Below are 233,128 nucleotides of genomic sequence, written 5' to 3'. Positions count from 1 at the left end.
ATAGCTTAAGTTTCGTGGTCCTGTCCTCATAATGTCACATAAACTAATTTTGGTAAAATGTCTCAAGAAATTTTTAAAATATGTCCAAATGTATCCAGTTAGGTATCTAAAGGCCCACTATGGGCCTTACTCCATACTTAAGAGAATGAGAGGGTCCCTTCCTCTAAAAACCAGCTATTAAATATGAATGTGTAGCTAATAACCATTAAAAAAGGTTTCATTTAACTTTGAGTCGGTGAATATTGAACTTGATCTGGTTTTTAGTGGCCGTAGAGAGTTAACACAAAAACTTATCGGAAGGGAAAATTGGTTGTGCAAACTCCAACTCTTTTTTGAAGTTCCGGGTACAACTCTTTTCTTTTTAAACTTCTCACTGACTCCCACAACATGCTTGTAACTTCTCCTACATTTGAACCTCCGTATATTGTGATTTTACTTGGCATGAAACAATAAATAGTTATAAACGTAACTCTACATTTATACTCAAAGTTGATAAGATATACTGGTGTGAATGGAAGCAAAGAGTACCTTCTGGATATAAATAATGGTATTTAAATAAATTCATTATCTGAAATGAGAATTTTTATGTCTGCTCTTGAATTATTTGGCTTATATGACCACAGTCAAGGTAAATACAAACCATAGTTTTTTGTTTTTGCTTTTTTTGTGTGCTTATGGTTATAAGACTTTACTGGTTGAATTTTAATGGAGTATTTCCCAAATAAATTTCATCATGAGAGAACAAAATTATGATGATTCCACTTACCCCTACAGTATCCCCACTAGTGAGAAGCTTTAAATCTTCTCCTGAGTTCTCTATCCAATCCCCCCACCTTAGTACTTCTGTCGTGCTTCCTTCAGCAGTCTCTATCATGTGGCTTTGTAGTTTGTTTCCAGGATCCAACATACCTGGAATTCAAAAACGGTTGAATAATTATCTGATAAAGGAATTAAAGAATTCAATGAATGTGCATAGGAAGTATCTATTAGCATAAATTGAGTACAAAAACTGAGAAGTGCAAAAGAAAAGTACTTAGGGTGTGTTTAACCATTCTCAAACCACCATTTTATGTTTTCATGTTACTTTTCAGCAATAAAGAAAACCTTTAGAAATCATATAGATTGAAAATTAGTGACATTTGACTAATATTAATTTATTTGATCTACACTGAGTATCCAGCACTATGTGCAAACTATCATGAAGAGTACAAAGTTGGAAGTTTAAGCAAGGATCTAAGTTGAAAAGTGCCTGAGTTGAGATTTAAACCCAGGCAGTATGGTTCCAATGTCATAATCATTAACCACTATGTAATATATGCCTCCCAGTAGTATAATAATGTATGGCTTGTTTAATATAATTTATAGTTTTTGCTTATATATCAGCCTTTAGTTGCATTAAATGAATTATTGCTGTACATGTTCTGTTGCAATCGCAGTGATTTAAGGTTGATTTTCAAATTGTTGCACGGTATTTATATTTCTGAGTTACCCGTCCTTCTTTTAGAAGACCGCTCAAATTTCAGTGGAATGATTAAAAGTCTTCAGATGTTCATCTGTGGCACTTAACGTTTCTCTTTTCTAGAAAAATCAAGTCTCTGCTTCAGTGTTCCAAGCTCCTCCCCCTAGAACGCGTAGGCAGCTGGGCGGAGCCTAAGGCTGAACGCGCTCCCGTGACCGCCGCGGACAGAGGAAGGCTCTCCGGTCTGTTTTCTCTCCCTGGTATGCCCTGTTCCTTCTGTCACTCCTTGTACCGTCGCCGGGTCTTGTCCTTAGCTTCATCTCTGGAAAGTACAGAAAGGTATTTAACCTTTCAGCTGGCACAGTTTACTCCCACTTTCAGGCCGACTTCCTCACTTCTCCGTTTCCCTCATAAATGGCGGGGCCGGGGAAGAGGAACGCAAACTGAAGAGAAATAAATTATTGTAGAAAAACTAAGGAAATTTTTGTGAATAGAGGAATTTGGAAGTTTTCCTTGCAAATCGTTTTGTTGAGAAAATACCTGGAGCGTAAGTTCTTTTTTTTTTCCTTCTAGGCTCTTTTTTTTTTTTTTTTTGAGACAGAGTCTTGCTCTGTTGCCTCAGGCTAAAGTGCCATAGCTTCAGCCCAGCTCACAGCAACCTCAACTCCTGGGCTCAAGCAATCCTCCTGCCTCAGCCTCCAGAGTAGCTGGGACATGCCTGGCTAATTTTTTCTATATATATATTTTTAGTTGTCCAGATAATTTCTTTCTTTTTTTTTTTTTAGTAGAGACAGGCTCTTGCTCAGGCTGGTCTTGAACTCCTGACCTTGAGCAATCCTCCTCCGCGCCCTGCCCTCCTAGGCTGTTGATGCCCCAGGGTTCTGTTTTCTTTCTCTTGAATTTGCTTTTAAAGGTTTTTCCATAGTAAAGGTAAAGTGATGAAAATAATTGAAAAAAAATATTTTAAACTTTTTTTGATGAAAGAGCAATTTGAAGAATAGAGGTTAAAAGTGGAAAAACACATATTAATAATAAATATCCTTTTAAGAAAGTCTAAACAGCAACATGAGAATTGCAGAGTAGGACAATGATCACCTTGATAATATTTGGAACTGTTCAGCATATATAACATAAAGGGGAAAAGAGGTAGTCACCACAATCTTTACGAGACTCAGCCTTAAGTTGAACTTTAAAAATTTTTTAAATTATCCATTTATTTTTAAATAGTAATTCGTATCTGTCATAATATAAAACTCAAATAAGTTAAAAAAAAGTGATAAAGTTGAAAGGAAGCCTTCTTTCCTCCCATATCTCAGGCAGATAATTCCCTCTAGAGAAGCAGCCACTGCTAATACTGGTTTCTTGTGCATATATCCTTCCTGAGATAGTGTATATATCACAAGCATATACGCAGATTAGCTTCCTTTTTATTAAATAAATGCATACTTTTTCATGCCTTTTTTCTCACTTCACAGTGTATTTTAGATGTTCATTTAGAGCTTCCTCATTCATTTTTTAACAGCCATGTAGTATTTCATTATATGATAGTTTACCAGTTCTCTACTGATGAGTATTTCAGGTGCTTCCAATGTTTTGTTGTTCTAAACAATGCTACCACAAATATCCTTATGTTATTTTGAATATATGTAGGTATAGAAACTCTTAAAACTAAAATTATGGTCAAAGAATATTTGCATTTTGGGATAGATATTGAAGCATTGGTCTTCACAAAAGTTGTATTAATACCAATTATGCTCCAATAGCGATATGTGACTTTTTCTCCATGCTTTCATTAACACAGCATGTTATCAAACTTTCTGATCCTTGCCAATCAAAGTGAAAAATAATTTATTGTAGTTTTAGTTTGCTTTTCTGTCATCTAAGTGAAGTTGACCATTTTGTATTTTCTTTCTATGAACTGGCTGTTCATATCTTTTGCCTACTGTTCTGTTGGGGTGTTAGTCTTTTCCTTATTGATTTCTAGGAGCTTTTTATGCAGTAAGGAAATTAAGTATTTGTCTGAAATATGAGCTGCATATAGTTTTCCCCAGACTGTCTTTCGATTTTTTTTTTTTTTTTGAGACAGAGTCTCACTCTGTTGCCCAGGCTAGAGTGCCATGGCATCAGCAGCTCACAGCAACCTCAAACTCCTGGGCTTAAGCAATCCTCCTGCCTCAGCCTCCTGAGTAGCTGGGACTACAGGCATGCGCCACCATGCCTGGCTAATCTTTTCTATATATATTTTTAGTTGTCCATATAATTTCTTTCTATTTTTAGTAGAGACGGAGTCTCTTGCTCAGGCTGGTCTTGAACTCCTGAGCTCAAACAATCCGCCCGCCTTGACACAGTGGTAAGCATTTCTTCTGAAATGCTCTTAACTTTCTACAAATGGGTTGCAATGCCATAGTTATTTAATTTTAGAGATTAATAAAATTTGCTAGCATATAATGAAAATTAGCAAAAGCTACAGACTTTAGAAAAAGGATTTCAGAGATCTAGGATTTCTTATATGACACAGAGGTTATATATTTGGACTTCCCACTGCTTGGCACAGAGTAGGTTCTCAATATATGTTCACTGAATTAAATTTATTCAAAATTTAAAACTTTATTGCTTACAGTAAAAATAACATATGAAGGAAGGGGTTCATTAAAAGATTTCAGATAAGAGAAGTTACAGTTTGGAAGAATCATCAGGTACTAAATGAAGATTATCTTCTAGATAAGACATAAGGCCAGTGTAATCTGGGGAGTACACCATTCCTGAATAAAGTTTTCATTTTCTTGCAGATTCCTCACATGCCTTCATCTAGGAAAACATGGCTGACATTGGTCCAATTTCTAGACCTTGGACAAAGTCTGCTTCATTTGTAATGAGGTTAATAATTGTTCCTCAGCAAGTTTGTAATGAAAGTAAATTAAATAATGTTTATAAAATGTACAATCCATAGTATTCAGCAAAATATAATTTTACTAGTATATGTTCTTCCATTGAATACATAGAAAAACCATTTAAAATGAAAATACTGCTTGTTTCATATGTACTTAGTCTGCTTCAAAGTTTAAATGATAGCAGATTCTGTTCCCATTTTTCACTTGGTGAGATGATTAACCAAGCAAGTGGTCATTTAACAGTTGAAATATCAAAAATTGAAAGTGTATACACTGGAACAAAGAAAGATAAAATTCAACCCTACTAACCTTCAAATGGTTGGGAAACTGCCTTCCACCCCACCTCAAAGAAAAGGTTTTTAGCCAAAAGAACAGATGTTAACAGCACTGTTTCTCCTGATTTATGGAGATATTTTTTGTCAAGTTTAATTTTACTGTGGAGATCTTGATTCCCAGAAGATATAAAAACTCAGATACCTGCACACTTTACAATAAATAAAAGATAAAGTATGACAATATAAACTTATGGTGCTTATGGTTGTAGTTAAGTGTATTGACAATTTCTGCTGTGGACTTAATTACAACTCTTAAAAATGATTTTTATGCCTTTTTTACAAGAGCACTAGAACTGAATCTAGACTTAAAGTTCTAAACCTTCTAGGATACAATTACCTATTTTAGACCAGAACTCAAAGTCTGTAATTTGCCACAATACGGATGGCCTTTTGTCCCCAGGACCGTGTTCTTGTCACTCTATTGCCTTCCCATCTGCTATTTGACATTGGAATTTTCATTTCATTTCTTACTAAAGGAAGCATTTGTATATTGTTAAAGAGTTTGTTTTAATATGTTTTTCTTCAGAGTCTTCAGATGGATTTTAAAATTGAACATACTTGGGATGGTTTTCCAGTGAAGCATGAGCCAGTGTTTGTCAGGCTCAATCCAAGTGACAGAGGAGTGATGATGGAAGTTAGTGCTCCATTTTTCAATGATCCTCCAGCCCCACTTGGAGAACCAGGGAAGCCTTTCGATGAACTATGGGATTATGAAGGTAAGTGGAAGTACTGTATTTTATTGCAAACATAAATCTTGTTATAATAACCTCTCACAGAACTATTGTTTTATCTTGCTGTTAGGAAGTGAGTGCTTCTGAGCAATTTGACATGTGCAGTTTCTGATATTTCCTACCACTCTCTTGTTCTTTTTGTCTATTACCTATGGGACTTCAATTGTATAACTACAAGAGTGAAAAATGGCAATTACAAATCCAGATTGCTATATTGCTGCCATATTTCCTTCCTGTACTTCTATTAATATTACTTATTCTATGAAGAATTCAGCATTCCTGTTTTGTCTTTAAGTATCTTCAAGTTACCACTTTAACTTTATAAACCTTCTTTATGGAAGTTTTGGGGTTGATAGAAACACTATCAACCTCAACATGAAATGTACTTTTTACTTTACACTGGCAAGTAATCTCACATATTAAATTAAGGCTAAAAGACATGCTATGAAATTACACCATTTCATATTTGCTCTATGATCTCCTTCTACTGTATCCTAATTAAACTACCAGATTCGTCTGTCTGAACTACTCTTCATGATGCGTTTCCCCGGATCATAAACAATTACTATCCCTAGGATAAAGTTCAGACCCTTCCTATAAGCTTTCAGGGTACTCATGAATTGGGCCACCATATTCAACCAAAAGCTCTTTACCCATGTACTTTCTCATTCTTTTCCCCCTGCCACTATAGCACATAGTTCAAGATATAATTCATGTCCCTATTCTTCAAAGAAGACTTTGATGAATACTAATGTCTATTTTCTTTATACAATTTGTATAGCACACATTTGTCAGTGTTAAAGTTGTCACGTTATCTTTTATTGATATAGAACTTATATATATCATCTTCCTAATAGTGTGTATACCAATGTGACTTATCCACTGGAGGTCCTATGGGCACCAGACTCAACAAATCCCAAACTCAACTCATCTACTTCTCTCATAAACTGCTAATTGCCCAATCTCAATAAATGATACTAATGATACATCAAATCACCAAATCTAGAAATTATAAGATCTTATCAAGATGTCCTTCCCTCTCACTCCCCATATTTGGATTTATTTACTAAGTGCTATCAGTTTCACCTCCTAAATGTTTCTCTAACTCAGTACCTCCTATTCATCCCCACCATCCTTGCTGAAGGTTAGGCCTTCATCATCTTTTACCTGGCTTAGGGCAGAGCCTCCTAAGTAATCTTTTTGCCCTTAAGCCCCATTCTTCACTTAGCCAGATCACTCTGGTTCCTACAGAGTGATCTATTTAAAATGAAAATTTAAACTCATCCTTCAGCTATTTGAAAACCTCAGGCTCTGTGTCCTCTCAAGTTAAGTTTTAGCCTTCTTCACATGATCACTATATAAGATTTCCTATGACCCAGCCCCTTCTCTCTGCAGCATCACCAGTTCTTCCTACATTGAAAGATTTTCCTAGTAAGACTGAACTTATTGTAGTTCTTTAAGTAAGCCACAATATTTCCTGATTTGTGTACCTTTGATTATACTGCTCCCTTACCTTAGAATGAAGTTTCCATCATTCTTTACCTTGCTCCAACTCATCTTTCAAGATGGAGCTTAGATAGGACTTTTTCCAGGAATCTCTCCCTAAAGCATTTTTTTTTGACCTAAGCATCTGTTTTCTTTTTTTTCTACAACCACCTATACATCTTTCCATTTTGGAATTTTTATTAAAATTTTCCACTTTAGTCTTTGATTAGATTGTGAGCTAATCAGGGTACTCTCAGAATCTGATATACTGTTTAATACAGAGAAGCTGCAAAAATGTTTGTAAGGTGATGATAGAAATTAGAAATCAGAAGGTACATGTGTGTCTGTATATATGTATATATGGAAAGAGAGAGAGAGAGAGAGACTGATTTATGTTTAGGAATTGGTTTACACAGTTGTGGAAGTTGGCAAGTCCAAAATATGTAAGGTAGGCCAGCAGACCCAGGGAAGAGAATACTGTGCTTCAACCATGAAGGCTGTCTGCTGGCAGATCTCTCTTAGGGGAAGTCAGTCTTGTTTCCTATTAAAGCTTTTAACTAATTGGTGAGACCCAGTCACATTATGGAGAGTAATTTGCTTTACTGGAAGTCTACTGATTTAAATGTTTATCTCATCTAAAAAAAAATACCTTCACAGAAACAACTAGAATAATATGTGATCAAATATCTGAGTACCATGGCTTAGTCAAATTGACACATACAATTAACCATTATAGTAGACATTCTGATCTGTCTAGGTAAAAGATTTAGAAAGGGACAATGAGATTCTATGAATTGATGACAAATCTATATATATAAATCTTGGCTATTTTATTATAAAAATAACACATGAAAAATTAGAAACAAACTATTCCTGAAGGATTAGATGAATAAGTTATGACATTCTATAAAAGAATACTATTCAGTCATTAAAATGAATATGGTATTTATATGCAGGAGAGTTTTTATGTGAAAAAAAGCAAATTGTAGGAATGTATGGTTCCATATTTATTTTTTAAAAATCTGAGCAGGTAAAATAGTTTGTAGAAGCACAGAAAAATTCTGGCATGTTTTAGGCCAAAGGAAGAAGAAAAAGACTTGGACTTTTTACTTTGTATATATTTGTGTTGTTTTAATTATTTACAAGAAAGATGTATTACTTTCATAATTAAATAATGTTTAAAATAATGTACGCTCAGAAAATTCCAGGAAATTATAAAGAAGAAAAGATCACCTATCTGTGTTCCACCAATCACAGATAAGTAGTTTTAACATTTTTGTGCACATTTTGCAGACATCTGGGCACAGGCACACATGCACATTTTAATTTCATGTACATTTGGTTTCTGCTCTGCAGGCTACTTATCAAATATCATGGGTATCTTCCCATATCAACAGATACTTAACTGGATCTTTGATTTTTTTTCTTGATTTTTATTTTTATTTTACCACCGTGATATCAGATGTATCTTTGATTTTAATGGCTGCATTGTATTCCACTGCATGGAATACATAATTTCTATAATTTAACAGTTGTGTTATATAACAGGATATTTATTTATAGAATAAGAGATAATCTTATATAGTAGGAGATAATCATTTAGATCATTTCCAGTTTTTGAGCAATGCTTTGATGAATAACAGTATACTTATTTCTTTTTCCAGTTGTCTGATTATTTTCTTAGGATAAGGAAACTGGCCCAAAATCTGTGTGATAATGTTGATTTCTTTACAACCACACTGGCAGTGGGGTTAATTAATCTTTTTCATTTATGGCAATTTGATATGGGAGAAAATTGATGATTTATTTCCTATATATTTCTTTTTCCAGGCAATGTCTATTATCTTTGCCCTTTTTGCTACTAGGGATAGTATTATAACTAAAAATTGTTGATTCATTGTATATTGTAAAGGAATAAACAAATTATTTTATTGTTGGGAAACAAATTAAATTTCTCAGTATGTCATATCTCTGTTTTCAAAAGTTGTGGAAGCGTTTTTCTTGAATGATATAACTGAGCAGTATTTAGAAGTTGAACTTTGTCCGTAAGTATAAAATATTTTTTTAAATCATTACTACATAATTCAAACACATTGTTTTCTAGTTATAAATCATATGGTCATAGTAAAAGCTCATTAATTCCAGCTAACTAGGAAAAATGTTAATCTGAATTATATACTTTTATATAATTCCTTATTTTCTTTTTTTTTTTTTGAGACAGAGTCTCGCTGTGTTGCCCGTGCTAGAGTGAGTGCCGTGGCGTCAGCCTTGCTCACAGCAACCTCAAACTCCTGGGCTTAAGCGATCCTACTGCCTCAGCCTCCCGAGTAGCTGGGACTACAGGCATGCGCCACCATGCCCGGCTAATTTTTTCTATATATATATTTTAGTTGGCCAGATAATTTGTTTCTATTTTTAGTAGAGATGGGGTCTCACTCTTGCTGAGGCTGGTCTCGAACTCCTGACCTCGAGCAATCCACCCGCCTCAGCCTCCCAGAGTGGTAGGATTACAGGCGTGAGCCACCGCGCCCGGCCTAATTCCTTATTTTCAAGTATAATGTATATATTTAGAATATGTTTAGAATATATTCATATATTCTAACAAATGTTTGAAAATATGTCAATATTTTTTTAATTCACTAATGTTTTTTCTAATAAATTTGAAGATAATTTTTTTGCAAAATGGAAAATCATCAGAAAACAAGAATTCTTTTCTTCATTATTTCCTGTATAAATTTGCATTGTTATATATTAGCTGTTCAGAAATAAAGGGAGACATTTAGAAATAATGAATTGAGCTAGCCTATGAAAATGTTTCTTTTAGGAGATTTTTTTTAATGACTAGACTTTTATGTATGGCATAATTATGTATTCATCTATTCTTTCCTTTTTTCATCATGCATTTATTGAGTATAGACTGTGTCAATTCTGTATTCATTGTCACGGATAAAAACTAAATCATACATGGATTTTCTTAGACTCATTAAAAATATTAACTTTGGACTCTCTTTGTTCAGGTTTAACTGTGTCTTGGGAATCTTCTTTACCTGGCTGACAAACCTGTCATCTCAATTATAGCAAATTTTAAATTAGTAAAATGTTTAATAATGAAATCTTTCTTTATATTGCTGTTATTCATTTTACATGCCATTTTAGTGCCCCTCAGTATCTAATATCCAGTAGCCTTTGTTCCTTAGTAGGCTGGTCAGAGAGCTCCAAACAATTGATCTAAATAAGATTTTGAGATATTCTTTTATTTTCCCTTATTTTGGTATTTTGCTAAGTCTAATGTGGAAAATCTAGCTGTTTGCATTACTTTTTTAAGAAGATAACCACATATCTTTTTAACTAATGTGACAAAATTTTTTATTGAAAACATGATTAATTCTCCTAAACTGTCATGAGAGTTAAGAAAATTTTAATTGCTATGTGATTATTTTCACCATGCAAGTGAGAAAGCTAAGGCAAACATTTATAACTTCTCTAGAGGACAGTAAAGAACTTGGATCTATTAGAATTCTGAAGTTTGACCCTTAGTTTTAATTTTATTAGATGATAATATGAGTTTATTTTCATAGAGTAATGCCTTAACACTGGACGAAGAGAATAATTGGATTCTCTTTTGTTAAGAAATTACACAGTAACCATTGTGTATAAAATTAATAGATTTTAAAAAGTTAAAAACAGTTGTCAGAATAGTTTGGTTTCATATACATTAGGATAGTTAACAATCAAAAATCATGGTTTTGCTTCAGGCAATCAATTCCTGTAGCAGTTAATTAACCTCTAGGAAAGTAACATAAAAAATTGTTATTTTAATTTGCAAAAATTTTTACTCCTTCTAGGATGTATTCCTAAGTCTGAATAGCAAAAAAAATAATCGGAAGACTTTTAAATGGAAAATAATACTTGTCTTCTACTAGAATAGTTTAGTCAAGAAATCCTTCCTGAAAAGCTCACTAAAGGCCATCTATGTAGAAATGTTTAAGATATAGTCTTTTCCAGAGCCAGTAAATTTGCTTCACGTAAATACATGAAATCCTTTGATTCTTACTGACCTGGCTAATCCCAATTATGCACTATTATTAGTGTTTTCTTGTGAGAATATTTTGTGTTTCTTTTTGAAAATGTGACACTAGTGCCTGAACTAATGGTACAAAGCAGGAAAACACAGGAGGCAGACAAGTTGAGGATAGTTGTGTGAGAAAATAGATACACATCAAAACCTTTAGCCTGTTGACTAGTTTTAGACAGTCGATGTTTTGCATTTTCTATCTTCCTAATGAGCTTCAAGATAGTTTTTGTTTGTTGGTTTTTGTTCTTCACAGAAAAGACCTTTAGTAAAGTTGTTGAATTCAGACTTGTAAATTTGTGCCAGGTTTCTTTAGAATACTTTAGTTTTTGAAACTGGTTTTATTGTAAACTCCAAATAACATGATATCCCCCTGACCCTTTCTCATACTTTGTGTCATCTAACTGAATGAAGCATTTTATATAATTTCTTATTTAAAGAATATAAAAAGCAATCTAAGCACCTGAAGCTTTATACATTTGATGGAAATTGTCCAGAAAATGATAAAACGAAAGATGTCATTTCTAAGTAATTGAACACACTGGCTCTTCCTATAATTATCAAATGTTAATATTGCATCTTTTAATTATTTGGGAATTTATTTAAAAGCACATATATTCCAGATATGAAGAATAGTAAAGAAAATAATATTTGTTTCTTTCAAACACTCATGAGAAATCTTAATTTTGACAGCCATGGACAGCATTTAGTGCTTTTACTCTCTGGAAGAAGAAATGTATGGAAAGTAAGTAAATAAAAATATGAGACAAAATCCTTAAGTATACAAGTGATACATATATTTATATGTTTAAAGTGTAAGTCTGGCCGGGCGCGGTGGCTCACGCCTGTAATCCTAGCTCTGGGAGGCCGAGGCGGGTGGATCGCTCGAGGTCAGGAGTTCGAGACCAGCCTGAGCAAGAGCGAGACCCCGTCTCTACCAAAAAAAATAGAAAGAAATTATCTGGCCAACTAAAAATATATATACAAAAAAAATTAGCCGGGCATGGTGGCTCATGCCTGTAGTCCCAGCTACAAGGGAGGCTGAGGCAGGAGGATCGCTTAAGCCCAGGAGTTTGAGGTTGCTGTGAGCTAGGCTGATGCCACGGCACTCACTCTAGCCCGGGCAACAAAGTGAGACTCTGTCTCAAAAAAAAAAAAAAAAAAAGAAAAAAAAAAAATAAAGTGTAAGTCTGATTTTACCTTTTGTGTTCCACATGTTTCCCTAGCAAGAACTTGCCTTATCCTTCAGAGTGTCCAGAGGAGAGACAAAATGGGAAGGCAAAGCTTACCTTCCTTGGAGTTATTTTCCACCCAGTGTGACAAAATTCAATTCATTTGCAATTCATGGATCAAAAGATAAACGAAGTTATGAAGCTCTTTACCCTGTACCTCAGCATGAACTGCAACAAGGACAAAAACCTGATTTGTAAGTAGAAAATGAATGAAGAGATGTTCCAACTATAAAAGTTTTTTGGAAATTAATTCTTGGTAGGGAAGTTGCCAAAGAAGATGAGGTATGTGTCCCAGAACCTGATAGAGTCCTATGTTCCCTAATGGTCCTTAGAAAATACTTGATAGATTAACTTTGGACTGACATAATCTCTCTCACTAGTGCCATTAGAGCACTTATTTTTCTAGAGTGGTATGAGAAAAGTCTTGTTTAGTGAGTGTTAAAATAGCTAATACAGAAGTATGGTTGCGAATTCATTTATAATCCCTTTCAGAGCTAAATGGCCAGAGGTATCAGTGTTTCCTGGTGTGAACAAAGGGTTAATAAATCCTTTCTCCCTGTTGCAAGAGAAGCTGATCTTCAGTTATCTCTTTAGTTCTCTTCTCCTGGTAACCTCATAAGAATAAAAATGTCAACCATGTTTGTAGGCAACATTGCTTATGATGAAAATGATTCCTCATTGGTTTACATCTGGACTGAGAGTAATTTTGAGTGAAGTATAAATACATGATGGAGACAGCATGATTTTGGGATTCCCCTTTATAGTCATGTTCCCTGTGGGGACCCTGGAAGCTATGCCTGTAGAATTATTATAAGAAATATTGGTTCCTATGGGGCAGCAGGTGTTTAAGGCAAGATTTCTCATATACTTTCCCAATTTGAGTCTTGTTTCTTTGCACTTGAAGCTGTCACCTAGGGAGAATAGAGCTCCTGGCCAGCCTTAGGAGTGCTATGGACTGCTGCAAGGACTACTCCCTTGGGGAGGAAAGCCAGATGCTGTCCTGGGGCAAACTATGAATTCCTGCTCTAAATCTCTGTGAGTTTACTCAGCCTACGTGAGATAGTCTGGTGAATCTGAGTGTTGAGAAGAGCCTAACAGACACATCCTGGTGTGCATTGCACCACATAGACTGATATTCCTGCCTTTTTACCCTTGGAATGTGCTACACCATTCTCCCTTCCCAGTTTACCTTCTTCCTATCATGCTCTTGCTTCACTCTACTTGGCCTTCATCTCTTCTAGCATATTTATTTTGCCTGACACACTTTCCCCTTTTCATTTTGCCTTTCACCCCAGTCCTGACCCTTTCTACCTAGACTCCTTCTCTCTTCCTTTCTCTTACCCTTCATGGTTGTTTCTTTAACCTCTTACTCTGGGATTGACAGTTGTGACTCAACAAACACTGGTTCATCCTGGCCAAGGAGGCAGAATGAGATAAAAGTCTAGTCGTAACTAATTCAGGGCCCTGATACCAAGATGGCATGTCTCTCTGGCTCTTCATCGGCTAATACCTTCCTATATTCAGACTCCTCATTCATTCATTATTGGAGACATACCCTAGGTGGAAGTATGATTATACATTGGCAAGGCCAGCTCCAGGGCATTCTGAATTCTTATAGAGTGGAGTTCCACTGCGGCATATTAGCTAAGACTTTCTCTCTTCATTAACCCACAAGAGAAAGCTTCATAACAGTAAATGGTTTTTCTGGAAAGAAAAGAACTAGGATTAACACTCTTTTACATTAACCTCTCTTGCTTTGGCAAAGAAGGGAAATAAGTTTATCCTCTAATCTATAAAGCTGGAACTTTTAAAAACAATTGCTTGTATGACTGATATAAATTATTTCAAAGTTTGAATAGAAAAACATGTGCAAGAGTACAATATGATTTGTTTAAAGCCAGATAGAGTAAGTCAGGTTTTGAGGGTTAATTTTTATTTCTCCCTTCAGCTGTGAGGGAGCTGTTTGCTGAATTGAAAGGAGAGTGCTTTGAGATGTGGGCGAATGTTTTCAGAGCTGAGTGTTTGATAGCTAGAGTGAGAAAATTGTACGTATAGAATACATCTTACCTTTGGTATTTCTTAAAATAGAATGTTGTCCTATCACAGATGTGACAAAATAAACAGCCCCTCAAGACAGCTATTTCACAAATGCATAATTCATTTCAATTCCCACCTTCTTTTTCTTTGCTTTTAGCCATCGCCTAGAATACTTCAGACCTTTCAATTTTAACACACTGCTTGGAGAAGAATGGAAACAACCAGAATCAGACCTATGGCTAATAGAGAAACCTGATGTATAGGAGTATAGTAGATAACCATATCAATCATTTCTTCTCTTTACCTTTTAAGGGAAGCAAATAATAAGTATCAGTCTTTTTTGAGACACCATGAACACATTTCAACAACAAATAGTTTCATAGAGGTCACTGAAAATATAATAGTTGTGGTAAATTGTATATGATTAACAAGAAAATAGAAGGTTTGTAGATGATTTCATTTATAAAGTTAAAATGTTTCTCAGAGTCACTTAGTCTAGGAGCCATGGTGAAAATGGGTTCTACTTTCTGCCTTGAATCACTATTACCTCAGATATCCCTGATTCTGTCACCAAAGGCATTACTTCTCTTCCCACTTCCCTAAACCTCAGCCAGCCTGAGTTTGGGACATCTTATTTGCACATTTTGAATTCCATGTAACACATGATAACTTTTGCCTAGGATTCTGCTGTCCATTATTGAAATTGGTAGAAAATAATGACCTATTTCAGTTGAACAGGAAATCCATATCTGTTAAGACATCATTAAGATACCTGAGTTATTTAACCAGCTGTTTTTCCTGTTGTGTGACTATTTTTATGCTGTAGAAAGGAATGGAATGAAGTAGTCTTGAATTCAGGCAACAGACTCTGCTTTCATTTACAAATAAATGAGATTTTTTTAATGCTGTTAAACAAGTTGTCAAAATGTCTTCATTTTATTTTGTAAGCATCAAAGATTCCTAGTCTAGAATTTTCTTTTTCTTTCTTTTTTTTTTGGTATTTTAAATATATTTTAATGAAAACATTCTCATTTTAAATAAAAATGACTTGCATTTTTGAATCTAAAGCTACTCTGGCATTAGGAATTAATTGTTTTCTGCTCAACAGGTTTCAGATGCCACTGCACTACTAATTCCCCAGTGCTCTTGAGGTGCGTGTTAGACGTCTTCCTCTGTTGGAAGTCCCTGTGGCAACTTCAGGGGCTTGATTCTTATCAAATGTTTAACCACTTTCAGTTTTGCATTCACTGAAGGGATGTTCTTGTGAACTTGAGGGGCATGTGCTTTTTTGTAATCCAAGCATCTTTATTATATCTTTTTCCCAATATGGACGTCTTTTTGTACTTTTTATTCTGGTAACAATATGCAGTTTATGAGGGTTCTGTGGATCCCTGCCATACTTTTCATGATCTTCAGGTGAAGGCTGAAACACTTTATCTGGAATTCTTGACTTGGTAAATTTGTGACGAATCCAGTGTGTGTAAATCAGAGATTCTGCACCTTTTGTCACAGTCTGTAGTCTGCCTAAGGGCCTCTGAACTACTTTACGCAAAATCCCTGCCATAAATGTAGTGATTTATTCACTTTAGAGGATGATGTTAATAAAAGGGGAAGCTGGGTGTAGCATATATAGCAACACTGCACTATGTTCACAACTTTTCTGGAAATACTGAATTTCCCTTCCCAAGCCGTCCAGGCTCAGCGGCTTCGCTCTTGAGCTCCAAGAGTCAGAGTTCAACAAGCCATGCGGCCTTAGATCCTCAGAATTGGGAAACAGGATCCCACCGGCCAGTGGTTTTTCCGGAACCAATAAGATGGGATCAGGGCAGTCCCACTTAGGTCGCTGTAACCTGCCAGCTCAGAACAGAACAGGGAAAATCAATCAGCATCTCTAGAGGGTTCCCAGATACGTACTGCTGGTGAAAAATGCAATACTTTCTTTCGTCCACTCCTAGAATTTTCAAATTTTAAGTTATTTCAGAGCTTGAAGCCAGTAGATCATCTATGAACTTCTCCACCAAGCTTGCTTCTCTAGCACTCTTAACTCAGAGATAAGCAGCCTTATAGAAGATGAAGCTTTATTGCTTATAGAAATACCTAGCTTTCTACTCAACAATATGTTTTCTCTTCTTCTTTACTAACAGAGATTGAATTTTTAGAGGCTCTCCACAAAAACTGCATTTTTCCTTTGCAGATATAAATTTTTATTGAACAGTTCAGGTCAATGAGATATAAGTATACAGTATTAGTCGGGATTTCCAGAAAGCTGCTGTAAAGATGAAAGACTCATCTGCCATATACCTTTTGTCCTTTGCCCTTTTCCTTATTTTTTCACAAATTACAGAATTGATACTTGAAGTAGCACACTAGCTATGTTGTGACAATGAGGAGACAACCCAGGGATAGCTAAGTAGGAAGACAAAGGAGCCAAGGTTTCAAACAGCACAATAGAGTAATATATCATATCTATACTGCCTACCTACAGATTTCTGCATACATGGGAAAAACTTCCTAATTTGTATGTACCACTTTTTAAAAAATAAATGTTTCTATTATATGCAGCCAAATGCAATTCCTAACTAATATATTATTCGTTTAGTTTTAGTGGAAAATGTAAGCTGTATTCCACCTAAGGTCAAAAACAAGGCAAGAATGTCCACACTCACTACTTTCATTCAACATTGTATTAGAAGTTATAACAACTACAATGAAGAAATAATTAGAAGTAAAAGACAGGCCGGGCGCGGTGGCTCACGCCTGTAATCCTAGCCCTCTGGGAGGCCGAGGCGGGTGGATCGCTCGAGGTCAGGAGTTCGAGACCAGCCTGAGCGAGACCCCGTCTCTACTAAAAATAGAAATAAACTATCTGGACAACTAAAAATATATATAGAAAAAAATTAGCCGGGCATGGTGGCACATGCCTGTAGTCCCAGCTACTCAGGAGGCTGAGGCAGTAGGATCGCTTAAGCCCAGGAGTTTGAGGTTGCTGTGAGCGAGGCTGACGCCACGGCACTCACTCTAGCCCGGGCAACAAAGTGACACTCTGTCTCAAAAAAAAAAAAAAAAAAAAAAAAAAGAAGTAAAAGACAAATATTACAAAGAAAGAATTAAAAATATTTACACATGTATTATTTACATTTGAAATGATTATAGTTTGTAGAAATCCAAAGGAATATACAACAAATTTTTAGAGCCAAAAATGAATTTAACAAAGTTGTGGGATACAAGGTCACTATATAAAAATACATCAATTATATTTCAATACATTATAAATAAAAATTTTGAAAATAAAATTTAAAACTCAAAGCCATTTATAATAGCATGAAACACATGAAATAACCGGGACTAAACCAAAATATACAAAACCTCTGTAATGATTAGAATCAATATTATTAAAATTTCCCCAAATTGATTCAGTTAATCGATTGATTGATTAACTATCCCAGTTAAACATCCCAGAAAGCTTCTTTGGAGGGCTAGAAATTGACAAGTTGATTCAGATTTTTTATGGAAATTCAAAGGACATCAATAGCCAAAACAACTTTGAAAAAGAACAAAGTTGGAGGACTTACACTGCCTGACTTCAAGACTTATTATTAAACTTCAGTAATGAAGACAGTGTGACATCAACATAAATGTAAACAATTATCTCAATGGAACAGAAGAGGAAAACAAGAAAGAGGCTCACATATATGCAGCCAATTGATTTTTGACAGTGATGTCAATGCATTTAAAAAGGGAAAGGATAGGTTTTCAACAAATGGTGTTGGAATATGAAAAATGATTTGGTATTTTAATAGGGATTGCACTGAATCTGTAGATCACTTTGGGTAGTATAGACATTTTAGCAATGTTGATTCTGCCGACCCATGAGCATGGTATCTGGGAAAATTGGATAGCCACATGTAGGAGACTGAAACATGATTCGCACTTTTCCCCTCTCACAAAAATCAACTCATGGTGGATAACAGACCTAAACCTAAGGCATGAAACTGTAAGAATTCTAGAAGAAAATGTTGAAAAAACTTTGATAGACATTGGCCTAGGCAAAGAATTTATGAAGAAGACCCAAATGCAATCACAGCAACAACCAAAATAAAGAAATGGGACCTGATCAAATTAAAAAGCTTCTGCACAGCCAAGGAAACTATCACAAGAGCAAACAGACAGCCTACAGAATGGGAGACAATATTCACATGCTACACATCCAGTACAGAGCTGATAACTAGAATCTATATAGAACTCAGGAAAATCAACAAGAAATAAATCAAACAACCCTATCAAAAAGTGGGCAAAGGACATGAACAGAAACTTTTCAAAAGAAGATAGACTAATGGCCAACAAACATGAAAAAATACTCAACATCTCTAATCATCAGGGAAATGTAAATCAAAACCATGATGAGATATCTCTTATCTCCAGTGAGAATGGCCTTTATCAAAAAGTCCCAAAACAATAAATGTGATTGCAGAGAGACAGGAACACTCATATACTGTTGATGGGACTGCAAACTTGTACAACCTCTGTGGAAATTAATATGGAGATACCTCAAAGAGATACAAGGAAATCTACCATTTGATCCAACATTCCCATTACTGGGCATCTACCCAAAAGAACAAAGGATATTCTATAAAAAAGACATCTGCACTAGAATGTTTATAGCAGCACAATTCACAATTGCAAAAATGTGGAAACAACCCAAGTGCCCATGAATACGTGAGTGGATTAATCAAATATGGTATGTGTATACCATGGAGTTCTATTCAACCACAAAAAACAATGGTGATCTAGCACCTCGTCTTATCCTGGATACAGCTGGAGCCCATTCTACCAAGTGAAGTGTACCCCCATAATGTGCTGAGATAAAAAAAATTTTAAAAAGACAAAAAAAAAACCCCAAATAGTGTTGGAATAACTTAAAAAAACATGGGGTAAAAATGAAGTTGGACCCTTACTTTGCATCCTACAGAAAAATTAACCTAAATGTGATTAGTGAAATAAAACTAAAAATTCTAGGAGAAAATCTTTGGAATCCAGGGTAGATGAGGATTTTTTTTCAAACAGGACATAAAAAGCATTAACCAAGGAAAAAAATGATGCACTGGACTTCATCAAAATTAAACCCTTATGCTCATCAAAAGCCTTCATCAATGCTGGGCATGGTGGCACACACCTGTATTACCAGGTTTTCATACTTAGGAGGCTGAGGCAGGAGGATTGCTTAAGACTACGAGTTCAAGGACAGCCTGGAAAACATAGCAAGACTCAGTTTCTCAAAAAAAAAAAAAGAGAGAGCAAGCCACAGATTGGGAGAAACTATTCAAAATACACAGATCTGATGAAGGACAAATACACAGAATATTTAAAGAACTACAAGCAGTAATAAAAAGGCAAGCCAATTAATAGGGGAAAAGACTTGAACAAACACTTCACAGAAGAAAATATACAAAAGGCCAATAAGTATATAGGATGACTCTCAACCTCACTAATTACCAAGGAAATGGAAATTAAAACCACAAAATACCACTAAATGACTAAAAATACAAAATATACATAATGGCTAAATGGCTAAAATTTAAAAAGCAGTAATGAGGATGTGGAATAATTGGAGGTCTCATACAGTTGTGAGTAGGAAGGTAAAATGGTACAATCAGTTTGGAAGACTGTACAGTAATTTCTTATTAAGCTAAATACTCACCTACCTGTGAAACAGGTTCACCATACACTAGTTACCAACTTTTCTGAGTCTGATATGACAAAACACCCATACATACAAGCTACATGCAGCAATTTTATTACACATAGATGGGCTTCAAGGGACAACAGAAGCCTAGGATTCATTGCAAGCTGGCCCCCAAAGGCTCAGGAAAGCTGCCTGGGCCTGGTGTCAAGTCACCTCATTAAAATATCTAATACTTCTTAAATACTTTTTTTTCGGTAAACATATTAATACAATTGATTTTGACAGCAATCTCAAAGAGAGCCAGATATCCTTGGAATGCTTATTGTTAAAGTTTAGGAAATTGAGACATACAGAGTTAAGCATCTTGCTTAAGATAATACAGTTAAAAAGCAACAGAATTGAATCCAGGGAGTCTGATGCTCAAGAGAAGGCACTTGTCTACTATGCTATTGCCTCTCTTAGTCTCCCTTACTTATCTGTTAACACAAGTAAAGCTGTTGGGAGTGAGATCAGAAAGGTTGCTAAGTAGAGACTCCTGGCATTCATCACTCCCACAATAAAGGACCAAGGCAATGAATAAACAGCTAAGATTTGACTGGTGTGTGGAAGGGAGAATGCTGGAGTGCAGTGGGGGAGTGGAGATGCACCTATGGGGATTGGAAGTTTAGGAGGGCAGTGTAGAGGCACTGGGCCTCTGCTGCTCTGACCTCTATGCCCAGATCAGACCTGACTGGACTCAGGAGGGACTTCCCAATGTAGAGAAAAGGTAAACAGAAGATTGCCACCGGCCCCCGTTGTTACTGCATAACCTACAATCCTTATAATAGGAGAATCCTACAGTTCTCATAAACTGTGAGCCCAGTTTGGAGAGCTGCCAGGAATCATGCAGTTGCATTGTCCTGGATTAGGAGCACAGATATGCACTTCCCACCCCCCAGCCACGTCCTGTGAGCCAAACTGCTGTAGCATGTGGCCACCTTGAAACCTGAGCCATGTCTGGAGTGCACCCTGCTCTGGAGGCCAGTAGCCACCACACTCCTCCAGCACTGGGGCTCCATCTTCATCATGCCAAGCATGCTACACAGAGCTTGAGCCTTGCCACTTGTAGACATACTCCTGGCCTGCACAACAATCCTGTGTCCACAGTAAGGGCCAGATAAACAGCCCTGTGGGTTACCCCCAGTGAGCACACCCCTAAGCTGGCTGAGCTTTGCACCTGCATCGCAGACCTGAGAAAAGCACCACAGGCTGCTCCAGTAGACATGCACCCAGGCTGGACTGAGCAGCCCTGGGCCTGCTTCCTCGGCCTAAGAAAGCCCCATGTGTTGACCCTGGCAGACACTTCCCCAGACCAGTCAAGCAACTGTGCACCTGTGTCCTGGGCTTGAGAACAGTCTCACAGTCCACTCCAGGTAGGCACAACTCCAGGCCAGCCAAGTGACCAAAGTAACCTCATGCCTAGGTTCCTATGGCCCCAAATTCAGCAAGCCAGACCCCAAGATGGCCCACCAACTGTATGCCTACGTGCACCCCTGACCTGAAAAACAGCCCAGGGAGGCTACCTGGGGCAAAGCTACACCACTGTTGTTGTCTAGATCCCATCTGGTTTGATCCAAATATTATAGTATAGGTTTTTACAAGTGTTGTTTATCACTGCTAGAGGAGATTTGGTATTGCTACTGTATCTACGCCTGCTTGTCTAATGGTTTCAAGAATTTAGATAGCTAGCTCAGGAATCTGATTAAGGCATCTGCCTTAGCATTTCAATCTCTTCTGAACATTCACATGGCCCACTTTAATTCTTCTTAATTCCCACAGACATTTCCTTGCTTGAGGACCACATAAGGGTATTCTCTATTGTCTAGTTATCTAGTTATCTAGGACCCATTTGTCATTGACTGCAGATGTCCAAACAGTCTTCTGAGATCAGGAGCCTAATATCCAGCTGCTAAATTAGCAGCTGTCAGCTCTGCCACGTTTGAAGATTTGCCCATTCCTTCTCTCCTCAGGTTTTTTTTTAATCTTTTTTTTTTTTAAGCAGTAAGGCACATAGCTGCTAATTTCCAAACAATAACATGGCCAAAGTAGCTGCTTTGTCTTGGCCTGGGAAAGAATCACAAGACTTGGACAACAGAGCAATGTGGGGAAGGGAGATCCTTGGAGGACTCTATCATTGGCTCTATGGGTAACTTGTTTCTGTATATATTGCACCCACCCACCCCGAATTCCCCACCTTAGTGCACTCGTCCATATATTATTTCCTCCTTGTCAGTGAGTTTTGCTGTGCTGCCACTTTTCAATGTCTCTGACATCATCCCAGCATGTATGATATTTAGCTTCAGAATTATTTGATGCCCTTCTGTGGTGAAGACAGTTTTGACCAACTCCCAGTAACAATATAGCAATTGTCTTTCAAATGAGCTACAAGGAGCAGCTGCCTCAGTTAGTTTTTAAGTCCAAAATCTAAGAGGTAGCCTTTGCAGAGTAGCCCTATTTGATTTCTCCCATAGGCTTCAAATCTGCATGTGTTCTAGAGGCAGACATTCCAGTATAATCTGAGCAGTTGGATCACGAAGACTTAGTAGAGCTCCCTGTGAGACCATCATCTATAAATCTTTTAATACTTGTTCCTTCCCAGGACCTCACTTAAAATAATATTTCTTTTGATGACTTTGTGATAGGGGCTAACAGTATTCTTTCAGGAGTAATGAGATTTTTCCAAAATTCAAATAGCCCTATAAGCTGTGAGCTTCGTGCTTGTTAGAAGGATCTGTGAGAGGCAATAACTTATTTCTCAGTTTGAGAAATATCTCTGTTTACTCTAGGGATTTCTCAGGTTGGATTGAACTTGACTTTTATCTCGATTTATCAGCTACCATATATTTGTCATAAAAGTGGTTTTGATTTTTGAGTCCTCTTGACCTTATTCCTCCTAGGAGGCAATTAACATGATAGCATCAACGTAGTGTATTAACTTTCTCTTAACGGTTATTATGTCCACTGGACTGACTCATTAGATTATGGTAATATGCCAGGATATTTACATATTGCTGTGGTAAAACAGTAAATTTACACTGATTTCTGTTCCATGAAAATGCCTGAAACTCTGAATTTGGGATTGAAAAGAAGACATTGTTAATCAGGTACATGATGGCATACCAGGCCCCCTTGACCTGTTACTCTTCCTATATAGTCTTCACCATTTTAGGTATGGCTGAAGCAATCAGAGGAACCATCTTTGTTTGATTCTTGACAGTCTATTGTTTACTATGTGCCTTAAGTAGTAGCTGGAAGGGTGGTTAAAAAGAGAGTTAGTGGGAATCAATACTCCCACCTCAACCATTTCCTTAATTAGAACAGTGATCCACTGTTGCCCTCCTGGAATTCTGTATTGCTTAATGTTTACTACTAAGGAGGATTCTGGCAATTCCAAGCATTCTCATTTAGCATGGCCAATTAAAACTGGGTGAAGGATGGACTTAGGCAATAATGCCTGTAAAAAGGGCAAAGACAACATGACCCATGTTTTCAGCTACAGGACTAACCACCAAAGGGTTATTTTAATCAATAAACACCTCCCTCTATTTTATAGTAAGATAATTACATTGTTTATGTGATATTTTCCAAGGACATGCCCCATAAATTCAAATCCAGGTTTTTTTTTTTATCATAAAGAATCATAAATTAACCAAATATATCCTTCTAAAAGCATTTCATGGATAAGAACTCTCCTGCCAGCAAATATCATTAGTTTGTTTGCTAGGATGTTTGTTATGGTCTGATTTACAAGATGGGATTGGGTCACTTTCTTCTTCTCCCAAGACATCCCTACACAAAAAAAAAAATAGAAAAAAATAGCCGTTCTACTACTTAATTCTTTATTTTGTAAAGACTTTAGTATTTTTGCCAGTATATCTTTGGAATATATTCCTAGGAATGGTATTTTCTGGGTCAAAGGGCAAATGCATATGCAAAGTACAAATTACCCTCCATAGGGAAATTTGCATTTCCACCGTCAAAGGTGACAGTTTCTGTTGTACCATAGCTTCTTGACTGAAGTATGTTATCACGCTTTTGAGATTTTGCTATTCTGATGGGTGAGAAATGGTATCTCAGATAATTTGCATTTACTTTGTTATAAGCTAGTCAGATATCATGTTGCTCATCTATTGGAAGAAGTTGATAATGTTGATTATTTCCTTGTGGAAACATTTCCCTCACTTGTCTCTGGGGTATCACTTTCTCAGTTCTTCTTCTAATTCTCCTTCAAACTTTAAAAATGGAGTTCCTCAAGGCTCCATCCTTAAACTTCTTTCTATATTTCACTCACTTGTTCACCTCAGTCAATTTTGTTGTGATTTTGAATTCAACGTATGAACTAATGATACCTAAACATATATCTTTATCTTCCTAACGTGTGCCTGAACACGCACTTCTTGATATTGCCACTATCTCAGGAACATTTCATATTTACATGTCCAAAACTGAATTCTTTCCAACCCCCGTATCTGATCCTCCCAAGTCATTTTAGTAAGTGGAAAGTCTTTCTGTGCTCAGGTAAAATTTCTTTCTCATTTAAACCAAATCCAATCCATTGGCAAACACTATCAACTCCACTTTTGAAATATGTCCAAAATCTTACTACTTCTAAAGTAGTACTTGTACCCTTGTACACAGTACCCTTGTACCTGTCTGCAGTCAATCCCTGTTCCCACCCCTGACCTCAAGCAGCATTAATCTATTTTTGTCCCTACAGTGTTGCCTTTTCTAGAAATTTCATGTAATTATAGTCATATACTAGCATTCCAGTGCTTTGTGTCTGGAATCTGTCACTGGCGTGATATCTTTGAAGTTTGCCCATATTGCTGCTTCTCTCAGTAGTTTGTTCCTTGTTATTGCTCAGGAGTAATTTGTTGTATGGATACTGATTGATTGATTGATTCACCTGTTGATGAACATTTGGGTTGCTTCCAGTTTCTAATTATCTCACATAAAGCTGCTATGGACATTTATATAGAAGTCTTTTTGTCAACATAGTTTTCATTTCTCTTTGGTAAATATCTAAGAGCAAATTACTGGATCATAATCATGTGGTAACTGTATGTTTAGCTTTAAAGAAAATGACAAATTATGTGCAAAGTGGTTTTATTATTTTATAGTACCAACAAGACATAACAGTTGTAATTTTTCCACATTCTCACCAATGTTGGTCTTTCAAATTTTAGACCTTTAGTTGTCGGTGTGCTGGTTTCTCAATGAAGTTTTAATTTGTATTTCTTGGCTCACCAATGATTTTGAGTATATTTTCATGCACTTATTGGACATCCATATATTTTCTTTTTTGATATATCTGTTAAAATATTTTGCCCATTTATTTTTTTTATAATTGAGTTGTGTTTATATATATATATATATTCTGAATACAAATTCATGTGTTGCGAATATGTTCTCCCAGTTTATGACATGGCTTGCCTTCTCATTTTTTTAAATGTGTCTTTCAAAGAATAGACATTTGTGCAGACAAATGTACTGCAAAATTCTTGGTATACATTATGTACCCTGTAAATAATGATATTTCATATCTGTTGAGCACTTACTATTGCGAAGTACTTTATATTTATTTTCCCACTTAATTCTTCATAACAACCTTACAAAGTGGTTATTGTCATTACCTCTATTCTATAGATGATTAAACCAACGCTCAAAGACTTGACTAAGCTCACAGAGCTAATAAATGACAGCTGAGACTTTAGCCCAGGAAGCCATACTACAGCATTCTTCCTCGATTGACCAAAAACACAATGAATATTAGTGCCAGTGATGATGTATATAGTTTTCCTGAAATTTACTTCTCAGGAAATGAACTTGTTCATTTTAAAAGAAAATTTTAAATACCAAGGTGTCTAGTTTTAGTAAAACCATATTATAACACATAAGAAGGACCCACATATTTCAATTGCCTATAATGTGGGGACATATGATTGTGAAGTAGATGAAATGGCCAGTACCAGGCTAGGTTCCACCACAGGTGCCAGCAGTCCTACTGGGACACCAGATTCATCTCCATCCTGGCTCTTGCTGGCACCCTATGGTAACAGTTTTTTGTGTGAATTTAATTATTGGCATGAGGCTTCTGGGTCTTCTGCCTGCTGGGATATCTGAGCAGTGGCAATGGCTCCAACAATCTCCCTATTAGTTGGCCCCCTTTCCTTGGCCTGACACAGGGAGACTGGCCACAAGAATCCTGGAGACATGAGAACTATGTGTCCTGCCTATCAGTTTTTCTAGATGGACTTGCCCCATCATCCCATCTTCTTTGCTTCACCCTCTCCTCTATAACATTGTGCTCCCCTCTTCCACAGCAGGAGATAAAACACTTTAGTCTGCTCCCATTTGAAAGGAAAGGTGACTAGGGAGAGGAGACAAACCAATAGACCAATACTATAGTCAACATTGCTTTGGGGACTGAGGGTGTTAAGGCAGGGTTTTTCTCTTCTTGAAAATCAGGACCCAAACAAAAATTTATCTTCTTTAAAAAAAATTGAGTTTGAAATAATTATGATACTCATGAATACTTATATTTCCCCTTGTAGTCTTAACCTACTTAAAAACTGACAAATTTTTATTTATGTCACCATTACACATGGTTAACTGTTTCACTTGAATAGGAGAAGGGAAAAACTTTGCTATCTTGGGGAACATTTTTCCACTTCTGCATAACCCACATTTAACTTCTAAAACATTAATTACATTTGCAGTGAGGCAAACAGAAAGTGTAAGAAGGGCAGTTAAACCTCATGTATTAGGGATAAGCTGGTGGCCTTTGAGAGTGCAGAGAATGCACAATTACGCTGAGGATTGCATGTTATTTTTCACTAATGTCTTTGAAGCAGCTCTAACAATGTAGAGCAGCTGATTCTATCTCCTTTAAACTTTGCCTCTCTCCCCTCTCCAACTGACCCTGTGCCTCAGGTCATAAAATATTTCACTGCCTATTATTAAAATAGTATTTTAACTGGCAATTCCAATGGTATAGTTCAATTTCAGTGGTTCTCAATTGTACCTCTTAAACCTTAAAACAGCACAGTAGCCATGTGCCTATTCTTGAGGAAATAATGGAATTCTAAATAGTTATACAAAAATTTGTTCCAGATACATAATTTATATATACCAAAACAAATCCATCCCAATTTAATTTCGGGTGATACATAGCTTTACATATGTAGCTGAAGTCTTTGTGAAAGCATGCAAATTGACATATGAATTAAAGTAACTTTAAGGGTTATCCCACCTGAGCACTGCCAATGTACTAAAAAATTTTTTTAGTTAATATTATATACTCATAATTCAAACCTTGGCTGTTGGACTCTTACCATCAGTATTTCCTGAAATGGCATTTAGAACCATTTGATCATAGTGTTTTTCTAGGACATTGTTTCTTACTGCTTTTTGCCACTAGATGGAAGAATCAGGTTAACAAAATGATATTTTTGGTGCTTCATTCAACTCTAGCCAGAAACACCACAACACTATGTTTAAAATAATGATAGTCTCAGCATTCTTTTATCTATCTATTTTTACTGTGGTATTTCTTTTTGTATAAATACTGGATCTAAGAACTGTATTTTTTGTAGAGATTAATTTTATTATTTGCAAGTACAGGAAATTTCAAAAGTAACCAAGACAGAAAACAATTGCTAGCTGAAAGAGGAGAGGTAAGAATTAGATATTGGTAACAGGTATACCACAAAGTAATTCTTAGCATGTATTATTGTCCAAGGAAGCACACACCCATGTTGAAGAGACTAGACTAGGTGCTGTGAAACACAGGATGGATGACTTGAGTACTGCTCCTGTCTATAAGATTTTTACATTCTAAAAGAGAGCTAACCAAAAGGGAAGCCAAATGAATTCATACATACTTTCAGATTAAGGCAGAAGTGGATAAATACCAGAAATACAGATGTATTTAGATGTACATTATGGGTGTGTTGGGGGGTGGTTTGGAACATCACTTTTATTTGAGAACATCAGGGACCACTTCATGAAGAAACTGGAATTAAAATGAATCTTTGAAGTGGGAGGGGCAGAGAATAGCATTCCAGTGATAGAGGCAGAATGAACAAAGGCATACAGGCAGGAAATAGCTATTTAAAAAAAATGTTTAAAGATGAAAGGACAGTATATTTTAAAAAGTAATTTAAAGTTTGCACAGAGAGGACATTGCAATTTGTATTTTTAAAGCAGATGGTAGATATAGGAAGTATCCTCACAAACTAAAGCACCATGTAGTGAACTACCACATGGAAAAGTGAAGCTTCAGCTTGGAAATGGAACATCACTCAAGTTGAAATTACGTGGGAATCGGAATTCTAGCGTCCCTTTGATGCCAGTGTTTTATCAGATGTGGGCTTACTGTGCATGTGGGTCTATAAATTGATGGGACGACTCCATAAGAGAATTATAAACTCTGACTTACAAAGGCAGTTTCCTGCAGCTTCTAGTCTCCTTCACTAATCTTAAGCATGTTAGAAAGGAGAAGAAGGCGGTAAACATTGTCATTTGACTCCAAGAAAGCAATTTTTAACCTTTAAGGCAACACATCATACCACCTACCTTTTTACCTAGTAGTCTATTCATATAAATGATCAAAGAATTCTATCCCAGCCACTGAAGGCAATGAGCTTGAACCCTGATATTATGAGTGCCTATAAAATTATCCAGCTTTTAAATCCAACCACAGAATTTGATTTTATGACCTCCTGTGGAACTGTAGCTACAGGTTAACTAAAGATTATGAAGTAATATTTCCTTTTTATAGTTCCAAATTCACTGCCTTGTAATTTTAGAGATCACCTTGTATAATGGGACAAGCTTTACAGTATTATAATTTTGTATTATCCAATGAGGATCTTATAGCTTTTTCCCCCAAAACTTATGTTTTATATTATCCCTACAATATTGTTTATCATCATTTTAATTGCTGAAAATATATGTAGGAGACTTTATATAATTTTTAATTAAGAATTTTTGAAAGACTTTATATAATTTTAAGCCTCATTTTCACACTTTTTTTTATAACTTGCTTACAAGTAAGGTGTAGTTAAAACTTAAATATTACTTTATAGTATATCTTAATGGGTAAAAATGCTGTGAATTAAATCCTATTTAAATTTAATGAATATGTAATACTACATAAGATCATTTGATTACCAAAAAATATATATATATAATTTCAAATTAATAAATTCAGATTATAAAAAAACCTCACCTTTTCATTGTACAAAGAAACTTTGTATCAACAGCTATATATATATGCCTGTTTTTCTAAATTCAAAATAAAAATCCTATGGATTTTAATATACCTATATTGGCCATGTTTAGATCTCATTAGGTAAAGTTAATAATTTTATTTTGCTGACCCTTCATATACTTTATAAAACATAAGCTGATTCTCCTACAAGGAGAATGACAGCAGTTTGATTTTATGATATTTTCTGCCCATCTTCAATTAAAATCTTTCAAAAAATCATAACTCAGTAATAATATTAGATATGAAAAAATATAACTTCAAATGCATTTATCAGAAGGATAAAAAATGGCTATAGAAGCCTATGTGAATTATTGGCTTTCTTTTGGGACTGTGTATACATTGGCAAGGTAGAGAATAGAAGCAGTTATTTGGAAAAAGCTGGGAAAAATGTAAAACTCTATAGTTGAAGCAATGATACAGCAAGGAGTTTTTAGTTATCCAAACTGTGTATTTACATTGATTCTATTGACTCAATATAATTGCACAACTCTTTGTAACTCTTTGCCTTTATGGAGGCAAGTGGAAAATCTAGAAACAAAATTCTCTAATTCTGATACAACTCAGCCTTAACTTTAATGCAGCTTGGTTTCAATTATGACGATTTGAAAATCATTGGTGATTTTCCTACAGAGAGTTTTTAAAAAGAAATCTGTCCAAAGAAGGTTATACAGTTAAACAAAACATGTCCATTAAAAGAGTATTTTTTGCTCTTTCATTGACTTTTAGAAGTTAATTTTTTTCACTTTAGAGAAATTGAATTTTGGCTTTCAGAAATCATAGCATTTTTGGCCAAATAACACCTCTGTGTTACTATGGGTGGTATAATGTTCCTCCATGGAAACCTGGTTTTAAGAAACAAAAACAAAAATCCACTTAATCTGGCAAAATTCTGTTCTATGTAGTGTTGGCATCAAATGGAAATTTCACAAATTTAATACAAAACAGACTTTAAGCAGTTGAAGATGGTAAACATCAACCTATTTTAGAATACATCATCAGTTGAGCATTAGGGTGCCTAAAATTTTGTAGATAGTATTTTTGTTTTGTTTTGTTTTTGTTTTGGCATCTGAGCTTTACTTTATGTATAAAGTGGGTTTTATAAAATAGGAATCTTGTTTAAGAAGTTTCAAATGAGAGAAAATTTAAATACTAGAATTAAAAAATGTGTTATTTGTCCACATGTACTCATTTTATTACATTCCATAAATTTTCTTTGCATTTGATATTTCTAAACTATATAACAAAACAACTGAAATTTCATATTAAAATTAAAATTATTTTGAGATTTTCAAGTTTTACTAATGGTGACAGTTTTACTGAAATTTGCAAGTTTCCAGAGGAATGCCTTTGACTATGTGGAGAAGTTAGGAAGAATATATTTACAAAGAAAGGAAAAAAAAATTCAATATAATACATTTTAAAAATTATTCCAACTCTTTTTTCCAAGTAAAAGTAGCTCAGAGCTAGATACAATTTGAGAATGTTTAGGAGCAAAAGAATAATCATACCACTGAATATAAGGAGTTTTAAACTTTTGTGCAAGTAAATTTCTTTTGCTTTTATGATGGAATAGTTTTCTAAATGGCTGTTTAAACCTATAGCATTCAGTGCTTACAGTAATTTATTCTTAGCTGTAGATTCTGCTTTCTTTCCTTCAGTTAGAATCACTTTGGTTAAGTTTCTTTACATAATGAGAAATAAATAATTAAGAAATCATGAGTGTATCTGCACTAGGAGATTCAAGTATTATGTGGTAGAGAGGGAATAAAGGGTTCCATTGAATTGAATTCAGTTCTGTTCTTTAATATCCTATTCTCTTACAGTCACTGCATAAGAACCATTTGAAATAAAGACTGTAAATTTGAAAATAAAAGTGTACCAGTGTAGTTAGGGAAAATTGAGATAGAAAAATAAATTTTGAATACAACTTTCCATATAGCTTCTAATTCTTGGAATAAAATTCTGTCATAAAAAATCATTTTATATAAAAATATGTATTTTTTACAGATTCATTCATTTTTTGAGTGCCTACTATGGATACTCAAAAAAAGGAACTATTTTAGGCCAAAAAAAAAATTGACAAAAAGTCCTTTCCTCATGGAACTTTTATTCAATGAATTTATAATGCATAAATTATAATGTGAGTGGTCATTTTATTAACATAATCTTATAGATACTATGTGATTGACTTATAGATAACATTTATTGAGGACTTACTATATGCTAGAGTATGTTAAGCATCTTACACATATTATCATATTCAATCTTTACCTGGGAAGAAAGTATTATTATTTTGTCCATTTTATAGGTGAGGAAACTGAGGTATAAGAAACTGAGGTATACTAAATGGTAGAACAGGGATTCAAAGAGTTTTTTTTTCATTTGAAATCCTACACACTGAACCACAACACTGTGTTGCTTCTAGTGCCCAGAGCATTCACAGGTACAGAGTAGAGGCTCAATAAATGATTGTTTAATAAAAATATTTTTGGGCCCCACTTATAACAATGGCATTGTGTTAGGCACTATAGATAGTGCAAAGATAAGTGCAGCATAGTCTTTTACTTTATTTGCTCTAATTAAACTTATTAATAAACTAGAAGGAGCCATTAGCTAAGATGCTTGTAAAGTGACAGAATCTAGGGCAGACATAAATACAAGTATGGCAAAAGTCAACAGACAGCATGTTATAAATTAGGATAGTAAATTGCTCCAGGATTGTAACACAAATCAATCAAGGAGTCTAAAACTGCTACTATAGATGATGAATGAAAGGGATTTACAGTTCCAATTAAATTAATCTCAAAGCCATGAGACATAATTTTACTTCTATACCCTGAATCTAGAGCCTGCCCTCTAGAGTCTCAAATGTATTTTGTTTGAATAATGTGGTTATTTTTGTTTTTTAAAAAAGGATAGTGACATATGAAACTTAGTATTGTATAACAATTATAATTAAAGCAATTTTTTCCTAATCACTAAGACTTATTTCCTAGTGGTCTATTTCTTGGTTATAAGTTACTGAGTTATAAAAGTTGTCTGGTCTTCACTTCTTCTTCTTACCTTATTCTCTCCTGTCCTTTAGTCCTGCCTCCCATTTTCTCTCCCTTCTCTCAACTTTCCTTTTCTTCCCTGGCTTAGAATTGTAAAATATTAGGGCTGGAAGAGACTTTATTCCAAACGTTTATTCAGTTTAGAAATCTCTCCTTCCATGTCATTGGTGGAGCACATTATTTAGCCTTTGTTTGAAAAGAAAATCTAATGTTGGAAGTACATTGGCTAAAGAATGCCATTGTTAGAAAGTAGTTTCCTATATGTAATTGAAATTTTCTCTCATATACTTACTAGATATTATTCCTAGTTTTGTCTTTTAGATTAACAAAACAAGTTTTATTTCTCATCATTGTGATAAATTTGACCAAAACCTAATCACAGGGCCACATCTAGCTGCAAGGGAGGAAGGGATATATCTATCACCTCTAGCCAGGCAGTCACGGGCTAGTTAAACCCAGTGTGTCTATAATTGAAAGGTAGCAGGAGAGAATATTAATGGATACTGATGAACAGTCAGCAGGAATGCTACATGTAGAAAACAAGAAAGCAAATGAAGCATGAACATCATATTCTGTGTTCTTTAATGTGATACTCAGTTAGGTGTGGCCAGAGAAGGAGACACAGGAGAGGCTCAGAAAAACAAAGATTTTTAATGCACATGCTCCCCACCTTATGATGGGGCTATGTCCTAACAAAACCATCTTTAATTGAAAATATCGTTAAGTTGAAAATGCTCTTTCAACTTATGATGTTTTCAATTACCTTGAGTTTATCCAGATGTAACCCCATCGTGAATCAAGGAGCTACTGGATGCAAATTGCTTAACCACCATTGTAAAGTTGAAAAATTGAAAGTTGAACCATCGTAAATTGGGTACTGGCTGTACTCACAGGTCCTAGAAACAGGAGGCACAGCATGCCATGCAGAGCCATATTGAACGGCACCAGCTTTAATCAGAAGGCAACAGGGGCAGGAGCCAGGGGAGCACCTAGGCCATGACCTTTACTGGTGTTTCCGCAGGAAAAGACAGGGTAGGGTAAACAGGTTAGGATTGGCTAGTTTGAATAATTTTGGCAGGCTCTAAACTGTAGTGGTAATCCCTAGTTGCCTGGTACCTGGCCCTGGGATATTTAAGACAGAGAAATATTGCTTCCAGGGGTGTGTGGATGGAACAGAGAGGGTATGACTCTGAATTGATTAGTTTGCATATCAAAGACCTGGTCCCAGCTGAGCCCTCTGCTGTCTTTAAGAACTGGCTGGTCCCTGGAAGGGCAGTCTCTCCCAGCCAGAAAGGGTTAAGATGTCAAAACATCATAATATATAGAAAATAAAAAATTTAAACCATACACATCACTGCAAGAAATAAAAACTTTTAGGTCAAATAGTGCTAAATTGAGTGTCCTTATTTTTTGTCCATTATTATAAATGATAAAGGATAGAATTTAAAGAAAAAAGGATTAAAATTCTGCAATTTAATTTGTTTATGCTAGCAACCTTGAACACTGCTAATTTAATGTTAATTTTTAACTTTAAAAACATTACTATTGGGATCTTAATTCAGAGGGACACTTCTAAGATGTTCATTCTTTAACTTTTTTGATGAGGCTGTCTAGTTTTGGGCAAGTATACACTTAATGCAGACTTTGGTTGAATTGCGCACATCTCTTGTGTGAAAGGCAGTAAATTGATTGTGGGATTAGGTAGATGCTGGTACATTGCCATCTCTGACAATTTGTGAGTGCAATATGTTAGCATAGTATGTACAGTGTGTTGAATATTATTAACATGAATCCAAACATCTGGTCCTGAAATTGATGTTCTTTTATCTGATAATTAACTTTACCTGTTAATAAAAGAGCTGAAAATTTAGATGAAATTTAGATTTATGGACAATGTTTAGCACACTTTTAATCATAGGTTTTTAAAAAATGGATAAATGTACATAATCTACACAAATAAGGGCAAACTTCTTTCTTCACAGTTTATAAATGCACAGGCTCTGTGCCCCACCATCCCTGGTTCTCAGCTTCAGTCAGTTAGGTAGCCTGCTGTTTCCCAAGAATAAGCTCCTGCAAAATCATGAATAAAATTGGATTAAAAATCAAAATTGGATGAATTTTAATTTGAAAATACCTGAACTATTGGCCTAACTTCACCTCTATCATGTTTCTTTTTTGTTTGGTTAGGCACTGACAGCACCAAGCCCTACTGCTCTGCAACATTGAAGCATTTGCAGTGAGTAATACAAATCTTCACTCAGTTGATTTAATCATTATTTACAATGACTATATTTTGAAAAGCATGTTTCAATGTTTTGGAAATTTTGAATACTTATATGCTTGATTTTTAACCTTAACTTTCTTCTCCAAAGTTATGGAAAAAGGAAGCAAAATAAGAGAGCTCAAGGACTTGAGATGGTTGTATGCGTGAGGATGATTTTTTTTTTTTTAAATGAATCTCTGGTTTGGATGGCCTATGGGTGGATGCTTAATAAGATTTATTGCTTTACATGTGCTGTTGCATACTGGGTTTAATAATGAAAACAGCTCTTCTGGGAATAGAGTTTCTGCCCAGCTCCCTAAAAAGAATAGCAGAAAACAGTGTGTCCTTGGTTGGAAAAATCTTATATAAACTGAGGACACTTTCAACAATGCAGAAGCATAAATTTAAAAAGAAAAAGTGAAATATTTCAAAACAACTGAAAAGTACAGCAAATAATGACACCTACCTCCAAGATTTAACATTCACCACCTAGCCTTGACTGATATTAAAAAATAAATCATTATAAACACACCCAAAGTCCACCTCTTAATTTTTTTCTCTTCCTTCCCTTCTTTACCTCTTCCCTTTTCCAATTTTTTCCACTTGCATTATTCTAAAGTTGGTCTGTATTATTTCCATAGTATTTTCATGCTTTTTAATATATGTATCCATAAAAGACTGTTACATTTTGTATCTTTTGAAAACACATGAAATGATATTAACTATATTCTTGTTAATTAATTGAAAAAAGCCATTAACTAAGATGTTTTTGTAAATGACAGAATCTAAGGCATATATATTTATACATATAGATTAGATATATAGATATACAGATTATATAAATATATTATAGTATATATAAGTGTGGCAAAAGTCAAATATTTTGCAAAGCCCTATATTTTGCAATGGTTCACTTATCTTAATAGCTGTATTTTATTTAAATACGTAGAATTCATATGTTCCTCAACTAGTGGACAATCAGGTTATTTCCATAGTTTTTAAAAGAAATTTTGTTTTTAAAAATCATTTTAAAAATGCACACCTTTTGAAAAATCAACTGCCAGGCTTGTGAGTAAATGTAGCACTCCTTGGCCCAGTCATTCCTCACCTACTCTTGTTCCCACAGGCAATTGCCCTCAAGAGTTTTAGCTGTGTTTTCTGGTATTTACTTTCTTATTTCTGAATAATTTACACATACTGGCCTTCCCTAATTTATCAAATGAAAGTCCTGTCTATTAATTTCCTCTTATGGTGGTTGAGGATTTAGCTCTCTTTTTCATCACCTTCCCTTTCTACCCCATCCTTTCAGAAGGCTTACATCACAAATTTTGGTTAAATTATCAGTGTTCATGCCAAGACTCTGTAAATATTGTTCACTACAGAGACAAGTAGTATACTCAATAACATTTTCTTTAGCACACAGTTTTTTCCTACAGGTTATATTTGCCTTATTTTTTTATTTGTCTAGTTTTCTATTTGCCTATGATTTTTTTCCGCAGATGTTCCCACGGATCTGTCATAAACATATTAGTAATTTTCACAAATGCATAAACCTAGTTTTTTCCTCAGGTCTCTTAATCCTCTTGCTCCCTTTGGATTGGTCACTGGCCACCTTGACTCCTGCTGCACGTGGTCACTCAGGAGCTTCTCTTTAGCACTTACTGGGTTGGATCCCCTGTTTCTTGGGTAGTTCTCTTTCATCGTTTACTCCCATGCTTTTCTGAAGTACATCATCCAGAAGCTTCTTAGGAAAGGGTTGTGGGTTGTCCAAGTTTTGACTATTCTATGTCTGAAAATGTCAACTAAAGTAGATGGTAATCTTTCTTCAGAATTTCAAGATCAGTGTGCCATAGTCTTCAGTTTCTGTTATTATTGATGAGACATTCAATTCTCTTTAATTCTTTTTTTTTTTTAATGTGGCCCTTTGTTTTTTCTGTCTGAAAGCTTTTATAATCTTTTCTTTATCCCTGGTATACTTGAATTTTAGATATTTTAAACTGCTGTGGATCTCTTTTCATTCATAATAGTGGGTACTCCCTGAGCCCTTTAGTGTGGAGACTTGTGTCCTTTAATTAAGGGAAGTTTTTCTTCGTTTATTTCTTTATTCACTTGCTCCTTTCTATTTTATTTTAGAACTCCCCCCCCCCCAGGGCTGGAGTCTCACCCTTGTCACCTAGGCTTGGAGTGAAAGCACCAGTGGCATGATCATAGCTCACTGCAACCTTGAACTTCTGGGTTCAAGCGATCCTCCCATCTCAGCATCCCAAGTAACTGGGAGTACAGGGGCACACCATTATGCCTGGCTAATTTTTCTATTTCTTGTAGAGAGAGGATCTTGCTATGTTGCCCAGGCTGGTCTCTAACTCCTGGTCTCAAGCAGTCCTCCCACCTCAGTCTCCCAAAGTGCTGGGATTACAGGCATGAGCCACCACACCCACTTGTTTAGAACTCTTTAATGGTCAGATGTTGGACTATGTGGATTGAGTCTCTCTCTCTCTCTCTCTGTTTTTAATTTATCCCCTTATTTTCCATCTCTTTGTAACTTTATATAAATTTCTATGAGGTTTTCTTGACTTTATTCTCCAAATTTGTATGTTTAAGTTTTTGTTTTGGTAATAAAACATTTAATTTCGAAGAGCTATTATCTATCCCATGAATATGTACTTTTGAAACAATAAGATCTAGCAATTTTTTCATGTGTTCAGCACCTCTTCTCATCTTTCAGAAGATATGAGAACTATTAATAAATTTTAAGTTTTCCTCTACTATTAATACTTCTATTGCTCCATTTTCTGTCGGTTCTGTTGCTATGTCTACTCTTGTTCCTGCCATTTATGTTAGAGATTTTCTTCAACTAGTTGATGATTCTTCCTCTATTTTGATATTAGAAACTCTGAGTACATAATTTTCTTTTTAATTGGGAGACCCTTAGTAGTCATTTGCTATAAGTGTTTTCTCTGGGGGTGTTCTAGTTTTTTCTTAGAAGAATCCCTCAGCCTACTCTCTGGGTGGATTCCCTTCAGGACAATGAGTAGGACAGCAAAGGAGGCTGGAAATCTTATCATTTAGTGTGCAGACTTATTCAATTTACCATATTTCATCTACTTTTTTTTTTTTTTTAACCTCCAACACCCTCCCTGCGTAGTGTCACTAAATCAAGGGCCCTTCTAGTTTAATTCTCTAAAGAACAAATCTCTGCTCTCTTGCTTGGGGAGTAGGTACTTCTGGCAGCTTGGGTCACAGAGGAGATCTGCGGGCATAGCCACTATTTCTTTCAATTAAGCTCCTGGCTTCAGCCCTGAGCTTTACTCATGTCTTTTCAAAGCATCTATATTGTCTTCCCAAGGCCTGAGCCTTTCAGAAGCTCTGCAGGGCAAATAAACTTGCTTTTTACTGTTCTTTCACTTTACATGCACTTAAAGTTCAAGATTTCAGTTGTTCTAGGTCAATAAATTACCTCTTCTTCATTTAGCTTCTACCTTTTGAAAATTCATTGATATCTTTCTTCTGACAAGTTTTCCCTTGTTTCAAAACTGAGATGAATAAAATACTGTGAATACAATATTTGGACCATGTGTTTATAATTGCAGTTTTACGAAAAGGAAGAAGTATTTATGTAAATTTTTACTGAATTAATATCCAGTAAAATTAAAAGGCAAAAGCTTTTTAGTTGGGGAAGTCACTAAGCACAATGACTTTAAGGGCTCAGGCTCTTGGATCAACTGAGCTCCGGTAAGAACTGAATGACAGGTAATTAGAAATGTGAAGTATCTAGTGAGCACTTGTATAGGGTCCTGTTTTCAATTAAAATAAGATTCACATTGTTTTGACTTCAGATGTAGAAGTGGCAGAGATGAAATTTTGAATTCTTATGAAGGCAGAGAAGTCACTGCCAACTCCCTGCTCCTTCCAGTAAAGAGATAAACGTCGGAGCCCCCAGAGTTGCTCTTGTGAAAATCAAGATGGTTAGGCCTGTGACTCCCTCTATTTTTCTCTCAGTCCTCTGTAAGTACTCAGGAAAAGTACCACAAAAACATTATAAACATCTTTGTCAGTATATGAAAATTTATGTTAAAAGGAAATACCTTCAAAAACATCTATAGTTTATGACATTATTAACTGCTCATAATCAACTACTATATGCTTATTATTGAAAAAATTTGGTTTGTTTTTGTAAGGTTGCCCTTGAGGTAAATTGGTTTTCATAGTTAAATGATGAGGTTAGTGTTTTTGTGGTTCTTTTTAATTATTAATAAAAGAAGACACAATTGAATGATATACCTCTTTTTTGGAATAGAAGTATGTGTGACTTACGCTTTCTGTTATAGTCTCTTTGAGGATTTCTCAAAGATTGTGTGCTAATAAGGTCAAGATTAGAGGTTTGAGCCATCTGCTGGCCACTGTGTGTTTTATGACTATAGATTACAACTTTAACTTTTGTCAGCTTTTTAGATGTATATTCCATTGGTTTCAGACTTTTCAGAAAATAAGGAAGCAAGAAAACAACCAGAATCTGACTGTGTAAAGTTGCTGACAGTGGTAGAAATATGGGATTTAAGAGCTAAAATAACGACCTGTCTATAGAAAGTACAAGAAATTATTGAGTTCTTTTCTAGCACTAGAAACAAAATTCTCAGCAAGGGACCACCCACAGGAACAGATGGTCTCATCACTGGAATTTATAAAGGATTGCATACTCTATTAGGGAGGCTTGTTTTATTTTGTCTTGTTTTTTAAGTTTTGGAGGAAGAGGAAAGGACAGAAAAGTGACTCAAGGTCTATTGACTGTTTTGTTTAAGAAAAAGCCATGGAAGACTTTTTTAATTGGGGAGCATTTGCATTATTGATCTTACATTGTAAAATATTCCCAGTAGTATTATTGCAAAGTGGTGATTATTAGAAAAATTAATAAGGCCTATGTGTTGGCCATAAAAGAAGAAAGAAGGTAGGGATGAAGAAAATAGTCTTAAGAGAAATGAGCAAGACATCCTAAAATTGACTTAGAATTGAATCTTCTAAATCAGCACAGCTCAGTAGAAATTTCTGTGGAAATAATAGAAAATGTTCTTTCTGTATGTGCTCTGCTCAGAATGAAAGCCACTAGTCACTGGGGCTTTTGAACATTTCTAATGTGGCTATTGCAATGGAGGAACTGAATTTTAACTTTAATTTTAATTAATTCAAATTTAAATTTAAATAGCTAACATGTGGCTAGTGGTTACCACATTGGACAGTGCATTTCTAGAGAAAGTATCACACAGATAGAAACATGCCATCTTCTTTTTTCTTTTAAATATAATCATGCTTTTCAATCTTTAATGTGTTTGAGAAGATATAAATACAACTGGCATTCCAACTGTGAAAAATGTAAAGGACAGAAAAGTTAAGAAAGGAATGCAGTAAAGATTCAATATATGCATTGCATGAGAACTACTTAATATAAAGACATACTGCTGGTTTAGTATCATTAAAATACATATTTGTGTGTATATATGTATGTATATATATAATATGATAAAAAGAAAAATATTAACATATTCACAGTAAACTACATAATATAAAGATATACAGGTAACTTTAATACCACTAGTGTGTATATGTTATATTATAGATTCAAAACACATTATATTTGATAAGAAAGAAAATATATGTACTAAAAGTAAACCCTAGAATATGTGGTCATTATAATATTAATTAAATTAATGAGCATTTTAAAATTGTGATCTTATGCATATTTATCACTGTCTGTCAATAAAAATGAATTCAGAGTAATTAGAATAGAGAAAAGAACAGAGGGAATGACGAGTGAAGGACTCATTAAAACAACACATGGGCCTCGGGAAGATAGGATTGCTTGATAAAAGTGGGAATTGAGGATGGAAGAAGGAAAAAAACCCAATTTTTGAAATTTATCCTTCTGAGTATTTTGAGTTAGGATGAACAAGAATTGACAAATTGATGTCTGCTTTCTCTAATGGGGATTTAATTGTTTTTGTGTAGTGTTTCAAAAAGAAAAATGTATTAATAAACAATTGATATTCTTACAAAGTAAGATTAAAAAGATCAAAATAGATTTTTCTACAAGAAAGATTATGAACATTGGAGTCAAATGGATGCGGGTTCAAACCCCAGCTGTGTTGCTTCCTTCTTGTGTGATTTTGGATGAGTGATCTAACCTTTCTGATGCTCAGTTTCCTTATCTATGAATTGGAGAGAATAAAAATACTTATTTCAAAGGTTTATGGAGATGATAAACTGAGATAATGAATGTCAGGCACTTATTATAATGTTTAATATGTAGAGTAAGTCTTCAACTGTTAACATTAAATATTGATGACAATACTTATAAATTAGAAGAAATAGAGAATTTAAAATTCCATGTGTCCTGTGTCAAGAGTGGCAATGAAAATATAACCTAGAAAATACTAACAAAGAAGAGATACTATCCAAATACAGGTGAATGGAGGTGTGGCAGAGACCTGAGGGAAAAGTGTGGAACTTATGAATCTGAAGTGAGGAGGATATTAAAGAAAATGTGAACATTTTATTAAAATTTGTAATCTCAAAGAAAGATGATTGAAATGGAGAAAAAGCTGCTTAAAAAATTCAAGTTTCATAGAGAAGTAATGAGCCTGAGTTGAGAGGGAGTAGAAGTGGAGAAACTATTTGGTTGTAGAATGGCCAAATACTCTTAGGTTTTCTGGGAACAAGGCACAAATGAAATAAGAATCTGTCACTGGGGTCTTATATACAATAGGGATAAACTCCAAAAGAGACTTATCTGAAGACTTTTTCCACACTATAATATCCCAGTCATGAAAGAAGTAATTTTTAAGAGTGGCAAGAAATTAGAAATCACTAAGATACTTACATATGCTTGATACCCACTATTTAAAAGGCCTTCTCCTAATCCATCTCCAAAGTGCTCTCCTACATCTTCTCCTGTTTGATTTTTAATGGGAAAAGTCTATACTTAACAGTTCTTTTTTCTTATATGTGTTTATGTCTTAAACCTGTATACCCTGTTTTTTTTTTAAATTAAAAAATTTTTTAAAAACCGCTTTGTTGGGGTATAATTGGCATAGAAAAAAGCTGTACATATTTAATTTCTAGTGTAAACAACTTGAATTTGGAGATGAGTAAATATCCATGCTTATATTTTGTTTTTCATCTGTTGAAGTTATCTTGGCCAACAGATTTAATAAAATCTCATTCTTCTGGATTTCTATGCAGCATGTGACATTGATGATCATTCTTTTCTTCTTAAGACTTTTTTTAGGACTCTCCTAGTTCTCCCTGACTATTCCTTCTAGAACTCATTATTTTCTCTTTTCTTGGTTCTCTAAATATGTCCTTCCTTTTTTGTTGATCTCAGATCTCTTTTTTATATTCTCCACTATGACCATCTGATCCTACTCCTTTTTTGTCGACCTGTATTTCTATTCATATTTCTCCAAAGTCTACATCTTTGGGCATAAACTCTCTCTAGAACTTTAGTCTTACCTTCCTAATAATGTTTACTGGACATCTACAACTGGGTGTACTGCCAGCAACTAAAACTTAACATTTCTGAAACTAATTTGTCAATTCCCAGTTTTTGATTGTGCCTTTCCTATTTCTAAAATTCACCATTATTTTCTAAATCAGGTAGACAAGAACCTTCTGCCATCTTTGATTCTTCCATCTCTCTTGTCCAATCAGTTGCCGTGGTTTGTAACTTTTTGGAGTTTTGCTGTGAAGCAATCTGTGAAGCAGTGTGAATGACCACTGCGTGGAATTATCATACATTGAACCAAATTTAGCAAATAGTGATTAGAAGGTCTATTAGAACCCTAAGCATTCGCTGATATCAGGCCAGTCATGCGAGGGAATAAATGTTGGAAATAAAGCATGGCTACACTGTTAAAGTAGGAAGTGATGGAAGATGGAGAGAGGAATGGGCCACAGGCCCAGCCAATGGGGACATTCAAATTATCCCTGATCTCTTGACCGCTGCAGAGCCATGTCTCTCAGAGTAAGCTCTCCTCTGTATAGCTTTGTTAGTGTTCCATGGATAACAATGTCTCTGTACATGTCTTTGAATATCCTAACAGACCTGAAGTACTACTTAGATATGAATGAGACAAGAGAAAAATATTTAGTTAAAAATTGCAGGTAAGATTTCTTTACTGTGATTTTGCCCATGTTGTAAAACATTTTAAAACTATAATAGAAAGAAAGGACTCTGAAGAGCAAACTGGGTCTTGTGAGTGACCCAGAATAATGTCCAGTGTTGTGTTTTGTCACCTCCATGCTTTTTATAACTAGAGGCTACATTTTGTGAACTGCTTTTTAAAGCCATGCTTCCTGGCATCTGAAGGTTAAGTCCTGGTCATTTGTTTTTTGAACTCTCTCCCCTCACCCAATGGATTGATGACAATACAGTAAGGCCCATGTATACAATATATATATTTTTTAAAATAAAGAAAATGGATTTTTGCATATTGCCGTACTGACAAGTTTGCAGATTGCTGATCTTTGCTCTTTTCTCTCCCTCCCAATTTTTCATAGTGGTAATTAAGGACTGTAAATTTCACTTTATCATTTGTGTTAGGAATAGTAGCATAAATCATAGTAATAGCACCGTTTATTTCAGTAATGCCAGCCTGCCTGCAAATCATTTGTGAATTGGTTCCATGGATGTACTGCTATCAAATTAATCAAAAAACCACCTGCGTACATTTCCTGAGCTTATTTCAAAGGCTTAATGAGGAAGCCTTACTAAGAAAGAGGAAGAAAGACCATTGCTGACCTTTCCACTTTTATTTATTTGCAAGTTCTGAGTGGCTCATGCATATGTTTCCATTTTGAACCCTGGCTAGCATCTAGCTGAGCATTTCATATAACGCTTTTTTTTTAAAACACAGGCTGAGGTTTGTGTCCCAAATAATACACCTGCCAGATGGTCCTACTGTGCTTCATCCACAGTAATCATAATGTTTGATTGAACATAAAGTTATATACCATTTGAGAATTTGTGAGAAGTAATGCTTTTGTGTTGACAAAAAACTTTCTAAATGAGCATAATAGTTTTCAATTTTGGAAAGTTAGGCAACAGTCACTTATGTTTTTCCCTTGTACCCAGGAAGTTAATATGAATGTGACATTCTGAATATGGAGGAAAGAAGAGGATCTTTCCTCTTATGCTTTCCTTACATGCCTGCTTGTGTAGCCTGGAGCAATAGGTAAGACAACTCCAGTTCATGTGGGACTGCCTTCAGTATGCTATAATATTTATATAACATCTTGAGCTCTGCCCTGGATATGGTGTACACCTTTTGGTGACTTCCTGACAAATAATACTCTTACTTATTGGTCCTACCCTAAGGAGAGAAAGGAGAATTTAAATTTAGTAATGGCTTACTCTTAGTCTTACCCAGAATCAAGCATTTTCCTTCTTTTCTGTTTTTTTTTTTTTTTAACCTCAGTAGATTTAGGGGATACAAGTAGTTTTTGTTACATGGATGAATTGCATAGTGGTGAAGTCAGAGCTTTTAGTGTACCTGTCACCCTAATGGTACACATCATATGCAATAGGTAGTTTTTCATCCTTCACCCTCTTCCCACTCTCCTTGCTCCCAAGTCTGAGAAAGTCCCTTATACCACTCTGTGTGAACATGTATACTCCCTGTTCAGCAACCACTTATAAGTGAATACATGCGGTATTTATTTTTCCATTTCTCCATGGTGTGTGTGTGTGTGTTTGTGTGTATACACCAGATTGTTTAATTTCCATGTATTTGTATAGTTTTCAAAGTGTCTTTTGGAATTGATTTCTGGTTTTATACCACTGTGGTGTGAGAAGATACATGGTATGATTTTGATTTTTTAAAAATTTGCTGAGACTTGTTTTGTGGCCTAACAGATGATCTATCTTGGAATATATTCCATATGCTAATGAGAAGAATGTATATTTTGTAGTTTTGGGGTAGATTATTGTCTGTTAGTCCATTTGTTCTAGAGTCCCATTAAATCCAGTGTTTCTTTATTAATTTTCTTCCTCAATTCTCTGTTGAATTCTGCCAGTGAAATGTTGAAGTCCTCCACTATTATTATGTTGCTGTTCATTTCATTTCTTGGGTCTAGCAGTATTTGTTTTATGAATCTGGGAGCTCCTGTGTTAGGGTCCATATATATTTAAGATTGTTCTATCTTCTTGTTGAATTGATCCCTTTATCTCTATGTAATGACCATCTTTGTCTTCTTTTACTGTTGTTGATTTAAAGTCTGTTTTATCTGATATAAAAATAGCTACTCGTACTCACTTTTGGTTTCTATTTACATGGAATATTTTTTCCACCCCTTTTCCTTGAGTCTGTGCAACACTTTATGAGTTAAATGGGTTCCTTGGAGATACCAGATATTTGGATTGTGTTTTTTAATCTATTCCATCAATCTATGTCTTTTAAGCGGGACATTTACATTCAGTATTAATATTGATAGGTAAGATACTGTTCCAGTCATCATGTTGATTGTTACACAGTTGCTTTATTCTCTTTTGTCTTACTATTTTATAAGAGCTGTGAATTTCTATTTTCAATTGCTTTTATACTGATACCAACATATTTTTGATGTTTAGAACACTTTTGAGCATTTCTTGTAGGGAAAGTCTAGTAGTGACAAATTCCTTTAGTGTTTGCTTCTCTGGGAAATATTTTATTTTTCCTTCATTTATGAAACTTAGTTTTGCAGTATACAGAATTCTTGGCTGACTTTTATTCTGTTTAAGAATACTAAAGATGGGACCCCAATCCATTCTGGCTTGCAAGGTTTCTGCTGAGAAGTCTGCTGTTAGTTTGATGGCTTTTCCTTTGTTTAAGTTATTTGATGCTTTCATCTCACAGCTTGTAGGATTTTCTTCTTCATTTTGACTTTGGCCAGATACATGACTATGTGCCTTGGTGATGTCCTATTTGCAATAAATCTTCTAGATATTTGGTCATCTTGTATCTGGATATCTAAATCTTTAGGAAGACCAGGGAAGTTTTCCATCATTATTCCCTCTAATAGGTTTTCCATGCTTTTTGCTTTATCTATTTCTCTCTCAGGGATACCTATGATTCTTGTGTTTGTGTGTTTTATATAATCTTATGTTTCTCAGAGACTGTCTTTATTTCTCTTGATTTTGTTTTTAATTTGTGATTGACTGGGTTAATTCAAAAGCATCGTCTTCACACTCTGAAATTCTTTCTTCTACTTGGTCTAGGCTATAGTTAAAACTTTCCATTGTATTTTGAATTCCCTATATGATTCCTTCATGCCAGAATGTTTTTTTTAAAGTATCTTTTAAATACATTTTTATGAATTTTTATTCATGTCTTTAATTTTTTTGTTTCTTTGTATTGGTTTTCAACCTTTTCTTTGCTCCCATTGAACTTATTTGCAATCCATATTTTGAATTCCATATCAGACATTTCAAAAATTTCTTTTTGATTGGGTTCCATTGCTGGATAGTTAATATGCTACTTTGGGGGGTGTTGAAACAGCCTGCTTTTTTTCATATTGCCAGAGTTCTTGTGCTGATTCCTTCTCATCTGGAGCCTCTTCCTTCAGTTCCAAAGAGAGAGATTTGCGATTCACCTGTTCTCCTCTGCTAGGAACTCTGCTGCTCAAAGTAGAGAGGGAGAGGTATATACTTCCTTTTGGCTTGTGCAGGTAGGTATCTACTGTGGTGTTGCTGGTAGGTTGGGTTGGTTGTACCTCAGATTTCTAGGAAAGTGTTCAGGTGCCAGTGATGGTAGACTAAGTTAGGTAATTCCAAGTCTAGTTTCCAGCCACCGGGATGGCATGCTTGAGTCCTAAGGGGACCAGACTGCCAGACTGAGAGCAAGCCAGAAAACTTCCTCTCAAGCCTCCCTGGATTCAGGTGCTGGCTGTGATAGTGAGGGGTGGGGTGCTCTCCTCTTCCAGAAGAATGCTCAGCCAGGAGAAAAGTGGATGCACTGCAACCCTGCAACAGGAGTGGCAGGCCTCTCATGATGAGATTAGCAGAGGTGGGCAGCTGTGGCATGTGGAAGCCATTCACTCATCCCGCTCTGGGCAATGACAGCAGTGCCTGTCCTTCATGTCCTTTTGGACATGAAAACGCTCAGATTCTGAGCTTCCACTCTGGCCCAGCTAGAGCAGAGGTGGTGGAGGCAACTCAACCTGCTGTATGTAAGGGTACCAGACTGAGGTTGGGCTGTGGCAGAAATACTCTGGCTGGGGAGCTGTGATTTGTGCCAGGGACTTAGCCCCAGGGAGTCTAGGCTCCTCAGAGAAGAGACAGCTTGCAACTCAGGGAGAGGACTGCTAGTCCCACTCCCCCTCAGGGGAGGTGGTAGCTTTTGTTCTTGGGGGACACAAAAGTGCTTGCTGCTTCTTTTTAATGGGAAGGGAATGAGCCCCAAGCTCTGAGGAAGCCTGGGTTTGATAGGAGCTCTGTCAGAGGCAGGGCAGCCACTCCCAGGTGCCCTGGCTTAATCATCTCCTGTGGAACACTCACCAGTCCTGAGCAGAAACAGCCTTTCAGTAGCAGCTGCCTCTGTGGCAGTGGGCAGGGGAGGAAATGAGGAGGAGAAGGCCCCAAATGGTGGGGAGTATATCCACTGGCAGAGGTGCAGACAACTTTGGATCACAAGCCAGGGGCTCTCTGGTGCAGTGTATATTCCACTTTCCTCTATCCTCAAAAGCATTCTTAGCACTTCTCAGTCCCCTTGGGGCAGCCTGCCCCATAGGCCAAAACTCTGGGAACAATACTACTCTCCTGTGTCTCCCTGTTCCATTGTGGTTGTCACAGTCCAAGTAGGTCCTGGGAAATGTTTGTGTGGGATCCAGTGACAGGGAGACTGAGGGGCTGTTACTTCCCAGGCAGGATAGAGGCATCCACTGGTGCACAAGCAATATGGTGCCCGCCATCTTGGCTTGGGTCTATGGTCAGGCGAAGTGACTCTACATGGGCCAGTAGGCTGGTGCTCTGCTGCTCCCAAGAAGCTCTCAGTTCACCAGTGGCAGCAGAGCCTGGATTTGTCAGGGCAGAAGTGCTCTACAACAGATCATGAGCTAGCAGACTGCCATAGGTGTGAGAGGAGGAGAAGTAAACACTCCCACCTAACCTTTTGCTGGGCTCCAAAACCCTTGGGCATCAATCTCTGCCCAAATTTTGCTCTTTCTTGTTCTGCTCTGCAACTTCTTCCCATGGGATGTCCTGTAAGAGTAGGTTCTGTTCCCATGGGATGTCCTGTAAGAGTAGGTTCTGGCTCCTTTCTCTCAGTATTTTACCTGGACTATGTTTTCCCACCTGAAACTTCTCCTTCTATTTGGGACAATCTGGTGACCAATGTCTGTAGTTGGCCATCTTGCCCCTCCCCCATCAAACATTTTTAGGAGATAAAATAAAGGCTATTTATTTTACTCTTACCTTTGGAATCACAAATCTAAGGCAAAATCAAATTCAAGATCTCAGAGAATAAAAATATAATAATAAATACAATGTATAATTTATATTTTTATGTTGATATCCTCCTTGTTTCTGTTTCTGGTATATAAACTTGTATTTGAGAAATCATTATTTAAATATAAATTCAATATTCCAGTGGGTTTAAGTCATTGTAGAATCTTCAAGTTTAATATAAGAAATCAGAACTAAGCATAGGGGCTTAACTTTCATAAACAGCCTGCTCTTGAATCTAATTTAGATAATAACAAGTTTTCTTTAAATTCTTCATAGTTATATCTAGTTTCAGTCTCTGTACATACTCTACTATTTAATAGATAATATTGAAGACTTCATACTTGGGAAGCTGGAATAGTCTTTTAAGCAAATCTACTAACTTTTCTTTCTCTTCCTCTTCCTGGATTTGCTTGTAAGTGATTGGCAATAGCTTACTTTGAAAAATTTGTATTGTTAGAAAAAGAAGAGATGAGCAATACATTGCCTTGAATCTTGCTATTCTCTAAAGAAATTAGTCTAAATATTTTGTTTCTATGTGGCAAAATCAGAGAGCTCCAAATTGAGTTTGATATATTCTAAAACACTGTTGAACAATTGTTTCAGTAACCATTATATAATTTAGTCCTAAGTATAATATATATACAGTAATTCTTAGGACTAAACTATAATCCTAAGGACAAAAACCTTTGGAAAACAATGGGTTAACATGTCAGGATATTAAGTAGAGGTTTTAAAGAGTGACAATTTTTATTATTATGGATTCTTTCATGTGTGGGTGAAACTAGTGTTGAAGGCATCTGAAAGGATTACCACAGAATCAATAAATATTGGCTTATATATAGATCCATATATGAATAAATATACATGTATTTGTAAATATACATAAATTAAAGCATGTTTTCATTGTCTGGTATTATAATAATCCATTTCACTACAATAGTGTGGGGGAGAATAAGTTAAAATGCTTTAGCCACAAGGATTTTTTTGAGCTTATTGGGTCTACTCTGTCCATGAGACTTTAAAATATTTGTGTTACTTCTTAAGTAAAGATAAAAGCAATAAAATTAAATGTTGAAAGCCATCACATCTCATGTAACAGTAAACCTATGATTAACTCATAATCAAGTTCTCAAAGATGGTGGAATAAATGATCTTTCTACTCCTTTCACCTCTGTCCTCTTCTAAAATAATTCATCTTCAAACTGTCAACAAGCATGAGAAATTTCTAGCTAAAGACCTTCCTTTCTCTAAGGCCCTGAAAAGAAGGGCTTAGAGTGAAAAGTGCCATAACTGCAATAGTAAGCACATTCTACCAAGAATAAATAAAACTCGCAAGGCCTGACAGTGAAGAATACAGAGAGGAATTCAAGTGACTAAACTTCAAATAAAGGATTATCTTTCTTTGTGAGGAATCTATTCCAGTAAGAAATTGATCTCGGAGTCTGCATACAAAAGCAGCTGGGCAGTTGTTTGAGCTATAGGGAAACTCTAGCTGAGACCAGTAATCCTAACTGGGCAATTGTCTGCCAACAGGTCTTTAGGCCCCAGCAACAGACATCTGCCTTGGCCTTTTTCTATACAGTTATTAGGCCCCAAATGGATTTATTCAGAGAGCAGCTATCTTAAATCAATGACACCCACACTATCATTGAATTAATTGGGACTATATTTTTTACAGCTCTATTAAGTTTACCATTTGACTTTTTATTTTCTAAAAGTGGAGAAATAAAGAAAATTGAGGACTGTGAGTATATTGTTTGTTAAGTGAATGCCAACTGTATTAAAATCCCATGAACAATAGTGGAGCTAACAGAAATAAATGGTAGATTTAACACTGCTGTGTATTTGAGTGTTAAACAGAGTTAAGTGATTTGCTGAATTCTTAAAATGGTTTGGTGCTACAGTAGCATAAATCAACACTGAAAATTAGAGCACAGTTTTTGTTAATATGTAGAAAAAGGTATGTGCACTTGAGTGTCAAGCAAATTGCTACCTAAAGTGGCATGTTACCTGGTTAAAAAGTGGGTTTGATCAATAAAAACAAAATTAGTTGTTGAAATGTATTTGTTAATTCTTTCATCCATTCATCAAACACTGGCTCTGTGTTAGAGGCAGATGATACAAAGTCAAACAATATGTGTTCTCTGCTCCCTTAGAGATTTCACTCTACTGAAATGCATTCACCTTTTCACAATGTTTTATTAATTTAGTTAATATCTATAGGATTTCTTATAAACAAGATTTCTACCAATTTTTTGAATATATGTCTTCTTTACATGTACTTTAAATATCTCTGCTTCTATTTTGTAATATACACAAAAAAGTAAAACAAAACAACAAACAACACAAAGCTATGCTACTATACTGGGAGTCAACAAAATAGTGAAACTTCTTTCACTCGGAAAGGAAGAAAACATATTTTCCTTATTTGTTAAGGACCTTACTGTTTCTATTAGAGTAACTTTTTGACTTAGAAGTTTATGAAGATGCTCACATTATCTGTATGCCACAATGGTTTTTTAAATTTGTTTTGTTTTTTATAGATTTAGGGGGTACGAGTGTAGTTTTGTTACATGGATATATTATGTAGTGGTGAAGTTTGGGCTTTTAGTGTACCCGTCACCTGAATAGTGTACAGTGTACCCAACAGGTAATTTTTCATCCCCCACTCTCCCTTTTGGAGTCTCTAGTGTCTGTTATTCCACTCTGTATGCCATGAGTACCCATTGTTTAGTTCCCACTTATAAGTGAAAACATGCGATATTCAATTTTCTGTTCCTGAGTTATTCATATTTTATTTAGGATACTGTCCTCCTGTTCCATCCAAGTTGCTGCAAAGGACATTATTTCAATCTTTTTAATGGCTGAATAGTATTCCATGGTACTTATATACCATACTTTCTTTATTTACTCATAAATTGATAAGCACTCAGGTTGATTCCTTGTCTTTGCTACTATAAATAGTGCTGTGATAAACATATGAGTGCAGGCATTTTTTTGACACAATGATTTCTTCTCCTTTGGGTAGATACCCAGTGGTAGGATTGCTGAATCGAATGGAAGGTCTACTTTTAGTTCTTTGAGAAATTTCCATACTGTTTTCCATAAAGATTGTACTAATTTACATTCCCACCAACAGTGTAAAACCATTCCCTTTTCACTGCATCTTTACCAACATCTGTTGTTATTTGACTTTTTAATAATGGCCATTATGACTAGAATAAGATGATATCTCATCATGGTTTTAACTTACATTTATCTGATGATTAGTGATGGTGAGTATTTCTTCATATAGCTGTTGATCATTTGTATGTCTTCTTTGTAAAATTTCTGTTCATGTCTTTTGCCAACTTTTTATTTTTATTTTCTTTGAGACAGAATCTTGCTAGGTCACCCGGGCTAGGGTGCCATGACATCAGCCTAGCTCACAGTGACCTCAAACCCCTCCTGGGTTCAAGCAATACTCATACCTCAGCCTCCCAAGTAGCTTGGACTACAAGTTCACGTCACCATGCCCAGCTAATTTTTTTCTATTTTTAGTAGAGATGTGGTCTCACTCTTGCTCAGGCTGTTCTCGAACTCCTGAGCTTAAGCAATCCTCCCACCTCAGCCTCCCAGAGTGCTAGGATTATAGGCATGAGCCACCATGCCCAGCCCAAAGCATCTGTTTTTAAGGAGCTCATATTCCAGGGAAAATCTAGACTAGCAAAAAGTGCAGGTAGAAAAAAATTGTAGTGATTTTGTTCCACAAAATGAGCTATCTGTGTTCAGGAAATGAAACATAGTATGGGACTTAATAACTCATACATTTACTCTTTTAATAGATACTTGGCATGTACCTACTATGTGCAAGGCATAGTCCTAGGCATTGGATCTTTCCTTAATATTCAGATTCAGAAGATCTTATATGGATTCCAGGAATTTGTTTTTTATAAGTATGTTGGGTGAGTTTACAATCAGACAAATTTTTTTGAAATGGCCACATTCATCAATTTCTTTTGACTATAAATGATCATAGCTGGATTTGTGATAAGAACTACGTGGCAGAAAATTCACAGTGCAAAACAACAGTAAGCATACTATAATGATGCCTTCTTTTGTGTGTTGCTGATTGATAGAAAACTATTGTGATCTTAATCAGGCAAACTGATGGTCAACTTGGTATTTCAGAGGAAACATTGAAGAGCCTCATATTGTTGCTGAAGTAAAAACCAACTTACTTTACAAAGAAACTGTGTAGGAATGTCTCACATAGAGCCAAAGCTTTTCTCAAAAAGCAACGCTGGTTTTACTCAATTGCTTCAATAAACACATTTTTAAAATTATAGAATTATTCACTATAAGCTTTAAAGAGATTGGGCTGTAATAATTTTGAGGGTTGGATCTTAATGTGTCTCCTGAACCCTGTTTAGTTTTTTCTAATTAAAAAATTAAACCATTGTTACAATTTAGTAGGCAAACCTGGAGTAGGGTTTGAGAGGATAGGCAGCAGGTTGATGATACTGCAATTTGTGGAAAGAAGGGAGCTATCCTCTGTTATGATAAAATTAATGACACATTGGTTCCTTCCTGTGGCTACTCTACGTAGTCTTTTGCATTCCCATCCAGAGCAAAATTTAAAGAATTTAGCACCAAAAGATCCATATTTGGAGAGGTGGAAGAAGGGATGTGGGGCAAAGAACACAGAAATAGCAACCCTAGTCTATGACTGGTGTATTTATTAAACAATTCTTAGAACCTGTTTTACCGCATATAACAGGAGGGGCACCTGACAGAGTCATTTTGGGAAGCAAGAAGGATGATGTTGTGAAAAATTAAGGGTGTTAAATGAACCAGAGTTATTATAGGGTTCCCTGTGAACAAATACTTCAAAGATATTCATTTATTCATTCATTACTTGGCCTGTTGCTCATTCAATCATTCAGCAAATATTAGATGTGCTAGACAAGGGGCACATGCTGCTGGTGTTCAAGGTAAACATAATCTCTGACCTCTTAGAATTATATTCTTCTCAAGCAGAAGGGACTAGCACATGACAAATAAAAAGATTATTCAGCTGGATGACTTACTGTTATAGTCTGAGTTCTGGACATTGATCAGTTTTTCTGCAGTGCTTTCAGCAAATCAAAAATAGCACTCTGTTCTTCTCTTGGCAAATGGGTAAAAGAATTTAAGATGCCTGCCTTAGGTGTCTGCTGATACCAAGATTCTCGTCTATGAATGTAGCTGGAACATAAGCTCCATAAGGGCGAGAGCTTTGCTTGTTTTGACCACAAATATCCAGTTCCATGTGACAGACATTTAATAAATACTTGCTAAATGACAGTTCAAAATTTGATAAAGTCAGGAATTAATATATTAATAAGTTTCTTCATACAAGTGGAATGAAGAAAGGAATAGTAACTTTTATTTAGACTTAACACTTGTTGGAGCTTGATGGGCTCAGATTTTTATGAAATGATCTTTTTGTAAAAACTGGTTTTGGAAAAAACGACATCCCAAACAAGTGATGCTTGGTTCTTTTGATATTTTTAAAATCTTAGAATGAATCAAGAAATTCTAGCCATAATGGAGAATTCTTTGGAATTGCTGTTTTGAAAGGAGGTCAAGCAAGTTGCTCAAGTTTGTCCTGACAGCAGGATGCTATATAGGATTCTAATAATTTGATGATGGAACCTCATTTAAAATGTTCTCTTCCTTAAAAAAATTCTAAAAGGGAGACAACTCTTGGCAGCTCTATGCAGTTACACCAGCATGAGCTTTGGGGCCTTTGTGAATAAAATTCCTTTCATACTTCCTTCTCTAGATATGGAATAGACTGTTAATGAGAAATGACTATGATCAGCAGATTGTGTTTATCAGAGACTGTACATTTTAGTTTATGAGTCTCTTCTTAGAAGTTGTAAATTGTTCTGTGGACAACATTGTTATGAAAGTTCCCTGAACAGTTTTAAAAATTAAGTTGGCTTGATCTCTGAGGGAGTGGAGTTGGAAGAGCAGAGAAGGTAATTTGGCTCTCGATCACCACCGTTTTCCAAATGGGTAATTTTTAGAATGGGAATGTCAATTATTCTGGCTGACTTCAGTTAAGATTAGATTCTTCATTAGGGTTGACAGGATCTGCTCTGGGAACAGGGTAGGAAAGTCTATGGAGAGATAATCTGAATAAAGAAGAACGCCAATATTCTGTTTGGAACATAGATGGTTTCTGAGCCCTATCCCTTTTATGCCTTATTCCTATTAAAAGATTACTTTAATAAAATTAATAAGGAGATGAACAGCTTCAAAAAGGTAAAAATTAGGGGAAAGGGCACAGGATTTGAAACATAGTGGATGACATGGATCAGCGACAAACTACCAACACTGCAGAGGAGCCCTTGGATCTGATCAGGCTCAGCCTGGATGAGCGAATTTATGTGAAAATGAGAAATGCCCAAGAGCTTTGAGGCAGATTACATGCTTATGATCAACAACATCTAAGTATGATACTGAGAGATGTGGAAGAAACTGTGACTACTATAGAAATTGATTAAGAAACATCTGAAGAGATATGTAAATCAACGCAATGGAATATTCCAGTGCTCTTTGTCCAGGGAAATGGTGTGGTCCTGGTTACCCCTCCATTGAGAGTTGGCTGAAACAAAGAATTTATACTGAAGGAGACTTTGTATAATTGCTTCTTTCAGATGTACAAGACATTCAAAAGAGAAACCTGTATACATTTTGATATTAATAAATGACCCAAGGAATCTTCACTCCTGAAATGAGTTAATTTGGAGATAACTCATGCAACATCTTAAGCTAAATATCATTTTTATTTTTCTCCAACACTTCCGATGAATGTGATCACCAAGGTGCAGAACTCTTTTTCAGGAGTTGGTTTCGTCTATTATTCTTACATACAGTTTCTGATTTTTTTCTTTAAATTAAATTTGATGTTTTTAGTGCCAAAAAAAGGTAAAAATTAATGTCAGCAAAAATTTACCAGAAATACAAACATAAAAATAGTAAAATAATTTTTGATGAATGAGTGAATAAAATGAATATAATAAATGTGATCAGCTTCTGAAAGCATGAGAAAGAATAAAATTATTAACTCTAGCAGCTACAGGCACATGAGGCCCATCAGTTATTGCCTCTGTGAATCAGGTCAGGTTCCTTGAGCTAAGATGGCTGCTTAACAGGTCTCAGGAATCTGGGTTTACCTGCCAGGCATCAGCATGGATATTAACAACTACAATAAAGTTAAAGCTAATGAGCAAACACAGCAGTTTCAGTTGCTTTTCCTTAGCACTCCAAGCATGAAGAGCTAATGTGTGTATGTGTGTGTGTGTTTGTGTGTGTGTGTGTAGTTTTTTTGTACAGCACAGGTAAATTATTTTCAGTATGTTTGTTTGAATTTCTTTTTATTCTTTTATCCTTTAACACCTCTATCATTTGAATCAACTCCCAGCTACTTGGAAATGAATCTACATAGCAGTCAATTTGAATCAACGTCCTACAGGCTATTTTAGGTTCTCTGTATGGGACTGTGTGAGTCCTATTTGCTTTTATGGATGGTAGGAGTAACATTGCTGCTGGTAGTGGGACTTTGCATACCTTAATAATCTATAGGTAAAGCTCATCTTATGGGAGTGTTGTATGAGTGAAAGTGCTTAATTTCTAAAGTATTATTAGTATACAGTGCTACCCTGTGAATTGAGTCAGCATGTTTTGTTGTAATCAGGGACTCACAGAAATTATCAATAGGACATGAGAGGATATCATTACATAACGAACCTTAGATTTGGACCATCTTGACATGTCTTAAAATATAAATTCAACAAACTACTTATATAAACTTTAAAAGTATGATTTGAATAAAAATATATGTGTATATATGTATTATAATATATAAATTAAGGCACTTAACAAATAGAACTCCGTGTACCACCACCTTTTGGCCTCAGTTGGATGGGTGAAATAAAATCGTCGTCTGCTACCACTGTAAATAATCCAACAACATGCCAAAAATAAATTATTTAATTCAATATCACTTTTACTCTTTATGTTTTACTGCATAATGATTCCTTTAATAAATGATAAAGAGAAAATAATCATTTGGATGCTTCTTTCCCATCAACTCATTCTTCCTGGCAAGTTTTCTGTTCTCTGAAATAGTTCTTTAGGATAATCAGGAAAGAGCATGTGATGTTTCTGTTAAAATGCCAGTGATACATTGCATAGTGCTGAGAACTGATCTGGAAAAATGAGCTACTGCAAATTTTGCCCTAGGGACATTTCAGTGCTATGCAAATACTTGCAGGTGAATATTATAGCTACTACTCAATGTTTCATTTTACTTTAATATATTATCTAATTTTTAAATCTGACAACTTACTTGGTAAGGACAGCATGCAGGTGTTGTGTCAGAATAAAAGTTAACTTAGCCTGAAGATCCTGAACAATGTTCATTTCAGGGACTGGAGTAAATCCATTAGGAATAATGAGGTTGGGCACTCATAGCATTCAGGAATGTCCTGTGTGTTAGAGGTGTATCTAGTTGTCTTTGCCCAGCTGTCAACACTTCAACTGACAGGAGAAACCACTTTATTTATGGTGGCAACAATAGTCAATTTTGAGCCCAGACAGGGTGTTCCTTTTCACATCAGCCTTTGCATTGGGATGGCCAAAAAGAGAACAGGATAATAGCACCAAGCAATAGGTACACATGACTGTCAGGGAAAGAATCTTTATGTTGTCCTGGCAGAGGAATGGGATCTGATCCTGAGAAATTTGTTGCCCTTTTGTCTACCTCTCTGAAAATGGTTTAGATTATTTATATGTTAAATCCTTGTTTAGTTAAAACTTGTTTAAATAACACAGTATAGTTCTAATCCTGTGGCAGTATCATAATTAGTTCTGGAGATTGCAAAAAAGGATTTTCTTAACAAATAAGCAAGGACAACTGCAAGCAAGCAAGCAAACAAACAAACCCAAGAGAATTTATTGAATAACAACTTCACTGGGAAACATATATGAAGAACTCAAGTTCTGAAAGATTGAATAAAAAAGTGAATTCCATTATTTCTCAGAACTTATTATGGTAAACCAGTCCTGTTATAAATCTTAACACTACCAACACTTCAGATTTAAGTTTGAAAACATACTATAAATTAAATATATGGTGCAGTGAAATTTAAATGTGAAATCACCCCTTCCAGACCACCAGCCTTTCTAGCTGGAGTGAAAATAGCACATTCTTATGTCCTGATTCATGGAAGTTCAGATTTTCAGGTATTTTAATGATTGATCTGTCTGGTGAGAGGTCATCAATTTAATACAAAAGTTTCTCTGTAGGCTTGCCTTGTCATGTACTTCTGTAAATGGGAGTTTGGGAACTTTAAATGAAAGAGTGTGTAAAGTTTTCTTTGCTGAGTGTTATTAACTGAGGGACTCTGGATTAATTTAGCATCCAGGTCTGTTCTTTCAGCCATAAGCCATGCTGTCAGGGAAACTTAATTACACTTTAAGTGGGATGCAAATGAGTTGTGACACTACATCATTTCACATGAAAGGTTCATTACTTACATTAACTTGCACAATGCTCACTCCTAAACCTAGAACTCATTACAATATTCCTGGGATTTTTTTTTTTTTAACAAAACTAAATGCAAGTAGGGTTTTAACTTTTAATAATCTGTTTTTTTCTTAATATTTAAGACTACAAATGTTCACTTTATTAAATGATTATGAATTGAACTGCTGGATACATGAATGTATTAGGGCTGGCAGAAAAAAATGTTCTATCATGTGTCTGCTTCATAGCAAATTCTCAGTACCAGATTTTTTAAAAAATTGTAAATTGACAATTTGTAATTGTATAAAATTATGGGGTACAAAGTGATGTTCTGATTTATAAATACCATTGCATTTATAATGGAATAATTAAATCAAGTGAGTTGACATATCCATCACCTCAAATACTTAACATTTTTTGTGGTGAGAACATTTGAAATTTACTCTCTTAGCAATTTTAAAATGTATAACATTCTATTTCTAACTATATTCACCATGCCGTGCAATAGAACACAAATAATCTCCATATTCCTCCTGTTTGACTGAGATTTTGTACCTTTTGACCATCATCTTCCCATTTCCTTCACTCCTAGACTTGGTAACCACCATTCTGCTCTCTGAATTCAATTATTTCAAATTCTGCATATAAATGAGAATATGCAGTATTTGTCTTTCTGTGCCTGTCTAATTGCACTTAGCATAATGTTCTCCAATTACATCCATGTTGTAGCAAATGACAATTTCCCTCTTTTTTAAGCCTAATAGTATCCCATTATGTGTGTATGTATATATGTCTATATACACACCGCATTTTCTTTAGCCATTCATCTGTTGATGGACATTTAGATTGACTTCATAACTTGCCTATGGGGATTAGTGCTTGCAATGAACATGGGAGCACAGACATCTCTTTGACAAACTGATTTCCAATCTTTTTGGTAAATACCCTGAAGTTCAATTGCTTGTTCATATGGTAGTTCTATTTTTTAGTTTTTTGAGGAACCTCTATACAGTTTTCTGTAATGGCTATACTAATTTACATTCCCACTCACAGTGTATAAGGGTTCCCTTTTCTCTACATCCTCACCAACAGTTAATTATATTTTGTCTTTTTGGTAATAACCATTTGACAGGTGTGAGGTGGTATCTTGTTGTGGTTTTAATTTGCATTTCCCTAATTGTTAGTGATGTTGAACATTTTTTCATCTGTTGGCCATTTGTATATCTTCTTTTGAGAAATGTCTAATTCACGTTCCTTGCCCCTATTTTTTTTTTTTTTTTTTCAGACAGAGTCTTACTCTCTTGCCTGGGCTAGAGTGCCATAGCATCAGCCTAGCTTAGCTCACAGCAACCTCAAACTCCTGAGCTCAAGCAATCCTCCCGCATCAGCCTCCCAGAGAGAGTGCTAGGATTACAAGCATGAGCCACCATGCCTGGCCTATTGCCCAATTTTAACTGTTTTTTTTTTTTTTGTTTGTTTTGTTTTCTTGCTATCAGTTGTTTGATGTCCTTAAATAATTTGGATATTAAACTTATCATATATATGGCTTACAAATATTTTCTCCCAATTTGTAGGTTGTCATTGCACACTGTTGTTTCCTTTGATGCACAGAAGCTTTTTAGTTTGATGTAATCCCATTTGTCTATTTTGCTTTTGTTCCATATGTTTTTGGTGTCAAATCCAAGAATTCATTGCCTACACTAATGTCGTGTAGTTTTCCTCTGTGTTTTCTTATAGTAGTTTTACAGTTTCTGGTCTTATGTTTAAGTCTTTAATCCATTTTGAGTTGATTTTTGTATATGATATGGGATAAGGTTTTAATTTTATTCTTCTGCATGTGGATATCCAGTTTTCCCAGCACCATTTCTTAAAGAGATTATCCTTTTCCCATTGCATGTTCTTGACATCTTGTTGAAAATCAATTGACTGTAAACATGTGGGCTCATTTCTGGGCTCTCCATTCTGTTCCATTGGTCAATGTGTCTATTTTTTTGTCAGTATCATGCTGTTTTAATTATTACAGCTTTGTTATAGTTTGAAATGAGGTAATGTGATATTTTCAGGTTTTTTTTTTTTGCTCATGGTTGCCTTGGTTCATTCAGGATATTTTGTGGTCCCATATAAATTTTAGGATTGTTTTTCTATTCCTATGAAAAATGACATTAGAATTATGATAAGGATTGCATTGAATCTGTAGATTGCTTTGAGTAGTATGGTCATTTTAACAATATTAATTCTTCTAATCCATGAACATGGTTAACATGAAATTTATAGTCTATAGTGTGCCAGTATTTAAAACAACTTTTTATGAGTATCTTCTTTAACATTCATATACATGACTTGAAATAGGAAATTTAATAAGCTTTAAAATCAGAAGTCTAAGGAATTTCATTCCAAGCCTTTAACAGATTTTTCTAAGCCTCCGTTGGCTAAGGAAATATGTAATCATAACATGTTTCATATTGATAGATGGATAAGAGATGATAGAGATAAATCAGTCATGACTGTCTGACAAGGTGTTAGGATAGGTCCAAAAAGTACATGTGGTTCCATCTTTATAAAACAGTTAAATGGTTCTGGAATTGTAAAGGGAGAGAGAGTTCACTTTAGATTTATCCCGCTAGTCTATGATTTGATAAAAGAGTTTTAGGAAAAATTAGGTGTTTCTTAATATAATCAATTATTGTAATCAATCAAGAGTGACAGTTGTTCTGAAGAATTTAAGTGCAGGAAAAACAACAGTGAAGTTTTATTGAGTGTTTATTATGCTCTTGGCAAAGTGCTAAGTATGATACTTTACTTGTGTAAGCTCATTTAATACACACAAAAACCCTATGAGACAGCTACTCTATCCCTGTTGTACAGTTCACAAAACTGAAAAAGAGAGGCCTTAAACAAGTCGCCCAAAGTGAGTCTGAGAGCCAGGATTCAAACTTACTCAGGCCATGATTTTAATCACTATGGAATACTGCCTAAGTTGTATAAGGGATTTATATATTTAATAAATATATTTATATTATTAATGTAATAATATGATGAATTATATTTTATACTATAAAATTAATTTTCAATATAATTTTATACCACAAATTATTTATTAATATAATAATTTAAATTTAACAATTTAAATTATTATAAATATATTCTTTATGTTTAATAAATTATTTAATATTTAATAAATAAAAATTCCTTATCATAGTAGTTAAAATCATGAACTTTAGATCTAGACTTAGTAGGTCTGAGTCCTAGTTTTCACTATGTGAGCACTATGCATTGTGACTGATACATACATGAATATGGATGTGAAGTTGATGAAGAATGCTTACATATTAGAAATGGAAGAAATCTTAGCAGACATCTAGTCTATTATTTCCTTTTTGTAGGAATACAGAGAAGTTTATTCTACATGTGTCATACCTTTTATATAGCATTTGACACTCCTAAATCTTCTCTTTAAGAGTTTATATTGTAAATAATGACACTGTAATTATTTAAAACAATCATCTTGAATTGCATAGGAACTTTTATTTACCTTGAAATTTAGTATTTGTTGACATTCTACAGATTCTCAAAGTACTTCGTGAAATGTAAGAATACAAAAGATAGACTCATTTTCTAAAGTAAAACAAAATTTAAAATTCCAGTGAAGCAATTAACTGAGATAAATGTGACAAGAAACAGATTGGAGATCATATTGGGGCAATAAAGAGTGCTTTCATAAAGGTGACAGACATTTTAAGAGGCCTTGTAGGATGTGTAGAGTTTTGAGTGTTGGACTTGAGGAATGGGGAATAAGGGCATGTGGACAGGTTAAAGCATAAGCAGAGGCTCAGAGGCAGAAAAATGTTTTACATTTAGATGGAAAATTCCTCTAGTTTGCTTTACTGTGGCATAGGCTAGGTATGGGAATAGTGGGAAAACTTGGCAAAATAATTGAACTGACATCTTGTATTATTTTTTATTTCAAAAAATTTAGGGAGTACAAGTATTTTTTGTTACATGGATGAACTGAATCATGCTGAACTCAGGGCTTTCAGTGTACTTGTCACCAGAATAGTGTACATTGTACCTGATAGGTAGATTTTATCCCTCACCCCCTCCCATTCTCCCTTTTTCTTACTTTTCAATGTCCATCACACCACTTTATGATCATATATATCCCTCATTTAGCTCCCACTTGTAAGTGAGAATATATAGTATTTGTTCTTCCATTCCTGAGATACTTCACTTAGGAAAATGATCTCCAGTTCTATCTAAGTTGCTTCAAAAGACGTTATTTTATTCCTTTTTATGGCTCAGTAGTACTCCATGTTGTGTACACCTCCCTCCCACCCCCAGTTTTCTTTATCCACTCATCAGTTGACGGGCCCTTAGGTTGATTCCATATGTTTGCTATTGTGAATTGTGCTGCAATAAACATTCAGGTATAGACATCTTTTTTATAAAATGACTTCTTTTCCTTTGGGTAGATATCCAGTGGTGGGATTGCTGGATCCAGTGGTGGGTCTACTTATAGTTCTTTGAGAAATCTCCATACTGTTTTCCATAGCAGTTGTACAAGTTTACATTCCCATGAAAGCATTGCCTTTTCTCTTTCACTGTGCCATCATCTATTGTTTTTTGACTTTTTAATAATGGTGATGCTGACAGGGGTAAGGTGGTATCTCACTGTGGTTTTAATTTGCATTTCCCTGATAATTAGTCATGTTGAGCATTTTTTAAAATGTTTCTTGGCCATTTGTCTATCTCCTTTTGAGAAGAGTCTGTTCATGTCTTTTTCCCATTTTTGATGAGGTTGTTTTTTTTTCCTGCAGATTTGTTTGAATTGTTTGTAGTTTCTGGATATTAGCCCTTTGTCAGATATATAGTTTGCAAATATATTTTCCCATGAGTTAGTTATATATGGCTTTTATTATTTGGGATATGTTCCTTTTATGCCTAGTTAGTTGAGGGAGTTTTTATTATGAAGGGATGCTAGATTTTATCAGATGGTTTTTTTGCATCTATTGAGATGATCATATGGTTTTTAATTCTCTTTATGTGGTAAATCAGATTTATTCATTTGCATATATTGAACCATATTTGTATCCCTGGGATGAAGTCAACTTGATAATGGTGCATTATGTTTTTGAGGTGCTATTGAATTCAGTTTGCTAGTATTTTGTTGAGGAGTTTTGCATCTATGTTCATAAGGTGTATTGGTCTGTAGTTTTCTTTCTTTTATTGTGTCCTTTCCTGGCTTTGGAATCAGGATGATTCTGCCCTTGTATTAATAGAGTTAGGGAGGATTTCCTCCTTCTTGATGTTATGGAACATAACAGTTTCGGTAGAATGGGTACCAATTCTTTGTAGTCTTGTAGAATTCTGCTGTGAATACTGGTCCAGGGCTTTTTTTCTGTTGGGAGAGTTTTTATTACTGTTTCAATCTCAATACTCATTATTGGCTTATTTGGGATTTCTGTTTCTTCCTGATTCAACCTAGGGAGGTCATGTGTTTCCAAAAATTGATTTATTTCCTCCCTATTTTCTAGTTTGTTTGCATAGAGGTTTTTGTAGTAGTCATGGATGGTATTTTTGTATTTCTATAGTATCAGTTGTAATGTCTCCTTTTTCATTTCTGATTGAGCTTATTTGGGTCCTTTCTCTTCTATTTCTGGTTATCCTAGCTAGAGGTCGATCAGTTTTGTTTATTTTCTCAAAGAACCAACTTTTAGTTTTGTTAATCCTTTGTGGGTTTTTTTTTTTGGTTTCTATTTTGCTCAGTTCTGCTATGAGCTTTGTTATTTCTTCTCTTTTGCTAGCTTTGGGTTTGGTTTGTTCTTTTTTTCTACTTCCTTAAGGTGTGATATTAGGTTGCTAATTTGTGATCTTTCTGTCTTTTTGATGTAAACATTTAAGGCTATGAACTTCCTCCTTATCACTGATCACTGCTTTTGCTATATCCCATGGATTTTGAATGCTTGTGTCATGTTTGTTGTTCAGTTAAAAAAAAATCTCTTGATTTCCATGTTAATTTTGTCATTGACCCAAGGATCGTTCAGCAGCAGGTTGTTTAATTTCCATGACTTAGTGTAGATTTGAGCATTCCTTTGAAGTTGATTTCTAGTTTTATTCCACTGTGATCTGAGAAGATACATGGAATGGTGTTGATTTTTCTGCATTTGGTGAGACTTGTTTTGTGGGCTAACATATGATCTCTCTTGGAAAATGTTCCCTGTGCTGATGAGAAGAATGTATAATCTACAGTTTTGGGGTAGAATTTTCTATAGATGTCTGATAATTTCATTTGTTCTAGAGTCCTGTTTATGTCTAGTGTTTCTATGTTGATCTACCTTGATCCTCTGTTCAGTTCTGTCAGTGGAGTGTTGAAGTTCCCAGAAGTTATGATGTTGCTGTTTATTTCTTTGCTTAGATCTAGTAGAATTTGTGTCATGAATCTGAGAGCTCCTCTGTTAAGTGTATGTATATTTAGGATTATTATATCTTCTTGGTGAATATCTCTTCATTACTGTATAACAACCATCTTTGTCTTTTTTTACCATTGTTGATTTAAAGTCTATTTTATCTGATATGAGAATAGCTATTCCTGCTTGCTTTTGGTTTCCATTTGTATGGAATATTTTTTTTCCATCCCTTTACCTTGAGACTATGAGAATCCCTGTGAATTAAATGGGTTTCTTGTAGACAGCATATATTTGGGGTGTGTTTTTTCATCCATTCAGCCAGTTTATATAGTTTAAATCGAGCATTAAGAACATTTATATTCGATGTTAGTATTGATATGTGAGATACTGTTTTGTTGATCATGTTGAATGATACCCAGTTGCTTTGTTTTCTCCATTGTGTTACCATTTTATAAGAGTGGTGAACTTTAACTTTCAGATGTTTTCACACTGATGGGTATTCAATGCTCTGTTCCATGTATTGAGCACTTTTAAGCATTTCCTGTAGGGCAGGTCTAGTAGTGACAAATTCCCTTAGTGTTTGCTTGTCTGAGAAAGACTTTGTTTCTCCCTCATTTGTGAAATTTTGTTTTTCAGGATATGAAATTCTTGGCTGGCAATTATTCTGTTTAAGAGGACTAAAACTGAGACTGCAATCTCCTCTGGCTTCAAAGTTCTCTGTTGAGAGGTCTGCTGTTAGTCTGATGGGTTTCCCATTGCAAATAACTTTTTGCTTTCATCTCACAGCTTGTAGGATTTTCTCCTTCACTTTGACTGTGGCCAGATTGATGACTGTATGTCTTGGTTATGTCCTAGTTGCTATGAATCTTCCAGGTGTTCAAAGACCATTTTCTATCTGGATAGCTAAACCTCTAGAAATAGCAGGGAAATTCTCCTATATTATTCTCTCAAATAGATTTTCCATGATTGTTGATTTTTCTTCTTATCCCCAGGGCATACCTGTAATTCTTATATTTATTCATTTTGCATAATCTCATATTTGTTTCAGTGATTAATTTTTGTTTGTTCTTTTTTCTACATTTTTTACAACTGGGTTACTTTGAAATCCTTATCTTCAAGCTCTGAACTTCTTTCTTCTGCTTAGTCTTGTCTGTTGTTAAAGTTTTCTGATGTATTTTGAAATTCCTTAAATGACTCTTTTATTTTTTTAAGTTCTGTTATCTCTTTTCTGATGATATCTATCTCTTTAGTGAATTTTTTATTGATGTCCTAAATTATTTTTGTGGTTTCTTTGAGATGGTTTTCTACCATCTCCTTAATTCCATTCATCTTACTTGCTATCCATCCATAATCTGAATTCCATGTCTGTTGCTTTCCTTTTGGTTGGAGTTTATTACTAGAGAGCTGTTGTGATCCTTTGGGGATGTTAGAATAGCCTGTTTTTTCATGTTGTCAGAGATTTTATATTGGTTCCTTCTCAGCTGGGGCCTCTTCTCTTAGCTCAAAACAGATAGCAGATATGGTACACCTGCTCTCTCTCCTTTGTTGAGACCTCTGTTGCTCGGTGAAAATAGGGATGAATCCCTGCATGGCATGCTTGGGTTCTATTCCAGAAGCTTGACCAGGCAGAGGAAGGGTGGATGTACTGTGAGCCTTTAACCCTGCTACTCTGCTGCTTCTTCCCTGTTTGCCTCTGGTTGTCACCAGGGTGCTGTGTCATGGCTGGCCCCTGGTGCAAGGTGCATGCAAAATGGGGCTGGCTGGCAGGACAGGGCATGCACACAGGAGGGAGGAGGTCCACTGAGCACAGTGTGCATATTCACAGGTCTGGCCAGCCCAGGCACAACAGGGTGCTCTGCCCATGCAGGGCCTGGCGAGTGTGCAGGTCATAGAGAGCCTGCAGGGCAGAGCAGGCCCCTGGGTGCAGCAAGTCCACTGGGTAGAACAGGCCAGCAGGTCACAGTTCATGAGAGGGGTGGAATGTGACCCCTAGGACAAAGCAGAACCCTGGGGAAGGATGCCAATATGAGATGGAGCAGACACAGGTGGACCGGAGCAGCCATGGGGCAGGGCGTGCAGTGGGCGCAGGGCATGTGCAGGGTGTAGCACCCAAGGCACCTGTGCGGGCTGGTGTGGATCCATGGTGTGCAGTTTGCCCAGATGCAAAGGCAGCGGCCTGCTGGGGCTTCCCAGGTGGTGGCGGTAGTGGTTTAGTCATCCGTGATAGTGAGCTCTGGGTGCCAAGGGCTACAGGCATGTCTTCTGCCTGGGTCCTGTGGGAAGTGCAGTTGAACAAGATCACCCAGGCCACAGCAACTGGCTCTGGGCCTGTGATCTCTTGCTCTGCCCAGAACCCCTGGCAGTGGTGGCAGTGCTCCTGCCCACGGGGGGCGTGCAATTGCTGGGATTCCCTGCTCCCTCCCTGCCTGGCAGAGGCATGGGGGAGGCTGAAGTCACAGATCTGACCCCAAGGCAGAAGGGTAGCACTGTGGGGTTGAGATGTTACAATGGAACCAGCTGCAGCACCCAGGGCTCACAAGCCAGCCGTCCTTTCTCTCTGGAGCAACACTGCTACACAGCCTCCAGTCAGGTCTCTGTATCAGTCTGGAGGCCTGCTGCAGTGGAGGGGACCTCCCGCTGCTCCAGTTGTGTATCCTCAGGGGAAGCGTGGAGCCCCAGATTCTCTCCTCTGTCCCTTTCCCACATGTGGGCACCTTTCCTAAGTATCTGCAGTCCTGCTAAGCGGCTCATCCCATTTCTATCTCCTTCACTTCACTCCCACCTCCTCTCCTTGGATTCCCAGTGCTCTAGCTCAGATAATTCATGCAAAGGTCGATATCTGTTTGCTACTTTTGATCCTCTCCATGAGAGCTGCATTGTGTAGGCTGCTTCCATTCTGCCATCTTGATATTTTTATAGGGCTCTGACATCTTGAGTTTTTATAGGTCATGACACGTGGTAGTCCAATAAAAATCAAGAAAATGTAAGATGAGATGAATTGAGTAAGATGAAGTAAACATGTATATCAATTTTTATTCATATAAATCCAAATGCTTTCATAAATTTAATGAAGTTAAATAATAGAGCTTTGAAAGCAACCAAATTCTTCATCTTTGCCTCTGAGAAAAGAGCTTAAATGAGATCTATATAAAAACTAAAGCCGTTTTGAATGTGATATTAATATAATGATTTCTCACTGAATCATATGGACAGATTAGGTTTCATTTTTAATAATCCTAAAATTATCTTCTCCATTATTGAATTGAGTATTAAACATAATATCCAATAGTGACTTACATTAAAACAACTTAAATGGCTTCCTTTTCTGGATAGTGGAGATTAGAGAACTCAAACAGCTTTCAGTTTTTAAAAACCTAAAAACACTCAATCAAATATAACAACTGTCTATTTAAATGCTCACAATAGAATCTGGAAAATCTCAAGGGCAATAAACAATGAGGAAACAAAATCCCAGAGCAAAAGGTGATGTGGCAACTATTGGGAGGTAGGGGTCAAGCTTGGTTCCATCTCTCAGTAACCAAGAATTGAAATTTAATGGTCCTCTGGGGACTGAAAATGATGCCATGGATCCATAAGAGTTAGGGAGTTGCAAATGAAATAGAAAATGATTGAAGAGTTGCAACACCAGTGAATAGGTCAAGGGAGAACCAGAAAAATATCTACTGACTGGCACAGGGAACCAAACTGCCTGTTTCAGCCTCAGCTGGGAATTGGGATGGCAGAAGTCAGCTGAGAATTTGAAAATATGGGTCTGCCTTCATATTAATTTGGAGCTCCACTTTACACTGCCTAGGTGGTTTATACATTGAGAAATTAACCTAAAACATAATTCCAGCTGGTAATACTCCTGGTAACACTGGGTTGAAGCAACTACAAATAACCCTAGAAGCCAGGTTTCATAAAGCTTAGAGGTTTTTAATGGGATGTAGGATTGTTATTTTTCTCCTGAAGGAAGGTAGAGATACAGATTAACTTCAGACTTTGTTAAATCAGTTGGCTATTTGTATGGAATCAAAAATGAATCCATAGATTGTTACATAAACAAAAATCAGTTCCAGACATATTAAAGGCCCATACATGAAAAATGAAACCAAATTCCTTTCAGAGGAAATATAGAAAAAATATTTTTGACCTCACACTAGGGATGCATTTCTTAAACAAGACTCAGAAAGCATCAAAATGATTGATTACTCTAAATTTTAAAGTTCTGTGCATCACAAGATACTGTAAACCAACTGAGAGTATAAGTTGGTACACACTTTGGAGAGCAATTGGAGCCACATGTAGTAAACTTGAAGGTGTCCATAACCTTAAAACCCAATAATTCTATTTCTACATATAGAATCTAGGGACACTTTCTTGTATATTACAGGAGATATATACAAGAATTGTTAAAACATTATTTGAAAAATTGGAAACAACTTAAATGTCTGTCCACAGAAGAATGAATATGTAAATTTTGTCATATTAATTCACTAATAGAACAATTAAAATTATGAATTATAGCCAAATTATCAATGTAGATAATCTAAAAATGTAACCTTGCACACATATACACATACACACACATATATATGGAATAAGTATAGTATGCTAGTATTTTAGAAAGAATAGAAACATGAAAGCCAACATTTATTATATATACATACATAGTTTATGTAGTACAACTATAAGAACATTCTTGGAAATGATAAACACCAAATTTAACATAATGGTTATTTCGAGGGAGGGAGGGAGAAAAATGGAAGTTTTTCTTAAACTGGGTGGTTTATGTACTTTTAAATGTGTGTGAAATATTTCATAATGTTAAAACAACTTAATGAGAACTTCTTAATTAATACTATAATTTTAATATCAAGTAAAAAATTATCACATTGGACTGTACATATAACTCCTCTACTTCCTGTGAAGTTTTTTCCCTCCATCACTCATCCTCTTTTTCTAGTTATATGAACTTGGTCTTAAATGACTTGTTGGACTTTGTTTACTAATAACAAATCCCCAAACTTTGAGTGGAATAAAACTTTGAACTTTAAACTTGTTATCATGGCAAGAAGTTGCTGAGATACCAGTTTAGGATCCTGTATATACTTTGGCCACATGGTCCAAATCACATGTTCGAATCCTTTTGACTTTTTTCTTCCTTTAGTGGCATGACTTAATGTGCATTAATCAATCCAAATGTTGAAATAAATTCATTTTCCTGGGCCAATCATGCTAGTTATGTTATAGCTCTATGTTCTGGGAACTTCTGACTCAAGATTACTGGTAATCTACAAGATTACTTGTAATCTACAAGATTACTTGTAATATATTTCTATATTTTCTAATTACAAAGGTTCTATATATATGAGTTTAGAAATATAGAGACATTAAAAAACAAAAAAGAAAAAGCATTCTATTCAGAGATAACCTATTATCTATGGACATAATTATATTTTGAATACAGATAGAGGCAGACTGTGCACGATGTTTTGTAACCTAACTTACTTTTTGTGCTTAACACTAAATTGTGAACATTTTTTCTTTTCTGTTAATATTCTCCAAGTTTGAGCCACCCTTACTTTTTGCTTTGTAACATGCCTCATTGCTTCCTCTTGCCACTTGTTCTCAATATAGCAGTCAGATCATTTCACTCCTCTGTATAAAACCCTCCAGTGGCATTTAACCTCATTCAGATAAAAGCATGTCCATGATAATTTTTCAGACCATAGTCTCCAAAATGGAGTTGCTGGATCCAATGGAATGTAAAATTCTCAGGCTTTAAACTCATATTGTCAAAATAGACTAGACATTTTTTGCACTTAATGTGTCCATTGACAGTATGTAAGTACTCATTTCCTGAATCTCCTCTCACACTGAATATTATTATAAAACATTGGAAAGTTACCAATTGATATGCAAAAATGTTTTTTCATATTTATTTACAGTTCTTTGATGTTACGTATGGCAAAATATTTTCTCACTTATTTTTGCTTGTGTTAATATTAGAATGTTTATCATCTTCTATTGATTTTGAAGATATTTTTCTCCTGCATATTGGGCACAGATATTTTGCCTTTTGTTTTTAATTTTCTAATCAATGCTATAAATCTTTTCCTTTGTAATTTCTGCCTTGGTATAAGCTTAGAATGATATTCTTGGGAATGAGATTATATTCATATTGGCCATAATGAAGTACTTTTATGTATGGTTTTATTCATTTATTTTTTATATTCAACACCATAATTCACCTGAAATACATTTGATTATCAACAAATTTTCCCAATATTCTTTATGGATGTGATTTTTAAGTCTATGTAAATAAAAAGATTAATATTAAAAACAAATAGATAAAAATTATAAAAGTGGTATAGATAAAATCTTGAAATATTTTAAACAGATTAAAATCACAGATTAATATTACATAGTAATTGGATATTTTGAAAATAAAAACTTCATTTTTGGAGTTAGAAGGATTTTTAAAGTTAATCTCTTTTCACTTTATATTTTGACAGATGATCAAGCCTAGATGCACAAAAATTAAGTAATTTTACTCACAGCCACTCAGTTCAATAGATAGAATACAATCATTTTGTCCTCTAATCCAAGGTTTAGGTATCAATACTTTAGATTTCCTTTTTACTAGATTATAAATTTTAAAATAAAAAGCAACCTGAAACTATACTATCTTTAGTAATGCATCCTTCCTTTATTTTCCCCCCATTTCATGCACATATAGTTCTAAATTTTAGTATGTAACAAAATGACAAAGGGCAATTGATAATGGCAAATGCACTTGAGTCGTAGTCTTTAGTGTTTCAGAACTTTAATTTTGTACATCTACAGAACACAGATAGCAGTGGCTTGTTAACCATGAAATCTGTGCAATTTGTCAAAAAGATATCAATGTTGCAAAGCACCATTTGACTCAGAATTCTAGTACTCCCCACCAACTCCCTACCTGCAAACTAAATAATAATCTGCCACACTATCAGTGACCTGAAGTATGGGTCTTTCTCTCCATTGGAGAAGAACATTAGGAGGAAAGGTTCTTAAATGTTTTGTTCTCATTTCAGAACCTCAGCAAAACTGCTTGTGTGATGGTTTTCTGATCTATTAACACAAGACCGATAATCTCCCCTCCCTTGAGGGAAAGGAAAACATACACCCGAATTTTAGGCCTGAAAAATGGCACCATAAATTAACCATCACAGTTCTACTATCAGCCTTTAATCTGTTTTCTTTATCCTTCAATGTTTGGGAATCCTATCTTAAAGTAATTTTCTCTTTTAGCAAAAATATCTGGCTCCCCACACAATGGTTTTGCCTAAAACAAGATTTTAGATAGCAGATTTTTTGGGAAATGTTAGTAAGGAATGAATTTCCTAAGCTTTTGGTTACTTTTAGACTGGGATACTAAAAAAATCTGCCTAAATAAAAGTTGTTCTGGCATGCAACAATCTGGCATGCAAACCTCAATTTGTAGTATAGCATTAGCAAGGTGAATTGCTCTAGAGCTGAGAATGTTCCTTTTTTTTTTTTTAAATGACCACTCAAATGCTTACAGCCCCATGCATGTACTAAGATGAAAAATCAGTGCAATTGGAGAAAAAAACAATGGTTTAAAACAGTTTGGAAGAAAAGAAAGTATCCCAATAAATCACTTGTCATTGTGGATAATAGAATACTGCATCATCTTCTATCAGCTAGAATAAAGGTTAAAACACTGTGCTTGCTCTCTAAACTCTATGATCTTGCTGGCATATTCAATAGTGGATTCCATTGTTATTGCCCTTTTGGTAATAGAAACATGTCTCTTTCCTGCAATTGTTTATAATTCCTGAAAACTCTCAGGGAATGTCATCTGCTTTAATAAGTAATAAATTCTTTGCTGAATGCGTTGAAAGATAGCAATAATATGAATAAAAAGAGTGAAGAAACAAAAATTTTGTTTCCCAGTAAGTATAAAATGCTGACAGGATGCTTCACAAATTATTTAAAGAATTCTGCATTAAGAAAAGAGAGTTTCAAAAAAGAAAGGTTGTCTTGCTCTGAAAAATGATAGGTTTAAAATGCAAGGGTATAGCATTGAAAACTTAATTTGAAGATCTTGAGATAGTCCCCCTAGACCATGATCAGCAGCAATCTATCACTCAATTCAATCATTAGTTCTTCTGAAATTTATCTCCTGATTCAAATCACCTCTTCTCAGTCTCTTTTGCATCACCCCATCTCTTTTTGTAAATTTTTGAAGTTTCTATTTAAATCAGTTGTATGCACGCATCATTTAAGGAGTTGAAATATTCTACCAGATTTACCACAAAAGTATCAGTCTTCAGCTATGTGTCCCGCTATTCCCTCTACTCCAGAAGTAACCCCTTTCACCTCTCAACTGATTATTTTGCTGTTTATTTGATGTACCTAAATGAAACACATACAACAGTGCATTCAGTTCTGCTTTAGGCTTCATTTCTTAACTTCCCATTACACAAGATGAGACTATTTAGCCTCTTTTCTTCCCTTCCTCCACCACATATGTACAGCTTTGCCACTCTCCCCATATGTTTATATTATAAAGTTGGTTAGGTAAATATTCAGTGATTACATGACTATAACCATGTAAATGATGTTCAAAGAGCCAAGTTAGGTAATAAACTATGTTTATATTATTTTTCCTATACAAATTTTATTTTCCTGAAAATAAATAATTGTCTCATTTATTCATCTTTTGTGCTTCTTTGTCCCTTCCATTAATGAAACCTCCAACTCTCTGCAATTGTCTAAATTTCCTCTCTAGAAGATCAGAGATATCATATATCCTATCAAATTAATATTTTTGGAGGCTTCTCTCGCAGAGCTTGCTCCAATTGGGGCTGTTTTTCCTCCACATCTGGGGTACAGCTGACATTCTGGAATTTATTCACCATTCTACTGGGGACTCCTTCACTTCTACTTTGTTAGATCCGTTTCTGTCACCAGCCCTACTCATTGTTGGTTTGCTTTCCCACTTTGTAGAATACATTCTCAAGTAGTTTTCACAGAAAGCAAATAGTTTGTGACTTTACATGTGTAAAACATTTTTTGTTCTACCCTGACACTCAAAATGTCAACTAAGCCTTTTAAATTTTATTGAGGTATAATTTATATACAGTGAGTGGCACAAGTCAATGTACAATTTGATGATTTTTTTTTACATATGTATTTGCTTGTATACACCAACAAAATTAAGATATAGAACATTTCTATCAGTCAAAAAGGTTGCTTAGTGCCCCATACCCTTTAATAACCACCCTTCAGGGGTTACCACTATTCTGACTACTGTGACATAGATTAATTTTGCCTTCTTGAACCTCATATAAATGGAACCATATAGTATGTACTTCTTTGTATTAATATTTTTTCACTGGAATGTCTTTGAGATTCATCCATATTATTGTGCTTACCAATAATTTTTCATTTTTTATTGCTGTTTAATATTTTATCATATGACTAGATTACGAAATATTATCTTATATTTTTTATAGAAGCTTTAAAAGAAATATTTCACATTTAATATTTATATATATGATCTACCAAAATTAATTTTTTGTATATGGTGTAAAGTAGGGATCAATGTTCATTGCTTTTCTATGTGGACCCTGAATCTCCAGCACCACGTATTGAGAAAAACATCATGTGCCCCACCGAATTATAGAAGCACCTTTGAAGTAAATCAGATAACCATATAGGTGTGGGTCTCTTTCTACACTCTCTTCTGTTCTGTTGATGTATTTGTCTATCTTTGGACCATTGACAAAGTCTTGATTGCTGCAGGTTTATAGTAAGTGTATATCTGAAAGTGTAAGTCCTCCAACTTAATTCTTCTTCAAGGTTGTTTTGGTTATCCAAAGTTCTCTGTAGTTTCATATACATTTGAAAATCAGCTTGTCAATGTCCACAAAAAACAAACAAACAAAAAACCTCAAAATGAAACAAACCAAACACAATATACCACCTAACCAGGGATTGTAGTTGGGAGTGAATCAAATCTATATATCATTTTGGGCAAGAATTGACATCTTAGCAATATTTATTGTTCTAATTCACAAACATGTCATTCCATTTATTTAGATATTCTTTAATTTCTCTTAGCAATGTTTATATTTCTCAATATAGAGATCTTATACAACTTCTATTGAATTTACTTCCATATTTTTTGGAGTTTTATTTACTCCTGTTGTTTTCATCCCATATTTTTTGATGCTTTTGGAAATGGCATTTTAAAAAAATTTTATTTGCTGATTGTTTGTTGATAGTATATAAAATACAACAAATTTTTGTATGTTGAACTTGTATCTAATGACTTTGCTCAATTTACTTATTAATTAAAATAATTTGTAGACTTTTTTGGTTTTTTCTCTTTTTCTTTTTCTTTCTTTTTCTTTTTTTTTGAGACAGAGTCTTGCTCTGTCACCCAGGCTAGAGTGCCATGGCATCAGCCTAGCTCACAGCACCCTCAAACTCCTGGGTTCAAGTGATCCTCCTGCCTCAGCCTCCTGAATAGCTGGGACTACAAGCACATGACACCACTCCTGGCTAAGTTTTCTATTTTTTATAGAGAAGGGGACTCACTCTTGTTCAGGCTGGTTTCAAACTCCAGACCTCAAGTAATCCTCCTGCCTCGGCCTCCCAAAGTTTTAGGATTACAGGCATGAGCCACTGTGCCTGGCTGAGAAGTTGTTTTTTTTTTTTTTTTTTTGGGTCTCCAAACTAAGATCGTTAAGTTATGGGAAATTTTCATGAATTATTTCATCAGTTATGTAGTAGGCTGAATAATGTCCCATCTCTTCCCACCGAAGATGTTCATGTTCTTCTAATCCTTGCAATCTGGAAATGTTACCTTATATGGCAGAAAGTATTTTGCAAATGTGATCAAATTAAGTATCTTGAGATAAGAAATTTATCTTAGATTGTCTGGGTTGGCCTGATGGTTCTTACAAGAGGGACACAGAAGAAAAAGTTAGAGTCCAGAGAGGAGGCGGTGTCATAACAGAAGCATAGATTGGAGTTATGCACTTTGAGGACAGAGGAAAGGAACCATGAGCCAAGGAAGATGAGCAATTTCTATAAGCTGAAAAAGTTGAGGAAATGGATTCTCCTCTAGAGCCTCCAGAAGGAATCAGCCCTGCCAAAACGTTGACTTTATCCTAGTGAAACTGATTTTAAACTTTTTGTCTCCAGAACTGTAAAAGAATAAATTCATGCTGTTTCAAGCCACCAAGTTTGTGGAAACTTGTTGCAGCCTCCATAGGAAACTAATTCAAATGGTTTTCTCCTTTCCCTTTTCTCCGTTTTCTCTTGGAACTCCTATTGTATAATAACTTCTAGACAATAACTTTAATTTTCTTATCTTTATTTATTCTCTTTGTCTTTTTGCCAAAATTTCTAGAGTATTTTCTAAATTTCTGTTCCAACTTTTATCTTTGGATTTTTTGTTCCTGCTATTAAACTTATAATTTTCCTGGAATCCTCTCCTCTGTTCTTGAAAGGTTCTTTTTTAATAATGGTATCCTGTTCTTATTTCTGTTTGCAATATTTTATTTTATTTTCTCCCTAAGAATATTAACAATAATTTTGTTTGGAATTTTATTTGCCTGAAAAATCTCTCTCCTCCAAATTTTATTTGTCTGTTTGGTTTTTGTATTTTTTAGTAGAAACTCTCTTTTGTTGCCTGGTTATAATGGATTTGCTGTCTCAAACTTAAAAGTTGGCAACTAAAAACTGAAATGGAAGCACTAAACATGTGGGTGGAGCTTTACTCTGGCTCTGAAGGATGTAGTGCCGCCAGTTCTCACTGAGTCATTTGGGATCATGTTACATAGACTGGCTTGGTTTTTGGCTATCCTCAGTACTGGGTTAAGATTCCAACGAGGTTTTCACCCTAGCTTGCTAAGTTATTTAGCATTTGTCCAAATGTTTTCTACCTTCCAAAGTTTTATACTCTTTTCCTCTCTTCTTGTCTCACTCTAGTCCTTAGGAGTTATCCTTTTAAATAAAATTCCTGTGTTTTTACTTTAGTGTGGTTTATGGATGGACTGAAAGTAGATGAATGTGTTCCATCTGCCATTTTTGACCAGAAGTACTATGGTTTCCATTCTCTAGTTTAATCCTTAAAATTGGTGCCCTTGAGGTGCCATCCTCATTATCTTTTTCTTTTCATGTACATATTCTTTTATTTTGAAAAAAAATTTTATTTTTATTTCAGGAAAGTAGTAAGAAATGAAGATATAAAGTTGAAAGTCATTTGTCTACTAAAGATAATTGAAGTCACAGGAATGGATAAAATCGAGAAGCAAGAGTATGTAGTTATTTCAGGGTGTACTTTAAAGTTATCATTGGTAAACAAATGACTTTCAACTTTATATCTTCATTTATTACTATTTTCCTGAATTTTTAGAAGTTTACTTTCATTTGCAGGTTCTCAGTCAGTAGTTGGATCACCTACCATGCCCTCAAACTAAATGTTTCAAACAGATCTTATTATTTCTTTACAACCTTGTTGTATCTTCCCTACATACAAACTTGCCGATATTTTTTAATTGGCATTGCTTCTTTAATTGGCATTGCTAACTGTCTAAGATTTAAAACTGAGAATCATCCTTAACTCCCTCTTCTCTCTTATCTCTAACATCTAGCTATTTACCAAAGCCCTGCCAAATTTATTTTCTAAATATCTTTTACTATACCTCACTCATCTTTTGTCCATTGTTAGTACTTCTACCTTAGTTCAGGCTTTTGACACCTATTATTGTATAGACTATTGCAGCAACCTAACTTGATACCTTTCTCTGCTCTCTCTAACACTCCAATAAGTAATCTATTAATGTAAATTAATCATTCAACAAACATTTACTGAGTACCTAATCTGTGCCAGATATGGTATGCACTAGAGATATCACAGGGGAAAAGACATGATTACCTTTTTTGTTAATGGAGAAAATAGTTTACTAGTAAATTATTACATTCATGGGAAATTACAAAACAGTCTGCAAAGTGTTATGATGGGGGGAGTATGGAGTTATAGATAGCCCCATAAGTGTAATCTAATTTACACTTGGAAATACTTCCTAGGAGAAGGTCATATACATAGAGACAAAAAAAAAATATTGGGAAGTATGTTCCATGAAGGGGATATAGCCCCTGCCCAAAGCTCTGAAGGGATGGACACACTCGATGGACTAAAAGAAATTAAATATGGCTGGTGTAGAGAGCAGAAAAAAAAGAAAATGGAAATAAAGCTGCAGAGATAATCAGCAGTCTCTCTCTCAGCATCTAAACTAATTTAAGGAGATTAGAAATTTCTTCTAAGAAAAACAGGAGACAAACAGAAAGTTTATGATTTGCATTTTAGAAAAATTTATCTTTCTGCGGAGAGTGGATTGACATAGATCAAATTGGAAAACAGAGACCAGTTATAGTAATCCTGTTGGAAGATATTGATAGCCTGGGATAGGTGCAGGATAGTGGAGAGAGAGAAAAATAGTTAGATTTGGGGAATATTAGGAGGTAATCTTGGGAGATTAAACTAGTGGGAAGAATTAAGAAACATAGAAATAGCAGGTTTGAAGGAATGGTTCAATGATGAGTTCAATTTTCATCATGTTGAGTTTGAAGTGCCTGTGGGACATTCAAGTGAAGATGATATACAGAAATCTGATCATATCTTCTTAGGCATAAGCACACTCCATGATTCCCTACTGTGTTCAACATAAAGCCAAATCTCTTTCATGGTACACAGAGTCCTTCCCATTTTCACGCCAGCTTATCTATCTGTCTGGTTTATTATCTCTTAAAAACAACTCCCAGATCTCTTCAGCTACTTACTCACACCCTTTCACGCTGTCTTGTCTTTAAACATATTGCTGCACATTTGTCCCACTCCACATTGATGCTTTTGTGAGACTTAACCTCGTCATTGTCCACAGTACAAATCCTAACACCGAGCATTTGTGAGGATGGTAGCCTTAACTGAAGATTACAGGGGGCTAACCAAAGCGAGATCACATTACACAGAGCACATGCTTCTACCATCTCCTTGGTTTCTTCTCTTGTCTCACTACTAGATCTGTGCTGTCCAATACACTAGCCATTGGTCACCTGAGGTGACTCGTGAGCACTTGAAGTATAGCCAGTATGAGATCACATGTGCTGTAAGTGTCAAATACACAATAGATTTTGAAGACTTAATTGAGAAAAAAAACTACATGAAATATCTCATTAATAACTTTTAAAATATTGATTGATTATAAGTTACAATGACAATGTTTTAGATATGATTTAATAAAATATATTATTAAAATTAATTTTACCTCTTTTTTTTTAAATATGACTACCAGATTTAAAAATTACATATATGACTCATTATATTTCTACCAGACAGGGCTGTCCTAGACCTCTCTCCTAAATTGTCAAAGTCTTCTTCCTCTATTAGGCAAAGCAATTTGATTCTTGAGGCTCTACTTAAACTTGCCTACCCAATCTCATCAAGGACTTTCATTTTTTTAGGCCTTTCTTAAGAAGAGGTTGTGAATATATATACCAAAAATGAAAATTCAAAATACAAAGCATTCATATTTCTACTTCAGTACTCACTACATTGTAGTGTGATTATTTTAAAAATTTCACTTTCCCCCACGAGGCTGTGAACAAAGAGCATATCTTATTCATCTTTCCATCCCCAATACTTAACACAGTGGCAAGAACCTAGTAGGTCCTCAAAAATGTTTGTTAAATGATAGGATTGGGTTCTTTATTATTTGAAAAGAAAATATTAGCTGAATTTGAAAATTATATTCATGGCAATTGGTTTGGTGTAAATTAAGAATAGTGGTAAATACTGCTTGATATACTTATATCCCTTCATTTTCCTTTGACCTTACAGATTGATCCCATAGTGATCACTTTAAGCTCTTCATAGCATCTTTGTCACAAAGTCTGTGCTAATATCATTCTCCTCTAGACATATGAATAGAAGTAGAGAAGGAGTCTAAATCAATAAAGCTAACAAATAAATAACAAGCTAGAGAAGTAGAACCTGTCACTTAAGAACACGTGAGGTGAAGGGCATATTGACAGTTTCTGGTAACTAAGTAGATTGAGTATTGATAGCAGAAGTCATTATGAAGTGAATACTTACTTGAGATCGTGTTTACATAAAATTGTTATAGCAAGTAGGTTTTATAAATACCACTACAGCATTGTCCTTGGACCTGTTAGGCCAGGGTTTTAGAGCATACTGCAAGTACTGACTGTAAATATAATTCCATTAATGCATATTTTAAAGTTTGAAATGCACTTACTGACTTCACACAACAGTAGCCCCCTAATGACAGGAACTTTGCCTGCACTTCAGAAGAAAATTTCAAGAGAGACCAAGCGTAAAGTAGAATGGTGAAAAATGATAATACAAATTGAACCAGATTTCCCTAGTGGTTTAGTACACCCGGTTTTAAATTTAAAACTTTTAGAAGTTGCATTAACTTTTTAAGGCCACACATTCAGTAACCAAGAAATGTTTCATGACTTCTTTTTGGGCAAGACTATGGTTTCTAAGAGAATATATATGATTAAGAAGAGTGAGGCAAATATTAGTTTACATTTTACATTTTTTTTTTTTTTTTTTTTTTTTGAGACAGAGTCTCACTTTGTTGCCCAGGCTAGAGTGAGTGCCGTGGCGTCAGCCTAGCTCACAGCAACCTCAAACTCCTGGGCTTTAAGCGATCCTACTGCCTCAGCCTCCCAAGTAGCTGGGATTACAAGCATGCGCCACCATGCCCGGCTAATTTTTTCTATATATATTTTAGTTGGCCAGATAATTTATTTCTATTTTTAGTAGAGACGGGGTCTCGCTCAGGCTGGTCTTGAACTCCTGACCTCGAGCGATCCACCCGCTTCGGCCTCCCAGAGGGCTAGGATTACAGGCGTGAGCCACCGCGCCCGGCCTACATTTTACATTTTTGACAATTCACCTATTAATGCCATCCCGAAACCCTCTAATGTTGTAGATCGGGTATGTATATCTTTCTCCCAGAATAAAAGGTGCATATTTAGTGCTCAGAAGCCATGCTGTGGGTAAATGGATGATACAATATGCCTGAGAACCAATGTAGTTCATGGGACAGAAAGCTGCAGGGGAATCTGACTTGCTTTATAATATGCCTGCAATATCTACATTCTCTCATCCTGAAAGTTGATCTGTAACAGGAAAAGAGCAACCTGATGCCCCCCATTAGTGTTTGGGTAGGTTTTTTACAACTTAAGCATGCAAAATAAATGAATGAATAAAAATAAAAAAACACCTAATAGTCTACAATGCCCTAGCAGCAAATGCTTTAAGTTTTATCAAAACTAGTAAATTTACCAGAAATAGAAGTGAAAACATATATAATATTTTATTTCTTTTTCACTGGTCCCAAAACATTAAAGCCAGCCAAAGAATGATCTTCCCAGCAGGTTAGAGAAGTTTTAGTATAGGCTGAGATCTGTGGATAATTTATCACAATATTATATTTTAGCGTAACATTAAATTAAATTTAAGAAAGCAAAGTTTGCGATAAAATTTTCTCAAATGAAAATCAGCCACCCCTTCCCTCATTTTTAAAAAAGTCTTCTCTGAGGAGATAAATTGTATCATAGCACGATGGCTTTTTTGTTAACTTAGAGATTGATAAAAATCACCATCTGTATTTGCCATTTATTCCTGGAGATTACAAGTCTAAACAGTTTCAAACCACAGCCAGTTTATGCAGAGGGAAATCTCTGTTGATATCATAGGGAAAATGTTCTCATCATATATTGTACATACCTACCCATTTAATCTACTGATTCTTCACCTTTTGTTTTCTTCTTTTTAGCTGAACAAACAAAACTAAGAAAATAATTTATTCCTAGCAACCCCTGCTAATCTTTCATATTTCTCTACTAGTTTGCCCAGCATACTTCTATGCTGCCTCTTGACTAGATAATCTATATAATCACAGTAATATGATAAAGAATATCCAAGTTATTGCAGTGCAGTTTCAAAAAATCCTATATTTCATGTATTTGACTGACAAAAAGAGAAAAAGAGAATGAGAGAGAGAGAGGGAGAAGAGAAAGGAAGAAAGAAGTAAGAAAAGTATTATAGCTAATGGGCGTTTAAATGACAAGCTGACTTTTTGTATAACAATGGCCACCAGAAAAATACCTGAAAAATATGGAAATTGGCCAGTGCAGCAAACCTGACTATCATTTATCACACAATGAGAAAGCAGAGTAGGAGGGAATAGTAATTTTCATTCTAATGCTTTTCTAACTCAAAAGCCATTTTCCATTAAGAATAGTTTTTAGTTATGCACAATATTCATTCTCCCTGAAATTAACAAACTTTTTAATCCTTAAACTTTTTAATTTTCTCTGTTCTAGCTGATCACTTTTGTGGTTGTGATCCAGCAAAAGCCCAGAGTAAACATTTCTTCCAAAGTATTTATCTGCAGGCATACCATAGGGCGAAGCAGAGCAAGCTGGTACACTAAGCAGAACCATGGAAGCCAAAAGCTGTACTGGTTTTCCGGAGCGATTCACATAATCCTCTCCACTCCTTGAAACAATACTTACCTATAGTGCTGTACTCTCAATTAAACTGAATGGCTATAGTTTAGGATTATTTCTCCTTCATAGGTCCTAACTGAATCTTTTATATTTAAATAATGTGATTAAGTCATACTGTACAATACTGTTTTCAGTATTGCTGTAGCCTAATATTGCACACTGATTAATATTCATAAAAGTCCAGAGATTTAGGATTAGAAATGGAAAATCAGATCAAGAAACTATAACGCCTCAAGGTGGGTGACAAGGATGAGCAGAATTTTGATTTCAGTCTCCGTGGGTAAGAAGTGGAGATCAGAAGTCCAAATCTCCATGAAGTTCAAAGCAACTGCACAGGACGCAATCAATGAAAAAACAATTAAGATGGTGGTCTGAAAAGGATCATGTTTCTGAAACACAGATAGGAATTTAATGGTGCTTAAGCCATGTTGATGGGCTGTATGGAGAGGATGGGAATTTAGTGTGAGGTAACAGATTTTGGCTAAGCATTAATGTAAATGATCATAAAAAATAACCTGCATATAACCGAAATGTCTCCAAGTCTAGTAAAAGACAACAGCAATTTCATTTTAATTGCAATTCATATTATTCTCATATAGGGTAGTTGCAGTTTTCTTGTTTAGTTTTTGGCCTCTAGCTTTTTTTTTTTTTTTCCAGTTCTCTTTTCTGGCTTTGAATAAAAAAGACAAAAGACTTGATACATCTTCAAAGAAAAAAACACAGAGCAGGGATGACTTCAGCAAAGAACTTTAATTTCTAATCCAAATGAGGTCCTACTAACTTCAACGAGCCTGATTTGACCACTTTCCAGAATATAACACCTTTGAAGATAAGTCTCTGAAGAGACAGGCAATCTTTGCATCAGTTGTTTTATGATAATTAAACCCAGTGGAATTAAAGGAGGTACTGGGAGGTCAGAAATCCCAGAGAATTATGCAATATCGGAGTGCTGAGGTCACTAACGTGGGAGGCAAAGTGGGTACTAATCTGCCACGTAATCCTGGAGAGAGGACAAGAGAGCTCAGCAAGAGTTAGACATATATTCCAGAGTTCAGTTGCCTGGTCTGAAATAAATTTGTCAGACATTATAGCCTGATCTATGTCTAGTAGGCATTACTGCTCCATAAAAAATAGTAACCTCCTCTCCCGCCCCCCCAACCTGCTGCTAACTATCCCTTCATTCTGTTTTATTATTTCCTTACTTTGCTAATCTCTGTTGGGTACCCTGTACACTTACTTGCTTATTTGTTTACTGACTTTCTCAACACACAAGAATGTAAGTTCAACAAGGGCAAGGGCTTTGTTTTATCATGGTCTCCTGCACATGGTAGGTAAATATTTGTTGAATAAATGCATCCACGCCAGCATCTATTGTTTTTTGACTTTTTAATAATAGCCTTTCTGACAGAGGTAAGGTGGTATCTCATTGTGGTTTTATGAATCAATTATGTTTGACTTAGTGACAGTGTTTAGAATATGATTCCAATGTTTATTTTGGATAATCAATATAATTTTCTTAATAGTAATTCTGCATAAACAGCTATGAGAATACATACCTAGAGGTTAAGTGATATTTTAAAATAGTAGTCAAGAATGAAACTTTAAGATTATTTTAGTAGAGAATGTCAAAATGAAATTGCAAAAAGGCGGAGACATGGGATGTCACACAGCTTTAAACTATTTTAGGCACAGAAAATAACAAATGCTATTTCTAAACAAATAGCTCCAATTGTAAATTCTATTGCATGGTGTTTTACTTTTAGGCAGCGTCCATGCATTATGGAGCCTAAGGACTACACCTGAGAAATGAAGTTAATTTACCTGCTTTGACTCTATTTTTAGCTAAAAGAATCACAGTGTTGGTTTGGTTACCTCATTCAGGTTCCTTTGGGTATGTGAAATGAACAGTTAAGAAATCTGTTTGAAATAAAAGAAGTATAGCCATTTTTAGTTCTCTTTATCATAATGAATCAGGGCCAAGGTTATAATAAGAGTGAAAAATGGAACACGAACAGCAAATTTTTTTTAACAGAAGTTATTCTCTAGGAAGCTAATTGTAAGTGAGTTCTGTCAAATTTAATAAAAGTAGTTCTTCTTGATCAAACCATTTTGAAGTATAATTCAGAAGATGATTATAGTACATAATTAAATTTGCCAATTAAAATGTGTGATAACTGTAAAGGAGTATAGTTTTTCCATGGGATGAAGAAGTAAAATATATAGCAATATCTCTGGAAATTCTCCCATTAACAAATTGTAAATAGGTGGGAGGCAAGCTGTAGCCTAGGTAAAATGGTTTATTCTATTTTATAGACAGGTGAGTGAAGCACTTAAGTGTTAAACTACAAAACATTACTAAAGTCATAAATGTAATTCAACTGCTTTGAGTTTCTGAGAAACTGATAAATATTTCAAAACATTAGTTTAATCTCTCCAGTTCATCTGACACCCCTGCCTGCTCTATGGGGTTAGTTGGGATGGGTTGGTTACCAAGAGACACAGAAGCAGGATGGAACCAGAGAGGAAATAAAATATTTCTGAGAAGATTCCTAGGGTGTGTTAGACAAATTCTATCAGCTGATAGGAGGGGCAACTGCAGGGATAAAAGTGGGAGACAAAGCAAGAGGTCAGGTGTTGGAGAAATACAGTGTTAATTTGGGAAGAACTGGTGCAAAGGGGGCGTGTAAGGAAGGCTGTTTAACCCACTAGAAGATCAGGGGACATGAGGAGGAGAACCAAGGCATCCCAGCTGATGGCCAGTACCAACTACCAGACATCTTAGTGAGGCCATCTTGGATCTAAAAGACTGTGACTATTTAGGCCTTCAAACATTACTTAGACCACTTGCTCTTGCCTCTTTTTCTACTTTGTCTATACAAACTTTCCTTGTGAGAACCCAGCTGACCCCTCCTATCTGCTTAGCAGAAAGGGTACAACATGCTCCAGTGGCTGTGGGGAAGCGGGGAGGTGAGGAGAGCAGGTATGGTAGGAATTGGTTACAATCTGTCAACCTTACTGTTCATATGGCTAAAGTTGCTATCCATGGTGCCACCTGTTAGAGTCCCATTGTTACCTGAACCAAAGGTAACCCTGTGAACACATGGTGCCCCATTCTGATAAAGCACTTTGTTCTCTCCACCTCCCTACACCTGGGCTAGTTCCCTTAGATCTGTTCTACGGAGGAGTAGCTTCATGTCAGGTTCATACTGCTACAACCAGCCCATCTAGAGAAATATTTAATAATATTTCCACTCCATTTTGGACTTTTTATTCCCTACAGTCCCATCAGTTTAAATATGTATGGTAATTTAGTATATGATTATATTTGCAGCAACATTCTTCTTTTTTTTTTTTTTGCAGCAACATTCTTGAGAGTCTGAGAAGTCTGGGGAAAAGTTACATTCAACCCAATAAAAATAAAAATAAGAATTAACATTGTATAACACTTTAATATTATATACATTATCTTATTTAGTACTTTCAACAAATCCATGAAATTAGTGATTTTAAAAAAAAGTAGGGTGATATTACACCATACAGAAGGAAGAAATATCTAGAAAGGAATTTAATTATGAAAAATTATTTTCTAGGTTGATTTTCACTTTTGTGTTATTAATTTTTGAGGAGGGTATAGAGGGGAGTTTTGGCATCTTGTGGAAGTATTTGTATTGTGAATCCTGAAAATTTGCATAGGCATTCAATGGGCATACAGCTTTGGGGCATGCCAATGTATTGATACATATTATAGAAACAAATTTTGCTGTTTGGCTGTGCACATGTGTTAATAAACAGATTCTGTTGTGTGACCAACATACTAAAAGGTGTGCTTTTCTCAGGCTTCAGCATTAAGATATCAATTTTCTTTCTGTAATAAATGGAACAGGTGGTTCCTTCCTTCACTCGTTCAACATGGTTCTGTTTATGGAATCCAGTGCAGCTGACCGAGCTGTGAGAAGAACTGGTCTCTGAGTAGATGACAGACAAGAGTCTGGTTATAGTACATTTGAGACTAATTTATAGTGAAGAGATCTGCCTTATCCATACCTTTGTTCTACTTTAAAGACAACAGACAGAAAAAGTAGCGTGAACTTAGAGAACTGCTCATTTTCCTAGTCTGTGTGATGTAGACCACTTTGTTTCAAAGGTAGTTTGACTTCAATGTTTATGGCAAACCAAGTTTGTATAGTTTTATAAATTTATAAGCCATCAATCTTTTATTCTTCAAAAAAGTCTGAAGTCTTTTGGAAGAGTCCAGTTGGTCTCTCTTTCAGGTATTCTCTAATTTGTAGATTGCCCTTATATATTGTCTGTGCTGTGATGGTGTCTCTTACCTAGTTCTACCTGGTTTGTTTTCTGAGTCAAGGCCTGTATTCTATAGAGGGGTCTTTAACTGACTGACTCATTTTCTCTGTTGATTTTTTTCTTGTGTATTATTTCTTTTCTTAATACCTTATTATTTTCACTTAAATTGTGTCAATTATTAGATGTTTTTTTGTATTTTTTTAATGGTAGGATTAGGAAAACTATTAGTATTAACTAGTACCACTCTCATTTGAGGGCTTGGTGACTAAAGAATATTTATTTTCACATTGATAGTGGCTTAATTTCCTAGAGAAGTCTGCTTGTGAGCTATCTTTTTTCCATTCACTAAGGTGTAGCACTTTGCTTTAATCTGATGACAATTGTCATAAGGATTTTAAAATGTTACTTTAGAAGATGTACAAACCATCATCAATAAGTAACCCTTAGTGACATATTTACTATATTCAGTTCAGTTCAATAAACGATTAAAGTTTGTCTATTTTGCTGCACATTTTGCTAGGAGCTAGGGTTATAAATAAATAAGATACTGTCTGTGGTGTAAAGATATTACAGTCAAGTAGGGAGAAAAGATGATATAAATTTTGATTTTGAGCATGGACTGCCTAGACTTCACATGTTAAGAATTCTTTGAAAATATAAAAACAGAACTATTGTTTTCTGTTGGGTACTTAGGATACTCCTTCTACCAGAGTATCTAAGAATTCATTTGTGGTCTTTTATTAAAAGTTGAAATGCCTGCTCATATATCCACTAATTTATCTTAAGTATAGATATATATTGTTCATATGTCAGATACTATCTATAGAATAAGGAGCTGTGCAATTATGTTGTATATATATTTTTATTTTTTAAAGTATTTATTTGTTGTACCTACCCATATAAGAGATAATATTGGAGTACAGGTGTTTGTTCTCACCTCAATCTATTTTATAAGACAGATACAGTTTCTGCTGAAACTTAATGCTTCACATTTATTTAAAATTTTTAATTATTGTAGGTATGTTGTATATTTTTGATCAAACATAAACAATCAAAGCCAAAGCTGGCATTCTTTCTTCCCCAAGAACATTCAGTCATGTTCTTAGTGTTTACTAAACTTTGACGTTGTGAGCAGTCTATACCTTATTATGCATAGTGTGAACCTCAGTGCACTTGCTGCATGTTCATGGCTGAGAAATACCTTGAGCTTTCCCTGAGGGCTATAAGAACAGTTTTCCCTTTTCTTTACATGAGAGTCAAAGAGGGCCTGTTCCAGCAGTAACCACCATACAGACAGTTGTTTAGTAAATTTAAGTCTCAGAACTCCCGCTGATTTAGAATGTTTTCTAGAGAAACCAAATTCCTGCCTGTCTTCAGCTTCCTTATTATCCTCTTCTATGGTCACTTACAAATGGAATTTCGGTGTGTTCTGCCTCCTTTAGAGAAAGTGTTCCCAAAAAAAGATTTGCATTTATAATAATTCCATATAGTTCATGCAGGCCAATTCACCATTAATTCTTTGGATTGTTATAGCAGTAATGACATTGATGACAAACTATTTTCCTATTTTCTTTAACAGTAGGGAAATGAGAAGTCCTATTTTCATGGGATTTCCTCTGAATTTGGCATTTTGCTAATGGCATTCTCATTTTAGTGAGACTTTTATTTCCGAATAGATAACCAGTAGATATTTTATCTGTGATCTAATAACCATTGATAGGTACAAATATTTTGGTTTTACAACATATTTTTTTCTAATACAATCACCTTTGTAAATCCTAACCTAAGACTTTTTCTAGGGCTATAATAACCCTCCAGGTTTGGCTGTTCTTGTCATCACAGTTTCCTGGAGATGGCAGCAAAGTACGCAGAAGCAAGGGCACCAACCATAACATAAACAAGTGGCGAGATTAATGGCGCTGTGCAGCTCTGGGGATGACTCTGACGAAATGCATCAACCTCTTCTGCTCTCAAATGACAGGGCAGGTAAATAGAGAGTTGATATATGTACTAATTTCATTTTTAATTATGTCAGGTAGCTTCCAAAAACTCCTGCACGAGCTGCTGCTTTTATTTTATTCCTCACCTGCAGTCAAGTCCAAGGCTTTCCTGTTTCCCTGCTTATTTGCTGCTGCTCCTGTTTCTTTTCTGGTAGAAGTATTGGGAGATCTCCAGAACAAAAATCTTTTGAAACCTTTATTTTATGGACCAAGCTACAACATTTGTTATCCTTACTTCATTTTCATATGGCTATTTCTAATCTTGTAGCACACTGCATTTCAATCCCTCCGGGTTGTCAGATTTTCTGAATCTATAATGGGATGATTAACTGGCAAGGCGATGCACAGGCTAATAACAGATTGCAAAGGACATCATATCAGACATTGTAAAAGCCCTCTTTATTCCAAAGTATACATCTAATAATGCCCCAGCAGACATGAGTAATGAGCATTGTACCCAGAATAACAGGGACCCTATCGCTTTGGAATTTGTGCAGAAATGTTATTAAAATGAAAAAGAGAGAACTTCTTTCTACTGAATTGCAACTGTTGGTTTCAATGCTAAACTTGTTTGTCAAAATGCTGTTGCCTGGAATCAGTGAAAGCTTATATAAGACCAAAATATTTCACAAGTTGGTTGAGTACTATAAGAAATTTTGCTTTGGAGGAAGCTAAATGAAGAATTTTTTATTTAAAGATCTAGTGTTTTTCAGCTAAAATATATAACGATCTTGTAAGAGTATTTTTGAAGTGAACTTTACTTTTAAGATGAGAGAAAAAAAAGAACATTCTTGATGATGGATAAAGCTTTCAACACTGGGTCTTGAACATAAAGTTAAAAAAAAAAAGGAGGATATTTACTTTTTCAAACATTAGGTAAATAAGAAGAATTGATCAAATTGTTGTTTTTGGTCAGATCATTGAGTTAGTATAATACATTTTGTTGCAAATGAGAACTTGCTTTTTAGCTGGAAAAATATACCAGAAGCATCATTCTGTATTTATATGCCGTGGAAAGCTCTGAAGCACTGATTTGCATTCAAACAATTGCTGGGCTAAATACAAATCATTTCCATCTATTTCTTGAGGGAAGAACTTGGGAGAAGGAAAAGGGGCACTACAAGGAAGGTCTGGAGGCTTGGCTTCAAATTTGAGCGCTGTTTTTTGTGCAATCATTTAACCCAAAGATACTTTGTTGTTGGGTGGGGGCCTGTCTACATGCCATCTGAACCTTCTTGAGCTTTATGTTTCTTCATTATGATGTAATCAAGTAAACTGACAGACTTGAATCAACCTATAAACCTGCTAAAATAGAAGGACATTTGAAGGGGGTATATAGTCCTACTATAAAGGATGGACTATTAAAAAGACATTAACTAGTATTAGTATCTTCTTCCCCCATTTGTACCCTATGGAAAAATGTCTCCAGAAAGAACTTTTGAAGGGCCAAACTTCCCTTCTCTTGCTCTAGAGATTTTTTGCATCAGAGGCTTTGAAAGGGAGATAGGTAGAAGAGGGTTTATAATGGAGAGGCAAAAGTGGCCAAGTTTGGGGGTGACAGAGGTGGAAAATGGTGAAAGTCCCTGAGATTTAGAGCAGGGTTGGCAGTTTGTGTCTCTACTTGTATATCACATCCTGAGTGGGCACTGGTGCAGATTCTTGTAATAGTAATGATGAGAATAATAGCTATTTTTTGTTGCACAATTGCCAAGTACCAGGCATTCTTTTGGGTGCTTTATGAATATTGACCAATTTAATGCTCACAACAATCCTCTGTGATAGACTCTGGTACTGGTATATTGTAATAATTGTACAGATAAGAGGTACAGACAAGTTAAATAACTTACTGAAGTAAAAAAGTAAGTGAACTTGAACATGGTGGTCTGAGCCTGTGCCCATAATGAATGGAAACTTGCATTGTTGGCCTGAAGGCCACATGTGTCTCTCTGTAAACATATCTGAGGCCTCTAAGGGCAGGAGGACCAGTTCTTGATAGCAGGATGAAGGAGAAGAAAAAGCAATGTTTAGAATCAACATGAGCTAAGAACCTGGTCCCTTCCAACTTTTCTGGAATAATGTAAGCTGTGATCCTCATATTCAATGGAGGGGTAAGTAACCCTAATAATGATTGAGATTGGATTCCTCGCCAGCCAGGCAGGCGGGAGCAGCTGCGTATGTCTAAGCCATATATCCAGCTGTCTTCTTATCATCTTTAATTGGCTGTCTAATAGGCATTTCAAGCTAAACATGTCCAAAATTGGGCTCTTGACTTTCCCCTCAAATCAATTCTTTCTATAGTCTTTTCCATCTCAGTAAAGACAGCTTCAGTTTTCCACTTTTTCAGCCCCAAACCTCAGATTAATCCCTGGGTTCTCTCTTTCTTTCACACTTCATAAGTAGATTTTCAGAAATCCTCTTGACTCTCCTCTATCAGAATTTGACCCTTCTTCCCTGCCCTCACTGACACCACCCTTGCCCAAGTCATCATCATTTATTGATTACTACAGTAGCCTTTGGATTGGTTCCCTGCTCCTGCCTTTACCTTTCTTTAGTCTATTCTCAGCATAGCAGCTGGATGGACATTCTTAAGCACAGGTCAAACTATGTCACCTTTCTGTCCAGAATACTTCTATGCCTTCTCCTCTCACTCAGAGAAAAAGTTAAGGTCTTAACCATGACCTACAAACCCTGTGGCATCTAGCTCCCCTTTTCCCCTGATTTTATTACTACCACTCCCATTCTTTTCTTTCGACACCCACCACACCAGTCTCCTTGCTTCTACTTGCAGTCCCAGCTTTTGAACTTGCTGTCGCCTCTGCATGGAATGCTCCTCTTCCACTATTTGCATGGCTAATTAACCCACTTCTCTGTCATCTAAAAGCCACCTTTTCATCTGAGACTTTCCCTGGCTACACTGTCCAAAATTTAATCTCCTCACGTCTTCAACAATTCACATCACTTTCCCTGCTTTGCTTTTCTTCTTGGAACCTAACACTATCTAATATATATTTTATTATATTTACTTATCATGCCTATTTTCTATTTTTCTCACCAGAATATCAGCCTTCTATGAAGATGAGGATTATTATATTTTTAATCAGTGCTTTATCTCTAGCACAGTGCCTGGAACATAGCAGTTACTCAATAAATGCTGTCTGAATGAATGAATTTTAGAGAACTAAAAGAATGCTATGTGCCTTGCACCTGAGGGATGTATACAAACTTTATTCTCACTGCGGCAGTATTTGGATTATAATGGATGTTAGTTAAATTTTTATCTAACTTTATAAGCAGGCTGATAAATGAATAAATACGAGTATAGCCTGACAATTACATTTGCAAGGCATTTAAAATATGTGATGTAATAATAAAGATGGTTTATCACTTGATCTTGTCCAATTGACTTAGGACACAGAAGACACATAGAACACTGTATATTATCATTTTCCCACTCCCTTTCATTAATTAAAATTCACCTGGTTGATGTCCAGTTAGCTGATAACCCCTTTTGTTAGACTCATTTGTTAGTGACTTTGTCACTGAGACTGATGTACTTAATTCCCACATGGTCATTGGGTAGATTGGACCGATGGCTAAGGAGTGGGTCTAGCCAGCAATATTATTTATCTCCCTGCTCAGGAACTCTTTCCCATTGTGGAACTCTATATCCTTATTTCATTCCTGACACATATATGAGTGCCTTTTAGGGTACAAAATGATACCCAGGTTACCGTAAGATATAAAAATACATCAGATAATAGTGGTTCCTCCCAAGGAGCTTATATTTCTGGCCTAACTTTACACAGCTTATTATTAACTCTGCATTCAATGAGAAAAAGGAAAATTTGGGATTGCCATGGACTCAAACCTTTCCTAGAGAGAAGGGAAGGATGGTCTGCAAATAATGAAAAGCACCCCAAAGAAAGAGGTCTCTATAAGAGCTTTCAAAAGGTAGACATCTGAGAGTAGAGGAATCCAAAGCTTAGATGGTCAGAAAATGGGACCTAATGATTGTATCAGTTCATGGAAGTAGCTGGGAGATACTAATTTAAATGGAATAGCAGATTTTAGTTTGTTTAATTTAGAAACACATACCTGGGTACATATTCTCTTGATGCTGATATTCATGATGGAAACATCCATCCACTGATGAGGTAGAAGTGAAAACTAGAACAACAGCTAGCTCTGTAGCAGAATCTTAAACATGCAATTTCTGACTTTTTAGCTCTATAAAAATTGTTACTAGTCAGTAACAATTTTTAAAACATGTAAGTTAAAATAATTGGAGACAAAAGATCCCTCTCTTTTAAAATAAAAAAGGATGCCCTCTGGCAGCCAGAATAATGGTACCCTAAATATGCCCACATCCTAATGTTCAGAACCCATGAATATGTTACCTTGGCAAGGGGGACTTTGCAGATATGATTAAGTTAAGGACCTTGAGAGGGGGAAGTTGTCTTGGATTATCTGGATGGGCCCAATGTAAGTACAAGGGTCATTATACAGAGGCAAGAGGGTCAGAGTAGACGTGGTGATGGAAGCAGAGGTTAGGGTGATATGGCCACACCAGAGGATATGGGCTGCCTCTAGAAGCTAGAAAAGACAAGGAAATATGTTTTCCCCTAGAGCTTCCAGAAACAACACAGCCCTACTGACTTGTTTCAGGCTTCTGACCTCCAGAACTATAAGATAATAAATTTCTAATGTTTTAAGCTAGTGAATTTATGGTAATTCGTTAACAACAGCAATAGGAAACTAATACAGGCCCTGAAAGTAGATCTTAAGACTTGTGATTAAATCAAGATAATTTCCCCAATTTTATTTATCTTTTTCTTTCATTTGATTTTTATAGACTAATAATGTGAATACTATATCTCTTCTTATTAGTGATACCAAATGACTGTGATACCAGTAACTATTTGGATTTACAAAGTGCATTTAACTCCCAGAAAAATATTAGATATACATTTTGAATGACTTTGTAGTCTTTGTTCAGTAGTTATCTATTTAACTTCTGTCCAGCAGGCTGATAGATGAATAAATAAATAGTATAGCTAGCCAATTAAGTTTTCAAAGCATTTAAACTATATGAAGTGAGAAAGAGAAAGAGAGCAAAAGAGTGTGTGCATGCAACCTTTCAGAAGTCTTGTAATTTTCAGTAAGTTTAAAACACTGGTTTTTAAAGCCTCACTCTTGTGATAAAGAGTATAACAAAACTAGGAAAAATGGTACTGTTGGAATCCATTTTTGAGCCAGAGACTAGAATAAGAATGGACAAACAGTATGAAACCTTTGTACTATTTTTACAAGTCATTCTCATTAGAGTCTAAAGACTGTAAAGCTATTGGGCTCCTTCTAGGATAATGTCCCTCCTACTGTTATGTTTCTTCCAATGAAACCCATCTGTGAGCTTTTGCAGGATGTTCATGACATGCATTTAAATTGCCTGTTGTGTTCCAGAAACCTCTTCTTCCTGCAAACAAGTGGTGACCTCTCTGCTCTATGTTCATTCAAGGGACAGACACCGTACATCATCCCAGGCAGGCAGCCAAATGATGGCCACATCCTGTTCAATGCAAAAATACACATTTTCATTAAACCAAGATAATTATAAAAAGTAGCATAGAGGAATATGAGTAATTCCATCAGTAATTACAGCAATTATGCTCTTAATTGCCATGCCACCTCCGGTGTCACATTATATATATGCACTGGTGTTTCATAGAGAAAACAGTCATATGTTTTATATTAAAGATGTACCTGGTTATATCAGATACCTCTGGTGGTTAAAAGATAATTGAGGTAGTATTATTTCATTCTTGCAATGATCAAAGCAAAATGCACTGTATTGTTTTAATCATTGTCATTATTGAGTGCTTTTTCAAGACACAAATTTCTATGTATTCAAGATATACAGAAATAAAATCCAGTATACTAGAAACCATCATTTCACACAGTTTCTTTCCCAAATTGGTAAAAACCGTTTCTTAAATTTTCCAGTAAAGAAACAAAAATACCCGCCACTAGATGTTTCTTCAATTCTGTTCCTAGAGCATATGCTATAGTTAGCCTATTAAAATTTTAAATATTTACCTCTGGATTTGACTTTCTAGCTTCCCATTTCTCTGCTAGTCTATATAAAAAAATCTTTATATTCACTCAGTGTTCTTGGAGTAGGAAAGCTGAGAAAGACTGAATTGCCTTTATCTGCCCACTGAGTTGATATCTATTCCTCAGCCTGCAGCCTAGTGTAAGTCATAAGGAAAAGACTTGAAGTTCATCTGTCTTCTTGCTCAGCTATTAGGAGTCACTCTGGGTTTGGGTCCTTTGTTGCTAAGCTTCCTGGTAAATACCAGCGCTCAGAGATGTGATACAGTTCATCTCAGCAAGGCTGGTATGGATAGGGGAAGATGATCTGTTTTGCATCCCCACCTAAGACAGATTTTCATACCATTTGCTTTCTTGATTCAAAGTGTTGTATTTGATTTGGATTATTTTATAGTTTCATGATAAAAGACACTCTAGTGTTCTTATTTGTTCCCCTGTCTACCTAGCCTTACCCCACTGAGTGGTCTCAAGTTGCCCTGATGGCTGCAAGGCCGAGGAGAGGGTCATGGCAGCAGTATGCCAACACTGCCAGACACCCCATGGGGAGAATGTGCTTTTCACTGTTCCCTTGACCTAGGTTTCACTTTATGCAGCAATAGCCATTGACAGAACAAGTGAAGGTATGTGAATTCACAGATGTCTAGTTTATTTACAGTAAAGCCTGTCAGTCTGAGCTACGATGGATCTATAGTATTCAAGAACTTCTCTCAGAGAGAATTCAACCACAGTGTATGACTTGAGACCAGCTTCCTGTGGACGCATCCTTTATCCAAAGCTCACGTCCCTCCCAGCCATCTTCGTAGGCCTTCCTCTAAGGTGAACGTGGCTGGAACATGGGTGGCTCTGTCCCTGATTACGCTCTGCTCACTTAGCTTGTGACTTTTCTCATTATGGCATTCTTAACATGACTTTCAACTGTGTTCTAGGGGATAACATCTCATTTTTGAGTTTGCAGGAAGGTAAATATCCTGCAGATTTCTTTCTTTATTTTGTATGTTCTTCCTCAATGCCTTGCTGATCTCCACCACTTACTTGCTGTGTATCTTGACCAAAGGACTAAAACTCTCCCTGCCTCAATTTTCTCATCTGTAAAAACGAGGATAATAAGACCTCACAGGGTCATTGTGAGGATTTAATGAGTTAAAATCCATTAAATGCTTAGATGTCTGATTGTGATTGAAAAATTTTAGCTACCATTATCATGATTAATGTTACCCTGAATTCATTAGCCTGGTACATTCTATTTCTCTTAAATCCTTCACCTCTTAGATACAATACATCTTTTTTTGATCAACATTTCTCATCAATTCAAACATAGGTATTGAACTCATTCCAAAGTCTTAAACAAGTGCTTTTCAGATGATCCACATTGTTTAAGAGCCTGGCTTCTGTAGTTAGACAGCCAGGTACAAGTTTGTCTTTGCCCATTAGCTCTGTGATCCTGAGTAAACTACCTCATCTCTCTGAGCCCTAGTTTTCTCATCTGTAAAATGGGGATGATGATATTAATAACAAAATGTACCCTCATAGGTTACCCTGAGGATAAGATGAGAAAAATTCATTAAATATACTCACTTAAAAAGGTTCTTAGTACATACATAGCAAGTGTTCAAAGAGTATTTAAGTAGATTATTAGTTTGCCATTACATTATAGATGACACTTTACATTTTGGGACACAGGCAACATAGAATCGATCTTTTATGTTTTCTGTGTGATTACTTTTCTTTCTTTTTATTTATTTCTCTTTTTCTTGGGGTAAGATTTACATACAGCAAAATGCACAAATCTTAAATGTGCAGGCCAACACGTTTAGACAAATATGACCAGTATTTGTTCATATGACCAACAATCCAAGCAAGATATAGAACATTTCCACCATCCCAGAAAGTTCTACTGAGCCCACTTCCAGGCAGTCTCTACCCTCAATAGGTAACCACTGCTCTGATTTCTAGCACCATAGGGTTAAAACACTTTGAATATTCCTGACCTTTATTTGTATGATGTAATAATTGAGTATGTACTCTTTTTAAAAATTTCAATTGCCGATATTTATAAAAAGCTAAACTCAACTTACCTGAACAAAGGAAATATTGACCCTCTGATTCTTTCTATTGCTTATCAATCTAAAAAGGATTTACGGGGACATGTCCAATTAAAATGTACTACAAAAATCATCTTCAGGAATATTTTAATGAAAGAAAAGGACATGAAAATCTAGAAAGATGAGTTCTACTGATGCCGCTCTGAATTAGTAACCCAGGGTAAACATGAGTAACCATTTGTTCTGTGGATAGTTGGGAATAGAGATATCCTCTTAGTCTGATTTCCAAGGTTAGCATTATGCGTTACTACAAAACTTTGCTGAACTTCACAGCTTTTCATATCATTAGGCCTCATTGTCTTTCTACAGATGTTATTAACCTCATTTAATACTGAAGAAAATTTGGTAGAGCATACTGAAATAAATTAGCAGCATTGCAAAGAAAAAGATTTATAAGAGTTTCCATCCTAGACTGCTCCCTCTTTTACCAGACATTGTGAGTTATCTAAATTAATCCAAGTGATGACTCTCCCCCACCCCAGAAAAAGGAAATTAAAACTTTAAATCAACCCATCATGTTTTCTGCATGTGCGCTTTGGCTCCAGTGGAGAAGCTTCCTTGGATGCTCTTTCATTATCTTAGGCAAATAAGCAGCAGGGGCTTCTGTGTAAATATGCAAATGCACATGCTGAATTAAGGCGTATTGTTTGCTCAGTTAATATGTGCTTTGGAGGAGGCATTATTTGCTTATAAAGTTCTGAAATCCCTTTGTAGATACATCATCTTGGGCTGACAGCTCTGAGAGGTGGAAGTTTAATGGAGTACTAACTCCAGGAGCCCTGCTTGAAGTGCCGCTGGCACGGTTGGTGGGATGGGGGTTGCTGATGGGTGATGCTTCTTTCTGTCACCCCAGCAATGGCACAACCAGAAATAGCAGACAGCATGTGAAGAGACGATGATAGAGTATGAAGGATACACAGAATGAAAATTACCCAGAATATGGCAGGCCTTCTCCCTGCATAATTGAGAACTGGCTGAACAGTCACAGGGAGGCACAAGGGGGACCTTTCTATGAGTTGTGCTGCAGGAGTTACTCCCCATATTCAGTGGGGGTGAGGGGAGTGTGGAAAGGGAAGATCTATGTTTATCTTCCCTCCCTGTCCAGCTCACAGATTCCAAAGGAATGATAGGGAAGAGAGAGCTGTTGGTTTTTGCTGAATTATGGCCATCTGGCTGTTACAAGTACAGGCAATTAGAGATAATCACAACTCCCTTTCTCCTCTCTTCCAAAAGTTGGCATGCTGAAATTTGGGCTTGTGGCCTTGAATTTGGAAGCCTGGCAGGTGTATTCAGAATCCTTCCACGTAAAGAAGTATGACCTCAGAATAGCACTGCATATATTCAATCCAGACAAATGATCTCTAAGTAATCAGAAACTTGTCCCAACACAGTTAAATGTCATCTTGACCTAAGTTAGGAGCACTAGATTTTTCCATTAATGACAGACAGGAGACTGTAAATCAAGAAGTGCTTGGAGAAAAGCACCATTAGAGTTTGTCTCTTGTGGATGTGTATCATATGGCTGATGGCTCCATTAAGTGAGCTGTGCAAATATCTCTTTTGGTCTCAAGCTTCTCTTTAATTTTGGCTCTAGTGAGTGTTCAAGAATACAGAGGTTACAACAATACAGAGAAGTTTGCATAAAAATTGTGGTGTGGGGGTAGGGTGGGGTGCCGGAAGAGTGAGCTTATTCACTTACATAAATTTGCTAAGAAAAATAGATCTGACTTGGGCACATTTTTTTGTCCTGGCCAATTTGTTTGAGAGGAAGTTATAGAATCAAAAGTTTTGAAAAGTGTGACATATCAAGTGAATTCATAACCCAACTTTCCCTATGAAACAAAGCTCAAAGGCACAAAACCACAAAGCAAGGTTTCTGTGCCTGCCACAAACCCACTCCCTTGAAGTTGTCCTATTGCCTTTACAAGCTAAATTGCAGCATAGCCAATGGGCAGACAGAGCAGGTGGGGTCCCATTGTGGACATATTCCATCTGCAGGACATTAGGAGTCTGATCTAGCAGCCCTGTGTCGTTCTCATTAAACACTAATCAAAAGGCTGAGGCTCATCGTTTTGTAGTGCTCCTTATTTCTTTTAATGCATCTGCAAATAAAGTGAAATGGGCTTAATGGACTGAGGCTTTGACTGATTCTCATAGCTCTGCTGCGTGGTCACTAGTTGCTTCTCCTGGTAATTTACAAGGTTTCCTGCTGTATGATAAAACACAGGTGCTCAGACTGTCATCCAGAGCAATGATTTATTAGCTTTAGTGGCACCACAGACCTCAGGCAGCAGGCACTAAATCAAGAGAATATATACTGAAATAATATGTTTTCCAATGATGACCCATGGAGACTCTTTAGCTGTTCATGCCCTTTACCCACTGCTGTTGGTTTTGCCGTTTCTCCTCATTATTTTAAAGCCCCCAGGATTTACTTCCTGTCTTAATTTCTCACCTGCCAGGATGGCCTCAGCACCGGCTTTATTGCTATAGATTTCTAGTTGATCCCTCACACCACCAAAGAGTTCCAGCTAATGAGTAGGAGAAAGGGAACCTCAGGGGCTTTTTCAGACCTCAGGGATGCTCAGAATCTGTATTCTGGGCTTCACTTTGATATGGTTGCCAGACAATAAAAGCTCACATTGGCCTTTCAAATAATCCTGCTTTGAGGTTAAATATGTCTGGACATTCGTTTGGAACATTTCATCTGCTGAATTCTTCTTCATGGAAATTTGTTAAGAGGTCCTGCCTTCCTATTTTCATGACAGTGACTATCAATCAAAGTGACTTCTTGTTGATCATCAGAGAGCCCTATGAACATATTAGAGAAATCTTTAATTACTATTAAATACCTTCCAAACATGGGCACAAAGAAGAAATCACTCAGTCAATCAAAGTAGAAGCCTGGTGTGGACTCTGAATTTTAATGAGAGGACAGAACAGAGATGTAAAGGGAGTCTTAATTGGTAAGAAAGTGAATATAGGGATAAAAACGTGTAAAATTATACTGAAAACTGAAAAAAGCAGGACTAGAACAGGAAAGTCAATGGTGTAAAAGATTAAGATAACAAAAAGGAACATGAATTCTGTACAATAGATAAAGAAGTCTAGAGCTTTGCTTTCCTCTTGTAATCAGTGCACATACCACAGGCAAGACCCAAACTTCCTTCATTTGCAAATCTTTCTCATCCTGTACAATTCGTCTAAATTTTACCCCTTATTGGCTAACACAGGGAGATTCAAAGCTTCAGCCAAAGCCATGGGGAGTCAGTGATCATTATTCTGTACGTGTAGCTTTAGAATGACAGGTGTGGAGCAGGCACAACAAAGTGGGGGAAGTAGGGAGGTGTCAACGTTTGTGGGATTTGCTAGCCCCAAAGTGAGGTAGCCGGTGACAAAGGTGGTGGGGATGGTGACCACTCAGGAGTTTCCTGAGTCTGCTCAGTCAATGGCTACCCAATTAGTTAAAAGGAAGAAGTGAAAATATATATGTGATTCCCCAAGATGATATTCAAAATGTTCAACACCAGGTGAGGCACGTGCTGACCCTTCAGAGGGACACCAGCCACAGTCCTGCAGCGGGATCCTGGATGTCTCTGCTGGGACAGTCATTAGGCCCTTGGTGGCTGCACCATGGAGAGGTCTGGGAATGCTGGGAGGGGACTGGGCAGCCAGAGCTGTGAGGGGCACTTGGGCATGTCAGGGCAGTGGCTTCCTACCAACTGTGAAGAAAAAATGTCAGTATGTCGACAACCTCTTCAGATGAACCAGTGCATACTGGGTGATCTTCAGTCCTGCCAAATTCCTCTTTTCTGAATGTTAATTCATAATGTTGTAGAAATCTCTCTTTTATTTTTTCCTCTTAAGTTATGTAATAAGAGAAAGAACTGAGATTTTTTTAAGAGCAACAAACATTGCGAGGCAATAATTTTCCTTTTCTAACTCCTTATATTCCCAGCAAAGCAACACGAGTATTACGGTAATAGCACTACAATTGCTAGCAACTCCACAACTAATCTTTCACAACCAACATGTAACTGTCCTACCTGTGTTGCTCCTTTCTGTTGGTTTTTAGACTGAAGATTAATTTTGCTGTTATATCAGATATGTCAACTTCTCAAGTTTTCCTAGATACTAAAAACACCATCTTTTCTGTATTTGGGAAGGGAAACTGACTAAAAGAGCTAGAAGAGAACTTGAAAAGCTATTTATACAATTTTCTTCTAATGGGGCATTGTACAAAATAGGTATTCAAAAATACTTGTTGAGTAAATAAACAAGTGAATGAATGTAGTGGAATTATACTTAAATTATATAATCAGAGGATTCTATCATGTATTTATCTGTCATCTAAATATGAATCATCTATCATCTATCTTGTTATATTTTAAAATTAGCGAAAATGAGTTATAAAAGTATAAGCAATATAGAAATGTCCTTTTTTTTCTTTTTCTTAACTGTGTAGTTTCCCATTGAACAGAAGAAGTGTGATTTATAGAACCTGCTTCTTACTGGTACATATTGGAGTTATTTCTCATTTTCAGTCTTCTTAACAAAGCTATAATGTTCATCTTTTAAAACTTGTTCAAGTAATTCTATAAGATAAAATCTAGGAGGGAAATTGAGGTATGTACATTTAAAATCGTAATTCATATTGCCAGGTCACTCTCAAGAAAGTCATACCAGTTTATACTATAATCAGAAGTTTATGCATGTATTTGTTTCTCCACATTTTCAACAAATACTGGTGATACCATTTTCAAGAACTGTGAGTCTGAGTGGTGAAGAATTGTACCTCATTATTGCTTAGTTTAAATATTCCTAATTATTGGTGAAATTGAACACCTTTTCATGTTTAGTGGTATTTATATTTCTTCCAAACATTTCTAGTTTTTATCTTTGGCCATTTTTCAGTGGTGGTGCTTGAACACTTTTATTACTGATTCATAAGTCTCCTTTGTATATTAGGCAAATCAATCCTTTGTCTGTGATCTGTATTGCATCTTTGCTAGTTTGTTTCTAACTTTGTTTATGATATCTTATGTCATATTTTGTTGTACAGTTTATAATTCTCATATTCTTACGTTTATCACTTTTTCATGGTTTTAGTGTCAGGTTTAGGAAAGCTTTCCTCTCTCTAAGTTATAGTAAAATATGACAATGGAATTCTTTTAGTCCTTCTATGTTTTCATGATTTTATGTTTAAGTCTTTGTTCCATTGGGAGTTTTCTAATTTATATTAAAGACTTCCAGAGAAAGACAATTCCAAGGCCTTTCTAGGTAACACATTTTAAACTTCAGCCCCTAGAATGATCTGAAGAATCTAATGTAATCAGATTAATCTCTAATTTATGATTAGATTAGAAACACGGAATTTTAAAGCCAAGAAGTAATCTTTGTTATTTAAAGAATAAGAGAACTGTGATCTTGAGAGGTTAATAAACATAGCAACCTAGAAACCTACTGGCACAGCGGAAAGTAGACCTGGGTCTCTGATTTCTGGTTTAGGAACCTTTCCCCTGTATTATGCTGACATTTATTTAAGTAAATCCTCCAGATCAAAGCTCAAGTGCTTCCTTTTTATTTTGTATCTTAAGTGGGAAAATATTTTATTTTTTGCATGTCCATGAAAACCATGACTGTCTTAATTTCTTTTTAGCCATTATCTTCTTCACATTACATGAATAGGTACAGATATTATACATTTGAGAACTATGTATAAGTGTGAGGAAGGAGAGTGTGGTGGAAAAAATTTAGAATCTCAGATCACAACCACTCAGTCACATCAGACTATGATCATTTTGTTTTGGGAAATATTGGTGATCCCTTGGGAAGCAGCAAAAACTTTCTCAAACTAATAATTTGAATCTTTGGCCATTTGAATAAGAAGAAAATGGACAATAAAGTATACTGTTTGCATTCACTAAATAGTATATTCAATTACATAATAATAGAAAATTTCAAAATTTGGTGTTAAACAGGTTATGTTGTTAGATCAATATTCAGTTTCTACTACTTTTGTGCATATACAGGCACAAATATATTGTAAACTTGTCCATGTCTATGAGTCTGTTTTCTCTTTTACTTTGCCCTTTCCCTTCACTCTCTGAGAAACTTCTGGACCTGAGCTGCCTGTCCAGGGTGTTGGCCATCAGCTTTCCTTTGCTCTGTGATAGGGATGCCTTCCTGCTTTTGGCCTGCCTGCTTAAGTCCTGGCCCTGTGTTTGGCCGAGTCCCCTGGAGCTGCGCAGCTCTGCTTTCCATGTGTCTGCCTGATTCCTAACTCACCGTTTGGCCTTCGACACGCTGTCCTTTTGGTCTCTTGCCTGCCTTCCTGCCTGCCTGCCTTATGGGTAACTCACTATTAAGCTTATAGCATCTCAGCTTCCACGAATTCCTGGTTCTCCCAGGTTCAAATTCTTACCACCCTAACTCTTTGCATGTCTATTGTAGTCTACAATGTCTAGGATTCAAGACCACTTCTTTTTAGGGGGAGAAGGGAGACAAGTTATACACAAGGTAGATAGTCCACAGGAACATTTTCCGGTTGTTTCTTTAGGTGAGCATAGACTTTAGGTGCATCAGCATGATTCTTCTGGGTTTCTTTTGTTTAATATTTTCCCTAATTCTTGAGAGCGTTGTCCTTTAAAAAATATTCCATCCTAATTTTTCCTGATATTCCAGGGTGACTGATTTCTTTAGATGGTATTCCAAGTTCCCAGAGAAGTCATCTGGATATCAGGTCAGGACAATTCTTTTGCATTCATCTGAATCATGTCTCCAGCAGAACTGCAAGCATTGTGCCCACAGAAAAATCTCTGAAAACTGTGTCCTTTCTGCACTTTTGAGCAGTCTGAAGTGCAACTCCGAACTGTAGTTACACATCCTGGCCTTTCCAGTTTTTTGCCCTCAGTTCTCATTTCATCCTTTTTTGAACTCACATGCTTTTAAGGGCTCTAGTTTTCTTTATAACTTTGTTCATAGCATTATAAACTTCCTAATAGGATTGAGTTTTGAGATCTTCAGGCACTCTAGCTTATCAAAAACCTTCTTTTGCTTCCCACATGCCACATACTCCCTGTTAGTTACATAACCTCTCTGAACCTTATTTTCTTTATTTAAAAAGTGACAACAGCAGCAACAACAATAATAATAATCTCAAATGTGTACCAAGCACTCAATAAACAATAGCCTTTATTATTATGTTTGCTGTCTCACTGATTGTTTATTTTTTAAAGAAATCTTGACTGGGCTAATTTGTTTTTGTATAATATGGTTAACATGTGTCTCTTTTTCTAGTTAAACAGTCCATTCAAAACAAATTCTATACATGCAATAAAAAACTGCAGAGGAAGGAAAACTTAAAAATCACTATTATTGAATAAGGTATTGTAAATGGACAGTAATTGTATATTGCCCATTGTTGTTAATTTTAGGTGTGTAAAATACCATTGCTAGCCTATTTGTTTTGTGTTGGGTTTTTTGTTTTTAATGAATGGAAGGTTTGTTTGTGGGTTCCCTCATGACTTCAGTTCCCTCATCCTGATTTCCTTTAAGGTTTAAGTTTTCAGTCCATGAGAAGGTCAGGACTTTTCATTGGTGAAGGAGGCTTCTTCCCTCTGTCCCTTGAACTCATTGTCTTAGGATTCTGATACCCTCCAGAAGTGAATTTTCTAGCCACAAGGGTTTTGGGAGCCATTCAGTTTAGTCCAGAGACCAGTCTCTGTGACTGAGGTAATATGAGAAGTAGAGTCTAGTCTTGGGGAGCTGGGAAGCCAGGCCTGGTTGGGGGATCAGTGTTATAGCTGCTAAGTTACTCATTTCATTATTGATCTCAGAGGAGAATTGGCTAGAAGCCAAGGCAGAAGTCAAGTCAGGCAGATGTATTTAAACTCCACACATAATGAGACTGAAATAGAGTGACTGCAGCTCAAGGGGTTAGATTTATTCCAGGCTGACTTCTCACCAGGAATGGGGCAGCAACCTGTCTCTAGGCACTCACTTGGTGGAGCTGAAGGTCTTAGACTGAAGTTTACTGGTTACAAGTCTGTGCAGAATGGAGTCTGCAAGTAGAATGGCAGGAATGAAGCTCTTTGGAGCTGGATTTCAGTCTTGCTTTATTTAGTGTCTTGGACCAGTGTTTTCTCCTGCTTCAGTTTCCTCACATGGCAGTGGGAATAACTGTACCTATCTCATATGAAATTAAATTTGGTAGCATTGCAATTAAATTTGGAAATGTATGCAAAATACTTAGGACAGGGATTGGTACATAGTGAGCACTCAATAAACAAATGGGAGATATTATTATTATTATTGTTGTTGTTTTCATTGTTATTTGAAGTTGTAGGGCCAGGCAAAGGCAAGCAAGAAATCGAACACAATGACATTTAGGAGTGAAATTTTGCCACTCACACTTTAAAAAAAAATTATTTATGGTATTATAGTATTTTAGCTTTTAAAAGTGGAAATTCCATAAGATGGGGTAAGCAGTGCCCTTATCAATATCTTCTCAGAGAACCTTCCTAAGTTTTTACATTTGTTCTGCTTCCTAAAAGCTCAGTGATGTTGGCAGAGGACATTAAGGTAGGGATGTTATCTAAGTGCTTATGGCCTTTTTAGTCAACAAAAGCAGTTACATTCTGGCTCATTTGGTCCTGGACCCAGACAGGAAGAATTCTACCTGGCAGCTATAAGGGCTGAGCTGTGCAGAGGACAATGAAGCCTAAGATTCCTTTAGTAACTGCTCCACAGCTATAATTTTCTTCTCTTTTATTTAACATTAATTGAGAGAATGGGGTATGATAGACAAGGTCTGTGAGAAATTGAGTCTGCCCTCCCGGATTTTATATTCTTGTAGGAAGAGAAGATATATACAAATATATATATTAAAAAAATTACCTTCGCCCTCTCCCCACCAGAATGTCTTGAGCTTAAGCAGTGGATATAAAGAAATAAATAGAAGACTTTTGCAAGAAATACAGAAATCTAATGGAGCACTTTATTAGGCTATAGGCAAAGAACATTGGGACCAATATTATAATTATTCTTATGGAATATTTATCGTTGTTTAGGACTAAGGAGGAGGGCTAGGCAGAGACAAGTAAGAAACTGACATATTGTGACATTCAAAGTCAGGACATAGTTCGTGCTATTTCTCCTATGGATAACATATGGGAGAAATAACCAAGGGTGACTATGAGGATAATCATGTCCAAGCAGACTCCCTGCTCAGCCTGTCTCCTGCTTTAAAAGACTGGACAGAACATTAGTCACAGAGAATCAGGGGCATGGGAGTTGTGGAGACAGTGCTAACCAGCTGGCTGGCACAGTGTGTGGAGGCCAGAGGCAGCAGGCTTTAGGAGAGATCTGGACGGGCCTGCTCTGTGGTGTGAAACATATGAGGTGAGTCCTTTTCTTTTTCATTCTGTGAATCCATAAGTAAAACTGACATTACTTACTACCAGTGCTTTTGGAGTTGGATATTTTGGGCGGAGCTGTCAGGGTAGGTAGGTGAAGAAATACTGAGTCCAGCCTCAGGTGAATGCGGAATGCGGGTAGAGGCTGCCCAAAGGAGGCAGGGCACATTTGGGTTATAGCTCAGTATGATCTGTAGTAGAACTCAGTATCTGTAGTAAAGTATAAAACAGGTAAGTGCCATAATAGAAGTACAGAGGAAACGCGATCAGAGGTCTAAATAGTGAAAGGTTACTTCCAGCCTAGGGGTGGAGAGAGGAAGGGAACAGGTGGAGGAAAGCTTTGCAAAAGGTGTTAATTGGATTAACTTTGGGAGATGGTGTGGTGGTGGCACTGTGGCTAATTCCCTAGTATCTGCTCTACCTTGGATGATTCATGTCAGCTGATTGTGATGATTTCTCACCCTTTGTCAGGGATTGATTCAGAAATGGATAAGCCCATGAAAATTTGGACCAATTAGGTGGTTAAAGTGGCTTGTGACTTCTGGGAGGAAGAAGCAACTCTTTTTCTCCTATCGGATAAGGAACAAGGAAGCATTTTGCCTTAACTGCTAATGGCAGTTGTCTTGCAACCCCAAGGGAAGCTAGTCTTCCCTTGAAGCTACAGCTGAGGAGAGCAGCCTTTAGGGACAGAAAGAGCCTGCTGCCCTGCTGACAGTAACATGGAAGGGTAGGATTTGAAAATATGAAGTCATAGAAGTAAAGACATGAAGTTGAGAAGGTTTCAGCTATGTATGGAAAACAGCCAGAAGTTCTCCATCAATAACCCTCTTCACACTCACTGGCCCTGTCTATCCAGCATCTAAAAACTGGGTACGATAAACCATTTTTTGTCATTTTGAAAACAAAGTTTTTAGTTAACTTCCAAAATGTAGTTATTATTGCTTTCCAAATTTGACCATGATAGGAAAAATTATTTTTTTTTGTTGTTGGATCACTTTCCTTAATGATTACATAATTTTGGTGCATTTTAAGAAGCTGATGTATCAGTAGTTGTGTTTAAGCTTTCACATTTTCTTAGTCTACTACCTTCTCCCACAGCAAGGTACTGTGGGAAGAGCTTTGGAGAGATTTATCTATGGTTTTGAATTCTGACTTTCAGTCATGTGATTGTTAACTTTTGAATCTCAATTTTTTCTATTTTACCTTAACAGTCCTTTTTGTTAAATGAAATGAAACCTTGCTCATGCTCTAATGTTGCTGTATTCTCTGGAATCTTGACTTATTATTCCAAGTCTCTACTGAAACAATGGCCTCTCTTACAGAATTGTCAGGGAAAGATGGGTCTGAGCAAAGTCTATGATGTAGCTGGATGAAGAGTTATTACTTTGGTCTTCTGGCCAAATTCTATTTGGAATATTTGTATTCCACCTTCTTAAAACTTATACCTATTTTGCAAATTAATCATGTTCAGGTGTTTTGTAATTGTTCTTTATTTCTTATTCCTTGCCTTATGAAATGGTAATCAGCTGGCTGGAATGTAAGTTCAATGAAGAGAGCTTGGAACGTAGTCAGCTCTCAATAAATGCTTGTTGTAAAAGTGAATGAATTAGGTCTGTTACATACCCATTGGGAGCTAGAGTTTTATTTTTTCATGTTGGGAAGGATGAATTCTTCACTATCTTTTATGAATTTTATTAATTGGATTTAAATGTTCATTGGAAATTAACTTTCTCAATAATAAACAGTTATAAAAATCTCAGTATTTCAAATTAAACTATGTAATTTTTCATTTACTAAATTTTAAAACAAATTTAGACTTTGAAAACAATACTATAATCTATACATACAGAATATCTCCTTTGTTAAGAAGAAACAGATGAATAGCTTGGTTTAAGCAGTACTGTCCATTTTGATGGGCTTACTTTTAGATGTTTTAGTATAGAACAAAATAAAAAGAAACATTCTTTAATTCTGCTTTCCATGTGTAATCTGGATATACTTCATCTTATTGGCTGCTGTTTTCACCGTTACTAAAATTCAAAGGAATCAAAGATGAGGAAACTGTCAGTCTAGCAAAATAAAGACTCTCCTTTACTTGTCCCACCAACTGAACAATGAAAAATAAGGGGGAAAAAAAAAAGAAAATGAAAAAATTCCCTAAGTCTCCAATGGCAAGTTGACTGAAACAAAAATATTTGAAATAATAAATGTCTCTAGATACCCAGATTTATATCCTGTTTGCCTTTCTATAAGTAAATGGCTGCTGTAAGTAAGAGCAGGTGTAAATGACTGTGACTGCCTTGTATGTATGGTGAAGACGTGTCTTGATGGGAAACAAGGGGCAAGGAACATAATGAGATTCAACTGAAAGGAATTTGGGACTTAACTCCTCTTCACATTGGAATGAAACCAAATTCATAGCAGTAGAAGAACTCCATAAACATAATTCACTGAAATGAGAGGGTGATAAAAGGCCTTTTTTCTTGCCTTTTGCAGGGATAAATTACACCCAAAGCTACAGAAATGTTCCTTTCTAGCTTCAGATTAAGTGTGCTTGTATAATAAACATTTCTGTAACATTCGGCTTCTTTAACCTAGACAGCTCAATTAGGGCTGTGCGATAAAATACAACTTCTATGCACTTTGTGAACACTTAATGTGACTGAGGGCCTGTTAGTGAGAAATCTCTCAGAAAATAGGTCTTGTCAAGTGCTTAAGGAAATTGAATTGGCATTGTGTTTAACAAGTATATATATGCACACACACGTACGTATAGATATGTATGTATGTATATTCTTTCAGATTCCGTGTAATCTAATTATATTGATGTATGTTACTCTCCTTTTTGTCTGAAAATTTCTTCTCCATTATCTTTGCTATTTGCTGAAAAACCATGGGGAAACTTGGGAAAATTGTTATACCTAGGCACAGATGTTTAAAGAAGTCAAAAACTCTGAAGACTCGTGGACTATGGAAAAGTCTTAATTCTAAACAATCTCTAAATTGCCATGAATTGAAGGTAGAACCAGTAAGCCCCTTGACTTGGAGTTGTATTGCTTGATTAATTTGCATATTTCTTTTTTGGAGGAAAGTAAATATCAGGGTTCTTATAGGATTAGTTGAGAAAAAGACCTCAGATGAGTGATCTGTGCACAGCACTGTGTATAGGAGACTTTCAACAATCTGTCTGAGTCACTTTCCAGACTGTAATTCTAGCCTTTGTATGACACCATTATCGTGTCATAAACATTCTCATGATTATCTACCAAATAAGGGTTCAATTTCTTAGACTGGCTTTCAAGGACCTCTGAGACTAGCCCTAATTTAATTTACCACACTTTATATTTGGATTTCCATTTTGCTTAAGGTGTGTAGAAGTCCCAGTTCCAGGCTAGGAGCTTTCATGTGGTTCATCTATTTCATTGGAACTTACCTTTTGCCATGTCACTTCGTGTCCCCAACTTTCATGACAACCTGTGGTCTATATTGTACATTCTTCACTCCCCTTGTTTCTCTGCCTTTCTTTTGTCATTTCCTCTCTGCCCTGTACCAGGCTCTGCTTCTCTGGTTGTTTAAAGCCCAGTGGACTCCTTGGGTAGATGCTCCCTAGGAAGCCTCACCTGATTGCCCAACTGGGAGGAGTCTCCCTCTCACTCCTTTATTGCTTCATTTTTAGTTCTTTTATGACACATCAATTTCTGTTTGTATTATTTTTATTTATACACCTGTCTCTTCTCCCTTGAGGGCAGAGTGGGCAACTGATTCTTTGTCATGCTGTATATTCAACTCTTATTTTTCCATTTATATTGAGCATATTTATAAATGGGCCCTGCTTTCTGAGACCACAGACAATAGTTTTTTTTAAATGCACATAAATGCTATGTATACATATGATTCAAGTACCTATGATAATGTTGTAAGGATGACCCAAACCATGATGAATAAAATACAAAAACACAGCTCCGCTATAGAGGAAAAGGATCATAGTGTCTTCCTTGCTAAAAGTTGTTATTTCTAGCTTAAAAGGGAAACTTTATGACTAAACACACAGAGAAAGTTCGGGGAACATCAAAAGGTGAAAAGATTAATTTTTAATGTTACATGATGTCTCTCAAAGGGGATCATTCAGATGTCAGTTGCACTTTTTATTTATGAGATTGGTTTGTCATCATGGTGAGGAGGAGATAAGAGAAAGTGCCTGAGCTTTTCAAAGGGTTTGTTTATGAGTGTTCGGATCAAACAAGATAAGTGCCACTATGGGGAATTCTTTATTTGCACTTCTAATTGTTTCCTTAAATGTGACCATAAAAATCCTTTCAGAAAACTGCAGCAGATTTAAGGAGATAAAATAAGACCTCATATGGCTGTTAGTAATACAAATAACTTAAAGTGTTTTTGCAAATTGCATGTCAGCCACAATGAACAATATGATGTTTATTTTGGTGCGGATGGATACCCTCAGTAAGCAGTCTCTCTCAGTATATCAACGGTTCCTTTTATAATGTCGTCGTAATTGAAACATTTTGTCTTGCATAAGACAGATGGGTGCGCAGCAAGTGTTCACACACAACCATTTATGCCGATAGAGCTTGCAGACACCAGCCCCACCTTGGCCTGTGTGCATTTGCTGTTCCCTTGTGGAGGGGACCAAGGCAAACATCTGGGCTTGGATCGCAATCTCCGTACCCTCACATTTTGCCAGATTGCAGCAATTTTGGCCTTACCTAATTCACATGCAGTGCGATGGTGGGGAGGTTTTTAACAAATATTGATTTGTGGGAAGCGGATGAGTGTCATGATTCCCATTTTTAGTATTCTCTTTTCTCACTCAGCGCAAAAATTGTCTACCCTCTTGAGAAGAAGTAAATAAGGTATGGAAATGTTGCTCCACTTCGTGAGAAGCTAGACAAATATTTTCTTTTCTAACACAGAATGTTTTCTGCGGCTTGTCAAAATTTCTTGTGTGCTCTGTGCTTCGACACAAGCACACCACAGCAGTGCCTGCTTTGTGACAGCACTGAGCTCTCACTTGGTATCAATAAAAGCGATATTTGGAGACTTATTGAAATGGATTTAAAAGCCAGTCAATTAGTCCGGTAATTAATCTGCCACCCTTCTCCTCTTGCTGTGCCATTGCAGTGCTAACCATAAACTATGATTGAACCAGCAACATCCCTTTTCTGATGAGGCATGGCTTAATGATAATGATTTTATCTCTTCTAGGGGTGATTTTTGTGCCCACATTCAATCATCTTGATGGCTTTGTTTTTACCATAAACATCAAATGGTATTATATTGGGAACATTATGTAATAATTAACCACATTTTAATTTGTCTGACAGTTATGGAGACATACTGCTGTCATGAAAATGGACTGCCTCATTGCCATGTTAAAGATTCTGAGAGCAATATCTTTTTGGTGTAAGACTTATAAACAGAGAGGCTCCTTCCATCAGTTAAGAAGGGTTTTGGCTGCAAAGAATAGAAAACACTAGCTCAGTGTTTGAATGGACTTTGTCATTCTTAGTACACAGAATCACAGAAATTTTGGTTGGAAGCTGGTGGCTGCATCCCCAGGATCCTGTACGGGGTCCCAGGCAAGAAAAAGGAAGGGAGAAGCAGGGAGGACCAGTGCCTGTGTGAGGAAATCGTCTCTTTCCAGAACTCTCAGTTTATACCTTATTAACCACTCAGATACCTCTAGCCACAGAGGAATCTAGGGAATACTGCACCAAGTCAGATCTTGATTCTACATCCAATGAAGAGGGGATAATGAGATTTTAGAGTTAATTAATGATATGTCATACTGCTTAAATATAATTTTAAAATAAAAAGGTTGAATGCTTGTTGACAGTTCCTTTTCTATGTTGTAGAATTCACTCTGCTAGGCTGAATATTCCCAGAGAGGGGGGCTGGGCTGGGGAGAGATGGAGAGAACTAGAAAACTGGAACAGATTGATATTTTTAGTTCCCAGGTCAGTTAGCTTAGAAGTCAAGGAAACAGAGAGTAAAGTCCTCTGGTGACTGAAATATGACTCCTTGCTTATTTTCATCCTTCTTTCCCTTTTATGCACTGCAGCCTTATCCTTGATATGGGGAAGCTTATAAAAATTGCCACTCCATTGCTCATGACCTGCCCTAGGAAGACAAATATTTTGAGAAGATGGATAGTGGTCAGGTAAGAAAAGCCTAGACTAACATCTCCTGTTTGAGAAAGGAAAGGAGAATATACTGAGAAAAAAACATGAAGTGCTGGCAAATACGATCTTCCAGGGAATGGATGTTTGTAAACCTTGGCCTGGTTTTATTTTCAATATTTATGATTTTGCTAAGATTACAGAGTCCTTGACACTAAGTTAGATGTCCCCAAGTAGTTTCTGAGGGAAAGGCAGGTAAGTGATCGATTGCTTTAGGTAAAAGTCATTCATTGGTGTCAGACCAGCTTTTCACAGTTGATTTTATATTCTGACAATTACATAAATTAATCCAGTAAATCCAACAAAGCCTACCAACATTTGTCTGGATTTGTCATGAACATTAAAATGTCATCAGCATACATGGTAATTTATGCTGCCTATGATTAGCAGTAATCCTTCCCATCTCCTGTGAGGATCTAATAACCAGAGCTAATAGCTTTAATGCTAAAGTAAACAGCAGAGGATCTGAGCAACACCTCTGCTCTGTGACTTTTTGGAAGTGGCCTGGTGTGCGTAGAGTATTTTCGTGTTTTTTTTTTTTAAGACTGTCAACTGCTGTTGCTTATTCTAAATCAAAATGTTTCAATATATCGTAGAACACATTGTTTCTTTAGGTGAGTTTCCTCTTGTGTTCAATACAATGGTAATTAGAATTAGTAAGGTAAATATTTAGAATGCCCACAGCTCCTCTAATAAATCCATGATTGTAATCTTGGCACATAATGTTTTAGGCTACTATTAACTAAATTACTAGTTTTGTCACTATAACATGGAGATCGCAATAGTGATGGGGCTACCACCAGCTCTTACAGGCCTATGTGTAAAATTTAAAAAAAAAAAAAAAAAAAAAAGGAAGCCTTTGTGTAGATGGAGTTGCTGGCATGTAGGCTGGCAAGCAAAACTTGGACTGCTTCTTAGTCCTTAACTTGCCTCCTCAGCTGGATACCCTTGTGCAGAGCACACAATATGCACATACCCTGAATGGTAAGATTCTATTAATACTTAAAAACAAATGGCATACTGACTAGACAATATCGTGTGTGTGAATCAATTAATTATCTGTTTATTGCTATATAAAGTCATATAGATAGTTTGATGTTAGAAAGGTTAGATAGGTTTTTTTCTTTTTTTGAATGATACCAAATAAATGAGTAACTATTAATTCCTTATCAGTCATGTGCTGGCCACTTTCTCTGTACACAATTCCATTTATTATTTGTAACAAGCCTCATTTCAGAGATGAAGCGTAAGTTTAGACAATTGTGGAAGAAAGTCTTAACCAGTAGGCCTAGACCCCTCAAATCTTGCACATTCCTGAAGACTTTAGGATTGGCCTTTGGATGGCTCCATGGAGATGACCTCTCAGCCCTTGGAGTATCCTCCCTGATAAGAGTGTTTTGTATGACCATGGCCTTGGGCCACACCAGATAGTTTATGCCAACAATGTGATTTTGGGTGAATATCTGTTTCTATATGCCTGAAGATTTGGGCCACCTGTATTAATTTGTCCTCTGGGAGGCTGTGCTATATCCCTATGTGACTAACTCCCAATAAAATCCCTGGACACCAGGGCTTGGTAAGTTTTACTGGTGGCAACACAACCCATATGTTGTCACACATCATTTCTGGGAGAGTTGGTACTGTCTGTGTAACTCCAATGGGGAAGGGGCAAATGGAAGCTTGTACCTGGTTTCTTTTGGACTCTTTCCTATGCACTTTTCTGCTTTGCTGATTTTAATCTGTAGCTTTTCACTGTAAAAAGTCCTACTGTGAATAAAACAGTTTATCTGTTTTACTAGCAAATCCTTCTATCAAATCACTGAAGCTAAGGAGGGTCTTGGGGATTCCAGACACTGGAGGTTATATGACTTGCTTTGGTTATGCAAATAACTGTAGCAGATCAAGGATTTGAACAGAGATTTTTTTCTCTGCATCAAGTGGATTTTTTTGTTTTTGTTAATTATCTATTGGAAACTCAATATCACCCCCTTTCTATAGTCTCTCTTCCATCTTCCAGTGAGGAGCATTTCTATAACATATAGAAGGTAGATGAGAAAAAGGTACCATCTTTGTTCCTCTGGAATGGCAGGAAAATGTATGGGCTTTGGCAGACATGAAATTTTGCAGTAACTTTCAGGCTTTTTTTCTACAAGTCACCTATCTTTGTGATGGGCTTATATCTAGTAGTGGTCATTTCTGACGTTCATTCTTTCAGCAATCTCAACAGTTTAGTAGTCATCTATTTCCCTGTATGAAATTCATTCCTATTTGAAATACTTAGATATATATCTATTTTCCCAATTGAATACTGACTGAGAGAGTATTTGGTAGCAGAAGTGGTTCCAGGGAATAAAACACAAGCTAAGATTGTAATTATTAAGAGAAGAAAAAAAACACAAGATGACCTTTGATTGCCCTGATTTTCTGCTCGGGGACAAATTGTGGGTTATTTGCAAGGAGGAGAAACCAAAGCAGAGTACGGCAATTTGACTGGGTTGAGGAGACAGAAATTTGGAGTTCAGTAGGCTGAGGCAGTTAGATTTTGTGAGGCGCTGTCTCAGAGAGGAGGGAAGTATATAGAGAAAGAGCTCCAGAATTCTGTATGGGGATTTTCTGGAGTCTTCGGCTGAATAATAAGTTTTACATTCATAGAGTGAGGATCTATGATGCTGGGCAAAACCTTCTAGGCAGCTGTAAGCTGAATAATTCCCAGAGTTCATATGCAGCTTGGAAGTTTTTCTGTTCTAGCAAATGATAGTGGAAAGACTTTGTTAAATACCCAGAAGATTCCATTTAAAAACAAGACTTGAAAAGATCCAGCTGATATAATTATAACTTTCCTTACTGACAAAATAAAACTCAATATTCTTTTAAGGGAGTCAACAAAATTCAGATTCTGAGCTATGTAACAATCATAATGTCAGTATCCAGTAAGAACCACTACATATGTAAGGAAGCAAGAAAATGGAGAAAAACAAGTCAGTAGAAACAGACCCTAAAATGCTTAAATTAGCAAACAAGAATTTAAAAGTAGCTATTATAAATATGTGCAAATATTTAAAGGAAAACATAAACATCATTAGGAAAGAATTGAAAGATATAAAAAAATAAACAAATGAAATTATTAGGGCTAAAATATAAGAAATAAATTTTAAAAATTCTTGGGTTAAGGAGACTAGATACTGCAGAAGAAAAGATCAGTAAATTTGTAGTGATAGCAACAGAAACAAGGCAGACTGACCGAGGCACAGAAAATATAAAGTTGAAAAAATTAACAAAGCCTTCATGGCCTTTGAAACAACATAAAGCAGTATGAAATATTGACTTGGATTGCAGCGAGAGGGGGGTGCAGAAAATGTGTTTGAAAAATTATAGCCAAAATGTTTTATATTTGATGAAATTATACATTCACATATTTAAGAAACTCAATAAATATAAAGCACGGTAAAAAAAAAAAAAGAGAAAAGAAAAGAAAGTTACCCTAAGGCACATCATAATTAAATTTCTGGAAACTGGTAATAGAAGGAAATCTTACAAGCACCTAGAGAATAAAGACCTTATTACATGAAAGGAAACAAATATAGCAAACACATGACACTTCTCATTAGAAGCAAAATGTGCCAGAAAACTATGGAATGACATCTTTAAACTGTTGGGAAAAAAACCCAAAATAACTATGTAAAGGTAGAATTTTCTATTACAAAGTATTCTTCAAAACATAGACAAATTCAGACCCTTTTCAGAGAAATAAGCTGAGAGATTTTGTTGTAGCAGATCAGCAATACTGGAAAAGTTAATGGAAGTTCTTTATAAAATACGTATACTTGGTGAAATATCAAGTAGAGATACCCGGTAGACATTTCACTATGTGGATTCTAGTCTGTTTTATTGATTGGGGGTCATTGGCAAAAATGATTTTTGGGTCCCTGATAATGAAAGAGATCAGCTAGGGAGACCAAAGTGAAAAGGAAGGTAAGTGGACCTAGAACACAGCCTTATGGAACTCCAACACTGTGAAGAAAAGAAGCAAGCAAAGACAATTGGAGTGAACATTTTTGCTGACTGGATAGTAAGTCTGTAGTTATGTAATACAACTTACATTAGTAAATTATAATTATATAGCTTATTATTAACATTGTCAGAGTTTTATAATATTTCTAATTATATATAACACAATACTGTTGATTTAGACTAATATGCTGCATATATTTAACATTTTTGCCAGTGTAATTGTTCTGCAAGAGCTAAGAGCCTCTTAAGAGTTAAGAGTTCTGAGTTAGAGTCAGAAACTTGAGTTCAAATTCCACCTCTACCACTTAATATCTATATGATTTTGCAAGTTAATTTTTAAACCTCCATTTCATTGTATGTGTAATAGATAGTCAAATATCTCTTCTAAGGATTGAAAGAGTTAATGTAAAATATCTATAAATCACATGGAGGGGTATACAGCACATCATAAATGGTTTAAATATTATTATTGTGTTGCTATTGTTGTTACCGTAAGAGTTTTGTGGTTGCTCCAGTTTCTCTTCTACTCCCAGGAAATCACCATATTCTTGTTCACTTCTCTCCACTGACACCTTTTGTTTGTATGGACTTCAGCAATAGCTGGATGCCCACATCCCTGCTTCCTCCTTCTTTTTATTCTTTATATAAGCATCTTCTCAAAACACCCATCAAAGCACTTTAGTCCTCTGCTTAAAATTTTCAATGGTTTCTATCTTCACTTTGAATAAAATCCAAACTCCTTACTATGGCCCAGAAGGCCTAGCGTTATATAGCCCTGCTCAATGCCCGCCACACGCCTTGCCACTTTCCACCTTGCTCAATACTCTCCAGCCACACTACCTTTTGAACATTGCATCAGGGCCTTTAATCTTGTCCTTCTCTATGTCTGCAATATAGTTTCGCTAGCTTTTTGTAATGGCAGACAAGGCTCATTTTAATACTTCAGTCTTAGTTTGGAAAACTTCCCTGTCCACTCCATGCCCTGAGTTACTCATCATCTTAATTAATTGTTTACTTATCTCTGCTCTCAGATGTGACCTCCATCAGGTCAGGAATTGTCTGAGGCTTCTGTAACAAAATACCATACACTGGGTAGTTTATAATAATAGAAACTTATTTTTCATAGTTTTGCAGGCTGGAAAGACCAAGATTAAGGCACTAGCAGATTCAGTGTCTGGTGAGGTTCCACTTCCTGGTTCATAGAATGGTGCCTTCCAGCTGTGTCCTCACAGGTGGAAGGGGCAAAAAAAGCTCCCTCAGGGTCTCTTTTATAAGGGTAAAAATCACATTCATGGGACCTCTGTCACCTCCCAAACTCCCCACCTCTTTCTTAATGCTACCACCTTGGGGGTTAGGATTTAAACATATGAATTTTGGGGGGACATAAATATCCCTATCATAGCAGTGATCTTCCTTGTCATGTTCAATGCTATATCCTCATATTTAGCATAATGCCTGGCACATATCCTAATAGGAGCTTAATAAATACTTGATTGAGTACATGAGTGATTATTGCCACCTCTTGGAATCCCTGATGACAAGGACTCTCCTTTGTTAACTGGATTGCTGGTATCTAACACATTGCCCAGCACATAGTAACTACTCAAAACACATCTGTTGAACAAAACAATGCATGAATAAATGAATGAATCAACTAATCAAAAGTGATTCTCTAACCTTAATGTCTTCAATAGCCATGACTACATCTTTCATCACAAAATATGAATATGTTAGTATATTGGAAAATAAAAATCAAAGCTAGAAGTACTTAAAATCATTGTATCAAAGGTGTAAAATATGAAATCAGCATGTCCTAACTATGAGCTGTTTGTGAACAGAGAAAGCTTTTGTCCTTTCCATCATTGTATTTCAGCTCCTGGCACAAAATCATATGTATGATTTTCCTCTTTAGCTATAAGTAAAGAAAGATAACTATTATCACAGCACAACTTTAGAAGCATTTCCTCCAAAAATGCCTCCATATCAGTTGCATTGGAGCAATAAGGAAACATATTGATCCACATTTCTGGGCAGTTTATTTTCTTCCATCTCACCTGTGACTGCCATTCAAATAAAGTGGTCCTTCTACAGACTGGACAAACCGAAAAGGAGAGTTAATCAAAAAGCTCTCAGCTGGAACATTTGACTTGATACACATATTCCCACACCTAATGGGGATTAAGTTATTTTAAAAATAAATCACTACTCTGAAAGAAAAAGTTCAAATTAAAAAAACATACAAGTGTATAGATCTAGATAAAGTCCCTTACCAATTTGTACTTTCTGACTTCTGTTGGGATGATTGGTAACCCATGTTTCTTGATTTGATTTAATAGAAGGGCAAAATCTCATGTGTGAGAATTCATATTACACCCCTCTCAGGTGAACAGTTTCTTTCTTCTCAAAGCTAAGTTCAGGTTTACTCTGGGATTTCTTTGACTTAAAAGGCTTGAGTGTGTTAAAACTTTATAGCTACTGCTGAAATTTTAGGATTTTCTAAGATTTAAGTCTCTGATTCTAGACTCTGTGTCTAAGGATTTTTTCCGTGTTAGGAGAAGAACACCTACTCCCAGACCTCCCTGCAGTGACAGGTATGTTCTGAGGATTAATGATAATGCTTAAAAAATACAGAGTTCTGTAGATGAAATATGCTTCTTTCGTTGAAAACATTAGTGATCCAGTGGAGTCTTTTCAGTTATAAAAATTGAATCAAATGTGTTTACCAGAACAGTGCTTCCAGTGTGAATGCTACCCACACATTTTTATATATCTAGCATATGCATAACTTATTAAAATATCTTACAGATGCAGTTGGATGAAAACGATTCACTTGAAATTCAATAACATTTAATTTACCAAGTACTTCATCACAATCGTGGCATAAAAGACCTCAAATTCTGTTTGGTAGATTTAGCAATGGAACTATAGTAATAGAACTGAATCTTCTAGATAATTTAGTCCTCTTATATCAGTCCGTCCTCCTGGTGGAAATTGCATCCTTCCTTGGCAATTTTTTTTACTTGACTTTAAGACCAATCTATATGATAATAGCCGCCTGAAGTCTTCAACTGGACACACCCTTTCTGTGCCTTACCTGTGCTCTTTTAATTTATAACTGCTGTTGTTTCCTGCAATGCTTTATTCAATGCTTTATTTAATTCAATGCTTTATTTCACATGTACCACAGAAGATGGTGTTTCTGAAAATCGAGTCTTTTTTTTTATGTTTAGCAAAGCATCATGTATGCAAACAGGGAAATTATTAACATCTTTCAGATTATAAATTAGACACAGCTGATGGCTATATCAGTTTCCTTAGGATAACTAATATAGAGAAGCAGTAATTTACTAAGGATGCTGGGTTTTGTCCACTGTTGAATAGTCTTAGAGTAAAATAGTCTAGAACTATTTTTTTATATTCCATACACTGCCTTCAGGATGGAGTAGATAAATTTTTCTGGTCTGAAAAACTGAGGTATCTTTTAAAGTGTGGAATATTTTGGGGGCTATTATGCTCCAGAAAAATCAGGCTCTATAAGTGCTATTTGATGGCTATTTCAGTCATTTGAAAAAGAAAAATATATACAAATAAATATTAAAGAATGCAAAAATACACAAACAAGGAAATAGGTACCTGACAAAGATGTTGTCAGCTTTCATGGAATTAAACTAAAAGAGAAATAAAAATCTCATTTCAATTCTTTCAAAAAGACCATAGTTGATTTGTTTTAGATGTTGATTTAACAAGGTCTTCTTTGGTTAGCTTTTAATAATATGTTTGTACTGACCTGTAAAATATTTTCTATTGAATATTATTATACTTAATAATATTATCAAATATTTATTGAGTTTCTTGCATAATTCTTGGCATGTAGTAAGAATTAAACAATGACTCTGGAATTTATTAAATTATATTGAATAGAATGAATTTTTAATATAGAAAGATAGCAGGAGCTAAGTGCAAACAATGCATATAAAATTAAAATATAGCTAGTCTGTTTACTCTAGACCATATCCTATTCAGAACAGTTGTATTTTGGATGCAACTATCATCCATTTTTTCTATTCGACTATGTAGGTCAAGTTAACACATGCATGGAAAATGAACTTAAGAGCTTGAGCTAGGGACTCCTGGATGCACGCCCACAATGCCAATCTTAATAGTCAGAGGAATTGGTAAAACCTCAGGGTGGAAAACCTCTCAGAAATCTAACATACTTTTTTCCCCTGGGATTTCTCAGAGTGTCTTCCATAGACCTCAAAGTCCTCCTGAGTTGTTCCACAGGGAGAAGAAAAAACCCAAAAGATTTTATGTCCAAATAAATTTGGTAAATGTTACCTATTATAGTCCTCTCCTGGTGAGTCACTATGCACATTAGCAAGTGCCAAAAATGATGTTTACCACAATATTTCTTGAAATGTATTTGACCATGGAAGCCTTTTTTCAAATAAGTCCCATTTGTATCCCAAAGATCTAGTGTTCTCTCCAGAATATTTTGGGCAATGCTGTCTAAAGGTGATATCAGTAATTTATATTTGTTGTGAAAATAAGATGAAGAAAAAGAAAACATGAGGATTTTGGACATTGGAAGAAGTTGGAGGGAGTGTTCTTAAGGGAGGAAAAATAAGCAAAATAAGAAGCTATGGGGGTGACAGAGACCAGCTTCACAATTTATCAAGTGGTAGTTTGCTACTTCGTAACTATTGTCAAGCACTATATGTAAATATTAGAGATCTCTTTTGATGCAGGGACTATTGTCCATAGTGATTTGGAAACAAAATTCATTTGAACGAAGGAAGCAAAGAAGGTTAGGATAATTTAATTTGTAACACAAATGGAATCTAAATGAAGATTAAAATAGTGAAGAAAAAGCACAAAATTGCAACATTGGGAGAGGACTTGGAAAGATTCTATTCCATCTTTATTCCCCCTCAGAAATTCTCTATTTAAAATAAAACACATTCAATTACTTTTTTGATAAGTTTTTCCAATTTTTATAACTGTTATGTCATGAAATTCTCATGTCTAATCCAAATCACTTCACTTAAAATTTGAGCCTATTTGCTCATGTCTTGCATTTTTATGCATACCAGTCTACTGTCACTTAATGGAAACTTGTCATCTTTCTTCTGAATTCTTTAAGCTCTTTTCTTCCTTAGAAAGAGGGATTTAAAATGTGTTCGGAAGCTCGACTTCTGCCACCAAGAAAATGGCAGCCATATTGTCTTCATTTCTGACTGAAGTGTTTTCAGAGCCTCCCACACAAAACAAGAGAAAACTATACATAAGTGCCTATTTGCTGGGAAGAAAACAAAAGAGATTTTTCAGTAATGTGTTTAAGAAAAAGCTGGGATTTCTCTACATATGGCACCTGGAAACACAAAAGTAGTTATGTGAGAATAAGTTACCGACTTAATAACTGCCCTGGTAAATAAAGTTAGGCAGCATGTGGATTTTTCAATTCTTTTTTAAGTTAAGTCTCTGGTTTAAAAAGAGGGACTTTGTTGGTGTCAGGTGGTGCTTCAAGGACAGTGAAAGCGCCTTGGAAAGCAGGCACAGGTGCTCAGAAGGGATTCTGGATTGTGACTCTGCTCCCAGAGTGCTTTTGAACACCATGAAGAATGTATTCATCTACCTTCAGTTCAATAATTAATGTCGCTATTCCTACAGCTACTCTTAGAATAACAAATACAAGGCAACTCAAGACTTTAAAGGGATTTCATTTAAGATGTTTTATTTCATGGCATATTTTGGTCTTGATGGGTATATTGCTATAAGTCTTATGGTGACATAAAATAGAAATACTTCTTAAATTTTTGCAGGGAATTTTTGTGATCTCCACAAAAGAAGAGATAGTGGACTATTTGGCAGGATATTTTATTAAATTTTTATTTGTCATAAAAAGGAGAGCAAAGCATTCAAATGATTGACATAACACTATGGAACACAGCTCTCAATGGAAGCCAGATGATTCTTTGCACTTGACATGGAATATGACTTTTGCCTTCAAAACTCTAAAGTTGTTTCATGCACAGTTTGGTGACCTTGAAAGGGATTTAAGTCCCGAGTGTTACCTGAATTCTAGGGATATTCCAAAATTGAAGCAGTTTCATAGAAAAAAGAACACCCTGCCACTCCCGCCCCACACACATACATGCACTATCGGTCTCACTTTCCTAGGGCTGTTGTGGCTGCTGTCGTAGAGGGAGAGCTGCGCTCTGATATTTTCCTCTTGAGTTCTACTTTTGTGAATCTGACTCAGTGGTTTCCATTTCTTATCAGCTTCTCAAATGCATTCCTTTGTATACAAAGGATATTTTACTTTGTATACAAACGATGTAGTCATCAGATGTGGCATGTGTTGGACATGATTTTCTACCACTTATCAAATTTTCTACCATATTATTAAATTTACTTTCCATATTTTATGTATGAAAATTAACTTTAGTACTATAATTATATTTGTAACTTGATTTTTAATTTATTCATCCTCATTCATTGATGCACAGGATATTAATTCTGAAGAAGACCGTTGATATCCTGTGCTCTAAACCTTCATTTGTTACCACTGTGCTGAAGTTTTTTTATTTGCCTCAGGTCACATGATAGGTTATGGAAAGAGTGGCAATTAGAATTCAGACAACCTAAAATTGTATGTGATCACACACTTTTAGAATTCCTATTCTGAACTCAAAGAATGTGAAATTCATTGATTCTAACTCTCTAGCACAGTGTTGGACACATGGTAAGGTTTTACCCAATATTTGTAGACTTGAATGAATAATAGGTGTTGAATAACAGCTGACTTAAATCATGATTTTTGTGCACTTGTTTATTTAAAATTGTAAATCATTCTCTATACATTTATTCTTTCTGCATAAATCAATAAACTTACTTTTTTCTACATAAATTCTTAAACTTAACCTCTTCCGCATGGAGACAAAGGAGTCAACCATAATATTCTCTATGATTCAAGTAAATCATTTTTCGAATGTCCATTATACCTGTACTGTGCCCATTTAGCAAGACATATCCATTTGTAAGTACAGAAACCAGCCCTCCCTGAGTTGGGAGATAATCTCCTTTACACATTTGGGTGTGTCTATTTGCAAATGAAAAGCTGAAAAGTTACCCAAATGCCAGCTAGTTCTTCTTTGATATCTAAAATTTTTGTTTGTTTGTTTGAGACAGAGTCTTGCTCTGTCACCCCAGCTAGACTGCAGTGGCATCATGGTAGCTAAACTCCTGGGCTCAAGCCATCCTCCTGCCTTAGCCTCTGGAGTGGCTAGAGCCACAGGCATGTGCCACCACACCTGGCTAATTTCTCTACTTTTTGTAGAGATGTGATCTTGCTCTTGCTCAGGCTGGCTTTGAAACTCCTGAGCTCAAACAGTCGTCCCGCCTCAGCCTCCCAGGGTGCTGGGATTACAGGTGTCAGCCACCACGCCTGGCCTGACACCTAGAATTTTTTATAGGCTTGTATCATCCTTTTTATATGCCTATCAAATAAAGAGAATAAGAAAACCAATTTTTAATCAGAAGTTTACATGTTTGGTTCAAAAAAGTTTATAAAATATTTTTTTTTCCTGCTAAGTGATTATAGTCTAACACTGATACGGGAAAGTCACCAGTAGGAGAACAATGACATTTAGGAATTAGGTAGGCCTCTTTTGTCATTAACAAGCATTTGTTACAAGGAGTGGAGAGGTTTGTTTTACTTGTCTATTTGCATGGGAGTCCTGTATATCCATCATAGATACATAATTTATTATTTAAATAAAATCTAGCTGAACTGATACAAGTAACGGAGTGGAATCATCCATCTTTGTGTTAGTATCTCTATAAGGACATTCATACATGCAGTAATAGAGATAGATAGTTAAAGGTGTATTAAAGATTTCCATAATATTTGAAGGAATATAATCCATCTTTCAAACTTTGTATCATGCTTGATTTTTTAAATTATTTTCATTGGCACATAATAATTGTACTTATTTATGGGGTACAGTGTGATATTTCATACATGTATACAATGTATAATGATTAAATCAGGGCAATTAGTATGTCCATCACCTCAAACATTTATCAATTCTTTATGCTGGAAACATTCCAAATCCTCTCTTCTAGTATTTAAAAATATACACTAAATTATTGTTTACAACAGTGCTATAGTACACTAGAACTTATTTCTCCTGCCCAGCTGGGATTTTATATCCATTAACCAACCTCTCCCTATTCTCTCCTTCCCCCTACCCTGATTCTTAAAATCCTGGTGCTAAGTATGATTTTTCATAAATAACCCACTTCTATCCTCTTTGCTTTTAAATTTCAAAAATGCCATAATTAACTTCTCTCTCAAAACTGCATTTATTATCTCTCAGACCCTTTTTTATGACATCTTCAGCAACATCAATTTCAAAACTGAGATGCACCATCTTGTGTTTAATTTACTATTACTCAGTTGGTATGAATACTATTACCACTTTTAAGTCCTTTATACCTTACTCTGCTATTCTCTCTCATTTTCACATAAACTGATGTTCAAGCTCTGAAATAGATCCTGTTATGTGGAAAGAGTCAATTAATTCACACTTTGATCTAATAAGATAGGCTTTATCCTTGGACACGATTTATGGGCATGACAGTAAAGTCTCTCACTCTATCCCAGTAGAATCCTCCCAGTTCAATAAGCTGTTAGGCATTTGGAAATCTTTTCCAATTTTCTATATATGGCTTTTCAAGCCTAGTTTTCCACACTTCCATGGTGGAAATTGTCCTTTTTAAAATGTACTTGAGATATTTCTGAAAATTGTTCTCAATATAGACAGTGTTTAATTGAAGATGGAGTTGTAGTTGAAATGCATTCTCCTGAATTGTCATCAGGTGTCTAAAACAGCAGGCAGTAAACTATCTTCTTTTCAGCTAAGCACCTATTAAAGCTACTGGCTGTATTTGTTGTAATACCAGCCAGTTGGAATGAAGCCATTCCTGACCAACTTATCAATCATATATACTACAGTTTTGACCTACTCATTCCATGCACTAATCCCATTTCAGTTTCCTTTTAAAAATTAGCCAACACATCTATTTTTAACCCTCATGTTCCTTGAGCCTTTCTGATGTACTTAGTGGACAAAAATACAGAACAACACAGTTCTTAATTTATAGAGAGATTATATTCTGAAAGGTGATTTGTAAGCCAGTTGTTTGAGATTCCTCAAAAAACAATGCTATACTTACTGCTTAGTTTCCTTCAGCAGTCTTCACATCTTTACCCTTATCGCTTACTTACCATAACACAGTGCCTGGTGCAGAGTAAGTACTAAATAAAATTTGTGAAATGAATGACTGAATGTATTGCTAACACTGTAAAATTAATCACAATCTAGGAAAACTATTGCTATGAGGAGATGCTTTCAGAGTTCTTCTTTGGAGTGGTACCACCTATAAACTTAGATACACTAGTACGCCAGATTAAGAACTCTACCAGTTTCCCTGACTTGTGAATCAAAACTTCTCTGGCTCAAGTAGGTGTGTCTTCCTGGGAGCACTTTTAAGTACTGTGTGGCTCCTCCCTTTTTTGTCTTCTTTTGGTTCCATCAATTTGTTTCTTGCTTCCCCGGTCCTCTGTGTAGTTTCAGATATTTTTATTTAAACTACCACTCCTGAAATAAGGGGGAAAAATTCTATTTCTCAAAGATTTTTTTCCTTCTTTTTTCTTCCCTTTTTTGTGCTAACAAGAAAGTATGCCAAATATTTAAAAAAGAAAGAAAACAATGCATAAAAGTTCCCCAAACTACCTTCTATATTTCCTCTTTATATTTTCTTTTCTAGTTGTTCACAATAAGAAAGTAGAGTTTTATATAAATTCTAAAGACAGAAGTCTTTTTACTCCCAAAAAACAATGAAAATATTTTTCTATTTAGAATGTTTGTGGTTAGGCTTTCGTGGGCACTTCATCAGGCTCAGGACAAAGTCTGAGAGTAGAATGGGACTTAGACTTCATGGATCTTATGCAGAGTGTATCAGCTAACTTTGGCTGAATTGATGCTGATTAAAAACTACCGTGAAATTCAGTGACAGGCAATAATAAACAATTCTCTTTTGCTCTGCATATGAGATTTGGCTGAGGCTCAGCTGATCCAGGCTGGGCTTGGCAAAAGATTGGAGGTGAAGTTTAGGTCTGTTCTGGGTGCCTCTCATTCTTCTGGGATCAGTGGTCTACTCAGGGCATGACTATTCTTTGCATGCCCATGGCAGAGTGCAAGAGAATAAACCCAGCTATATAAGCACATCTCAAGCTTTGCTTGTTAATATCCCACTGGCAAAAGCAAGTCACATGACCTAGCCTCAAGTGAAAGACTGGGAAGTAAACTTCCCATCTGGCAGGAGGAACTGAAAAGTCACATGGCAAAGGATAGATACAAGGAAAGGTGTAGAATTGAGAACAATGCAATCTACCACCCAGGACTAGATGGAGAACATATGCACGCCTCAGGGAGGCTAATAATTTGGCTCCTTTTAACATCAGTGTTCTTTAAATAGTTGTTTAGCATTTATTTAGTGGAGATAGAAATTGAATGTCTATTGGAACAAATTGTGCAAAGAAACAGTTACTCAGTAATTTCCTTGCCAAACCAGTGTCAATATTTTGGAAGAAAAATATACAAAAATAGTATAATAATTAAGAATGCAAGTTCTGAGCCAGGTTGCCTGGGTTTAAATACAGCTCTGTCACTTACTAACTGTGTGACTTAGGGCGAGTCATTTAATTTCAAGTTAGATATAATTATTATTAATATGACTGTAGTTCTCTCTTTAGCTTTCTTCTCTATATGCCAAGCCAGACAACTTCTTAGGGGGGAAAGAATTTAAAATTTAAGTAATAAAGGAAACTTCATTCCAATAAACCTACATCACTCAGTTTTGGGAATTTCAACTGATTGCAACAGACTTTTATCTGCCTACAACTGCAAATGTTCATTAAAAAAACATGCTCAATAGAGCATCTGCAGTAGAGAGGGGTGTTTACTTGAGGGCATTGTAAGTCTGTGATAGAGGATGAATTTCAAATGTGAACCTTTATTTTCATTATATTTTAGCACTTTTATGGGTCAGCCCCTCATGTGGCTGTTGGCATGACTTTCCCCTTAATCCTGCTCTGGTTCTCCTGATCCCAGATAAGGGGATGGAGCTGAACTGGTTTAAGAAATTGACCAGTCAGGAAGGATCCTGAATGCTGATCTATGAGAGGTTCTGAAACATGACTGAACAAATAAGACATACACTCTATTGGATTGGGAGGAATACTTTTATAACTGCTTAGAGTGGGAGGTGAGATTGCAAAATGCATATTTGAATAAATGAAGCTAAATGATTCTTCAAAGGAAGAGGGTTTAGTTAACATAAGTACTTAAAATTTTTGCATAGGATATGAGAATTTGGGACCAGGGTTGAATTATTTGAGATAACAGAAGAAGCTGATTGAGTTCTCAACAGAAAGCAGAAGAGGACCATGGTGGTGCAATGTCCTCTCCTCTAAACATGGTTACGTAATTAAATAGCTTTCGTTGAAAACAACACCAGATTTTTAAGCTTTTCTGAGGCATCCATGTATCTTGATTTATCCCTGATATGTGATTTACTTTCCCCCTTTTCATGCCAGTCCTGCTGAATTGATCTTGGGCCAAGGGAAAATTAGGATATGGAAGCTATTGGAGGGGGATGGGGAGTTGCCTTAGCAAGCATGTATTAAATGGTTATTATGTACTAGACATTATCCTAAGAATTAAAGAGAAAAAGATAAAAAAAAAAGACCCTATTCTCAATAAGCCAACAGTTTAATAGTACAGTTTATCATATAAACCAGTTATTCAATACAATATAAAAAGCTTATCATTTATTGAAGACTTAGTACTTGGGTAAATACTCATGACTACAATTTCTGCCATGGATTTGATGATAACAAATCCACCCATACCCTAGCTAGTCAGTGCCTTGATTTCCTCATTTCCAATAATCTTGTCCTCCTCATCACCCATTTCCAGGGTCATATCCTGTGATGGTTAATTTTATGTGTCAATGTGACTGGGCTAAAGGATGCCAAGATACCTGGTAAATATTATTTCTGGGTGTGTCTATGACGTTGTTTCAGGAAGAGACTAGCATTTGAATCTGTAGAGCCAGCAAAGAAGATTGTCCTCACCAACGTGGGTGGGCATCATCCCATCTACTGAGGACTCACATAGAATAAAAAGGCAGAAGAAGGGCAAATTCTCCCTTTTTCTTTAGCTGGAACATTCATTTTCTCTTGCCCTCAGACATTGGAGCCCCTGGTTCTCTAGCCTTTGGACCCTAGGATTTATACCGTGACCCTTCCCCTGGGTTCTCAAACTGAATTATACCACCAATTTTCCTGTTTATACAGCTTGCAGACAGCAGATGGTGGAACTTTTTGGCCTTGATAATCATGTTAGCCAATTTCTGTAATAAACAAACAAATATCCCAATGGTTCTGTTTCTCTTGAAGAACCCTGACTAATATAACTCCAAACCTTCCCTTTGGTGACAGTGATCCCACCATCAAAATATCAACTTTTAGCATCCCATATGAAGCCATCACCTTCTATCTTTCTAGTTCGCATTCCCTAGTATCCCATTTCAACTGTTCTTAATTCTGTCAGGACCTTCAATCCATTGCCCCCCACCAACAACTTTTTTACTGTTCATTCCTTTCCATCATCACCACCTATGTTCTCACTTCTCTCCTTGTCTAGCTTAGAGTCAGTAGCCTTTAATCACTCCGTTGTATACACCCTTAGCTCCCTTGCTTTTCCCTGACCTGACAAAAGTCTACTCCGTTTAAATACAACCCTGCTTTATCGTATGACTGAAATAAGTAGCTGAATGTGGCTGAAGGAGAATACCCAACCATACTTATTGGTTTGATTAAATTTATTACCACAAATCTCAAGTGAGCAGTTAACCCTGCTAACCAGTCCAACCACATTTCTTTAGTAGATCTATTTTCCTTCTCTCTTAGGTGATTGTTTTATACTTTATTCTTTTTTTTATTTTTCAACTTCTAATACTTTGTACCTCATCCTTATTCCTAGCTGATGGCTGAGGGCTCAGGTGACAACTGCTTTCACTTCCCATCACCAAATTTGCCTACACCTTTACTCCTAAATTCTGCTTTTCCTCCAGTTTCAAACATGAGCTGTCCTTGCTTCTCCTCACAGCCAGCCACTTCACCTGACACTGGATCCTGCATTCCCACTTACGTACTCGCGTTCTCTGCTGCTGCAGTGTCCCATGTCTCATCTACGTCATCAGTTTTTCCTTCTCCACCAATCGTTCCCAGCAGTTTATATACATGGAGTGACAGTTTTCATCATGTAAAGAAAAACCTTCCTTGACTTTATTTTGCCTTCCTACTACCACTTCATTTCTCTGCTTCTCTCCATGATAATATTCCTTGAAAATGGTGTCATTCTTGTTGTGTCCGTTTCTTCTCCTCAAATTCTTTTTTTAAAAAATGTACTTTAATCACTATTTTGTCTCCATCCTTCCACTGAAACTGCTCTCATCACAGCCATCCCTGACCTCCAGCTTGCTAAAGTATTTGTGTTTGTCTCATTCAACCTCTCAGTGGCATTGTCACTCTTCGCTTGCTTCTGGAACGCTGGAATATATATCCAAGCTTTCCTTCTGTCTCTTTGGTTCCTTCTGTCTCATAAGATAAGGCTCTACTTAGCTATCTTTACTGACTTCTCCATTTTCCAGTTTCTTGGTCTTCCTGTTTTGTTGTCTGCACACTCCCTCTAAATGATTTCATCCAACCTCTAGTCATTAAATACAATCTATAGGCTTATGACTCGTAAATTTCTAATTCCCCTTCAATTTCTCCACTGAGTTTCAGACTTCATATTCAATTGTCCATTTAATTCCACTTTGATGTCTCATAGGTACCTCAAATGTGGCATGTCCAAACAGCTTGATGTTTTCCCTTCCTGCCAGTCTGCTAGTTTGTTTCTTTTCTGTTAATGTTTCTATACTTCCCCAGGAGCCCAAGCCTAGGAATCACTTCTCTCCCATATTTAATGACTTAAAAGTCCTCTTGGCACATACTCAACTTTAAAATGTATCTCAACCTGCCTGCTTCTCTCTACCTATACTGCTAGCACCTAGGTCCAACCCTCCTTCTTGTTATTCTTGGATTCTCAGAACCTTTTTCTATCTTGTTTCTCTGCTTTCACTCTTGCCTTGATGCCCTGAATTCTCCATGAAGCAATCAGAGGGATCTTTTAAAAATGTTAACAGGACCCTATCATTCCCCTGCTGATAATCCTTCTGCATTGTGGGTATGGTTTATGCAGATGATGCAGAGCTCTTCAGTCTACATCTGAAGTTTGGTGAAAGAATATACATTTAAAATATGATATTTTAAATTATAATTATATGTTTAATATAATGATATTATTAATATAATCTGTCTTTTTCCATGACTATGTTTAATGTGTGTACACTAATTTTTATGAATCTGCTCTTAACAATTGTTTTTATTTACTAATAAAATATGGATTAACTTGAAAAAGAGGGTTTCTATTTTATATCATATATATATCCAACTTGATTGGAAGAAGAGCATTTCTGTATACAATCATTTGATCAATTTCTTTGAAAATGGCTATGTAGTATTTCATTGTGTATGTATGTGACATGATTGAACCTTTTCCTGTTGTTGGGTATTTTGGCTATTTCTATATTTTACTATGAAAAATAAGGATATTATGAAAATCTTTGTGCACAAATTGTTGTCACTAGGTACAATTAGTAGGTCAAAAATTATATACATTTAAAGCCCTATCACACATATTCCTGTGTATTTTTTTAGAAGCTTTGTAGAAAAGGATTGGCCTAGGGTTGAAGGGTCAATGTGAGAACAGAAAATTGTGGTCTGCTTGATATCATTTGCTAACACAGATTTTTTTTTTATATACTATCTCCCTGGATTCTCTCTACTCTTGTGCCAGTGCTCTTTGGAAAGAAGGCAATGATGTGATGAACAACAGTATTTCAAAGACTTTTATAGGATCCTGGGAGCAAAAAAGAGTTGTGCTTTATAGCCTCGTTACATTGGCTGGGTGAGGTAAATGTTGAAGCATGGAACAGAGAAGCAGGCATGGTCCATGCATTGAGTCAGGAGCATCACCAGTTTAGTTTAGGTTGAGCACTGGGGATCTGGGGAGCCACATGTATGTGTCTGGGCAGGGGAAGAGAAAGTGATCGGTGTCTGTTGCCTGTCAGGAAGATTACAAAGAACTTGGTCAGATCTCTGGCCTTGCTTTATTGAACAGAACTTGAGAACATAATTGGTGAGATGAGTGCCAGTGAGGCTAAATCGATCTAGCCATAAAGGGCCTTGCTGGCCAGAGTAGGGGAGAGAGGGGAGGACAGCTGGTGTGGAAGGGGCCATTAAGAGACAATGGGGCAGCTGTCAGGTTTGGGAAAGTTGAGAGAGAGGTGGAGAAAGCAGATTTTATTTTTCTATATCTCATGAATGTTTCTGAGAGGCTGCAGTAAAGATCAAAATTGCTTTAATTGTTTTTCAGTTGCCAGACTTATTCGGGTAAGATTCAATGCTGTGGTTTACTTCCAGGCAACGTGTATGTTGGCCTGGATTAATGTGGGATTCCAGTATGACCAGGGATATTTATCCTGGCAACTTCATAAATTTGAGTGGGGCAGAAATTCAAGCAATGGGTTTTCTGTTATTGTCATTGGGACTTGATTATATCTTCAGGTTGATACGATTTAGGGAAATGCAGTTATACTTTCTGCAATTTAAAACTCTTAAAGGATTTAGAACAAATTAGAATGGACAGAAAAAGAAAAAAAATAAACAAAACTGTTAAAAGAGGTATGTATAGAAAAAACAGTCTATTCTGTAATTTCAATTAACATATTACAAGCCACACTATTTTTTAAACTCAAGATTTTGTGTATTTTGATGAATATGTATATTTATGAATGCCAAGAAAAATAACAGTGATTTCATAACAGGTTCTAATTAAAAGTCATCTAATGACATGCCATTGAGAATTATGACCAATGTGACCAGGTAGAATTTAAAGCTAGAAGAAAAAGTTAATGTGTGTAAGGGAAAAAAGGTCACAGTATATACACAGACGATTAGCCAAATACCTTATTATTTTGGTGACAATTGCAATCAATTATAGTTATTTTTTAAGAAAATAAGTACCTTGATAAATGCCTACTTAACATGCCATCATAGGAATAAGACTTTTCTTTTAAGCAGGAACACACATTTGTTAAGTAAATGATACAAGCACATCATGGTTTCATAGCAAATTAATAACAAAAAATGGAAATTTTGGAATTTCTTGAATATAATGTTTACTATGCCTCAGTGACACTATACGTGTCTGAAACAATGTGATGCAAATAAGCCCAAGGTATGATTAGAGTTTTAAGTACCAAATTGCAGACCAGGGTGACTTGTTTTTTCTAAGATGCCAATACAGAGGACTTGCCCCTGGAACCTCTATCACATGTGCATCCAAACAGCCCAAATGAGCTGTGATGAGTCTGCCTTTAATACCTTGGAACAACTGGTTTCTGAAATGTCGCGACTGGAGATTTCATGGTGTCACTTAATGTGAAATAAAACATTGAGGGGTTTCAGGGGAAACTTGCCTATTGTGGGATGTGACAGCAAGTTTAGCTGGACTGTGCAGAGGGTGAAGACCTGGCCCTGGTGTGGTGCGGCTTGTCGTGTAGGTCTGCCTGGTCTGCCACTCTTGATCTTTTCCTTCCCCCTCAGAAATTCATTCTCCTGAATTCACATTGATTAAACCCAACAGATATTTATTATTGCTTTAAATTCTGTTTGGAAAGAGACAGAATAGTAAACATATCAATTTATTTTAAGAGCAGACATGAGTAAACATTTTACTATTCACATGTATCTCATAACATCATATTGTACCCTTTAAATATACACAGTAAAACTTATTTAAAAAGAAGTAATGACATAATAGTAACTGGAAAAAGAATAAAAAAAAAGTAGACATGAGATTCTATGGAGGATGTTAATGAAATAAGATGCATGGGCCAGCCATCAAGGAGTGCACAAATTAAGAGGGAGAAAAGATATAGAAACATGAAACAGTCAAATAACAAAGTAAAATATCATATTGTGGAGTGGGATAATGAATGCTATATGTGAATGTTATTGTAGTAATCCAGAGGTGGGAGAATGTGCTCTGACATGGAGCAGTTAGGAAATGTTGGTATTGAGTTGGGGGCTACAGCTTGAGCAGAATTTCCATCAGAAGCCAGGAAAAGCAGTGGCTTTGCAGAGATGGGAAGGGCACATGTGCAGGGGTAATCAGGAAGGAGTCTCTTCCTCTTGGATGCACAGTAGCAACAGCTAATGATAGAAACACGTTCATGTTAATGTGCTTCTGCAGTGATTGTAGGGCAGATGTTGTGTCCTTGAGTTTTTTTTTTTATTAACCTAATATTAATCTTAAAGGTAGTAATGTCATGCCAGAAGAAAAGACAGCCAAAATAATGTGAAGAGTAGTTTCCTGGCAATTAGGAGGTCTGAGTTTTAGTCCTTGTGTTGTCATTTCACTTTTGTTAATGTAATTTAAGGTGAGTCATTTTATTTCTCTTTAATTATAGAATGGAGTTGTTGGGCAGGATGCGCTTTGAGGTCTCTTCCAACTCTGAAATTCTGTGAGTTGATATTACCGTGACTAGGGAAAGAGGTTTCTGGACAGGAGGACCCTTAGGCAACTCTTGATCCATGCTGTCCAAATGATAGAGATAGGAACTGTTCATCTTACACTCAAGAAAGATAGCGGATGTCCTGTAGGTGCCATCGTATTTTGCCACTTCAGACTAACTAGACTGCTAAGTATAGAAAGCTGATCTAAGAGATTTCCCTTTTGGTTACTCTGCAAGAAGAATGAGGTCACTTTTATTCCTTTATAAGAGAACCCTTTGAGAGTAAAACCGCTTTAATGTTTCATAGGGTCAAATAATTTTGAACAGCCTGGAGTGCATTATTCTTATCATGGCTTAGCAGGTGTCCCTGGGTCAGAAGATTCTCTAAATATTTAATGTGAAATACATAAGGATTTGTCTGTCTTTTCCTTTTGGACCAGTTGCATCCTAGTATTTATTAAGAAATATACATGTATTCAAATTTATAAAACTTTATAATCTAAATTTGGTTCTACTGTCAGCATCAACTAACATTTATTGAGCACCCACTGTTTTTCTGGTATTGTATTATGCATTAGGGACTCTTCATATTAAGGTTTTTGTTCTCAAGGACTCTGCAATCATCCTTTTAATGTTAGAAATAGAAACTGAAACTGTAGGATAATAGTAACATCCAATGATACAATAGGTCATTATGAGATTTATATTCTTTTACCATTGTTTGATACACTGCATTTATCTACATATATACAATTATCTTATTATATATTAATTTTCTTCTCCTGTTATTCAAATGTGGCAATTATAACTAATTTGGATATCAACCAAATTATGCTGTGTTGTGCACATCTCTATAAAACTTTATTCTACAATCTGGAATATATCTAAAAATATTCAGAAGTAATATGTCATCATTACCCTGTCACATAAAGTGACAATATCACAGTAATAAGAAATGAAAGCAAACTAAATTAATTGTGTGATATAGAAGCCCTAAATTATCCCCTATTTCTGCATCTGACCTGGAAGGACTGCCTGGAGGCAGCACAGCATCGTGGGAAGCTCAGGGTAATTTTTCTTGCGTTTGTCTTTGTGTTGCCATACAAAGTGCAGTGTTGTGAAGAAATTGCTGCCAGTTAGGTTAGTAGCTTCCATCAGAACCAAGACAAACATCTAATATTCTGCTCCTTTTTCATTGGAGGGTACAATGAGGAAATAAATTATATTCTCTATTCTGTGTATATATAAGATGTAACTATATAGTACCAAGACTATTTTTAAAATGAATGATACTAGAACTTTACAAATAACTGTCCATCCCTGTCACTTTAATAAAATTATTCTTCTATGGGTCAGTGATGAGTATTCAACCAAGAAAATCTAATTGCCTTTTATTTTTCACAGTTCTTAGCCTTACTAAAATCAATCTCTTTGAGGCTTTCAATATTATTGGCCATTCTTTCTTTTTAAAACAAAAAATTTCCTGTCATTGTTAAAAGAAAGAAAACTCTGTTACTTATTAAAAATAATAGAAAATACAGCTGAGAAAAATAAAAAAGGAAAGTCACCCATAATGTTACCATTCAGAGAGACAGAGCCACTCTTAACATCGTATATAGCCCAGTCTTTGCTTTCAAAAAATATATATCCTTAAGAAAATGGCATCATGTTATACATACTGTTTTAAAACTACTTTTGTCACTTAGTAATATGTTATGTATCATTTTCCATGATGTCAAATATTTGAAATAGGTATAACTTGAACAGCCAAAAGTCAGATCTGTGCAAAAAATGAAAATACATTATAACTTCATAGATGCTCCTCGATTTTTTTTTTTGGCCCAGCAGTAAAAAAACTTAATAAGGAGTCTTCAAGTTATTATTGTTCCTTCTAATTTAAAATGCGGGCTCTTTTTTTCCTGTCCTGTTCAAGCACTATACTCTCAGGTACTGCTCAAAGTTTACTCTGCAAATTTCTTTCCCCTCTCAAGGGTTTTACCCTCCCTTGTTCCTTCCCACTCTAATCCATGGACTTGAGTTCACTTGTCAGGGAAGAGGGGATCTGTGAAAGTGAAGTACGGGATGAGTGGTGAGGAGGATGTGTATCTGATGTACAGATTCCTTTTTTTTTTTTTGCTGATACCTGTGGCTAGTGTTTGTGCCTGGTTTTGTTCTTGGGGATGCTGGCTGCAGCCACAGCACAAGGTCAGCAGGGAAGGGGAGGGCTCCACTGATCTCTGAAAGGAATGGTTCTTGTCCTATTGTTGTCTCTGCACAGGTGCTGTGACAACTCTGACATTGATGAGCTCCTGAGATCCTAGAGCATGTGACAGTATCTAAGGGCGCCTGTTTGGGCCCCTGTGAGGTTGCAGAAGTATCATAGCTGTTACTTTCCCTCCTCCCAGCTCAGGAAATTGTTCACTTCAAGACATATGCTATTTGAGGTCCCCTTGCTAATGGGGGTGGGTGTCTTTTGAGGTAGAGGCTGGATGATGCTTCCAACACAACCAATTTCAGTAGCTGCTCTGGATCCACAAAAATCCACACACTTTCACCTTGTTGTGCATCTTTGCCATCTCTTGGGATCAGCTTCTAGATTCTCCAACTTCATGGAGAAAATACTAGGGCATGGGGCTGGGATAAGAAAGAAGGACACTGTGCCTCACCATAGGATTACCAAATGAAGATCTCCATTTTCTTCCTCTGTCATTCTTCCCTCCACCTTACCACATTTTATCTTTTGTCTTTTAAAAGACTTGTAAACCAATTTCATCTCTTTGTGGTACCAGAGTAATGGACAAAATTGGACGTTAAGGTAGGACCTCCTTTGAAGTTACGATTCACAGTTGTCCACGGCGAGGATGGATTAGCAGAAATGAAAAGAGAATCTGTTCTTTTTGTTTCAGTTTATAGCAACAAAGAAATACTTGTGTGATTTATTTCCCATAATTTTAATTGCTACAAATTGCTGCATGGCGTTCTGTCTATGTCTGTGCCATAACTTATTTTACAAATTTTTTCTCTTTTACTTGCTGTGTCCCCCGTCCCCATTTTTTATTATAAACAAAAGAAATTATTTTACTGTTAAGTTTTCAAGTTCTTGAAGTCATATCTCCCTCTATTTTAAAAATGATCTCCTCTCTAATCATTCAAAACTTTTTACTTTTTACAAGTCCTTCCTTATTTCTTTTCTCTTTTGGCCGCAAAACTGGTTCTTGATCTTTCTTTAATTTCCTGTCATTGTGGCCTCTACTTTGGAAACCTAATCTAGACTTACAACTTCAACATTCATTTCTATTCTTATTACTCCTGGATTTTTATCTCTAGTCTTGGATATTTATCTAAGTTCTAGTTCTGCATTTAAAACCACTTGCTGAACACCTTTACCTAAGGGACATTCTAGCACCTTTAACTCAAGTTATTAGAACTGAATTCATTGTCTTTGCTATTGTTGTTTGATAGAGGATGGCATTCTGCCTGTAACATGACATGGGGGAAGTAATCGGTGCCTAGACATGTAACTGAACCTGGCCAGTAAGGACAAAGGATATGTGACCCATGATATTTTGACACTGTTGTTTTGACCTCATTGTTTTTACCTGGTAGACTTTTCTTTATCTCATCAATTCCAAACATTTAGTACAAAGTGAACTAAATGATTCAAAGGATAAAAATTAGATTAGCACACCAATAGGCCAATGATGGAAAATAGAGCAACCTTAGAATGAATCATCTGAGAGAATTGTAATAACCAACAAATCACACTGTTAAATCCCCAGCATCTAAAATAATGCCCAGCACATATGAGGTAATCATTAAGCATGTTTGACTTAATAAGTGAATGTACAAAACTTAAAATTGAGTATAACTGAAAATGTACACATTAACATTTGCTTTTGGCAAATAAGTGATGACTGAATCAAGTATACTTGACGTAATGTAGATCTGTAAATTTTGACTTGAAAAAAATTGGACTTAGAAGAAGTCATGGCCACAAAAAACAAAAAACAGCACAACACAAAATTTACGATGGCATATGTCAAAATTAGTTAAATTTGGAATGTAAAAAAAGATGATTGATAAAGTACATTTTTATTATAAAATTTAAATAAAAGAATTGATCATTTCAATAATTTTAAATATATGAAAATAAAAAATTTGAAATGCTATGGTGTGCTATATAGAATATTGATTAAAATAGATTTGGTTTAGTGAAATTTGCTCCAGATTATGCTTTTTTTGAAATTCACTGGTATATACAATTTAATAAAAATTCATAGGCATATGTTGGTGACAAATTGGTGGGCAAAAATTGATAGAGTAGAAACATCCTGCATTGATTCTGGAGACAGAGTTACAATTCCAGATAATCCTTGAAGTTCAGCTAGGTGGGTAGGTTATACACCCAAGGTGTGTGGAACTATTCAGTTAACCTAAATGAGAAAGATTGTGAGTTCTCCATATAGTCCATGCCAACAAGAAGGCAGAGCAGAGCTACGGTAAGGTAGCCATACTCAACAACCTAGGGAAGCAGATAGGTAGGTAGACAGGTAATCTCTGGAAAGTATAGTCCTTAAAGGGGTTGGTGACATAATCGGAACCCTATGAGATTAGGGGTGAAGTGTTTGGGTTGAAACTGAGTAATTTGATCTTGGCTTTAAAGACAAATGTGATTGGAAATTGTGGGGATTGACTAAACCATGGGGTCAGCTGTGGGGAACTGGGAGGCTTTTACAAGTTGGAAAAATAATTTCCCCACTCAAGCCTACACACCTATTTGTATCCCTACTTCTGTTATATACCTAATCCTCTACTCATTCAGCCTTGAAACTTTAGCCTTTTTCCCTTGTCTCCACTGGGCCTCCAATTAGTCCTTAAGTCCAAGCAATTCCAGCTCTAAAATATTTCCCATCTTGGTCTCCACATCCGTCAACTTCATTCATTCTTTTATTCCATGCTTAATCTAATGTAATAGTCTCTTAACTAGTCTACTGACCTTAATGCCTTCTCTCATTAAAATATCTTACATAGTGCTGCCATACAGATTTAAGCTGACCATTTTCTTGTTCATAATCTCAACACCTTTTCCTTTAATACAATCTTGTATACCTAGGATCCTCCATCCACATTTAAATCTTGCCCCATCCTCAAGACCCAGCTTAAAATCATTTGCTCTCATTGATCTTTTCATCTGATTGTGAGTCCCTTTTCTTCAAACTTATGCTTTATCTCAGCCTCTCTGTTGAGATTTTCCCTTGGGGAGTTCACATGGTACGGTAGAAGTAGGGCAAAATTCAGAGAGCATGGGATTAATCTCAACTGTCTTATTTACTAATTGTTTGACCGTATAAAAATAAATGTTTAGCACCTTTGATCTATATTCCTTCATATACATAAAATAGGTCTTATAATAATATTTTACTCTGAGTCGTCATAGGAGGACTAATTCACAAAAGCAATGCCACTATTAGTTATGCTTATATTTTCATAATACACATGTAATACATGTTTCATTTACATGTCACATTTTTCTGTTAGATTTTAAGCTAATTGAGAACAAGCTTTAAGCCTGACTTAATTTGGATATCCTCACAGTATATAGGAATGGTATTTGGCATTCCTAAATATCAAATCCTTCCTTGTTAAAAAGAAGTTGGAAAAAATGAAGTTAGGAAAACGTAATATATACTTTGAAAACAATTCTGAAAGAAATTCCAATTTTTAAATTTCTCTGTAATTGCACCAGAAGTTATATAAAAGACTGCTTTCCAAGTCATCTATTTTGAAAAATAATCATTAAATTGTCATCTAAGTTTTGATGTGTTATTAAAAGTAAAACCAAGATATGTTTAAAAAGACCAAAGATGGTAATAAGATTATAGGAGACATTTTTTTTCTCTGTGTTTTCTGTATTTATCTAAAATTTCCGCAGTGAATATGTATGCTTTACTCACAAATTAAACAATTTTAAAAAATCAGGGTCATTATCCAATTTACCTATCCCTAATAACTTCTACCTAAATTATCAGAAGAAAAGTTTAGCTAATAAAGACTCAGAATCTTACTGCAATTTCACATTTAGCATTTGCAAAATCTTTTTTTATGTTTACTTTTAAATAAATAATACTTTTTTCTATATATAAAATATTAAGAAAATGATTCTAGATGCTGTTTACAAATGCACATTAATCAAACAGCATGTAATTTTCTTAAAACATACACACGTGCACATACACATTTCTGAAGTACCCTAAGCTTACTGTTCTGATACTTGCTAAGGCTGAACAAGAAGGATGCTGGTGGTAACCTATAACTCATACATCTCAGGATTATATTTCTGTTCTCACAGGGATTCCAATTCACCTTATACCCAACTCAGCAGAATCCACTTCTCACCAGAGGCTTAGAGTAAACACTTTGTACTTATGAAATTATGATATTTATGTACCTTATAATTACATGTAATTGAGGGCTTGATTTTTGAAATAATGTTATAAAGTGACTACAATTTTACTATAATAAATTCTTGTGAAGCTATTTACTGAACGATATTGGGACGTACCCATTCACTCATTCATTTATTCCTCAATAAATCTTTATTGAGCCCTTCTGTAGTTTTTGTACTGTTCAGGTTCTGAGGATACAACAATGAACAAAATAGATAAGAATTTCTGCCCTCATGGAGCTTACATTGTAGTGGGAGAGATAAACAATAAATAATATAAATAAATGAAATATATATTAAGATAAATGGTAGTAAGTTTTAGAAGGAAAAATAATGCAAGAAAGAATGTATGGAGTAGGGAAAGGTATGGAGGGAGGGCTGGAGTTCAATTTTAAATAGGGTGGTCATTTCTTATTGGGAAGGTACTATCTGAACAGAGGTTTGAAAGCGGTGATTTAATAGACATGTGGCTAAAAGAGGAAGAGCATTCTAGGCAGTGAAGCAGCAGTGTTCAAAGGCTCTGGGGAGCCATGTATTCATGAAGCAACAAAGGTGGCCATGTTTTGGTGGTGGATAGTTCTGGTGGTGGATATTTTGGTGGTGGCAACTTGAGAAAACTCTTTTCTGATGTTTTATTTTTATTTTTTCATGAAACAGGAAGCAAGGTTATCAGTGAGAATGTACAAGAGGTGTGAATGTTTATTTAGTGTAGAGGAAGCATGAATAGAACAGGAAAAGGCAGTAAGATTTTAGAAAACAATAGAGCTCACTTGAGCTCAAAGGTAGGCATATACAGTGAGACCAGAAAGCAAGGTTGTGTGTTCTCCAGCCAGTTCCACTGCAGTGGTGCTGAATGGCAAAGGTAGAGAGGTGGCATTAACTGCAGTTTCGGTTTACTAGTTCAAGTACATTGAAATGAGAGAGGGACAAGAAAGGTGAGAGTGGTACAAAGAAGTTATAATGACTGCCCATAAAAATTTAAATTGGGTAAAGAGGGAAGAAAGGACACAAGGGAGGTAAAGAACCATGGAAAAGTGGTAGAATCAATTGATTGTAGATGCAAGGTCTGGTGAAGAACTAGAGGTAGTGAACTGGGAAGGGAGGAGGTGGTGGTTGGAGAGTGGGATGCCTGCAAACCCTCCAAAATCTCCATTCCACTCTCCAACCACCACCTCCTCCCTTCCTTGCTCACTCCCTCTAGGATATGACCATGGAGGTGAGTGAGTGGTTGAAATTGTATGGAGGACAAGATCAAGGAAGTGAGATGCTTAGTCATTGGAAGGATCATTTATACAGATACTAAAATCACAAGAATTATATGCATGATGTAGTTCAGTGTGACAGCAAGCCAGGAAAAAACATCTTCAGGAAAGGAGAGGAGTGAGTGGAGATTCAGATATATCCCGATTATAGAATCCATAGCTGGACATTTCTAAAGTTAAGGAAGATGAATGGTCTGGAAAAAGAATGAAGAGCATGAAAGACATTTACCCCATATCCAGCATGATGAGGAGAAAAAAAAAAAAAAACAGGCACAGAATGGACTGCAGAAGAGGGAGTATTGTCAAGAGAGATCCATGTGTCCTTTAGATCTAATAAGTGAGGGGAATTCTGAGAGAAAAGGATGTAGGAGATTTTGACTATGGCTGACTGTGAATTCTGGAGGAGACAATGTAAGTGTTTAGGACTTGGGTCGATGGGGCCAGGAACAGGAATATGATGGGCTGTATAAGGACTGGAATTCGGAGATACATAAAGTGGGTGAAGGGCATTAGAAGATCAGTTCTGATGACCTCAAGATGAAGGAGACAACACAGTTTGTGAGGTTGTATTGGAGAATGGGGAGGGTTTAGGATTCTTGCTAGGAACTTGTAGAGTTCTGGGACTTTTTCTGGGTCCTTGCTAATGTAGTGGTGATGGTGGGTGAGGTGCACCACTTGGCATGATCAGAGGGGTCCCAGAGTCTTTCTCGTAATTTCTTCTGGTGGAGATGACTGGTGTGGAGGCCAGAAGGAGGACTCTACTGCATTTATGAAAATTTCTGATGATCAGCCACAATTGTGTTTTTATATCACTTTACTATAATTTTAAAACATTGTAACTCATACTGATGGTAAAAGTGATCTTTTGTCTCTTCAAGGACCTCCCCAATGGGCCATAGGAAAAGCAATATTACTTGATGAATTCAATTATTTAAGAAGGCTATTAAAATTTTACTGGTTCTAATAAAAATGAAATATAGTATCTATAATGAACATTTGTTGAGGATGATGGTGATTTACAATGGGAATTATGTAAGAATAAGGTTTATGGTATTTGTGTCTTACTCTATAACATTGTGATTACTTTATTGTCATGGGTTGGCACAATCTTTAAGGAGATATTATTGTCTTCATTTTATAGATAAAGAGTCTGTTATTTAAAGAAGTGAAATAAGTTAAAATCAATAGTTGAACCTAACTTTGTCCTGGTCCAAGCCCTTACAATTGGGGATGTTCTCATGCTTGTACAGTGTTTTCAGATAAATTACCTCATTTATGTAATAGATAATGGTTTACTTTAGTCTCGTTGGTCCTCCTCAAAGCTCCCCAGAATGTCAGAGTTCATTTCAGCTTACAAAACTTGCTCTAAATCTATGTTAATTAGATTCATCTCTTACTGATCCTTGGAGTCCACATGTCCTTCTTGTTGTTCTACGTACGAGCTGGCTAAAGGAATATAAACTCCTGTCCAATAAAAATCTTATGGTTTTTCTAGGAAACAAACTACCATGAAAACTTGATTAAAATATTTGAAATTAAAAACACAGCTTGTATTAAAAATTCCAAAAACAATAGATGCTGACGTGGATGCAGAGAGCAAGGAACGCTTGTATACTGCTGGTGGCACTGCAAATTGGTACAACCTCTATGGAAAACAGTATGGAGATTCCTCAAAGAAGTAAAACTCGACCTACCATTCCATCTAGTAAGGCCACTACTGGGTATCTACCCAAAGGAAAAGAAGTCAAAAAGACACCTACACTAAAATGTTTATTGTAGCACAATTCACAATTGCAAAGATGTGGAAACAACCCAAGTGCCCATCAGTTTATGAGTGGATTATCAAAATGTGGTATATGTATACCATGGAGTACTACTCAGCCATACAAAAGAGTGAATTAATGCCTTTGGCAGCAATTTGGATGGAACTAACCCAGTGGGCAAACATGTGCATGGAGGGAAGTAAAAGTCATTGAAAATCAAGCAGGGGGGAGGGGGGAGGAAGTGAGGGGAAAAAACCTACCAAATGGGTATAATCAACACTATTCTGGTGATGGGCACACTTATAGCCCTGACTCAAGCATTACAGAATCTCTCCATGTAACAAAAATATTTGACCCCCCCCTTAGTATTTTGAAATAAAATAAAATAAAAAAGAATAAAAAAAATAAAAACACAGTAAGTAAACCTTTTGGGGTCTTGGGCATAACTTTCTTAAGTTGGACTTGATTTTTAATTAACATTTTCATATTTGACATATGCAAAATAATACATGCAATGTACATGTAAACTATCAAGCAAATTAACAAAACAAAACAAAAAATCCCAGCCCACTCCCCTAACCATGAACTGGGTACTACTGAAGCTTACTCAGGGCTCCCCTCAAGCCCAACCTCCTGCCTTCTAAACAGAGAAACACATTATCCCTAGTTGGTGTTTACCATTTTCTTACTTTAAAGAGAATGCATCCCTAGGCAATATATTATTAATTTTTTCAAGTCTTCGAACTTTAAAAATAAAAGGGTATTATATAGCATCTGGTCTTATGTATCTTGTGTTTTTTTTCCTATATTATTTTTCTTACACTTTTCTGGGTAGTTGAATGTTCATTTATTTTTACTGCTGTATAATATTAGAGTGTATGAATATAAGACAACTTATTTATCCTTCTCTAATTGATGGGTATCTGGATTATTTCCAGTTTTTGCCAATGCTACATATTATTTTGCACATTTTTCTTGGTGCACTTGTCCGAGACATTCTTTAAAGTACATATCTAGGAGCGAATGTTCTAGGTTCTGGGGTATACTTATGTTCCATATACAAGATTATTTCCCCAAAAGATTGGGCCAATTTACACTTCCACTGGCAGTGTATTAACAGACTCATGCTTCCATATACTGACCAACATCATTATGTCTTCTACTGTGAAATACCTTTTGCTAGACATTCTTGGTTGTAATGTAATCAATTTCACTAATTTTTAATTTTCTGATTACTACTTTCTGTGTCTTGTTTAAGAAATAATTTATAACTTTGAAATAATGAAGGTAGTTAGGTCATGAAGATAGTCTGTTATATTTTCTCCTAAAAATTTTAAAGCTTTGTTGTTGACATTTAAATGTTTAAACTATCTAATTTTTTTATATATGGTGTGAGATTGAGATCCAATATTATTTTTCTCTCCTAGCTAGCCAGTTTTCCCAGCAACATTTAATCAAATAGTTCATCTCCATAATAAACTATACTGCTACCTCTTTTGTGTATCAACTATTCATTTACACGTGGGGCTCTTTCTGATCTTCTGTTCTGTTCCTTTGGTCCATTTATCTCTCCTTGTGCCATAATGTCACTGTCTTAATAAAAACTATAATTTTATAAGCTTTGATAGCTGGCAGGTGAAGTTTTTCTACATTCTTCTTCTCGACTGTTCTAAGGCTTATGTATTTCCATGTAAATTTTAGAATCAGCTTAAGTTCATTAAAAAAGTATTGGAATTTTTATTAGAATTGCAATGCCAAAAATTTTTGCATTGTCAGCCCTGCAATGTCAACTCTTGGAAGTTAGTCATTTTAGCTTAGTTTTCAAATTTATTGGTATAACCCTTTTTATTGTATTCTTGTTATCTTTTTAATTTCTATTGTATCTGTGGTAAATTTCCCTTTTGTTTCTAATACTGTGTTTTCTATTTTTATCAATCATCTCACTGAAGCTTGTCTATTTTAATAGTCTTTTCAAATGATCAATTTTTAAACTACTTTCTTTGTTGAAATAAATTCATACTTTCAAAAAACTTGCAATAATAACACAGGGAACATTTGCTTTATTATTTTTTACCCCTCTCTGCCCACCAAAGACATACAGAGACACACATGATTTATTTTTTCTGAACCATTTGAAGAAAGGTTATATATATTGCGATTCTTTAATTCTTAATATATCTGTGTGACTTTCCTAGGAAAAAGCATATTCTTGCATGACCACAGTACAGTTATTCAATTCAGGAGATTGGATATAGTACTTTAATTTGAATCTACAGTTCACCATCTCATAGAGCTTTTAAATTTGACTATTATATTTTTAATTTGATAATTTCTATTTTGTTCTTTTTCAAAAGTATTTGATGATGATTCTTTATTTTTTAAAAACAGCTTTACTAAGGCATAATTTACATACTATAAAATTCACCCAATGAGAGTGTGTAGTTTGATCATTTGGAGGAAATGTATACTGTTGTTCAACCATCACCACAATCCAGTTTTGGAACATTTCCATCAGCTCAAATTCCCTCATGTCCACCTGGAGTCAGTCCCCACTCGCACCCTTAGTTCAGGCAACCACTTTCTACTATGTCTCTATAGTTTTGCCCTTTCTAAAAATTTCTTAGGAGCAGAATTATATAATGTGTAGTATTTTATATCTGGCTTCTTTATTGTAGCATGATGTTTCTGAGGTTTATTTATTTAAGTTGCTGCACGCATCGGTAGTTTGTTCCCTTTTATTGCTGAGTAATGGCCCATTGTTTGGATATACCACACTTTGTTTATCCATTCATCAGTTGATGGACATTTGGGTTGGTCTCAGTTTTTGGTTATTATTAATAATTCTCATATGAATATTCATGTATAAGCCTTTGTGTGGGCATATGTTTTCCTTTGTCTTTGGTGGATAACTAGGTGTGATACTGCTGAGTTATATGGTGAGTTTATGTTTAGCTTTTCTTATAAATTGCCAAACAAATTTCCAAAGTGGCTGTATTATTTTATGTTTCCACTGGTAATGTATAATGGCAATATATAAGGGTTTTAGTTTTTCCACCCTGCTAATATGTGATATTGTCAGTCTTTTAATTTTAGCTATTCTAGTAGCAGTGCAGTGGTATCCCATTGTGGTTTAAATTTGAATTTCCCTAATGATCCAATAATGTTGAGCATCTTTTCATGTTTTTATTTATCATTCATATATCTTCTTTTGCAATGTCTCCTTCTGTTTACATCTTCTTCCTCATTTTTAAAAGTTGAATTGTTTGCTTTTTTATTGTAGAGTAGTAAGAGTTCTTTTTATATTCTAGATATAAGTTTATTTTTTGATATATTATTTACACATATTTTCTTAGAATGTGGCAATTTTATTTCTTTTCCCTAATAGTTTCCTTTGAAGAACAAAAGCTTTTAAATGTGTTTTATCATGAATCATCAATGCATTAAAAATTATGTCATTTACTCAGGATTTAATTTGGATATAGTGGGAGAATACCTCAAAATTTGTAGCCTGAGATATGTTTGAAATAGTAATACTTAATCTCTTTAAAGACCATTATTTTTATGTTGCATTTCACTAGAAAAATATAGCTTAAAAATTTTAAAGGCAACTTCATTTTTTTCAAATTAATATTAATGATTAATAGATGAAAAATGTAGATAATAGGCTGAATAATAAGTGTTTGCCAAAATGATTGGTTTGACCTTAAATATTAGAAAAAATTTTATTTTGACGCATTCATTGGTCCTAATAATAAAAATAGTACTAAATGCTTGGTGATTTTCTTCCTTGAACGTGATTAAGCCCTGCTAAGCAGGTGAGCTGGCCACACTTAAAGAATGTTGATTTGCTTTCTTACAGGACTTTGCTCACAAGTAGGGTTTCTGGATGTGGTATATCCTCTGAAGCCAAGAAAAATAAAATGTGAAGCCTTGCAAAGTGGAACTGAGAGTTATAATTTCACACTAAACCTGTGGTGAACAGATACTCTAATTATTAAATGTTCTACTTCAGTGATAATAGGAATGAGAAACAGTTGATTGAATTAAGAAGCCAAAGTATTTTTGTTGGAATATCTAAAGTTTTGTTAGAGGATAAAGGAGGAAGAAAATTAAAATGATCTTTTATCATTTAGAGGGCAAAAGCAGAATCAATTGGCCTGAGTTTTACTTCCATCTAGTAACAACACAGGTCCTCTGGCTCCAGGATTCCTCACTTTAGGAAGAAGCACTGGAAGGAGGTCTCTAAGGTGACCAGCTGGGGATGCTATGTGCAGCCTGTTTCACAGATGTCAGTCATGAGGCAGTGTTCATAGCCAGAGACAGACAGGCCTGGGCTGCCACTACTAATTATGTGAACTTGAATTAGTTAGTTAGCATAGCTAGCCTTAGCTTCCATGTAAGAAAATGGAGAGAATAACAGTACTTACCTTATTAGGTTGTTTGAGCACTGAGTGAAATATTGCATGAAACGTGCTGAGCAGAGTGGTTGGTACATAGTAGATGCTGAATTACTATAGTTGATGTTTTTGTTATTCTCTGCCTGGTTCAGAGATTTTATGCCAAGTAAATCATAACCTTTGACCTTCTTCCCCCCTTTTGATCTAATGCTGTTTATCTTAAAATTGAATGAGAAAAACAAGGCACTTTATAAAATTGTCTGGAGTAGTTGAAATTTGAATATGTCATTACTGATGTTGTATTGCAACCACCATATTGAGAGGGAATTTCCATAGTTTAATTCCAGTGGATGTTCTTTACCATTAGGATTTAATCAAGTTACCATAATTCAGAAAGAAAAGTTAAACATTTGATCAGCATTGTTTCCTCATGTAGACATAGCCAAATGCTGGTTTTATAATAAATGGTTGAGATAACCAACTCTCTTTTAGTCACATTCTTAATCTTATTTAAGTGAAAACTTACCACACATCTCATTATACTGTGCTCCTGATTTGTTGAAGTCCTATTATCAGCACAATGTGAGTGTGACCTTTTCATTTCTCAATACCACTCGGTGGTTGGCATAAAGTAATAGGTTTAGCTCACTCACTTATATTTATCTCAGGCTCCATGAAGTTTGATAGAAACATTTCAGAAAAATGTTCTGATAGGAAAAGGGTTAGAACAGTGATTTTTCTATCTCTGGGACTTGGATAGACTGGTTTTCTCCTAAAAAAGGGTGGATAAATGCAAAAAAAGACATATATATATAATCTCATGAAGCTATTTTTGGCATAATCAGCATGAAGCTATCAGGAGACTTTTATGATTGCCAGGTAATTGACTTCACTTGTGGGGTAGGCCAAATTGCATTAATTGAGTTGATCACAAATAATAGTCTCAAGCACCACTACATCATGTGAATAATTACCTCAGGTACACAATACTATAATTAAGACTCTAGCTCTAAATCATACTTACTCAATTTGTTCTTGCCTGCTAAGTGAGACATCTCAAGTGGCTTAAATTTAGCATCTGACACTGTAGGGTTGTTACTGTGGGGTTGAAAAGAAGAAACATGCTGCTGGCCCCTAGAATGATTATATAGTCTTAGATTTTGTAGTCTAAGAAGACAGCCTGATCAAGCATCTTTGTGAGGTACAGAATGATGCATCAACAGGAGATGAAACTTAATGCTGATAACCAAGCAGTCTCTTAAGCCAATTCCTAAAAAGCACCATGGGCTTCCATTTGCAAGCCAGACACCTAGAGGATCTTGGACATTTTCACATACTAAGCCCTCTGTTTTTTTCCAATAATGAAAGAGATTCTGGCCAGAGAGGCATGTTTCCTGATCTTGGTGGGAGTTCTCTAGTTCTCTCTCTGTTTCTCTGCCTACACACTCCATTCCTCTGCAAGCAAACGGTGGACTGGACCGAGCCTGGATTTCTACTCAAATGGCCTGGGTTTGCTACTGGGCTTCTCTCCTGACCAGCTAAGTGAACTGGGTGAGCAATTTGGCCCCTCTGAGCCTTGGTTCTTCATGTCGAAAAGGAGATTATTAGGATTAAGAAACAAAAAACAAAGGATACAAAGAAAATGAGATAATTGGGACTAGTGTGAAGGTAGTACAAAATAATAAATATGAAATGTCCCATACAAATAATATTTTAAAAATACTTCTTTTATTTTTATCTCTATCTAATTAATCTACTTCCCAGTCACCCCAGACCTGCTTCTGTGCTGCATCCCAGGATTCACTCCTAGGCCCTAGTTGTACTCTTCAACCTAAATGATTCTCCTCTGGCCCCAGGCTTACTGGCTCTCTGGGTTTCTTACTCTGGAAGGGCCATTTTATTAATACTATTCATATAGGGATTTTATGCCCTTCTTTATCTGTTGCCTTGTCAAAGTTTGTCACTTAACTTTTTTCAGGCCCCAGATGTTGTAACATCCTCCCATCTGGATCCTACATCCTGATCTCCTAGGTGATAACCTCTGAGTGCCCCTTAATGATATTAACGTGTTCCTTAGCCGTCTGAGAAAAATCAACCTTTCCAAGGGCTTCCCTCTAGAATCCCATTTCTTAAATGGACCACCTACACCAGAGTCACCTGGGGACTAACAAAAGCCCAGACGTCTGTGTCCTACCCAGACACACTGTATCAGATTCTTGGGGGCTCAAGTCCGGGCACCTGTCTTTGGTAAAAACATTCCTGGTAAGGCTTAGGCATACTGAAGAGCGTCCCTGCCACTTCTCCTTCTCCAGCCAAAACCCTTAGACCCTGTGCTCGGACCTCTATAACAGCAACAGCAACAGCAACAATAACAATCATTAATAACATACTTTGATGGCTTACCACATGCCAAGAACTGCTCTAAATGCTTTTACATTCACTATTTCATCCTTAAAACAAACATATGAGGTATGTATGTATTAGTATTCTCATTTTTTCAGATTAGTAAACTGAAGCGACACCACTAGTGTAGTAAGAATAAAAGCTGGGATTCAATTTCAAGCTGGTTTAATGTCAGATGACATATTTTGTATTACTATACTATAACTGTCTCTGTACATGGAACTTGAATTTGCTTATCTGTGGACTTCTTGGCTTTGATATTGGCCTGGCTTATTCTACATGCCTATCTTCTGACCACCATGATAGCACCCCTTTCTTGCCCCCAATCCTGTTCTTCATCACCCCTCCTAATTGGGCTTCTTTCTCTTAGTTTGTTTCCTTCTTCTTTTTAAAGTATAACTCAGGTTCTTGTTGAGATCACTTCATTTTTTGGTACTTAAAATTGGCTTAAGCACTCTAACCCTTAAAATATAGAAAGTACAATGGAAGTTTTTAGCAACGTTTCTATGATTCAACAGTGCTTTTGTTCTTGTGGTCCCATTCCCCATATGTTTGAGAAGACTCTAAACTCATGCATGCCATTTCCTGCAGTAGTTCTACTGGCTCTGAGCTGTTCTAGCCATGGAACCTAGTTCCTTTTTCTTGATTTCCTCAAATACCATTCTTGGAAGGTATTTTGTGTGTATGTGTGTGCATATATAGAAACTTTATGAATTTGGATTGGGAAAGGGAATTAAATGGAATTAAAATTATACATTAGATTTCCTGTTCCTAAAAGTTTTCTGACCAAAATAGAATTTAATTAGAAATCAATCACAGAAAGAAATATGGGAAAATTCCAAATGTATGTAAATGAAACAAGCTCCTTATCTTTATCAAATTACCCTTTATCTTCATTTATGTGTTTTATTGACACCTCAAATACAAGTTCAAAAAGAATGCAATCTTTTCTCTCTAACTCACTCTTCCTCCAGGATTCCTTATTGTACTAATACTGTTGTCATCCACCAATTTTCTTGGTATGTTTTTAATACATTCATTCCTCTCCATACACCTCAATAAATAACCAGTCACCAAGTACTGCCAATTCTATCTACACAGCTCTGGAATATGACCATGTGTTTTCATTTCCATTGTTTTTGTTTTTTTTTGCAGTTTTTTTTTTTTTTTTTATTTCAGCTCATCATGGGGGTACAGAAGTTCAGGTTATATACATTGCCCATGTCCCGCCCATCCCCCTGAGTCAGAGCCTCAAGCGTGTCCATTCTCCAGACAGTGCGCCTAGCACTCACCATGTAGTCATACCTCCATCCCCTCCCCCCCCACCTCCCCAAGTCAGCACCTTCAAGCATGACCATTCCCCAGAGGGTGTGCAACGCACTCATCATGTAGGCATACACCCATCCCCTCCCCCCACCCCCCATCTCAGTCTGATATCCAATTGGTATCCTTCCCCGATGTGCATTTAGGTGATGATCAGGGAAACCAGTTTTCTGGTGAATACATGTGATGCTTGGTTTTCCATTCTTTGGATACTTCACTTAATATAATGTGTTCCAGCTCTCTCCAGGAGAACCAAAGAGATGTCGTATCATCGTTATTTCTTATAGCTGAGTAGTACTCCATGGTATACATATACCACAGTTTACTAATCCATTCGTGGATTGATGGGCACTTGGGTTGTTTCCACATCTTTGCGATTGTGAATTGTGCTGCTATAAACATTCGGGTACAGGTGTCTTTGTTAAAGAATGACTTTTGTTCTTCTGGGTATATGCCCAGTAATGGGATTGCTGGATCAAATGGTAGGTCTACTTGAATCTGTTTAAGGTATCTCCATATTGCTTTCCATAGGGGTTGCACTAGTTTGCATTCCCATCAGCAGTGTATGAGTGTTCCTGTCTCTCTGCATCCACGCCAACATGTGTTGTTTTGGGATTTTTTGATAAAGGCCATTCTCACCGGAGTTAAGTGGTATCTCATTGTGATTTTGATTTGCATTTCCCTAATGATTAGGGATGTTGAGCATTTTTTCATACGTTTTTTAGCCATTCTCCTATCTTCTTTTGAAAAATTTCTATTCATGTCATTTGCCCATTTTTTGATGGGATTGTTTGATTTTTTCTTGCTGATTTTCCTGAGTTCTAAATAGATTCTTGTTATCAGTCTTTTATCTGATGTGTAGTATGCGAAATTTTTTTCCCATTCTGTAAGCTGTCTGTTTATTTTCGTGACTGTTTCTTTGGCTGTGCAGAAGCTTTTTAATTTAATCAGGTCCCATTCATTTATTTTCGTTGTTGCTGTGATTGCCTTAGGGGTTTTCTTCATAAATTCTTTGCCTAGACCAATGTCTGTAAGAGTCTTTCCTACATTTTCTTCTAGAATTCTAATCGTTTCCCATTTAAGGTTTAAATCTGTTATCCACCATGATTTGATTTTTGTGAGAGGTGAAATCTGTGGGTCCTGTTTCAGTCTTCTACATGTGGCTAACCAGTTTTCCCAGCACCATTTATTGAATAGGGATTCTTGTCCCCAGAGTATGTTTTTGTCTATTTTGTCAAAGATTAGATGGCTATATGAGGATGGTTTTATATTTGGGTTTTCTGTTCTGTTCCACTGGTCTGTGTCCCTGCCCTTGTGCCAATACCAGGCAGTTTTAAGAACCACAGCTTTGTAGTATATAGTTTGAAGTCTGGCAAATCAATACCTCTCATTATGTTTTTATTGCTTAAAATTGCTTTTGCTATACGGGGTCTTCTTTGATTCCATACAAAGTGTATAATTATTTTTTCTAAATCTGTGAAAAATGATGTTGGTAATTTAATAGGAATTGCATTGAATCTATAGATTACTTTGGGTAGTATAGACATTTTAACAATGTTAGTTCTTCCAATCCATGAGCATGGTATGGATTTCCACCTATTTACGTGTTCTGCAATTTCCTTCCTTAGTGTTTCATAGTTCTCTTTATAGAGGTCCATTGTTATATGAATCTAAACCATCAACTCTTTCTTGAAGTATATAAAAGCATCCTTATTTTTCTCTTTAGTCTCTTTGGGTTATTTTTTAAAGATATACATCTTATTATAGCCATCCCTGAAAACATTTTTATATTTTTTTGTGCTTTCAGGACAAAACTCAAAATATTTACTGTGGCCTATCTGACCTTGCATGACCTGATCTTTCCTGGCCACTCCAGACTCATGTCATGCCATTCTCTGCTTCACTTTGACACAGGGCAAAGAATCTTCTTTCAGTTTCTCAAGTATGAATCTTCCTTGACTCCCAGAAACCACTCTACTATATGCTTTCAAGTACATTGTATCTCTTCATGGCTCCTATTGCATTTTTCACATTATTTGTTTAATGATTTCCCTACTTACCTGTGGGCTCCATACCCAAGAACTTTTGTCTGCTTTATTCACCACTGTATCATAACATCTAATGGGATATGAAGCACAAATTAGCCTCTCAGTAAAATTTGTTTAGTGAGTGAATGCAAAAGAATACAGTTTTGTATTTTTTGGCCTTATTACATCTATGTTTTGCTTCTCATTCACTGTATGGCCATTAATATTAGAGATTCACAGAGTCACACAATCAGGCTAGTACAAAGATTATAGAACTAAAATAGGGTGACCTTTTCCAGAATCTTCTCTCCTCTAAACTGCCTTCTGGCTGCATACAGTTCTCACTATCCTTAACTCAGCTCCTCACCCTTTCTCATCACTTTCTGATATTTTAGGACTTAGTTGGAGTTGGACAGGAAGCTATTGGAATAGTGGAAATAATTCTCATTATTTGGGAACTTTTGCCAGGTATTTCTCGACAACTTTCTATAATGTTTTTGTTCTGTTTAGAAGCAATGCAATTTTCATTCTGTTCAATATGGAGGAGTCTCCCTTTAAGGCTTGGTATATGCTGTTATCTACTAAATAGTTAAAACATGCAGGCTCTGACACCAGCAAGTTCCACTTACTAGCTATGTGACCTTTAGAAAGTTTCTGAACCTTTCTATGGTTTCCTCACCTATAAGATGATATAAATGATAGCACCTATTACATAGAATATAAAGTGCTTAGAAGAATGGTGCTTATTAAGTACTTAATAAATGTTAGCTTATATCTAGTATCTGGTGTCTAGTTAGTTTTTCCTGTCATACCTCTCATTTCCCCCAGAATTTATAGACCTAAATATTACTTAATTGTATAGAATCAGAAATCTTGAGGGACAGGAATATATATCTTGATCCCTCATTAAATTATAATATACGTTCCCTGAGAGTAGGGACTATGCCCTATCACAGTCCCTAGCACATAAAAAGTATTCAGTAAATACTGGTGCATGGTCTTTCTTTAAAAACATTATCTAATTCTGACTTTCCATTCAAGCTATCTCTCCCTCAATTAGTTTAATTTAGTGTATTTGTTCTATCCCATCAGAAACCCCATTGTTTGTGCTAATGTCAGAGATCATACCTTTTTAATTAGCACTAATTAAGGCAATTAGTTACCATTAGTAAACAAGGAAAACATGGAATAAGCCAGTCTGGACCTATGGGCTCTTAAAGTTGTCTGGCTGCTGGCACTTGCTGAAAGTCCACTTATTAAAATGTTTAAAATATCAAGGACCATGAGGCTGCTTTGCTATCAAAACAAGACCAAACAAAACAAAAAGACACATGGAAAAAAGAGTTGTCAGCTTCAAACAGGGTCACCAGCTGTTGTGGCTACTTTTCAATCAGTGGGAGTTATGAACCAATTGCCCGGCATACAGTTGTGTAGAGGTGAACTAAAATTAGGTCAATCGATTGAACTATTTTAACAGGCTAGTCAGGGTGTTAAGAAAAAAAAAAAAAAAAAGGAAAAGAACTTAACTTGGTGTCCTGGCATCTGTTAGGCAGTAAGCTGAAGTCAAGTGTGCTTTTTTGGGGGGTTTGTCATTAAGTTGTTGCTGCCACCCACGCCTACCCCCAGCTGGAAGCACTCACAGCTGAGGCTGGAGAGAGGACTAATAAAGAGGCTTTGCTTGGTTCTCTGCGGTCTTCCCATCCTCAGTTCTCCACGGGGAGCAATGCTGATTGAGAAAGAAAGGAACCTGTGGGGCCAAAGAGAGGGGCAGTGGCATTTGTCAGAAGCACAGCTGCTTTATTCAGGGCCAAGAGCTTACAAGAGACAAGGACCATTCCCCACCCCTTGATTTTCCTTGTTGGGTATTTACCATGTTGTCTTTCCAAAATGAAGAAAAAGAACCAATCTGTTTTCCCTTTTCCTTTGTAATTCAATTCTGAAAAGTTGCTTTTTAAAAATTTTTCTTGAACTCTATTTCCATGACTTACATGAGTTGTACTTTTTAAAAATTCTACATCCTCCTCCCCATGGCCATTCAGTTTTCCCTTGCACTCTATTTAAATATATTTCCAGAGAATGTGATAAGGCTGGTCAAAAAGTAGATAACTTGTAATCACTAACTTCAAGTAAATCATGGAAGATTAACTTTATCTTTCTATAAAAGATGGAATAGTGTGTGAAATGGGCAATTTGAATATTTTCAGGATAGAGGATTCTTGCCTTACTTGATTGCTTTAAACCAATTGGAAAGATAAAAAACATTGAACACTTGCTCTCCCCAGCTCTTCTCCTACCAGGCACTCTCTCCTTTATAGAGCTCACATTGACAACATAATGAACGCACCGCACAGCTGTCAAAGGAAATGTTTGAGCACTGGTGAAATTACAGGCTGCTGCAGAAATGACTTAAGCATGCCATTACCTCTTGCTGCATTTAGAACAAATAAGCCACCTGCCCTTTAGGTATTATCTGATCTGTTTGAATAGACTGCTATATAGACCCACATAGAAGACTCCAAACATTTTCTTCTACAGTTCTGCTCAAAGAACTGCAGCTTCAGCATCTCACACTCCCTTTTCTCAGTGCCTTCCTCTAGGAATCAGCCTTTGCATACATTATATAAACAGTCACACATCTCATCTCCTGTGTTAAAAGAAACCTTATTTTTGTGATCACAGTTACCTAGCCTTGGGCCACTGTATCTGTGAGCCATGCTAGTCTGACTTCAAAATGCTGTGTGTCCCCTCTTACTTCTAAAGCAAATTGTTTGATCATGAATCCACCTCACAACTAAAAGCCCTTTTCTATCAGACATGGATTAAATGTCAGAAATGTTCTATGATTTCATCATCAATCTGAAATGGATAAATTAACTCAGCTATGATGGCTGCATTACCATAGCTATTATCTCCTCAGCAAGGAAGAAACTTTTAGATTTGTGCCCTCAGGAGCACTACCCTTGCCTTTCCATGCTCTTGGACATCACTCCAGTTGAAGGGCACTTAGTACCTCCTGCACCTGACACACTGAAATTGAGTAAGTTGAGAACAATTTGATAAAGAGATTATTTGCTAAGGTGTGGGCAAGGCGTAGTTAAAACATCAGGGAGAATGTGGTACTGTTAGGGGTGGCTGCTGCTACGACGCCTAGGCCTGAAGGGGAAAGGGATGGGGAGGTGGGCATGGAGTGGGCCAGTGACAGGAGCCATGACTGGGACAGGACACAGCCACCCAAGATAACCTTGCAGGGAGGAAACGGAGAAATGTGTACTCAAGCTTACTTTCCTCCTTCCCCCAGATCTCCTGTGGGTTCTCACCTTTGGTGGAACTTAACAGGAAAGCAGAGGTGAAGGAGTGGGTGCTACCGCCTCTCAGGAGAGAGAGCAGGTGCAGGAGAGAGAAAAGTGGCCCTGAGGGCACACGGAGGATGCCCAGCTCACCTTCTCAGGAGAATAAATGTCTCATTCTAATGGTTTGTTCCTTAGTCACCTCCACCAATTCCCATTTATCTTTTAAACTGCAGCCAAAGTATTATTCGTAAAGCATAGCTGATTGTATCATATCCTTACTGAAAGACTTTTAATGGCTAATTCTATAGAGAATAAAGTTCAAAACTTTATCATGGAGTTCAAGGCCACTCAAATCTCCTTTCCAATTAACTTTTGAGGCTTTGCCAACCACCTCCCTTCTACCCTGATTTATTTTGTCAACCTGATAGTATCCCAAACTTCCCCCTCAACCCATTGCTTTGTTCACTCTTTCCCCTTCATCTAGATTGCTCTTAACTCACTCTTGATAAATTCTTCCTTCTTCTTTAAGATACGTCTCAAACATCACAGTTCCATGAAGCTGCCCTCTATCATCCCAGTTAGAAATAATCCCTCCCTCCAATATACTAGCATGGCATTTTTGTTTGTTTTTTTCCCCTGAAACATTATGACATATTCTGGCATATGATTAATTGTGGATACATTTCAACGTGCCTCTTGGTAGGCTATGAACTGTGCAACACTCACTTTGTGGCGCTGGGTCTGGTAGGAAGAAATTCCCATTGCGTGGGTAGAATTGTACTGGGTTGGAATATGCCAGGAGTGGCCAGAGAGAGAGAGAGAATTCATGGGTGGATCCCGGTTATGTCTGAGCAAGAATGAAGAGGGAAGGGCAAGAGGTGCTATTAGTCTGAGGAGTGAATGAAGATCTAAATAGAGGGAAAAAAACCTAGAAGGGAATCAGCTTTTAGAATGGTTCTAGAAGCATTGAGTGTTAGGGTGGGAATAATGTGAATGAGTAGAACTCCCTGAGCATGAACACAGTTGTGATGTTTGGGGCTATGCTTAGGGGTTCTGGTCATCTGGGGCTTTGCTCTCTGGTTGGCTGTAATGAAAGGAGTTGAGTCAGTCTGTGAATATGAGTTCTTCAAAGGCAGGGGCCATGTTTTATTCATCTTCATAATTATCTCTCTCTCCTCCCCCTCTGTCCCTTTAACATAGTGTCTGGAATTTAGCAGGTGCACTAAATATGTTTGTTGAAATGACTGGAAGTCAGCAGATTTTATTTATATAAAAATATTGTATGGAATGTGAAAAGATATGTGTGTACATAATGATGATATTTTAAGAACAGTTAAAAGATAGCCTGCTCTAAATATTTTCAAAAGTGCATCTTTTGTATTTTCAGTGTAGGCTGTTGCACCCACCTCAGGTGAACTTACTTTTCAATAATGACTGCATAATTGGGGTACACTGGGTATCTGATATCTGTACTTATCAAGTGCTTATATGAAGTCTGATTCATTGGGGTGGGGAAGAAATGAGGAGGTGAATTTGGCCACTGTGATCCTGAGCATGTTGGTGATACAGAAAATCTTTGCCTATTGCCCAGATGCCTTCACTCCATGGCACATTTGAGTGGCGTGAGAATAGGAATTCCATGGCTCAATGTTGCCCAAATCAAAATTGCTTGGGGTGAGTCCTGACAAAAATGTCTATTTCTTAATCTCAAACTATGCTCCTGAATTAGAGTTTAAGATGATTTCTATGAACACTAATACTTGTGAATCTATGCCCTGGACCACTGAGGGCACATTACAATCACTTGAAATTTAAAAAATATTGATGCTGAGTGTCTCCTCCCTCCCTTCTACTGGGGCCTGGGATGAAATCTGCAGTCTCCAAGCACAGGGTGGTAAGAAAACACCACAGCCTACCCACTAAGGGCTCTGGAGTCTGAAGCCTGGGTTTCATAATGGCTCTTCCATTTATGAGCTCTGTGCCAGCAGGCATCTCTGTTTGCTTCACTTTCCTTCTGGGGATCAAAATAATCCATAACTCAGAGACTTGTTGTAAGGAATAAAATTAGTTAATATAAATAACTTAACAACAGAACTTGTTGTAAAGAATTACAGTTTTCAAATATGGTGACAAGAAGATCTGGCATAATAAAAAGATATCAAAAGGCCTAGAAGTTGTACATACTTCGTGAGACTCAGTGATCAGAAATAGGAACAAGGGGTGAAAGTTGCTGGGACTTTGATTAGGTTCATCATGCAGAAAACATTTCAACAATGAGAACCCTAAACGAAGGAACGAGTGTGTGTGTGTGTGTAAGGTGGTGAATTCTCAGCCCTTGGAAATACGCCAGAGCAAGTTGATTGACCATTTATTTGGAACTTTGTAGAGAAAGCTCATGTAAAGGGTGATGATTTGTACTATAATTACAGTTGGTAAACCTCAAAAATGTTTTTTAAACTCTAAAAAGACCAAGGTCCAATTGTTTATTATTAGTACCATAATTATCTCTAAGATCTAGTTCTTAGGGTCCATAGTACTATGGTTTTCTCATAGTACTTGAAAATCATTTTGGCCACTTTTTCTCAGATCTTTTTGGAGGAAGCATTTGAGAGTAATCACTAAAGAGTGAAGATGTGTAGATGGCTTTAAGGCTTCCATTTATGGTGAAATGTAACTATAGACAGGTTTGAACAGATATAAGGGTAGATTCTGCATAAGACATATGCCAAAGGTTGCTCAGAAATTTTAGGGTTAAGGTTTTTTTAAATGAATGATGTATTTTCAACATGAAATTCAAAGAACAAAACTCATTTATATGACAATAAACCACTTTATCAGAGTGTTGGTGATTTTTAATTAAATAATGTATTCATTGTACCCCCCAAAGGGGCTTAGCTAAGGACAGAGCTGTGGCTTCCACCACAATTTCTTCATCTCAAGTCCTAATACAAACAGAACTTCATCAGACCTCTAGCATTTGTTTGAAAAGGATGGATGGAATAATAGGAAAAATTAAAGGGGAGTGAAGGTGTATGTGTATGTACATTGATGAATATATTTTCATCTGGCTTACAGATTATAAAGCATTTACAGTCATTGAACAATCACTAGTTGAGCACCTAGTATGTACGAGTCCCTGAAAGATTGAAAGATTGATAAGTCACACCCTCTGCCCTCCAGAAGTTTACAGTCTGGTGTATGGATAATATAGAGCGGAAGAGAGTAAGTAAAAAAGGATTTGTGAAAGGTATGCACAGTTTAATATTAACTGAAAGATGGTTTCCTTGGAAGTTTTCATGGAGACTGTAGCATTGGACCCAAGATTTTAAGGAAGAATACAATTTTAAAAGTTAGAGAAGATGAAGAGAAAAGCTATTCTAGAGTGAGAGCAAAGGTGTGGAGGATTGAAAATGTGCAACACTTTTAGAAAAAACCAGTGATCTAGAACTCCTGTAAACAGAAACATTCCACCTGTGTTTTAAACTGAGGAGCCTCAAGTATTTCTGCAACCTGGCTAGCAAACCCATTGTAAAAATTGAATGGTAAAGAAAGTAGAATAATCCTTTTTTGAGGGAACCTGAACTTTTGGGAAACTTGTAAGATATTGTCAATGTAGAATTATTTTTTTTTCCAATTTAAAAGAGCTATTATGTCTTAAGAAAAATCCAAACTTGCTTCAAGCTCACATCAATGTCTTCATAAGCAAAACTTGAATATAAAGGATGAGCTGCAAATCCCAACAATGAGGTAGCTATAATATATTAGATGGCTCTTTTTTTCTTTCTTTTCTTTTCTTTTCTTTTTTCTTTTCTTTTTTTTTTTTGAGACAGGGTCTTGCTCTGTCGCCCAGGCTGAAGTGCAGTGGAGTCATCATAGCTCACTGCAACATCAAACTCCTGGGCTCAAGCGATCCTCCCACCTCTAGGTGGCTCTTTTGGGTGGAATATTTGTAGAGAACGATTGAGGTAAGTTAACTAATGAGATTCTGTTGGGTAGATTGAAAGATGATGCAAGCAGGTATCCAAGTGGAGATAAGGATAAGGGAAAGTAAGAGAAACCTGGTAAGAACACATATTATTCAGTCAGATGCCTCCACACTCTCATTCCCATCTCTGCAGACTCGGTTGTTCCTGTCCTTGGGCTCTAAAAGTACTATAGTTTGTTATTCTTCCAATGAGGATGGGGCGCTGTCTACATTGTGCTCTGTTTGTTGTTTGCCTTGTCTGTTTTACCAGCCAGACCATCCCAACCAGGACCTTGAGGTGAGGATGGTAGCAATTATTTTGTAGTTCCAGGGCCTAACGTGGTACCGTGCATATTATTTACTTTGTTAAATATTTGCTGAATGGTGGGTGAATTACTGACATATCGACACAGCTGAAATTTTGAGAAGTGAAAATGAAAGATCAGTAATACAGGATTATTGAATTGAATTTGAGGCTAGGGTGGTTAATTTGGGGACTTGAAAAATTGTAGAATACGGATTAAGGCTGAGGAAAGTGTTTGTATTGATTTAGTATTTTTCAAGGTATAGAGCACTCTTGGAAGGGAGAGGAAGAATCACGAACAAGTTAGATAATTGTTCTCACAGTCCGAACAGTGGTGCAAGCAGGATGAAAAGGGCACAAAATAAATACTCACAACTGGTGTTTGATTAAGTATAACAAGTAATTCACATTTAAGGTACAACTTTACAACATGGAGACTGATTTCCATCAGCTACATTGGAAAAATATTCTTATTTACTCATTACAGTTTTCTAATAAACTTCTCTACTTTCTCCATATGTAGAGAAGTTCCATTTCTAGATATGAGGATCAGGTGATACTCTGAAAGTAAGGATGAGCAATGAAGAAGCCAGGATGTGCTCACTTAGCCATCACTGACTAGTTTTATGAGGGGCTACTGGAGACCCATACCCATTTAAACGTATATTGCAGTCCTCTTAGCGTACTGATAGGCTGAAGTTTTATTCCAGTGAAAAGGGCTTGTTCCCCTAAGAGACTAGCTTTATACTATCAGCTATTGCTGCAGTATATCCCATGCTGAAGGCAATCTACTTTTGCCAGTCTCCATTTTCCAATTATTTTCCAGCACTTTTTTTCCCTCCTGTATCTGTTGAGACAAAATCAAATTTTAAAAAACATGCAGAATTCATAGCTCATAGTAAAAACAGGTTGTAAAATGCTGAGAACTTGATGCTTTCATCTGGCCTGTCAGGAAAAAAACCTCCAATTCTAATTTGAATTAGGCCAGAGATGCACAGAATATTTTGAGTAGCTGCTGGTTAATGAGCTGTGGTTTACAGGTTGGGCCACTGCATGCTTCCCCTGGAGTACATTGCATGCTAAGTAATCCACTCTCATTATAACCTCAGCCCAAGGAGCAGCCCATTTGGAGGCAATGTAATGATGTGATGTTATATATCACAAAAATTAGAGAGAGAGAACAAGAGCTGGTAGGTCATCTTGACTCTCCCCTGCCAGGGCAGGCTTGTTCCCCACAATGTCTCCTTCAGTGCTTTTGTCCAGTCCTGTTTTAAATGACCCAGGCAATGGAGCTCAAACCTCTTCCCTTGAGAGGCTATTTGGCAGTCTAATAGGCTCCACTGTTAGCAAGCTCTTTCTTGATGTGCAGCCTAAGTTTTCCTTTGCTCAATTTCATCTCATTACCACCATTATTCCGCTTTTGTGCACCCCAAACAATCCTTCTCTCCCCTTCATGTCTACCCTTTCCCTGGGCTTGTAAATGTTTTCCACATACCCCTTAGTCATTGCCTGGCCACAGAATGTTTGCCACAGTCTTTAAAACTTTTGCTTTTCCTCCATCCATATTTGTGACTCCCTTCTGAGCTCTCTTCCCTCTTTGATCAAAACTTTCCAGATTTGTAAGGGCTAGAAGAGCACACCATATTTCATGCTAGATGATGTTTCCTAAGGGCAACATCGGGGCGTTCTTCCCCTGCTCTGTGACAGATGCGTTTGTGTACACAGTCTAAAATTGCATTACTTCTCTTTGCTGCCAAAACACACTAAGGAAGTTGAGGCCTGATGTACTATCAGGGCTCACAATCTGCTGAATAAGAAAGAAGAGTTACTCACCTGGCATCCATGATTGTACATGTGCATTTGGCCATTTTTCTTTTTAAAACTCTGCTTTAGGCTCTTGGCTTGATTAAAGTTTGATTAAAGACTGAAGAGAAAAACAAATTGCCCAAATAACAACATTAAAAATAATAATACCTTGTTCTCTGAACCAGAACATTCATTTTTTTTTCCATATAATTGTAATGTGGTGATGGTAAAGTGAATAACCTCTAAGTTTACCTGTTCTACTTCATGAAAGGCATAAAGCACACGGTGTTGGAAAAAGTATTCTTTTTAAAAAATGTTGTAATTTCGCAGTTTGAAGGGACTGGCAAATGAGAGAAAAACAGAAACGAGAAATTATTCAACCGCACCTTCCTTTTGCTCCTCAAAGATGAGTTCACACATATATGTATGAGGGCCAGGCCCAGCTTACAAGATTTCCTACAATATTTTGCTGAACTTAAATTATATTTCATGGAATGCCAGTATATAATAAAGTATCATTTGTTATAATTTGATGAATATCTTATAAATATGTTTATTAAGTATATTACTTTCTCCAGTGACCATAATATGATGAGGCAAAAGCTAGTTGCTATTTGTGATTCAATTTCTTTGCCTTGAATTACAGTTGACTCATTTGCTCGATATGACTCAGCTTATTTTGGGGGTTATATCCTAGATTGGTTCTGTTTTCTAATCTGAAGTGATGTGGCCTCATTTGAAATAATGGTCCAGAGAAATATCATACTTTTTTTTTTCCTGCTTTACCTTGGCTTACCATAATCAGGTCGGTGAATATTGGATTGGCACACTCATCCTCTGCAGAGTTATGCTACAGCAAGAATTGCTACAACCTAGGAAGTATGATTGACAGTGAAACTACTGCTAGCCTTCATCTTTTGACCTATAGTCAAAAAAGTTTATTGACAATCTGATTAAAGTATGATTCTGGGTTATGCTGCTCTGTAGAATTTTGGCCAATCATATGATATTAAGGTGCACTGGTGCCATGATGGTCTTTTTGGGGTCACGCAAAAGGGTAAGTTTTAAGCTCATCCCACAGGAGATTAAAATTTTTTGTTAGAGACAAGACTAATACATAAAAAATTAGAAAGTTATAAATGGTAGTAAACCTAACATTCTATAAATTCATTCTTTTATGTGTTAAGTGGTATAGAAAAGCCTGGAAGTGTAATTGGAAGTGATGAACCTTAAAGCTAGGTTAAGTATTTTTTTAATACTTAACTATTTGCCATGAATAATGCATAGATGGATTATCTCTTTTAATCTTCACTAAAATAATCCCCCATTTTTATGGATGAGGCTCAGAGAAGTTAAGTAACTTGACTAAATTCACACAGGTATAAATAGTGGTGTTGAGATTCATACTCAGGGCATTTTCAATGCAGAGCTTATGCTATTAATTGCTACAAAAGAAGGATTTGAACTGGGCATTGAAGTACGGATGTTATTAGCAATTTGGGTGAGGAATTTTATGATAATTCTTGGCATTTGATCAAGAAATCTGGTAATCCTTGACTTCTTCCTCAAGCCCACAGCTACTTCTTTTCTCATGAGATCCCAAGGGAGAAATATACCCAAGAAATAATGCCAAATGGCAAATCAGGCACCTCTTCCAATAACATAGGGCTTCTTCACATGTGGCCCAGCACAAATGGGGCTCTTTCTCTCTCTGTTTCCAAATCTTTTTTTTTTTTTTTTCTGTTTCCAAATCTTAACTCCGCATGGACACAAAGAATGTCAGACAACCTCACAACACTTGTGGCAAGAAGAGAGAAAAAGATGGCTAGGTTTATCCAAGGATACAGGTCCTGGCTCTTCCTAATGCTTCTGGGGCACAGGTATTGGAAAGTACTGGAGAGAGAAGCCACATACACATATAAGCCTTGTCATCCCAAATCCCAGTTGTGGCCCAATTATAATCATGGAATCTGATTCCATTCAGATTAATGTGCATGAAAGAGAGGGAGCATAGATACCTTTTCCCTTCTCATTGCATACATGATAAAGAGGAATATAAGGAATCAAGCATTGCATGATGAGGGGGAAGTGTGAACAAAGACTATATTAGAATTAGGAAAGTCTTTGGATTTTGAATATACAGAATTTGAAAGCTGCTGGTTCACCTGACCAGAGATGTCATATAGATGACTGGGATCTACATGGGTGAGGAGCCAGGGCTTGAGGTGCAGATTTGGAAGTACTTTGCATAGAGATGCTAGGAAAGAGCAAAGCACAAATAAGTGGAATCTTCAAGACAGTTCACTGAAAAGAGGTCATTAGTAGGAAGATACTCCCGCAAAGAGAATGCAGAAAAATGGCAAGAGAAGGGGTTGTGGGGATAGGGACAGAGCAGTAACTACAAAAAGAGAACTTCAAGAAACAGACCATAATTATACAAAAACAGCTTAGAGAGGCCTAAAGGGATGTAGATTCTGAAAGAACTTTTAAGCAGAAGGAATTATTATAATAATGACCTTTGAGAGAACAGTTTCAGTAGAATAGAATGAATGGAAATTCAAATTATAGGGATCTGGGAGGGAATGTCAATTAAAAAAATAGAAGGAGCACTTAGAGAATATATATATTGCAACTGTGGGGAAAAAAGTAAGATAGCTCAACAGGGAGACAAGGCTATAGATTATCATTATTTATATGAAAGAGAGGTAGGGGAAGCAAAATGGTGAGCTGATAATGAGTTGCTGTGACACTTATCAGTACCTGATATTTGCTCATTTGTTTGTTTGTTGATTGAGCATTTATTGTCTGTCGCCTCCAACTGGAATGTTAGGTTCAGCAGAATGGGGTCTTGCTGTTCATGTTCAAGGAGTAATACTTTTGCTGGAATGTAAGCTCCATGAAATCTTGTCTCTTTTGTTCTTCTCTAGATCACCAATGCTCAAAACTGTGCCTGTCACACTGTTAAGTGCTCAATGAATATTTGTTGGATAAATAAATGAATGAATTCCAAGTGTCTGTAACAATGCTTAGTGCATAGTGGGTGCTCAAACATCCACATCCATGGTTTAATAAATTAATGGTGAATAAGAGATGAACAAGTCTTGAGAGGCAGTGATGAGAGATCTAGCTGAAGCTGAATGACATATCTTTGTAGTGGGTCAAAGTAGCATGTTCTCCATCTTCTGTGTATTCTCTAGAAATACTTAGTGGCCAAGTAATGGCATAATATTATTAATAAGAAGAAAACAGTGTCTTTTGTGGCTTCACTATGTTCCAGGCTCTATTTTAAGTGCTTTCTGTGTTTTATTTATTTCTCATAATAGCTACGTGGAAGGACCATTATCATCCTCATTTTACAAGGAAAAAACTGAATCACAGAGAGGTTTAGTTAGTAAGGATGGTTGAGCTGAATCAGGATTGGATATTATAACTATTATGACAGATTAGGGGTGAGAAATTATAACATGATGGTGAAGACAACATTAAAATAGTTGCCTCTAATTCAATATAGTAAAGAACCCAGTGTAATCAGGAGATGAGTGTTCAGAAGTGGGTGAGAGAGAGTAATGAAATGACTCAGGGAGAATGTTGGAATCAGAATATCAGAGTCAAAAGGGACCTTGGAGATCTGCTATAGACTGGATATTTGTGTCCCTTCTAAAATGAATATGTTGAAACCTAATCCTCAATGTGATAGTATTAGGAGGTAGGGCCTTTGGGAGCTGAATAGGTCATGAGGGCAGAGAATGGAATTAGTGCCCTTATAAAAGTATCCCTGAGAGAGATCCCTGACCCCTTTTGTCACATGAGTGCCATATCAGTGAGAAGGTGCTGTCTGTGAAACAGGAAGTGGCCCTTACTAGACGTTGAATTTACTGGTGCCTTGACCTTGGACTTCCCAACCTGAAGAGAAGTGAGAAATAAATTTATGTTGTTTATAAGCCACTCAGTTTATGCTATTTTGTTACAGCAGCCTGAACATATTAAGGCAAGATCATTTAGCAGAATTCCCTTACCTTACAAAAACACTTTATTTTCACTAACCTTTAACTGAAAATTTGCATTTCTTTAATTAATAATGTAGGCCACATATAATGGTATTATAGCAGTACCTGTTATTTTGTCACCTATAGAGATCACAGATATTTTCAGATATTTATTATTGTAGCAGGTATCTTGAAGTATCATTTATAATAATTGCCAATTCAAAATTACAGTATTTTTAACCTGCCAGTAGATCATTTTATGGCTTGATGTTAATAAAGAAATATAGATATTACTATATCACAATTTTGTTTTTTAAATATTTGCTAACTGCATTTCAGTGTAATTGGTTTTCTTTATGATCCTATTGTTTTATTTTATACATTTAAACTCATTCTGATGAGAAGAGTTTCGTAGGCTGCACCAGACTACTAAAGGAGTCTCTGGCCCCAAGTGATTAACCCTGAAAATTAGAGACCCAGAGGGCTTATGTGACCCAAGAGGGTATGGTTAATTAGTGTTGGCACCGAAGCCAGAACCCATATTTTCTAACTTCTGATTTAGTGATGCTCTCACAGCTACCATGTTGATGCCTTTTGCTGTGGAAGACAGTGACAAGTTCTGCTTATAGAAATGGAGGAGTAACAAGGGTAGATGAAATGTGGAATGTTGGAGATGGGCAGCTGGACTCCCTGTTTATGTCATCTCCTCCAACTCTCTCTCACACAACTTGAGAAAGTAAATTCTTCTATCTAGTGTGGTGAAAAGTATTTTGTGAGCAGCTTCTGTTTTGGAAATTTGTACCCAATATTTGATGAACTATCTTGCTTTTTATTCCACTATTAATTCCCAACTTATCTGCTCATTTTAACCAGGACTGGGATCAAGACCAAATCTCTCTTTGATTCTGACATTATCTTTCTGCCGTGTTACACTTTCATAAATCTACAAAGCTTTTCCAGCAATGTCTTAAGATGACAACTTTGGACATTGCCTCCATGGGAAGCTTCCCAGTCTTCTTTGTCTTGCTGAAGGGGAAGGGGCCTGAACACTCTGAGGGAGCGGGAATTGGGTGATAGGGAGTAAAGAACTGCTAGGAGGAAGAATGAAGGTGAGGATGATTGAGGACATTGGACTTCGTGTAAAAGGAATTCAATAGGACACAACCAGTGGCTCTAGCTGACGAGGCTTAGGTGGGTAGTAGGTTTAGGGAGTAGTGGCATGGTTGAGAGATTTGCTCAGGGAAGTTTTTGTGAAGAATGGTGGAGGCGGAAGCTCTGAGGAGCACTTCAGTGAGCAGGTGAGAATGACAGATGATGGATCAGGACTTGTAAGAAGGCAGGAGGAAGGAGCTACACCCACCATGTGGCAGACATTGAGAGACAACATATCAAGTCATCTACTCTTTGGGTGTGTGGGATAGTTATGATCCCTATATTATACCGAGGGAAATTAGACTCATAAAATCAAATGTCTTACTTGCCTAGTGTTACAAATCTAGAAATTGGGATTTCAACTCAAGCTTAACTTATTCAAGTCTCTTGTGTTTTTCTCTGTTCCATGATGCTTCCCAAAGAATAAAAAGGCATTTGGAGGGCTATGAAATAGGACAAAGTACTAGGAGATGCATATCAGTATATATGGGTATATGTTCATCATTAAAATACTCTGGGAAGTCTGTCCAAGAAAGAGGCAGAGAGAGACATTGGGGGTTGTGTTACTTTTTTTTCAGGTGTCTGCTATTGACTGCCCTTATCCCTCATGTTAGATGTGGGTTTCTTTTGAAAAGAAAAAGACTGCATTCTTGTATTGTAGTAACAGGATATAGTAACCCTCTAACTAGGATGCTAATAAAATAACAATGCATTGCACAACATCTTTGCTTCTAGAGATTTTTATTGTAGTATCCTGCTAAGAGTGAACTTTGTTTGAACTGCAATGAGAAAACTATTAGGGAAAAAAACTTTTTTCTTTTTAGGATATAGCACACGAGAATAAACATTCCTCACTGCCAACTTGCAGTAACACATAAACCTGAGGAAAGATTGTCTCATTGCTGGGGATAATATGTAGCCTTTGAACAGACAGGGACCAAAGGAGGAAAATATCATTCCATGGAAATAGAGAACATTGGCTTGACATACTTGAAAAATATTAAATGTCTCATACTTCTCATTTTCCAAGTCAGATTCTAACACTTCTGTGCCATACTCTGTATCAGGGAAGTAAATTCACTTAATAAAAATAAAAGCCAGAAAAGATATTTTTGTATTTCACTTGTCCTTTGTAATAAATAGTTGTAAAGTTAATAAAATAAAAAGAAACATTTTGAGGATGAAAAATTTGTAAAATGAGTAAAATTAATAAGTCCAGTTTGTCAAAAATACTTGTAATTTCATCTCTCATTCATTCATTAAGCACAGCAAATACAATCAGTAGGGGAAATTTTAGTTATGCAAAGTGTTTTTGCGCATATCTGTGAGAGATGAGAGTCATCAATTTAATACTGTTAAGTGCTCTTTTTAGTTTATATGTGCGTGTGTGTGTATGTGTGTGTGTGTCCTTTCTTTCCCTTACATACCTCAAAGCATGGCATTTTTTCCCATTAAGTACTCTGTGCAAATCTAAAAATCACTAGAGCTACAGTAAAACAGATTTTCTGTGTTTATTTCTTCCTGGACGAACATTTGGCTCTACTGTTCCATAAATCTTTCTTATTTGTTTGTTTGTATATATGTGTCAAATAGCTAAAGGTATAGAAAAACAATATTTTCTGCTCTTTGCAATTTTTCTAGGATGTCAGGTTCTGTGAGAGTCCTGGCTTATTAATGTACCTGACTTTTCCAGCATTTATCACAAATGTAAATGAACAGTCTGTGGTGTAGCCTGTTTTCAGGATTGCTCTGATGATCATGTTGCTATGGTGATAACAGCGCATACAGGTTCGTGAGACAGTATTAGTAATGCAGCAGCTTGAAACTTAATCAGCATACTGCGACTTCTCCCCCATATTTCAATATCACTTCGGCAAATTGAATTCCAGGCAGTTGTCAGTCCAATGTATTCCCCGTGGTTTCTCCTCTGCAAAATTGCCTCTTTATTCTATACACTGATGATCATGGAGTAATTGAAATCTGCAGCTGTTTGTCATGCTATTTATACAACTCTGTTTTGTAGCCAGCAACCTTTGTGTGGTGTGCACTGCAGGTAACAATTAGATCTAGAAACCTTTTTTTGGTTGAACAAGTGAATGATTGTTTTCCCAAAATACTCTTGATTTGGGGTACTTTATGTGATACCTTGTTTTGTGGGAGAAAGTTCAGCCAAGGTTTAATCACAGGCCATTATGGCAGCATGACGGGGCTTTGCATTCTTTGCTTCCAATGACTGTGGGACAACTGGAGTGTTGAGAAAAAGGGCTCACTCCTCAGGGAGTTGCCCCCCGGGCTCCCCAACAATCTGCTCTCCAGCCGTGTCAGAAACAGGACTCTCCAGCTTCTTGTGGCCCTGAAACATTTGCAACAATAGATGTGAAAACACAATTCAGTGAGGAAAAGAAAGCAACCATCGGGGCTTGTGGCATGGCTTGGGCATGGAATAATGCCTTCTCTTTAGGCTGCTTTGTGAGTAGGCAACTTAAGCCCTTTTGCTCTTTCCCAGTGAACTGATCCATTATCAAGTCTCCCTATAGCCCTTTTTGGGTTGTTTTGAGGGTCACTACATGATTTTTTTTTCTGAATGTGAACTCCAAGGGAACATAAATTGAGCTTTATTTGAAGCCCAGCAGGTAGAAAGTGTCCCTTCTCTCCTCCTGCCTGTAATATGTGCTGAAATAAATGGGAAGCTTCCCCCTCCCAGCTGAAGGTAGATGATTCCACTTGATGTGTTTCCTCCACTAAAAATATGGGGAAGGATAGCGTGAGATAGGAATGGAAGATTTCCTGTTTTTATGAACTAAAATAATGAAATGGCTAGAGAAGAGCTGAGCCATTAGTGATCCAGGAGGGATTTGTTCTTTCCCCTCTCCCCGAGACCCATCAATAGTCCTCCCTACCTTTCTGTCCTTTTCCCAGCATTGACTGAAGACTGCAGTTACCTGCTTTCCAGTTAATCCCCTCCCTGCTGTGTGCCTCTTCTCTTTTCTTTCCTTCTGCCCCCACACTCTCTCCCCTGTCTTGCTGTTGTGGTATTCAGACACTGACATTGTCTAGGAGTTCTTTGTACAGTTTAAAAGTTACTGGAGGTCAATCTGTGAACAATCTTTTGTTGTTGTTGTGGAATAACAGCTGGATATAGAAAAGAAAAGAATGTTGCTGGAGAGATCTTAATAGAATAAGCAACAAACATGGGTTGCATCTCTATATTGCATAGCTAATGCAACTATGACAGAGAATCTTTGAACTAGGTTTTGAAATATCTTTTTTTTTTTTTTTTTTTCAGTTATTTGGGAAAGTTGTGCAGCAACTTGACAGTGTTCTTACTTAGCTAGCTATTGCTTTCTGGCCAGTGTGTGTGCAGTGTGATATCGATCTCTCCACAACAGATGGCTTTATATTTTCATAGAAGAGCCGATGACAAAGCTGAAACTTAGTGGATACTGGCGAACTGATGATAGCTGGTGATCTCGGAAATCTCTCTTTAGCATCACTTAGATTTATCCTTTCTTTATTTTCCTCAAGATTTCATAAGTATCCCCCCTCCTCAATCGCTTTCAAGTATACCTTGATTCAAATGCCCATGAAACAAGTTTCAAGGGCAGAGTCATAACCAGGGCAGAGAGCACCAAAATTCAGAGGATATCCAAATTCAAAGTAATGTTTCAGAAAGATTGCTACATTTACATGTTTACAGCATATGCACTTCTTCAGCTTATAGGAACAACTGATGTTAATACCTACTTAGCAAGAAGGATTGTTTAAAACAGGAGGCTACCAGATGGCTCCGCATTGTTAATAATGCCCATCTGAGAGCTGCATCATGAATTACAAAGTCGAGGGCAAAATTTAAGGCTCCAGGTGGCAAAATTAAAACAAAAGATTGTTTAAATTTTTTATTTTTAAGAAAGAAAAGGAATGAATACTGAATTGCAAAGTAGAAATACTCTTTTGTAATATGCTAATTGTTACTAAGTTATACAAAATTCGCTGTATCACTTGACTTGAACTTTAAACAACCCAACTTGTTTAAAAATGTCCTGCCACAGGGTCTTGGAATTCTTTCCTTTTTCTTTTTTGGCGCTAGGATTATCTGTCATGTCTCAAACTGCATGCTGAGGCTGTAGGCTTAGGGTTCTTATGGTGGGTTTGTGGGGTTTTGTTTTTTTTGGTGACCCAGTTAACCCTTCTCATATCTCAGAAAGGGTTATGTCTAATCCCACTTCATGGTGGTTCTCCAAGTTTGAGACTTTTCTAGATTCCCATCTGAGGAGATTCCAAGGTTTCCCATCCTCATCCTGAACCCTCAGGAAATCTGGGGAGCCTGCATGAACTGGACCTCTTTAAATCACTCCTCGGAATTATCAGAGGAAATCTCAGCAACCTTTACCTTTAGGAGTTTACAAAATCAGGAGCAAATAAATTGATTTCCATGCCCACCATGGATCCCAGATTTATTGAATTGATTGAAGCTTATCATCATGCTCTTTAAAATTATTCTCAGGTTATTCATGGCTGTGTACCGAAACATTACCTGGCCAAAGCAGCCTGTGGGCTTTAATTTACATGCGGGCCCAAGTCACCTTTCTCTGAGCCCGTGCCCACTCCACCTAAATGGAACTTGCCCCCTCAAAGTTTCCTAGGCTACTTTTGCGTGTCCCCAAATGGATGCCTCATACACATGCACACAAACATGTTCAATGTGCCCTTCTGATTCCAGGTCATGGGACTGCTGAAGGTTCCTCCTCAGTCACTGGTAGGAGTGCTCACTTTTCGCGTCAGTCTTTGAATGGCGGTCCCTGAACTCCAGTCCTCAGAGGTGCAGAGTTGAGGAGAATTCCATTCTTTCCAGCTCTATGCTATATTTAGTCACTTAAGTCCTAAGGCAGCTCTATTTGTGCCAAAATTTAAATGTTAATTATGACGTTCGGTGCTTAGTAGATATTCTGATTATTTGGTCTTACAAAAGCTTTCCTGAAGGCTCCCTCAGCCCCTCACTAAGCTTCTCATGAAATTCATCTGCCAGTCATGAACCTCACCTCATCGGTAGTGGGGGAATTTTCAACTTTCCATCTCTACCTTCTAAAGCAACCTAATATTCTATTATGTGATTCATCTCATCCCCCAAACAAACCTATTTTTTAAAAAATTTTCTTCCATGCTAACCCCAGTTAGTATTTTTTTCTTGGAACCATAGTAGCTTGTATAACTGGAGTCCAGAATAGGTGCTTTGCTTCATATTTGGCACAGTTAAAAGGCTTTGGGGGTTGAGTAGATTTTCCTATGACTTGCCTGCTTAAAAGGTAAATTCAAACCTTTTGCAAAACAGAGAGCTGCTTGAACATTTGGTTTGCAGTTTTATCAGGTTCTACCTTCCCTCTCAGAGACACAAAGACCTTAGGGCTGTGTTTAAGTCACAGCTTGAGCTCTTTTCCAGTCCTCCAGCAATATCTGCAAGGAAGTTCCATCTCCCAGGCATATAGCCTAAGAATAAAATCTTAGTCTTGATTTTTTTTAAAACAGGGTCTTGCTCTGTTGCCTGGGCTAGAGTGCAGTGGCATCATCATAGCTCACTGTAACCTCCAATGCCTAGGCTCAAGCGATCCTCCTGCCTTGGCCTCCTGAGAGCTGGCACCACACACGCATGCCACCATGCCTGGCTAATTTTTTAACTTTTTATAGAGATGGGGTCTCACCGTGTTGCCCAGGTTGGGAGATCTTAGTTTTGAGATGTAAAAAGATCCAGATATTTTTACTTTTCTCCCTATGTATATATGTGTGTGTGTGTGTGTGTGTATTTTTTCCAGGTATGTTAGGGGCAATGTAATCACTAGGACAAGTGCTGCTGATTCTGCATTTACAGTAGCACAAAAGGGAACAGGTTTTACCTACTGCTCACTCTGGTTATGTAAAATAAACTAGTAATCCCAATGCATACTCCTGGAATATTTAGTTTCACCTTTGAAACCAGGTACATTGTGTGGCCTTGCATGACACTGGTTCCATTCATTCATTCATTTAATGAACACATTTATTGTACTATATACCAGGCATTTGTGGGTACAGTCAAGAGCAAAATAGACAAGAATCCCTGTCTTTATTGAGGATATAGTTTAGCTGGAGGAGACAGACAAAGAGCATAATAAGTAAATAAATTATATGGCAGGTTTTACAGTGACAGGTGTTAAGAAGAAAAATAAATCAGGGATGGAATATGTGGTGTGGTGGGGGTGGGTTGCAATTTTAAATGGATGAACTGAGAGGGCTGCACTGAGAAGGTGACACCTGAGCAAAAATCTGAAGAAGGTGAGCCATGAAACTATCTGAGAGAAGAATAATCCTGCAGAGGAAGAGCGAGGGTGAAGGCTCTGAGGTAGGGATGTGTCTGGTGCTTAGAGGAGGCCAGCATGGTTGGTGTCTGAAGTGTGTGTGCAAGACCAGCGGTAGAGGAGGCCAGTGAGTTCACTGTGGGTAAGGCTGTGGAGGACTTCCTTAGGGCTCCAGTTTTTACTGTAAATGAAACAAGGAAAGCATCTGGAAGAATGGAGTTGCATTTCCTAAGATAGGGGAGACTGCAGGGGAAGTAGATTTGGGGTGGGAATGGTGACCAGGAGCGTGAATTTGGCCAAGTTTGAGGTACCTGGTAGACCTCCAAGTAGTGGTGCTGAACAGGGAAGGGACTTAGGCTAGAGACATAAATGAGAATCATCAGTGCAAATGGTGTTCATCCTCACGAGGGCAGCTCTAAAGCCCACCTGGAGTCAGTGTTGATGAGTTTAAGTGAGACCAGCAGCATGCCTCTGTGCTGTCCTCCAGCCTTCTTCACCTGCTGGTGTATGGCCCCAGAGTACAGAGTTGAATTTAACCAGGGTTGGGGTTTTTCCAGGACAGTATGACAAAGCAAGAGGGGGAAAGTGAGTTGAAGGTATGCTAGGAAGTACTAGGAAGTGATTATAATGAGGGATCATGAAATTTATCTGGTATGGAAGGTAAAGAGTACATAAAGGGATGGGTCAAAAGAAAAGTGGTAGGATCAATGGATCATATATCCTGGTGAATGGAAGAATTTTAGGAGCTGGGGTTCTTGAAGGAATGAACTGGAAAGATAGGAAGAGAGGGTTGGGGATTAGGGTCCTTCAACAGAAACTATGGAAGAGTTGGAGTTCTTTGTAATGACAGAGTTTATGGTTTTTGTTTATATTGGGCCATGACCCATTTCAAATCAGTTTAGTGGGTCAAGGTCAGCTTTATAAAAATAAAATAGGATAGAATGAAACATCTGAGAATGTAATTTAAGTAATAAGAACAAGAATTGCTTTTTGAAATGTTTGTTTCGGTTTATATATATATATAAATTATATACATACAAAGGTCTTTTTGTACTGGGTCATAAAGTAATGTACGAACAAGGTCAAAAAGTTTGAAAAACACTGTAGCGTGTGTTGATGAGAATGAGTAGCTGAGGATAAAGTTATTGGAGATGCTTTCGTGTCCTGAAGAGTCTAGGAAAAAAACTCAGCCAATTCCTGAGCCACCATATCCTCTTATATGAACTGAAGATAATACCCCAGACCAAATAATGACCCATTTATAAAAGATTGTGTTGTTAGATTTGCATATCTCCTTTACAACTAAACTAAATACCTTTAAAGCTATTACTTTATTTCTCTGTTATTTGAAAGTTAAAGAAAATGCTAAACTTTTTTATTGGTCCTTTTATATTCGATGAATATATATATTTGGTCCTACCATTGGATCAAACCCAAATTTTCACAAATGTGTTTTTATTTTCATGACCAAGGCAACATTATTTATAAAGCATGTGATCTTTCTTATATTAAAAATAGACACCCTCAACTCCATGGCAAAACTCAATGATGTATTAAAAGCAATATACCTTCCCTGAGTAGGCAGATCTTACTTAAATATATTATGTTCCAAAACTCCATTTTTAAAAAAGCTATTTGAAATTTAAAACCATGTCTTAGTGTATCTGAGTAAAACATACATTGCCTGGATCCACAAACCCTCTTAATTACTTCTTAGTCCCTGTGACCACGGGGAAGTGGGAAGTGGTTGTTGCTTTTGCTGGGGTTGATTTTAGGACAGGCCGAGCCTCTGGTAGGTGGGTAGGTATATTAGTTTCTTAGAGCTGCCATAACCAGTACCACAAACATTGAAGGCTTAGAACAAGAGAAATTTATTCTTACAGTTCTGGAAACTAGAAGTCCAAAATCAAGGTGTCAGCAGGGCACGCTCCTCCTGAGACTGAGTAAAATCCTTCCTTGTCTCTTCCTAGCTTTTGGTGGTAGCTCTCAGCCCTTGGCATTCCTTGGCTTGCAGCCTCATCACTTCAGTGTCTGCCTCTGTCATCACACAGCCTTCTCCTGATGTGCCTGCATCATATAATCTTGGATTAAGGGCCTATTTTACTACAGTGTAATCTAATCTTAACAAATTACATCTTCGATGACCCTATTTCCAAATAAGGTCACATTATTAGATATTGAGGGTTAGGGCTTCAACATGTCTTTTTTGGGGACACAATTCAACCCATAAGAGTGAGAAACTGGGAAGCCACAGAAGGGCTCTAGCTTGCGAGGAGCCTGTATGGAGGGTTGGGGGCTCCCGTGGCAGGTGTGTTATTGGCAGGACCTAGAGAAGCGATGTTTGAATGTGAAATAGCTCATAAGTCAATGAAGTCACAAATACTTCTATTTTACGGGTCACAGTTACACTGAGTAGAAATAGACAAATAAGAGAATTCTATATTTTAAAAAATTATCTTTACAATCTATACAATTTTTATTTGAACCATGTCCTAAAACCTCTCCTCCTTCCTCTGAAGGTCTAACAATATCACCATCAGTGTGAACTACAATGTTAGGAAAAGAAGAGGATAGATTTGGTAGAGAATTAGAAAAAGAGCAAGGTGTGTTACGTAACACCTGGGAGGCTAAAGAATGAGGCTATTGATGATGATCCAAATTCAACTCTCAGCACACTGCTCCTTGGCAATGGATGGGAGTGTATGAGTGGCTGAGAGCAGGGCTGGGCTTCAAAGCAAATTGCTTTTTCTGAAAATGATCTTTTCTTTGTGAGCTCACTTCAGTGCAGATGTGTCCCCTTCATGAAATCTTAAGGACCAATTTATAATCACAGATCCACTCCGTGGATATTGTATTAGTCTTTGCCAACAGCAAATTTGGGGACAAGACATCAAAGGTTACATGGTTCAGACAGAGAAATAGGGAGATTAACATGAAGGCAGCTTTTATTCTTCATCAGGTTATTAGAGAAATATTCTTTCATGGCAAAGAACCCCTGATGTCCCATTTATTTCTTTCTCATCCTTTAATAGGTGCAATATTAAGTGGAATTAAAATCAGGAATAATATCACATGCTCATATCACTGTTATGTTTTAGCAAGCTATTTATTTATTTATTTATTTATTTATTATGAGTACATAATAATTGTATATCTTTAAAGGGTACATGTGATGTTTTGATACAGGCATACAATGTGAAGTAATCAAATCAGGGTAATTGGGGTATCCGTCACCTCAGGCATTTAACATTTCTTTGTATTAGGAACATTCCAATTCCACTCTTTTAGTTATTTTAAAGTAAACCCTAACTTATTGTGGATTATAGTCATTTTGTTGTGCTAACAAATATGGTTCATTCTACCTAACTACTAACTATATTTTTGCACCCATTTCCATCTCTACTTTAATGCCCTCCCCTTGCCACTACCCTTCCCATCCTCTGGTAACTATCATTCTACTCTCTGTCTCCATGAAATCAATTGTTTTTCATATTTAGCTCTCACATATGAGTGAGAACATGTAAGATTTGTCTGTGCTTGGCTTATTTTACTTAACATAATCTTCTCCAGTTCCATCCATGTTGTTGCAAATGAAAGAATTTCATTCTTTTTTATGGCTGTATAATATTCTATTGTGTATATGTATCCAAACTTCTTGGCTATTTATTGTAAATAATGCTGCAGTAAACATGGGAGTGCAGATATCTTTTCTATAAGCTGAATTCCCCTCCTTTGGATATATACCTAGCAGTGGGATTGCTGGGTCATATATGGTATTCTATTTTCGGTTTTTTGAGGGACCTCATACTATTCTCCAACAGTATATGAGGGTTCCCCTTTCTTTACATCCTCACCAGCACTTGCTATTGCCTTTTTGACAAAAGCCATTTTAGCTGAAGTGAGATGTTATCTCATTGTATTTTGATTTGCATTTCTTTTATGACTAATGATGTAGAAGAGCATTTTTTCATATACCTGCTGGCCATTTGTATGCCTTCTTTTGGGAAATACCTATTCAGATCCTTTGCCTATTTTTTAAAGAGATTATTTGATTTCTTCCTTTTGAGTTGTTGGAGCTCTTTATATACTCTAGTTATTACTCCCTTGTCAGATGGGTAGTTTGTAAATATTTTCTTCCATTCTGTGGGTTGTCTTTTCCCTTTGTTGATTGCTTCCTTTGCTGTACAGAAGCTTTTTAGTGTGATGTGATCCCATTTGTCCAATTTTGCTTTGGTTGCCTGTGCTTTTGAGGTATTACTCAAGAAAGCATTGCCCAGACCAACGTCCTGAAGCATTTAACCAATGTTTTCTTTTAATAGTTTCATAGTTTCAGGTCTTAGATTTAAATCTTTAATCATTTTAATTTGATTTTTCTATATAGTGAGAGATAAGTGTCTAGTTTCATTCTTCTGCACATGGATAACCAGTTTTTCCTGCACCATTTATTGAAGAGACTGTCCTTTTTCATTGTATGTTCTTGGCATCTTTGTCAAAGATAAATTCAGTGTGCATGTGTGGATTTATTTCTGGGTTCTCTATTTTGTTCTATTGTTCTACACATCTGTTTTTATGCCAGTACCATGCTGTTTTGCTTACTACAGCTCTGTAGTATAATTTGAAGTTAGGTAATGTGGTTCCTCCAGTTTTGTTCTTTTTGCTCAAGATGGCTTTGGCTATTCTGGGTCTTTTGTGGTTCCGTATACATTTTAGGATTATTTTTTCTAGTTCTGTGAAGAATGTCGTTGGTATTTTGATGAGGATTGCAATGAATCTGTAGATTGCTTTGCATAATAGGGACATTTTAGCAATATTAATTCTTCCAATCCATGAGCATGGAATGTCTTTCCATTTTTTTATGTGTCCTCTTCAATTTCTTTTATCAGTGTTCTATAGTTTTTATTGTAGAGATCATTCACTACTTTGGTTAAGTTTATTTCTAGGTAATTTATTTTATTTTTAGCTATTATAAATGGGATTCTATTCTTGGTTTCTTTTTCAGATTGTTTACTGTTGGCATATAGAAATGCTACTGATTTTTTATTCTGCAACTTTACTGAATTCGTTTATGAGTTCTAATAGCTTTTTTGGTGGAATGTTTAGGTTTCTATAAATATAAGATCATATCATCTGCAAACAAGGATAATTTTTCTCCCTTTTCATTTGGATGCCATTTATTTCCCTCTCTTGTCTGATTTCTCTAGATAGAACCTCCAATACCGTGTTGAATAACAGTGGTGAAAGTGGGCATCCTTGTCTTGTTCCGGATCTTAGAGGAAAGGCTTTCAGTTTTTCCCCATTCAGTATGATACTAACTGTGAGTCTGTCATACATGACTTTTATTATGTTTAGGTAAATTCCTTCTGTACCCAGTTTTTTGAGAGTTTTTATCATCAAAGGATGTTGAATTTTATCAAATGCTTTTTCAGCATCAATTGAAATGATCGTATAGTTTTTGTCCTTCATTCTGTTGATATGGTATATCACATTGATTGATTTGTGTATGTTGAATCATTCTTTCATCCCTGGGTTTAATACCACTTAATCATGATGAATAATCTTTTTAATGTGCTGCTGAATTCAGTTTGCTGGTATTTTGTCGAGGATTTTTGCATCTATGTTCATCAGAGATATTGGCCTACAGTTTTCTTTTATATTGTGCCTTTGCCTGGTTTTGGTGTGAGGATGATACAAGCCTCATAGAATGAGGTTGGGAGTATTTCTTCCTCCTCAATTTTTTAGAATAGTTTAATTAAGATTGGTATTAATTCTTTGAATGCTTGGTAGAATTCAGCAGTAAAGGCATCAGGTCCTGGGCTTTTCTTTGATGGGAAACTTTTTATTATTGCTTCTGTCTCATTACTTCTTATTTGTTTATTTAGGTTTTAGATTTCTTCCTGGTTCATTCTTGGTAGCTTGTATGTGTCTAGGAATTAATCTATTTCTTGTAGGTTTTCCAATTTATTGGCATATAGTTGCTCATAATAGTCTGTAATGATCCTTTAGATTTCTGCAGTATCAGTTGTAATGTCTCCTTTTTAATCTGTGATTTTATTTATTTTGGTCTTCTCTCTTTTTTTCTTAATCTAGATAAAGGTGGGTCAATTTTGTTTTATGTTTTCAAAAAACTAACTTTTTGTCTTGTTGATACTTTGTATTTTTTTGTTGTTTTGATTTCATTTATTTCTGGTCTGCTCTTTATTATTTCCTTTTTTCTACTAATTTTGGGTTTGTTTTGCTCTTGTGTTTCTAGTTCCTTGAGATGCATCAGTAGGTTGTTTATTTGAAGCTTTTCTACTTTTTTGAGGTAGGCACTTATTGCTATAAATTTTCCTCTTATTACTGCTTTTTCTGTATCCCATAGATTTTGATACATTATGTTTTCATTTTCATTTTTTTTGAGAAATTTTTAAATTTTCCTCTTAATCACTTCATTGACCCACTAGTCATTCAAGAACATATTGTTTAATTTCCATGTGTGTGCATATTTTCCAATGTTTCTTTTGTTATTGATTTCTAGTTTTACTCCATTGTGGTCAGAGAAAATACTTGGTATGATTTCAATTTTTTGAAATTTTTAAGACTTGTCTTGTGGCCTAACATGTGTTCTATCCTTGAGAATGATCCATGAGCTGAAAAGAAGAATGTGTATTCTGCAGCTGTTGGATGAAACATTCTGTAAATATCTATTAGGTTCATTTGGTCTATAGTGCAGGTTCAGTCTAATATTTCTTTGTTGATTTTCTGTCTGGATGATCTGTCCACTGCTGAAAGTGGAGTGTTGAGGTCTCCAACAGTTATTATATTGGGGTCTATCTCTCTATTTAGCTCTGATAATATTTGATTTATATATGTGGGTGCTTCAGTATTGGGTGTATATATATTTAGAATTGTTATATCCTCATGCTGAGTTGACCTCTTTGACATTATATAATGATCTTCTTTGTGTGTTTTTATAGTTTTTGTTTTGAAATCTATTTTGTCTGATAGAAGTATAGCTATTCCTGCTATATTTCTTTCTTTTTTCCATCCCTTTATTTTCAGTCTATGTGTGTCTTTACAGGTGAAGTGGGTCTCTTACAGACAACATAAGGTTGCCTCTTTTTTAAAAAAATCCATTTAACCACTCTGTCTTTTGAGTGGAAAGTTTAGTCCATTCACAATCAGTGTTATTATTGATAAGTAAGGACTTACTACTGTCATGTTATTATTTGATTACTGGTTGTTTTGTGGCCTATCTTTCTTTCTTTCCTTCCTTCCTTCCTTCCTTCCTTCCTTCCTTCCTTCCTTCCTTCCTTCCTTCCTTCCTTCCTTCCTTTTCCTTTGTTGAAAGTGATAATCTCTGGTAATGTGTTTTAATTTCTTGCTTTTTATTTTTTGTGTATCTGTTGTAAGTTTTTCGATTTGAGGTTACCATGAGGTTGGCAAAAAATATTTTAGAACCGATTATTTTAAACATATGACAACTCTGCTTACAAACAAGTAAACAAGGAAAGAGAAATCTAACAGACATTCTACCCTTTAGCTCCTTCCCTGACACTTTTTAACTTTTTGTTGTTTCTATCCATATCTTTTTATACTATCTTTCAAAAAGTCGTTGTTGCTATTTTTGATAGGTTTGTCTTTTAGTCTTCCTACTCAAGATATAAGTGGTTTATGCATCGTGATTACAGCAATAGAGTATTTTGTATTTGTGTACTTACTGTTACCAGTTAGTTATATACCTTCAGAAGATTTCTTATCATTCATTTACATTCTTTTCTTTCAGATTAAAGAACTCCTTTTAGCATTTCTTATAGGACAGATCTGGTGTTGATGAAATCCCTCAGCTTTTGTTTGTCTGTGAAATTCTTTATTTCTCTTTCATGTTTGAAGGATATTTTTGTAGGATACAGTATTCTAGGGTTAAGGATTTTTTGGGTTAAGGATTTTTTTCCTCAGCATTTTGAATATGTCATGCTACTCTCTCCCGGCCTGTAAGGTTTCCACTGAGAAGTCTACTGCCAGACATATTGGAGCTCTTTTATATGTTATTTCTTTCTTTTCCTTTATCTTTTCTTTTCTTTTCTGCTTCCCTAAGGACCTTTCTTTATCTGTGACCTTTAGGAGCTTGGTTATTAAATGCCTTGAGGTAGTCTTGTTTGGGTTAAATCTGCTTGGTGTTCTATGACCTTCTTGTACCCAAATATTGATATCTTTGTCTAGGTTTGGAAAGTTCTTTGTTGTTATTTCTTTGAGTAAACTTTCTATTCCAATGTCTTTCTCTACCCTTTCTTTAAGGCCAATAACCCTTAGATTTGCCCTTTTGAAGATATTTTCTAGATCTTGTAGGCATGCTTCATTCTTTCTTCTTTTTTCTCTGCTTACTGTATATTTTCAAATAGCCTGTCTTCAAGCTCACTAATTCTTTCTTCTGCTTGGTCAATTCTGTTGTTGAAGGCCTCTGATACACTTCTTAGTTTGTCCTTTGAATTCTTAAGCTCTAGAATTCCTGCTTGATTTTTTATTATTATTTCAATCTCTTTGTTAAATTTCTCTAATAGACTTCTGAATTCCTTCTCTGTGTTGTCTTGAAGTTCATTGAGCTATGTCAAGACAGCTGTTTTGAATTCTTTATCTGAGAGATCACATATCTACAGGATTGGTCACTGGTACCTTATTTGGTTTGTTTGGTGAGGTCATGTTTTCCTGGGTGTGCTTGATGCTTATGGATATTCATCAGTTAAAGACTTAGGTATTTATTTTAATCTTTGCAGTCTAGGCTTGTTTGAACCCATCCTTCTTGAGAAGGCTTTCCAGGTATTCAAATGGAATTGAGTGTTGTGATTTAAGTCTTTGGTCTCACTGCAGCTGTAACAGCACTGGGGGGCGACCCAAGCCCAGTAATGCTGTGACTCTTACAGACTTCTGGTAGTACTGCCTTGGTGGACTTGGGTAAGATATGGAAGAATTCCTTGGATTGCCAGGCAAAGTCTCTCACTCTCTTTCCTCACTCTCTGTGTCGGGCTGTTGGAATTGGAGGAGGAGTGACATGAGCAATCCCTCATGGCCACCAGCACCAGTTCAAACCTGAAGCCAGCCCAGTCTTACCCAAAGCCTGTGGTGAGTGTTGCCTGGCTACCTCTGATGTTTATTCAAAGACCAAGGACTTTTTGGTTAGCAGGTGGTGAGTCCTGCTAGGCCTGGGTTCTTACATTCAGGGCAGTATGTTTCCTTCTGGCCCAGAGCGGGTTCAGAAATGCCATCCAGGAACTAAGGCCTGGACTCAGGGACTTCAGAAGTCTACTTGGTACTTTATTTTACTGTGGCTGAGCTGGTACCCAAGCTGCAAAAAGATGTCCTCTGAACTTTTCCCTTTCCTTTCCCCAAGTGGAAGAAGCCTCCCTGAGCTGCACTGCTTGTAGTTGGGGGAGGGGTGACACAGGCACTGGCATGGCTGCCACCACTGTTGTCTCCCTGAGTTATGTGCATCCTAAGTCCACTGGCTCTGAGCCAGGAAGGCCACAGGAATTGCCCAAGGACTGCAGCCTTTGTGGCCTGACTGCCTTAATGAATGTAGTCCAGGCTCCAGGCTGCATTATGGCAGCCGTGGTGGGGCTCACTGGATCTTGAGTTTCAGGGTAGAAGATTTCCCTCTGGTGGGGCTGGTAAAAATGCTCCCTCCATGAGCACTGGCAGAATTCTGCCCTGTGCTGTGTTCCCCTGTGGCAGGGCAGCCTTGGTTTTCAATGCAAAGTCTCACAATCACTTCACCCTCCCTCCCCTGGGCACAGGGAGTCTCTCTCCACTCCAGGTGCTGGTGCGGCACTGCAGAGGGGATGGGGAAGGGGTGGTGTAGGCAAAGCAAGACTGTCTTTTCTGTCCTCTTCAGTGTCTCTTTCCTTGACATAATGTTAAAACCAGGTAGTGTGATGGCTCACCTGATTTGGTTCTTCTGAAGGTGCTTGCTTTTGTGGATATTTGTTGAATTAGGTGTTCGTGTGGAGGGGTGGTCACCGGAAGTTTCTATTCAGCCAACTTGTTTCACCCCTCCCTCCCCATTTTAGCAAGCTTTTTAAAAAGTTGAACAGGAGAAACCACATTTAGAAATATACACATACATTGAAATTGGAATGGGAGAATTATCTAGAATAGGAGATTTATTTTCTCATTAGAAGAAAAGGAAGAATGAGCCTGAAAGATTTTCCCTGTTTGGATGGGAACTTAAATAGCTTGTGGTGCAGATAGTTCCCATTAAAATGCCACCTGTGTGCTTCAGTCCTCCTGAGGAAACTACCAACACCAAGGAAGGGTCAACCTGCTCACAGAATTATTCCTATGTAACCCCAGAATCCAGTTTCTGGTATCAAATCCAGAATCTTGCTAAAGTTTTTTTGCTATTGCAGTGTGGACCCCAGTGAAAAGGTATTATAAAAGGTTATTACAGCCAGGTCTATGAAAGTCCTGTCGATTGAGAGGGAAGAAAATGCAAGTAGACATTATAAAAGATTACTTTCTGTGCTGCTAATGATCACTTTTGGTTTCAGTTTTCCTGAATGTTCAGGAAAGAAAGAGAGCTCACAGGAAAGGAATTTATTGCAAAAGAATAATTGCCCAGTACATTACACGGCACAGTAGGGTTATAATGAGCATGAGAAAGTGCAATATCTAACCAACCCTTAGAGTTACGGTAATAGTTTGATTCAACTTCCTTATACAGAATGCTGAGCAACCAGATAATTTTGCCCAAAGGATCAGACTGCAATTGTTTTGAAACTTTCTTGGGGAAAATGCAATTAGTGACAAGATTTAATAAAGCCAGAACAACTGAATGTGATGAGATGAACCCCTATTCTTTTGATCTTTCTATGTAATGTAAGAAAATAGCAAGAAAACAATTACATTATAACTAAATGAATTAAACAAAGCTCCCAAACATAAATTAGAATTTAACTATGCCATTAAAAACTAATTTAATTTGCAAGCCATCATTACTAGATAATAAAGACCCATTGCAAAATGTACAACAATATCTTGTGAACATGTGAGAAAAAACAAGTAATAAATCTCATTGAACAGATGAGTTTCTGTTACATTAGCAGAAAAAATGCTGAATAGATGTTTCAGTATATAATGAAAACTATCAAGTAATGGAACAATTGGTTTGCTTATTTTTTATTTTTATTTTTGCCATAAATGTCTTTATAGTTAAGGGAAGGCCTCAAGGAAAGTTAGAGAAGCCCATATAGTACATGGATTTGGTACAGTAAAACCTCGTCTCCAACCAAGACAAAGAAAAGGCGTTTAAATATTTTGTTTGACAATGTATGAAATATATTATAGTCTACTTCATTGAAGTGCAAACAATATCTTGTTTTAGGTAGTTGCAAATCTGGTGGCAAATGCAGCATTTCCCCTACGGTGTATCTTATTAAATTGTGCTGGAAATAACAAGGTATACATAAAAAATTCAACAGATGTGGTAAAAAATAGTTTAGTTCTTGGATTACTATTTTAAAACTTACTAAGAAAATACCATTAACATTTTCTTATCTGATTAGGATAAGACGTAAATGAGTTTCTGAAAATTAATTTTATTGGAAATGAGTTTTAAATGTATGCTCTATAATAAGATAGCTAATGATAAGCATTTTTCCCCGTTCTACCTGTGCTGTTATTGCCTGTGGAGCAGAGGTTGAGCCTGCAGGTAGAATCCAGGACTATCTTACTGACAGCCGTCATGGAGTGCTGCCAGTAGATGGCAGTATAGCCCCGCTATTCTAGTCCGGCCCACTCTAACTTCTAAAATTATTGCAACATTTTTCATGGCATCACAGCATTAATATAAGGTGGAGATGAAAACTTATGTATTCCCCCTGGTTGTGTCATTCCCTTTGAGGATGTGCAGTGACTCTGTAGCGGTCAGACTTTGACTCATCCACATAATGACGCTCCCGTTATGGATTATCACAAAAGGTCACATGCTACGTTATTGCAGGAATGGCTTTATTAAATTGCTTGGTGATTTGATACAATTAGACATGCTCATTTATGTTTTACATTCTGTCATGAAATCTTAATGTTAAAAAGGGTTAACAGCTTAAATGTCATCTATGCAGCTTTTTCTAAATTACCCCATTGGGCTAACGCCCGTGTACTGTGCTGCATTTGCGGTTCATAGGCCTAGAGACCAACCCTTACTGTTTTACCTTGAGAATTCCTGTTTCTTTAGCTGCTGACTTACTGGACTGTAAGCTTCTCAAGGGCAGAACTAAAATTACATTTTAGTTCTTGAATCCCAGGCACTCCACCCAAGGTCACCTGTGGGTACTCACAAGAATTTGTGGAACTAAGTCAAGCCTTGTCTGAAGGCTCACCGGAAGTATGTTTTTACATATCGCTCCATTTTACAGAGCAGTTAAGTGGTGTATTTAAGGAGAAGACTGGAATGCTTGCCTTACAAAACGAAGGCAAAGACTCCTAACTTTAATTTTGCTGAGCATAGAAATGAGAAACTTTACTGACTTTGGTAATTAATAGAAAATGATATATTGAGTCACATTGCCCAACTCTGAAATGGGGCCACTTTCTAACATACAACTTTCTTACAGTTCATTACCAAGAATGAAAAATTTTAAATCTAATGAAATGGCAGGGGAGACAGAATGTCAATACCAAGGTGAAATGAACCTTTAAATGCAGAATTATCAATAAATGTATTATTGATTTTGGGAGTGTAGTCATAGATACAGTCATTTATTTGTGAAACCACTTACTTTTTGTAAATGATTTATTGCACGTGAAGTGAGGAAAGACTATATTTCATTTCAAAATTCTGGATGCAAAGAGATGAAATAATTATCCAAATGACCCTTTACATTTCCTTTATTTATATTTCTTTTAATGTCATAGCATTCTTTATTATATTATGTACTAAATGACATCTTAAAATTTCTAAGTTAAAAGACTCCATCTATAAACTATTATTAATATGAAAACATTCACTGAGCCCCTGGGACTTTCAGGGAAAGAACATTTCTCCCACAACTCAAGTTTACTTGTCTTTACAACTAGATTTACTGGTTTCACATGGCAAAGAGGAATGTCTGTGCTGTGCTTCTCCCATTCCTCATTGCAGCAGCATCTTGCTGGTACAAGTTCCAGGACCCTCTTGTCTTGAGAAGAGATGGATTCTTCCTGGCAGTGGGTTTTCCTGTCAACACTGGGGAAGACAGCGTGGATTCCAGGGCCCTGGGTGCCATGGGCCCTGCTGGTGGCTGTGATCGCCTATTACTTAGGCGGTGCACTCATTCACACGCTCCTAGGTTTTAGCCTTGGCAGGTCTTCTTCTTTTGCCATAATTCGTTTAAGTGTAATCCATAAGACGAAAGGAGAGAGGCTGCTGAATGTGCAACACAGACACAGTCCTTCTGCATTTGAGAAGTGTTGTGCAATTTATTCTTAGTGATTTGGATTAATATAGACCCAGTGAATAGTTAAAGCTCTGTATAAACCCTGTTTTATGGAGAGGAAAACAGAGGTACCAAAGGAGTTTTATGTATCAGTGATGCCCTTGTGATAGAAATGAGGATGATAACAACCTACTTATTTCTGTTTGTTTTCTAAGGATCAAATAAAAAATGGAAATAAAAATGCTTTGAATGTGAATATGAATGTTAACATTAGAATTTTTATTATTATCAATTGTGAGTACAGGCTTTGGGAGCAGATAAGGCATATTCCATGTCAGAGGTCTCATGATCTGAGGAATAGTGATTCTGGTCAGTTGCAACTCATGTCATCATGACAACAATGGGACAATATTTTCTGATTCCTCTGCCTTTTACAGAGAAACAAACTGGATCATACCTCAATAAAAAGCAAATTGATAGGACCATATTCTTAGATCCACTTCTACTCCTGCTGCTCTCTTGTGTTCAGAAATCGTGGGTGGCTTGCGGGGAGGGGTTAGCTATATTATGTTGGAAATAATTTTCTCTTTCTTTGGTGTTCTTAGTTGGCAAAGGTCATCAACAGCTGGGAGTGTTTGTTAATCCAGAGCCTCCTGCTTACTTTCTTCACCAAATTAATTTATACGAAAGAGGCCAACTTGGCATTCATCTGTTGCTAATAGGGGAATTCTGCACTCAGGTGGTATTTGTTTAGCAGCAGGTTCTGCTTTTTCTCCATCCTGGTGGTACAGTGGTATTGCTCCTCACAGAGTTAAATTGTAGCAGAGAAACATGAAAAGAAAGCTCAAAGATGCTGTCTTGTATGGAACATAATACACAGTTATAACAAACAGAACTTGATAAAATACCAGCAGCAGGGAGCACAGTTATTTATTGCTTCAAGAGAAAATCAAGCAAAATAGCTCCAAATTGCCTAAAGTACATTCCCCCCATCTTTCTCGAGTTTCACTCTCTTTGGCTATAAAATAGAAAAGACCTTTGTTATTTCCTAAGTCAAGATTAGCCTTCTTTGGTGTGCAGTGCCTGCCTTGGCTTCTTGTGAAGGAACGAGCTTAAAGCAAACCCGGAGAGCAATTACCTTAGAACGATTACAAAACACGTGCAAAAAGTCAAGCGTGCACCTCCTGGTGGATATACATCCGGGAGCTGCGGCTTGAGAACAAGCTCATTATACTGGCGTCTCACACTCTTGCTTTCTACTGTGCCTTGGGGCATCAGCCAGAATGCTGGGGCTGCCCTCTCATATTTCACAGAAAATATTAAAGAGTTAGATGAGTTGAGCATCAGATTAAGAGAAAAAAAACCTTTGGGAGGAGAAGTGCCAGAGGAGAACCTGCCTGTTCTAAAATCCTAAATGGATTCTCACCATTTCTGATCCATACGGCATCATTATGTCATTATACAAGACAGTGAAATTTTTCTGCCCAGGCACAACCACCTGGGTGGGGGAGCTATGAACCCCACGAGTCTTCTAAAATCTGAAATTACTCAGTGCCTCACTGATATGGCAGACTTCAAGTCACTAGTACCTAAGAGGAAGGTTGCCTCTGTTAGTCTGAAGATGTAGCTGTGGTGTCGTGAGAGCATATGGAAATGCCTGTGTTCAATGACTGCAGCACAGGACCATGGCCTGTTATTGAAGCAACATGTATTTGGTACTGTGTTTTATACTCTTTGCTCTGTAATTCTTAAAAGAGTGCAAGGCCAATGAGAGTATAATTATCATAAGTAGGGAAACATAGTTAAATGATAGGGACTGGCAATATATGGAGACTAGTAAAATAATTGAACATTAAATCTATACGTCTACAGGCTGCTAGGGATAATATCAGTAAGCATAGCATACTGCTAATATTACACATTTGTGGTTAATCCTCAGGTAAATGTTGAGAAGTAGAAAAGTAAACAGTCAAAAGTACTACTCCAAGTCCCATTTAGAGATCATCTGCTACAGAATATATTGGATTAGAACCACCAGACCTGGACAAGTATGGACAAATCACTAAAGTGCAGATACTGATATTTAACAAAATCAGCAGTGCAAAATACTGGTTTTTGTTTAGCTTTCTTAAATGGAAACAGAATAAAATATTTTGCAGAAATGAGTAAGAATGTGGTGATAGCCCTTATCAAAACATTGAGAATGACTGCCTAAAATACCACAGCTAGTAAATGGCAGAGGAGTTAAGGCAAATGCAGAAATTGGGTATTACTCAGCTACCAGTTTTGATTTTTCTGAGCAAATTTGTTTTACGTGAATTAACAGTTGGATATCTTACCCATCTGGATAACTGCCATGGTTTGATATCAGGAATACAGTATCTATTGATGGTGTTTTATCTTTAAATTCTAGATTATTGATGTGTGTTTGGCCAGTAGAGTCCATTGTGTTATTATATAAATCACCCATAGATTATTATTTTATTAATTCCATGAAGATTGACTGAACATATGCTTGGGACTGCTGGTGTTATAAAAATGGTCCCTGTTCTCAAAGAGTTTATAGCCTAGAAAAGATACACAAAAGAAACTTAAAAAAATAACTATTAATTCAAGGTGGTGCATATTTAGTGAAGAAAAGTTAGATCTAGTAATCTTTGGGCACCTCCATTTAAAACTGGAAATCATAGACTGGATGCTCAGCCACATACCAGTGGTTTGACCTTGGCAGATTACAGATATTTTTTCATCAGACAAATTTCTCTCTCATTTTAAATGGATTTAATAATATTTTCATGAATGTCAAATGATATAGTACATGAAGAAGTGCTTTGTAATGTACTTTGTTAAATTCTGGACTACAATTAGAATTCAGATGAGGGCGATGTTACATCTGATCGAAAGACTTCATTAAGAAAGAGGTAATATTTAATCGGAGGTTAAATTTCCAAGACTGAAGGTAGGGTGGGGACATTTCAGTTTAAAGGAGCAAAGATACACAAAGTAGCAACCAATGAGATTTATTTTTAAATTTTGGTAAAGTATACATAACATAAAGTTTACCATTTTAACCATTTTTAAGTGTACAGTTTAGTGGCCTTAAGGAAGGACATTCACAGTGTTGTACAAGCATCATCACCGTACACCTCCAGAACATTTTTCGTCTTGTAAAACTGAAATTCTGTGCCCATTAAACATTTCCTTTCCCCAGTCTCTGGCAATCACCATTCTACTTTCTGTCTTTATGAATTTGACTCTTCTAGGTATTGCATATAAGTGAAATCATGCAATATTTTACCTTTTGTGACTGTTTCATTTCACTTAGCATACTGTCTTCAAGTTTTATCCATGTTGTAGCATGTATCAGAATTCCTTCCTTTTTAAGACTGAATAATATTCCATTGTATATATATACCATAGTTTGTTTGTGCATTCATTCACCAATGGACACTTGAGTTGCTTCCAACTTTTGTCTATTGCAAATAATGCTGCTGTGAACATGGATATCTGTTCAAGTCTCTGCTTTCAGTTCTTTTGGATGTATACCAAGAAATGGAATTGCTGGATCATATAGCAATTCTATTTTTAAATTTTTGAGGAACTGCATATTGTTTTTCATAGCAGCTGCATTATTTTACATTCTCACTAGCCGTGTACAAGGGTTCCAGTTACTCTATATCCTTGCCAACACTTATTTTCTATTTTTAATTTATTTGATAACAATCATTCCAATGGGTGTGAAGTGATATCTCGTTGTGCTTTGAGTTTGCAATTTTCTAACGTTTAACAACACTGACGGTCTTTCGATGTGCTTTTTGGGCATTTGTACGTCTTGTTTGGAGAAGTGTGTGTTAAAATCCTTTGCCCATTTTAAATTGGGTTTATTTTGCTGTTGAGTTGTAGGAGTTCTTAATATATTCTGAATACTAATTTAATATCAGATTTATAATTTTCAAATATTTTCTCCCATTCTAGGGGTTGCCTTTTCACTCTGTTAATAACATCCTTTGATGCACAAATGTTTTTAATTTTGATGTTGTGCAATTTATTTTTTCTTTTGTTGTCTGTGTTTTTGGTGTCATAACTAATAGATCATTGCCAAATCCAATGTCTTGATGCTTTTCTTCTGTGTTATCTTCTAAGAGTTTTATTTCTTACATTTAGATCTTTGATCCATTTTGAGTTAACTTTTGTATATGATGTAAGGTAAAGGTACAGTTTGATTCTTTGGCATGTGGATATTCAGTTTTTTCCAGCACCATTTGTTGAAAAGACAGTCCTTTCCTCAACAAATGAGATCATTTTTAAAGAATAGTACATGCATAAAGTAGTTAAGAATCCTGTGAAAGAGTAAGCTGACAAGTTCAGTTGTGGCCATATCCCAGGCTAAATGTTGAGCTCAGAAGTTTGGACTTAATTTAGTAGAGACCAAGGTAGTTTTGATTAGTATGGAGGGAGTACACAGTGTAAGTGAGTTTGGAAGCAAAAGAGAATATTGTAGAAATATTTTCTTTTACTTTAATAACTATCCTATCTAGTACAGAAACTGTTAGAAATGTTTTTGACTGACAGATACTTTCACTTTTTTTGTGATCTATAAAACACTGTTAATGAATTTTTCACTTTGAATTATTTTTCTCATCAAAAATGTGATTGCTCATAATTAAAACTTGGAAAATACAGAATGGCATGAAGAAAAAAACCGAAATCATCATTTATCCCACAATCCAGATGTTACTGCTGAAAAATATTGGCTGCCTGTAAGTCCAATTTTATAACATACGTATTTTACATAACTAGGAGTTATATTGAATGTGAAGTTTCCCATCCTTTTTTTTTTCCTTGACATTATTCAGTGAGCACATTTGCTTGCCATTTTAATAAATTTTAAAGTGTGTTTAAGTAACAGGTATTCCACAGGGAGGCAGAAGAACTAGTTCTAATCTTGGCAACAGCACAGACTTGCTCTATAACCTTTACCAAGAGGCCCAGCCAATCATGACCTCACTTTCACTGCCTGCAAAATTGGATGATACTTGCTACCAATTCACTGGGGGTGTGAGGTAGAGCAATGAGGTAATGGCTGGAAATTGCTTTTTGTTTTCCCTGTAAGAAAGGTGCTATGCATGTATAGATTATCATATCATATTGGGCCCTTGCTGAGCCAATGGTGGAGTGAAGGAACCACTTTCTTCCCTTCTCCACCATCAGCACCTGCATCCTATCTCTGTGGGCTTCTTGGCCTCCTTTCTATACAGAGGGCTTATCGCATAAGCACATAGCTGCATTGTGCTTCTGCAGCTACAGAAAAATATTTATGACTTAGAAAGCAGTCGTTCTCGATGATTTGATTAGTGTGTTATGAACACACAGACAATATCAGGATCATCCAGTAGCATCTCAGTATTCCAACTTCATTTATTCCTCTAGCTATATTTATCATTGTTTTTTAAGTCTGAGGTGGCTGCTGCTGCTGCTGACAGTGTTTCTATCTGTGTGAATAAGTGTGACTGTGTGACCTACTGTCCTTGCCACACTCGCACTGTGTCATTCGTCTGCTCATTTCCAGGGCTGGCATCTGTTTGTGTATCTTCCTTTTACCACATAATGGAATGGACAAGATGATCATTTCATCCTTTTCTTCTGATTATACAGTTCCAGGATTATCTAATACAAACAATGCCTAACAAACTATGCCTCTAATGATGACTCTCAGGTATTCAGATGGAGGATTTTTTGGGGGAAGTTGACAACATTCTTCATTTTGTGAGACCAGGATTTTTGTCTTCTCTGCAACCCTTTGTTCACTCTGAATCCATTTCTTGCTCAGTTTTCCATAATGGTAACTTAGAGATTTCGCTGCAGTCTTTGTGAAATTAGAAGTCAGTAGATAGGGCACATTTCTTCTGATAGCCTCTTATATTGAGTGCTTGCTTGAAGTTTATAGCGTCTTTACAATACTTTTTGTCATCCCTTAAACAGCCTGTAGTGTAGGAATCACATATGTATTTTTTAAAGATGAGGGTGCATAGGCTTTAAAGTCCCTAAGACCTGCCCTATGTAAATGGCTGAATTTGAACATTAACTCAGAACTCCTAACCTTAGTCCAGTTCTCTACCCACTGCAGAAAAAGAAAGGAGGTAAATGATTTGCCAAGGACAGCAAGTAGAAATACAAAATCAAATGAGAATTTATGACTGCTATATTTTAATCCAGCTTTCTTCTCTTCTAGTTTCTGTGATGTTAGTTTGCAGAGACACTTACCTTTTAGGTTTATGTATTGTACAGTGTCTGAAATAGCACTCTGGATAGTCAGCAAAGGTTTGGGGTCTTATTCTGTTCTCAGATCAAATAGTGAGTTGTTTGTTTTTGCCATAGAGGCTTTTGAAAATTCTACACATGTGGACAAAGCCTTGAGCATCTAGAGAAATCTGCCCAAGTATCAGGAATATTTGAAAGAGCATTTCTGAATAGCAGTCTTTACTCTTTATTTTTGTTGTATTTCATCTGTGCATTTTGAAACACGTTCCCAGCGGAGTTTTATTAATCCCACCTTGGCTCCTATAAGAAAAGGAGAGAACTGTTTATCTCCATTTCACAGATGTACAGACTGAGCGACGGGCTGTGTCGAGGGAAGCTTTTAGGCTCTCTGACTTACAGTGTCTAATAATGAGAGCATGATTCTCCTCATGCCCTTCTGCTAGATATTATTTTCAATTTGCTTTCTCATCTAGTGAGGGCATTTTCATCTTTTATGATAGTTTCAAGTTTCATTTGCACCATCAGACCTGTAAATTCTTTTGTTCTGTAGAAAGCCTGGTCAGGGTGACATCTGTCTCTTTTTCGTGGGGAGGGGGGAGTAATTTAATAGATAGGAGGGCTTGCACCAAAATGAATCATTTTCTTTGCTTTTAACTCTGCTTAATATATCATAGGCTGAAGGCTTAGATTTAGATTGAAAAGGACTGATAGCAATATCTATGATAGTGCCATTTAAAAATGTAATACCATACCCAACTTATTTTTATTCCTAGTGCTGCTTATAAATACATAAATATAGATAAATCAATCTGAGAGAATTAATTGGAAATCAGAAAATATATTCACTAAGTTTTTTTTTTTAACTATGTCCAGGGAAACTAAGAATGACTCTTCATTCTCCAGTGCAAGCTATAGGTAATTAGGATTACGTAACTTGTTCTTGCTGGCCACTGTGCTATGAAATGTGGTTTTTGTCTATGTTGATTTTTTTTAAGAAAATAGAGGATGATGTCAGCTTAACAGGAGCTATGTGATGAGCTTAATGACCCAACTAGCAGAGAGGTCCTATCTGCTAGTTTCGTGCCTTGTTCAATGCATACATGTTGAATGGATGAATGAATGAATGAATGAATGAGTGCATGAATTGAGGTGGACAATGAAAGCTAATAGAAAGAAACTGAATATTAGAGGGAAATTCATGTGATACTTGTTAGGAGATCAATAGCGATAGCCACCAAAACTGTACTAACTGACCTAAGGAACGTCAGGTGGGAAAAGCTATAAATTTGGAAGTGATGTTTATAAGTTAGTTTCCAGCGAGGAGAAAATAATCTAAAGAAATGACAAAGGCGTTGTTGAGCCTAGCAGGTCAGGCTTAACTCTCATAGATTCATTTAGTTAATGAGCAAATATGCATTGATTGTCTATTCTGTGCCACGCACAGTGCTAGTGATTAGGGCTACAAAGATCAGTCTAGTCGTGACTTCTGTTCAAATGCAGGACAGAGACTTGAAACCAAATGATATCAATATAATGTGATTATTGATATAGTAGAAATATCTCTAATATTTGTCAAAATACATAAAAAGAGAGTGATCAATTTTTCTTGACAGAGTTAGAAAAGATTTTATGAAGATAGGAATAGTAAAACTTTTTGTTTTGTGTTTTTCATTTCTTAATCTTCTATCGGTAGGCAGCCTACCATTAGGAACCCTGATCAACTCTCTATGCACAGCACCTTTTATCCTCACAACTCTGCTGTTCCCACTTTATAAATAGGACAATTGAGGCCTCCATTGCCAAGTAAGGTGTCCAAGATTGCCCAGCTAATGAGTGCGTCAAACACAGTTTTGTGTGGCTCTAAAGCTCATCCTCTGCCACTATAATATGTGGGGTCTCAAGGGATCAGGAGGAATTGTCAGGCAGTTAAGGAGCAGGAAGAGGGGAGTCTAGGCATTGGGAACAACACCTCAATGTGAAGGAAACATTCAAGAGCATGGCATATTGAGGGCAATATGAGCTGCTCCTGGTGTTAGAAGATAGGGGCTCCATTGTGTGCGTGGTTGTCTGAGAAGCACTGTAGTCAATGAGGGATTTTAATGTCCCCTCCAGCCTTGAAGTTTGATAATAGTTAAGAAATTATCACTGACCTTAAAGGGTTTAATAGATCCTTCATTAATTTGCCAAATATTATTGAACACTGACTCTTTACTAGGCACTATTCTAGGTGCTAGTGATACGTCAATAAGCAACATAGAAAAAGCCCCTGCTCAGATGTAGCTCACATATAGAGGGAATTAGATGCCAAAAAAACAAACAATGCCAGATAGTGATAATTACTACAAAGCAAAAAAGTGAAGTAAGAGGATAAAAAAGGATGGTGTGAGTTACATATGACAGTCATGGATATGACTGTCATGAGTCCATATTTAAGCAATATTATCTAGCAGAGGAGCCCAGACATGTATATGAGCAACCACAGAATGAGACAGAATATGGTAAATACTGAGAAAAACAGATAATAGAATTTAAAGAAAGAAGTGAACATTTATTGGGTACTACCCATACACTGGACAACACTCACAATAGTTAAAAGGCATTATATGTCCCAATTTTACAGACAAAAGAACTGAGAATTGTAGAGGTTTAGTGGTTTCCTAGTGGCACAGAGCCTGGATTCAAACTCAGATTTGTCTGAATCCACAGCTTGTGCTCTGCCCACTTACAGGACTGTGAGAATCATCCTCTCCTGGGACAAAAATGGGAAGCTTAAAGGAAGATTTCTTGATAGAGGGGGGTGGAATTGGGTTTCAAAGGATGGGTGGGCTTTTGATGTAGGACAATGAGAAAAATGAGTGGTAATCAAATGCTCAAAGTAAAAGAAAGCAGAAGCAAAAAATGCAGGGTTTGCCTAGGAGCAAGTTGGTGGAAGTCCAGGCTGAGAGTGGTCCCAGAGGAAGATGTAAGGCTTTCCAAGGAGGACAGAAGCAGATTGTGCCGCACCTGGAGAGCTCTGCAGAGGAGAATTGGAGGTAATTGGAGCCATGAGAGGTGTTTCCCAAGGGAAAGTTGCTCATCCATATGATGGAGAAACCCTTTTGCTGGGCTTTTAGAGTTCTAGGCTTCTCTGATTATTTTATTAGCCTCGATGGACTGAGTAGTTTATTGCCAGTGAGCACTACCCAGACTTGCTCAATTCAGGATTAGATCTAGAATTAACCTGATGCATAGCTACTTCAGGGAAAGGTACTTGGACATAGCTTTGCATGGAAAATTTCAGATGTGCCAATTCTCAATTGATTCCTTGAGAAATGGCATTGTCCCAGATGTCACATTGCTAGATGGATGTAGTGCTTTGGATGAACTCCATCTGGCTGAACCAACCACGAACAAATTGACAAGGTGCTGACAGGACGAGGAGGTAGAGGCTAGAAGTGTTGGCATTACAGCAAGCAGTCAGGGAGATGTTATTCAGGAGAGAAGAAAGAGCACAACTAAATTCACCTTTGCTCTCAGTTGGAGAGCAGATTACATTCTTTACAGCAAAGTGATGACTCAAGCCACCTGCCGTGGAGGGAAAATAGACTGGGGCTAACTCTTTAAGGAAGAGCTCAATGGTATCATGAGAAACCGATACATGCCAATGTGGTGCCATTCAGGGTCAGACTCCTAGAGTGTCCTTCAGGCATTTTGGTGGCCTATTGTATAATCTGCTCTTTTTGTGCTTTCTGTCTCTATTTTTCCCCTGTGTATTGTGTATCCCAGTCTCTGTATATCCAGCTGCTATATGCCAAAGGGTATAGTCAAAACGTGTTTGAAAATCATCTTTTGGTTATATTTTTCATTCAGAGACATGGTTTTACAATAAATGCCAATGCAAGCGTTCAATCTATGAATGGGATTTGAAGACAGTCTGCCAACTTTCGAAATTGTTTGCAAATTTTTGTATTTATATGCATTTTCGGAGTAGCAGTCATGAAATTTTAAGTTTTCCTTATCAGGCCAAGGTCAAACCTCTTTACTTCTCTTGGAACTGGTCTGCTTCCCTCCCTCCCTTCTTCCCTTCCTTCCTTCTGTGCTTCCTTCCTCCCCACAAAAGCAGGAAAATAAAAAATGTCTAAGTAACACTATGGGGCTCTAAGGGGTGAAGACCTTGTGTCTGCTTTTCTTCTAACTATAATGAAATGTTTCTTCTGACACTGGAAAGAGGAGTGAAACTGCCCCTCCCTTTTCGTCCTCTGCTGTGGGTTATTTTTTATGCAATCGATTGTTCACTCATTAAACTCTTCACACCCGGGTCTCCTTAGCTGGCCCCCTGCACACACTTTAAAGGAAGCGTTAGATAATAGCTACTATTAAAACTGCTTCTATCATACTTTTCTTAAAGGACTATTATCAATTAAGCAGAACAAACTACTTTGAACAAAAATGTAAATAAAAATATTTTAATAGAGATTTTAACTTTCTTTTTAATGGCTAACAAATATGTGTGCATGTAGGCTGGATGCAGTGGCTCATGCCTGTAATCCCAGCACTTTGGGAGGCCAAGGCAGGAGGAACCCTTGAGCCCAGGAGTTTGAGACCAGCTGGGTAATGTAGCAAGATTTTGTCTCTAAAAAAAATTTAAAAATTAGCCAGGCGTGGTGGTGTGTGCTTGTAGTCCCAGCTGCTCAGGAGGCTTAGGTGGGAGGATTGCTTGAGCCCAGGATTGCGGGGCTGCAGTGAGCTATGATCATGCCACTGCACTCTAGCCTGAGACCGGGTCTCCTAAAACAAACAAATAAACAAACAAACATAAAACCCCAAAAGTATGAATTTAGATACCCAAGTACCTGAGGAATTACTGCAAGACATTCTGATGATGGGACAGTTCTAAAGAAACAGCTCTTCAAACAAGAGTGACTTTAAGTGACATGTACAGGAGCTGCTCTGCCCATCAGTCAATCTCTAGACAACAGTACCAGGGACACAAAAATCATCCATCTTTTTCCTCCTGTCCCTGCTAATTTCATATTTCTTTCAACACCTTTTACTATTCTTTAATTATCTGAATCCCACTCTAAAAATAAGGACATTCAAGGTTGCCATCTACTTCTCACCTGAGATCTTCTGTACCTGCTTTCAGCCTTTGTTTATAAGTTCGATAAAGGCTGAAATGATTTTCTCCATTACATTTTCTGTCAGCAGGAATACTTTCTGAGGCCCTGCATATTAATTGAATCCATGGTAGCAATTTTGTCATTCTGAAGACTTAATCGTCCAGCTTGCTCAACACAATACCCAAACTTTTTTATAGTTTCTTTTATTCCTCTCAAGAATGGGTATATAATATCTCCCAATACTACCAATGTCTTCTCTTATTGGCCTTTTGCAAGAAATTATATCCAATGTTATGAGTGTTTTATTCTTATGTATTTGGAAAAGTAAAAGATAGCTCCACATTGAACTTTGGAGGGAAATGGTTTGGTACTAATGGGCCACAGAAGATTCAGTTTATTTTTCTTATATATTTCTTATGTATTTTCTTATGTATTTAACTTTGGCTTAATTTGTTTAGGCTTTTCCAAAACTGAATGGCACAAGGCACTTAGTAGTTCATAATTCTAACCTGCCCAAGTTGTTAGTTTTATTGTTTTCCTACTGTGTATCTACTGAATTTCTCAGCTTTGTATCATCAGCACATTTCATCACCTTACTGTATTTTCCTTCTTTGAGGTCAGCAAAGTAACCAAAATCAATACTAATGCTGATCCTTATGACATGCCACCAGTCACTTTCCTCAATTTGGTGCTGCTGCCACTCAACAAATAGATACCTTTGGCTTCAATATCCTATCCAGGCTATTATCCACTTCAGCACCTTGTTTCTTATGGTTCACAATGTATCTTCCCACAGTGTATTGCTCTCAAAGGAGAGCAGGCTTCCTATTAAAAACACCCGTGTCTAGAATCAGAGATCCTTTTGAAACCAGGTACAAGTACTTACCTTTGAGAAAGCAGTAGCCATAGAATAGCCCATTACTTCTCAAGGAAAAAAAAAAAACCCTCAATTGTGCTTTAATGGGAGGGTGTATAACCATTGGACAAAATTCAGGAATGTGAGACAGATTACTTAAGATACTAGACAACTCTCTGATTTATCTTTGCCACTGGGTGATCCCAGGGAAGACACTTAAATGTTTGTCTTTAAACATTTTGATGATGTTTGTGATTTTGTCTTTATACTGGAATTCCCATTGCTACTAGTGAATGCATTAGATTGCTATGCAGTATCAATGTAATAATAACGCACTGAGGACATTATCTGTAAAGAGACAGGTTTAATGCCTATCATCAAAAAGTGAGAAAGAAGAGCTGTGTTTCTCCTTTAGAAAAGGGATTTCACAGATGTTTATCATAAAATATTACCAGATCTAAGCTCCCAGAAAAGTCTGACCATCTAATTTAGACACGGAAGTATTATAATCCCAATTCTGAAGCTGAATCAATAGCTCAATCAATTCTCTTGTAGATCATAATCAATGAACAGAAACTTTAAAGAAGTTGCTTATATTGTTTTTTCCTACCTTCTATAAATGTTTCTAAAGAGTTAAAAAGATCCAAGAGTTTCCTAGGACCACATGCATCACTGATAATATTGTAGATTTTCAACATTAGGTATATACTCTGTGCTCTAGATCTCATGATTTTTAAATTCAATTTTAGTTTGTTGTGTTTTTTTTTTTTTTTGAGTGTAGCTTACAATATATACAATCTGACATACTTGATTAGCCGTAAAAAACAGTGTCCACTGTGCTGAGTTATATCATATCTATAAACTGCCACTTTGCTCTGTTTTCATCAAAACCAAATGGTTGGATGACTAATTACTTCTGTATTTAGGAAAATCACAGCGGCTGCTGCAATCTCAGGCTGAAATAATTTAGCTGGTAGATAATTTTGCAGCATGTGTACACTGTTGGCTAAGTCAAATTCTTAGGTAAATTCTGATGAAAAAAAGGACCTCACATGAATCCTGAAGGCAATGAATTAGAAACGCAAAAGTGAAACAAGTTACTGAAGGATCAGAGGAGAGCAAGGAAAAAAGAGAGGTAATATTTATGCAACTTATAGAAACATCACGCCGCATTTCCTCCCTTTGGTTAAACACAGGCCAGGTTAGGGTCTCTCTCTCTCTCTAATCATTTTAGCTGTTGTTTTAATGAATGTCAAATTACCAAAATCTCCCAAGATTTCAGTTAGGAAGACCTGATGAGTCTTTTACCTTGTTTTCTTTCAATGCAGCAGGAATTATAATGAAGAAATTAAATCATTCTTCATAAACAATAGGAATCAAGTCTCAAAAGCTTTTATGACTCGATGTCCTCTTGGCAACCACACTGAATTTCAGATTTGTATTTAATCTTTTGGGAGATTGCTTTTTCAGGATAAAAATAAGTTTCTGAAATAACAATGTCTTTCAGTGAATATAAATTCCCATATCTTTGTATTATTCAATAATTTAAGACATAATCCTCTAGAAATACCCAAGTGCAATGATACTTTTGTTTATAATTAAGAAAAAGCTGAGAGATACTTCATTTTTATATACAAATATTAATTGAGTATCTACTATGTGCAAGGAGTTGTGGTCAGGGCCAAGTATATAATTGAATAGAACAGATATATTGGCTTTTATAAAGCCTGTGTTATACTGGGGATACAGAAATACCAGTAGACAATTGTATAACAGTGTGACAAAAGCTGTGATAGGGGAGTTAGGTATAAAGGTCCCTGGGAACACCAAGGAAGGGCACCACTCAGCCTTGATTTGGGATTCACAGAAAGCTTCCTGCAGAAGGTAAGGGATAAGCTGAAACTTGAAGGATATCAGAAGCATACTCTAGCAAAGAACATGTAACAAGGTTCAAGAAAGTGCATGGAGCAGAAATACCGAATGCAACTCGGCAGGACTGAATGGTGGTAATGGTAGGGGTGTTGATGACTAGGGAGGTGGACAGGATCTATACATCTAAACACATTATAAGACAGATTAAGGGGACTGGATTTTATTCTTATGCAAGGGGCTGATATTGAAAGGGTTAAAATAACATCATTAAATTTATTCTAGAAAGATTACTCCACTGATTAAGGAACATATAGCAAGAAGCTGCGTTTCCAGTATCTCAAGTCACAGGGAACATAGCACATGTATAGATTTATATTTAGATTCAATATAAATGGACTTCTGTTTTTAACAGCAAGGCAATCCATATTCTTTGACAGACCTCTGGCTAAAAACAACTGAAAATCTCCTACATTATTATATCACTGATGTTCTGGCACAGAATTAAGAACTTCTCATAGGGTAAAAGCTATGTGAAAGGTAGAATTCAGTCAGATAAGTGGAGTGATGGGGCCAGCTTTCACTTTGAGAGTATTTGCCACATCCGGGTGGACTAATACATAGTTTTTGTGTGCTCACAGGGCATAGAAAGTATGAGAAAAAGCCTAAGGCCTGTTAAATATGGGGTTCTAAAAAGAGACTCCACGTAAAAGTGGGACTCCAAAGCCATGTACCTTCAGGCTAAATATAAAATAAAAACTAGAAATAATACTCCTTGCCTTTCTACCTCATCACAGCAAGGGAAATCACTTATCTCAAAGTTTGATATCAGCTTGAAGGAGAAAAGATCTCTTTTTAGAATTTGTAGCCACAGGACAGTCTTCAGGTGGGTTTGCAGTGGTGTGGGATTGGTATGTTTTCGGAAGGTGGAAGAAGCAAATGCAAATCCCTGTCTGCAGGAATCTATCTTCAACCCAGTTCCCAAACAATTCCTATGAATATCCTAAGAAATATGAGCTTGCAGCTCAAATCCCCAAACAGACAAAAAAAAACCAAGAGCAATCACAAACAGCAGATGGTAGTGTTAGGTACAAAAAGCCCTCAGATACTGATAGTATTAGAGAACAGAAAATAAGTATATTTAGTGTTTATAGAAATAAATATCATATTTTAAAATAAGTGAGGAGAAAGGTAGTAAAAATGACCAAGCACATATGGAAAAAAATTAGAATTTCTAGAAATAGAGAATATATTTTTTTCAAATTAAAAACTCAACAAACAGTTTTAACAGAAGATTGGAAACAACGTAAGAGAAAATTAGTGAATTGGAAGAAAGCCAAAGAAACTGTTCATAATGAAGTACCAAGAGATAGAGATGAGAAATATAAAAGAGGAAGTAAAATCATAGGATACAAAGTAAGAAGGTGTAGCATATGTCAAGTCAGAGTTCTGGAAGGAGAGATGACAGAGAATAGGGAAGTTAAGATATTTCAAGGAATAATGGCTATAAATTTCCCAGAATTGAAAAAAGATATCAAATTCTCAAATCACAAAAGCCTAATGATCCATCTAAGAAGGGTAAATAAAAGAACATGTAGATTTGGACTAATCATAAAACTACGGAATCAAAAATAAAAAAAATATTTTATATTCAGAATAAAAAGTTTGTTATGGTAAGTTTTATTCATATCAACATCATAAATTTTTATTTATAGAAATTTCCCAATATTACTAAGGTAATTAATTATAATTAATTTTTAAATCCAAAGATTATCTTGAGTTAAACTTTGGATCTACTTCATTCATTTGTTTATTAACCTATATTAATTTATCATTATATTTTATCTTGTACCTAATTTTTAATTATATGGCCCTATATTAATTTAAATAGGACCTTGGACTCTTGGAATGAAAAGCAATCACAAAGATCATTTAGTTCAGTTCTGACTTTTTTGGTTAAATGAGGAAATAGGGACCTATAGAAATGAAGTATTACTTTCTGGTATTAAAGAGCCAGTTAATAGCTGCAGACTTCTTGTCTTCTGAATCTTAAATAAGCCATCACTCCAGATAACTAATTACTATTTGGTACTATTTCCCTTCTTTAGTCAGATGAAGGGGTAGATCATAGTTTATAATACTGATAAGACTCACGTGATGGGTACAATGTTCTTTTTTGAAATAGTGTTGGTAGAACTTAAGTAAAATTGGAGTCTTTTAAAATAGGAATTTCAAGGGCACAGTGAGAAAAAATGTTGGGTTTTTTTTGGCTCAAAGTCACAAATTGCGTTTTGATTAACCACTAAATAATAATATTAAGTTTAGTGATTGCTATTACAATTCACAGAAACTCCTTTCCTCAAGACTGCTCAGAATAGAATGAAAATACTTTCTCTTCTAAGGGGGAAAATGCTTTTAAGACATACAGCTTTTTTTCATGTGGACTACATTCAATTTCCAAATTACATCTATATTCTAAATTAAACAATTGTGTATTCAATGAAATTAATAATGTAGCATAATAATTTCTGTCTTCTTGCAATACCTGTCCTGAATGCAATGGAAAATCAACACCCTTGTTTTTAGCCCTCAACCCCATGTAAGCAGTATAAGCCTAATAATGCCTCCTAATTTGTTGTTTTATTTTTTTTAAGTAGCTGTGGTTCTTGTTTTCAGAAATTTCTAAACTGTTTTAATGTAATGTATGTAAAACATCTTCACAATTCTTCTTACATGCATGGCAAACATTTTTAAAAAATAAAATGTTTTTGACACTGTAAGACAAATTATCCTATAAAGGGAGCAATGCCATAAAGATCCAGAAGTACATACTTACAGTGGTCCTGGGTCCAGATGTCTAAGGAAAACTCACATGTGATTCTGTAAGTGTCAAAGCAAAGTCATTTTATGCAATTGTGCAGGTACTCACACCATCTCTTTTGTATCTGTCAGTAATTCAGGGAAGCATTTTGCTAGGAGAGAACTAATTTTCATGAACTTCAAAACACATTTGCCCCACAAAATCCATGCTTTTGTTAGAACAAAGAATGAGTAAAGATGACCTCTGCACAGCAAAGGAATAAGAAAATTACTGGCAAAGAAGGATGATAAAATCATTTCCCTGCTTTTTGAGTCAAGTTGATACCTGGCTACTATCACATCTGCCACTAGATGGCAGCAGCGCACTTTCAGTCTAATGCTGTCTTTTTTAATTTTATTTATTTTTATTTATTTATTTTTTTTAAATCTCTCACTCTCCTGGATGGTTGTTCTCATCTCTGCTGTGTGATGATTTAAACAACGCTTTGATGCTGTAGGATGTTGGTGTTCACAAATCAGGTCTATCCTTTTTTTTCTGAAAAGATAATATACTCCTTTTTCAAAGTCAATTAACACTTAGGGCAAATGAAATGGGGAAAGCAAAAGGTCACTTTCTAAAGGGTTGCCTTGAAACCTTTTGGTAATATTCAGATGTCATCCAGGAATTGCAAATCACTGGGAAAAGAAAGGAAATAATAATTAGTTCATTTTGTTTCTTGATAACTCCAAATAAGATAGCTTAATATGACTTCTGCTTTATTTCCTGGTGATGCCCATGGTGTGTTCCAAGTACTGGCTGGTATTATAATTCCTATGTCTTGCAGTCAGGATAGCAGTTGGAGTGCTTTTGGGAGAATTCAGGCATTAGGAGAGGGCTGATGGAGAGAATCACTAAGACTTCTGGCTTGCAATGTGGTTGAATATGCTTTATAAAAGAGAATTGTCCAGAGAGTGGCATGAAATAGGGAGGAGTAACTTACTTTGAAAGGTGATAGACAGAATGACAAACATTATAGAACTCTCATTTACAATATAATCAGCCTCACTTCCAACCTCTAAACAACACTAAGTGAACCTAAGCTCAAGAGTTAGTAAAATAAGGATGCACAAATGTAGAGCTACTCCATGTTTTGACCTCAGATGCACTTTGAAATTATTGCATGAATATTTAGATAGCTCACTAGATGAACATCTCAGAATATAACAGCTCGAGGTTTTAATAACTTACTTGAATTCTATTTGCAAAACAAGCCTGGACACCAAAAAACAATGAGCAGATATTAAAAAAATAACCAAACACATAGCAAATGATATTATTAACAAATTGACTTTTAAATTTCCTGCTGGTGAGGTGCCCGCTTGGGCAGGCCGGATCAGAGCTGCACATCGCTCACACCTCTTGCCTCCTGCCTCACAGTTGAGATTGCAGGCACAGTTCTTTTCTATCTTTTTATATCTGTTTTAATATAGAAAGACCTTCACTTGGTTTAATAACCTTTTCCTTCTTGAATAAGGAGTTTCTGTTTGCAATCGCATGATTAGAAAAAGGCCTGCTCCAGAAACGCCAGGAGATTATTGCATGCCTAGCTACAAAAATCAGGTTTTGAAAAAGCAGAGGGATGGCATAACTACATAATGAGCAAATTCTTGTGAGGTAAATTATTATTCGGGATTTTTGAACTGGTCTTTTAAAAAAGGAAATAATAATAATTACAATCCTGCAAATACTTGTGCCTACTGGGGGACAATGGTAGCTTTGCTGGAAATACCACTGGGCGCTTGCACTTTGTTCTCCTCCCACGTCGCAGCCTGAAACATTACAAACTCAGGAAGAGACCTGCATTCGCCCAGTGAGCAATGTCTCCCTGCTTTGACTCTGTGCACATTTCAAACCATAAAGGGAGGGACACGGCAAGGTGTTCCTTTCACCTATGTGGGTCAGAGTCAAGTTTGAGGCTTCGGTTACATGATGAGCTAGCAGAAGGGTTGATTCAAACTGTGATGTTTCATCATTAGAAATGTTTCTGCATGGGTGTCATCCAAATGCCCACAGGTCAAAATCAGCAACTGAATAATGGAAATTAATGAAAAAGCAAACGAGAGGATGAATCCAAGCCTGTGTGCACAGGTCAGAGTCTGGCTCTCTAGTTCTAATAACTCCACTAGAATCTTTTGCTTCACTAAACCTTGGCCTTTCACCTTCTCCACCACTTCTTTTCATATCTAGTTAGACCAAATAAATTTATTCTCGGCTCTCTAACCCTGCGGTCCCCAACCCCTGGGTTGACAACTGGTACTGGACTGTGGCCTGTTAGGAGGCGGGCTATACCGTAGGAGGTGAGCGGTAGTGAGCGAGCAAAGCTTCCTCTGTATTTACAGCCGCTCCCCGTGGCTTGCAATGCTGCCTGAGCTCCACCTCTCCCCCATCCTCCATCCGTGGGAAACTTGTCTTCCATGAGACTGGTCTCTGGTGTCAAAAAGGTTGGGGACCATTGCTCTCAACTATTAACAATGGTAAACATCTCCCTCTGTAGTCAGTTGAAGATTTTAGCTGCATTTTGGGAGAGAAGTTTAAAAGTCAGAGCTGGTAAGGTTGTTAGGAAGTTCTGGTCGAGGAGGATGAGTGGGAGGAAGTAATTTTTCTACCATCATCAGAAACTCCACCAGGAGAGCGGTGGCTGATCTGAGGCCAGTACTCACTGTGCTCTTGACCTGTTCCTGGTCTGACCGTTCTCCTTCTCTCTCTTTGCTGTTGTGAGAATTTCTTCTGTGTCTGTCCTCCCCTTCCCCTGAGCTCCCACATCAGCGCATTCACTACATGTGACACAAGATTGTCACCAGAATCAGCCTGGGCCTCCCCTTGTCAAGGACCGTCAGCACCTGGCCCCCCTCTTCCCAAGCGACTCACTCTCTGGCAGGTGTTACAAGCTAAAATTGAGTTTTGTGGCAGCTGCTCCTGGAATTTTGGAGACAGCGCTGCAAGGCTGGGACGAGGGGGCAAGGAGGAGTCTGCCCCTCCTGGTCACGTGCCCATGCCCTCTCCTTGCCCTGGAGAATGTGGGTGCTTGCAAAGAAAAGTTGTTTCCTCTTATGTGAGAAAATGTTTTTTTCTTTGCTTGTTTACCCAGTGTTCACCATTTAAAAATAATGCTGCATCTTCATTAAGGGGTAAACTTACAAAACATTACTCCTACTTGCATTTTTCTTTAGGTGCCAACACACTTCAGCAAGCTTTCAGACAACAGTCACCTAGCAACAGCTTTTTCATACATTAAGTGATTTTAAACTCTCACATTTCCCTCCATGAGAGCTGTATATTTCACTTTTTCTCTCCCTCTTACAGCTCAAGGAAAGAGCAACCAAGAAAGAGAAAGTATATTCAGTTTCAACATAAAATATCAGTTTTAAACTATTGCTTTGAAATGTATAAATGTTTTCTGTAATAGTGTTCTAATCCATTTGTGACTTTTACTTAAGAGACCAGGTGTTAGTTGGGATTAGGTTCCATTGCAAGTGTCCAAAACACCAGAATATAGTGGGTTTAACCAGAAAGAAATGGAAATGCAGGCGGTCCTGGACTGGTACCGAGGTGCTGGTGTCACTGGGGAGCCAGGTTCATCCTGATTCTTTTGCCATCTTCCACGTGCGTGTGTCTGTTTCTTTGAGATGGCAGCTGGGGTTCCAGACTTGGTATCCTCATTGCCGGCATCAGTGAGAAGAAAATAGATGTAACAAGACATGTTCCCTCACTTTAAGGGGACTCCCCCAATATTTCAACAATCGTTTCTGCACATCTTCCAGTGGCCGGAACTTAGTCACATGGTGCCACACTTGGCTTCAATGCATTCTTCATTTTGTGTCATCATGTGACCAACTAATGTGCAGGGTTTCCATCACTGAGGAGGAAGAGGATGGATATTGGAGAACATTTAATAGTCTCTGCTACAGGTCAGATCTTAAAATTCAGATAAATTGCAGAATTTATATTTCATCATGGGCTATTTTTTCTTTCAGAAGAAGAAATGCTTTTTTCTCTTCTTTTGAGGGCACCAGATTACTTAACAGAGACGAAAATGTGAACACGATCTGAGTTGTAATTGTCAGGAGGTTTTGTAAACCTCCTAGGGGATTACACAGAGTCTTAGAGCACATAAGCAATATTGGAACATGATTGTGCTGTTTGTCACCCTGAGGAATTTGGAGTAAGGCCCATCTTGGTGCCCATCCAAGCCATTTTTATTAAATGGTGTGAAAAGAATTTCCTGTGAGCTGTGTGTCCCAGCATTGGAGGCAAGGCTGCAGCGTGCCAATCATTGAAAGAAAATGATCTGAACTGAGGAACATGTGCCGAAAAGCATCTGTGGTTTAGGTGAATGTTGGTGACTTTTTAATAATGCACTTGGATTTAAAGATAATGAGCATTTAGCGTTTACTCACAGAATGTGCCTTCGCGGCCTTTCTTCACTAGCTGCCAGTTTCCTGGGTTGGCGTGCTCACCCCTTCGTTGCCTGAATACTTTCCGTTTGAGCATCATCAAACTAAGTATTAATGCCGTGAATGACTTTCTAATACTTGAAAGGTGGCTCAGTCTGTACATTAAATAATTGATTAGTAAATGGTACAAAAGCAATTTATGGAACCAAAAAGTTTGTACCCCTATAATATTCTGAAATAAAATTAAAAAAAAAGAAAATAAAATTGATTATTTCATGTATCTATTTTTGAAGTTTCAGTAGTAGTGAAAAGCAAAGACTTGGAGTCACATTGTGTGTGCCCAAAACTCAATTCTACCAATTAAGGACTCTGTGATTAGGACCAGTTGCTTAATCTATTTATATAATAGTTTTCTTTCCTTACCTGAAAAATGGAGATAAAATAAATATATCCTTAGAGTCTGAGTGATGATTAAATGAATAATTTACATAAAATGCTTAGTGAACTGACTGTCATAATCCAAGAGCTCATAAAATTAATTTTTTTATTATTCCATAATTGTATTTTATATAGCATGTCTTTAAGATTGATGAGACAGATCTCATTAGTATACTTTTGTAAATTAAATAATTATAGGTAAGTTAAGGACATTACATTGGGTAATTTGATTAATCATATTTGTTGAGCCCCTCCTGTGTGAAAAGCTCAACTGCCCTAGACCCAGCAAGAGCATGTGACATAAAATGGATAAGTAGTGTCCCACGCAGTCAGGATGCAGACCATGTGTAGAGAAGGGACAAAGTAGAAATATAAGGTGGTATATTTGTAGCAGGGATTGCACATTGACTGCCAAATTTATTTTCTCCATGTTTCATTTTAAAGTATAATGGAGTATTTATAAATTTCTCCTGCAGTTATGTGGTCAGATGGCTTAGTTCTTGAAATTGGAAAGTGAATAGAAATGACACATGCCATTTCTGGGTTTGGACCTTAATTTATTGGTTATACCTTCCCAGTCCTACTGGGTGGAACCTGCATGTGACAGAGTTCCAACTTTGACCATGCAGAAAATAACATTGGGAGAATTCATTATTCTGAATGAGAGTCCTGGTGTGAGCTGTCCTAGGTAGCTGTGCAAGAAATAAGTGAACATTGTTCTTTAAGTTGCCAAATTATTGGGTTTCTTTGATAGGAATGCATAGGCTTTACCCTAATGGATACTATTTCCCAAGCCCCAAATTAGTAGCGTATTCTTCAGACAGTGATTCTGCAGAACAGTGGTTGTCAAAGTGAGGTTCCCAGGTCAGTAGCAGCATCACTTGTGAGTTTGTTAGAAATGCACAATCTCAGGCCTCATCCAGGGTCTTCTGAATCAGAAACGTGGAAGTGGGACTCAGTAAGTCAATGTTTTAAGAAACTCTTTAAGTAACAGGTTATTCTGAAGCAGACTTAGGTTTCAAAACCGCTGTTAGGAGGGGCGGGAGGTTCAGAAGGGGCAAGAGAGTTGGAGGAAGAGGTGAGTAGGGCTTTAAGGAAACAGGCGTTGGAAATAGAATGCCTGGGTTTGAATCCTGGCTCTGCCATTTGCTCACTGTGTAACCTCGGGCAAGTCAGCCTCTCTATTCCCCAGTTTTTTATCTGTAGAATAGGGATAATAATTATACAATAGTCATAGCACTGTTGTGAGGATTAAATGAGTCAATATGCTAATGCATTTAGAACAGTGCTTGGCATGTAATGTGTTAGCCATAATTACTATTTTTAAGCAATAAAGTTGTGTTAAAGAGTGGGAAATTAATCTTTATAAACAAAGGTGCAGAGGTGGATCATATAACTTGTCTGTAGTTATATGTCTAATATTTATTAAATAATTAACGTATATTTATTAAGCATTAGCAAGACACTATGTTAGGTGCTGGGTTTAGTGCAAAGGAAGACAACATAGATCAGCTACTAAGGGATTTAAAAGCAGGTTTTTGGGCCCCTAACACCAGCCTAGATCCCACTGTTATAAAATGATCTAATATCCATAATTCTAGGCAATTTCTAGTCAATTTCAAAATGTGGTTCTCAATTATTCCCAGGGGCCAGAGTTATAAAGCACAAAGGCATTTAACTGCTTGTCTATCTGATTTTAATGTTCTATAAAAGCTATTTTTTATCAAAAATTCTGGGCTTTTACTTCAAGTGATGATTTGACGTTAATGCGTATACCTTTCCAGAAGTAATCAAAGAACTGAGGTTTTCTATCAAAGCCCCTGATTGCACTTTAAACTTTATTTTTCTATGGTATGGCATGAACTGAGAATGCTTCCTATGATTTAGGAACGATTATGCACTTCTATATTCCACCCGACTCTATATATAGTAAGTAGTAAGCTGAGGCTTACGGGCATGGTAAACTAATCACAGAAGAGAAACTCCAAGGACTGATACGAATCACAGTTCATCAGTGCAGCTGGGAGGACATATATTTCAACAGTGAGAAGGTCTTCCTGGTTTATTTTATACTAAAACATTAGGAAACGTACACAGAAGATAGGATTTCATTTCCTAAGCAAAATTTAGTCAAATATTAGAAACTTTGCTCTCTTCTGATATTGCTTTTAGAACAGAAATACTGTTTTCCTATGGGATTCATGCTTTTTTTTTTTATTAGAAGCTCAACATCTGTTCCTCAGCGGCTGAAAGAGAATGTGGCTAATGGATTTAGAAAAAAAAAGAAAGAAAGAAAGAGAAAAATCAACAACAACTTCAAATCTCAGCAGTTAGAATGTAGGTCTCTGTGACTTGGCATCCATAGAGTATATATTCGGAAATAGAGTAAGAGAAAAGAAAGGTTTAGGTTGAATATTTTTTAAAAATTCAGAAGAGCAACAAATATTGGAAGGAACTGAATGTCTCCTGGGTAGTAGAGAACACACTTGGAATCAGACTGAACAAAATATGGAAAAACATGCTGAGAAGAACTACTCTTAACCAGTAGAAAATGCATACTATGACCCAAAAGATGATTTTCCATTTTTAATATGTGAATTTCTAAATGCTTTCTAAAAATATAAATATCTATCTAGTTTGAGATGCACATAACTAGTGTGAGAAAAATTTGGGTACTTACTATTAGCATCTACTATTGCTCTTTTCTTCTTTATGTGGTTAAAAGTTATACACAAAAGATCAGATATATTTAAATCCTTTTCTCTTCCTCCTTCTCTAAGTGTACTTAAACTATGATGAATATAATAATTTGTTATTTGTAAAACAAAATATGAAATGGAGTCTAAATGTTTGTCTTTGTGGAGAAGAATTTTCTTTCAACCTGGTGTGTTAAGACCTCCTTCTAGAAATGAGCCATCATTATAAATGATAAGAAAAATATCAATTATCTAACTACATGCAGGTATACATGAAACCCTGAGCAAATACACAGTTACAAATAATTTGTCCTCTTGGCAAATGTAGGTAACTGAAAGCTTATCCTTTTTTTTTTTTTTTTCTGGAGTGGGAAAAATTCAAGTGAAATTCACTAATGCTTGGTAGGAAGCCCACTCACCTCTGTGCTGATTTGTTCTGATTTATGGTTTTGAGAAATAGCAGTGCAACCTCCTGAATTTAGTTAATGCTGGCTTTGCTTTTCAATTAATTTAGGATTTCAGGCACAGTGTAATTCCAGTGTTAACAACCCAGTGTTACCAATAAAAACAGAAATCTCTTCCTGATCCCTGCTAGTTTGCAAAGTGGAGAACATAGAGGATTATGAGTCACCTCTTTCTACACTCTCAGCAAGGCTTGAAGGTCCTTAAAACATTGCCTATGCTAACCAACCTTAGGTCATCACCTTCTGTTTACTACTGCTCATAGGTCAGGTCCCACCAAAATGGGAGAATTCACCCAGGGATCCTGTGCTTGGTCTGGTCTCTGCTTCTCGAATGGCTTCATTTGTTGCCTGTTGAAATTCCAATCCCCTCTTGAGGTCTGTGCCAAAGCCACCTTTTCCATGAAGCCTCTTTTGGTCCTTAGTGCTGCAAGCTATCTAGTCTCCTGCCCCTCCCATGGTTTATATCCTCCTTACTGTCCTTGTCATAGTCTGCCTTTTGTATTCACTTGCATCTTCCCCTTCTCCCCAGCAGATTACGAGGTCTGTCCAGAAAGTATCCAGCCATGTAATATGTAAGATAGAAACATTTATTGAAGAAGTTATAAGATACAAGAAACATTGTACATAGGACAATGACGCCTTAGTCCCCTTGAAAGTAGGCACCTTGGGACCTCACACATTTCTCTCACCATCTCTTAACCTAACCCATAGACGTTCAGCATTCTCAGGCGTTCTGCTTGTTGCAGGCCTTCCAGAACACTTTAAACAGATGCTTGACCATCTTTGAAGTGTTTGTGTCTTGCTTTTATTTGCATTTCACTCATCACATCATCCCCAAAGCCTTCTGAATCATCCGAATAGTTTCCGTGGAGTAATGTTCAAACTTAACGCAAAATTTGATGCAGATTCGTTGCTCTACTCGCTCAGTCGTTTTGAACGCACTGGCGGCTCAGTGCACATGCTCACTCAAGGACTAGCACAGCGCAGGCGTCCTAGTTCACGCAAGCGCATCCCAGTCTACTCGCCTTGGCTGCCGGGTTAGGCTGATGTCATGCAAACCGCTCTCGTTATATTAACAATGGCTGGATGCTTTCCAGACTGCCCTCCTGTATTTGAGGTCAAGACTGGGTCTTATTCCTCTTTCTTGTGACACCCAGGGCAGTGCTTTGCCTAGAGGGTGTGTATCTTAAACCCAGCTTCAGATAACGGTAAGTACAAGCTTTATTTCAAGTACGGGGTTGGCACAATGAAAGACTAAAAATTACTGCCCTCAGAAAAATCCTCAAACTGGGTAGTTAGGACTTGTGTAGAGGTAACTATTCTATGAGGAAGAATTTAAGAGAATTCAAATGAGAGATAATAAACACCATAAGTATTCACAGAATGGAAAAATTATTGTATATGGGGTTAAGTAAGGTGTCGGGTAAGCAAGGAGTGTCAAAGAAAACGTCAAGGAGAAGGTGCGAACTGGACCAGGAAGGACGCTAGGGACAAAGATGGCAATTGACAGGGATGCCAACATTCCATGCAGAAAAGATCTAAGGAGAAAAGATCAAGCTGACTGACCAAGTGTATTCAAAACTCTTACAGACTTGGGGGTGAGCTTGTAAAAGGCCCTCAATGCTGACCAGAAATCATTGTAAAATAATGTGTCAGGAAGATTCTTCTGGGGTTTGTGTGTAGAATGGGAGGTGGGACGTGAGGAGGTGAGGGGGCTGGTGAGGTGAGGGAGACGAGGCTGGTGATGTTAATGCGCTACCCATATGGTGCAGTCCTCTGACACACACAGGGCAGGTCTCGGTGCAAAGAATAACAATTATTTACATTTATACGATAGAGGTGTTCACAAAGGATTCATTGCTTTATGAAAGGCTTAAACACAAAATTCCTTTAAGAGCAGTGAGCATTTCTGGTGAGTACAAAATGATTTTTCTTCAACTTTTATAAAATTCTTTCAGAAACATAACTAGAGAGCAATGCAAGGCACATCTGTATCCAATTGTGTTAGGGCACCAGCACATTTCTGGTTTATAGGGAAGAGTATCCTGAACAGAAGCTCTTGCACTATTTCATTTAGATTTTAAGTCTTCCTTGGGGTTCTAGCCTTTAATAATCTCAAAAGTGCATATTCTAAGCTGCATAGCAGTAGACAGGACAAAGTGAAAGTGTATAAACTCTTAAAAAAAAAAACTTACACATTTTCTTCTTTTAAAATGCTGCAATGGATTCTTAACTTCCTTGAGATATAGGCAATTCACAAGGCCCACTCAGCCATCTGTTTTGCTTGATTTCAGACCATTTCTATCTTTTTACAGAGACATGGAGGCAAAAAAATGTATGTGTATATCTGTGCATGTGCATGTTTGAGTGAGGATGTACATGTGTGTGTGTGTATACGCACACAGAGTTTAGGTTGTGTTCTCCGTATCAAGTGTTTGAACGTGTTCTTTTCTTGAGGCAGTATATAACCAGTTATTTACCAATAATTTTTTCTTAAAGTTATTATTTTTGAAACACAAAAACTTTTTCAAACCCCTTTTCTCTTTTAACAGCCAAAAGCAGCTTGGGGGGTTATAATAAACTTTCCAAGTCAATGCCACTAAGTGTCCCTTTCATGGTAACAGAACTATTTGGTTTTTATTTTTATATGGTCTTCAGGGAAGGTTACTGAAAAAAATTTTTGTTAACAGTTATAAGATTTGTGTCCAGATGTGTGTTAGGAGAATGTTATGGTTTGAGCTTTGTCCCCACAAAAGATATGTTGAAGTCCTAACCCTCCCTCAGTACTCAAAATGTGATTTCTTTTGGAAATAGGGTCTTTGTAGATGGAATAAAGTGAGGATGTGGTCATTAAGGGGGGCTTTAATTCATACGACTGGTGGTGGTGTAAGAACAGGAGAGGAGACACTGGCAGCGACACACAGGGAGAAGATAGTGGTGTGAATTTGCAGGCAGAATGCCATGTGGAAACAGAGGCAGACACTGGAGTGAGGCTTCTGCAAGCCAAGCCATGCTAAGGATTGCCAGCACTCACTGGAGGACCAGACTCCTCCCTAGATCCTTCAGAGAGATCATGGCCTTGCTGACACCTTGATTTTGGACTTCTCGCCCTCAGAATTGTGAACGAATAAATTTTTGTTGTTTTCAGCCATCTATGTTTGTGGTATTAGTACTTTGTTGATGGCGACCCTAGGAACTTAATACAGAGGGTGATTGCACTTCAGCTGTGAACATAGATGAACCCAAGAATGCCACAGCTGATAATGATTTCACCCACAACAATCGAGAAGAACACAGATAACCTTTCCTCTCTAGAGACCATGCACACCACTGATTCTTTTTGCCATGGTCTAAGGTCTAAAGGAAAATTATCAAATAGCAATACTAGGTAATATTGATTAAGTACTGATTCAATGCTGGGTCCTGTAGGTCCTGTACAAAGCACTTTATGTATACATCATCTGGTTTAATCCTACAACTACCTGCATAAGGTAGATACTGTCGTTATTTCCTTTTACAGATGAGGAAATTGAAGCACGGAGAAATTGTCCAAAGTTACAGAGTTAGGAGAACTGTGGTTTGAACTCAGACAGTTCGACCACAGAGCCTACCCTGGAACCAGTTGTTCCAGGAACCAATTGTTCATTTCCTTTTTGACTTCTTCCAGAATGCCATGGCATTATGCTTTTTTGGAGGGGTAGAAATAGAAAGAAGGAAATGAATGTTGATGGAGTCCCATTGCAAGTGAGTGGCATGCTCATATATACTAATATATTTTGTTACTTAATGCTTACAGCAACTCTTCAAGGTAGTTATTACTTGTGTAGGTTACAGACAAAGAAACTAAAGCCAAACAGACAAAAAAGCTTGCTCTACAGTTTGTGAGTGGTGCTGGAATTTAAACCAAAAACTAATAAATGGCTTTTGTCCAGTGCCTACTATGTGCTAGGTGCTTTACATACATTTTCTCTTTGATCTTTACCATTATTTTGTAAGGTAGGTGTCTTTGGGAGTCATAAGAATGATATAGCAGAAATGAAAAGAAAATCTTTAGTGGGCCTCAGCCTTGGAAGGCAGGCTAGCTCTGAATTGCTGTGCTATTAAGAAAGAGAAGAAGCACCTTCCCATGGTATAAGTAGGATATAGATATACCTATTATACTGAAGTTGCTTTCATTAAAAGGGAGAATGTAAAAAACAGTGAGAAAAAAGAGCATTTGCTTAGAGGTTCACATATGGGTGGGAAGCTGGCTGAAGGCGGAAAAAATACCTCATGGGAAGGAAACACTACAGATAAGGTTGAGATATTTTACTGGCTGCGAGAAGATGGCTCCCATTGACACATACGGAGCCAAATGCTTGATCTTGAGGTACAAACCATTGGTTTTCATGTGAGTCCCTTCATATGTCTAGGTTGGATCGTCCATTGTGTGAGCCAGGTAGGAGCTGCCCATGCACAGCTTCCATGATGTCTAGTCAGCATTTAGGATGATAAAATTGTCTAAGATTCTGAGTCAGATTGCTTCTGCCTATGTTTCCATTATCCTGGGACTCCTCAGAGTATGGGAGCTGAAAAAGAGGTTCCTGTTATCAACAAGAGGTATAACTCTTATTTTCCAGATGAGGATCTAAAACGTAGGTTCAGTATCTTGTCCAAGGTTAAATAGTAAGTAAGTGTCAAAGTTAGGTTTGAAGTCAGATGTATTTACTATTAAAACATATATATCAGAGTATAACAACATGCTCTCTTGCTGGTAGAATTTTTCAGCTCTCTTGCTTGTACAAATTTTATTTTAGCAGTTTCTTTTGTTATTTAGACTTTATGTGAAACTATTCCAGTGAGTTTATGCCATGGAGAATGTCATCAAATGTTGGCCAGTCTGTATTTAGGAATTACTTTTGATAACCTTCGCTTTTCATGTGACATTAAAAATCAGAGATTTCCCCTTTTGCCTTCATGCCATTGCTCCTTAAACTATTACAGACTTTTTTTCTAAACATTTTCCAGCCTTCAGCTTTCTTTTCTTCACAGGAAATTATAAGGAAAAAAATTATTATTATTTTTTATTTCAGCATATTATGGGGGTAACAATGTTTAGGTTACATATATTGCCTTTGCCCCAACCAAGCCAGAGCTTCAAGCATGTTCATCCCCCAGACGGTGCACACAGCACCCATTAGGTGTGAACATACCCATCCTCTCCTCCCCCTCCCAGCTGCCTGACACCCAATGACTGTTACTACTATATGTGCACATAAGTGTTGATCAGTTAATACCAATTTGATGGTGAGTACATGTGGTGCTTGTTTTTCCATTCTTGTGATACTTCACTTAGTAGAACGGGCTCCAGCTCTATCCAGGGTAACACAAGAGGTGCTAGATCACCATTGTTTTTTGTGGCTTAGTAGACTCTATGGTATACATATACCACATTTTATTAATCCACTCATTTATTGATGGGCACCTGGGTTGTTTCCCCATCTTTGCAATTGTGATTTGTGATGTTATAAACATTCTAGTGCAGATGTCTTTTTCATAGAATGTCTTTTTTTTCTTTGGGTAGATGCCCAATAATGGGATTGCTGGATCAAATGGTAGTTCTACTTGTAGCTCTTTGAGGTACCTCCATATTACTTTCCACAGAGGTTGTCCTAGTTTGCAGTCCCACCAGCAGTGTATGAGTGTTCCTGTCTCTCTACATCTATGCCACATTTATTGTTTTGGGACTTTTTGATAAAAGCCATTCTCACTGGAGTTAAGTGATATCTCCTTGTGGTTTTGATTTGCATTTCCCTGATGATTAGAGATGTTGAGCATTTTTTCATATGTTTGTTGGTCATTGGTCTGCCTTCTTTTGAAAAGTTTCAGTTTATGTCCTTTGCCCACTTTTGAATGAGGTTGTTTGACTTTTTCTTGCTGATTTTCCTGAGTTCTATATAGATTCTAGTTGTCAGCCCTTTATTGGATGTGTAGTATGCAAATATTTTCTCCCATTCTGTAGGTTGTCTGTTTGCTCTCATGATAGTTTCCTTGGCTATGCAGAGCTTTTTAATTTGATCAGGTACCATTTATTTATTTTTGTTGTTGCTATGATTGCCTTTGGGGTCTTCTTCATAAATTCTTTCCCTAGGCCAATATCTATAAGAGTTTTTCCAATATATTCTCACCCTGATACCAAAACCAGGAAAGGACACAACAAAAAAAGAAAACTACAGACCAATATCCCTTATGAATATAGATGCAAAAATTCTAAACAAAATCCTAGCAAACCAAATTCAAGTGCTTATCAAAAAAGTAATCCATCAGAAGCAAGTGGGCTTTATCTCAGAGATGCAGGGATGGTTCAACATATGCAAATCTATAAATGTAATTCAACACATAAATAGAAGTTAAAATAAAGACCATATGATCTTCTCAATAGATGCATAAAAAGCATTCAAGAAAATTCAGAACTCTTTTATGATAAGAAAGCTTAACAAAATAGGCATAGATAGGACTTATCTGAAAATGACAAAAACTATGTATGACAAACTCACAGCCACTATCATACTGAACAGGGAAAAACCGAAAGCATTCCTGCTTAGAACTGGAACCAGACAAGGTTGCCCTCTATCACCAGTTCTATTCAACACAGTGCTGGAAGTCCTAGCCATAGTAATCAGACAAGAGAAGGAAATCACGGGCATCCAAATGGGGGCAGAAGAGGTCAAACTATTGCTCTTTGCTGAGGATATGATCTTGTATCTAGAAAACCCCAAATATTCTGCTGTAAGAGTACTGGAATTGATAAACATATTCAGCAAAGTCTCAGGTTACAAAATCAATGTACAGAAATTAGTTGCATTCCTATATACCAACAACAGTCAAACTGATAACCAAATCAAAGACTCAATACCCTTCACAATAGCAACAAAGAAAATAAAATACCTAGGAATATATTTAACTAAGGAGGTAAAAGACCTCTACAAGAGAACTATGAAACACTGAGGAAGGAAATAGCAGAGGACATAAACAGGTGGAAAACCATACCATGCTCAGGGGTCCACAGAATCAACATTGTTAAAATGTCTATACTACCCAAAGTGATCTACAGATTCAATGCAATCCCTATTAAAATACCAACATCATTTTTCACGGATGTAGAAAAAAATAATTCTATGCTTCGTATGGAACTAGAGAGGACCCCATATAGCAAAAGCAACCTTAAGCAAAAAGAACTAATTGAGAGGCATCAATTTACCAGACTTCAAGCTATACTACAAGGGTATAGTAACTAAACCAGCATGTTACCGGCACAAGAACAGAGACAGAGACCAATGGAACAGAATTGAGAACCTAGATATAAAACCATCCTCATATTGCCATCTAATCTTTGAGAAAGCAGACAAAAACATACACTGGGGAAAAGAATACTTATTCAATAAATGATGCTGGGAAAATTGGTTAGCCACATGTAGAAGACTGAAACAGGATCTGTACTGCTCACCTTTCACAAAATCAACTCACGGTAGATAAGAAACTTAAACCTAAGGCATGAAACTAAAAGAATTCTAGGAAAAAATTATTAAAATACAAAAATATGGAGTAGCTCATCCTTGCTGATAGCAATTGTTCCTGGCTTCTGTGCCCATGACTCGGGTTTGGAGCATTTTAAACATCCAGGTGCTCAGGTTTCACCTTAGATAGCTACTCTTAAGCTGGGTACTGAGTGGATAGATTATGTTTATAATCTTTTAAGTATATACACATAATTTTTTAATTTTAAAGGATAACATGCACATGATATTCTCCTCATCCCCTACAAAATCAATCCCAGCAGCAAAGGGCATATATAAAAATCAAAAGTCCACATCCCAACATCAAATCTGTTCCCAGGCTTCAGGAACAACTTTTAACTGCTGCAGCTTTTGTTCCTTTTATGACTGGCTGCATAATGCTGGATAATTGCCTTCACCAGAAAAATCTCCTGAGTGAATCTGATTCACACCAAAGGTTGCCAAATACTGATCAGAGAATGAGGACCAGACTCATTAAGCTGACCTTCAAGGTTCTTCATGATCTTATTCTTTATCTACATTCTGTGGATCTAATGTTCCAGGCATAGGCAGTTTCAAGAGTCTGGTGTCTTTTCTCACATTGTTATCTCAGACTGGTTTGCCCTAACTCCCATTCTCTGCCTATTATTATTATTTTATCCTTCTTGTACTCACTTTAAATGCAATTCCTCTATGTGTCTTCTAATCTATTTTCCTATTGGTCTTTCTTTGTCATTTTTCCTTGATCCTTCCAGAGCACCAATTTTATTCTACTTGGAACCAAGTGATGACATTGCATGCTGTGCTCATTTAAACTCACCATAATCCAACTGCATATCTTCAGAAGAGAGAGAGAAAGTAAGAGCAAGAGATGGTAAGTAGAAATCTGTTGTTTCCACAGTTGGAATTAGTTCTCCTGGTGTTTCTTATGGTGTTGGTCCTTATGAGGCTTTTAAAGTACAGTTTGACTGTGCTCAATTTTCACGTTACTTGCTGATTTTAGAACCCCACTGTCTCAGCAAGATACTAGTCCCAGTTAATTAGTTGTTTGCATGTGTCAGGGCAGCCTTCTTCTTTGATCTGTATTTGACTACTTGCACACAGTACAACACAGTGCTTTTTAAGCACCGTTTTCCCTTTTGTTGTTGTTGTTACTTGAGAAAGGAAGTAACTGCTAAGTAAGTATAGCTTAGTGTTTAAGGTTCCAGGCTCCAGAGCCAATCTGCTGAGGTTTGAATCTTAGCTGAACCACATTTTTGGGTGGGATGACATATATTCTCATTTTCCCTTTTTATACTTACTGTCCTAGCACCCTATCCAGTTAGTGTCTCCTTTCACTCTCAAAAGTGTCCTAATTTAGATGATAGATTGTATAATCACTCTCCATTGAGTTGACGGACTTGGTTTCTTTAAGCCTCAGCTTTTTACCTGTAAAATGTGGAAAATAGTACTTCCTTAAAAGCTGTTTCTAAAGTATGAAGAGCAGAATTTTGTTTACTGGTAAGTAAGCAAAAGTAAACTTTCAGTAAGCATCAGCTATATTTCATTCTTCCTTTGTTTTCATGTGGTGGAGTGCGTGTCTAAGTTGTACAGTCCAGAACTCATTCACCAATATTCAGGACTGTGGCTTACTCATACAATACTTCTTCCTTGCAGTTTTACTTTCAACCCTTGGAAAATTGTTATATACTCATTTTGTGAGAATAAAACATTTTATTGCCATGTATGAAAAATTATCATTATATTAATGTATACATGCATACATATACATGTTTCTCTCTTTATGTATAGAAAATATAGACATACTTGCAAACGTAAGTTTATAAGATCTTAATCTGAATGCCTCCTGTAGTCATGCACTACAAAACATGAGCAATGTTCAAATAATCTGAAGAATAGAGATGGCAAAATGAATCAATCTTTTATGCCATTATGAGCTCAACGTTTGAAGGTTTTCAAGAGTTAAAAGAATTTAAAAAACAAATTCAAATTACATATACCTAACGAAATACTAACTAGTTCTTGGGGTTAATAGGATTGGGGGTCAAAAAGCACATTTTAGGAATAGCCGGTAAATAATACAAGGCAGAGAAAAAGGCAGTGATTAATTAGGCAGCAAGTACATTAACATAGAACTTCCTATGAAATTTATAGATTCATAAGCTTATTCGACCTTAATAAGTAGTTGAGAATCTGAGCTGTTAGAAATGAAACTCACTTAAATTAATAACTACCAAGGTCAGAATGAATGGTCTTTTCTTTATGAACCTCGCTCTGCATGTCTTCAGAGTTGAGGTAGAAGCCATCTAGAATGCAGTCTCATTCCTAAGCCTCTGAGAAGCATGTCATTACTCTTTCCACTTTGAAAGAGGAGTCTGTCAATCAAGCAAGCTTATTTTGCAGGTCCTGGAGGGGAGGAATAACACATTAAGTTTTACTCTCTCTTATTCTTGGTAACACTTTATCTCAAGTGCCCATTAACCAGCACACTCAATAACTCGGGCTGAATTATGATGAAAGCACTCTCATGGGAGTCCAGGGCATCTGCATCAGCCAGCCGCTGCCGTTAGTTTATGAGGATGAGTCTGTGATCATAGACCAGTATAAGTAAAATACCACCAAGCCCCTTGTCTGGGAATCAGGAAAAGCCTGCCCCAATGAAGGATCAGAGGAAAGTCCTTTGTTCTCTGGTTCTCTTGCATCACGTCACCTGCACTACCTTAAGAAGTCAGTGGGCTATACCTCATTTCTTCTTTTTATAATGACATATGTTACACTTCATCCTGGGATTCAGATCTTAATTTTTCAGTTCCTTTTTTCATGTCATGATAAAAAATTCTGGGGAATATAGAGTGTCAGCTTCCTTTCAGATTCATCATTTCAATATTTTCATCTGCTACAGCTGTTTAATTAGGAGAGGCTCCTTTTGGTAGGCTCCTTTTGTATAACTTTAATGAAACTGAAGAGCATGAAATGTGGTTTCCCTGCTTTTAAATGAAGCTACTTTTATAGAAATAAGATGAGAAATGGAGAAATTGTTGAAGCCACAGTGCATGAAATTAAGGGAGCCCAAACTGTATTGGCAATAGTGCTTTTTTTCTTCTTCTTAAGTTGATGTTTTTGAGGACCAAGGTTGTAGTTGCTAACAACAGGGCTGGTACTGTTTTTTCTTTTTCTTCTTCTTTTTTTTTTTTTTTTTAAGTTCATAGACTTCTCACAGACATGCCCTTAAGGAATCAATTTGTTGTTGTTTAGGAAAATTGTATGAAGCAAACTATGTATGATAGAGGGTTATTTTCAAACAACACAAAAACAAATTAATGATGGCATCTACTTATGAGAAAAAACCTGAAACTGTGCTGAATCTTATATAAAGTAGGATTCAATGTGTAGAATTGAAACAGAATAATTACAAGAAGATTTCAAGCAACTTATGCTATAATCATAAGCCATGTATTTGGAGGCTCCACCAAACCAATACGGTGTTAGTTATGTGATCATCATCAAAATTTCTATCATACTATTCTGAATCTATAAATATAAAGAAAGAGATGAAGTGGCAATTTTCTCTTACATTTAATCAATGAGACAACCACTTTGGAGATTCAAGTATCAAATTCTGGAGGCCTGTGGTTGCTATACAACGTAGACTAACTTGATAATAGGCAAAATTTTTTTGTAGGTTTTGGAACTGGTTGTCAGTGACAGTTAAAAATTATGGAGATATTGAGTGAGATTTTCCTGCTGACTTAAAATAGGTGATTAACAGTCTTAGCTTACAGCAAAGAGCCATTAAGTACAGCCAAGTTTAAAGAGAGAACTTCCAACAGCCTACGACAATTGGAGCCAGAAAAATCCACCAGGGATTGTTACCCCAACCTTCACTCCAGCTCCCTCCTACTCTCCATTCCAGACTATATGAAGGAGAGCTGGGGAGGCAAGGGGAGAAAGAGAAGCTCCACGGGCTTGCGTTTCATACTGCATGCACATTTTCCTTCCTGTTCTCATGGGATAGCTGGGCATTTGTCAGCTTCCATCCCATCCATTGTGTTTTATGGGGGAATCAGGAGCTGAGGGGTTTGGGAGGTATGGAGCCAGATCTAGCTTCCTTTTTCAGAGAACTGAGAAGTGGGAAGAGTCCCCATGGTCTTCTGATAAACTCTGAAAAAGAACTCCTGAAAGAGTGAGCACGTGGACTTCTGGCACTCAGCAGCAGAGGTGGCCATTCAAGGTTAGACAGGAAAGCGTTACCAACCAATGAGGAGGAAGCTACAGTCACAAATGCTTTGTTAAGAGAACTTTGCTCTTCCTTTTTAGTTTCCCTGCTGTCAACTCAACCCCAAAGAAGGGAGGCCTTGAAAAGGGGTAGGGCTGAATTAGTCTCCTGCTCGTGCCCTACTCAAAGATGCTCAGGGAGAGTGAAAGAGCTGACCTGGCTCTGCTCGGCACACTTAAGTGTCTGTAGCCACAGACCCGGCCCTGGTAGGACCAGAGCTGAGGCAGGGATGAGATTCCAATGGGAAATGAGAGCAATTCTAAACTGGAGAGTGTTCTAATAACTGAGAGTAAATGGAGATGCTGGAGACTTGCTAGTATGTTGGACAAAACAAGGTTGAAAGCAGTGATTGGGGAAAAAAGCCGTCTACATCCAAAAAGTCAGTTAAATCAGTTTCTGTTTTGTTCCTTTGATCATGTTTGATCTCTTTTTACAATTTTCTTTTGAATTTAGGATAAAACCACTGAAGCAATTCCCCTTAAAACTGCTAAAATTAAGCAGATAAAAACTTAGCTTTTCATAACCAAATATCTCTGGTGTTTCTTACATTTAACGACACATTAAAAATATTGCCTAAGAGAATAAAGTTCTGGAAAAAGAGAACAGCAACAGCAGCAACAAAAACCTCCACAAAACCTCACAACATTGTTCTGCCTTCTGTTTTTATAAATCATTTTAAACCGTGCAAAACTAAGTAAGTAGTGTTAGAGTTGTCCTTTTGGAATGATTAATTTTCTGTTTGAGCTTTGGATGATGAATTTTCTATCCTTCTTAAGTCTCTGTCCCAGGTTGGGGTTTTTGAGAAGCTGACTCTGAGGTAGAGATCTGTGTGTGGGAGGTTAATTGGCGAGTACTGTCTGGGTGGACACTGGTGAGTAGTGGAGGAGGCGGGATTGAGGACGGTGAGGAGCCAAACTGCGATGCAGTCATGGCAAAGACTAACATGGCGTTTTAGAGTTGTCCCAAATTGGAACTGGGGGCTGGGCCTTTACTACACCCTGCACAGACCCATCTTGGATACAGGATGCTCTTGGGAAGGAAATGTGGCCCGACTCATCTGAGAGCTTCAGCTGCCAATACTCCCAGCAGTGGTAGGCTGGCAAACCAGCAACCTGGGAAAAAGAAAAAAAAATAACCTTAATTTGTAGTGTTTGCTGTTTTCTCTGGTATAAATACTCCCATCATGGCTGATTGCAAGATGCTGTCATGATGTCACTGAATAATAGTTGTGACGAGATCCTCGCGAGTGGCTCTCGCAGGGCAGTAAAAGCCAGCTCAAGCACATCCCTGGTTCCATCCTTGCAGGGGGAATCTAGCTGTGCACTCTGGCATCCACCACATTGACTTCTTTTCATGTAAAGAAGCACTTTAAAATCTTAATGAATTTTCAGCTACATTGGACACACCATAATAAATAGTTGCAAGTTTCAACTCAGTAAAATTAAATAACCCAGAGGGAGAAAGTCATTTATATTCTATGATATCCCAACAGCCTATTCTGATTTGGCAGTCTCAGGCTCTGAACCAACAACAACATCTGCTGACAATTTATTCTCTATTATCTTCTACCTACTACTTAACCTACTGGATCAGACAATTTTGTGTTCACTGTTCCCTATCCACCTGTAAGTTGGAGTGTTCATTTGTAAAAATTAAAATGTAGCTTTAGAAAATTTTTCATACCCTAATTGGAATACCTTTATAAAGTTTTCAAATATATAATATCATTTACTCCAATCCACCCCTGCTTTCAGTCAATTTCTAATTTATTTCCCTGTGATTTCAGCCTAATTGACTTTCTGAAGGCTTAGGAAGGGCAAACAGTATAAAAAGGACAGTTGAAAACAAAATAGAGAAGCGCTTAATGATGGTGCATGCTGTTGACGTTTGCTTTTCTGGAACTCGTGGAGATTGCTGATCTCAAAGCTTGATTTGCTTTTCTCATCCATTCACCAGTACTGGCTTGTCTTCCATCTGGGACTCTGTCTTCCCTTGTCCACTATGAAATTGAATGTAGTAGTACAACATCTCTCATTCTTGTCTCTAAGGAAAGATTGTGTGCTTGGAATGCAGAAGATGTACAGTAAATACATATTGTTTTGTTAAATGAGATTGTATTCCTCTAGCAACTGAAGGAAAGTGGACAAAACCCATGAAATAAGACACAACAGAAAGTTTCTAAACAATAAGATATTTACACTCTTTACAAGAATAGTTATCACTAGTCTTCATTAATGTGTGAAATAGATCTATTTGATTTTTCACCCATATAACTTCTTAGTTTGTCTTCTGTAAATTGATTTATTTTTGGCAATGGCTCACTGGAATTGTCCTATCTTAGACAAGAAAGTCCTATAGTCCCTACAAAGGGATGGACATGTGAATGATTTATTAGTTATGACAAAGGCTAAGTTGTTGTGACAAAGGGAATCAGAAATAGAATGATTTCACTAAGATAGAGTTTACTCTTTATGTAACACTTGAGCCAGTCCAGGCCAGGGCGGTAGGGGGCAGCTATGCTTCATGAAGGACATTCTTGAGAGACCCGTACTTCACCTTGGTCTGCTACGTTCGCCATGAGAGTCCTGTCCTAATTGACAAGGCCCAAGCTGGGATCAGGGATGCTAACATGGCTGTGTTTCAGTTCATGAATAAGGGAGAAGTCCAGAGCAAGAGATTTCTTTTTAATAAAGTGACAAGAAAGTTTCAAAATGCATAAATTACCTCTATTCACATTTCACTGGGAGCTGGAAAATGTAGTTACTAGCTGGATGCCCATGAAATTATGTGAGACCATCCACGTTGTGACAAATGGCAGGATCTAAGAAAAATTAAATACACAGAGATAGAGAACAAAACATTGGTTACTGGGGCAGGGTGGGGGGAATGAGAGAGGAAATGAGGAGATGTAGCTCAGAGAACGTAAAGTAGCAGATATGTAGGATTAACAAGTCTAGAGATCTAATGTACTACATGAGGACTATAGGTAATAACTTGTTCTGTATATGGGATTCATGCTAAATGGTAGATCTCCCCTGCTCTTGCCACAATAAAAAAGTGAGTAATTATGTGAAATGATGAAAATGTTAATTTGCTTCACTGTAGTAACCTATTATTATCTGTATATACCCTGTAACATCATGTTGTATACCTTAAATATATGCAATAAAATTTATTTTAAAAAAAAGAAAAGAAAATATGGGAAATATGTGAGGGCAGATTTTGGGGACAACTTGCAGTTTGCCACTCTGGGCCCCTTAATGTCCATGGATGTACTTTTTACCGTCTTTTTCTTGAGCCCCAGGGAAGATAATAAAGGTCGTGTCCTTTACTGCATCAGAGTGAAGCTTAGGAATCTTGGGTGATAGGTCTCCCCAGCAGTCCAGACGAAGTTCTTCATGATCTAGTGACTGGAAAACAATAGACAAACGTTCAGCCTAAAATATAACTGCAATTAAAAACTCCCAGTCAAAAAAGGGAAGAATTGGAAATATAATAGTCCTTAGTTATTACAGAGACTTCCTACCTTGGTGGTAGAATATGGTCTGTAATTAGCCCTCTGGCCACTCCTGTTTCTGCTTTCTGGGATAACTCCCTTGTCCATTTTGCTCTGTGGACCCCATCTTTATCCTTCATAAGAGTTCCACCTGTCAGGGAGTCTCTTGAAAGTGGATACTGAATACAGTTTTTGCAACTGCTTCTACCTGAAGCAGGCTTGTGATTTCTTGGGTGACAATTCCCTGAAAAATTTAGGCCTTCAATCTATTTGCTTCCCAATCATTTCTATCGACAGATAATATTACATAAAGATTTTTTTTCTAGACATAGTTCTTACATCTGTTGATTCTCTTTCACTGATAGACATCTCTGCCAAGTCCATCCCCTAATTCCTTAGTTAGGCTTGGGTTGGAAGGTAATTATCTTTAACTGAGTTCTGTACTGAGTGTATCTCATGCCAAGGAGTCTTTATGGAAAGTGTTTAAGAGAGGTTCCAGATAATAAACTTATGTTCTGCTATTCTTGGGTGTGGAACCAATTGGGTTTCCAATCCTGCAAGCCTTCAAATTTCTGGATTCTCAGGTAATTTATATTTCTTATTGCAGGCAAGGAGTATCGTACTTAGCAGATTCATAACTCTTACTATGTCTGCTTCCAAATGGGCAAATTCTTGCCCGAGTTTATCTCTTTCTTATGAATATTGTAAAAATGGTAAGGAACAATAATCTCTACATTTCTGGTTGTTTTCCACCATTTCCTCTAGAGGTACAGGCTCCTTGGACATGCAGTCCACTTTTAGTTATACAGGTGAGCATTTTACCAAATTATTCAGCATGGCATAAGAAGGGGTACAGAGGTTTAGCAGGCACTGTCTATTTCTTCCCTGCCCACCATCTAATTTTTAAACCAGTTTAGAAACATATTTTAGGCTTTGTTATATAGTGTCTTGCTTCCAGGTACTAATGTCTATATTATTATTATAATTCAGTATTATTATGATGATGATTATTCTGTATTATTGCTAATTTATTGGCTAAGCCAAGGTAAAGATTATGTTGCTATAACAAAGAGATCCAAAATACAATGACTCATATAAGAAGTATAAGTCGAGTTGGTCCAGGCTCTCAGGGCAGTTCTGCTGTACAAGGTCACTGATGGACCTAGCCTTCTTCCATTTTGTTGCACCACCGAACTCCGCAAATGCCTGTTATTGTGGAAGAGAGGGAGAATGGGTTTGGGGGAATTATCCCACAGTCTGTCACAAATCATTAGCAAGTAGACCTAAAAATGTTTCAAATAAAGTTAATTAATATCTTAGAAACCACTACACTATGCCATCAATCTGATGGTCCTCCTGTTTCACAAATAATAAGAATCTTAAGTCATTCTGCACAAAAGTCTTTTTAACTGGAATCATGAAATCACTCATTATTTCCCAGTTGATTGTAGGCCAGCCCTCTTAGGGGGCAGTTGGATGTGTGTGAGGATATTTTGGGTATCTTTGAAATGTCTATGGTCTGAATGTTTGTGTCCCCTCAAAATCCAAATCTAACCACCCATGTGATGGATTTAGGAGGTAGAGCTTTTGGGAGGCGATTAGGTCATGAGAACAGAGCTCTTGTGTGTGAGATTAGTGCCCTTATAAATAAAACCCAAGAAAGCTGCCTTGCTCCTTTCACCATGTGAGGACACAACAAAAAGATGCCTTTTATGAACCAGAAAGTAGGCCCTCAATAGACACCAAATCTGCCAGCATCTTGATCTTGGATTTCCCAATTTGTAGAACTGTGAGAAATTAATTTATGTTGTTTACAAGCTACCCAATTTATGGTACTTTTGTTATAGCAGCCTGCACAGACTAAGACATCTAGGGGCTGCTCCTAGCATTTAATACTCAAGTGGCATCAGTTTAAGATGAGGGGCATTCCCTCACAGCTAAGCATTGTGTGGAAAACAAAAGTTCCTTTGTTCTATGCCCCTCATTTTTAGGTCTTTAATATCAGATGTTAGACTAGGATGCAGGTTTTCTGACTATCTGTTGGGCTTACTTTCTAAAATCCAGTCCCCAAAGGACAGTCTTAATGGAAACTATACTTTTTAAATTATAGTTTTTTAAAATCTGTGCTATTGGTTTCCATCTGTTCTATGGCAGCTGCAACTTACCTGCATAATTCTGTCTTTTCCTGTCATATTTGAGGAGTGAAAAATCTGTTAAAAATAGAATGACAGTTGTAGGGGAATGAAATAAAAATCTAAATACAGTATCTCTATATGCATATATAAATAGGAATATAAACAGACAAATATAGACTGTGACTATAAAGCTATAAGACTGTATTTTGGTATGAGGTTTTTGAAGTCGATCTCGTTGCTTCATATTCATGCTTGTGTATATGTGGGTGCTGTGCTTTCCCCATTCAAATGAAAAATGTTCAGGAGTGAAGTATGAAGGCATCGGGCAGGAGTGCCTGAGCCCACAGGCACTGGGCAGACGCCTGTAGATTGAGTGTCGAAACAAAGGTTTCTTGTGACCAAGAAACCAAGAGAAGGAAAAAAGAAAGGGAAGGACCCCAAGTCATGAATCCCAAAGGTACCATTGCAAAAACAAGCCAGCAGCAGGTTTTCACCCAGGTAGGTAGACAGGGAATAAGACAGCAGGCACCGGGAAAAGGAGGTCTCAACAACGCTGAATAACAATGCAGCCTGGTTATACCTTTTATGTTCCCTGCTGCAAACAGGAATAGTAGCAACAACAAAATAAAGTGGGCATAAAGCAAAGCAATATCAATAACAATAATAAACACCAATAACAGAATTCCCAGGGAAAACCATTGTGGTACCTGGAAGGGAAAATGAAAAAAAAGGAAATGATAAATATGTCATCTTGACTGGAGGCACGCAATATAGCTCTAAGAACAAATTGTGACATATTTTTCCTAGCCTATTGAGTGTGCAAAAGAGCATATTGTGACTGCAAGTCCAACAATGCCACTAAAGAGGGACATTGTACCATTTGGCTTAGTAGTTTTGTATCTTTACCTTTCATGTATTGTTTAATACATGAAAAAGACTCTGTTAAAAATAGGGATGACAGTTTTTGGAGAAAAAATATAAAGCTAAGTACATTATGTATATATGCATAAATAGGATTATAAGCACAGAAAGATGGAAGAAGACACAATAAAACTGTGTCACTGACAGCACAACCTGCACTGGAAGTGGGCACAAAGATACACCCTTTTTAGTAGGTTCCCGAGCTGTTTATTTTTACACAGGCATTGTGCAGGGTTGAGAATGTGAGAACTTAGTGTAACAGGACAGCTTGCTTGCTCTTTTTAGAGTCTACAACTGTCAGGTCTGGAGCTCCTGTGAGTTCCTTATAGTGTTCTGATTTCAAATGGCTTCATATATGGTTAAAAAAAGAGTGTGACATTGTTTGCCTCCTTAAAAACCTGTCCCATCTTTACTGCTATACAGTTGCTACTTAGTGACATTTTCAAATCCATTACCAGGGAAGGACACCTGTACGGACTTTATCTATTCCTTAACTCAGAACTCTAGTATAACTTGACTGTTCTAACTTCTGTCTTTTCTCTGTGAATGGTCCCTACCCATCCCCAGGCACATAAAATTTAGCTTTTTTACTTAGTGGGTGTGTTTGAAAGATGAGCTGTCTAGCTGCTCACCAGCCTACATGCCAAACTTCCCTTTAGTTTGCATTGTCTAGTTTGAGTTCAAGAGTTTAGAATGGAAGGAAGTGGGAAATAGGTAACGAACTCTGAAAGAGCGTTATTCTTCCTTTCCCTCATTCCTGGCTAATCTCATTCTTGAGTCTTCCATGACACAGTTGCTTGCGTCATCCTCGTATTTCTTTGCCTTCCTCTGGCTGGATTTCAGCCTTCGCTGTGGCAAGTGAGAGTGAATCAAGAGGGAGAACCTTGAAAAATTAGAGCATTAAGGGACCTTAAGGACTATTTGCTTCATTTCTTCTTTTGCAGGCTGGGAACTGGAATATGTGGAACTCTAGCTGGGGAAGCTAATGAGGACAGAGGAGGTCCTGGAACCCAGGTCTCCTTCTGGCCTGTCTCCAGCAGGCCATGCATGTTTCCTTGTCGTCGTCAGGAGACTGTGTAATGGTAGCCAAGTATTTGCTCTATAAATAGACACTTCTCAGAGCGCTTTATTCTTTACGTCCTGTATAGTAACACTGTCGCTAGTAGCAATTTCTGCCGCTACACAGCGAACGTAAGAATGAAAAACCCCACTCCCCTCATTTTTTTTTTTCTTTCTATTTTGTGACTTTTCTCCAAGGAAGACCTGAATAGAATATAAAAAGATGAGGGATGTTTGAATCCCCGGCACCACTCCTTTGCCCTGTGTAATTCTTGTATTTGGGGAAAAAAATTGTATCCTTGTTCCAATTTCCTAAGAAGATGGTGGATTCCTGTGCTTCAGTTGGAAATCTGTTTCTATTCTATTCATATTAGTATCCTCTTGGATTTAATCTTGAAGTGCAAAGTGCTGTTTGACTGCCTTGGCTAATATCTTGAGTAGCTACACACCATTGTAACTACAGTCGTGAAAATCTTTCCTCATGGGTGATGTGTCTTCCTCTCTTTGTGACAGTGTCTTTCTCAGCTAAAATGTGTTCAGGTGTGTATTTCCTGGTGGGCACTTGGGCTCGTGACTATCATATGGTGTCAAGAGAAACATCAATATTTTCTGGATAATAAGTACCTGGAAAGCATTTGTTAGGGATTTGTAGGAAACCCAGAGGTCTGGGTGGATAGCCATGGTATGATATGGTCTTTATTTGTCCATTTATTTGTGCTTTTCTTCATTCAGTAGCTATTTAGTGCATTTCTACTACGTGCTATGGGGTACTGCACTGAATGATACAATCTCTGCCTTCTGGGGGCTTATAGTCTAGTTGGGGAGGTAGATAAAAATGTGAATTATTGTACAACCTGGTTTGATAATCATTCTGAAAAAGGCTTATTGAAAGAATCGTAGAAGGAGTGCAAAGATATTGAATTTCACTTGATCTGTGAAGGCAGGAAAGTTTTCTGGGCATAGTGATGCTTGAGTGAGTGTTTAAGGATAGGTAGACATTGGCCAGGTAGTCAGGAAAGATGACAGACAGCCTTCTTAGACAAACTCAGACTTTGTACTTTATCACAAAGTTAATGGAAAGCTATTGAAGCATACTGTGTTCAGATTTATGGATTAGGAAACTGACCTGGGCAATAGGGTGGATTGGGGGGAGGTGATGAGATTGAAGACAGAGAGATGGGTTAAGAGTTAAGTGCAGTAGTTCAAATAGAAATATTGGTAGCTTGAAACAAGGCTATAATAGTTGTGGATTGGCCGCAGGGGTCCAGAGCTCTTGTAGTGGTAGACTCAATTCAGTGTGGAGAATGAAGCAGACTAGAATGGCATCGGGCAACTGAACTGGTACCATTTGCTGTGACAGGAAGAGGAGGGCATGTTATCTGAGGTAGGTGAGATTGGGGTTAGGAAGCACCGAGGGA

General features: G+C 36.6%; 2 protein-coding genes and 1 pseudogene across 6 annotated transcripts; 2 read left to right on the top strand and 1 right to left on the bottom strand.

Moving 5' to 3' along the window:
* The first annotated feature begins 1,643 nt into the window (after nucleotides 1-1,643).
* Nucleotides 1,644-220,687, top strand: C5H4orf33 (chromosome 5 C4orf33 homolog). 5 transcript variants are annotated; one of them, XM_045552284.1, is made up of 7 exons: nucleotides 1,644-1,719; nucleotides 5,214-5,401; nucleotides 8,886-8,946; nucleotides 11,667-11,718; nucleotides 12,200-12,399; nucleotides 34,479-34,527; nucleotides 220,579-220,687. In XM_045552284.1, exons 2-6 carry the CDS (start codon nucleotides 5,221-5,223, stop codon nucleotides 34,483-34,485), a joined length of 501 nt encoding a protein of 166 aa, XP_045408240.1. In that variant the 5' UTR covers nucleotides 1,644-1,719; nucleotides 5,214-5,220; the 3' UTR covers nucleotides 34,486-34,527; nucleotides 220,579-220,687. The 5 variants fall into 5 exon arrangements, 4 of the variants coding, with proteins under 4 accessions (XP_045408240.1, XP_045408238.1, XP_045408237.1 ...); XR_006735395.1 differs by lacking the exons at nucleotides 34,479-34,527; nucleotides 220,579-220,687 and adding an exon at nucleotides 15,351-15,600 and having other exon boundaries at nucleotides 12,200-13,240; XM_045552282.1 differs by lacking the exons at nucleotides 34,479-34,527; nucleotides 220,579-220,687 and adding an exon at nucleotides 14,400-15,176 and having other exon boundaries at nucleotides 1,644-1,701.
* On the bottom strand, nucleotides 15,247-15,806 carry LOC123638573 (39S ribosomal protein L30, mitochondrial-like). Its single transcript, XM_045552285.1, is given in 3 exon segments — nucleotides 15,247-15,406; nucleotides 15,408-15,529; nucleotides 15,531-15,806. Coding segments are annotated over 3 exon segments (483 nt in total). The 3' UTR covers nucleotides 15,247-15,321.
* On the top strand, nucleotides 54,349-54,663 carry LOC123638574 (annotated as a pseudogene).
* Nucleotides 220,688-233,128: the final 12,441 nt, after the last annotated feature.

The sequence above is a fragment of the Lemur catta genome, chromosome 5 (assembly GCF_020740605.2).
Source record: "Lemur catta isolate mLemCat1 chromosome 5, mLemCat1.pri, whole genome shotgun sequence".
Lineage (NCBI taxonomy): Eukaryota > Metazoa > Chordata > Mammalia > Primates > Lemuridae > Lemur > Lemur catta.
Note: the sequence above shows the minus strand (reverse complement) of the source record. Positions and strands in the feature narration are given on the sequence as shown.

Bases quoted from the DNA above. Each gene is read 5' to 3' on its own strand.
- C5H4orf33 (XM_045552282.1), top strand. From the start codon at position 5,221: ATGGATTTTAAAATTGAACATACTTGGGATGGTTTTCCAGTGAAGCAT. The intron at 5,402-8,885 runs GTAAGTGGAAGT...TGTTTTCAAAAG, and splicing joins TGAACTATGGGATTATGAAG to TTGTGGAAGCGTTTTTCTTG. The intron at 8,947-11,666 runs GTAAGTATAAAA...TAATTTTGACAG, and splicing joins TTAGAAGTTGAACTTTGTCC to CCATGGACAGCATTTAGTGC.